General features: G+C 49.1%; 5 protein-coding genes and 1 long non-coding RNA gene across 12 annotated transcripts; 4 read left to right on the top strand and 2 right to left on the bottom strand.

The window, feature by feature from the left end:
- Positions 1–56,867: 56,867 nt before the first annotated feature.
- On the bottom strand, positions 56,868–197,342 carry LOC119240763 (uncharacterized). Of its 5 annotated transcripts, XR_008551050.1 has the most exons (5): positions 197,227–197,342; positions 131,699–131,772; positions 127,877–128,045; positions 62,011–62,064; positions 56,868–57,012 (listed from the first exon to the last, which is right to left on the bottom strand). It is a non-coding gene; the product is annotated as an uncharacterized LOC119240763 (long non-coding RNA). The 5 variants fall into 5 exon arrangements; XR_005124185.2 differs by lacking the exon at positions 131,699–131,772; XR_008551051.1 differs by lacking the exons at positions 131,699–131,772; positions 197,227–197,342 and adding an exon at positions 130,758–130,782.
- On the top strand, positions 176,510–182,321 carry THY1 (Thy-1 cell surface antigen). Its single transcript, XM_037505447.2, has 4 exons — positions 176,510–176,600; positions 179,210–179,270; positions 179,736–180,071; positions 180,597–182,321. The coding sequence occupies exons 2-4, from the start codon at positions 179,234–179,236 to the stop codon at positions 180,707–180,709; spliced, it is 486 nt and encodes a 161-aa protein (XP_037361344.1). The 5' UTR covers positions 176,510–176,600; positions 179,210–179,233; the 3' UTR covers positions 180,710–182,321.
- Positions 197,343–197,480: 138 nt separating the features above from the next.
- USP2 (ubiquitin specific peptidase 2) lies at positions 197,481–221,070 on the top strand. Of its 3 annotated transcripts, XM_037505444.2 has the most exons (14): positions 197,620–197,659; positions 205,190–206,007; positions 206,232–206,417; positions 217,979–218,029; positions 218,501–218,624; positions 218,819–218,930; positions 219,027–219,137; positions 219,312–219,376; positions 219,576–219,679; positions 219,768–219,848; positions 219,994–220,072; positions 220,296–220,403; positions 220,533–220,653; positions 220,920–221,070. In XM_037505444.2, the coding sequence occupies exons 2-14, from the start codon at positions 205,231–205,233 to the stop codon at positions 221,005–221,007; spliced, it is 2,007 nt and encodes a 668-aa protein (XP_037361341.1). In that variant the 5' UTR covers positions 197,620–197,659; positions 205,190–205,230; the 3' UTR covers positions 221,008–221,070. The 3 variants fall into 3 exon arrangements, with proteins under 3 accessions (XP_037361343.1, XP_037361341.1, XP_037361342.1); XM_037505445.2 differs by lacking the exon at positions 206,232–206,417; XM_037505446.2 differs by lacking the exons at positions 205,190–206,007; positions 206,232–206,417 and having other exon boundaries at positions 197,481–197,659.
- Positions 221,071–229,098: 8,028 nt separating this feature from the next.
- On the top strand, positions 229,099–233,868 carry MFRP (membrane frizzled-related protein). The gene is made up of 13 exons (XM_037505443.1): positions 229,099–229,294; positions 229,400–229,502; positions 229,599–229,712; positions 229,832–230,002; positions 230,127–230,340; positions 230,730–230,860; positions 230,985–231,110; positions 231,349–231,425; positions 231,755–231,903; positions 232,360–232,490; positions 232,655–232,786; positions 233,340–233,467; positions 233,554–233,868. The coding sequence occupies exons 1-13, from the start codon at positions 229,241–229,243 to the stop codon at positions 233,776–233,778; spliced, it is 1,755 nt and encodes a 584-aa protein (XP_037361340.1). The 5' UTR covers positions 229,099–229,240; the 3' UTR covers positions 233,779–233,868.
- Positions 233,869–234,534: 666 nt separating this feature from the next.
- C1QTNF5 (C1q and TNF related 5) lies at positions 234,535–237,329 on the top strand. The gene is made up of 3 exons (XM_037505442.2): positions 234,535–234,640; positions 234,922–235,178; positions 235,582–237,329. The coding sequence occupies exons 2-3, from the start codon at positions 234,965–234,967 to the stop codon at positions 236,097–236,099; spliced, it is 732 nt and encodes a 243-aa protein (XP_037361339.1). The 5' UTR covers positions 234,535–234,640; positions 234,922–234,964; the 3' UTR covers positions 236,100–237,329.
- Positions 235,251–241,222, bottom strand: RNF26 (ring finger protein 26). The gene has a single exon (XM_037505441.2). It carries the CDS (start codon positions 240,654–240,656, stop codon positions 239,358–239,360), a length of 1,299 nt encoding a protein of 432 aa, XP_037361338.1. The 5' UTR covers positions 240,657–241,222; the 3' UTR covers positions 235,251–239,357.
- Between the last annotated feature and the right edge of the window lie 4,670 nt (positions 241,223–245,892).

The raw sequence follows: 245,892 nt of genomic DNA, 5'->3' as shown, positions 1-245,892 counted from the left end.
AATCTGATGTCCATGTGGTGAGTGTTTTCCCGGTGTGATATCCCATTGTGTGACTATGCCACAATATATTCCCCTCTCTGTCATCAATGAATATGAGTTCTCAGAGGACTTGGGGCAGTCATGAATGAAGTTGCTACATACATCCTTGTAAGTCACTTTAGGGAACATGGCACTCGCTTGCTTATTATACATCCAAGAGTGGAATTAGAATTGAGGGCTCCCCCAAAGTAAAGCGTTCCTATTTGGTATGATTTGGTAACTTATTTTGGGGGCCTGGAAACACTGTTACTATTAATTCATATGGAATAATTTTTTAGTCTTTCCAGACCCCCAAAATAACCTACCAAATCATACCAAATTAGAATGCTCTATTTTCAGATAGCAGAGAAATCTATATATATACCATCAAACAGTTTTCCAAAGTGGTTGTGCCAACATATGTGCCCAGCAGGGGTGTACATGATTTGGATTGCTCCACTTCCTGCCCATGCTTGGTATCATCTGTCCTTTTAGCTTTAGCCATTCTGGCAAGGGCAGAGTGGTGTCTCCTTGGCATTTCCCTGGTGACGAAGGATGTCGAGCACATTTTCCTATCGCTATCAGAGATTTGGGCGTTTGAAAGGGCTCTGGACAAAACATGCTGTCAAGCATCCCCAGTGGGAGGGAACAGTGTCACCCACCATGCGGTGGTTCTTACAGGACAGGTCCCTGTTCTGAGGGCCTAGTAAGCATTCAGGACATGTAGAGCCAAAGGAGGAAGGGGGACTCTGTGTGTGCTCAGGGGGAGTCCCAGACTCACAGGAGGAGGGGCCAGCATTCAGAAAACAGGAATCTGACACCAAACACAGTCATATCCTGAGGCTACCGTAAGGTTCTGAGGTGTCCTATGGCCTCACTAGGTAGGGTTAGCTGGGAAAACTGCCCCTACTCGCCAAGAGTGAGGAGCATTGCATTGCATTCCTAAGCAAGGCAAATGCCCTGGGGGTTCACAAGGACAGGGGACAGTGCACCACACCTAGATGGGGTGTTCACTAGTGATTGTAATGGTTGGGAGGGGATGGGCAGGGGGTTAGGGCTGGAAGGCGGGTACGGGCAGGTAACATGTGGAAAGAGGCCTGGACAGGTATCTGGAGTCTGGGCTCTGCTTCTGCCCTGAGCAAAGCTCTTGGCTCTCATTCCATGAGTCTCTGCACATGGAACACAGAACCTGGGAGATGGAGCTGACAGCCTCTCCCAGGCTGTTCCTTGAGACCAAGCAGGACCAGGGGAGCAGATACCCCCAAGCCCTGTGCAGCCCTGACAGTAATGAGACCCAAACCCCATTCTATTACCTCTATCTTTGCAATTGATCCTGAGATGAAGTGCCCAGATCACTGTGACCAGGGGCAACTTCTAGAGGAGTCTGGCTTGCTGCAGTAGTGGAATTTGCGGGGGGGGGGGGGGGGGGGGGGGAAGGGGGGGAGGTGCAACTCACCCACCTCTCACTGATAGGAACACCCCCTGCTGCCCAGCCCTGTGGAGAAGTGAAAGATCTTCCCTTCACAAAACAAATATTCAAGAACTGGACAGAAGAGAGGGTCTCCACAGAGAAAAACCATGGCAGGGGCTCCACATGTCTCCCCTGAAAGCCTGCTAATGGAGTGGTATGCATGGGTGCCGTTCCTGCCATCTGTCTCCCGAGTTTCCACTGGAGAAGTTCACTCTAGAGAGAGTTGGGATTTTCCTCAATGAAAAGGATAACGTCAGTGAGAATGTCTCACATTGAGGAGAAACAGCAGGTCTTGGTGGGAGCTGGGCCCCTGCATCACTGATACTCTAAACACTGAATAAAGACAACAGGAAAGGTCTTCCTGATTAGGAAGGCTCACCCCCCAACATCTGCTTCGTGTCTTGGGTATTTTCTGCCACCACCTCCCAGCCATTAGCTGGGGATACTCCAGGGTCTGGGCCCTGGAGCAATCCATCCCAGGCCCTCCCTATTCTTTTCCTTACAATCCATCATCCATAGATCCCAAGCAAGACATTTATCTGTTTTAGAATCCAGACCATTAGAACTGAAGGAACCACCAAGATCATTTGCCACCAACCTTCAAATGGGGAAAATGAGTCCCAGAAGGCTAACTGCAATAAGAATTCCTTACATTTCTATAATGTTTGGAAATTACAGAGTGACTCAAGATCTCATAATAGCAGCTGACAATATCACTCACTAAGTGCTAGGTACTGTTCAAAGTGCTTTGGGATATTCAATTCTCATCTCACTCCTAGGAGGTAGAAATCACTTTTACTATCATCCCAAGATACAAGGAAATAAAGAGAGTTGCCCAAATTAGTTGGGGGAGAGCCGGGCAGTTTGGCTCAGCAGTTGTGCCTCTAACCACTCTGCTCCCCTGCCCTCTGCCTGCATTCACAAAGATCCTAAAGCACAGAGCTGGCGCCTGACCACAGAGGGGGAGGAGCCAGGAGGAGAGCAGCAGCTCCTGGGAGGATACTCTGCTGCTGCAAGCTTTAGTACACCCACAAAGCAGGACATGCCCCGGGCAGGCACAACTGAGCTTGTGGGAACCAGATTTGGTATCAGGTGGAGTGAATCAGACATAGGCAGTGCTCATGGGAAAAAACTTCCTGGAGAAGATGGTATCAGAGATGATTTTGTAAAGTGGAAGTGATCTAGAAAAGTTACAGAATATCCAGTACTAGGAAGGACCCTCCTATGGAAGTTTGTGGTATGAATTGACTATACTAGGCCAGGTTCCTAGGACCGCAGGAAGGGAGCCAGGGGCCCCAGGATCCTCACAGCCTTCTAGGACAGGAGGCAGGTGTTCGTGGCCCCAGTTAGCTGGTGATTAACCTGAAGCTCAGGGATGTCAAATGTCTGACCCAGAATCACACTGTTGGTGAGCAGTACACTGCTAACTTGGACCAGGGCTCCTGACACGTGGCCAAGGGCTCTGCGCTGTACGGATCCTCCCACTAAAAATAAACAAAATTCCACCAGGCCTCACAACTTACGAAACACAGTCAATATACTCAGGCCCATTTAAGGTAGTCTCCAGAATCTTGAAGCAGAGCCTGGATGCTCCCAAATATTGGTGCCTTGGTGGGTGGGCCCCATTTGAGATTGATTTGATTCTATTTACAGCCACCAAATCTGTCTCTTATTGATTGACTTGGGGTGATTTGGGATAAGGAGTGTAGAATGGAAACAATGTGGCCTCCTTCGAGGACTGCAGTGAGGAACACAGGCCTGTCTCCAACATCATCTCCACACAGGCCCCCATCCCAAAGCCCACCCTTTCATCCAAATCAGAGCTCTCCAGGTCTTCTCCCAAGAAAGACCCTGCATCCAGGTGTTCCCTTTTCTCTTCTTGAGATGGTTTTTGCTCCAACTTGGGAGAGGTAAAGAAACCAATCAAGTCTTCTCTCTGCCCAGGGTGCTGCTCACAGTACTCGTGAGAAACAAACCAATCTACTCCTCACCTCCCCAGGGTGTCCAGGTCCTGATGCCGTCCAATTTCTAGGGTCTTCCTGCCATCCACACCCCCAGGGTACTGGAGCTCCTACCCTTCCTCTACCCCAACACACCCCATCTTAGAATCAGAGTTCCACTTGAGAGAGGTGACTTGTGCCTTCCACCTTGGCCAGGCCCAGAGAAATGCCACTGAGTTTAATTGCATTTGAAAATAACCATTTCCATATCTAAATTCCCTCTCATTTTAATTACTCCAGATGAGGCTGAGGTTACTCTCAATATATCCATGATTTGGGGATTTTCCATAAGGAGAAGCCCTGCAGTGGGGTGGGGCCCTGGCATAACAGAGGGCCCGCAGCCCGGGATGGAAGACATGGCCAGACCATTAACACCCATCACTCCCAGGGAGACATGCCATCCTTCAACTTCTTGCTCTTTGCTTTAGGAATTCTAGCCTTTTCCACCCAGCGTCTCCTGGAAGTCTCGAGAGCCCAAGTCTGTCCTGCCAATATGTCCCTGTGTGAGGATTATGTTGCCACTCTCTGGGCTGAGGGCCCATTAACTCCAGGCCACTTCTGGCCACCTACTGAGTTCCCTGCAAACCTGGGCCAACCTGGAAGTCAAGTCTCTAGCCTGCACTGAGTGAGCAGAGCTCGGTGGGTGCCCTAAAGCCTGAACAGCTCTATTCCAGGGATCTCAGAAGAAACCCCAGCTGCTTTGGATCCACAGAATGCACATTGCTTGAGAAAAGCCACTTCTCTCTTGTGCCGCAGTTTCCTCATCTGTCAACAGTGACATAAATCCAAGTTGTGCCTATTTCCTAGGATTATACCAAAAAGTATGAGAATCCAAGAGAAAGCTTGTCATGCTAAGTTCAGTGCAGATGGAAAGCATCACCATGTGGTGATCTTTGAAGGTCATTCCCGCCGTCAGGACCCTGCTAGAGTACCTTCATGGACAGGACCTTTGCTTTCTCAGCACCAGCGTTCAGAGATTTCCATAAGTTGGTAGCTGAAGGGTAAATTACATTAGAAGAAACAGGGTCTCCGTAAACTTGGCCACGCCTGTGTTTTTGTGTTTCCTCTTCTTATTTTCCTAGTAATGTTGATTTTGAAAATGCTCATGTTGTCCCAGAAAAAACAAAGTGGATGCAGAACTTATCCCCATGGGCAGGGACTGCCATAGTAAGAAGTACAAGTTGGCAGGGGTAGGGGGTTTGAGGAGCCCCCCCCCCCCACAAAAGCCAGAACTTGTTGAGAGGGGGAATAGAAGGTGAAGAGCCTGAAAGAGTTGGAGGTGCAGGCCCTCCCTCTAACCACGCCATCCCTCTAACACACAGGGCAAGTCCTGGGGTTTGTGGGATAGGAGGGAATGATGGGCACCCAAAACAGAGAGCAGTGGGCTCAGAAGACAGGCTGTTTCTGAACCCAAGGCAATGTGTAGGTTGGGTTGGGCAGGACAGTCAATCTACTAGTCCCTCCTACCCATTACATGAACCCCAGAACCACCTTCAGACTATGATCCATGGGGTGAAGCTTGCTCTCAAATCCACCCCCAGAGGCCTAGGGATGGTTTCATCTGGCCTTGACCTACACTTTTCTGCTCCATGCATAATGCTGATACCTCCACACCACAGTGGGGCTGGGTCAGACCTGGTTGCTTTATTGCTGATGTCATTCATGCCTCTTATCCCCAGCCCCCACTGGCGTGAGAGCTCCTACCAGACTACTGACAGAATAAAGAAGAGGCTCCCTCAGGGCCAGCCCCACTGGAATTCCACCCACAGGGGACAATGGCTCCATCCATGTGGGGATCACTGCACATTGCCCAGTTGCTGAGAGTGGCCAGAGAGACCTGGCTGAGCCTCGGTGACAATGAGCTCCTCGCCAGATAGATCTGGTTGCTGTAGGAAGAGAGTCTGCCACCTCTTGCTCTGCCCAGCTCTCCTGCTGGGTGCTGAACAGTGGTTCCAGGAGGCAGCAGTGGGCGGTGAAGTGGAGAAGGGTGATGCAGCTGCTAGAAGAATCTCATAAACACGCAACCCCCTACTCCACCGTCCAGAGAGAATATCCCCTCCCCCACACATGATGCTTTCTAATGATACTGATGCAGGGCAATGCTGCTCCTGCTGTCCCCGCAGAGCACAGAGGCTGCTCCTCATGCGTTATCTCACTTATTTCTACTGCTTCTCCATTTTACAGAGGAGAAAACAGTCTCAGAATAGTTAATGTCACACTGCTAGAATGTGGAGAATCTAGGTCATTTTCCCACCCGTTGAGCACCTTCTCAGATTTGGTCCTTCTTCCCCCTACAAAGCAGCCCTTTGTAAAAGGAGATGGGGAAGGAAGAGTTTGGAGCTTGCAGGGTTAAGGAAGAGGATGCCCAGAAGGGGTGGGAGGGAGCTCAGGCCTGTTGCAGGGTTTGTGGCAGACAAACAGCTTCCCTGGTCCCTTCCTCTCCCCACCCCCTCCCTGCTGGGTGATACCCTCCCTCATCCCTCTCCCTCAGAGAAAGCTAGGGTCAGGTCCCCGCCTGGCAGGGTCCCCAACAGAGAGAGATAGTCCCTCTCCCCCCAGGAATGTGCATGAAATCCCATAACTCCCTCCAGATGGGCCGGACCTTAGAGGGGCTCAGGAACAAGCCCTGTGGCCAGGGGATGGCTTCTGGGAAAGTTAGCCTCACTCACGTTCCTCTTCCCTGCTAATGACAACTCAAGGTGTGAAGGGGAAGGGGTTGGGAGGCCTGGTGACATTGGGGAGAGCCTTCCAGATGGTGGGAACACTGTATGCAAAGTGGGAAGTGACTGTCCTCAGCCTTCCTCCAGGAGTCTCACACACACATACACACACACAGGCCCTGATCCCTTGTGCTGAGGACTGCACAAGACTAGACAAGCTGGGGTTTGTGAATCATGACTGACATGACTAGGGAAGCTGAGGCCAAGGGTGAGAGAGGTCAACAGGCAGGGCTAGAGCAGGGGTCCCAGCCGGCTGCCTAGGATTTGCCCAAGATCTTAGCAGACAAGGTCCTGCCCCACTAGAACCAGGGCTCTCTAAGCCTGAGGATGCTCAGGCACTGGGGGCACTAACACCATCACCTTATTATGCCTGACAACAGCCCTGTGGTTATTCCCAACTCACAGATGAGGATCTTGAGACACAGAGGATTTGAGTGACTTGCCCAAGATTATATAGCTAAGTAAGTGGCAAACTCAAGACTCAGCTAGCCTGTCCTCTTCTGCAGAGATGCTGGGAGGTGGAGGCAGCAGGAGGCATGAAAACAGACCCAGGCAGGGTCCTCATGGAGGCCACACAGCACCACCCCAGGACCAGGATGCCTGGGGGCCTGACTCACCTCCCCCATCAGTGAGCTGTGTGACCGTGAACATTTTACCAGACTTTTCTGAGCCTCCAGTTACACTCTATCAAAAGAGGCAAACGGGTGGAGGTGGTGAGTATCTAATTAGATAACTTAAGTAAAAGTACATGTAAGCTATAATTGGTATGATCATCTGGCCACAGGTGTAATTTGCCCCGGAATGCTAGCTTAGGTGATGAAGCCAGGCTTCCAGGGAGGGAAGGGGCACCAACATCTCCATCATCATCCTCATCTCCAGCATCCCATCTGCATCAATATCATCACCAACATCATCTTCATCATCATCATCATCACCAACATCAATTTGCATTTATTGAATAGCTAATAACAAAAATAGCAACCATTTATTACATATTGACTATGTGCTAGGGATTGTGCTAAGCCATTTCCATCATTTGTGTCTGCTCCAGACAAATGAAATAGAAGCCAGGGACAAGGGAGAAAAGATGGCAGGGCTGCAGAGCTGCGAGCACCCAGCCTCCACCTAGGAGGTCTGAGGAAGGTGATTGCAACCTGTGGACCCCCAGCTACCTGCAGTCAGACCAGAGCAAATTATGTAGCCAAAGAGCTTTTGTACTTATACTGCTACACCAGGGCAACTACTAATATACCTGGGCTGAAGAGCCCAGAGCTGGGCAGGCCCGCCCAGTGGGTCAGTGTGTGCTGTTGGCCAGAGTTGGGGGCTCTAGTCCACCTCTCCTCACCCCCACCTCCCAGTTGGAACCTGTTTGTGTATACCTCCTAACTGGGAATCTTACTTTCTCAACCTGAGGGATGAGAAAACCTGTCGCCAGGTGACAGCTGAGAGCACTGAGGCACAGGGGGTGTCACCAGTGTGACCCCAGAGTCAGACCAGAGGGAGCTGGTCAGAGCCATCCCTGGGGCCTGGGCCAGGACAGATGCAGGCTCTGCCTAGAGAAGGACCCCCCGTTGACACAGTAAGAAAAGGAGGGACTTCAGAAGTGGCCCTGGACCCCAGCTGCTTTCAGCTCCTGCTGAAAGGATGACTACGGGCAACTGACCTCACCTCTCTGCACCTTCTCAAGCAACACAAGCCACCCTCCAGGATTGTCACGAGGACTCAGCACCCAGCCTGGCTCACAGGAGTTGCTGTCTGATGGCCCCTGGCTGCCCCCCCTCACATCCTGGTTCCCAGTGCCCCAGCCCTGGTGAGGCCGGCTGCCTGCAGGTGACTGGGCCTGCCTGATGCCTGCAGAGCTGGGCTGGGGGAATGGATTCGTCCCGCTGTAACCAGAGAGTGTCTGGGGGCTCCATGCCAGGGCTCCAACTGGGGCCGGCACAGGGCCCCCTCCTCACAGCTGTTAAGGCTCAGAGACAAAGCAACCAGGGGTGGGAGGAGGGGTGGGGAGGGTGATGTTTAAGGGTGAGGGGGATGGTGGCGCTATGCCTGCCTTGTGAGGATCAGGACTACTGCGAAGACCCTGAAGCCTGTCACACAGATGCAGGTTCCAGTGCCCATTCTACCGCTGGCTAGCTGGATGACCTTGGGTAAATTACTTAACCTCTCTGAGCTTTATTTTTCTCATTATCTAATTTTGCAGGCTTGATGGGAAGATCAAATGAAGCCCCAACCAGCCAAGGAGCCTCCCGGGCACTTCAGGCTGATTTCTACTCCTCGGCTTCGTATTTCTCACCCCCAGGCCTCGTTTTCCCTCTTGGTATTTCTTTCACCAGGGTGGGACACTCAGAGTGAATCAAGCAGGGCCCAAGGGATTCCAAAGGAATTGAACTTATATTAATCAGTTATCTACTCTGGGCCTGGTTCCTTTGTGGCCTGCCCTCAGCAGGCCCTTGGTTTCCCTAATAACCACCCTGGTGTATTCACAAACTCATTTGTCATGTAACATTTCTGTATGATATAAGGACAGCTGCCCCCTTTTCTTACTAAAGTGACCCAGAGTCCTTGGAAACAGGGTCCAAGAGGGATTCACAGGCAGCCTTCCTACCCAGACCCCATGTGGGCTGGCCGCTGAGCTGAGCTGACTGGTAGAAGAGGAACCTGAAGCCCATAAGCCAGCCAGCTCTGAGCACCAGTGCTTCTTTGTCTATTATCTTTCTGCTCCCCAACCTAGCCCCTTGGAAACACCAGCCTGACCAAGAAACAGCACCTCCCAGGGTTCTGCTGGAAGGTGAGGCCAAAGGACAGTTGGGTCTCTACCAGAACTGCCCTGGGACATTCACTCAGTAAGACATTCACTGATTCATCAACACATATCGAGTGCTTCCTGCATACTAGGCGCTGTGCCAGGGGCTAAGAAAGAGCTGAACAAGTCAGGCAGGTATTCACTCATAAGCAGGCTAAAAGAAGACAGCCTTTCCAGCAGAGGAGGCAGGAAGTATGTCCAAACCTAGACCTGGAGGACAGTTGACCTGGCACAGAGGGTGTAAGAAAGACAGACCCTGGCAGAGGGAGCGGCTTCTGCTGAGACATGAGGATGGGAGAAAGTGGACTCGCTGTGGAAACTGCGAGTGGTCCAGTGGGCTGCACGTGGTTGGCCATGAAAACTCAGTTTCTTCCCCAGAATGAGCAGGACCAGGTCACACAGAACCTCAGAGCTTGGACACTATGCCGAGGGCCACCATATCTCATGAAGAGATGGGGCCTAATCAGATTTGTTTTTAGAAACATCACTTGGGCCCAGGTGGAGAAGGTGGTGGGAGGGACAAGACTGGGTATAGGGAGGCTAGCAAGGCTGGTGCAGTGCTCAGGTGATGCTGGGGGCTCGGACCAGGGTAGTGGCATTGGAGGGGAGTAGCAGCCACACCTGAGAGCTGTCCAGGAGGCAGAAGTGGGGTTAATAGAGACAGTGGAGTTCAGAAGCAGAGCATGCACCACTGCTGTTGCCCAGTGCCTGGGACACAGTAGGTGCTCAATATGTGTTCAATGATCCAAACAAGTAGAGCTGGAAGGTTCTGCAGGAGCAGAAGCAGGAAGCCTTGAGGCTAAAGAAGAGAGAAGGGGAAGAAGATTATGGCAGGTGCTAAGATATTGGGGGACTGTCTGATAGCAGTATCCCAGCCCAAGAGGCATTTAATAGAGGGGTGGAGGGTCAGGAGACTAAAGAGGAGTTTGAGGTCCAAGTCTCTATGGGACACCCACACAGCTCAGCAGGGAGCCTATGACTCTCACATAAGGTTGCCCCTCCCAGCAGACACTGCGCTCCCATGGGGGCACAGCCAGAGCCTTTGCAAAGGGCTTTCTCCCCCTTAATATCAGGAGCCAGGTGGACACAGGCTGTGGGCTCACCAGGAGCTACAGAGGTCTCTGCCAGACACCCCTCCTCCAGGGAATGGGGCTAGAACCAGGAGAGAGGCAGGTGCTTATCAATATTGCTTTAGGGAAATTGGCTCCATGATGTTTATTGCAAACTGCAATTTAGCATCTCTATTCAGGTGCTCTCCGAGTTTAATTATATATAACATGGCGATGGAGAGGCAGGAGGGAAAGGAGTGTATGATATTCTCCTGAGTCTCTTCCTCCCTGGGTGTTGTAAAGGTCAGAGGTGAGAAACAGCCAGAAGAGGGTGGAGAGGGACCTTGACCACTATCCATGGTCTCATCGCCAAGCTTGGACCAACAGGGCCAGAAAGTAGAGCTTGCCCCTGACCACAGACTCAGACCCCACAGCCATGGGGTGCTCTGTCCTGAGGGCCAGCCTCTCAGGCTACACTGAGAAATCTCCAACGTGCCCTCGCAAGCCCCCTGGAGAGAGACTGAGGTTAACTTGCCTCACTGATCACAAAGCAAGTTGAGAGGGCAGCCCAGGACCTCAGCCTCAGCCTTCCCGCCCACCCAGGGGCTCATGCTCCTAGAACAATGTCAGGGGAAGTCCCTTCACCTTACCCAGGCGAGTCCCTGGCTTCTGTAGCTTCTCAGTACTGGACAGACGTGGTTCCCCCAGGGTCCCCAGCCAATCTCAGTTCCCGCTTCCCTCTCTGAATCCTCACGCTCTTTCTGGAGCTGAGAGGGCAAAGCACCAATTAGTTCATTTGCTTGTTTAATTGGGTAGGGAGGGAAGGAAATTAAACTTCTCAACAGGAATCTTCCCTGTAGGGCCAGAGATGAAATGAGGGGGTGGGGCCCCCATCTCTGAGCACCCTTCTTCTGCCTTGCCTCGCCTTCCCTAACTCCCTCCACTGCCCCCCATGCCAAGATGAGAGCAGAGTCTGGGATTGCAGGACTCTGGGGAACTAGAGTAGGTCTGTCCCCCCATGACTGGGACAGCCCCTCCCAGAAGAAACTGGAACATGACAGGAGAAGGGAGCCAAGGGGCCCGGGAGGGAGATGAGGTCTGAGTCTCACTGTGGCCCACCTCTCTGATTCTCTCAGTGTTCTCCCTCTCTCCCGCTCTCCCTGTTTCTCTCATTCTCTGCCTTTGTCTCTTGGTTCCAGAAAAGCCCCATCCCCAGGGGAGCCCAGGAAGTGCAGCCAGTTTCCTGGGAGGCACAGCGGCCACTGCCCTCATCCTTACTGTGGCTCTTGCTGTCTTTTTTCCCTGTCGCAGACAGCAGAGGAGCTGGCTGCAGACGGACAGAGGAGGGTGAGTGTGGGCCAGCCCACCCACCTTCCCACCCTCTCTGCTCCCACAGCCCCCACTGAAACAGCCTCAGGCCTGCTCAAGGTCTCCTCCTGCCACCTGTGAGGAAGGAGGGGCACGAGCCCCTTTGCAGGAGTACTTGCTGCCTGCCAGGCACCTTGCCCCCCCCACCCCCACCTTGAGTGTTTACTCTGAGTCATAAAGATGCCTTCTGTCCTCTCAGCTACTCTGAGAAGTAGGAGCGCCATGACAACCCACAGTTCGGGATGAGGAAACCGAGGCACAGAGAGGTCAATGATTTTTCACCAGTTTGCCTTCTCCCAGCCGCTGAGAAGGGGTGAGGACATAGTGGGGACCAGGGAGAGATGAGCATGGTGCTCACCTCTGGCTCAAAGTCGGAAGGGGGGCCCCCAAACCTCGGTCATCATGATGAATAATATTTTAATGCAATAGTTTTTAAAAATCAAAGTTAATGCAAAAAATCCATGATGAACAAAAATATCAACGTTTTAAATAGACAAGATTAGCATTACTGATTTTCCCTTTTGCCTCAGGCGCCGCTGTGGCTCGGCTTTCATGGCCCTGTGACTGATCCTAGCCTGACTTAAAATGCTGATATTTTGTTCATGGATTTTTGCATTCATTTTCATTTTTCAAATATTGCATTAAAATGTTATTTATTGTGCTGCCTGGAGCTTTGGGTGCTCTCTTAAGCTTTGCCTGTCACCCTGGTCCTGCTCGGGGAGGCCTATGTGCATCCTCTGGATTTCCCTCTGTCCTTATATTAGGACACCTGAGACTCACATGGTTCCTATGCCCTGACAGGAGGGAGGGCCAGGGGGGGTGGGCAGGTGGCAGAGATACCAGGAAGATGGGAGGGGCAGTCGGCACCCCTCCGTGCTGAATGGAACCACAACCCAGCTCTGGCCACTCAGGAGGCCACCTGGGCCCAGAGCCCTGAGCCCTCATTGTGAATGGGGCTCAGGAGACTGCCACTATCAGGTGACCTTGTGAGACCTCCTTATGAGCCTCATTCTATTCCCCCAGGATTGCTCTGCCCCCCTCCCAGAAGCTGGAGCCTTCTCCCAACAGGCAAAGCCACCTGGAACCTGAGGATATTCAGGTGGGTTTGGATCCCCGGAGTGGGGCTAAGGAGAGAACCTGAATTGAGCCTTCCCACCTCCAAGGGCCCCTGAAGATCCCCCAGCACACCCTAGCCCTGCAAGTTCCCACAGGACCAGCCCAAAGCTAGAAGCTACTGTCCAGGCTTCCCCCCATATCCAGGAGAAATGACAAAATAGGACCCTCCTCTCCCCGGGCCTCTGGGGAGCCTCTTCCTCCACCTCTCAGTCTGTTCATTGACATATAAACACCGTTGAGCACCTAGCAAATGCCAGGCCCCATTCTGGTCACCAGCAGAACCAGCCAAGCTAAATACTTAGTTGTCCTTGTACCCACCACCTCGCCCGAGAGATGAATGCCAGGATGAGGGGTGCATGGGAACCAAAAGAGAAATACCAATCAAACTGGTGGTGGGGGCCAAGAGGGCCACCTGGAGCAGAGGCCATGTAAGCATTTATATAATCGCTCACCCCTTCTCTTCCAGATTCTCCACATGGAGCTAAGGACATAGCAGCTGCAGCAAAAAGAGGAAGAACTGAAGAAGCTGCCCCTGCAGAACCTCTACTGTGATCTGGGGACCTCCTCCTCCTACCACCCCTCAGTAAGGACCAATGAACCTCAAAGAGGCACCCCTTCCTCACCCAGCCTGGTCAAAGAAACAGCTGTCTTGGAAGGAGGACAGAGAAGGCTGAGAGACAGAGTAGGGAAGGGCACCCCAGAAGGGGAAGGGATGCCCCTCATAGCTGCGGGTACCCAGGCAAATGGGGTATTGGACAGTGATATACCAGGATAGGGTGTGGGTTTCCAGTGGCAGATCCCCCAATCTGATGCTCAGTTCTCCCACCTCCAAGCCCTAGCCCTATACCCTGCACCCCAGTTCCCATTCCTGCCAACAACCACCAGAAAGTCCACCACAGCCCCTCCTCCTGGCCCCGCTCACAGCTGCTTAGAGGGCCAGCGTCCACTTGAACGGCTGCCACCTCTGCCCACAACCCAAGCCTTTCAGCAGACCTGGGGGCTGGGGCAGTATCCAGACAGAGCCAACCCAGAGACCCAGGCCAGACGCCTGGGCCCAGAGATAACACACTCTCTCCTGGCACTGGTGAGAGAGCCGGGCCTTTGTCCCCACAGCACAGCCATCCTCCCTCTCGGCTGGAAGTGCCAACATGAGCCCATCTTGAGATGCCAAATCCTGCCCCCGGGGGGTAGCATTCCTATCCTAGGGTGCCAAGCTCAGGGGACCAACACAGCCCCCACCTTTCAATTCTAAGTAGGGGGTAGGAAGACCACCAGGCATTTGCTATTCCTTCTCCAACCTAGAGACTTGGAAGTGAGTTGGAATTCACTATAGACACGAAGTCCACAGACAACCCCTTCCCATCTGGGATACACGCCTCCCTCCCTCAGTTCCGGTTGCCCCACATGGCCCTGAAGTTTCCCCCAGGAGGGGGCACAGTAGTGGGGCTGAGCATTTGCTGTGCCTATATCTGCTGGGGCTTTCCAAACACCACCCTTGTAAACCCTCACATCTGTAGCAGTCCTGTTACTGCCCCCATTTTGTAGATGAGAAAACAGAGGCTCAGTGAAGAGCCTTCCCCACTACCCCCAGCCAGTAACTGGCTTACCAGTCCTCAAGTTCCTCGTCCTCGGGCCTCCAAGGCCAGGTCCTAACCACACAGCAGCCACTAGTACAGACCTCTGGGGAGTTCACCTGAAGACAAAGGAGCCTGGGGAGGCTTGAAGCACCCCAGGGTGAATGCAGAGCCCCCTGGGCCTCAGGCTCCCTGTGTCCCCCTGCCCAGTTGTGCTGCCTGACTGCCCTCAGCACCAGGGGCCAGAGGGCTGGTGGGTAGCATTCTGAGTGGGGGGAGGGGTGCCTCTGGGTCACGCAGCAAGCTCCAGGCAGTCTAGAATCTCCCACTCAGAGAGCCTCACCCCTGCCTTGGGATAGTGAGAAGGAACATTGTCCCTAGGCCTGAAAGTGGGCGAGGCAGGGAGGAGTGTGGAGACCACAGTGTTCCTAGAAAAGAGAAAGCCATGCCCATTCGAGTCTCCAAATCTCCATCTCTCTCAGCCCAGCGAGGCAAGAGTCAGTAACCCCGTCAGAGCTGGGGTGGCAGGAGAAGGGGGAGGAGAGGAAGATGGAGCAGGGATGTGGGGGGAGGAGGCCCGAGGACAGAGGGAGAGGCACAGTGTGGAAGTTAGCAATTTGGAAAGTCACGAAGACGCCAATGGGCTCCCCTGAAGAGTGGCCCAGGCTCGGCATAAAAATCGCTGTGATGTAACGGGACAGCTGCAGCTGGCCTAATCCCCACTAACGACTCCTCCATCCCGCTCTCTCACTGTGCCCCCTCAGCTGGGCGGGCGCAGCCCTCCCTGGGGGTGCAGGGGAGCCAGGCCAAGCCTGGCAGCTCCAACTCAAGGACAGCCCCCACCAGCCTCCCCATGCACACTCCCCCTCCTCTCACAGGAGCCCTCAGCACGTGGTCTGACCCTGTCCCCCACCCACCCTCAGCAGCCTACCCCCCAGGGCTCTGCTCTTGTTGGAGCAACAGAAACCCAGAACGTGCTTACGCAGTCCAGAGACACAACTAAGAGTGAACGAGCCAACTGCTGCCTACCAGCCATGGGCAGGAGGGGCTGGACAAGAGGGACCTTCCAGCTCCTGAACCCAGGGGCCATGTGATTAGGGTATCAGGGTGGTGGGGTGCTCACGAGAATGGCCTGTGGCGTGATGGTGTACTCGGGTCAACTCTTGCGTCTTGGGGAGGCACTGGATGTTGTCGCCAAGGGAAGTGTAATTCCTTTTGGCTTACAGAGCAATTACTGGGCCAGGAAAGGATTTATCCCCAGCACTCCGGCTTGTTGGCGGTGCAGCTTGTATACAAGTCACATTATTGATGTTGTCATCAATTCCTCCCAACAAGCAGTGAGAGGGAGCCAGGCAGAGAGCATGCACTGTTCACTGAGGCAGGGTTCCAGCGGGGAGCCAGAAGGCTGCAGTGGGGGACTGGGAGGAATAGAGCAGCAACTGGGGACTCGTCCAAGCCTGGGTGGCACCAGACCCCATGCCACACACATACCCAAGGGCACTAAGCAAGGCTGTGGCACTCCCCGCAATCTCCATGGAGGTTTGTGGGCTAGGAGTCCAGCAACCCAGGTGGCAGGTGCAAGAGAGCTCACAATCCAACCCAGGAGTGCTTGCCTGGTTTCTGCAGATACATACTAGCTAATTCCTGCCTCCTTGCTCCGTGGGTATGTGATCTCCCCGTCATCAGGTCCTGCTGTCCCCAGCTGGGTCATGCTGGACTTTGTCCCAAGGTATCAGCCTGGCAGCCAGGAATGGAGGTGGCTCAGCTTCAGAAGGACGAGGGTCTGTTGCAAGGGCAAGGCCCCGATGGTTCTTCCAGCACGGAAAGGGTTAGTGCTGGTGTCCTCTATGTCCTGTGAAGGACACATCCTCAGGCGCCTCTATTCATTTATCCTCAGCTCAGTTTCAGAGTTCTGGATTTTTCCAACCAGAACCCTTTCCTAAATGTAACAAACCTGAGTTGGCTGAGCATCTCTGGAGCCCTGTGATTCTTTCAAGTCCTGTGTCTGCCACTCTGCTGTGTCTACTCATCCTCCGCAGGAGATGGGCCTCACTATGAATCCCCTGAGAGGGTCTTTGGGGGACCTGAGCCTTTAATTGTTGGAGGCCCTCAGTTCTGCATTGCCCCGCTATAGATGCCAATATAACCCTGCTGCCAGCGCTGTTGTCTGCTCACCTCAAATGCCTGATTCACTGTCCCTGAAAGAGCCTTCTCCACCAGGATGTCCTCCCAAGCCACCTCTGACCAAAGCGCCACCCTTGGGTGGCCATTGTATTAGGAACTCTCTGCACACTACTTCCTGCTCCAAGTGGGACGGCTAATGTTATGACTTGTGTTAGTCTGAGGCCTCCCGGAAGAGACAAGACGGGATGCAGTGAGTGTCACTGGGAGAAAGGGCTGTGTCGGGGGTGGACAGAAGGCAAGGGTAGTCTTCAGGCTTCAACACAGGTCTGACCCTGAGGAAGGATGGATATGTTAAGAAGAATCTCAGCACAGCTCTGGAAAGCTCCAGTCTGTCAAAGGGAGGGATCCTGGGGCCTCCCTGGTGGCGTAGGGGTTAAAGTCTCGGGGCTATCAAGCTATCACCAGCCACAGCAGCATGAGTTGAATCCCTAGACAGGGGGATGACCCACATGGCGCAGCAGACCTCTCCTGTCTCGCCTGCTGCTCCCCTCAGCAGTGTATGTCAATAGATTTGCCTGTTCTGCTCCCCACTCTATTTCTAGTGAATCCTCTCACCCCCCGCACATTTGGCCTACACCCCAATTCTTGTATGCATAAATAAAAATAAATTGTTTTTTAAAAAGGGGGATCCTCAAGCCAGGGTGGCCCACTAGAGATGTCCTATCCCCTGGAGGGTCTCACACCCCCACACCCCCACACACTATGTTGCTCAGTCATGGCAGCCAGGGCAGTGTGGTCTCGCCATGCCGTGGCAGCCCAGCCAAGAGGCAGCGGGCTGTCTTCAACAATGCTCCCCAGGGCACCTGCGCAGCCCATCCACAGCTACTCCAGCGATAGACAGAACAGAAAGTCTGGGAACGCCAGGGCATGAATGACCTTAGGATGGACTTAAAGGTTGTGTTGGCTACAGGCCAGCTCAGGATGACACTTATATCGGTTCCCAGAACTGGGAGATGCGTGCCTTCTGGGAAGAGACAAGGCCAGAGCCGTGCATGCAGCCCAGCTGAAGGGAAGAGGGCACCATTCTAGTGTCCAGGGCCAGGGACGTGCTGGTCCCACCTTACCTCTCACCCCCACTCCAAGCAGTAGTCTCAGGTCACCGCTCACTTTCTGTCTTGCGACAGATTCTATTATCCAGGGCAGCCCCTCCCCAAGGTGCTCTCTAGAATGAATTGGAGAATGCCCCTCTACCCACCTGGGTGACATGGCCCCAAGCCACCTTTTGCCACACCCCCCAATCTCCCCTGGCACATTGCCCTCCCCCCCCCAGACCCAGAGAGTCATCTCTCCCTCAGACCTTGCCCTGTGGACCCCTCCAGCAATCTATCTAAACATGGGCATCGAGCTAGTAAGAGGAGCTCCCAGGAAAGCTGCAGAGATAAGGGCTGGAAGGGTCTTGGATGTCACACAGCCACCCTCTCATTTTGCTGAAGGGGAAACTGAGGCAACGCAAGGGAGAGGAGCTTGGCACAGCTGCAGGACTAGGTATTGGTGAGCTGCTGCCCATGGTGGACTCTCCAACTTCAAGGCAGCCCCTGCACTCCTAAAATTTTACTCTCTGATGTCCAAATCAACTTAGAAGTAACACAGCACCACAGAAGAGCTCGGGTGGAAGCTAGATCTCTGGGTTCTAACACTAATAGTCGAGGAGGCTGCAAGTTCAAAGCTAGGTCTTCCAAGTCCAAGTTCCAGTTTATGCCACCGCTGCCACAACTTCCCCTCTGGGGCTTCTGTCTCGTCCCTGTGCAAATGAGAGGGTTGGCCCCAAAAATCTCTTGGTGCCAAGACATAGAGACCAGGAACGGGACCCTCCCTGCCTCTGGTCACCAATGCCCAGGGTCACCCAGTGGTCTGAGGGGGCACAGCTTAGCAGAGCATGTCAGTACTTTGTGACCAGTTTTTTTACTCCTTTTCAAACCTTTCTCTCTGTTCCTGTTGATCGATTGCTTCTCTGCTTCTCTTTCTCCCCCTACCTCCACACTCCACCATCCTGCATGACTCCCCTTTCTCCTTCATGCACCCACCTCACTCCCCATCTCCTCCATGCCTGGCCCAGGGTGCTGGGCCCTGCCCTCACCCCCATACCCCTTCTGCTGTCTCTCCCTCCTGCCTCATTCCCAGGACTCTGGCCTGAAGGGCACTGCCACCCACTATGCGGATCTGGATCCCTCAGCCCTGGAACTCACACCAGGGGCGCGGGCCACCATGCCAGGGCCTAGAGAAGCAGTGGAGTATGCCACCATCCAGCTGAGCCCACCCTGGAGCACAGCCCCTGGCCACTTCTTCTGTCTCGGGGCCAAAGGTACACTCATCCTACCACCCTCCCCAGGGGTGTGAACTCCCCGCTGGAGGGTGGAGAGCTGCAGGGCCTCAGTCATGGAGAGGGTGGGCAGATGGGTGGGCACCAGATGGATGCAGGAATCTGAGCCAGGAGCCCAGAGTCGGGAAGGTACTCTCACTTCTACACAGTTTACTGTGTTACTGCGCTTTGCCTCAGTTTCCTCACCTGTGAAATAAAGGGGTTAGACGCAGAGATCCAGGACTGCTTCCTGCCCCATCACCCCTGGGTTGGCCTTCAATGGCCCCATGGGTACACACCCCTGCTAGGAGCTGCCTCACTCCTGCATCACAGCTGGCCCCTTCGCCCTCACCAGGTCTCTCTCAGATGAGGAGAGCTATGGTCCCTGCTTGAGGTGGTTTGAAGAGTGAGCAGGGTAGGACAGCACAGAGAAGTACAGTGCGGGGAAGGTGAAGACTGGCCCGGAGAGGCATGTGGCGGTACTAAGCATGAGGAACATCTCACAAAGCCTGTGAGCTGGCAGGCTGGAGAGCTGGGTGGGGGTGGGAAGTGGGGAAGCCGGGAGGCCCAGGAGGGACTTCACAGTGGCCCCTGATGCAGGTTTCCCAATGACCAGGAGCCGGTTTGGCCCCAGGACCCTTGAAGGACCAGAACTCTGCTCCCCCACACCTCACAGCTGTTCTCCACCCACACTGCCTCAACAACCTCCTGTGCTCCTGCAACATGTCACCCCCAACTGCCTCTCCAGACAGGATTCCTGAGACTCACCATGCCCCATCCCCCCAAACCCCCAGCCTCCCAGCCCACCCCCACTGAGCTTGGAGGTGTCAAGCCCCACCCAGATGCAGGGAGCCTCCCCAGGCCCCTCCACTAGTGTCCTTGGAGAACATGCCTGTGGAATCAGCCATCCTCCTACCACAGCTCGTCACCCGCCTGGCCAAGGGAGGCGTGCTTAGGGCATGAGGAAAGGGATGGGTGCCAGGCAGGGGAGTCCTGCCCCCCCCAGACCCCATGACCAAGGGAAGCACACTGGGCTACTGCAGTGCCTTCTTGTGAGGTCTGGGCCCCTGGGAGAGGCCCAACAAGAGGAGGGCGTGGGGTTGGCAGGGAGGGAGCTGGGGGGGTGGGGGGTGGCAAAAAAAACCATTAATCTCATAAATCCTAATTTGGAAGCCCTCCCGGTCTCTCTGAAGTACAGGGAGTTGGAGTGGGTGTAATCCTGGGTGCTCTTGGCAAAAACCCAGGAAAAGGAGGGGTTTTGCTGCCTCCCTCTTCACCTTTCACTTGGCACCCCCACCCTGCTCAAAGTTCCCACCATCAGCAGAGCTAAGGGGTGCCATTCTGGGGGCCAGGGAGGCCTTCTGGGTTCAGGGTCTGAAAGTGCTAGTCCCAGACCAGGAGAAGTTGCAAGGAACTGAGCTTCTGGGGGACCTGGCAGTGGAGTGCTTTGGGGTGGGGGCCACAGAGGTAGGCTCAGGGCCAGGTGGGGCCCTGAGTTGGTGTTTGGGGAGAGGAAGGAGGCTGCTGAGCTGGGAATTAGCAGACTTCCAGGCGGGCCCTTCCCCCACAAGCTCCCTCTCCCTGCTTGCAGCGGCTGAGGCTGAGGAGGAGCTTGATGTCAGACAGGAACAGGTGCAAGGCCACTGGAGTCCTTTACCCAACCCCTCTTCTCCCCCTCCCCCTTGACTGGGATGCAGGCCTGGGACATGGAGCCCAGGAAAAGTCCCAGATGTGAGCTCCTTACTCCCCCTCACCCCATCCCTTGGGTGGTTCCACACCTTCAGTGCGGCTTTGGCCAGAAACTTGTTCCAGAAAACCTCTCCAACCTTACCCGCACACCAACCACCATGGAGAAAAAGGTGTTTCCTGGGGGGGGTTGGGGGGGGGCTCCACTATGCAGGTTCACTCTAGAGCTGGGATTCCTGGGCAGAAGAGGCTGGAAGCTGGGGGCCTCACTGCCTCCCCTCCCTGACAGCCACTCTCTCCTGGGTGTCCCCCGGCCCCCGCCCACCAGGCACAGTCAGCCCTTCCCCTTTCTCTGCAGACCTGGCCATTCCCCCTATTGACCCAGTGATTCCTTTCCAACTAGCCTTCACTCTCCCTTCCCAGATGCCTGTTTTGGTTCTCATTCACACATCTGTTTCTCTCTCCAGCCTCCTATAGCCCCCTTGACACCCTCCCTTCTCTCTCCCAACCTGGCCCTCCTGCCCTTTCATCTCCCCCTTCTCCACACTATCCCCACTGAAGTTGCCAGTTCCAGAGGCCAGGGACTTCAAAAGGAGATCAAAGCTGGGCTCGCCCATCAAAGATCAGCCTCTGCCAGGACCTCTCCCCCCACTTAGACTGTAACTCTCCCTGACAGACAGAGTCCCCCAACCCAGCACCCCTGTAAACACACTCTGGGCCAATGCCCCCAAAGGCCAGATGCTAGAAAGGCTGCTGTTTCCATGGAAGGGGGAACCTATCAGAGCCAGCCCCTTGCTGGCTGTGTGACCATGAGTAGATCATTGAGCCTCTTAGCCCCACAGCCACAGTACATTTAGCTTGGACAATGGACTATTTTTTTTTTTTTAATAGAGGCATGTTTTATTTATTTATTTGTTTGTTTGTTTTGTTTTTTGTTGTTTATACATGCGCTGGGTACAGTCAGAAGCGCGGGAGGGTGAGAGAATTCACCAGAGCCAGAGCGGGGAGCAGAGCAGGTAGAAGGACCGAAGTACACTGCTGAGGGGAGCAGCGGGCGGCAGGAGAGGTCTGCGCGCCATGTGGGACCCTCCTCCAGTGGCCGGGGAGCAGCCGGGATCGAACCGGCTCCGCAGAGGCCGTGGGCAGCTTCGCAACCCAGCGCTCAACCGCTGCGCCACCGGGGAGGCCCGACAATGGACTATTGTCCATAGAATTGTTGCAGCAATTAATAAAGAGAATACAGGTACAATTAGTCGTAAGCCTGATTTCTAGTAGGTTTTTTTTAACATGGCGCTATTACAATATCACTGCCAAAGACACAAGAGTGTAGAGAGCCGAAGTGTCTAAGGAGTAAGGTCACTACTGCCCAGATATTTGGGCCCCAGTCCTGGGCCCCAAAGGACCCACTCCACCCAGAGGCTACCCAAACCTGGTTCTCAGGCTGGATGTTGTTCTTTCTCACCAGATGTAGTGGCCACTTGTATGTCCTCCTGTGGCCCTACCAGACACTGGGCTCTACCTCCAACCCGGCTCTCCTGCCCAGGCCTCTCTTAACTTCTGGCCCAAGTCCTCACCTCGGCCTCTGCCCAGCCCCATATCCCTTAGGGGTTGATGGCGTCTGGATGGGGTGGGAGGTGGAGCTCAGAGGCCAAGGCTGCATTTAGGAAACTTTTCTTGGCTCCCAACATCAGGGAACTTCAGGACAATGTGACTTGAGTAAGTCCCTAAACCTCACGAAGCTTGTTTTCTCATTTGTAAAATAAGGGGTTAGCTGCCTCAAATCCTCCTTGGCATCGGACTCCACACACATTATAATTTTAAAGAACCAACGAGGTAGAACTCAAGCCTCTCTGGGGCCCCTCAGGATGGGGAGACAGAAGCTGATCTTCAGTCTGAGCAGCTTCCCACAGCCGGGAGAGGGATTGTCTCCCTAAGCCTCTGCTGGTCCCATTTATAAGCAAGTGACTGAGGTTCCATCCAGGCAGTGAAGCGTCCCAAGCTCAGGTCACATGGCCAGCGAGGCAGCGCTAAAAAGCTAGCACAGGCTTCTCTCAGGCCCTCCCCACCCCACCAGATGGGAATTCTTCCCAGGTTTATAGGTGCACGTGGGCATGCAGAGCCAAGGTCCGCAGACAAGCTCAATGCTGCTGGCCTTCCCTGCAGCCTCGGTCTGCTGCCTCCCCACAGCCCAGTGTTGGCCCTGCCCTTGGACCTCTGCCCCCATTCCACAGAAGCACCTCCCTGGCTCCTTAGTCCCAGGGCTCCTGATGGCAGCACCCCATGCTCCAGGTCACCTGCCTTCCACACCCACTGAGAAAAACTGCCTACTCCTACACAGCTTCCTGGCTCAGTTAACCACACATATACATTCCAGGGATCCCCAGGTGTTGAGGGGCCTGACCAGAGCTGCCCAATAGGGCTGCCCGCGATGACGGAAATGTCCACACCTATGCTCTTGGCACAAAGCCTCAGACTATGACGTTGCTGTGATGCTACTTAATTTTCGTTTTAATAGAAACAGGCACATGTGGCCAGAGGCTGCCATACAGGATGGCATAGACAGAGGTGCTGCCAAAGTGTCACGTTCAGCCATGGATACTTTCAATGAGGGACTGTGGAATATTCTGGAGGGTGGGATGGGCAAGGAAAGTTCCTGCCCCCTGAGCTCCCTATGCCAGAGCAACCCCCTTGGTTCGAGCCTGAGTGTGGTCAAATGTGGCCAGGTTCACGGCAGGGGAGAAAGGTGAGAGGGAGTATGCTGCCTTGAGAAGCAATCACCCCACAAAGCCTGGATGGTGGTGTGCAGACAGGGAGCCCCTCAAGCCTGAGCTCCCCTCCCAGCCATTCTGATTAGTGTCTCCTTCCCCTCCTGAGTACAAGCTTTGCTCCCAGGATCCCACCCCACCCCACCCCCACCCATCACAGTTGTTCTTCCACCTCTCTAGACCTGGAGGGGAGTCGGCTCCCCCCTGGAGGGTGCTTGGGAGTCCAGTGGCCTGCGTGCAACCTCATGGGAGGCCCGGAGTCCAAAAGCCACACAGACCAGGCAGGCCAGAGCAGAGAAGGAGCCAGGAGTCAGCCAGGTTCCTCCAGTTCTGTCCCATTAGCCAGGAGCACTGGTCTGCCTGGCCAGACCCGGGAATGTGGGCTGGTAGGGCAGGGCTCCCCCTGCTGGCATCCCAGGAAATGTACCAATGTACCCAAGCTTCCTGGTTATCCACCTGGGAGTTCCTTCCCTCTCAGAGGTGAACTCACGTAGGGAAGCTGCGTAGAACTTCAGGTGGGGGTCTTACAGGGAAACAGTATGGAGAGACTGGGAAACCTGAAACATCCCAGTTGGGGCTCAAGGTCATGGGGAACCAAGGGAAGGTCACCTCATTGCCACTCACACTGCTCCCCAGAGAGATCCCCTTCTCATATCCCTCCCATTCCCTTCCTCAAGACCCTTCCTCTGCTGCAGGGCAGAGATCGGATCCTGCCCAGATCTGAGTTCAAATCCCACTCTGCCACCTACTGTGTGGACATCCCTGACTGTGCTGTACTGGAGAGGGGAGCAGCCACCCCCAGCATGGTGGAGAGGATGAGTGGGTAGGAGGGGGTGGACTGTGAGGTGCTAGGGCATGGTGGGTTCATTACCACCAGATCTCTTGCTCTGTATCTCCCTTTTCTCTCCTTTCTTTCCCCAGAACTCCAGAATGACACCTGACAGGCCCCTGAGCCTCCGGAGTTACCCTTACATCTGGGAAGACCATCGCCTAGAGCTACCTGCCCAGCTGTCACGCTGGGGCCACTTCCTCCAGCACCTTTCACTGGCTTCCCTGGGCACCGCACCTCCTAGGGCCATCCATGTAGTAGACACTGTCCCCAGCCCAGGAAAGAACCTTATCCTGCATCCCAGGGCCCTCCGCCCAGACCTACAGAGCTCTCAGACTCCACTTCCCTCCAGCCCCATACATGGTGGGGTGGAGGGGACTTATGAGTGAAGGACTGAGTGTGACCACCATGGCCATGCATGGAGTCAGGGTGAGAGTGTGAGGTTGTGCCTGAGTGTGTGGAGGTGTGCACCCCTCCCCACCACCACATACTCTATCCTCTCGGAAGCTTCTAGAATGAGCTCCAGCCCTGACTCCCCCTTGGTCTCCCAAGCTAAGCAACACCTCAGGCCACTACGCCTGAGACCACTACCCCTCCTCTCCTGCTGGGCAGCTAACCAATAGGATCTCAGGAAGAGGACAGTGACCCTATTAGGTCACCATTAGGTGGCTCCCCCAACTTTCCAACACTCCCAAATCACTTCCAAACTCACAACCAAGGTCTCGCTTGGTCTCTGGCATATGTAGGCAAATCCCCTACAAGGGTCAAGTAGCAAACCAGACTATAGTCTTTGCTGTCCACTCAGAGCCTGAGACACCTCTGTCTAGCCAGGTCCCTGTGCCAGTCATCATGGCCAAAGAGGTTCAGGAGGTCTGGGAGCTCCTTGATGATAAAATCCTCCTCCAGCCTGAGCTTTTAGGCCAGCCCTTTTCCAACCTGGTTCTCCTCTGACTGGAAACCCAGGAAGCCACCCAGAAAGGCTCCCACCTTCTAGCAATGCTGACACAGGCTGCGTCTCTAAAGCAAACTGATGTGCCATTGGTGGAGAGGCCCTGGGGACATCTGAAGAGGGCCCCGCAAGGCTGCCCTCTCTCCTCACATTTGGCCACAGTCAACTCTGGGAGAGCGGGAGGCAGGCAGGCTTCGCACTCACAGTCACAAGAGCACTGGGCCAGGAAGGCAGCCATCACAGTCAGTCTTCTCCTCTCCCCTGGGCCAAGGAGGACAAGGATACAGAAAGGAGACCAGACTAGCTTGAGTGGTGATGATGGGTGGGGAGCAGGAAGGGGCCACCATCAGGGCAGCCCAAGAAAACCCCCATCTCCTAAATAAGATACATCTCTCCCAGAATCCCAGGCTCATATAGGCCCCAGTGGGCTGGAGGCTTTAGGGGGCTACTGTCTTCCTCACCAATACTTCTCTTCACAAAAGCCCCCTCAAAAATATTTCAGGGATCAAAAGGAGATTGTGCCCTAGCCTGACAGATGTTAGGAAGCTCAGTGGAAGGCTAGGGCAGCAGAAGTGAGTATGGGGTGAGGAGAAGCTCATCTGATATGCTGACATGCCCTTCCTGGCCTTTGACAAGAAAAGGGACATAACTTGCCAACTCTATTTCCAGTCACCTTCCCAGACTCTAGCCCTGCCCTGTGCTGAGCAGACCTCAGTCCTCATCCCCAAACCAGGGTTGTGGACCCAGCTACAAGAGGTGTGGAGAAGGGCCACAAGCTAACCATACACACACACACACACACACACACACACACACACACACACACACTCTCACACACTTTTGCAGAGAAGGGCAAGTGGTTGGAAACACAACGATCCAGCATAGGTCTGCTAATTTTAGTTTCATCTTTTATAAGGCACGGAGGATCAGTAGATCATAGTCACTATATCCTGACTTCAGCAAGGCCTCTGTTCGAATGTGGGATAATCTGGGCTACACAGTACAGCCAGATGGGCTCAAAATGCCTATATACTAGTGCCCTGAGGTTTCTAGTATAGTTTTACAGAATTCTCTCTTTGGCCTAGTTTCAACTATCTTATTATTTCTCTGAGTGAAGAAATTGTGCTGGCTGAAACATTATGGATGAAAGAGAATTGAAAGGAATGAGAAATATTCTGTTGGGTTAAATTGGTAATCTAAAAGTTCTATAAAAGATGGAAGGCTAAATCAAAGTCCAAAAAAAAAGTAAGATTTAACAGAGATGAATGTAAAGTCCTTTATTTAGGTTCAAAACTCAGTCACATACAATCAGGATTAGAGACTCCTGCCTTAGATGCAGTTCATGAAACCTATTTCATTGACTGCATGGTTAATGAGTTAACAGCTTTTTGGATGTGCTTTAATTGATAGATACAGCCCCGTCACTGTTAACTTAGATGTTCAATAAATACATCAGTGCTTCTGGTTTATGTGTTTGTTTCTTTGCTTACTTGCTTGATTCCTTGCATGTATAGTTTTGTTTTTACATGTTTATCCTCTGTTAGTCTAAGTCTGTCCACCTTACATTTAGATTAGCTCCCCTCATGGTCACAAGATAGCTGCTGCAGTTCCAGATATCACATATAGGCTCAAGTTCCTAATAGAATAAGAAGGAAGCTTTTCTTGTGTCTTTTTTAAATGGAGGAAACATTTCTCAGAAGCAGATTTCTCCTCCATTTTATTAACTAGAATTGTGTCCTACCCTTGCTCTAAAGCATTCATTAGGAAGGGAAATGACCTTATCACAATTCCTTAGGCCAGTCATGACTCTCCTTTTGGCCCATCGGGGAGGGTATGTACTAGATTAAGATCAGATTCTGAGTTAAGAAGGAGAAAATGGGGTAACAGGCCAAAGAGATCTGATTAGGCCATCAGAACTGCTCTTATGGTAGTGAAATTTCCATCATTAAGAGACATTCAAGTAAAAAAAAAAAAGTTGAATAAAACCTGCCAGGGACAAAAGAAGAGAGTGTGGCAGTGGGTCAGAGCTGGATGTCATGACCTTGAGGTTCTTTGTAGTCTAAAAGATGTCACTCTTCTATAATTCAATAATTCCATGCGGCTCACAGGTATATGCTTTTCCTGAGCTAAGGCCATGTCTCTCTGTAGCTGAGATCTCATGAAGTAACCTTTGTGACTAATTAAACACAGTCTCCATGCCCCAGGGACATCCCTCAGTGTCACCCTTCTCTCTCAAAGACCCCTTCTTTGTCTCCTTTTCATTTCCACCTCTGGGCAGCTCAGATTATTTCAAGAGACTAGAGTGAAGACACAGCAAAGACAGAGCAGGGTCGACCCCAGACTCCTTCTGTCCAAGGAACCTGGCCAGGGATAGAATTAACACCACAGTAGGCAACAGACCTCTAGGGAGCCATTATTGTGTGTAAGACAAAAGGAGCCAAAGGAGAACAGTCCATTCGATTTCTGACTCCAAAAGCTTACAACATAATTGGAGGAGGGAGACAGAATACATGAGGGACCCAAAAAAAAGTCATTCAATTTCCATAAGCCACACATGAAAACCAGCCAGGTTTCTTACATCTACATAGAAAAATAATAATCTAAGATTGGTACTCAGCACAGAGGAGTAGAGACAGACAGTAAATGCTCCGGGAACATGGAGAAAGAACAGTGTTATTAAAAATAATAGTCACTTGGAACAACAACAAAAATGGAGATTCCCACGTATGGTAAGACTGCCCCTTGCTTGGAGAGTGTCACCAGCAGTCTATGCATCCCGGTGAGCAAGACTGGATGCCAAAGGGAGACACCAGCAGATGTGCTGCCCCTGCCCAGGAAGATGTGTGCCAGCCTCACTTCTGATGAGCTCTTTGTATTCACGCTATATAAAAAGTAAGACATTATCATGTGGTTGTTTTTGTTTTTTTTTTAATAGTCACTCCTGAATTCCAAAGAGTGTCCTATGTATTGGCCCTAGGGCCGGGAGGCTTAGATACATTATCTAATTTAATTCTCAATAATCCAGATGTATTCTTGAAGTCTTTTTACGGATTTTGGAGTCACCCTTACCTTTAATATTCAGATGAAAATGGTTCCACCCACAGGCTTGCCATGATTCCTGAGAATTGCTGAGATCTGACATTTTCATGATTCCCTCTCATTTTGATTTTATGTCCTCTTTCAACCTGTTCTGACTCTGTGCTGGATTTCATATCTTCTCTGTCTTGTTGTTGACCTGTGCAAAGGAGGATACCTGAACTACACTTGGGGTGGAGGCAGGGAGAGTCCAGGAAGCCTTCTGGGAAGAAATGACAGGTGACAGCCCCTCCTTTCCTTAATTTTCCCCTAAAACATAACTAAGGCAGTACTTGTAAGAGAATTTTACTGACAGTTGGGAGTAACTGGAGAAGAGATGGGACATTTCCAAGCCTAGCAAATAGTTCAAAATTTAAAAACCTAACCTCCTAGTCTAGCAAGTTCTTCTTCCACTACTCATATCTCCTGAGTTCTCTCTTCAATCTCTGCCCTCCAATTGAGGTGCTGGAGCCTCCCTCACCCCCACGCCACATTGGCCCTCCTTCCCACATATCACTTTGAAGGTGCAGACTGGCAGGAGAGCTTCATCTCTCACACTCAAAAGGCTCATTTCCCAAAACCAAGGTCTCTGTGTCCCTCCCTGCAACTGGCCACTTACCCTAGAATGCCAATGAGGCTAGAGACACACATTTGATTCTCGGCAATCTGTGATGCAGGCAGTGATTGCCATTACCTAGGGAGAAACTGAGGCTTAGAGCAGCTAAGAAATTTGCCCAAAGTCACAGAACTAGTGTATGAAGATAGCTGGAAGTGAAGCATACCGGCTGGCCCCTTTTTCCCATGACACTAATCTTCAAAGAGGTGAGGCCTGAGCAGACCTTGAAGGTCAGGGACACCCCACACAGAGGCAGAAACCAAGACCAGCTAGCTGACAGCAGGCAGAAGCAAGCAGAGCCAAGCCCGCAGGCAGGGAGCCGGGGAGGAGGCTGGAACAGAGGGTAGACTTCACTGGGTGGAGGCCACTGGTGGGGGGCCTGGAAAAGGAGATAATGGGGTGGATTGGAAAGCTAATTAGGAAGGAAAACCTAATGGACAATTGGGTCAGACCCAATGGATGGACTGAACTTGGAACATGACAGAGAGAAGAGCCAAGAATCACATCCGGATTTCTGATGAGAAACTAGGCAGATGTTTGCCAAGGTAGTGACCATGCAGGAAGGTGGGAGGGGGCATACACCCAGCTTCAAGTTTGCACATGTGAGCTGGAGGTATCTAGGAGGCACCCAAGCAGAGATGTTCATAAGCTGCGCAGTGTATGGCTTGCTGCTCCTGAGACAAGCCTGCACTGGAGAGGCAGGCGGTCATGGGCCCATAGACAGTAATTAAAGCCCCGGGAGGATGAGCTCACGCAGGGAGAACTTACAGAGGGAGAGGAGGCCCAGACATTGGACAAAACCCAAGGAGCACCCCCAGGACAGGGAGGGGCCCAGGGAGAGCAAGCTGCGGAGGAAAACACCTTGGCCAGCCAAGTCAAAGGAGAGGGCGGAACCCAATACAGGGGGCTTCCAGGCTGTCAAATGCTGTTCATCAGAAATAGCCTGAGAAGGTCCACTGGGTTTAGAAATTGGGGTGGGAGGGGAGGTATTGGTGAGTTCAGAGACCAGTGGCAATTCCACTCAGAGAAATAACATCTGGAAGCCAATTTATATTGGTTTGAAAAGTAAATGAGAAGTGAAAACACAAGACAGCAACATGTGGGAAGGAAAAAAGGGATGAGATACTGTCTAAACAGAGGTGTGGGCGAGGGGAAATTAAGGAAAGAACAGAGCCACCACATGTCATTTCTTCCAGGAAGCCTTCCTGGACTAACCCCCACCTACACACACACACACACACACACACACACAGCCCCAACTCTAGTTTAGGTATCCCCCACTTCTGTAAGTCACCAAGAAGACAGAGAAGTCATGAATCTTAGAACTAAGTCAGAACAGGATTGAGGAAGAAGAGGGGGGTTTGTTTGTTTTTACTTTAAGAAGGAAGAGAGTTGAGCAAGCATAAACAATGATGGGAAAGAGCCAAGCAGTAGGTAGAGGGGTTTACAGAAGGCAGAGTGGAGATTCAGATGGAGACAGACCAGAGACTTCTGTGGATCAGAGACACAGGACCCCACTAGCTTGTCCCAAAGACATGTTCTGACAAAAATATCTGAAGTCCATTAGGTAATCTCTGGTCCCAGGAGAATCACAGAAGGAACAGAGATGGCTTCCCAGAGATGGCTCCAGACTGGGAAGCATGGGGTGGCAGAGACAGTGCTCAGGAAATGCAGTGGTAGCCCAGGCCCTCCTGGGTCATCCCTGATCCCACCGCCAGCACAGGGGCCACAGCAAAGCTCTCTCCTCCTGGAGGCTTTGTGTATAGCCCTTGAAGCCGTCCCTGCCAGTCTGCATGGACTTGGGCTTCTGTCCAGGCATACAGTTGTATGCCTACAACTTCAGCTTGAGGAGCCCTTTATTCAGAGCAGAGGGCATCTCACAGCCCTGCTGCTCAAGGTACCCTACCCTGAGCTGTCCTACCCACAGCCACCTGGAAGGTATCTTCAGACCCAGTTCTCCAAGCCTTGTTTAGTTCCACCAGCAATCCCATGTCTACACCACCATTACCATGGCAGCCCCTGATGAGGCACATTCTGCTCAGTTATTCATTAATTTGAGCACCACTTACGGAGCTCCTTCACTATGCCTGGCACTTCACCGATTGCCAGATACTGATACCAGGGTGAACAAGACAAATCTGTCCCTGCCTGGTGCGGGTTGTGGCCTTCTACTCTGGGATGCGCCTGACACTGCTAATTTTATCCTATTTATTCTTACCACAACCCAATAGAAAAGGCATTACTATCTCCATTTTATAAAAGAAGAAACTGGGGCCCAAGATGGTCAAAAATCAGTTTATGGATCACAGAACCTTGGCCTACCATCCTTGCAAGCTGTCTCCACCCACAGCTGACCCCAAGCAGCTCTGAGTTCTCTTTTCCAGAGTGGATGGATCCCTCCTTCCATTTTCTGCCTCCTTCCTTCTGGCCCTCCTCTCACCCTTTTGAGGAAAAGGGTTGTTAGAGTCCAGAGACCCAGGTCCAGGCCTGGCTCCCCACTCACTCACTGGGTAAACTTGAGCGGGCAGTTTATTTCACTGCTTAGAGCTCAGGTCCCCTCCTGTGTACAGTGAGGATGATATCTGGCCTTGCCCTCTCCAGAAGGCACTGGGGAGGATTAAATGAGGTTGGCGATGTGAAAGTACTTTCTAAGGCACTCACAGGCAAGGGGTTATTCTCATCCAAACCTCTAAGCGGAAGCCCTGGCATCAGCAAATTACACATTAACGGCTGTTGCAGTGGTTGTGCTTCCTGTCCCAGGCTGTTTATGTTGCAAGCCTTTCCTAGCTGTGTAATGAAAGGGTTGCCTCTTCTAAAGGAATTCCAGGTGTGTCACCTCACAAGGAAAAAAGGATCCGGGCCTTCCCTGCATTTCTGGAAGCATGGCCAGGAAACGATGAGCAAGGTAACATTTATTGAGCATCTATTACCTCCAGGCACTGGGTTGAGCACGATGTGAGCACATCACCTCATTCATTCCTCACAACCCCTTCAAACTAAAATACTACTACTTTGGCTTGACAGATAACAACATTAATTTATCTGGGCTGTCCAGCTTTGAAGTGGTGGATTTAGGATTTCCACTTAGGCCTGCCGCTTTTCCCCTAAGAAAGCCCGACACTGTCTGAAATCCCTGCCCTCAAAACCACCTCCCCCACTGCAGCCTCAGCTTTGTCTCTCCATGATAATCACCGGTTTGCTTCCCTGCCTGCCTCTGCACTCCACAGCCAGCCCTTTGAGGCCAGGGATGGTGTTAAATTCATCTTTGTATTCCCACAGAGGAAGCATCAACAAACATTAGCTGGATGATTAAATGGTCAAAGAATAATTTTTGTCTTAAAGATAAAACCACTGACTCTCACATACAAATAGAAAAATCAACCTGTGGCAAAAATCTTATTTAATTTATTAATTAATGGGGGAACCAGTAAGATGTTATAATTAGTTCAAAGGAAAACTCAAATATAAATGCCTTAGTGTGGTCATGACAAAATACCATGGCTGGGGGCTTAAACAACAGAAATTTATTTCTTGCAGTTCTAGAAGCTGGAATTCCAAAATCAGGCTGCCAACCTGGTCAATTTCTGATGACAACTGCCTTCTCACTGTTTCTCCATGTGATCTTTCCTTTGTGTGTGCAGATTTGGGAAGCAGGGAGAGAGAACTCAAGCTCTGGTCTCTTCTTTTAAGCACCCTAATCCTATCGAACCAGGACCCCACCCTGACGACCTCATTTAACCTCAGTTAGTTGGTTCATGGCCCCATCTCCTACTATAACCAACCACACTGGGATTAGGGGTATGACATATTCAACTTATGGATGGGGGAAGGAACTTACATGAATTAAGTCTGCAACAACAGGCAAATAAAGAATACTGAAATTAATTTACAAATAGATTGAAAATGGGTCGATCCACAGGGCAATAATCAATTGCATTCCACTGAACACAATTAAGTTGCATTTTTAAAGACAACAAGTATTTGTAATATTACCAATTTTCTACAACTTCCAGAGCTATAAAATAACTGAAAGACAACGAAAGGCTGAAAGAATCACAAAAGAATGTGCTATTCCGGACACCCAATAATCTTTTTGGTCCATTTCAGTCTTTCACAATTTTTCCCTATTGACTGAATCAATGAAAGTCATTGTCTGGGCAGCCGCAGGAAGAGTCCACTCCCCCAATTATCCCCTAATTCATCTCTCTTGGGTTGCACTTTTGCACACTTTTTGCATCACCCTACTTCCCCTAGACAGGGGGTAGTCCCACAGCCTGGTCCCTAGGCCTTTTAACTGCCAGTCAACTCCCATCAACCGTGATATTAACATCCCAAGCTCATATTTACAGCTGCCTGTGGTATATCTCCTTGGTTGAGCTGGAGAAAGAAGTTTGCATTACAATATGCTAAAAGGAAGGACTCTCAAGCTAAACAGGTGGGCCGGGAGAGGAGGGCCCTGAGATGCTTGGACCCCCTAGCCATTGGCATTGGCCCATGGAAGGTCTCCTTAATCCAGGAAACAGGGTGTATTACACAGCCCCACAGGAGAAGGGCAGGCCTAGGCTGTTTAGACCTCAAAGGTCTTTTACCAACTGGGTGCAGTTGAAAGAGTCAGGTCTTGCCAGAAACTGCACCTGACATGGGGACTGAGAGTGTAAGAGGAAGACTAGGCTTGTATAGGAGGTTCCCAGGGGAAGAGCAATGAGAAAAACAAACCCTGGGATGGCTAAATGCCTAGTGGAGTCCAGCTGACTCTTTAGGAAATTCAGCCTTGACTGCAGATCCTCTGGAAACCCAAACTTTGCTCCTGGAAAACAATTTCTGATATCTTTCTCTGCCTTCCTTTGACACAGGTCAAGTTCTAGCTGCAAAATGGAGTTTGTGGTGCAGGTCCCTAGTGTTGACATCTAGAAGAACAGGCCATGCAAACTGACCCAGACCCACGGCAGCAGGTGACACATCTCGAGCCTGGACTATAGCCTGTACTGTGTGTTGGCATCTTAATTCATTAGGACACAACTTTATTGGAAATAGGGTCTTCACAGATGTCATTAGTTAAGATGAGGTCATACAGAAGTAGGATGGACCCTAAATCCAGTAAGACAGGTTTCCTTCTAAAAAGAGGGAAATTTGAAAATAGAGACACAAAGGAGAGAAGGTCATGTGAAGAGAGAGACAAATTGGGGTGATGTTCCTGCAAGCCAAGGAACACCAAGGATTGCTGGAAACCACTAGAAGCTAGAAGACAGGCATGGAACAGATACTTCTCCATAAATCTTAGAGAGAGTGTGACCCTGCTATCACCTTGATTGTGCTCTTCTCATCTGCAGAATTGTAAGAAAATAAATCTCTTTTGTTTTAAATACAAGAGTTGTGGTACTTTGTTACCACAGCCCTAGGAAATGAATAAACTTCTTATTCTAAAAAAAATAGCTCCGTGTTTGGCTCACCACTATGTGGTCGGTAAATGTGATAAATGAATGGATGATCTTCACTCCCAGATTTCAAGGAGTAAGCAAGGAAGGGAGGAGGCAAAGAGCTTGAATCCTTGCTCCACCCAGAGAGGCAGGCTTTGTCTATGCATATTTATCAGGTACCTACCATGGACAAAGGACTCTACTAGGTGCAGCAAATCAGACACAGCTCCCATGCTGCCAGGAATGACCTAGAACCATGGCTAATCCAGTGATCATCCATGGAATGGATTGGCCTCACAAGGATGTCTAGGTGAGGCTCCCATCAGCTAGAGCTGATGAAGTAGGAATGTTGAGCCGGCAGAAGAGAGGCTTTTTAGGGGGTAGCTTCTGAATATGAAACAGGCATTATGGATAAGACAGATGTATTCCTTGTGGCTCCAAGGCCAATGTTCAAAATTCACAGAGAAACAAATGTAGATTCAACCTAAGGAAGAATTTTCTACTAGGAGGAAATGGTAACTGACATTGTGGAGTGCCTGTCCTGTGCCAAAAAAAACATGCTGTGAGGTAGATTTTACTACCTAGACACCAATCTGCAGATTAAACAAACAAACAAATTAATGCTCACAGAAGTTAAGGAGACCTGCCCTGGATTCCTTGGCTAAGGGCAGAGCCAGCATTCCAGCCCAGGGCCATCTGCCTGCAGATAAACACACCGCTCCCTTTCTCCAAAGACAATGTGGCATGTCCCCAGTGCAGTGATTTTGCTGTCCTTGTGGTACCCAGGGACAGGACAGACTGGAGGAGGATGCTGCAGAAATGCTGCAACTGGGGGCAGGAAGTTGGGCTAAATGACCTTTAAAACTAGCAACAACAAATGTTGGCGAGGTTGTGGAGAAAAAGGAACTCTCCTGCACTGTTGGTGGGAGTGCAAACTGGTCCAACCACTATGGAGAGCTGTGTGGAGATTTCTGGACCTACTAAACATAGAGCTTCCATATGATCCAGCAATTCCACTCCTAGGTATTTACCCAAAGGACACAGAAACATCAATTCCAAAGAACACCTGCACCCCTATGTTTATAGCAGCACTGTTTACAATAGCTAAGCTTTGGAAACAGCCCAAATGCCCAAAAATAGATGACTAGATCAAGAAGATGTGGTACATATACACCATGGAATATTACTCAGCATTCAAAAAAGATAAACACATGCAATTTGCAGCAACATGGATGGCGCTGGAAGGGATCATGCTCAGTGAAATAAGCCAAAAAGAAAAAGAAAAATACCGAATGGTCTCACTCATAGCAGGAATCTAGAAAACTTAAATAAGGGACCAGGAAAATGAATAACTATAAGAAAGTGAAAATCAAAATCCACAAAAAACTATGAACCAGAGACACTTTTTGGGGGGTGGGGGCTGGGAGGGGAGGAATTGGGGTCAGAATGGGGCATTTGCAATTGTATGGGGAATATAAAAATAAAATTTATTATAAAAATAAATAAATAAATAAATAAAACCTCATCTAAGGGGTCTCCCTGGTGGCGCAAGGGGTTAAGACTCAGCACTATGAAGTTATCCGCAGGTAACCCACATGGTAAGGCAGAACTCGCCTGACTCGCCTGCTGCTTCCCTCAGCAGTGTATTTCAGTCAATCTGTCTGTTCTGTTCCCCACTCTGTCTCTGGTGAATCCTCTCACCCCTTCATCTAAACCAGAGGGAGTTGCTGCTCCTCTTGAATCACTGAAACAATGTTGCAGTCACTTTCTGCCACCTCCCTGTCAACATGAAAGGGCTAGAATCCAGGAATCCCTTCAGAGGCTGGACCTTAGACCGACTACCACTCAACCATAGAATCTGCCATAGTCACATCTTTGTGGCCTCCAGGGAGGAGGGACCATGAGTGAGGAATGAATGAAAAAAAGGGAATAGTGTTCCTGGCAGAGGGAACAGCATCTGCAAAAGGCCAGTTGTACAGGAGAACATATCTTTTTCTTTCTAGCACTTTTATGTTTTATTTATTTTTCCCACTATCATCCCTTATACCTCCCCATTTAACTATATCTATATATGTATATACATCTTATATACATATATATACATACATACATATAACAGCTCAGCAATAAAAATAACCCAATTTTAAAATGGGGCAAAGAATTTGAATGGACATATCTTCTTCCAAAAAGAAATGTAGATAGCCGATAAGCATATAAAAAGATGCTCAGCATCATTAGCCATCAGAGAAATGTAAATCAAAACGAAAATGGACACTACTATACACTCACCAGGATAGTAGATTCCCATATTACTCAGTAATTCCACTCCTATGTAGACATCAAAGAGAACTGAAAATACATGTCCAGATATAACTTTTACACTAAAACTCATAGCAGCATTATTTGTCATAGTCAAAAAGTGGTAACAACCCAAATACCTACCAACTGATGAATGGATAAACCACATTTGGTTTATACAAATGGAATATAATCAATGGAATATCCAATATACAATAGAATATTATTCTGCCATTAAAAAGAGTGAAGTGGGCCTCCCTGGTGTCGCAAGGGGTTGAGACGCAACCTATGAAACTATCCGCAGCCACTGCAGCATAAGTTCGATTCCCCGGACAGCCAGGGAGTTGACCCACATGGTGCAGCAGACCTCCTGGCTCGCCCGCTGCTCCCTGCAGCAGTGTGTTTCAGTTAGTCTGCCTGTTCTGCTCCCCACTCTGTCTCTGGTGAATCCTCTCACTCCCCGCATCTCTGGCCTATACCCCAGTTCTTGTATGCATAAATAAATATATCTTTAAAAAAAAAGAGTGAAGCACTGAAATATATAACAATATATTTCAAGGATGAACCATGAAAGCAACATACAAAGTGAAAGAAGCCACAATAAAGGCCACAAATTGTCAATTCCACGGAAATGAAATGTCCAGAATAAGCAAATCTACAGAGACAGAAAGTTGATGTGTCATATCCTTGGACTAGGGGTGCTGAGGGGATATAGGCAGTGATTGCCAATAGGTACTAGATTTCTCTCTGGGGTGATGAATATGTTCCAAAATTGATTGTGTGGCTGCAGAATTGGTAGTTTGCACAATCCTGTGAAAATACTAAAACCACTGAATTGTAAGCTTTAAAATAATTAATTTAACAGTATGTGAATGATATGCAATTAAAAAATGAATTCAGCCATTGTATGGTTTTAAGTTGGGAGTGAAATGGTTTGTCTGCATTTTATAAAGAATGTGGTCTGGAGGCAGAGAAATCCTGAGTTATGGGTCCGTTACAGGGGTCTCAGTGAGAGAGGACAGTGACCCCACAAAAGAAGTGGCCGTGGAAATGGAGAAGAAAGATGAGCTCCAACGAGCATTTAGGATAGATGTAGCGGGCTCAAACATATATAGTCAGAACTGATGTGTAAAAATAGCACTTTCTTTATCTCTCTATAATTGAACTTAACTTCATAGTTGTGGTGGTTTTTAAAAATGTCCTCATAATATTTTGACAATCCTTCCCTCAGAAGTGGAATTGAACGAGTTGAACTCCCCTCTCCTTGAACGTGGACCAAAATCAGTGACTCACTTCTAATTAATAGTACATGGCAGAAGTGATGCTAAGGAAGTAGCAAGGCTCAATTATAAAAAGACCTCTCTCTCCCTATCTATCTATCTATCTATCTATCTATCTATCTATCTATCTATCTATCTATCTATCTATCGTTGCTGTCCTGCAGCTGTGCCACGAGGACGCTCAGGTATCCCTATTCAGAGGAATGAGCCTCCGTCAAAGCCAGTACTGGCAGCCTTGTGAGCGCACAACCTCACACAACCTTCCATAATAAAACAGAGCCTCAGAGACTGTGATGCTCTCACCCTGTCCAGCTCCAAGTCTTTGGGTTTTCAGCCATGACCACAGGCATCATGGGAGTAGAGACAAGCTCTCCCTGTTGTGTCCTCACTGAATTCCTGACCCACAGAAGCCATGAGATATAATAAAGTTAACGCTGTTCAAAACCACTAAGTTTTCAGGTGAAATGTTACACAGCAAAAGATAACTAACATGGTTTCAAAGCCCGACTTCTACTGCTAGCAGAGAACATTTCATCTTGCCAAGTAAAGGGAATTGAGTCACTTCCCTTTTAAAACTTTACTTAGGGGTCAAGATTCAGATGATTCTAGATTCAAATTCAAAGTTCAAATGCTCTTTATCATTACATCACATCACAGCACCCAGTAAGGGGCTGCCTCGTCTGACACGGAGAGGTAATTGGTCCTCTGTCATTGGTTTCTGTCTTTGCAGCTTTGTGACTGGAATGACTGTGGATGGGGTGACCTGTGGTCTGAGGATGAGACCAGCCTGAGGTCGGCAAAGGGAGGTGGGTAAATGAGAACTGAGATCAAGTCTGCCCTCACCTTACACAATCACCAAGTCAATACCAACAGTAGTTTATCCTCCCAGAGCAGTTTATAGCTTTTCACAAGTGCCACAAAGTCACAGCTACAGACAGCAGCCTCTGCCATCCCCACCCTTCTGACACTGGACCCCTCCCAGGATGTGACAAGGATAAGGAGGCTGAGGCATGCACCACAGGAACTTAGTCAAGTCTGTGCCAAAAAGCTCAGCATTCAAGATACATATGATCTTAATGCAATATGTTTTTAAAGTCAAGATGAATGCCAAAAAAAATTGGAACAAAATATCAAAATTTGAATAGAAACAGGATTCAACCCAGCACTCGCACCACCCAGTCTCATCCTAATCTCAGCCCTGATTCCAATAAAACTTTATTTACAAAATCAGGCAACCAGGGCCTCCCCTGGTGGCGTAGCGGTTGAGCGCTGGGCTGCGAAGCTCTGCAGCGCAGGTTCGATCCCCAGCGAGGGTCCCACATGGTGCTCAGACCTCTCCTGCTGCCCGCTGCTCCCCTCAGCAGTGTATTTCATCTGCCTGTTCTGTTCCCCACTCTGGTGAATTCTCTCACCCTACCGCGCTTCTGACTGTACCCAGTGCTTATATAAATAAATAAATCTTTAAAAAAAAAAAAATCAGGCAACCAGTCCTTGAGTTGCTGCTTTGATTTTTTTTGTGTGTGTATTTTTTTTAATTATTGCATTAAAATAATATTGCTCTTGAGCACTGGTTGCTCCCTTCCTGCTAGCCCTAACTTGTTCTGCCAGGCCTCTTCTCCCACACTGGGGAGTACTCTGAATTTCTTTAAGACAAGTCACAGGCCAGGAAGGCAGTGGCAGCAGGAGGAAGTTGCTGCAAGGAGCAGTATCTCAGGCCCTCTCACAACGTTAAAAGACATGCTTCTGCTCTGTTTACCCCCTGCTGGTGCAGGGCATTCTGGGAGTTCTGTGGGGAGCAGGCAAAAGCTGCCTTGAGCTTAGTAAACCCACCTTCTGGGTCTCTATCATCCCTGGGGCTCTGATTCCTGAATGAAAGCTGGGGCTAGGGACACAGAGATAATTCCCTTCTACAGTCTGGCTCTCTTCCTCTTGTTTGGGCTCCCCAACTTTCCAGGAAGGAGTGCCTTCCTGTATGGTAGGATAGCTTCCCTCAAGTCCCTGCCCAGGTCTTTTCTTTCACACATTCATTCAGTCATTCATTTCACAATCAGTGACCTCTACTACGTGGCAAGCATTTGCTAGATTCTGGATGTACAGAGAAAACCCCACCATTTGTGGAGAGAACAGTAAGAGAGACCAACATGCACACAGAATTATAATAAAATCCTGGATATAAAGTGCAAAAACCAAAGCGTGCACAGGTAGTTGTAGCATGGAAGAGGGAGAGATTGCTCTCCCTGGAAGCCTCAGGACAAGGGAGGCTTGCTCTTTCCAAGCCAACGAAATGTCAATAGCTATTCCACAGACAGGAGAGTACACACAAGAAAAACAGGAGAGTATCAGCAAGAAAAACAGAAGTGACAGAGTGGATTTAAAATGAGAGCAGCATTGTTGTAGCTGCATTGTATTAAGAAATGACACGTGAGTTTGTCTGCAACTGGAGACAATCAAGATACCCCCTTATTAGGTTGTTGAGTGTATTAAATGAGATACATCAGACCCTTAGCACAGGCATGCCTAGCCCTTAGGAAGCTACACTGTAAATACAATATTAACTGCTCTTACTCATCTAACAGTAGAGCTGTGAAGAAAAGGTCAGTCATATCTTTGCACGTGCAGGAAGACTAATTCAATCAACACTTTAGCATCTGCTACATCCCTAGACACTCTATGGTTAAATGTAAAAAATTCAATGATCACCCCTGAGTTGAAACTAAACCTTTTTGGAATTCGAAGCCAGTTTCTTAGACTCTAGATTTTGCCAATCAAAATCTCTTTGCTCATAGACTATTGTATCTGCTTCTCCCTGGAGTTGAAAAATCTATTCAGCAACTCAATTGACTGCTTTGTTCCAGGCTGTGGCCGCCCTCCCCAGAGGCATGGAAGTCACTGACTCAGTGGGTGCAGGCTCCCCAGAAATAGAACACATCGGTTTAATATTTCAAAAACATTTTTGGCCTCTTAGGAAACTGGCAAGATTAAGGGATGAGGCTTAGGGGTTGGGGAATGAAGGGAGGCTTAGCCCAAGGGGCTTGTTTTATGAAAGGTTTGTCTTTAGGGGGACTTTTTTGTTCCTCCTGAGAGGAAATAAGACCCACTGCTAAAGGATGCCACCCGCGGAGAATAGGATGCTCATACTTGTGGAGCGCCTGAGGTCAGGTTCTATTTGAAGGGGTTCCCCCAATGACGGGGAGACCTCTGCTTCTGTGACTTTCACCTCGAGGCATCTTGTGGGGACAGGGCAGAACTGTCCCTGCTCATGGGAGGTTAGAGTGAGGTTCTTGTGTGATTTGGAATTTTAAAAAGTGGGCTCCTATAGTTACCGGGATTCCTAGCATTGCCCTTTGGGCAGTTAGCTTATTGGTATTTTCTATTCCTATTTTCTATCATTTAAAAACTACAGTTAAATAGGAAAATACTTACCTGTCTTTGAGCAGGTTAAAAGAATGAAAGAAATTATTTCCTCCCAGCCTGAACTGAAGTCAAAAGAAAGAAGGGTGTCCCCTCCCTCTGGGGGTGTGGGGAGGCTGATGGGCCCCCAGAGAGTCTTGGGGGAGGCTTCCAGAGATGGAGAGAGCTGGGGCATCAAAATCCCCCCAGCCCCCGAGTGGTTTGGCTGCTGTTTGCTCCCTGCCAGAGACCCATGCAGGACAGCCCCTCCTGGCCCTTCAACATCTGGTCACTTGCTAGTCTGAGAGTTTTGCTTTCTGTCACCATCCCCAACCAGAGGAACATCTTCTTCCAGAAGCACCATTCTAAGTAAGGATTCTCCTGGGCCGAGAGGGGAAAAAACAAGACACATCAGAACTCTCCATTTCTTCCTCACAGCAAGCCACTTGCTCCTTTGTTCATTCCACAAATATCTATTAAGCGCTTACTGTTTGCCAGTCTCTAGGGGTAAAAACAAATAAAGACATAATCCCCACCCCGGGGAGCTCCCTTCTAACAGGGAGACAGTTGGGTAGGTGGGCTGGGTAAGTATCACAGGGGATATCAGCAAGAACCCCACTTCTGGAATTTCCTCCTCCAAGTACCAGCTAGGCCCCGTTAAAATTAACTCCACCAATTAAAGGCATCGTTAGGAGACAATGCTGCCTGTCTTCCTCTTTATTTTTAATTACAGGGCCTGGCCTAAAGTTGTCAAACCATTTATAATTAGAGCTCTGAGCAGGAGGCCGGGCAAGAGAAGAGAAGGGGTGGAGGGGATGGGGGCTCCAAGCCCATTCCCACCCCCTCCTCTGAGACTGGCCCCGGACTCCTCTGCCCCCCTCACTGTGACAGGCGTCTGCCCGGCTAATGGACTGGATGGCAGGGGAGGCACTCTCCACTGGCTGTTCCCCCCCCTCGCCTTTCAGTGCACACCCTGATTATAGTCATTAGGGAGTCACCCTGAGCGACAGGAAGACAGGCGGGTGGCGCAGTGGTGGCCTGGGAGGCGGGAGGCGGCTGCACGGTGAGGCAGGACCAGCCCGGGATAGAGAGCAGAGCCTGGAGAAGGAGCAGGGAATGAGGCTGCTCTCCTGCCCTCTCTCTGCAGGGAGGCCTCCATCTCACCCAAAAGAAAAACAGCCCACAGTTGGCACAGTAAGAGCTGTGTGAAGACAGGATAAAGGCAGGGGGCCAGGATGTGGAACTGGAGACAAAGGCTGTGCCCCTCAATCTGCCCTCCTGGCCCCAGCAGGCCACTCACGAATTCTCCCTGTGGCCCGGCCAGAGAAAGGGCTTGGGAGGGTAAGACTCAAGGAAATTGGCTGCCCAGACCCAACAGACAAGAAACTTGCTTGGAGGGAGAGGCTCCTGGGCCACCACCTCCTCCCTGTACTCAGACCCAGGAGATAGGGCTCTGCCTCCCCTTGTTCAGGAATGCTCCATGTAGCAAACAGGGAGGGTGGTCCAGGAGGTGGCCCCAACCCCGAGTTCCCAGCCCACACTGTCTACTTGGGTCAAAGGTGGGGCAGGCAGGGTGGCCAAGCAGACTTGAAGCACCAGGACCAGGACCCCAAAGCACATCCCCAATCAACCAGCCCCTGCCCCGCCCCCTGGCCCGTATCTCTACCCCTTTCAAGGTGGGGACAAGGGCATTCAGGAACCAACCAATCTCCTCTCTCTGCCTCCCAGACTGCAGTGGTCAGTGACCATGTTATTCTTGACTTGAGTCCTATGTTCCTGGAAACAGCCATGGTTCAGAAATCCCCCACACTTTCACGTTCCAGAAAAAGGCTGTCTACAGAGAATCACCCTTCCGCTTTTGATGTAGATCAGACTACAATCACCCTTCCCCTTTTGACTTAGATCAGACACCCTCACCTTCCAGCCCCTTACCCCCACCCCCACCCCGTTCACCTCTGACGAGGGCAGTCACAGACCTGCAAGCCCCCTCTCTGTCTCAAAAGTGATCAACCCAACCATTTGTCCTGCTGGCCCATCTGGACAAAATGCCTGCTAACTTGACCAGCTTAAACTTCAGTCAGGCTTCTCGTCCCAAAACTTTGACCTGCCCACAGCCAGAGCCAGTGTGGAACTCAAAACAGCACCTCTTTAATGCTGGCTCCCAGGAACCTGCTGACTGCAGGGGAAGTATTCACTGGGGCCACCTGCTCATTCACCCCACACCTGGCTCCTTCTAGTCCTGTTTACTCTTCTCTTTAGGAAAAAAAGCCCTTTCCGTCTATAACGTCTAACCTTTCAGATGCTGGTGTCTCTATTGCAATAGTCTCTCCCCTGCTGAGCCTCAAGATGGGGAGAGGGGCGGTTTCTTCCGGACACCAGCCCAGAAACACCCTCCCCCTGTATTAGCTTAGGACATCCTTTTCCCCCTAACACCCCTTGAGGAGGCCCTCACAGGGCTGTCTACCCGCCAGAGACGCCCATGGCACTTAGGTGACGTTATCAACTTTGCAGGTAACCAGGTTAACAGCAGGTTAAATTGTAAACTGGGTGGAGACCCCCCCCCTCCTCCCAATGAGCTGCCTGGGACACTCCCCTGTCAAAGGCCTACCCCTTAGTAACTAAGCAAGCTTATCTTGGGCATTGATTCTGGGCCTGGAACTGTGCTCCACACTTCACGGGCCCTTTCTCAACGGGCCAGCTCTTGGGGAAGAGCTGGCACAATTTATCCCCAAGGCACAGATGTTCTCCTCAGTCACAAGATGGCAGGTTCGTGGGTATACCCCCCAGCCTTAGAATGCCTCAGAGATTCCTGCAGGAGTAAATTGCCTAATATACATGCAAGTGCTTAGAACAGCGTCTGGCACGTGGTAGGTGTCATTTGCACAGGAGCTCTCCTGATGACTGTCGCTACTGGGATGCTAATGGCAGGGCCACCGTGGCGACAAAGTTGGATGGTGCAGACTTGCCCAAAGTCATACAACTAAACTGAACGTACTTCTGACATGCCATATAGTGCCACTGCTTGCCTATTTTCGTTGCTTATTGGTTCCACGGCTAGACCTGTGAGCTACCCTAGGGAGGAGATCGCCATTCTGCTCACGGCTGTATGTTCACCTAATGCCAAGAACAGGTGCAGAACACAGCCGGCTGGATAAAGACCGTCCAACGAATGAATGAATGAACAAAAGAATTCCCAGGTTGGTGTGCTAACCCTTATGCTCTAAGGCAGCCTTCGGGTCCTAGATCTGCAGCATCTTTTTAAAGTCAGCCCAAACAACTCCTGATCGAGAAGGTTAAAAAAAAATTTTTTTTTAATTTAAAGCAGTTTCCCTAGCCCAATTAATAATCCCTTTACTTAGACATGGGAATTGTGGGTTTCCAGAAAACTTTAACATGCCTCAACCACTGTGGGTACTCCTGGGGTCCACTGGGGTCCAGTGTGGGACTCGGACCAGTGCGCCCCTCCTTCCCTAACCCCCTCTTCCCTTTAGCCCCTCCCCCCCTGCGCGCCCCCAGCCCCACCCTGCAGCAGGGCCAGCCCCGACACAGTTGCCGCCCCCACAAGGCGCAGTCCCCGCCCCCAGGAGCCGAGGAGCGACCCGCTTGCCTTTCTGCTTAGCTAATTATCCTTTTAACTTGCGCTGTCGTATTTTTGCCTTGCGATCTGCTGGTTTATTTTTATCCACCTCTCCATAATGGTATCGGGGACGTTACTTAGGGAAGCTCCCAGCTCAGAGCTGCTCCCCAATTTACAATTGCAATTATGATCTCCGACAGAAACACATGCAGCTGGCGTCAATTTTAAGCAATATTTTGATCATAATAATTAAAAAAGTAACTTATGGCGTGCACGCATTAGATAAATTAATGTTATTCCAAGGCTCTGCTAAAAGGCGTACAAGAGAGAAAGGAATGAGAAAGGAAAGGATGCTCTCATCGCTCGGGCCGGGAGTCTGTCTCCACCCAGCACAATCTCTGGGCTCACAAATTTCACATTGAGTTTAATATCTGGGTGTCCTTCAAGTTGAATGCTGCCTGTCCCCACCTTCCCCCCGACCTCCCCCAACGAGAAATTGATGGTTATTAAGGTATTTGGATATAAACAAGCACATTTTCTTGTCACTGCTACCTGGCCTGCAACAGACAGCTGAAAGGATGTTCCTTTCTTGATGTGCTGTTCCAGATGAGAGTAGGACCTGGGGGCTTGGGGGCTGGGAGGGAAGATAGCAAGGACTTCTAAGGTCCCTCCTTCCCAGCACACACGGAGCCCACGCTGGCACCTGCCCTGTGTATACACAGACCAGCACCCATGTGCTGATTTATACCCAGGTACCACTACACACACACTCCTACCTGCACACATACACCTGCTCACCAACATTCAGTTACAGGCTCCACAGACACAACCTTCTGCTCACAGACACAAGAGTCATAATCACAAACAGGGCCTGCCCACAGAGTCACACAATGAAACTCACACACACGCACACGCATGATACACACTTTCCCTCACACACATTCCCCTTTTGCTGCATAGGCTCTGAGGTGGCATCAGTAGTTTTTCCACTTTTGTGGGGTGTCCAAGGCAGATGATTGCTCCCCACAAATCTTGCAAACATTTACAATCAACCCAAGCAAGAATATTGTTTCGGAAACCCACCCAGGGCCCCCAGCTGTCCTAGGACCAGTCCTGGTGCAGAGTGTGAGCCCAGCACCTCCCATTTGCACTTGCTTTTGTTGCCAATATCATCTCAAAGCCAAGCTTCCTCGTTAAGTACCAACCACTTTCTTCCTTGCCTGGACCCCCCTTCTCTTCTCCTTCCTCTCCTGCCCCCTAGTGGGGGTGCTCCACCCCAGCCCCACTGCTGAGGTCCCTCTCCAAGCCTTTTTCAGAGACAGCATCCACTCCACTCACCTACATACCGGTGTGTTTGGGGAGAGCTATGGAATCTGTAGGCAAAGGATGACAGTTTTGATCATGTGTTCATGGGTTAAGGCATTTAACCTCTTGGGAGCTTCTGATAAAATGGGCATAGTGATGCCTTGGCTTCTCCATCTAGCCAGGCTGCATGAGGCTGGGTCTGAGAAAGTACTTGGAGGCTGCAAAGGCCAAAAAACACACCAGTTGGACACTGGACCTGGTCCCATCCTCTCAGAGCTCTCCTCTAGAACTCCTCTAGAACTCCTCTAGAACCTCGTCTCCCACGTGGTAAGCCCATTCTACCTGCACACCCCTACCCCCGCCACAGTCCACTTCTGGGATCCATCCTAGTACCCTCCACACTCCTCTCTCACAGCATCACCTTGGGCTCTCCCTCCATCTTTCCTCCAATCACCACCATGTTCCTTTCTTTCCATTTCCAAACCTTCTGCAATCCTTCCCCTCCTCTATCTCCACTGCCAGCACTCAAGGCCATCTTTGGTTTTCTGCAAAGTCACTGGCCAGTCCTCTGCCCCCAGCTCCTCTGGCCCCCATCCTGCTCATAGCCAGGACAGCCTCAGACACATGCAGTGACTCTAGTCCCCTAGGTAAAGGCCAGTTCCCTCTGCGTGGTTGTCAATCGTCCCCATAATTCCCCATTTTTCCACTTAGGAGTAAAGTACAGGTGGGCACATCATCCAGTCAGAGCAAAGACATACCAAGCACACCTACATCAGAACCCTGAGCCTTGGGTCTGGCCATCCCCTCCTCCCAAAAAGTCCTCTCATCCCTCTCCCCTGCCCATTTTATTCCTCTCTAGTCAGCGAAAGGAGGCTCCCTCCCAAAGCCTTCTCTGGCAACTCCAGCTGCAGAAATCCCTCTCCTCTGAAGTCATCAGGCCTGAAGTCATTTTTTCCTTGAAACATTTTTATTATGAAAGATCACAGACATCTGAAAACATATAATAATGGAACAAAAAGCATGAACCCAACTTTCTCCTTAGTATTACCTTTTCATTTTATCAATGTCATACATGCACATAGTCTCAAGTGTCATATAATTCTACCAGGTTTGAGATTTGAGAACAAAACATAACAACAACCACCTGCTTTTCACCCCCCACCCAGGTGGAGGCAACCACTTCCCAAAGGCAACAACTTCCAGTGTTTTTAGCTGATTCTTTTGCTATTTCCCCCCACTTCTCTTTAAAATGTGCTTATCTTGCTACTTCTTTGTTTTGCCATTTTTGGCATTATCTGTGGACTTTCACTGTGTAGAATGAGGGTTTTTTTCTCTCCCCTCCTATCATGTCCTACACACACGCTAACACACACACATCCCCCTCCTGAGGTATAGTATATTGTAATTGTTGTTAGATCCATGTGACATGGTTATGACTATAAAGATGCCATTCTGATGTAGGAGCCTTGGTAGGAAGCATGTAGAATCTTCTCTGTTTCTGGTGTCCTGAGATGGAGTTCTGATGCTGAGCCTCATGGTGCTATTTGTCCACTACTGGGCCCTTCCTTGGGGAGTCATTTTAGCGTGGAAATCTGTGTCCATCTGCAGGGTAAGTGAAAATTGCTCAGGTTTTTTCACGATTGGCCTTTGTGGCTTCTGCAGCCTTGAAAGCAGGAGGCGCTTGAGAGCATGGGCTTGGGGCATGCATGCCTGATGGTGGGTACCTGGAGTATGGTGTGGGCATGCGTAAGTGGGTACACTGAGCATAGAGACTGAGCATATAAGGGCGGCATCACAGAGGATGGCATGCTGCAGGGAGTGGCGGAGAATGGCTACAAGAGGGAGAGACCTTGTGAGAATGCCAGAGAGAGCCCAGAGAGAGTAAAGATTTGCCGGGGCTAGGAGACCTGCTCGCCCCCTGGCCCCCCGGCACCCTTGCCTGCCCTGCACCTGGTTGCCTCGCTACAAATGGTGTAGAAAGATCATTTAAAGTATGAAAAAGCCACTGAGAGCTTCAGGACTCACCTTTACCTGTCTGTCCAGATCCATTGAGAACCTGCCCTGTGCCTTGTTGACAAAGCACCATCTGTCCCAGAATTTCTCTTGAGCTAGTTAATGTGTTTCTCTTCTGGAAACCATGTGATTCACGTAGAGGACACCCCTGAACTCAGATTTTCTTATCTTTCCTATTTTCTATGTCTTTGTTCTACTTTTTGGGAGATTCCCTAAACTTTATCCTCACTGCTTCTCTTGAATGTTTCAATTCTGCTATCATATTCTTAATTTCCAAGAGCCCTTTTTGCTCTTTTTTATAGCAATTTCTTATTTCATGCAATTATCTTCACTTGTCTCTCTAAGGTTATTAATGAACACTTTTAAGAAGTTTTCTTCTGCCTATCTAAGGAGTTAGTACTGCCACATTGCCTTTTCTCTTTGTTTTGGTCCCCATCTTTCATGTTAGGGACTTACCTCATGTAAGAGCTGATCCTTGGTTGTCAGCACCAAGGTAAGCAGAGGGCATCCATATGGACGTGACTGTGACTATTGCAAGCTCTGAGTATACACGTATGGAGCTTGTTGACTAAGCTTTCTAGAGGGTGATTGGCTATTTAGCTGAGGAATAACAGACATCTGTATCTTGAGCTGGTTATATTTCCCCAAAGAAAAGCCTTCCAGTCTCTGCTAGAGAGTAAAGTCCTGACTACCAGCATCCTGGGGAGAGGATTGTGGAGGTCTCTGCTTCCTAAATGTGTAAGTTTATTTCATCGCCCCCTACTTTTTCAGCAGGGTATCTCCCTCCTCAACCTGGTACCACCACCCAGAGATCCTCAATTTTCCCACCTCCAAGAACAAAACCTCAGTATTCTGCTGGTGTAGGGAAGGCACAGCAACCCACCTGCACAGACATGGGGCAGGGACACAGGGATTGAACTTACTGATTTTTCAACCGAGACTCCTTATTAAGCTCCCTCTGTGATCCCACTTCCAACAACACCTACTGTTAACAGTGCCCGACCGACAAGACGCTAGAAGGATTTGGGGGTTAAAAGAGGATTTTCACTTTCCCTCTTTTGGTTTAGGCCTCACATTTCCCAGTCTAAGTGCACTCTTTCCTTCCAGATTCTGCTGCCCTTTTGTGGATTTTGGGCTTAAAAAAAAAAAATCCCCTCTACAGTCATTTCAGTAGGGTTTTCAGGAAGAGCAAAATTAATTGTGTGGGTTCAATTCATCATCTTTACCTAGAAGTTTCCATCTACATCTCACCTTTGAACTGATGGGCTTATGTCTTTTAATAAAATCCCTTTACTGTCATTTCCATGGGCTTTGGGGAGAGTTGAACTAATGGATTATTTCAACTTGCCATCTTTAACCAGAACTGGTTTCTTCTTTATTGAACTTCTTTCTAGGCATAAAGATTTATCTCCCCATGATCTGTGAAGAGATCTTAAGAGATCCCTTTTCTCTTTTTTTTTAACCTCAAAAAATAGCACAATGTTGGAATGGTAAGAGCATCTAAAGATTTATGACAGGACCTGAGCCTTCATGCTATTTAATCTAACTCTCTCACCTTGATAAAAGGCATTCAACAAATAACTATTTACCCTGTACCAGGCAATATCCAATCCCCAGATGCATAGCAGAGCTCAGACCTGACTGAGTCACTGTTGCTCACAGGGAGCTTGCACTCAGCCCTGGTAAAATATTTCCTGTGCCACCAGCTCACCAGCTCCCAAGGCAGCCAGTCCATGCCAGGAAGCTCTACTAAAATCTGGTTCCCTATTACTCCCACTCTGGGATCAAATTGTAACAGGGTGATAGTCCCCAGGGAAAGGGGAGGTTCCAGTTCCCCATCTCACCCAAGGGAGGGTAGAGCTGAGCAGGGAAGAAGAGAAGCTAGAGAGGTGACTAGAGAAGGAAGGAAGCAGGATGCAGAGCCAGAAGGAGACCTGGAGGGGGCACATGGAGCAGGGAGACATGTGAAGAAGCTATACTTGCTTCTTGATCTTGAACTGGTTGAAACAGATGTGGGTGAGAGACCCGTGGGGAGGTCAGACTTGACTGACACTTTCAGACTTGACTGACACTTTTCTCTGGGGCCCCACCAGGAGGTGCCTTAAATTTATGGCAGGCTTTCAGGCATTTACCCAAGAGGGGATGGGTAACTTTGGGTGCTTGATTTGGAAACTTTATTCTTTGTCTTTTCTTTGTTGCACACTAATTTATTAAAGTTCCTTTCCATTAAAGGTCTTATGCACTAGAGTATGTTTTGTCTTGATGTGGTGGATGGCAGAACCTATTTAGAATAGGCAGATTGGGGGGTTCTGAGGTGCCCCCGACCCTGCCCTGTAACAAAATTCCTCCTGGCAGAACCTCCGTCTTTTATAGGACAGACCTCCCTTTAAAGATTATCTGTGGTCCTGTCTGCTTCATACTTTTGTTCTTCAATGAGTTCATCCCTCAGTTCTTTCAGCAGCTCCTCCTGTGATGCAGTCACCCACACTCGCACCCTCCTGGATCTTCTCCCTTGCCTTCCCATCACAGCTGGGGTTGTCTGGACCCTCTCTGGGAGTAGGAAGTTGTGGTCAAATAAGAAATATATTTGGTCTTTTCCTAGGTTCCTGGCACAGAGCTTCCCAAACCCTTAGAATTGCCTGAATGACAGGGGTATCTTTTGTTATCCATCACATGGATCCTCCCTGCCTCTTCCAACCACACCAGAGTTTATGCCTCATCTGAGTCCCTAGTCAGTTTCAGAATGAGGGCTGGGCTAGTGATCAGAAAAACCAAACCACTCATTAGAGGGTTGGGACTTTCAGCTCCACCACCACCACTGACACCCCCCTCCTACCCCAACCCACCCAAGGGGAAGGAGATGTTAGGGGGAAAAGGATGTCCTAAAGCTAATTCCATACAGGCTTTGTGGACTCCACCCCCACCCCAGGCCAAAGCCAAAGACACTGGGAACTCCAAATCCCATCACCACCAAAGGGAAGGTAGCTGGGACCTGAGGGTGGGGATAAGCAGCCAGGTTGATATAAAAGGCAGACACGTGGGCTTTGGGGGATTCCCCCCCATTTTCGCTCTCCGCCAGCTCGCTGGGTCCGGCCAGCTCTGAGAGTGACTTTGGGTTTCCAGGTCGTCGGATCAGGTCGGGTAGGACGCATTAAAGACTTTATTTCCCTGCAGATCAAAACTACCATGAGATACCATCTTACACCAGTGAGAATGGCACATATTAAAAAAACTAGCAACAACAAATGCTGGCGAGGGTGTGGAGAAAAAGGAACTCTTCTGCACTGTTGGTGGGAGTGCAAACTGGTCCAACCACTGTGGAAAGCTGTGTGGAGATTTCTGGACCTACTAAACATAGAGCTTCCATATGATCCAGCAATTCCACTCCTAGGTATTTACCCAAAGGACACAGAAACATCAATTCCAAAGAACACCTGCACCCCTATGTTTATAGCAGCACTGTTTACAATAGCTAAGCTTTGGAAACAACCCAAATGCCCAAAAATAGATGACTGGATCAAGAAGATGTGGTACATATACACCATGGAATATTACTCAGCATTCAAAAAAGATAAACACATGCAATTTGCAGCAACATGGATGGCGCTGGAAGGGATCATGCTCAGCGAAATAAGCCAGAAAGAAAAAGAAAAATACCGGATGGTCTCACTCATAGCAGGAATCTAGAAAACTTAAATAAGGGACCAGGAAAATGAATAACTATAAGAAAGTGAAAATCAAAATCAACAAAAAACTATGAACCAGAGACACTTTTAGGGGGCAGGGGCGGGAGGGGAGGGATTGGGGTCAGAATGGGGGGGCTGCAATTGTATGGGGAATATAACAATAAAATTTATTATAAAAAAAAATTAAAAAAAATAAATAAAGACTTTATTTCCCTATTTTCTCCCTGAGTTGTACATTTTCCTTATTTCCTTTTCCCTTGTAAATAAACCTTTTATTAACCTTTTGTGTGTGCCTGTAGTGGAGTATTCATAAGTCCCTTTTAAGCGCGCGGGTGAGGACCCACAGCCAGGAACCCGTTCAATATCGGGGCTGCTCTATAACAGCTTGGCGCCCAACGTGCTTTCCAAGCTTCACCCGTGGTTGACCAGCCCAAAGTAATTTTTTCTTGTGTTGGTCACCATAAAGCGCATTAAGAGAGAGGGGCTGGAGGTTGAGTCCAATCAATTGATTAAATCAATTATTTAATCAATCACGTGTAATAAAAAATCTCCATAAAAACTGAACAATGAGAGCTTCCTGATTGGTGGGCATATCACAGATGCACCAAGAAGGTACACCCTGACCCCAGCAGGGCAGGAGCTCTTATCCCTGGACCTTTCTAGACCTGGCCTCGTATTTCTATTCATCTGGCTCCTTTATAATAAATGGTAAACATGAGTATAGCATTTTCTGTGAGTTCTGAAAGTCATTCTAGAGAATTGTAAAACCTGAAGTGGGGAAGGGGGAGGTGAAGGGTTGTGGGGACTCCTGAATTCATAGCTGGCAAGGGAGAAGTGCAGGGATACTCAGGATTTGCAGCTGGCATCTGACGTGAGAGCAGACTTGTAGGACCAAGCCCCTTAACCTGTGGGAGTGATATTAACTCTGGGTAGTCAGAATTGAACTGAATTGCAGGGCATCCACCAGATGTCAGAGAACTGGTGTTGGAAGGTAGAAGAGGAGTCTATCTTGAACCCCGGTTGCCCCCCTCCAGTCTCACGTGTGTTTCCTGCTCAACTAGTGTTAGGGGGAAAAGGCTGTCCCAAAGCTATTTCCATATAGGCTTTGTGAACTCCACCCCCACCCCAGGTAGGGGAAAAGGATGTCCCAAAGCTATTTCCATATAGGCTTTGTGGACTCTACCCCCACCCCAGGTCAAAGCCAAAGACAATGGGGTGGGGGTGGAGTCCACAAAGCCTATATGGAAATAGCTTTGGGACATCCTTTCCCCCCTAATGTAACAGGGTGGTCCCCAGGAAAGGGGGAGGTTCCCTGCCCCACCCAAGGGAGGGTGGAGCTGAGCTGGAAGAGGAGAAGCTGAAGAAGAGACTGAGGTAGGAAGCAGGATGGAGGCAGGATACCTGGAGGAGGCGCATGGAACCTAGAGACACGTGAAGAAACTGCGCTTGTCTTTTGGTTGTGGACTGGGTGACACAGATGTGGTGGACTGGGTGACACAGATGTGGGTGAGACCCGTGGGGAGGTGACAATGGCAGCTTTTATCTTGATGTTGATTTTGCTCTTTTCCTTCCCGGCTTGTCTGGTTGTTTGTGACCCTTTTCTGTGGGTTCCCACTGGAAGATGCTTTAGACTTGTGGCAGGCCTTGGGGCCTTCCTCTGGGCCAATCCCATTTGGATGGACTTTTACCCACGAGGGGAAGGGTAACTTTGGGTGCTTGATTTAGAAACTAGATTCTTTGCCTTACCTGTATTGTTTCCTAGTTTTATTAAAGATCCTTCCCATTAAAGTCTCATGTGTTTTGTGCTGATGTGGCGGATGGCAGAACCCATTTAGAATAGGCAGGTTTGCGGGGCTTGGGCTGCCCCTCTCCCTGTCCTATAACACTAACACTAGGCGGACTACATCTACCACTGCTCGCTGCTTGGGCATGGGAGCCAGCCGCTTCCTTCCTTCTACTCTTGAGCGTATGGCAGTCTAGCTTGCCTATCATTTCCCTCCTTGAGAGAGGTGGTCTCTGAAAGCCAGCCCTGGCCTGGCTCAGGGATGCCCACCCACAGCCCACGTCGTCAGCTCCAGATGGGAGCAGAGGGCTGCCACAGCCTGCGCCCCCCCACCCCAACCTCCCTTGGCTTCAGCTCCCAGGCCAGGTTGGAGCCCCTGCTGCTCCCTGGCAGCTATCTGCGGCTGCCAGACAAGGTGATTGCCATGTTTGCACTTCCTTTCCTTGTTTGGAAAGATCTGGAGGCAGGTGAAGCTGGAGAGAAAGCAGGATTGACAGGTTGTGATCAGATTCTGCTGCCGAGCAGTCTAGGGGTGATTGGTGGGCTGCTGGGGGCTGTGCTCCTCATCAGGGCCGCCACAGCCGCCAGACCCCCCACAAAAGCCTGGCCCTCCTTGGCCTCCGATAGCCTCCTAACAAACCTGGCCCCTGCTGGCGGCCCTCCCCCACAGGCAGTCCTGCCTGATGTCTGACTCAGATCTCTGGCTCCGGTACCCTGCCCCGCACTCGGAGGGGCCCGCCTAGACAGCAGTCACGATGGGATTTTTCTCTGCGCCTGAAAAGGCAATTTGTGAGGAGCGGGGCTTTCTCCGTGGCAGGATGCTAAGTGGAGCCAAACACGTGGGAGTGGGGGTGTTCTAAAGAGATACCCAAATTAAACATCCAATCTGCCATGTCCTGTGTCATTCAACGCGACTCATCTTCTGCTGGACTCCCCGCTGGGACGGCTCCCAGAAGCCGGGGGACTTGGAGCGGTGGTCGTTAACAGCGCTGTTTATCAGCCTCCTCCGCCTACGAGAACAAATGGACGCCCCGCGGGCCCCCAGCCCCATTGTCATTCAAAGAGCTTCCGCTCCTGCGCTTGCAGCCCGCAAAACTGCCTTCCAGTCTCCGGGCGGGAGACTGGCGGGAGACGGGCGGGAGACGATTGATTCTGTGGTGATTGTCTGCAGCGAGGGAGGAGACAATGGGCAGGAGGAGGAGTTTGGGGGTTTCTAGAGACCCCTGCGGTTCCAGTGGGGCTCAGGAAGACCCGCCCCTCCTTTCTCACCAACTCACTTTGTCTGCTTCAATGAATCAGCAGGGGGCTGAGGTGGGGTAACTAAGGGGTGGGCAGTGTCTGAGTTTGCACATTCCAGAACCTGGAAGGGGCTCTGACTGCTGTGCCTGCTAGGAGACTTGCCCCAAACCAGCCTGCTGACTGTGACCCAAAGCTGCCTGATTGCATTCAGGCCAAGGAACGGAAGCTCAAGGGTTCAGAGGCAGGCCAGGGCTTGGAAGCTCAGAGGCTGCTTCCTCAAACGTTTGGGAATGGCTTTCTGATGAACCACATTTTGAACCACGTTCTGAGGTCTTGGGGCTTACTTGGAGACTATCCCTATGAGACCAGGATAGCCCTCTGTCCAGGGTTAGGGGAGATGAAGACATTTCCTAGTGGAAAATCAGAGGTAACTGGCCTCAGAAGATCAGGAGAGGAAGAGGAAGCAACTCCAGGGGTCCTGGCTGCTAGTTCCCAAGAGCTCTTTGGAATGGGTTGATGGTGACCTCAACATAATCATCCCCAGCTCACCTCCCAGACCCCACCCAAGTCTAAGGACCAAGCTGCCCTGGCTTTTTACAGCTCATTCTATATATCCCAGCAACCCTCCCCTAGATAAGCCACCACCAACTGGAGCAAAGGAGAAAGGCTGGGGAAGCTCTAAGGGGCTGGGTTTGTTTGGAAGTTTTGTTTTGTGTCAAGGTTAAAAAAAAAAAAAAAGCATGAGTCACTAAGTAAGTTGCTCATGTTTTTTCCTTGACTTCCCACCATAGCAATGCAAAGATGTTGTTATTATTTTCATTTTGCAGAAGTCAAAATTGAGGCTCAGTAAGTTTAAGTGGTTTTTCCAAGCTGACAGAAAGGAAAAGGGGTGGTGAGATGGTCAGAGCCAGGTGGGTTTCCCTGCAGAGCCTGCACTGTGTCTCTCATACCACACGACTTTGTCCACCCAACTCCTAGCCAGAGAAGACAGATAATTAAATGCACACACAGTTCTACACACACACACACACACACACACACACACACAGTTGAAATACTATTTCACGCCATCAAAAAATAAATATACATTTTCAGTCACCTTCTCATAATTTACCACCCTAGAAACTCACCCCCCTTCCTTTGTCTAGCTGCTTCTCCACAATTTATTGTTCTTTGATAAAATGATATATAAGCCTCCGGATTTAACCACTTCTTTGAGTTTTCACTCTTTTCTGTGAGGCCCCACACACATAAAAATATTAACATCAATAAAATTCGTGTGCCTTTTCTTCTGTTAATCTGTCTTTTGTTAGTTTAATTCAGACTCCAGTTACAGAACATAAAAGGGTTGAGGAAAGTTTTTTCTTTCCCACAATGAAATTTAGGCTGTTTTCAGTTTTGACTATTAGCTACATAGAACATTCTCATGTGTGTCCTTTGGTGGATATACGCCAAAGGCACTCCTCTTTTGTAGGGTGCATACCAGGAGCAGAATGCTGGGGTCATCTGTCTCTCCCATTCCAGCACTGGCTGCTCCCCATCTCCTGCCTCTGAGTGCCTCAGAGTTTACAGAACCCCCCTGTCTGCCTAGTGCTCGCCAGCCCAAAGGCGAGTGTGGAATAAGATCCTCTAAGCTCAGCATTTCCCAGAAGGATTCAGCCAGAGGTCTCTGGCCTTGGCTCCTGCCAGCACCACTGTTTGCTCATGAAAACGTTTCATGTGATTAGCCAAGTAATGACATCTTAAAACTGTAGAGCTAATATATTACGTTATAAAACACAAGAGCAAATCTCTTTGACACATACTGGTGATTTACTCTGCCAGCCATAAAGATAATTACATTTCAGGTTGATATATAAAAGGCGGCAGGCAGAGCTTATGAAGAATTAGCATAGCTTTGTGTCGGACCTCTCCATCCACGTGAACCTGTTCATCATTTCTCTCTTTACCCGCCAGCAAACATTGACTCAGCTGGACCTGCCCAGGGACTGGTCATCGCTGCCACTGGAAGGACCTGTAGGCTCTGAAAGTAGTGGAATCACTCAGGTTTGGGGTGCAAGGCATTCAAGAATCCCAGGGCTGATTTTCATGGAACCAATTTCCATGGCCAGGAGGATAGGCTATTCTGAACTGGGGAGTGGGATAGAGCATCGGCACAGCTGAGTAGCTCGAACTACAAGTAAGGGAGGGGTACTCCCCAAAATCAGAATGCTGCAGCCTTGGATGCCAAGCAGGCACTAGCACAGATAGTCCACTACATACCATGGAGACGCTGGGTGCCAGTTCCTAGCCCAGGGCCCGGGGCAGTGCAGGGTTCAGGAGATGCTTATTGAATGACAGGAATGATGCAAGAAAGAACATGTTAGGCACCAAGTAAGTTGTTCGTGTTTTTATTGAGAAAGAGGTGTTTCTTTTTTATGGAGGATGATCAGCTGGTCAAATGGAACCCTGGAGCTGCTAAGGGATGGATGCCTGTGCCACCTCATTGACAGAGAGTGCCTAAGAGTAAAAAGAACACAGCTGACAGCTGAGAAGGAAAGATTCCTAATAGCCTCATTTAAGTACCCACAGCCAGTCACACCAGAACTGAGTTAGGTTTCTGACACTTGCAAATGAAATAATCCTGATGAGTATAATGTTCTAAAAATGACTAACATTTAAGCATGGTGCCATGTGACTTACAAGCACCATATTATTTAATCCTTATGATAATGTTACGAGGTAGGTGCAGTGGGCTGAATAAGTGTTCTCCCAAAATGTTATGTCAACCCGGAACCTCACAATGTGACTTTATTTGGAAATAAGTTTTTGCAGATGTAATTAGTTAAGGTGAGGTCATGTTATAACAGGGTGGTCCCCAGGAAAGGGGGAGGTTCCAGATTTCCTGCCACACCCTAGAGAGGGTGGAGCTGAGCAGGGAGAGAAGAAGCTGCAGAGGAGACCGAAGAAGGAAGGAAACAGGATGGAGAGCCAGAAGGAGGCCTGGAGGAGGCACATGAAATGGAGAGACATGTGAAGAAACTGCACTTGCCTTTTGGTCGTGGACTGGGTGACACAGATGTGGGTGAGACCCGTGGAGAGGTGACCATGGCGGTTTTTGTCTTGATTTTGATTTTGCTATTTTCCTTCCTTCAAGGAAGGGTTTGTCTGGTTGTTTCTGATCTTTTTCTGTGGATCCCCACTGGAAGGTGCTTTAGACTTGCGGCAGGCTTTGGGGCCTTGCTCTGGGCCAATCCCATTTGGATGGAGTTTTACCCACGAGGGGACAGGTAACATTGGGTGCTTGATTTAGAAACTATATTCTTTGCCTTTCCTGCATTGTTTCCTAATTGTATTAAAGTTCCTTCCCATTAAAGTCTCCTATGTTTTGTGTTGATGCAGTGGATGGCAGAACCCATTTAGAGCAGGCAGGTTTTGTGGGGTCTGGGCTGCCCCTCTCCCTGCCCTGTAACAATACTGGATTGGGGTGAGCCTTAAATCCAATGATGATATCTTTATATAACGAGAGAGAGGTAAAGGCAGATGCATCGTTGGAATGATGAGCTACAAGCCAAGGAAACCCAAGGATTGCTGGGAGACACCAGAACTAGGAAGAGGTGAGGAAAAGCCTGTTCCCTAGAGCCTTCAAGGAGTGTATGGTCTTACCATCACCTTGATTTGGGATTCTCTGAACTTGTGAGAGAATACACGTCTATTGTCTTCAGTCACCCATTGTACGGAAATTGTTACAACAACCCAAAAAAGCTAATGTAGTAGCTAATGACTATAATTATTATTGAAGATGAAAAAATTCAGACTAAAGATGAGGTCCCATAGTTAATTTACCAAAGGCGAGATTCAACCCCAAGCAGACTCAGAGCTATTGCTCTTAATCATTAGATGATACAGAGCAGGCACATCTAAGTGCTAGTATCTTTCCTTCTGGGACCATACATATTTTATAACTCTTTACATCCTCCGTGCCTAGCTGGGTGCCTGCCATTTAATAGGTGTTTTGTAGCCATTCACAAGTTAAAATCATTGAGTCCTACTGAGTAGGGCACTGAGAGGACAGCAAGGGATAAGACACAGACCTTGACCTCCAAAAGTTAGGATCTAAAAATAAGCCCCAAAGGAGCACTAATGAGGGAGAGCACTAAGGACTGAGCCCACTGGAGGCTTCACAAAAGAGACTGACCTTGGTTGGGCCCTGAAGAACTTAGGCAAGAAGTGGTGAATGATTGCCAATAAACAAGGATGACAGCATGAGCAGGGGCTTGGAGGATACATTGCATGATACATTGGAGTAGAGAGCTGTACCGGGGAGAGGAAGTGTCAGTGGGGTCAAACCATAGGAGTTGCTGAGGGTCAGGCGTGAACTTGGACATGAACAGGTAGCAGGTTCTTCTAGGCTCAGGTAGAAGCAGTTACCACATGTTATTGCTAGAAACTGACTCACTGCAGATATGTGCTCCCTGCATTTCCCAGCCTCCCTGCTGTCAGGCTGAGCCCTGTGCCTTGGTCTAGCCAACAGACTACAGGTCTGTGCACTTGCTGGCTATAAGCAGTGTAAGTCCCCCAATCTCACTTCACTCTTTGAGCTGCCTGCATTACTGGGAACTACTGGAAATAGCTATACCAGAGAGTCATGCAGATTTTGTATAATTAAGAAACAAATGTGTGTATATAAGGCCATGTAGATGAGAGCTCTTTTGTTACCAAGACATAAGTGTACCCTTTCCTGACTAATACAAGGTACTGAGATGACATTGGTCAGGGAGAGGGTGGGGCACATGGGGTGGAGGGGAAGAGGAAGAAAGGTCAGGGAGGGAGATAAGTATAGAGAGTGAAGGAGGTGGGGTGAAGTAAATGGAGGTATTTAAGGAGCTGAAGGATTCAGTGATGGACCATTGTCTGAAACAGGCCAGACCTGGACTGGAATCAGGGAGGGAAGTTGGGGAGGTGCTGGATCTGATAGCAAATGAGTGACTGGTTCTGTGGAGCAGGTGAAAAATCCCTAAGGAGGGTCAGAGAGTCAGAGAGGTGGTGGGCAGCACAGCCTTCGCCTCCCAGGCTTTCCCTGATGGCATCGGCCCCTTGCTCCATGGCCACTAGTGGCTGCAGGAACATACATTCAGTCTTCTCTTTTTGTCCCCAAATCAATAGCTGCAACCTCAAATGTCTTCTCTTATCACAACAATCCTACCCACATTTACAGAGAGGGAAACCGGCTTGGTGAACTTGAGGTCACAGTCCAGCAGTGCTGGCTGGGGCTGAATGAGCGGTAGACTCCCCAGACCAGCATCCCTGACTCTCAGAGCAGAGACCAGGCTGCCCCCTCAGGGGTCCTCTCCCACCCAGAGGTGCGACCACATCTGGGAAACCCCCAAAAGCCAAGAAATGGCACAGAAATGATAAGGGAATGGCAGAGTGGCAGTCCCTTCTGTTGGGATTCACCTCCACAGGACCTTGTTTTAAGGAGCAGGGCCCACCCCCAGAGCCCTGAGGTTGTCAGAGAACTGCTCCATCCAGCTCTTTAACATCAACCACTTCAACGCTCCAGACCACCCAAAAAATAAAACACTACATTTCTAACCTCTTTGAATTAAGCCAAAGTAACTTGATTCAAGTCACTTGAATGACTTGATAAGTTCTGGACAATTAGGGGTACACAGAAGTTTTTGGGTGAGACTCTCAAGAAAATTCCTTGAGGGGTCTCCCTGTGGTGCAGCAGGTTGAGTGCCGTGCTGTGAAGCTGTCCGCAGGCTCGGCAGTGCTGGTTCGATCCCAGCCGGCGGGTGAGAATCCCACATAGTGCCTCAGACATTTCCTGTCACACCCACTGCTCTTCTCAGCAGTGTGTTTCTGTCGTCTGCCTGTTCTGCTCTCTGCTCTGTCTCTAGTGAATCCTCTCACCCTCCCGCACCTCTGGCCTATACCCCAGCTCTTGTATAAAAATAAATAATAAAATCTTTAATAAAAAAAAATTCCTTGAAAGGGAAATGAACAAATGAGTACAGGTCCTTGAACACTTTGGACCACGAAGTCTAAGAAAGTCCCATGTTAAGGAGGGTAAAGCAGAAGTACATAAGAAGCCTCTCTCATGCCTTTGGCACTGAACTTGCAGTTCTGAAACACCTAATTCTGGGCTGTCATGTGAGAAAAAAAGCACCTAATTGGAATATTTGCACTCAAGTCTCTTCAGAGCAGTGAAACATAATCTGCTATTGGTTATGGTGGCCCCTGATCAGACTCCACTTCTTTAACTATGGAACGACTGAGGAATTGCACCAAGCAGCATGTCAAAGAAAAAGAGAAATAATGCATTTTCAACAAACTAGGGAGAATTTTTTAAATAATAATCCAGAAGTGGGGGAGATCTGATACAAAACCAAAAGTCATGAACTATGAATCAATCATCTCAACCTCATCAACATTTTTTAAAATTCTCTTTGTGGCAAAAATCACCTATGTCTGTCCAGGTAGCCTAGTTATGCTACAAGAAAATTCAAAGTCTTAGTGGCATAAAATAACAAAGGAATATTTCCTGCCCACATGACCTGTTCTCTTGCAGAGTAGTTAGGAAGAGTCTCTCCTCCCATGTTGTCACTATTGTCACTTCCACTTTGGGACTCCTCAACAGAAGGCACAGCCCTCAACTGCTGATGCCAGTTGCACGGTAGAGGGAAAGAGGATGTGCTGACAATCTGAGCTTCAACCCAGAAGTAACACACATGCTTCTGCTTGCATTTTTTTTTTTTTAAAGTTTGCTATTGGGCATAATACAGTCTTTTTTTTTTAATTTTTTTTTTTATAGAGGCATGTTTTGTTTATTTATTTATTTGTTTGTTTATTTGTTTGCTTGTTTATACATGCACTGGGTACAGTCAGAAGCGCGGGAGGGTGAGAGAATTCACCAGAGCCAGAGCGAGGAGCAGAGCAGGCAGAAGCGAAGTACACTGCTGAGGGGAGCAGCGGGCGGCAGGAGAGGTCTGCGCCATGTGGGACCCTCCTCTGGTGGCTGGGGAGCAGCCGGGGATTGAACTGGCGCTGCAGAGGCTGCGGGCAGCTTCGCAACCCAGCGCTCAACCGCTGCGCCACCGGGGAGGCCCCTTCTGCTTGCATTTAATTGACCAAAGCAAGTCGCACAACTACCCCTGGCCAACAGGTAGGAGATATAAGATCTTCTCAGGGAGAGAAACTGAATATAATGACAAATACAACCGGCGTAGCCCACCAGCATTCATATTACAGACAAAGGGCTAAATTCTCTGACAAATAAAAAGAATCCAGAAATCATCAAGAAAACGCCCATGTCCAGTCAAAAAACAGACAAAAGATACATTTTTATAGAAAAGGGAATCACAGGTGCTTTCATTCACTCATTAAAAAAATGCAAATTAAAATGACATTAAGATACACTTTTCTACCCATCAAATAGGCCAATGGGCAGTAAATTGGCATAACCTCAAGGAGAGGCAGTTTGGCATTACATGTCAAGATTTGAAGTTCACATACCTTTTGAGAAGATTCTTCTAGTTTTGGAAATGTATCCTATGGATGAGCTTGCACCTGAGGGAAAAGGTATTTGTTAAAGGTTTTTTATTGCATTTTATTTGTCATAACAAAAGGTTAAGGGGAAAGTTAGTGTCTTTTAATAGGGAACTGATTAAATGAATTATTTAAATTAAATCAATTATTTCCTTCCATCCAAGGGAGTACTACTCATATATAAAAAGAATGAAAAGTTCCCTTGGTAATGACATGGAGCAGTATCTATGATTTAATATTAATGAGTTAGGAAAGTCATTGAGTAGTTTATATTGTATGTCACTATGTGAAAGAAAAGGAATAACAAATTCACGCTGTTTACTTATTCTAGAAATATCCCTAGAGTACATTTAAAGTGGGGGATATTGGTTACTTCTGAGAACAGGAATTCTCCTCCAGTACCTTTAAAATGGGGGGGTGTATTGGCTAATCTAACAAAATTAAAAGAAGAGAGAGTTGACCCAAGAATGCCAGTCCCTAGTATATACCCCCCAATAATAACACATAAACACATAAAAACTTGAACACAAATATTCATAGCATTATTATTTATCTTAGCCTAAAGGCAGAAGCAATCCAAATGTCCATTAACAAATATATGCATAAATAAAATGTGGCATAGCCATACAATGGAGTATTACTTGGCCATAAAAGTAATGAAGTACTGGGCCTTCCCTGGTGGTGCAGCAGTTGAGCGCTGGACTGCGAAGCTGCCTGCAGCCTCTGCAGTGCCGCTTCGATCTCTGGCCACCAGCGAGGGTCCCACATGACATGACAGACCTCTCCTGCTGCTCCCACTGATGAGGCTCAGCAGTGTACTTCGTCAATCTGCCTGTTCTGTTCCCCACTCTGGTTCTGGTGAATCCTCTCACCCTCCCGCGCTTCTGACTATACTCAGTGCTTGTATAAATAAATAAATAAATCTTTAAAAAAAAAAGGTAATAAAATACTGACACAGGCTACACCTATACGAACCTTAAAATCATGATGCAAGTGAAAGAAACCAGACACAGAAAGCTACATATTTTGATCCCATTTAAATGAAATATCTAAAATAGACAAATTTACAGAGATAGAAAGTAGATTAGTGGTTGCCAGGATAGTGGGAGGTATTGAGGGAGAAATGGGCAGTGATTGCTTATGGATACCAGGTTTCTTTTCAGCATGCTGAAAATATTCTAAAATTGGTTGTGGAGGTTACCCCACCCTGTGACAATGTTAAAAACCACTTAAGTATACACTTTATTTTTTTAAATTTTTTTTAATAAAGGCATGTTTTATTTATTTATTTGTTTGTTTGTTTTGTTTATACATGCACTGGGTACAGTCAGAAGCGCGGGAGGGTGAGAGAATTCACCAGAGCCAGAACGGGGAGCAGAGCAGGCAGAAGGACCGAAGTACACTGCTGAGGGGAGCAGCGGGCGGCAGGAGAGGTCTGCGCGCCATGTGGGACCCTCCTCCGGTGGCCGGGGAGCAGCCGGGGATCGAACCGGTGCTGCAGAGGCTGCGGGCAGCTTCGCAACCCAGCGCTCAACCGCTGCGCCACCGGGGAGGCCCAAGTATACACTTTAAATGAATGAGTTGTATGTTGTGTGAGTTATATCTCAATAAAGTTGTTTAAAAAAGAAGGGAGAAAGAAAGATATGGCCCCAGAGACACCTCTTACTAGACCCTCATGATGCACTGTCAGGCTCTGTTGAAATTGCTCACTCATAAGCCTCACAAGAAGTCCAGTAGGGCGTCGTCTTATCTTGGGTCCCGCAAACACAGAGACTTTTATGCAAGTAGGTGCTTGGGGAAGAGATCCCTGGGAAAAGCAGCGATGGGGAAGGGGACTGGGGAGAGTAAAACAAGGAAAGAGAAAGACCAACCCAAGACCTCTTAATTGAACTGGTTACCACTGGAGGCAACCACAGCTCAGGCCTGCTGGGGACCTCCTGAGGAAACCTGAAAGAGGATGAGGAAGGGGTAGGGGCTCTGACCTATTTGAGAAACCGTGAACAGAGCGCAGTAGCTGCTGGTGCTTCCTGGCCACAAGGGCTATGGCCCCCACAGGTGCAACAGAAGCAGAGCAGCAGGCTGGGAGGTGAGGCTGAGAGTGGGCAGTCTGCCAGCCCCATGCGAGCTCCCTTAGTTTCACTTTGAAGAAAGCTCCTCTGCTACGTGACTCTCCAGCCTCTATGCAACAGCACCTCACCATCATTTCCCAAAACCATCCTCAAATAACAAATAACCTACTACCTCTGTGGAGTCTCCCAGGCATGAGCTAGAGGCTGTTGAATGTACCAGACATATTATTTTTAATTGGAGGGAATCTGAACCAAGTCTGGCACTCGGGAGCCATCAGGCTGAGGGACACTGTTTAGGTCAACGATGCAGAGTGAATGTAAAACAAGGCACTGGTGGATGTCAGCTGATTCTGATGGCTGTTCCCTGAGGGAGTTGAGACACCCAGAGGGCCTCCCTGGTGGCACAAGGAGTTAAGTCTCAGCACTATGAAGCTATGGGCAACCACTGCAGCCTGAGTTCGCTCCCCGGCCAGGGAGGTGACGCACATGGCACAGCAGACCTCTCTGGTCTCACCCGCTGCTCCCCTCAGCAGTATATTTTAGTATATCCACCTGTTCTCCTCTCCACTCTGCCTCTGGTGAACTCTCACCCCCTGCACCTCTGGCCTAAACCCCAGCCTTATATGCATAAATAAATAAATCTTAAAAAAGAGAGAGAGAGACCCAGAGTTAGTAGGTGTCGCTGGAATAAGTGTGTTGCCTCAGAAGTGGGGATTTCCCAGAGAACCACAATTTGTGGTAGAGGATGAGAATGCAGGTGCAGTGGCCCCTGCCCAGTGTGAACGGAACATCAAGTGCCTGAGTCTGTCCTCAGGGAGAAAATACTCAAGGCTGTCCCAGTCAGCCAGGGTATGCAGAGCTCACTGGGGTTTTCTAGTGTCTTGAAGGAAACCTGGAGGCCAACTCCTTCCCTCTCACTGAGATGAATGAGAGACCAGTGCTAGAGCCCGTGTGCCTTGCAGCAGATGACGTTGGGGTGCTTGTTCCCACGAATGCCACACTTGTGGAAGGAAAGAGCACCTGAGGAACAAGATCCTCATGAACCATGCTGCCCCTGAGCTCAGCTCAAAGTCCCAAGACAGAGGGCAATGGCCTAGGCCCTGGTTGGCGCCACCATCTTGGTGGTGGGGGGAAGAATAGCTCTTCAGAATGATGCTTCCACCAGCAATGCTCTGTGTCCCCACTAGGCCTGAGTCCAAGGAACTGATGCTGCCATCACCAGCTCACTGAGTCCACCTCCTAGCCACCTTCTGGAACAAGTCAGCCCCATGAGGGCAAGGTCCCCCTTATCTCCTAAACCTAGGACCACCTTCTTCCTGGCTATCTAATGTTCAATCACTCCAAGGGATGGGGACTGCTTTTCTCTAAGCCAGCAAAAACAAAGCATTTCTCGGCTCCTCTTCCAGACAAATGGAGAAGGCCTCTTGAAGACAGATGTAGAGACTGGAGTGACACTGCTGCCAAGTCAGGAGCTGGAGAACACAAGGAGGAGCCCACCCCAGAGCCTTCAGAGGGAGCATGGCCCTGCCAACACCTTGACTACTAGAGACCTCAGTTCCTTTGGAACTGAGAGAATTTGTTTCTATTGTGTTTCTATTGTGTTTCTAAGCCATCCAGTGTGTAGGGATTTATTACAGCAGCCCTAGGAAACAATTACAGCCCCTAAATAAAGATGCCCCCAAATTAAAGTGTGGGAGCTTGGCAAGATGGTGAGAGCTAGCAGATGGTTCAAAGTCTTGCTTCTCAAACTAGGGTTCACGAATCCCTCAGACTTCTGATGAGCAACAGACCAAACACAGCTCAGCTTCCCAGAATGTGAATTCACTGAGATTCCAAGGAGAAAGTTAAGTAATGTGCCTGGTAAGTAATTTAAAATAGAGGCATGTAGTGTGGAGTAGAATGCCAAAGTGCCTGAGTTTTTTTCAGATAAGAAAGGAGCCTCAAGGAAAAGCTGTGGTTGTTTAAGGGTTTGTCCTCAAACTCCCCCGTGACCGCTTCTACCCTGGGACCACGGAGGTGGATGTGGAAAATCCAAAGTGATGGGAGATTCCTTCCTCAGACATCTCTTGAGAAGGCTCAGCTAGAGTTGCTGGGCTCCCAGAAGCTACTCCTCAGTCTCGAATATTCTGGCCATGGAGGGGGCAGAAGAGCACCTTTGACTTCCCGCCCTCCCCTGAGCTCAGCAGACTGCTTAACCTGCAAGAGTCCAGTCGCCTCATCTGTGTGAAAATGGCCTCAGCCCCCAGCCCTGGTTAGCCTAAGGATGCCCCAGGAGCCAGCAAGCATCAGCCTTCTCCAGAAGACTTCTCTCCAGTTAAGGGGTGGAGGAGATGGGCTAGAAAGCAAACTGTCCTTTTCCAAGAGTCACAAAAGAGAAAAGTTCCTCCAAATGAGGAAAAGCAATAGCAGTCTTCCTAACATGGGTGTCCCCAAATGTCCGTTTAGGGGATATCCCTGTGACTTTGCTGGCTCTGAATCCCCACTCCCAGTACTCACCCCTGGGACTAAGGGCAGACCAAGGACAGGAGGCAGTGACCGCCACAGAGTCCGTCTCTGGCTCCTATCACCAGGTCTGTGCAGAGGGGGGCTGCGTGAAAGTTGGAGCCGGGCTCCGGAGTTAATAAATGTTGACATTTGGAGAGTGGGAGCCTTCGGGGTGTTTTATTAGTCTTAATGTGATGTGGGCAGGATTAGCAACACCCCAAATGGTTCTCCGAATAGAGCAAGTGAAGACAGAATGAGTGTCCTCTCTCCCTCCTGCCACTCAACTTAGGATTTGATTAAAAGCGCCTTCCCAGTAATGAAGACAGAATTGAATTAGTAGCCTGATGTCCCTATGCCTGGCATGGGGGGAGGAGAGAGTGAAAGGAGGAGGTGCTGGGCCTCTCTGCCTGCTTCCTTGCCTTCCTTCTGGGAACTAAGGGTGCTCCAGCACCCCAAACTTCTCTCTGCACACCTGCCCCATTCCCCCAGTCCCAAGATCCAGAAGCTTCCTCTCCTGGTGCCTTCCACATGGCTCTCAGATAAAATTTCAGGATGGAAAGGAAAGTTCTTAGAGGCCAGCGGCATGCATTTCTCTGGCCCCAACACAGAGAACCAGATGCCAAGTGGAGAAAGGTGGAGCCAGGGGCACCAAACGGCCTGTGAGGTTGTCCAGACCTTGGCGACTCAAGGTCAGCAACTCCAGGATGATAAACAGGTAATGGGAAAACACAACTGCTTTCATGCTGCCTGTAGGTTTTGCTTTCTTTGGTTCTCCCTGACATTTAAAGACTTTCCAGCCAGTATCCTCCTGCCCTCCTGCAGTGTCCTCAGGCCTCAGCTGTCCCTCCTCATTTACCAATGGAACCATTTTCATTTCCATTTGTGTCCTCCCACTTAGGCCCACTGAGTTCCAGTCTCCTCTGAGCATCACCCCCCTTCACCTCCACTCTGGTCCTCTGGGGAGGGCTATCCCCAGTCTTTCCTGGCCAAACTCTAGGCCTGCTCAACTGGGCCATGAGGAGGCCCAGTGAAGGGGTGCATGTGTGTGCATGTGTGCCAGGCAGAGCTTGTGCACATGTGTGATGGCGCATGTACTTCAAAACATGTATTTGGAACAGCTTTCTAGATACTAGACGCTGACCCCGAAGGGAAGGCTCCAGAATCCAATCATACTGTGCCTCAGCCCAGCCTACCCCATGTCTCCAATAGCTACCCGAATTGAACAGTAAGCCTTGCCTGGCACTGACCTTGAGGCTTCACACCACTATTTTATGTGATATTGTGACCACCCATTGGGAAAGGTACTAGCTCTAGTCCCATTTTACAGAGAAGAAACAATGTCAACTCAAGGTGGCATCTGGCCAACTTGGGAATGGCCCCAGGTCTGTCTGAGCCTAATTCATGGTCAACCTCTGTGTGGGGGCAGGCTGGCCCATGGCACAAAGTGAACAGCATCCACAGATGCTTCCAGCAACTCTTTCTCCCCCATCCCACAAGTCTCCCGACATGCATCTCACAGGCACACTCTCTCCACCTGCTGGGGAGGGCCTCCAGGTACTGCACATGGTGGGCACCACATGCCACACCACAGAAACCATCGACCTTTAAATAAACTTTTTTCTATTTTCTGTTATGCAAAATTTTAGAAACTGCTAGAAAGAACCCTTTTGTACCATCACCAATTTCAAAACTTATCAACATCTTGCCAATCTTGTTACATCTATTCTCCCCAATGCATTTTTTTTTCCTGGAATATTTTAGAAACAAATCTCAGACATCATTTCATTTCACCTGTGAATATTTCACCATGACTCTCGAACAGATAAGGACTTCTTTTGCTTTAACCTAATTACAATACCATTAACACACCTAACAAAATTAGCAATGTTTCCTTAATATTATCTAATACTCAGTCTACATTCAGATTTCCCCCAATTGCCTCAAAATTGACTTTTTGTGGTTGGTTTGTTCAAATCAGGATGCAAGCAAGACCTCTCCATGCATTTGGCTGATGTCGCCTTGGTCTCATTGGTAAGTAACGGGCCCCACCACCTTCTTCAGGCAGGTCATCTGTCTCTGGAATGTCCCACATTCTATCTGCCATTCCAACCTCATTCTGCATTTACTCTCCGGACCAGCAGCTCCAAAGGATAAAGTAGTTCACATGGCTCCCCTACTTAAACCCCTACAAGAGTAGCACAAAAAGAAAACCCACACCCCCATTCTTGATACTCAAGGACCTGTCCCATGTGATTTGCTCCCCCAAACCCCCGCAAACTTCCCTTCCCTCTTCTTCATCCTCTCTCTCTCCTCTTCCTTCTGCTTCCCTCTAGTGAGGACCTTTCCTTACTTTGAAACCTCAGGAGCCACAACAAATGTGGCTCCTTCTCCCTGGAACATTCCTCAGCTCCACCTCCAGAGAGAGGCCCGCTCTGACCACCTTCCTGAAGTAGATCCCACCCCTTGGTCCTTTATTTGTGACCATTGCACTTCACAGATAAATCTGTATTTATTTTTGCTTATTTGTTTGTTTCCTGGGTATTTAGCAGCCTCCTCACCACCTCCCCACCCAGAATGCAGGCTTTGTGAAGGTGGGACGGAGTGGAACACAACAGATGCCCAAGCATCTGTTGATAGAATAATGGAAGGGAGAGAGGGAGAAAGAGAGGTATATCTTTTAAAGAGCTCACAATCTGGTTGGCGAGGCAAGAAAACAAAGAGAATACAAGACCTTTCCAACCAATCAGTTTATTTCTAGTAAGTACCTACTAAGAACCCACACTTTTCCAAGCAGGCAACATTAGGTGTTCACATGATCACTGACCCGTCCAGCCAGAGTATTTTCTGAGTCTGAGGAAAAGTACTCAGAAGTCTTCCTAGGGGAGTGAGTCCTGAGTTGAGCCTGCATGTACAAATATCCCTCATCTCTCCTTAATACCTTGGGGTTCCAAAGGATATATAGGAGGCCGGCAGGGGCTGTCCTAATTTTCCCCTTTTGAAAGATAGGTACTCACAACTCAACTATTTTCTCAGGACCCACAGTTATTAGGGGACAGAACTGGGACTGGGGTCCATGGTTGTGGCTCCTCCCTTCATAGCCAAGGCTGGCAGCACTGTGAGAGGGGAGGAGGGGACAGAGGAAGGGACTCCCCTACAGAGGGATGGTGGGAGGAATAAGAAGAGGCCAGGGAGAGGGCCTATAAGGACAGAAGTGTGCTCCCAGCCCAGAACCAAGAGGGACCCTCAGTTCTGCTCCACCATGTGGGGCATCGGGCAGCTGGCCTAGAGTACAGGGTGCAGAGCCTATGAGAAAGGGCAGGCAGTTCCCTGTCCCTGTCTGGGTGTATAAACATTGAAACTCAGGCTCCCTGCTTTATGGTTTAGTCATTTTAATTTAGACAAAAGACCTCACTTGGCCTTTTATGGTCTCATCCAGTTGAGCTTTTTGCCTTTTATTGGAGCTGTCTGCTTCTCCTGTTTTGATCTCTATTATTTTATTAAATAATCCTTTAAATTTTTCCCCTCCCTAGTCTTATATATTTTACTCTTTTCCCTTCTCTCTTTTGCTTTTAAATGCAAACCAAAAGGCAGCAGTACCACCAAAGCAAGGCGAAGAGGGAGGATAGTGAGACCTGAGGCTCCTGAGCATGGGCTGTGTCCTCAAATGTGGTCCCCCAGGAAAGACCGAGGCTCCTGTTTTAAAATGACCCATTTCTGCTGCACAGGGCAAATGACTCTCAAAGGAAAAGATAAGATTAGCCCTCCACAGCCCAGAGGACTTACTGGAACAGGGCCTTTTAACTCATTTCTGGAAGGGTAAGTGACATCTTGATGAACCTGTTTTGACATGAAGACACTTGACGTGGTCTCTAAAGCAGCCATTAAACCTTAGCTTGCTCTTATTGCCAAGCTATATGTAGCAAAGCAGGCAGCTCACCCTGTCCCCAAGCCCCCTAACCCCAACAGTCTTTACAGCACACATTTCTAGGTCATAAGTCACACACCTACTACATTTTGGTGTAGCTGTATCCAAGTGTCTCCCATGTCAACACAGGGAGTTCAGATATCCTTCTATGCTAACATTCGGGATTTTGTTTATTTAGACATAAGGGTACCCTTAAACATAATGTGTTTTCTGGTGTCAGCAATGATTTCATGCTATCAATTCCATCCTATCTTTCACATCTCTTCTCTCCGGGTGGCTGGAGAGAAACCCAAGTTGAAGGTAGAGGCAGTTCATTATTTTGACTGCCAAGTGCTCTTCTGTCATAAACAAAGGCCATGATTTATTCACCCAGATCGTAAAGAACATCAGGGGACTTGATCTTGATGGACTTGACCTACAGGAGACTCTGAAGATGTACCCCAAGGGATGAAGTTACACATACCTTCCTACCTCTTCCCACTGGAGAGAAGAGATGTAAAAGATAGGATGGAATTGATAGCATGAAATCATTGCTGACACCAGAAAACACATTATGTTTAAGGGTGCCCTTATGGCTAAATAAACAAAATCCCGAATGTTAGCATAGAAGGATATTTGAACTCCCTGGGTTGACACGGGAGACACTTGGATACAGCTTCACCAAAATGTAGTAGGTGTGTGACTTATGCCCTAGGGTTGGCCCCTTTCTCTGGGCCAGTTTCTCTTCCCACCAACAGGGCCTGAGACTTCCTCTCCCCTCCCCAACCCACCCCCCACCCTAGAGCTCATTATGCGCCTAATGTTCTCATTGCTGCCACTCCAAAGGGGTAATATGGCACCTTTTTATTTTAATGTGTGTTAGAGATGAAGCCACTCTTCTGATAGTTATTAATGCTTCAAATGGCCACGTCTGTGAATGGCCTGTTTGGAGTCATGTCCCTTTCTTCTATTAGATCCTTGTTTTTCTTATGGATTTGCAGCGCTTTGTATATGCTGGATATGAAATCTTTGTCGTTTTAGACTTCTAAAAAATATCTACCCCAGTCTGTTATCCCCCTGTTAACTTTGTTTATACTGTTTTTTTAAGAACGGAAACCTCTGATGCTGATGGGATCAAGTCCATTTATTTTGTGCCTTATGGTTTGCCTATGTTTTTTAATCTTTTCAAAGAAACGATCACTTTGAAGTCCATGGTTATTTTTAATACTTTTCCTTCTGTTTGTGTTTATCATTGTACTTTTCACATTTAAGTCCTTCTCCATTAGGAATTTTTTTTTATTTTGTATTAAATAGAAATTCAACATATTTCCAAAACAATGAACCACTCCCCCGCCCCATATCGTTACTAAATAATTTTTCATTCTCTCACTGATTTGTGATGCTTCCTCTGTCCTATGCTAAACTCTCCTGTAGTTTTGTTTATTTAGATATGCTTTTGTTTATCTAATTTATTTAAATATGTCTAGGTCTGTTCCTGGTCTCCTACTCTGTTCCTTAGGCCTATTCACTGCTATATCAATACAACTCTGCTTTTATTATTATGCTTTTATTGCAATCAATTTGGCTATCAGCAAACGTCGCCTCTTTGTTCTATTTTAATTGGATTAGTTTTTGTGGATCTGAATTCTTCTAGAGAAATTTGATAATCATTTGTTTAATTCCTCAAAATTCCTGAACTTTAATGGAATATAAAAATTAATTTGGGGCTAATAGACATCTTTCTAAGATTATGTCATTCCAAACACGGCTATCATATTTCTTTTCATTTAGGGCCTTCACTTTATGTGTTAGTAAAGTTTTTTGCCCTTGTGGTCTTAGGCCTTTGTTGTTAATCCCTAGGCTTCGAGGCTATTCATTACTATTATCAGAGACAAGTCTACAGTCCTCTCCAGGACCCTGGGAGGGGCCTAGAAATGTGTCCATGTTATTGCAAAATTGTAAAAGTAGGGTTTTCTAACCACAGTTGGTAAAGACTGCTGTCTCTTTCCATCCCAACTTCCCCTTTGTCTCCCCTGCTATTGAGCACTGTTGGAGAGGTCACAGGTATTTTGGGGTCAAGCTAAGGGGAATTTAAGCCGAGGGTATATCTAACTTGGGGTTAATTTGCACATATTTACATGCACACAATCATTTCCACGTATAGTTAAGTCATTGCTAGGCATATCCTGGTGTCAGAATAGCATCTGGGAATTCATGGAATTCTTTCCACCCACCAGCCTGACTCACCAGACATCTGGACATAAAGATGCAGAGCTAGTGGTAAGTCAGGCACTTACATAATACTAAAAAAAATGTTGCTTTTCTATTTATGACGTTTATTGTGCTATTTAATTTTTTAAGTTGTATTTAGTTATATTTCTTATCCCAAATAAACATTGCTTATTATACCTAATTTTGAATTTGCAGTTTTAGTTCCTTTTTCTTAAAGAGGGTTCCCCTAATTGCATAAGTTTCTGTCCCTCAAAACCTGTATTTATCCCCTAGATGTTATCAAGGGCAATAATGTTTTCTATAGTCAAAGGTACCTGGTGACTTCTTTGAGTTTTCTCATCCAATTATCACATCATCTGTAAATAGTGACTACTTTATCTCTTTCTTCCCAAGTCTTATTATTTTGCTACCTTATTGCACTGGTCAGGACTTTCAGTATTCTGCTGAGTAGTGTGGCAGAGCTAGTGAACATCAATAAGAACACAGCAACTGTTTCTTCCTTGAGTATGAAGTCTGCCAAAGGATTTAGTTGCCAGTCTTTATCAAATTACAAATGTTCCTATTTTTGTAAGTTTTTTAAAAGTCATGTATTGATTTGAACTTTATCAGATGGTTTTTACATCCATTTAAGTGACTTTCATTTTTCTCCTGTATTCGTTCAAATCAGGGGTCAGCAAAATACAGACTGTAGACCAAATTGGGTTTTTGCCTGTCTTTTACAAATACAGTTTAATTGAAACAGAGCCAAGTCCATTCATTTTCATCCTGTCTGTGGCGGCTTTCACATGACGATGACAGGTGAGTAATTGGGACAGATGCTCTCCAGCCCATTATGCCTAAAATATATTTTTACAAGAAAAAGTTTGCCAATGTCTGCTTTAAGAGTTGAGTTATATTGATAGACTTTCTAACAGTAAACAATTTTCACATTACTGGGATAAATTCTTCCCATCCAGACTACTTTTGTTCATTTAATATAAGCTACATTCAGTAAAGTACAATCATCTTAGAAATACAGCTTGATGAACATTTATATATATATATATACACACTCATTTAAATATGACTAAGACCAAGATAATGAATATTTCCAACAGTGGGAATATTCCAGAAGGCTCTTTCATTCCCCCAACCTGTCTATGTTGCCAGCCTTCCACCCCAAGGTAATAACTCTTCTAAAATCTCATTACAGATTCCTCTGGAAATTAATAGAAATGGAATCATATAGGATGTAGTCTTATGTCTTTGACTCTTCATGCAGCAATGTGGACTACTGTGTATAGCTGGAGTTAGATGTGCAATGTAAACTGTATATAGCTGGAGTTAGCTGCTGTCAGATTACTTAGTATTCCATTTTTTGCATACATATACATTTTTAATACAGTATTAGATATGGTTGGTACTTTCTTAAAGTGTTTTATATTCTTAAAGAAAAGTGAAGCAAAATTTCCTTTTCTTATAGTTTTTTCTTTTTTGGTAGCAAATTCATACAAAGCTATATAAACTTTATGAAATGATCTGGACAGCGTTCCCTCTTCTCTATTTTTGGAATAATTTATGTGAGATACCAATTAGTTATTCCTTGAAAATTCTGGTAGAGTTTTCCTATAAATACTTACAAAATAGCTGGAACTTTTAGGGTGGCAAGGAGATTCATATAATTACTATTTTAATTTGCTTGTTCTTTTGCTATTAGTTTGGTCAAGCCCTCTAATTATCTTGTGCCAATTTCATCATTGTATAGTTTCCAGAAATGTGTGCATTTCATTTAGGTTTCCAAATGTATATAGTTGTGCATGTATATATACTGTTCTGGAATTACTTTTTTTTTAATTTTTTAAAATTTACTTATTTATATATACAAGAACTGGGGTACAGGCCAGAGCTGTGGGGGGGGGGGTGTGTGAGAGGACTCACCTGAGACAGAGTGAGGAACAGAACAGGCAGATGCACTGAAATACACAGCTGAGGGGAGCAGCAGGCGAGACAGGAGAGGTCTGCTATGCCATGTGGGTAGCTCCCTGGCCAGGGATTGAACTTGTGTTGCAGTGGCTGCAGCAAGCTTCATAGGTTGCATCTTCATCCCTTGCACCACCAGGGAGGCCCTAGAATTACTTTTATATTTTAACACTTTAATTCTACCTTAATTTTGCAGTTTGTCTTAAAAATGTCTCATTTTCTCAATGTTTGTTTCATTAATCTCTTGAAAGATGTATATTTTATGAGTCTTTTCAAAGAATTTTTGTTTTTATTAGTCATTTCTCTAGATTTTGATGCTTTGGGTATTAGTCTATTTCATTGATTTCTGCTTTAATTTTTATTATTTCTTCCTGGTGTATTTGGTTTTTCTCTACCTTTTTTTTAATCCTCTTATATTTGAATATATAGCTCATTTGTTTTCAGACTTGCTTGTTTTCTGACAGATGTGTTTGAAGATATAAATTTTCCTCTTGGTACCGCTTTAACTGCAGTACATAAATTTTGACATGCAGAGCTTTCCTTGACATTCAATTGAAAGTAATTCATAATTTCCCTCAAGATTTTCTCTATAATCCAAGAGCTATTTGGTACTATGTTTTTACTTTTTAGACATGTGTTATTTGGGCTATTCTCTTGGTCTCTCCCTACCTCTTGCTTCTGCTGACTGCTGTCGTGTTACTTTTATTTATGCTTAAAAGTTTCAGATTCTGATCTATATTCATAGTTAATTCAAGCAAGTATAGAATTTAGTAAATTATTCTCAATCCTGTTTTACCTTACCTTATAGCTGCCTGTTGGGTTCGCTGCCCTTTTTTTTTTTTTTTTTTTTTTTTTTTGTATTTATTTGTACAAGCACTGGGTAAAGTCAGAAGCGCGGGAGGGTGAGAGAATTCACCGGAGCCAGAGCAGGGAACAGAACAGGCAGACTGACGAAGTACACTGCTGAGGGGAGCAGCGGGTACAGCAGGAGAGGTCTGTCGCACCATGTGGGACCCTCACCGGCAGCTGGGGAACCAACCGGCACTGAACCGGTGCTGCAGAGGCTGCGGGCAGCTTCGCAGCCCAGTGCTCAACTGCTGCGCCACCAGAGGAAGACCTTTGGTTTTTGGGTTTTTTTTTTCGGTTATTGCTGGAATACATTCTGCGTGCATCTTTGTGCCTGAGGATAACTTTGTCTTGCCCTCACACTTAAACAAATTTCAGCTGTATATTAAATTCTAGGTTCAAAGTTCTTTCCCAACAGTTTCTGTATATTACTTGAAGGCTGTTCCACTGGGCCTCCATTCTCCTTATTTGTAGGAGACCTGCTTTTTCTCTGTGGGAGCATTCTCTCTGCTGGTGATGCTCTTATATGTCACCCTAATGTGTCCATGAGTGATTTCTTCCCTCTCTATCTTGTTCAGCATTCTCTTAAGCTTTTCTGCCATAAGAATATTTCTATTTTTTCATTAATTTCTCCCTTTTATTTATTACATGCTGCAGCAGTGATTCATGATTGATAATTCTGAGTGTTTGCATTCCTGTCCTCCAAATCTCTGAATCTTCTTGTAGTCTTTCTCCCTAACTGAATCAGAATGCCTCAGTTTCTCACAGGTGTCTCCCCTTTACTCTCACACCACTCCCCTCTCGGAACTTCCAACACCAACAGAACGGGTTTCCCATGCCACTCCTTGGCAGCATTGCTAATTGGCTGCCACAGTTGCACTCAATTCTGAGACTATCTACTTGGAGATAGTGTCAGATCCCACATGTCAAGGGTTTAGATCCACTAGCCTGCCCCCATTTCAGATGTCAATCAAAAGTAGTTAGAACCTGGGTTACCCACAATTTGTCTGACGTCATCCAAATCGGAAGTTCCCACACCCCCCCTACCTGGGTTCAATTACCCGCCACAGTGACTCACAGAAGTCAGGAAACACTTGCATTTACCAGTTTATGAGAGGATATGAGGGATGGAGAGGATGCAGATGAAGGACCAGAGGAAGAGATACATAGGAGGAGGTCTAGGAGGGTCCCAAGAGCAGCAGCTTCTGTTCCATGGTTGGGGTGCAGCCATCCTCCCAGTCCATGGGCACTCACCACAACTGGGTACTCCCCACACCTTATACACTGGCATTTTCATAGTGACTTCTTCATGTATGCATGATCAATTAAGTCCAATTTCAGTCCCTCTCCCCTCTTTTTAGGGTGCTGGACTGAAAATAACAAGCTTGTCTTTCTGGTGGCCCATCCAGGAGCCACCCAGACACCTCCTAGAGTCACCTCATTAAAACAAAAACAGTCCTTTCGTCCAAGAAATTCCAACATATTTAGGGGCCCTGGTCAAGAATCAGAGTAAAAGACCAAATGTTAGAACACAAGATGTTCCTAGAGCTCTTATCACTGAGGAAATTACAAGGGTTTGATTGCTCTGTGCCAGGAACCCAGCAGAGACCAATGTATTTATTTCCTATTATTTCACACTCTCCCTTAGAAGAGATCTTTGCTCCTTACTTATCCTCTCGTGCTTCCCAGAGTTGGAATGAGTTGAAATGAATGTTCCACAGAGCCAGTCTCCACCCCAGCTAGTATCTGCTGGTACAGCTAAGGAAGTCAAAAGGTCACTCCCAAGCTCTCAGGGCCATTCTTCATTCACTCAGCTCATTCACTCTGGAGAACAACCATTCCTTTCCTACGCTGTGCCTGGCCCTGTGCTGGGTCCTGGAGGCACGTGGTCCCTGGTTATGCCTCCAAAACTCTCATCACTATCCTCCCTTAGGCTCCAGGTTTTCTCATCACCTTGAGGATCTGAGCGTGTTCCCCGCATAGGGCCCTTCCACTTGCTGTTCTGTGTACCTCCTCCTCCACCTTCACAGTCGCCGCCACCTGCATTGCTGAATCTCTCGAATCTCTTATCATTCAAATCCCAGTTCCAAAGTTACCTTCTCAAAGAGACCACCCCCCACTGCTCTATTCAAAGTATCCAGTCCTCTGTTCACTGTTTTATTCTGTTTAATTTCTTGCCTTTGCCACTATTGGAAATTAGTCAGGACAGACCAGGCTAATCTGCAATAACAAATAGGGGGCGGTGGGGGGGGGGGAGAATGTGGGTAATGGGGAGCCACAGTCAAGCTTTATCATGTGCAGGACACTTGGCTAAGCAGCCCACACGTCTTGTCTCATTGAATTTACACAACAAACACATAGTGTAGGTATTATTGCTCGCCTCATTTTACAGGTAAGGAAGCAGAGAGTTGGAGTGCTTATGTGACCTAGCAAAATGTAGTGGAGTCAAGATTTGACTCCAGAGCCCCTGTATTAGCAACAGAGATGAAATGGGAAGTAGTGCTCATCCTTCCCTTCACCTCTCCTTCTTGCTAAAGCTCAGCTTTCTCAGAGCATCTGGACACTGGCCCAGCAGGACAAAAGCATCTAGATCTGGGAAGGGGACATGGTCTCCCTCCAAGTGCCAGTGAACCCCAGACGCTTGAAAGGACATCTCTATGGGGTTTCCTTCTGTCTTTCCCCATTTCTTTCCCTCTGACAGCACAGGATAATTGAAGGGTCTCCAAAGGCCTCCTCCTTCCATTGGGAATCTAGAGAAAATTCCCAAGCTCATCATTGTCCTCAGGCTCCTCTTGGCCATGATCTTGTGCAGGGTGACTCGGACCCCCCTCTCCCCAGCTCCATTAGCTCAATATGCACAAAGGCAAACCAAATTCCCTTCCCCAATCTGAACCACCAGTCACCCTCTAGTCCCACATCTAGAGAGGACCTGGTCCTGGACAAGGCCAAGGTGAGAGGTAATAATCAGAGTTTAACCCAACTCTCCCAGCTTGTTCCTACGGCTCCTTGTGGATGGGGAGCTTCTGAGCGCTCAGGTGTTTTCCTGTTATTGTCCCCACATTCCTTCAGGGAGAGACCAATACTCTACCTATGGGACAGCACTTAGCTGCTCAGGTTAAGGAGTGCCCAGCTGGAAGGAAGCAGAGATATGACCCCAGAGTTCCTTCCTACAGATGTCAATGCTGACAAAAGTGAGGGCAAAAAAGAGCAAAGCCCCATTTCCATGCTTCATCCCCCCGCAGGGCACTCTCCTCCTTGGTCAGGAGAGGTTGGGTAGACAACCCCATGACTCACCAGGCTTCACAGCCGGAGCAGATTTTATAGTCTTCCCAGGGCTGTCCCTCTCTTCTGTCTCATTTCCATGACAGCTCTTTGAAGTGAGCAGGGGAGGGATTTTTCATTCCAGTTGTGTAGATAGGAAAACTGAGGCTTAGCGAGGTAAAGTCCTATCCCAAAGGCTACACTGTAGTCAAATTGGTGGGTCAGCCAGGACCATCCTCTGCTACCTGACATGCGTTTACATGGTATGCAGGCACAGATGTGTGTCCACACCTAGACCCACATTAAGTGCTTATGTGTGCACTGTGCAAGCTTCCTGGAGCTGTCTCCTTCCGTGAGTTTTCTCCTTAGACTGCACCCCATGCTCCGGACTCTGTCTTCCCTGTCATCTGCCGTCCCTGTCTCTGCCCACTACTCTTCTCTTTCTTCTTTCCCTCAATGCATATAGGGAGAAGTTCACCTTGGATCTGGCCTGCACCTCTGCTAAGGAAATGACTCGTCTTCTCCATGTAATGTAACTGGAGGCCTCTCCCCAGGACTCTCACTTCTACCAGCCCAAGCAGCCTTTTTCTCCTAGGGAAGAACCAGGATCCTTCCCCTGCAGCTCTCAGTTGTGTCCTGGGGGAAGCCTCACTTGCTCTCACCTCCGCCTATTTTAATAGAGCCATAAGCCATAATCTCCCCCAGTCTTACTCCCACCCCCCCCCACCCCTCCATTGCTGTCAGTTTTCCAGCAGGGCTTATCTGCCTTCATATGGTGTTCTCTTGTCAGAAGAGGCAGGGGCTGTGTGTGTGACAACCAGTTTAAATAAATGCCGGCTCCTTCCTGTCCCCCCCAATTCCCAATCCTGTTGCTGAGGACAGTCAGCCAGTGTCTGTCTCCCTGGCTTCCACAGAAGATGCTGGTATATTGTCATCTGTCCTTATTTGATTAGTCTCTTATTCAAAATGCCCAGGGTCATTGAGAAAGAGACAGAGAGAGGAGACAAGTCTCCCCTGTCTGCTTTTCTGCCTGAGCCACCAGCTGGGGGGGTGCGGGGTGCAGCAGGAGGTAGGACTGTAGGAAGCAGGGTGGGGAGATTGGGCAGTGGGAGATCAGGGAGGCATAGAAAGAAATAGAAAGGACTTGGGGTACTGCGAGCCTAGGCCAGAAGCTCCCAAAACGCTGATTTACATATCTTCCTCCGATGTTTGTGTCTCTCCTCCATTTACCACCATGACTCCCAGGGGCCTCTCCAGCTCCTAGGTAGGAGCTGATGACAGGCACCCCAATGGTGAGCTCTTGGTGCCACCGAACCTGAGGTCCTGGTTCCTAGTCCTCCAGGATCCCATGTGGCCCCCATGACTACAAATGGAACACATCAGACCAAAGGATGGCTTGGTGCTCAGGGCTCTAGAAGGGAGTGTGACTGTCCCGATGAGCCCTTCTCGAGGGCTGGAAGAACAGCCCAGAGTTTACTTCTCACATGGGGTCATTGCACCATCCTAGCATCTTATTCCACTTTCTCAGCAGCCCTGTGAGATCGTTGGGATTGTTTTCATTATCCAGATAAGGAAGCTGAGGCTCAGGAGGCCTGATGGCTTCCTCAAGGTGACACACTCAGTGAGTGTCATTGCCAAGACTCACAACTGGGCCTTCTGTCCAGGCTGCCACTACTCCCTTCATGTCTCAGTACCTACAATGGCCACAGGGGCCGCCAGGGTGAGGTGACCAGGCACGCCAACAAAACAATCAGAAGCGAGGAGATACGGAGGAGGTACGGTCTCCCTCGCAAACAGGTGTTCTCTGGCGCGTTTGTTTTTGTTTGCAGGTAGTCATGAACTGAGCCGCTAATGTCAACAGGTCCCCATGGAACAATGGCCGAGACATGAATCTTCTCACGTACGCTCACAATAGGCTGATACACGCACCCATGTGCGCCAGCATGCAGGCATTATCCTCCTCAGCCCCGCCTGCGTCCTCTGGGACTCCATTCACATCTACTCAGCAGAGCAGGGAGAAGAGGATAAACCTACCCAGCACTGTACTTCTCTCCGTCTCACTCCTTGTGAAAACAAAAAAGCCTCATCCAATATTCACTAGAAATCATTCTGACATGATCCCAGGAAAATAAGTCCTTTTCAAACCCATGGTTCCAGCGTATCCCCTCCCTCAACTGCGGGGCAGGCATAGCCGGCTGCGTGCGGGGCTTGGGGGCTGGCAGAGGCGCTCGTGGTGAGGCTTAATTATGATTCATGGAGCTGCATTGTGGAGATGGTTTAAAGCCACTTAATTAGTGTAGGAATATACTGCCGTAATTATCCTGAAATATGGCCTAATTAACCTATGGAAAAGCCAGGCTCACTGCTCGGGAATGCTGGAGACATTAATAGTCTATTAATATACCCCATCCTTTCTTCGGCATAGATTTGGGGGTACACAGGGCTGGGGGATGCAGACAGAGGAGACCAGTGTTTTCTCTGGAGGGTGATGACATTTAAAAGGTGTGAAGTGGGAAGGAGCAGGGAGATAATATTTACTGAGCACCTGTTATAAGCCAAGAAGTATTGTAATCTATTTCTTATTAAATTCTCAAAACAACCCTTTAAGAGAAATATTTAAGTTCAGAGAGAGTCGTTGACTAACCCAACATCACACAGCCAGGAAATACACAAACCAGAATTCTTTCTCCAGACAGGTTGCTCCAAAGGCCACGCTCTTCCTGTTCTTCTCCCTCCCTTTGGTAGGCACAAAAGATTTAAGGAAATGAACTAAATTTAAAGAGGCTTTCACCTCTCAAGAGGCACCTCTTTCTCTGACATTTTAGAAAAGTAGAGTGGTTCCAGCTTCCTGGAGGCAGGCTCAAGCCACCAAGTACATTATGCAAGTCGGGTGCTACACACCTCCAGGAATCCCCATCCATGTGGGACTCTGTCATCCAGAGAGTACAGCAGTCCTGGGTGACAACTCAAGTGACTCTTTAATTTCCCTTCCCACCCAAGTCACCAGTCCCAAGCCTCGCTTTGAGCCTGGGTATTTCCCAAAGCCAGAGGAGCCACATCTGGAGTACCCTTAGTGACGAAGGGTTTGGAGGCAAGCTTCCGCTGGGGAGACTCCATCGCCCTGGGACGCTCAAATGCCAAGACAGAAGCTCAGAGGCCTCCAGGGGGAGCCCAAGAGTCAGAAGTCCTCCTCTGAGCCTGTCTGGCCAGCAGGTCGAGGAATATTCCAACAACGTCCTCATTCTTCCCTGATCAAAGGAGCTGGGATTGAACCTGCTGTAATCATCCGTCGGGGAGTTTGCTTAAAATTCCCCTAATTACGGGAGAGCAGAAAATTGCTACGCCTCAGACTGAATAGAGAAATCGAAGGCGCCCTGCTCCCAGCTGCCTGGGGGAGACAAGCCTGGATGGGAACAGAAAGGCTGGGAGAGGGGGGTGGGGCGACCATGGAGGCAGCGATGGGAGGGAGAACGTTGCTTCTGGTCTGTGCCAGGGAGTGGGAGAGGAAGGGAAGGAGCCAGCTGCAAGGGGGGAGTGGCTGGCTCAGGTGGGGGATGCTCCCTCCCCTGCAGAGAGAAGGACACAGGGGTGAAGAGGGTGGGCATATGGGGAAGAAATAGAAATGTACTCTCCCCTGGCAGGAGCTGGCTTTCTGGAGAGGAAGGGGGAACCCATAACTGTGGCTTAGAAATGAAGTAAGCTCTGCTACTTCCTCGATAGGTCGATTGGGGAGCAAACTGGCAGGGCAGGCCATCTCCAAGCACCCTCTCTGGGTTCTGCCCTGCTCTAGATGGGTCTACAGGGAAGGGGAGGGACAAGAAAAGGGTCAGGATCCCTGTCCTTGGGGATCTCAGTCTGATGAGGGAATCTGAGTGAGCGTCCCAACAGAAAGTAAGATACAAAGATGCCATACAGCCAGCGCAGGTAGCATGATAGTCCTGAATATAGGAAGAGGGAGGGTCAGAAAGTGCTGAACTAAGTGGCCTCAGAGGGGAAAGCCTTGCAAGGAGGTGCTTGCTGAGCAGAAGCGAGTGGAGGAGAAAGGAATGGGGAAAGTTTGAGGAACACTGAAATGCACAGATGTCTTATGGTTACCATTTTTTGGTGTGGGGAAGCAAGACCCAGGAGGTGAAGTCACCCATCTGAGGGTTCAGTTTCCTAATTCACATATTACAGTCCTGGAGGCAGGGAGGAGGGGTGGAAAGGGAGGATTAGGGAGGAGATAGAATGGTACAAGGAAAATGGTGATCCATTTACTGACCAGTCATGGTGCTTATATGGGGCAAGCAATATTCTACAGGGTCTCCCATTGCTGGTCCTGCCCTATACATGTGCTCCCAGGCTCCCCAACCCCAGGTAGCCCTCACCTCGCTCACTCTTGACCAAGGGACTTCGTTTCTCACAGGAACACTGGTGTGGACTCAGCTTTGGTTCTCTGCAGACCCTGCTACATTGGTATGTCTGTTCCAATTATAGGGTGAGGATATCTATTGAGATTCAGGGTTATAGAAACCCACAAAATTTGCATTTAAATAAAAGGGGACATTTACTAAAAGGACATAAGAGAGCCATTCTTGCCAAGGGCATGAATGCAGTCAGGCCTCATTCTGGAATGGTGTCTAGAGAAGCAAGAAGTGCTGGCTCCTGTGCCCTCTTGCCTCCTGCTTCTCCTCGCATAGCTGGGCAGATCTCAGAAATCAAGATGGCCACCCACTGCACCCAAGCCCACTTTTGATAATCAAAGGACAGCAGGAAGAGACTATTCCTAGGCCCTATTTCCAAAAGTACAGTGATAGAATTCTGATTGACCCTGTGTGACTCAGGGACCTGTTCTAGTTCAATCTACCTCAGTCGGGGGGTTCGGCCACATCAAACAAATGACCGCCTGTGTCCACCACTGTATGTTAGCAGGATAGCACAGGGGCCGTATGGAGTCACTCTAGCACCTGTCTGCACAGCAGTGAAATGGGTGTGCAGTGAACAGCCTGGGGTAGGGAAGTAGAGATGGGGGCTCCCTTGTCTCAGCAGGTGCTCTGAGGTAGTCCAGGCCTGAAGTCAAGTGGTAGGATTTCAGCATGGCAGACACTACAGTTCAGGTGACCAGCTATAGCTGAGGCAAATCCTCAAATGGGAAACTACAGCTGATGCGCATGGGGAATGGGTGTGGCCCCAGCCCCCCAGGAGCCAAGATGTATGGTGCAGGCCAGTCCTCCAAGGCTGAAGCCCTGGCACAGGGCCTGCTGGGGAGGCAGGCCAGCCTCTTGGGCTCCAGGGTGGTTATCCAAGCCTGGGAAACCTGTACTTTAGAAACTTGACTATTTTCATGCTGTTTGTATTTTCTGTAATTACTTCCCTTTTGTTCTCCCTTATTATTTATGGAAGTCCTTTGTGAAAATGCCAGCAGATCCCAGCAATGCTGAGAGGAACCAGCAAGGGGTTTGTGTCTCTTCCTGGGCTCAAGGTAAAAGAGACACATGCCTGGAGCCTGGGAGTGGTGGTGGAGGAATCTGGTGAGGAGGGCCAGGGGGAGGAAGACAGATTGGGGGGCAAGGATCATAGCTGCGAGGGCTCCTCCTCCCCCAGAGAGCCTCTTTCTGAGCTCTTCTCAAACATGCAAGGCTCTGGGCTCCCTTTAAACAAAAGTTATTGTCCTGACTCCACTGGGCAAGCTGGCATTGTTACCTGCTTACCATAAGCCCATACTGGGGAATATCCAAAGCCACCCTCAGGCCAGGCTTGGACAGAACTCCTGAGGAAGCTGTTCCCTGTGCCCCTGAAAGCTCTTTAGGGGCTGGGGATGAGCCTCCCCAAGAAGAGGGGCCACCGTGGATGCAAGCTCAGGGGAGAAGTGTCCCGCCCTGGGACCCGGGAATGGGCATGGAGAATGGGCGTGGCCCCAGCCCCCCAGGAACCCCCCAGGACTGGTGCAGGCCAGTCCGCCAAGGCTGAAGCCCTGGCACAGGGCCTGCTGAGGAGGCAGGCCAGCCTCTTGGGCTCCAGAGTGGTTATCCAAGCCTGGGAAACCTCTACTCAGGCACCTGGAGAAACCCCACTGATTCCATCCCCAAGTCTTCCTTCTCCCAAGCTCACTCCCCCAGTCCTGACTTTTTATTGGATCCCACCTTAAAAACTCCACAAGAGCATCAGAGCCAAGTTGGGGGGTAGAGTGGGGTGGGGTAGGAAAAGAAGTGGGAGGGGCCTCAGTTTCTCCATGGGTTCAGGGGTCTGATTTGTGAGCTCAGAGGTACCTCTGGTTTCCAGGAGGTAGAGATGAGGATCCCAAGTGGAAGAAAGAACCAGCAACAGTCAGAGGAGCCTCTGTCCTATAATACTAAGTTATTTGTAAGCAAACTGTCATTAATGCATTGCTGGAAGGTCCTGTTCCTGTCTCCCTACCCCTCACCATGGCCGCTCCCGACCAGATGGAGTTGCCCCGGGTGGCTGAGCAGCCCCCAGGAGCGAGGTGTCCACAGGCAGAGAAACAGCAATGACATGGGACATTAGGTGCTGATGACTATGCCGAGCAAGAGAATTGCAATTAAGGACATGAAGAGTCCCTCTAGGGGCTGTCAGACAAGGATCCAGAACAAGGGTCAAGAAGCTGGGGCATAGTAAAAGCAGCTGGTGTGGAGAGGAAGGCAGAGGGGGGCCGGGACAGGACTGTGGGGGTGAGGACACTATCCTCTCAGCAAGTCTGTCAATAGCAACAACAATATAACAATAATAATAATAATAATATCTGCCACTTACTCAGCGCCTAACATGCCCCTGCTTGAAGGCAGGGAGTGCAATTATCTCCGTTTGACAAATAAGATAAGGAAAGTGAGGACTAAAGGTTAAGTAACTCGCTGGGAGCACATAGATAGTGGAGATGAAATTCACATTCTGCTCCATCTGGCACCTAAGTCAGGACTTGGGGCCACCCCATTATGGCACCTCCTAAGAGTTCCCCAGATTGGGCTTATAGGCAGTACTGACTCTAAAGCAGGGCTTGAGGTTTCCCAGAAGGGGTTCCACCTGCCCTGGGGGATCAAGAGCTATGAGGACACTACCGCTCCACCCTGGTGAGAGGGAGGAGGAAGAACATCTGGCCTGGGTGACAGGCAGAGGCCATGCCAGCAGAGGTGGCCAGCTCAGGAAGGTAGGAGATAAGGGGAGACACGTGTCACTGCAGAGCTGTGTCTGGGCTTCCCACCCACCTCGCTCATGCTCCCACCTTGGGGATCCTCCCTCTTGATCCACCTGCCTCGGGTTTTGTGATGTGGTTTCCACTAACAAGCTCATCCTTATCTACACCACACAAGTCTGAAGGCGGTGCACCTGCACCACCTCCCAGCTCTAGCATTTGCACATGCCCACCTTGCCCCAGGTGACTCTGAAGGTCAGATGCAACGTGGGAAGCGGCCCAGGGAAAGGGTCTGCCCCTTTTTAGGAGCTGATCAGATTATACCTCAAAGAGGGGATGAGGAGAGAGTGGGGGTAAGAAAAGGCAAAAAGAGATGAGAAATGAGCTGCTCAGATGCTCCCAAACCATGGGGTGCTGGCAGGGGGTGGATGTGCTATATGGCAGGGATGCCAGACAGCTAAAAGGAGGCGCAGGCTAGACAGGCTGTGTTGTCCAGTCTCAGCTCAAACCTGCTCCCCAGGCTGAGCTTTGGTCCAGTCCTGGTAACATGCTTACCAAAAGCTGCCCATTTAGGGCCCCTAGAGAGTTCAGGAAGGCGTCCCTGAGAAGGCAAACTGAGCAAAGTTCTGAAGGAAGGGAAGGAGGAAGCCAAGACTTTGGAGCAGGCCTGGCAGGCTCAGGGAATAACAGGAGGAGCAGTGTAGTTGTCTGGTGCAAAAAAGAGACACACGCAGGGAGACAAGGGGAGGGGCCAGTCCATGAAGAGTCTCATGGGCCACAGGAGAGCAGTTTCTGTAAAAATTGAGACAAGAGAAGATGTGAGCTTGGACCTGGGGGGTGGCCACAGAGGCAGTGAGCAGCGAATTCCCAAGATTCTGGATATTATGTTGAGGACTGAAAGTGAGCAGAGTGAAGGATGACAGCAGTGGAGTCGCCACTGATGGACGTAAGGAAGGTTGCAGGCCAAATAGATCTGTGGGGTGGGTGGCGGTCAGCTTGATTGTGGGCATTTGAGGTCCAGACATCGCGTGGAGACATCCAGGGGGCAATGGCACATGCGACTGAGGAACTGAGTGGAAAGACTCAAGGCAGTGTGGAGGGAATGAAGCTGGGAAGGGACCCACAGTGAGGGTCTGACCTAGTGACGCCCAAAGGGCACCAGAGAGTACCTGGACCTTTCTGCGTCACAGACCAAAGTCTGCCTCCACAGAAGGGGGCAGGAGCTTGGGGGTGGGAAATCAGGCTCATCCCTCGTCTTCCAAGAAATCTGACCCAAAGCACAAAGGCTGTCACCTCTCATCACTGCCCAGGAGCCACACTCTGGGACCCCATGAAGAAGTTGCACCCCGGACTCTGTCCCCAAGGGTCTGTCATGTGCAACTTCACAGGCTCCCTGGTTTGCATTCTTGACTCTGGACAACGATATCAGCAACACTTGGCTCTAGGAACAGCTCACCTTGACACCTACATGTGACAGAGTCTCCTCGAACTCTGGCTTGCCCCTCCGGCTAGACCATTAGTTGGCTGTGCTTCCCAAGTGATCCCTGGTGCAGGACTGATGTCAGGTTCTCTTCACTGAGCCTCACAGCTGGTGTGGCTGGCGGGGGAAGGGAGCATTTCTCTCACCTCCCATAGAGAGAGGAACCCTGGGACCTAAAAGTCCTTCCAAAGATCTTACCTCCATCCTCATTGCTTTGAGCCTATGCCTTTTTATTCCAGGCCCCGCCTGAAACAAATGAGGCCCAATCACCCTTTCATTTTCTTCTCTCTGCCCTGGTATCTTCTTCCTCACAGGTTCTCCTCCGTGACCTTCCTGCCTTCCCCTCCCCCACCTCCACCCTCACCTCTGTACACACACACACACACACACACACACACACACCGGTCTCTCACCTCACTCAATCATTTGTCTTGGACAGTTAGTTTCGGGGAGTGTAGATGAAACTCTTGCTGACTCTGGTGAAGGTCCTTTTCTCTTTCCCCCCTGGGGAGGCCAGAAATTAACTCCATGTCCCCAGAGTCCTCTCCATTCCCTCTTTTTCAGACACCTCGGGGCCCTCCCTTCTGCTGTCCTCACACCATCCTGACTTGTCCTCACACTGATCTGACCTGGCTAAAGAGACCTATCCCCCAGCAGAGAAATACCTCCACCTCCACAGGGCTCAGCCCCACTGCTCCCCCGCCCCTCAAGTGAACATGCGCATGTGCACACAGCCCATACACGTGCACGCGCACACACATCAGGCTGCTCCTTAAGTGATGGTGAGGGCAGTGGCCAAGTGATCCATAGCTCCTTTTTCTTCTGCTGCTGCGGTAAAATATGGACAGCGGGAACCACGGGAGAAATGAGGCATGAAAATTAATCTGCTTTACAATCCTCATGAATATTTAAAAGCTGATGAATATGTAACTACATTTCTTTTCCCCTCCATTAGTGTCTGCTTTTGAGTTACTCTATAGCTCCCTTTGGTTCCTTTGGGGGCTGGTTGGCTAGACTGATTTTTAAATTGGTTTTACAGGTGCCTATAGCTCGTGGGTTCCCCCCACCCCCAATCCAGAGAAGAGGAGTTGTCCCTTTAAAATTCCCCAGGAAGACCTGCCAGAGAGGGAGACAGAGGAGGAAACTCCTCCTACCCGTCCACCACTGGGTCCCAGAGAGAGCTGATTGAGAGAAGACACTCTGCAGCGAGACACACATGGTACTTTCACGTACCATGCTTTCAAAGATAAGCCAACTCCTACTTCCCTGGGCCTCAGTTTCCCCTTGAAGACTAGAGCAGGCCCTGGTTCCCTAGTCATGATGGGTCCAGGGTGGCCTTGAGAAATCAAGAAATTATGCGGTAAAGTGTTGCTTCATTCCTATTCAGAAGAACACAGTACAAAGCTAACTGCAATCCTCTCCTGGCCCCTGGGACCAGTCACTCTGTCTAGAACCACCTTTGGAGCATCAGGGCCATCTCCCCAGCCTACATGCTGCCACTCCTCTTTGGCTACTCCAGGATTCTGCTGCCCACCACTCCAACCATCTGAACCAGACTGGGGGAGGGCAGGCTGCTCCCCGCCTCTCCACAGTCATCCATCACCCCAGAGTAGAGCAGAAGGAGCAGCGGGGCATCTTCCCAGAGCAGCAAGATTTCTCTGGGAGCCTGAGGCAGAATCCAGCACTAAACTGGCATCCTGTAGAGGGAAGGCCTGGTCCCAGTTGGGGGGAGAAAGCACCATGGGGTGGGGCAATGGGCTGTGGGAGTCCCATCCTGCCAAGTTCACCACACCAGCCCAACCTGCTGCTGGGCCAAGGTCAGAATGTGCTCAAAGGTCCTAAAGCCCCATGACCGTCCAGAGACTTCTAGGTTCCATACCACTATCTGGACTTCCAAGTCATTGTGGAACATGGTTAGGTCCAGTGTTCAACCCCACACCCATCCTCAGTTTCTTCATTTAGCCCCATGTACACAAAGCCTTACAAATCATTCCAGACTCTGCTTTGATTCTAGCTTCTCAAATTCACATCTGACCTTCCATCTCAACTATCAGCTCTGCCAGTCCCCTCGCCCACTCTAAGTGTAGCCACATCTAGGCCATTCAAGCTAACCTGCTCACCATTCCAAGCCTTTCATCCTTTCACCCTAGCACCTCCATTTCCTTCTGATGATGGCTGTCCTTTACTTCCCTCCAGACTCTGCTCAGAACCGCCTCCATCAGGAAGCCTTCCTGGATTTACTAGGCTCCTATAGACTGATCCTGTCATCTTCTCCAAGCTCTCAGTTTTCCAGGGCAGAAATCTCCGCAGAATCTGCAGAGAGTTCATTGGCACCATCTTCACGTGTGCACCACGTGGAAAGGGCTGCTTGTCATGCAGTCTTTAAAACCAGACCCACGCACGCAGATGGCAATCAATGTCGCCGCCTCCTCTCAGAACAGCACAGTAGTGGCGTCGTGTCTGTGTGGAAACTTGGCCTATCTCACGCATGCCCCTGCCTTGCAATCAGCCTCACCCGACCTCTGGTGAGGGGCCTGTCCTGATGCAGGAGGAGCATCCAAATGCGGACCCCTCCCCTCAACCCCACCTGGGACCTCACGCACAGAATTCTGGGTGCCACAGGGCTAGGGACTCCCCTGTAACAGAAGGACTGCCCAACTTGGAGATTGGGAGCCTGAACAAGTCGAGAAACCAGGCTGTGCATCCTGTTCTGTTCTGTGATCTTGACTGAGCCCCTTCATTTCTGGTCTCACTTTCTCATCATTCAAATGGAAATAAAGCTGTGTCCCTACATCAAAGGTTTATGGTGAGAATGAAATGTGAAAATGCTTTGAAAAACACAGCACTGTAAATATTAGGTATCTCTGGTATATAAAAATACAGAGATTATTAACTTATTATAAGAGCTGTTATCATAAGTGTGTGATATCTCCAGCTCCCATTTTGAGGGGTTCCCTGGCCCAGCCCCTTGTTTTCCTTCCCCTGGCCAGGGACGGGGTGCCCAAGTAGATATGTCCCTTGAGATCAGCAGCTCATTATCCATGATGTGTTCCCCAAGCAGCAACATCACCTTCAGCCCCTGGCCTCTCTGCTCAGTTCCCCACTTGCCTCAGCAGCAGGAACAAGCCTGTGCCTTGTCAGACAAGCCCTGCATCTCCATAGAACACGCTCAAAGCATAATTACCCATCGGAGAAGTGCATAGGCCCCACCCTTATCATAGTGCTGCTGCCACCCTAGGCTGTCACTGCTACAGCAGCTGAAAACTGAGTTGCCCTGGACCAAGGAATCAGGGCCAGTTCTCTGGCTAAGCTAGGTGGGCAGCCAGGTCTTGGTGGGGAGCCCCCAGTCCCTGGCTGGGGGGAGCAGGGAGGCCTCCAGCAGCCTAAGCCAAGTCTGAGTCCAGCTTCCCTCCTCTTCACTGTCCTCCAAAGAAGTCCCCAACTGCCCATCTTGAGTCCCCCTCTGTATAGTGGAGGCACCTACCCCTGCCCCTGACCCGTGGCTTCTTTGCCCTGTACGTGGGTTGGCCCCTTATTCACCTGGCCACTCTCCTCAGCCCGCTGTCCCCAGGAACTGGGGTGTCACCTATGTCTCAGGTATGGTGCCAGCAGCAAGTTAGGCACAGGCAGTTAGTAATTGGGGTAGGTCACCCTCCCCAGAGCCAGGTGCAGGGGAGGGCAAAGGAGCTGCCACTTGTTGCCTCCTTCCCCTCCACCCACATGGGAAGCCACTCCTGAATAACCCTTTGGGGAGACATGTTTTCCTGCCCTCCTCCCACATCTCCCCAAGCTGTTACATCATGATTAACATTGCAGGGTTCTCCCACTTCCTGGATATTCCATTCACCAGGGGAAAGACCTAAGCCCTTGGACCGGTAGTGGTCTGGTCCTCCACCTAGAAGACTTTGGGGGTCTTTGGACTACAGTTCTCCCAGCTGGGCTGTCAAAAGCAGCAAGGACTTCTGAGGTGTCTGCTGTTTGTTCTTTTAAAAGTTTCACAGGGTGGGAGCAGAGGAGCTAAAGGAGGCTAATACTTTCCCTCTTTCTGTGTGGAGTAACCTTCAGGGAAAGACCCAGTCAGCCCCTTCCTTCTACATGCATCTCCCTAAGTTGGGTCTGCCAGGCAGGGTCTGCATTCAGCCAGGTGAGAGCCTGCAGGGATCACATTCCTCTCCTGAGTCAGGTGTGGATTCCTCCAACCAGCCACAAGCCTGTTCTGGAACCCCCGATCTGGGCCCCCAGTGTTACCCTGCCTGGTGCAATTTCAGAACTCTTGGGGATAATGCCCAAAATCTAACCCCAGGTGAGATCCAAATCAGATCCTTCTGTTCAATATTAAAGGACATTACATCAAATGCTGGGACCCTCCTTCTGAACCCTGACCCCTGTGTCATACCCCAGTCCTTCCCCACTAGGGCTCAGCTTTAGGAGGAGTGACAGCTCTTTGGATAGGATGTATTGAGACAAACAGGGCTGTGATTAGCCAGGCATCAATTTCTCTTAAAGGCCCATTCTCTCAAAAGCTGGCAGGTTCCACCCGCTCCCTGGCCCTTCCAGAGCCAAGCTGAGATCCCCAGGGCAGCTCTAGCCTCCCTCTTTCTCTCTCCTTCCCTCCCTGCTCCAGCCATATTAGCCAGATGGATTATGTCTTATTTCTCTTGGATTTGGCTGCAGGAACCAAACAGCATTTAAGGCCATTGATTGTTCAAAAGGCCAAGTGTATAATGTACCAGAAAATTAGTTTGGAGTGCCCAGCAGGCGAGCAGCTCAGCTCTGGCCTCAGATTTACTCTGCTCTGGTGGGCCAGGAGAGGGATGGGGTGGGGGCCAGTGTACCTTTCAGTCTCTCCAGGAAGTTCTGAGGGGCCATCCTCTCCTCATGGCCATGCTGTGGCCTTCTTACCAGCTAATTTACCCAGGGTGAGCTGTATTACAGCAACACCCCTTAGCCATGTACATGCTCATGAGGCAGCCCTATGCTCACCAACAGGGCATGTCACACACACTCTCACCCATATACACATGCAACTGTCTGCAAGTCGAGATAAAAGGCTTTCCTTTTACCTGAACAATCCAGTGCTTTAAAGAGTGCCTGACACAAAATTGGTAATCACTGACATTTTTGTTCGGTCAAAATGGCTTCTTGACTTCTTGTCAGCACCATGGACAGCTCCCACATTTTCCCATCCCCTTTCCCCCATTCCGCTGTCATTAGTTCACAAGACCAAAAGCGGTTCCACATCACAGCCAGCTGGCGTCACTGATATGTTGGGAATCATAATCATGACTTCCATTTTTGAGCACTAGTTATGCACCAGTCATGAGCCAAGTTCTTTGTGTGACTCATCTCATTTGCTCTCCACAATCAGGATGTAGCTCTTCTTCACGCTCTACATAGGACAAAACCATAGCTCACAGAGATGGAGTAACTTTCCAAAGTTTTCATTGAGCTTGTCTAAAATACCAAAGGCATCTAACTCCAAGGGCCCCTTTTATATTACATGTACTCCCTATGATCATCACCTCACCAGAGGGTTTCCCTCTGAAAGCTGAGGAGGAGAGACTGACAGGGGTCAGCTCACAGCGGCAATCCCACAACATCAGCCCATCACATATCTCTTCTTCAGCCTGATGGACTGTGTGCGGCATTGGTTCCTCAAAAAGTGAGTGAATATTCCTGACCTGAATATCAAGGCAAAGAGCCAAGATCATGGAAATCTTACAAAGGGGACACTGGGTGTGGAAGTGAGACCATGTCAAAGGCAATGGGATGAGACAGACACTCTTCAAGTTGAAAGCAAAGAGGATAACCAAGATATTTCCAGAAGCAACTGTCCAGTCCCCTCCCCAAACACCACCACCTCTTCAGGGGCCAAGGAAAATGTGGAAAAGATAAGATTCATTCCTTGAAAGAGATGATTAACAGTGAGAATGATGGTTAAAGATTTTTGGCTAGGGCAAAGAAAGAGACTCCCATAAGAAAATAAGAATTTGGGGTCTCCCCTGGTGGCGCAGCGGTTGAGCGCTGGGCTGCAAAGCTGCCCGCAGCCTCTGCAGCGCCGATCCCCGGCTGCCGGCAAGGGTCCCACATGGCGCGGAGATTTCTTCTGCCGCCCGCTGCTCCCCTCAGCAGTGGATTTCATCAGCCTGCCTGCTCTGTTCCCCGCTCTGGCTCTGGTGAATTCTCTCACCCTCCCATGCTTCTGACTGTACCCAGTGCTTGTTTAAATAAATAAATAAATCTTTAAAAAAAATAAGAATTTGTTTTATAAAAGGTCAGACCACACTCCTGTGATGAACAGAGGAGAGAGCATTTCTGTATATTGTGTCTTCCAGATATAGTCAGACTGCGCAACACCATCTGCAGGAAAATTGTCATTGATGAATCATGATACCCCCAACTCACCTGCAAACAGGGGCCCAATGTATCTACCAGAGGAACTCCAAGTCTCCAGTCTGAAAATGTGGCTCCAAAAGATGAAGAGAGACTAGGTGTCATTTGGTTTTGAACATCAGTGCCCACCTCTCTGTGCCATCAAAGAGTCAATCAAGCTTTGTTTCTCATGTCAAGATATTGAAACATTTGAGAAATCTCTCAAAAGCAGGGACCTGTGGAACAGTGAGGGTCTACACAGTACTTCACTGAGAAATGCTTTAGAAGATTTTTGACCCAAAGCAGAATTACCTATTTCGGTGCCTATCATTATTCTCCAGATTTGAATCTAAATGACATTGGGGTATTCCCAAAGATACAGTTCACCCTAAAAAAGATAATATTCACCAGTATTCAAACCATCTGTCACAGATTTCCAAAGTGCTTTGGCAAAGAGATACAATCAGAATACACATCAAACTTCCCAAGTGGATTACAGTGAAGGGAACACACACTTCAATATAAAAGCTCTGACCTGTGTGGGGGAGAAAATATCCAGTTTTTTTCTTGTCTCATCAGCAAATAGCCACTAACAGCTGATCTCAGATTCTTTCTTAGGTTAGTTGGTCATTACCTTTGATCCTGAAGGGGTAAGAAGGATTGGCAAAGAGGGCAGTGCCTTCTCCTTGGATTCAAGAGACCTGGGTTGAATGATGCACTTGCCTTTGACTATTTGTGAGACCAAGGACTTGGAGCCTTTTGATGCACAGTTGTTTTAGTTCATTTACAAAATGGCACCAGTAATGCCATCTGTTGAGAATGTGATTCTGGCTAAATGAGAAAAGGACCTAACACAACACTTGGGACACTCACTTTATGTCAGTTGATTCTTTGGTGGGGGGAGAGGGAGTGACAGGGAGGGTCAGGCAAGGGTCCTGGATAAAAGCCTGGGAGGTGTCCGGGGGCTTGGAGAAAATAAGGGCAAAGACAAGGGTTGGAGATTTAGAAAAGAAGGGCTGAACCTGAGAGATAGCACCCTACATGGTAAGTACAAAGTATTTACCCAACACAAGTTCTTTGTCCAGGGATTGGTCTTACTGTGGGATATAGAAAAGAGGCAGGATTTCACACTTATTAAAATTAGCCTGGGGCCTAAACTCAGCAGGAGAAAGCTAAGTGTTTTTAGAAAGATATTCTCCATAATCCTAGTGAAGGGTGCAAATCGGCTTAGGTTGTAGCCTAAGAAGGCAGTTAGACAAGAGGAAGAACTTCCACTTTGATCTACTAAATCCTTAAACAGACTCCGGGAGTCTCACAAGCAAATGTCTATAGACAGGGGAGTAGTTGTGATGCACTAGTGAGGGAGTAGTTCTTCCATGTCTGAACTCGGCAAGTCTGTCTAGCTGAAGAGCGGCTCTCCAGCATTGGGAGGGGGCACTGTGCAGCCCCAGGAACACACCAGCGTGGCAATTTAGTGATGAGTAGCAACACTAATGAGTGCCAAGAATAACAGTGGCTTCTTAATGGGGCCCTTAATGAAGACTCATTTTGGGTTTTATTAACGTAGAGAAAAAAGCACATACTCATTCCCCAGCTCTGAGAGAATAGACAGAATAAAGAGCAGCCCCCAACATGGGGCTGATCCCACGTCCTGAATCCAGCTTAGGATACCATAGTTGGCTCTGGAAGTGGGGTAGGAAGGCAAGCCCAGAGCCCTGAACCTCCTTTGTCCTTTGGACAATCCATTTGGATCCCTAGATCCCTCCTGGTCTTAGGTGGAGATTTCCAGCTGGGCTCACTCCTGCAATCTACAGAAAAGCTGCAAATAAAAACACAAAGAAGACCCATCCCCAAGGTAGTAGCAGTGATTCTAACAGGCAGACTCATTCCATTAAATATTTAATTAGAATGCAATCCCACCAAAGCTCTCTCATCATAAGAGACTGAAAAACGCAGTCCCCCAGGACTTAACCAATGTTGCTCACTTATTACCAAGTATATCGTCTCTGTTGGCTTCCAATGCAGCAAGACGGATTCAGGTTAGATCTAGAAATTCAGAACTTTAAATTGTTTACATGATCTTGGAGGTCATCTCATTAAATCTCATTTTTAAGGAACCTGAGCCTCAGAAAATTAAAAACTCATTCAAAAATCCAACAGCCAGTTGTGTCTGAGCCATCACCCAGGACATTCATGGTAGTGGCCCCCTGTGACACCAGCCTTTGCACCTTGCTAGCTCCTCTACGTAACCTGGCTAACTGGCCATACTTGGGGCTGGGTTGGCATAAAACCCCAGATATGATATCTGGAGAGCATATCTGGGCAGACATCTTGGAAGTCTCTCTAATACCCATGTAACAGCCCAGGATGCAGTTCAGGATCGCTTTGCACATCGTAGATGCTCAAAAGCTGATTAAATAAAGGATATGCGATATTGGGATCCTTATACTGTACATCATGGACACCCTAAACTCAAATGGAGAACCTCAACAGAGGGGTGGAAACCACTCCCAAATTGCTCTACTCTTAGCCCATCCACACCTGCAACACTTTTGTCATTAGTGAAAGCATAATTTCCAAGTCCTTGAGAGAAATGGCCTAAGAGCCTAGGAAGTGGAGGGTGGAGGACTTTTCCCCATTAGCCTGGCCCTTCCAGCATGAGGGCTATCTCTGCTTGGGGCTCCAGCAGACCCAGGAGAGTATGAAAGCAACCCCTGCCTCAGAGGACCAACCTGATAGGGAGCAGCCCCCACCAACACACTCACATGCACACGAGAGAGCACACACACAAGAAGTAGCAATGTGGTGCTGGGTGACTGCTCTGTGCCACACCCCACTAGGTGCTTAACCCAGGTTGTCTCTCATTTAATTCTCACAATATCATTATAAGGCAGGTATTACTTTACCTCTTTTAGCAAAAGATGAGAATGAAAAACAAATGGAGTGAGACAGAAATGACTTAGGTCTGTTACCTAAGGTCATACAAGAGGGGATGAAGCCTGCCCCTACCTCCAGTCACGCGCAGGCGCCTACAAACTGAACACTCACTGCCCAGAGGACACCGAGCATCGAGACAGTCGTTACGAGGAACAGGTTGTGGAAGGCCTTCCAGGCAACATTCCCTGGAACTTTCAAGAAAAGAGAGGCATAGCTGGGAGAACCTCATCAACAGGTAGCAGTCCTAACCTCCAAAAGAAAAGCAATTGACATTTATTGAGCAACTGCTGTGTACGCAGCTCTACACTTCATGGTTCACTACACAATCTTAACTAATTCTCACAACCTTCTAAGATCAGCAATAGGACCCTAAAGAGACTCAGGTTCAGAGGACAAATGACTTTCCCAAGGTCACAGGGCTAGCAAAGGACCTGAATCTGCAGGGACTGCGGGGGAGAGGGCTTAGAAATTGCTCAGAGGCCACAGCTGGAGAAAGCTCACTCACGGAATAGAGGAGATTATTTTAACAGCCTTGGTTCTGATAAGGCAGGATCAGGGGACCAGGTGTGCCTTGACCTGCTGGCACTTTTCTCTAATGAATCTGCCCCTCCTCCCCCAGAGGGCTTGTGAAGATGGCAAAGGAACACATCCATAAGCATCCATTAGCATGCAAAGGGACTGCACAGATTTCAAGCGCCACCACAGCCACTTTAATCTGTTTTCCCAGAGAGGTTTATGCCCCATCTGCTCACACAGACCCCCATGTAGTGCTGCTGTCACTGTCCTCAGGAGCTGCACAGCTTGGCCTGCGAGAAGCAAGGCAGGCTTTCTGAAGTTCAAATCCTGGTGGCCCCAGCTTGGGCCCTGTTTTCTCATCTCCTAAGCAGAGGCCCTTAGGCCTGCACTGCAGGGTTGTCACAACATTAAAGAGCTTGTCACCAGCCTCCCTCCAAGGCCAAACTTCATGTCGCCAAGCCAAATCACCCCCGCTCCACAAGGTTCACCAGCCATTTCACCTTCAATCAGGGAGGTCAGTGAGGCATTTGGGGCTCTACTCTGCACCCAGAGCCGCTACTCCCTGGTCAAGAGAGATGCTAGGGTGAGGAGGGCACCATCTCTGGGAAGTATCAGAGGGAGGTGTGGACGGGCGTGGGGAGGAGGCAGGATGTAGCCCAGATCCTACAGGCAGAAGGACCCAAGAGCCTTAAAGACCAAGTAGGCCAGTGCCAGGAACCAGATCTCTGCATCAGGAAGCCTGAGAAGTGACTAGCTCCACTGGGCCCTTGGTAGGGAAATGAGGCACTCGGGCACTAGTGATGGGGGGCAAGGGCGGAAGGGAAGGGCACTATACCTAGTACAGGAACCTGCACACATACACACTATGTGACTAATAATCTGTTTTCTTTAAACAAAAACTCTCTCTCTAAACTGAGATTCCTGCACCAAAGATGCCAAAATGAGTGCCAGACATTGATGCCATCAGAAATTAACCAGGATCAGCAGTCCGGGAAGCACGAAGGTCAAAATAAACGGGAGGCTGATAATAAGTTCTGGGGACTGAAAGTGATGAATACCAGGAACATCAGCTGTGACGGGCTGTTCTGATGGGCTCCTTGTTCACGACGCTCTTTGCCTAACCTATTATAAAAAAGGCCAGCCAGAGGTGAGAGGGCAAAATGGTCCCTTCGGGATGTTATACCCACCGTTCTCTCAGATCACTGGTCAGTGAGCTGAAAAATAAAAATGCTTACAGATTCAATTCCTGGCTCTGCTTATTGGCTCTTGGTAGTGACAGAGAGCAGCAAGAACCAGGCCCATCGGGCTAACACTAGGAGGGCTCCTCTTCTTCAGGAGCCTACAAGAAGTCAGTGACAGGGTGGAAATGCCCAGGTTCCATCCACGCAATGTCTCAGAGTGCTGTGGCGATGCCAGCAAGCCCAGGCAGCAGCCCCAAGGGGATGAAGCTCTGCCCATCACACCCCATCGCCCTCCCCTGAAGTCACCCTAGTCTCCTGGGGGCCCAGACCCTGAGCCTTCTCACTTTTGAGACTTTCCTCACATCAGATGCTTCTCAGCCCCAACCTAATCTACCCGTCCATTTAGGGTCCTCTCAAAAGCCACCCCCTGTGAAGAGTGACCAGTGGGGCAGCTCCCCTCCTTTCCCCCATCTCCTTGGGGCTGTCTCTCCCCTTCCCCCACAGCCCAGGTGTGAAAGTTGTTCTCCCCCATTCCAGAGCCCTGAGGGCTGGGTAAGGGCTGGTTCACCAGGAGTCCCCAGCACACAGCACGGAGCCCAGCAAACCGCAGGTGCTTGGGGAAACCCTTAACTAACTAATCTCCAGAAAGCTCTATGCTTTCTTCCTCTTCTTCCCTCTGTGCCAGGGACTGAGTCTGCAGAAGCTGCAAACATCAGACACGGGGTGCTGACCCAGCTGAAACTTTGGGTGGTGTCCTTGACTGGAGGCAGGGGGGTGGTCCCACTGACTTCTCTCCTGAGAGAAGAGAGATTTTTTTTTGGCCCTCTAGCTCTCAGCTGTAAAGCTGTTAAAGGGACCTCACCTTCTTTATTAGCTGTCTCCCTCTTCCTGCCAATTCTAAAACCAGCATCTGCCTCCTGGCACATTGCCCTCCTCTGGGCACACGCCCCTCCCCAACTCCCCCTCCCCTCACACCCCAGCCTTGTAGCAGGGAATGTAATTAGGCCTTTCCCCAGGACAGCACCCCCTCTGCACAGTTGGACTGCCCGTCCAACAGGGGATAATTTATGGAAATGGGTAAAGGTGTTTTAAATTATTCAATTTAAATGTAAATAGGGGAGATGGTTTCTCAGAATAAATTGTCTTATTTATGTTCCACCCAACTCCCCTCTCAGGGAAATATGGAGCCCTTTGGAGTCCTCTAGAGCTCAGGGCACTCTACTTCTCTTTAATGTGGGACTGGCCCATGCCCCTGGGGGTGGTTATTTGGAGACAACTGCCCCACCAGCTGCTGTCCCAGCCTGTGATGGGCCCACTCTGCCTGAGAGAACCTGAAGGAAAAGCCATGGATACGGCCATGGATACAGACAGGAAGCCACTCCTCCATCTTTGTTTGCTGGGGAGGCACAATGAGGCAGGAGGCCTCTCCCCCTCTGCCCAAGGTCTCTTTCCAACTGAGTCCCAAGTGGAGTGGGGTTTCAAACCTCCCCTGATAAAGCCTTTCAGCTCTGAAATGCTAAGTGATCTCTGGGCATTTTTCTTAGAGTATTTTTGTCTTACACAGGGTCCCCTAGGCACAGTCCTGCCTTGAAAGGAGAGCCCTTCTTTGCCACATCCCAGGTGCCTCATGTATGTCAATGGGACAGCTCTTAAGGGTGAGGAGAGGGACTGTTTTTTTTAGCCCCCCAGTACTACCCAGATGCCAGTCTGCCCATGTCCTGCTATTGGGCCACTACTTCACACCAGCAACCAGAATGGGTGCTGCTCTTAGGGGATTTTCAGGAGCAAAGGAGAGAACAGCCAGTAGCTCCAAGTGGTTCAGATCACACAGAAATTTACTAGGTCTGGAAATGTGAAAGCAGGACAGAATTTGGGTGTAGATCAGTGTAATGTGAGAGCCTAGGCCATTACCTGGGATTCTTTTCTGTGTATTCATGGTGCCCCCTTTCCAGTTTTTCTATTCTTATCCTCCATCATTCATCATCCTTGGACTAAACCATGAGGCAACTGGGACAGTTGAGTCTTAGATGCACCCATGACAACATTCAGAGGGAACCTTGCTCAGAGACTCCCATCCCACAGGAAAACTCTCATTACATCTCATTGGCCCAGACTGCCCAGTTACTGGCAAGAAGGGGATTATCTCAGACCAGTCATGTCATCTAGGAGCTAGGGGTGGGGCCAGCTTCTCCCTGAGGCACACAAAAAATAGGGTTTGGTGAGAGCTGAAGAAGTAGAGGCTAGGCACTGGGTAGACAACATCCACTGGAGTAACACTTGAGGAAGTGTGTAGAGCTTGTGGAAATCAATAAGTTTTCATCGTTAACCATGTTTGTTTCAACTCTCCCTGCTTGAACTAGGTCAATTCCTTTCTGTCTAATTCTAAGAACCAGACCACTGCCATCCCCTAAAGAGGAGATAATCAGGCCAAAGACCCAGATTGCAGACTCTGGCAAGAGTAGGCCACTTAGGCACAAAGAGCTGTCCAGATGCCTTATCTCTTGTCTGTGATAGCCATGAATGTCAGGACAGCTTGGCCAAGGCCCACCCTCAGCCTCATCCCTTTGCTGCCATGCATTCATTCACCCGACTGTACGTACTGACTATTTATTTTGTGCCAGGCACAGGCCAGGTGCAGAGGGTTCACTGCAAAGAAAAACATACATTTCCTGTTCTTGTGGACGTAGCATCCTCGCAGTAGACTTTACCATGTCTGTGGATGCTTGGTTTTGTTGCCCAGAAACATCCTTGCCATCTTGGGGAGTTTCCAGGTCCTTCCCACCCCCAGAGTCATCCCTTTCCGAGGCAGAAACCAGAAACTTGGTTACCCAGCTTCCTTTGTAGCTAGGGCACAGACATGTGACTCAGGGTCCACCATCACATTCACTCATAGGAGACTTGCCTTTAGAAGGGAGATATTTGAATATGGAGACAATGCCCAGAATCTACTGTGCTGGTGAGGATGGAAGTAGAGGAGCCCAACTATGGGGTAAAGTGACCACAGGATTAAGTTGCCAAGTGGGACGTGACTCAATAGGAAGTGGCAGCAGAGGTTCCTGGTGCCTGTGGGAGGGCAGCAAAGACTGCAGTTTCCCCAGCAGTCAGGAGAATCATGCCTGGAAGCTCAACCTCAATTCTGGTTCTCCAGCCCTCACTCTGATTAGATGAGACACCTAGTTTTCCTCCAGAATGGCTTCTATTGCTTCCTGTTGCCCTGATTGATGTAGAAGAGTACCCTTGGCAAGGTTATCTGTTCTGAAGACCCAGCCCAGGTAGCCCCTTCCCTGAGCACCCCCAAACCCAGGTGCTTTGCTCAAGCCTCTTATAGCAGTCAACAGAAGTGTGAGTCTTCACTACCCCTCCCCCCTCACAACCCCCCCCCCCAACCAGGAGAGATCCTTGAGACTTGGAAATACACCTTTTTCATCTTTATAACCTCAGATCTAGCTTAGAACCCGGATCAGAATCGGCGCTCACTTAAGCAATCACTGTCACTCCTCCCTTTTGACATCAAAAAACCCACCGTGCCTGAGCCTGGACTGAGCAGTACCCAGTGATAATGACCTATACTATGTCCAGAATTAGCCAGCAGGTTTACATCATAGGCTCCAAGCACTACAGTCCTCACCAGAGTGCCCCCTAAAATATCATAGGGCTGCCTGATGCCTGCCCAGTTCCCTAATCACCTCCGAAAGTCTTCCATTTACTCCTTCCAACTAACTACTGGTCCCACGTCAGCCTTGCCCTGCAGCCCCCACTGCCCAGGGAAGAGTTAGGGAGATCTCCAACCTCGGACATGAGATGGCATTGTAAGGCTCCTGGAGAGATGCACCCTATAGGTTGTGTCGCCAACCCAAGCGTGTTCCTGGTCTTGGTCAGACCTGCACATACTCACTCTACCCTCTCTGCAGGAAGAGCCAGAAGAAATAGACAAGCTTTCTGGAATCAATTTCACACCCTTGGGCATGATAAACAATGAAGCAGAGAGCAGCATCCATTGAGAGAGCTAATGGCCTTGGGTATGAGTGATACATCACTCCCTAAAAGAGAAAGCCTGGCTACAGACGCTCTCTCCACACCCACCTTTCACCTGCTCTCCCGGCTTTACTCCCCTGGAGCAGACTTCGCAGCCCCAGCTGCACCTGCTTAGGCAAGAAAGTAGGGGAGAGGGGTAGAAGGGAGGGAGAGTGGACCCAAGGAAGCCCAAGGCTAAAAGTACCCAGTCCTTTTCCTTAGCTAGGAGTGTTCTACTGCAGACCGAGCTAGGACATCTGGATGCAAACCCCCCACTTCTCACTTTCTGTGTGACCTCAGACAAGTCACCTAAAGAGTAGCAGCCTCACAAGCTTCTGATTAAATACACTACTTGCACATAGTAAACCCTCAAGAATCCTAGCGATAGTTATGATGGTGAAGACCACGACCATGACGACTCCCCATAGTCAGGAAGCTCTTGTTTCATCTAACCTAAATCCTACCCCCTGCCTTATGAGGTAGGATATAGAACTCAATACCCAGTAGGTAATTCCCAGTAGGTATAGAACTCAACGGCCCCCAGCACAAGGCAACTGGAAAAGTAAGGGTGGAAAAGTACAGGTGGTGGTGCTAGAGCAGACCCCACCTCAAATCTGTTGGACATGATTCTCTTTCTAGCCAGTCGACATAAGACAGATTCCAAATACGTGACTACTAACCGTGTGGATGACATTCTGCTTCTCTGAACCATAGCTGCAGCCTCCTGGTTTGTAAGTAGGAAAAGAATACCATTCCGGGCCTCCCTGGTGGCGCAAGGGGTTAAGCATCCCACTACAAAGCAATCCACAGTCTCTGCAGCATGGGTTCGATCCCTGGCCGGCCAGGGAGCAACCCACATGGCAAGACCAACCTCTCCTGTCTCACCCACTGCTCCCCTCAGCAGTGTATTTCAGTCAGTCTTCCTGTTCTGTTCCCCATTCTGCCTCTGGTGAGTCTTCTCACCCCCTGCATCTCTGGCCGGTACCCCAGCTCTTGTATGCATAAATAAATAAATCTTGGGGAAAAAAAAAAGAAAGAAAAGAATACCATTCCCACAAAATTATAACAAGGATGAAATCAAATGCAGTAACATCTAAGGGCACGCCTGGCACACAAGTGATCAGGGACCTAGTGAGATCTGGATCTGCTCACACATTGAGAGAGACCGACTTAGGTCCTTGAGCCTCTTCCACCTGAGGACAAATAATATGCCCCATTCTAGAATTTTCCCTGCTTCATGCCTAACTCAGAAAATCCTGCCATGTTTCTTCCACCTGAGAGACACTTATTTAATGGACAGAAACCAACCTCAGATTTTATCAGAACTGAGTAAAATCTACACATTTCACAGCAGAGCCAAACTCCGGAAGGGGGTCCGTGACCCCCACTATGGACTTGTGCACCACACGTCATCTGCATGTTAACAAACATCTTCTTATTCAGTATCTTTTTTTTTTTTAAAGATTTATTTATTTATTTATACAAGCACTGGGTACAGTCAGAGGCGCGGGAGGGTGAGAGAATTCACCAGAGCCAGAGCGGAGAGCAGAACGGGCAGACTGACGAAGTACACTGCTGAGGGGAGCAGCGGGCGGCAGGAGAGGTCTGCGCGCCATGTGGGACCCTCGCCCCACAGCCGGGGATCGAACTGGTGTTGCAGAGGCTGCGGGCAGCTTCGTGACCCAGCGCTCAACCACTGCGCCACAGGGGAGGTGCAGTATCTTATTCAGTATCTTACCAAATACTTTGACATCCCAGTTTCACCAAAGGGGTAACATAGTCTGTTGGGGAAATGACTTCCCCAAGGTGGCAGAGAAGGATGTGAGTTCCTTGTAACCAGTCGCTTTCCACTCTGTCAGGCATCCTGCCCCTCTTTCCTCCACCAGACCTCCTCCCACACCAGCCTGGCAGACCCCAACAAATCTTAGTAATCTGTGCATAATGTCTGGCACACAGTAGGCTCCCAATAATTAATCATATAATCTAATCATCAAATTTAATCCAACTACTTCATTTCACCAATGAGGACACTGAGGCAGAAGAAAAAGAAACGAGTAGACCAAAGACACACACTCAGACTTTGGAGAAGGGGAGACTAGAGGCTTAGTAAATTGTATAGTAAATTGATAGCAAAATGTCCCAAATTCTCCCCCACCTCTATATCTTTCGCAGCTTCTCCCAAAAAGAAATAGTCTATACCCACTCACCCCACCCCCCACTGAATCTGGGCTGCCCTGTGACTCACTTTGACCAACATTATTCAACAGAGGTGATAGCATGCTGTTTCCAAGGCTAGACCACAAAGGCTATACCTCATGACCTTCCCTGCTCTCTTAGATCTCTGCCAACACATGTGAACAAGCCTGGGTGGCCTGCTGGAAGAAGGAAGTTGTCCCATCTGAAGCCTACTAAACCTGCCTATGGCCCAAGCCTCCTCAACCCACAGCTGACCACAGGTGCATGAGAGATTTCATCCAAGAGCAGAACCTCCCAGATAACCACAGACTTGCATGAAATTGCAAATCTAATTGTTTTTAGTCACTGACCTTTGGGGTAGTTCATTATAAAGCACTAGCTAACAAATACATTGGTGCTTAAGAAAAGGTCCCACATCCTAGTCACAGAGCCGTGGCATCTGCATGACCATCCTGTGGCAGTGTCCAGGAGAGGTAAGGGCCCAGGAGGGCTACAATGAGAAGGGAGGCTGTCCACAGCCCAGAAGAACTCACCTGGGAGGCAAAGCCCCGGGTGGGATCTTCATGGTGGAGAAACATCCAGGGCCAGCTTCCCCCCACCCACCCAGGGGGAGCAATCAGCCCCGGAGGAGCAGAGCACGGCAGCTTGACATTTGATGGGAGTCATTATCAGATACTTATTCCCAATCAGGCCTCAAGTGTCTCTGAGGGCCCCTCTACTGCCTTCTCATTCCAGGCAGTATCAATGGGAGGAGGGGCAATGCTAAACCCAGAAGGTCTGAGCAAATGCCTTTATGACCCACCCCTCCAGCTACAGTCTACCCTGTGCCCCCTGAGGCCCCAGGGGCAGAGCTACTACAAGCCAGAGTGGGGGGAATGGGAACCCCAGAGCGCAACCGCTGGGTCCTCCAAGAGACTGGGGCACAGGGAGTCTCAAATAGATGGGTGAGGGGAATCTGGGTCAGATCTCAATCCCTGCTGGACCCAAAAGAGGTTATGTCTCCAAGGCTCATGGTTCCAGGGGTCCTGAGTCTCATCTCTGGCCAGCCACCTCCTCTTCAGATGTTGATCCAGGACCAAAACCAGGGTTCTCCCTTGGCACACAGACCAGAACTCCCTTTTGCAGCCAGACACCCCACTGCTATCTTGGAGGGAGTCATGACTTAAGATACTTGAAGGTCTGGTATCTCCACACCGCACAGAGGGAGCTTGGACAGGCCCTCCCCTCTGTTGCACTGGGAAGAGGGCAGTGATCCCTACCTAACTCTCTCTGCAAGAGGCTATTGAGAGAATCCTTCTCTTAACAGTAGGGAAAGCACTTGATAAACTGTAAAATAAGGGTTGGGTACAATTGTCCCCAACTGGATCATCATCACAATAGAGGCAAGCTCAGATGAGCCAGGTGCAGGTGTGGTGGTAGTGTGTGTGTGTGTGTGTGTGTGGTTTGCACACAGGTGTCTTATTGTGTATATTTCATGGTGGGGTATTATCTGTAGATTCCACTATCTCTGTCTATACAGGCAGTGAATCAACTGTATTAATGTGCTATTGGCTAAATGCAAAGGCAGATTTTTGAGGTTACAAAAGAAAAGAAGTAAAAATACTACAGTGAGTCTTGAAACACTAGAAAAGCTGTGAGTGCACATTCATGTGCACACTCACACACCTGTGTTCTAAAGAAAATGAGGACTCGATTAAGCAAAAGCAACGAATAAAAAAAAAGGGTCATAAAATAATGGACCCCAAGGTCCACTGTCATAAAATAATGGGTTCCAAGAGAGGTCAATCCAGCCGACTTCCTGGAAGAGGAAGTAAAGTCTGAGCCGGATTTTGTAGGAAGACTGAGCATATAGACAGGTGGAAAATGACTTTAGGGAGAGAGTGCAGAAATAGATCTGTTTTAAGTAATCTGTTATCAGATAATGGTAATTATATTTCATATCTGTAGAGCAAATGGGGACTTACAAAGCTTTCCTATATGCATTTTTTTAATTTGAGTCTCATTTTTGCCTCCCGAACTAGATAAGTCAGTTTTAATTATCCCCATCTTACAGATGAGGAAACTGAGGGTCAGAGAAGATAATGCAATTTCCTAGTATCTTCAGACTCAGAGCATAAAGCCAGTAGAAGATGCCAGGTTCCCGACTTCTGCCTGGCTCCACGTCCTTCCCAGGAGTCTCTCTAAAACCCCAGCTCCTGACCATGCAGGGTAAGGTCAAATCCCAGCTCCTCCATTTACTTTGACTTTGGCTCATCAGTGCCCCTCTGAGCCTCAGTTTCCCCAATGTGCAGAATGATGAGGATTAGAACATCTTTGAAGCGCTGTGCCTGGCATACAGTATCTGCTCCGTGAATGCAAGTTCCTGTCATTAACCACTAGGCTATTAGTTGGTTATTGCTAATCAAGAAGATGTCCTTGATGGCCATTTTTCACCAGTTTCTCCCTTCTAGGATAAATGAATCATTCATTTGAAAAAAAGAGAGGGGGTGAAATTTTGCCATTTGTGACAACATGGACAGACCTTGAGGGGATTATGCTATGTGAAATAAGTCAGAAGGAGAAAGGCATACACCAGATGATTTCACTCATTTGTGGAATATAAAGGGGCAAAAAGCAATGAACAAGCAAACCCCTAGGTTCTGACCCCAGAATGGTGGTTACCAGAGGGGCAGGAGGGAGGGAATGGGTGAAATTTGCTGATTGGTTGGTGGGTGGTGACTGAGCACTTGGTGGAGGGTGTGGGGGTGATAAACAAAGTTTCTGAGGTGAGAAACTATACCCTGAAGCCTCTTACCGTATTGTAAACCTCAGTGTCACCTCAATCAAAAGAAAATGAAAAATTAATAAACGGGTCATTCAACAGCTACACTGACTTTTCACTGCCTTCATGAGAGACAGCGCCCAGCGAGCACAAGCAACACCTTTCTCCCTCCATCCATCTGGACTCAGGCACCCAGACCCCATACCCTAGAGGGACCTCAGAAACTCTCCTGTGCCAACTGGTGCCAGGACTGACCCTTCAGCCACCTGTTGAAATCCATTTCAGTCACCAGAGCTCTCATTTCTATTAAAACTCCATTTGCCAAGAAAGCGGAAAGGTAATTATGAATCCTAGTCTTAAATCACTCTGCCGCTGAATTATTAAAGGGAAGAATTAAAAATAATCAGGCTTTTTCATTACACTTCATAGCAGGGAAATTAAAGGTGTAAGAATGTATTTTTCCCTCAAATTTAAGTATTCATTTTGGAGATTTATAGGGGAGTTGAAATGATTCCCTGCATGCCCAGCTCTCCCTTTTATGAAAGGGGGAGAGAGAGAAAACCTTGTAAAATTAAAAAGGAGATAGAGCGAAGAAGGGATTTAACATAAAGAAGTACAACTGAGTGTTTTGCATTTTAATACTTTTTTTTTCTGCACAATTACACCATTGAGTGATATGGCAGAGAGAGATTAGGCTGCTGCTAATTTCAGATACTGGGTAGAGAAGTGGCAAGGGGTCTCACCTGCTGACAGGTCAGGAAAAGAACTCTGGGGCGTCCAGACTGGCTGCTCAGCTCTCCAGGCACCATGAGGCAAGGACTGTTTCAACCCTCAAGCTCCCCGTGCCCACTTTCCTTCAGGAGAGAACAGGATGAGGGATTGGTTCAATTCACAGAGCAGAAAATCCAAGGCACCAAGAGAAGAAAAAGCAGCAACCCAGCACCTGGAACTCACAGGGCAGGGGCAAGGGAGGCACAGAGAAGAACTTCCCAGCTTTCTTCAGGACACACACACACACACACACACACACACACAAGACTGAGCATGAGAACAGAACTGTCTAGAGTTAGGAGACACAGGAGGATTCTGGAAGGCCTGGGTCATCAGAACTGAATCCAGAGAGTCTCTAATGGATGAGACCAAAATTGTTTAGTCTCTGTATCCCCCAGTCCTAGCTAGTCTGGGGGTACAGATCAGATTCTCTGAGTCAGGTAAGAAGCAGGTGAAAATCCCTCAGCACCTTAGTACCCGCTGCAGAGGTGAGAGGAAATGACAGGAGAGCAGACCTGAGGGGATTCATCCAGGGAGGCTTCCTGGAAGAGAGGGGAGGGGAGGGAGGATAAGGTTTGTGGGCAGAAAGAAGCAGCAGAGCACCTGCCTGGCAGCAGCTGGGGTGCTCCTTCTGGGGGCAGTGCCAGGACAGAACAAAATCGGGACGCTGCCAACACAAAAACATCATTGGCAGCAGCTGGGTAGTCCCAAATCAGGCCCAGGGGAGGGTGCCAAGAGCAGGCCAGTCCCACCCAGATGTGCTGCAGCAGCTGGTCTGCCTCTCTGCAGGGACAACAAGCTAAAACACCTCTGTCCTGCATTTCCACCACCCAGACAGGCAATGGCTGGACCAGGGAGGGGGTGGGGCTCCCCTGATGGAGCTGGGCCTAAGAGCTGCTCAGCTGCCTGCCCTCCTCCCCCGAGGTGGTAATGAATTGCAGGGAAACGCTGCTGAGAGGTGTCAGAACAATTTCTATTAAACATAATTTCCTAATGAAAAGGTTACGAGGGAGCCCGGTGGAGCTAATCAGGATTGAATGCTCACTCCAACAGGCTCTGAGGGAGGGGGCTTAAGGCAAACCATGGCTCCACCTGGTCTGGGTGGAGGCAAGAACCCTGCGGCATGTGAGGCACTGACCATTTTCTTTGGGGTACCCCTTTCAGGGTGCTGAACATACCCCTCGCTGGAGCTTGCAGGGGACCAGACCCTGCGCTATTTTCCATGTGTCATCACCTCACAGCCTCTTTGCATGTAACTATAGTCCCATTTCTAAGATGAGCAAATTGAGACTGAGAGGTCATGTGACTTGCCCAAGGTCACATCTCCAGAAATCAGGAAGCAAAGGCAGGAGTTGGTGAGCCTAGGTCAGTGTGATTGAAAGCGCCCTGCTGCATCGCCATCACCACTTCCCACCTCCCCAGGACTGTTCTATTCCATAGCCAAAAAGTTCTTTGGAAGGACAAATGGAGCCCTAGAAGTAGGGCAGGGTGGGGACAGATCAGAAATTCAGCAGAGGCTCTGTGACTCCACTTCATCCTCCTCCCTGTCTCTGACAATTGGCGCATCTGTAAGAAAGCTGCCATCACCCATTCAAAATAGATCTGTGACTCCTCAGAGGCTGATGTGGTGTCCATGCTGCCAACTCAGGAGTGCTGAGGGTGCTTTGAGTCTACATCCTGAGAATAGGAGGCACTGACCCCATGTTAACCTCCCATGCCCCAGTCCAAGAAATTGTCCCCAAGCCAAGGTCCTAATGAACCCTGTGTCCTTTACTCTCCCATCTCCCTGGCCCTCAGATGCTAAATTCTTACATCAAGGCTGCGCTGAGGATGGGCCAAGGTGGCCAAGACTAAGAGAAAAAGGAGAACCATTTTAGAAGGTTCAGAGAGTCCTCCTAAGTCCTCAATTATAAGCTCATTAGACATGGCCTTGATCTCTGCTGCTGGGAGGTTGAGATGGGAGCTGGAGCAGGAAGGGCTGAGCAGGATGTGAATCTGAGACCAAACAGTTAGGAGCCCCATTCTGTTGCAATTCAAAAGTTTCTGATATTGTCAACTCAAGTTGAAGACAGTTTCAGGAAAACTGGGGCTTGACTCTGTCAGAAACTTCTGCAGTTATTGAGACACCTTTTTGGATGGAGAGGAATTTTCCAGACGTACCCTGGGAGTCAGCAGTAGATCCCATGGGGTACAGCTGAAAATCATCTGGGAATTTTACCATCCCTATATCCTGGAGGAGAAAGTGCATGAGCTACAGGGCCCACATCACACATTCCCCTCCCTTTCCCCTACACCTCCTCACCTAGTGCCTCTCCTGCCTTCCCTGCTCCAAGTCCCTCCAACCCAGCAATGAGCCCCAGGTTCTGCATTGGCCCCGCAGGGTGCATCTCCCCATCCCTCATTACAATGAAGCTGTCAAGCACTGCCACCAGCCTGCCTTCCCAGGACCTTCAAAGCCTGGAACAGCATGAAATATGCAACCACTTCTCTGTCTCCCTCTCCCCCCTTGGCTCCCTCCCACTAATTGCTCCACAGCAGATTAAACTTGGATGTGGCAGCTCCAGCTGAGGACATCCAACACTTACAGTCTCCAAAAACAGAGGAGGCTGCTTCTGCCTCCAGGCAAAAGGAGCTCTCTTCCTAGACGTCTGCAGTACTGCCCCTCCACCCCAGCTATACTCCAAGGAAACCATCTCCCCTCAGCCAGTCCCCTCACCACCCCACCTCCTCAAACACTATACCCCCCCCCACTGAAGGTTCCTCGAAAGAACAGGCAAGTCTTTTGCTGAGAACAACAGTGGTTCTCAAAGTGTGGCCCCTGGACCAACTTCATCAGCATCACCTAGAAATGTGTTAGAAATACTAATTTTCAGGCCCTAGTCCAGGTTTATTGAAATAAAAACTGCGGGTGGAGCCCAGCAATTTGGGATTGAGCAAGCCCAACTAGTTCACTAATTCACGGTTAAGTTTCAGAACCACTGAACTAAAGACAGATTGACCCCACGGTCAGTCAACAGTGCTCCCCAGGGTGCCCACGGCTGTGTAAAGGCTGGTGGGGAAGAAAGGCACTGCCTCTCCTGTGGGTGCTGGCAGTCTGTGTCTGATATGAGGGGCAATCAAGTGCCTGCAGCAAGACCAGTCAGAGGATCTTGGAAGGTGCAGAGCAGGATAACCTGATGGGGAGGGGGAATGAAGGCTCCATGGAGGAGGGGGATTAAGCTTAATTGGGGCTAAATAAATTGGAACCAAATGCAAATCAAAACCACATGAGATAGCACCTCACACCTATTAGGATGGCTACTATTAAAAAAAAAAAAAAACAGAAATCAACAAGTGTTGGATGTGGAGAAATTGGAACCCTTGTCCACTGCCATTAGGGATGTGAATGGCACAAACACTGTAGGAAACAGTGTGGTGCTTCTTCTAAAAATTAAAAATAGAATTATCATCTGATCTCACATTTCCATCTGGATATAGATCTAGAACAGAAAGCAGGGTCTCAAGGAGATATTTGCACACCCACGTTCACAGCAGCATTATTCATGATAGCCAAAAAGCATAAACAACCAAGTGTCCGTTGAATGGAATATTGTTCAACTTTGAAAAGGAAAGAAATTCTAACACATGCTACAACAGGGATGGACCTTAAGGACGTTATACTAAGTGAAATAAGTTACAAAAAGACAAAAACTCTTAGGATTCCTTATATACACCATCCCTAAAGTAGTGAAATTCATAGAAACAAAAAGTAGCATGGTGGTTGCGAGGGGCTGGGGGGAGTATAAAATGGAAAGGGATGAGGGATAATGGGTATAGAATTTCAGGCTGAGGAGATGTAAGCATTCTTGAGATCTGCTGCACAATCATGTCTTTATAATTAACACTGCAGAACATAAAAATAATTGAGAAGGCCATTTTATGTTATGTGGATTTTACAATTAAAAAATTTTTAATCATTGGAGCAAAAATTTGGGCAGAAAAGGGGACAGTAACTGCAATGTGCCTCATTGTCCATGCAGCCATTTGCCAAGCACTGTCACCTCCTCCATCTCCTTGGGACGAGCAGAGCAGGAGTGAAGACCCACTTTGCGAGGAGATGGGCTAGAGAGGAGCAGTGCCCTGCCAAGGTCTCCACACCCTGAGTGGATAGCTGGTGTGGGGCTCAGCTCCCTGCTCCTATGCCGGGCACTTACCTCTCATGGTGGGGAGCCCTCCAGGCCCAGGAATCTGCAGGAGAGTCTGAGCCATCTACTTAGGTGGGACCTCAAGAAAGTGGGGTCTCAAGGGTGGTGTGGAGGGGAGCCCTGGGGTCTGACTGGAGGGGTGGGGCCACAGTGTGCATTCAGTACACTCCAGCTGCCTTTTGCACAATCACTAACAGAACTTCCTTTAGTTTCAGCAATACCCCAGTTTGGAAGACAGATTCCATATTCACCCCAATTCTAAGTGCCAGTAAGCCAAGGAGTAAAGTTGGATGGAAAGAGGAAGAAACCCAGCTTTTTGTAGAGGAAAGTCCTTACAAGGAGTTCAGAAAGATCCCTCTGGCTATGGGCCAAAGAACCAAAGGATGGAGGAGGGAAGAGATGGAGGTTGCAGGCAGCAGCCAGCTGTGACTGGCACCAGGCAGTCTGGCTGTGAGGAAAGAAGAGAGGATTGGAGGGTCAGAAGACAGACACATGGGCCTTACTGTGGATCCCCAGGAATGCCACATGCCTCCCCCTGGGTACCATTCCTCCTCATCCCGATCTCCACCTCACCCTCTGGTCTCTCCAAGTGGAGCACAAGAGCAGGCTCCTTGGGAGGAATTAGCCATGGGGTTCTCTTCTCCCTTTCAGCTTTCCCCAGTGCCCATGGCGGACCAAGACAAAGTACAGACGAGCCTACCAGGACCATTCCATCCCATCCTTCCATCTCAGCCTTAGCCAAGTTCTCTTCTTGAACTCACAGATGCTCAGCCATGTTTATCAAGAGGAAAAGGGAAGTCAGCCTTTACCCAAATCTTTAAGGTTCAGATTCAGTCTGAGAGTGGGTGAAAGGTAAAGGGCAGACCAATAATAGAGTTGAGTTAGAAATAAGGGTAGTGTTTAAGAATCATGTTAAGGAGGAGATGAATGTCAGGACTGAGCTTCAGATTTGTTTGGTGTACAAATTTGGGTTCTGGTTCTGAATTCTGGTTAAGATGAGTTCTAGGATATAGGCTGTGAGTAGGGAGTAGGTTACCATTAGCACTAAGGCTTTAGCTAAAAATGCATCTTAGAGTTATATCTGAAAGCTCTGGGACTTATGGGAAGGGTCAGCACTATGGGTGTGTTTGGGCTTTGTAGGTGACAGGCTAGAAGATAACCAACTGGAGGGGTGGGGGTGCTCGTGGGGCCAGTCAGGCAGTGGCATAGACAACCTGAGGCCAGCACAATGGACAGCTCCTAGGAAAGTGACTTGGTAAACAAAAAATGCCTCTGAGAAGTTCCTAGCTGCTTTTTTCACCTAGCTCCACAAAATCAGTCTCTGAGCTGTTTACCAGAGACTAACCCCTGAGGAGACCAAGAGAGCACCCTATCCTCTAGGGAATAGGGTCTCTCCTCTTAGGCCTTTGCCTTTCCTACAAAATCATTCTCATGTTAGAGCCCACATTTCCTGACCCTAGAATCAAGATTCTGAGAAACAAACCTCTGGGTTGGGCTTTCACAGGATGATTATTTTTCTAAACTTTGATTTTTCTAAAATCAAAGTTTTTCTGATTCTGCTCTTGACTGTCAGATTTACACTACTTTGCATGACAGAACTCTTATTCCTCTGATTCCCTTTCCCACAGGATACCAGGGGATCCCCGAGTCTGTGCCGTTCATCGTCCCCAACTTCTGAGATATAAGAGGTAGGATGGGACACAGATGAGGACATTCACACAAGCAGTGCTCATTATTTCACCCCTCCCCTCCCTGACCAGATCACCCGGCCCCCTGCATGTGCCCAGCTACTCCAGTACCAGAGTAGCTACGGAGCAAGGACCTGCTGAGGATGCCAGATGCTGCAAACACACAGCCCCAGGCCCCAGGAGGTCAGAGGCAAGGCCTTCAAAATCTTCAGCCTCAGATTGCCAATCCTACCTCAAAGAGTAGGGGAGGTCACCAACACGCATCAAGCACCTACTACATGCCAGACTTTAACTACATTATCTCACTGAGTCATCAAACCAACCCAGTGTGGTTAGTAGGTGTGGTCATCCCCTTCTTTACAGATGCAGAGACTGAGGCTTAGCAGCAAATAGCAGATGTGTTATTTGCACACAGCTCTGAATCACCCTGAGTTTAATGGGCCAAAGACCATACTTTTCTACTACACCATGAAGTCTGGTTGTTAAAATGGCCTTAAAAAATCAACTTGGCAAGAACTCTCTGTTAAAATGGCCTTAAAAAATCAACTTGGCAGACCTGACGGCATCACCAGGTTACTAACTCTGGCCTGGATGGCCACAGGCATATCATGGTCCTAGGTGTCCCTAAGGCTAGGATGAGAGGCCTTATCCTCTACCTGTGGTGACTAGGGTCAGGGAGCTTGTGTGAGCCTCCTTGCAGACATGGGATTCCTGCAAATGACCAAGCAGATAAGAGCTGTGACTTCCAATCCCTTCTCCCCGCCACCCTCTCAGGTTATGTCCAGGGGACAAATCTTTACGTGCTGTGGGTGCAGCCTGAAATTATCCCTTAAGGAAGGGTGGAGACATCCTTGAGGCCCTGAATCTAGCCCTGGGAAGCTATCCTACCCACACATCAGAGGTCACCAAGGCTGGGGGCAAGATGAGCCTTGAGAACAGGAAGACACCAGTCTGGGGAGGCTCTCCGGGAGTGGTGAGTGGAGCTTGGCTCTCCTCCTGTCCCTCTGTAGTAATTAACAGGCCTTTGTTCCTGTCCCTGATCTCGTCTGGCAGAGCCTTAATCATCCTCTTCCCTGCAATGAGCAGCCTTCTCATTAGGGCCTAAGAACCTCTATTATAAACATGTAAATGGAACTCAACGAGGAGGGAAATATTTGACTGCTCCAATTTCCTTTGTGCCGCTGCCAGCTTTGGGCTGCGCACGCCCGTGATTTCATTGCTCAGCAGCCCGGCGCCAGCACGCTGCCCCCTCCGCCCCGTCACAGGGCTCCATCTTCTCCTATCGGAATTTAATTACCTTCGCTGGTGAATGTTGGGAGAACCTCTCTCCCTCAATTGATTCTGAAGTCCGATTTTTATTCCAAGACATTTAATGGCACTTGGGCTGATAGGAGCCTGAGGAGCACAGGGGACCCTTTGCCCACACAGTTAGGAAGGGTCATGGTGGATATTCCCCTGCCTCTGAGCCGGTCAGTACTTCAGCCAGCCCAGACGGACAGCAGTCTCTTCTTTCAGGACTACAGAGAATCAGACTCCTGAGGCTCCCCCTGGTCTGGACTGGAAGTTCTTCCTGATGTCTGCCTGAGGTAGGGTGCTCCTTTTTATCCCAGTTTATCTCTTGATGGAAAAGGAAAGAGCCCCCTTCCATAAAAAGTCTGCCCATCACTTAAAAAGGAAGTCAGTGACATGATTAGTATCTCCTCCCAGCGTAATGATGGTTCTCCCCATCAACAGGCAGAGATGGAGACTCACCCCTCGGCCAGTGCAACCTGGTATGAAGGGCGCCCCCACCACTCTGAGTCCTTTCACGCTGAAGTCTCCATGTCCCTGAATCTGCCTCGATGCCAGAGATTGTCTCCACTTGCCTTGTTCCATTCCGCTCATTCTCCAAAACTTCCCCCACTCCAAAGCTGACCTGAACCATCAGGCCGCGGGGATCACTCCCACAACTTCAGAGCATGACTCTGCCCACTGTTTGTCCATTAAAGGGCTGTCACCCACGTGACAGGTGCCTGGAGACCCTTAGCTGGTCATATGCCCGAGTTGCATATGTCTTTCCAATCTGGATAAATTGCTCTAAAAGGTCTTTGACTGCTCCACAGTGGAGTGTGTGTCTTCACAGCCCTGGGCACAGTGCCTAGGGCAGGCTGGCACCAAGAAAACTAGGTAGTTGGGTTGACTGGTAGGTGGGTGGATGGACTGGTATATCTGTTGGAGGGTTGCTGGGTTGGTGGGGTAGAGGGAGAATGGGTGCCAGTTTTGAACCTCCTGTCTCTCTGCTTCAGATCTTCATGGCCTGGACTGTGATCATGACTGGACTCTAAATGTTTCTCCCTTACCAGCTAACTCTCTGTTAAGCTTTGTTGGGAAAGGGGTTTGAAACCCCACTAGAGGACAGAGCCTCCCTTCTAGGCTTCAGCAGTTAGGCACCCCATGGCATACAGCTTCCCAGAGAGTTCCACCAGTGTGGCACCCTGGCAAATACTTCTGCCATCCATTGGTCCCACTGCACCTTCCCTAAACAAGGTGGTAATGTCAGCCCCTGGGGGTTCTGGGGGCAAGGCACTTTGGTATTTTTTCCTTCCTCTGATGCTCCAGAGATCATGGATCGACCATTTCTGTGTTTCTTTAAAGTAAGCATACAATCTCCAGTTACAGTAAGTAGACATCTTAGTAAATCATCTCCTGTTAGAGTTAAAATTCTTTATATTAAACCTTTCCTGTTAATAGCACTGGGTGGTTTCTATCTCCAGATTGGACAATGGGATAATGAGTTGCTGGTGACTTGGTTGATAGGCTAGTTAGAGGGCTGGTGAGATGGTAAAACAGGTTGCTTGGTGAACTGGTTGGCTGGCAGACTGACTGGCTGACAGGTTGTCTTGTTGGTGGATTGGTTAGTAGGGGTGATGGTTTGACTGCAAGCTCGTGGACTGGGTTGGTTGATGGATTCATTAATAGGTTGGTGCTTTAGGACATGGGCTGAGCATCAGGTTAGAGGGAAAGGATAAGCCCCAGGAGTTTCCTACAGTGCCAGTCTCAGTTTCCTTTTCTGCCCTAGCCAAAGCCTGCCCACCAAGCTGGACGCCTCAGAGCTATGCCAGGCTGCATCACTGCAAACAGAAGCAGCAGGCTAAGTCTTCTGGGGAAGGTGGAGAATAGTCCTAGCAAACAACAAGTATAGGAACCCTGAGGTTTAGGCTGGCCCCTGTCCCTTTTTCCAGCCCATAGGAGTCCCCAGGTATTCTTGCAAATTCTGACAAAGCCTCCAAATTACCAGCTGATTACCCAGGACCCAGAGGGCCTTCCAGAAAAGGCATTAGAATCTGTTGTCCTTCAAATTGGATTTGGACCTAGCCAGTATATCTCCTCAGATGCTGACTCCAAAGCATGGACCTCCCTTAGGTGCTGGGCCACCTCCAACCTCCAGTACATTCCATCCATCAGACCCTCTTCCTCTCTCTGGTCAATCCCTGCCACCCCTGATCTTCAGCTCTCCCTGTTACACCATCCCCCTTACCACATACCGCTGGCCTGTCCTGAGGCCTAGGTGGAACCCCAGCTAGGCTTTGGTGCTCTTGCCCACTGTTCCCCAAATTTCTCCCAACCCCCACCCTAGTGTCTTGAAGGTGGGCTGGCCTATACCCCAGTCAGAGCCACCAAGACATTTCTAAATTGCATCTTTTAAGAATCAGAAAGAAATTTCAGAAGGAAATTGCTTTTTCCCCTGTTCAGTCCAGATGGGCTATTTTTTACTTGTCTTTCTCCCCCTTCACAATCTCAGTAAAATATGAGATCATGTCTAAAGCTGTTCCTGGGTTGGGTCCAGTTTCTCTCCTTCCTGAGGCCTGGAGGCATCAGAGAGGGCCACACCCCAGGGGATAGGGGGCAGGCACCCCACTTTCAGTCCTGCAGACAGCTTTATTCCAGGGCTCTCCAAGCCCAGAGGCCAGGCCCTAGGAGCTTCAGGTGGGGGTTGGGGCCCTCACAATTTCAGAGAACAGGGCTGGGCTGGGGCAAAGCTGAGAAGAAGGAACTTCATTCTATCTCCTGGTCCCCCCCCCACCTCCCACCCCCATCTCACACACATACACACACACACACACACACACACACACTCTCACAGCTGCTACCACCCCTCTGGGCTTCTTTTACTCCCTATGGCACATCCCTCCAGCTTCAGGTCAAGAGCAAAGCACCTAATTACCCCTTCACACCACCTGTATCAGGCCTCCCTGGAGAGCACCAGCCTGAGCCAAGAGGACTGAGATCCAGTCCAACTGGGAATGTCACTTCATTCTCAGTCTCTTCACCTGCAAAGGGCCAACTGCCTCCTCAGACCTGAGACCAGAATAGGATGTGATGATGCATGCAGGTGCCTTATAAAACCACAGGCTCATATTTCTTGACCTCTCACCCCATGCCAAGTGTCCAGAATACTTGATCTCATTTTGTCTTTACGAGAAACTTACAGGTGCATCTGTTGTTATCTAAAGAGAAAGAATCAAAGCCCAGCAAGGCTATGGAACTGCCCAAGGTCACACAGCAAACAAAGCCTGGAGCCAAGCCCCATGTCCCTGTTCATAGGCCTCATGCTGTGTTGTCAGGTGTTATTCTGTGTTTTGGGTTTGGTTTGTTTTTAAACATTGGAAGAACTACCATCCAAAGGAATAAGTGGAGGGGGAATTTCAGGCTACGCATGTATGGGGAAGATAGAGGAGTGGTAAGAACCTTCTAGAACTCCTCAAATGATAATAGCAGTTAACACTTGTTTGATGACTATGATGAATTCTTTATTGGATTAACTCATTTAATCCTTCCAATAACCCTATGAGACAGGTACTGTTATTATCTCCATTGGGCAGAAGGGAAAACTTAGACATAGAGAAGTTACTTAACTAGTTCAAAGTCTGGTAACCCATCAGGCGGCCATACCTTGCAGCTTTAGCAGCCACACCAAGGAAGCTGTTTCCCCATTGTAGGCTCCTCTTCCTAAACCAGGGGGTATGTTGAGGGTAGGGGACAGGACAGGGAATAAAGGGGGTGTGGGCGAGCATGAGGGCACCTCTGCCTCTGACCTTCAGGTCAAAGTCCCCTCCCTTCTTGGTCATACGGTCAGGGGAAAGGATGTCCTAAGCTAATTCCATGCAGGCTTTGTGGACTCCATCCCCACTCCAGACCAAAGCCATCAGGACATTAGGAAAGACAAATCCGATCACCACCAAAGGGAAGGTGGCTGGAACCTGAGGGTGGAGTTAAGCAGCCAGGTTTGGTATAAAACCAGACATGTGGGCCTTGGGGGGTGCCTTTTTGCCTCTCTGCCAGCTTGCGGCTCTTGGCCAGCTCTCAGAGTGCCATTGGGTTTCCAGGTCGGCAGATTGGATAGGATGCATTTAAGACTTTATTTCCCTATTTTCTCCCTGAGTTGTACATTTCCTCATTTCCCCTTCCCTTGTAAATAAACCTTTTATTAACCTTTTGTGTGTGTCTGTAGTGGAGTATTCTTAAGTCCCTTTTAAGCGCGCGGGTGGGGACCCCCAGCTAAGCAACACGTTTTATATCGGGGCTACCCTGTAACAATACCCCTCATCCCACCCCTAATAGTCTACACAGGGTTGCTCAGGCTGATACAGGGAGAAGGAGTTCAAGGTAGAGAGCCGAGGGCAGGCCTGTAACTCCCCCAGTGTTTAGCCAACACCTCTGCCTGGTTCCTCCTACCCACCCCATCCCAATATCCTGATCTCCCCTTGAGTGGCTCTGCCTCTGACCAATCGCTCCTGCTCCCTCCCCCAGATGTCACATTCCTGTCCCTGGCACCAAATTTCAGACTCAGCAATCACTCCAGCCACAGTGAGACTCACAGAAGGTCCAGGACAAAAGGGTCAAAGACATCACTTGGGAATAAGCTGTGATGCCCCAGACTGGTTAGGCTGGGCCCTGAGAGGGGCCCTTGTCAGGAGATGGCAGGCTGGTGATGAAGGTACCTCTGGCCCAGCAACTGCTAGGCTGTGGCTGAGTAAATTGCACTGACTCTTCAAGAGGGGCTTGTCATAAGGAGTGGCAGCAGGGGACTGTCCTCCATTTAAGAGGCCTATCTCCAGGGGACCTTCCAACTCCACTTGGTCCCTCTGGTCAGAGCCACACACACGCATGCACACACGCATGCATACACACATGCACACATGCATGCACACAAGCACACACATGCACCCATATATGAGCAGTAATTTATGGACATCTTGCTGCCGAAAAATTTTGAAATCATTTTCAAGACTGCATATAATAGTCTAACATTAAACATACAAGTGGGTTATTTCATGAAAGCAAAAGTGGTGGGGCTCAGGCCTCCCCGGTGGCGCAGCAGTTGAGTGCTGGGTTGCGAAGCTGCCCGCAGCCTCTGCAGTGCCAGTTTGATCCCCGGCTGCCAGGCGAGGGTCCCACATGGCGCGCAGACCTCTCCTGCTGCCCGCTGCTCCCCTCAGCAGTGTACTTCGGTCCTTCTGCCTGCTCTGCTCCCCGCTCTGGCTCTGGTGAATTCTCTCACCCTCCCGCGCTTCTGACTGTACCCAGTGCTTATATAAATAAATAAATAAATCTTTAAAAAAAAAAAAAAAGAAAGAAAAAGTGGTGGAGTTCATCTCCAGCCTTGTGAGTGAGAAGTAGCCCCCACCCCGCTGCCAGCAGCAGTAAAAGAAGGGAGGAGGTGGCAGACACTGGAAAGGGAGGTGAGGCACCTGAGACAGCCAGTGGGAAGGAGACTGCAGTCACCAAGAGAAGACCTGGGTCGGCAGTGCCCAGAGTCCCGGGGTGGCCACCAGACACTCCACATCCTTGTAATGAGTTTCCCTTTTCTGTTAGAAGCAATCAAGACACAAGGAGAGGAAGAGCAGAATAACAAGGAGAGACGGGAGGGGAAGTACTAGTGCTCAGAAAAACACAAAATTAGCTCTGGGCGCAGGGGGTTGGGGAGTGGGGTTTGGAAGCAGGCAGAGCAGAAAGGGAAACAGCAGCGCATCTGTAAGGAGACCCTCAGGACCACAAGATGAACACTCAGCACTGGGAACCAGGCTCCCTGTTTTGTTCACGAGTCTCAACTGCCCCTGGCACGCTGCCTGGCACACAGTAGGTGCTTACTAAGTATAGCGACTAAAAGAATGAAAGAATTTCAGTTTTTCAACATGACCTAAAGATTTGGGAGCATTTAGAGCTGAGGAAAAATATCACCCATGACTCCTACACAACCTCTGAGTAATGTGGTGGGGAGTTCATTCATTTGTTCATGGATCCATTTATTCATTTATTTACAGTATTAAATGATGACTCCATGAAGCACAGGGTTGAGGAGTTAGGGTGGTGACATTTCAGCAGAGGCTTGAGGGGGAGAGCAATGAGCCAGGAGTGCCCTGACCCCTCCCCTGATGTGAACACCCCTGTGTGGGGTTAGAGCAGCTGGGACCAGGTGGGGTTCATGGGGCCAAGGCTGCTGAACTGAGTACAGGCTTTGGGGGACACAGGAGGGAGCCAGAGGCCAGGAAGAGGCCGCAGAGGGGTCACAGACCAGGAGGTGGCAAATGCCAGTAGTGATGGGAGTCTGGATGTGTTTGGGGGTTTAGCAGCAAGATGTCCTGCAGGTCAGGAAAGGAGTGGCGGGAGGTGCCTCACAGGGCCCAGCCTGTGGCCACCATGCATGCGGGGCATTTGGCACAAGTCCAGAACAGAGCAAGCTCCCTGGCTCAGGTACCAGACCAGCAAGTGCCCAGGACCATAGGCCCGCACAGAGAAAAAGGGCGACTGCCCACCTGAACAAGGATCATGGCCTATTCCAAGGCCACTGGAGTGGCTTAACTCCCACCCCAGCCACAGTCAGCCAGTGGGACCAGAGTCCTCCAGGGCAGGAGAGAAACATACTCTTGTCTCCCGAGCATCCACCCAATGCTGCCACACAGAAACACACAGTCATACATGCACACACACAGTCACATACACATTGCATCTGTGCACCATCAACGCACATATTCCCACACTCACACCTTAGAAATGGCTCCTTGGTCAAATAACCTCAGAGTCAAGTCTCTTCCTTCCACATTAAAAAGAGATTTGACCTGTCTAGAACGTAACAGTTTATAACATTTTGCAGATCATAGATCCCACTGAGAATCAGATGAAAGCTCGACAATCCCCCCAAATACATATGTACATGCATGCACATGTGCGCATGTGGCGCGCGCGCGCACACACACACACACACACACACTGCATCACCCTTGACTTTGTGTATTGAGGGTTCATTGCAGGAGACCCTGCACAGACCCTGGTGTCAGAGCCATGGCCGGGATCCCTGTTTGAGCCCTTCCAGACCTGAAGATCAGCCCGGGGCCTCAGGCACAGGTGAGGAAGTCCAGAGAACCTGGACCTGAGGTGAGAAGGAGGAGGGATGCTGGGTGGAAAGTGCACCTGTGCCCCTAAATGACAATATCACTTTCTTCCTTCAACCAGCCACTCATTCAACAGCTGAAACACTGGGAATGGAAAAAATGAATAAGACACACAGGTCTAAAGGGGGGGAGAGGGGGGATGAGCACTTTCTATGTGCCCAGACCTGTATCAGGCACTGCATAGCCTTCCTCTCCCTCCTGACAACAGCCTAGCAAGTGCAGGGACAGGACTGGCTGTGCAGGCTACAGTACCCCTACTGCCCCCACCACCCCCTACAACCCCCCTTTTCCCACCTCCTCCATCTTCCAATTCTACCTCCCTTAACTTCTTCTACCCCTGGGAATCCTGAGCCCTGATGCTCCCTCCAGGCTTGGTGCTCTGCTTCTGCAGCCTCTCTAGCCCACTCACTCAGAAAAGCTTCTGGTGGGGTCCCTGGCTCATCTAAACAAGGCACTGGCAGGGTGGGCAGGCCTGGCTAGTCCAGCATACTTGGCCTCTGGGTCCTAGAGCCAGTGGTACACAGGAGGGAGGGAGCAGAGAGCTGGCAGGCGAAGCAAGGATGAAATATTGATGCCCCCATCCTAGTAAAGCAGAGAACGTGGCTTGTCCATGAATAAAAGATGGGTTGGAGGAGCAGACTGGGCAGCAGATTAATTAATCTAAGTGACGCTCTACTTCATGCCATGGGGGTTGGGGAGCAATGGAGTAAACAGACTCACCTCCCAGCCACTGCCCCAGCCAAAGGAGGGTCCCATCAGACAAAGGTCCTCATGCCAGGTGGCAGCTGGGCAAAGCGAGCACATGAGCAGGGAGAGGGACATCTGGACTGTCTAAGACCAACCAGAGCCTGTGCCCCCCACCTCCAGGGCCACTCAAGATGGCAGCTTCCCTGGTGCATAGAAGCACAGGGAATGAACTGTGCCAGGCAGAGGAGCACCAAGGTCAGAGAGGGGAGCATCTGGGGTTCCCAGGAGCTTTCCTGCTGCCTCAGTTTCTCCCTGGGGAAGGCAAGAACTGATAAGGGAGGGGGGAAAGGAAGGAGGAAGGTCAGCAGGTGGAAATTTGGCATAGAAAGTGGGATGCAGGCTGGGCATCTCTCCACAGGAGGTGGGCAGGGATGGAGAACCACAAGTTCTAAAGCAGAGGGGCGGGATGGATGGTGCTATAGGGTTTCTCCCCTCAGGACCACCAGCCCCAGGTCCCTACTGCCATAGGCATAACATGGGAGATTTCATCAAAGGGGAGAGGCCCCCAGGCATGCTGGAGGAGGTAGAGGAGGCCTCCCCAGGAGGGCATCTCTGCTCCATTCCTCTTGCACTGCAAGTAGCTTTCTTCATAGATGTAGTCTCCTATAGGAATTCCTGGGAAGAGTAACAATGTCCCTCATGATGTCCCCCCCTTCCCCCTAGGTCCTATAGGAGCTGCAGCCTCTGAAGAGTTGTAAAGGACAACCCCCAGGGAGGAACACCCCATCCGGATGGGATCTGGTGCCCCTTGCTCAGGGCACTGACCTGGCAGGCTCTGTCCACGACAGCAGTACAGTGCCATCCTTATAATCATTGGCAAGAGATGTCCCATTCAAGGGGCCTCAGCTGGGCGGCCACTAGGCAGGCAGCAGAAAACACTGCAAACCACACGCCCCCCCTTACCCCCCCCCACTGTCCTTTCGCAGCCTGACCCATCATCAGGGGCAGCTTCTAGAAAAAGGCCCCATACCCAGCCATAGCCTCTACTATGGCCTTCCTGGAACACACAGCCCAGCGCTCCTCTGTGCCAGACTTGCCGTGTTTCCTGTCTGTCCCACTAGCTGGGTAATTCATCATGTGCAGCCTGCTGACATCTCTTGTACTCCTGCTCATATTTGTTATTTAACTTTTCTTCATGTAGGCTTTGTCCTGTCTCTTCCATTAATTCTTAGCTCCTTGAACATCGGAGAAAAGTCTTTGGGTCCCTGTCATGTTCCAAAGCCCTCCACAGCCCCCAGAAAGTGAGAGAATATGCAGCCACCTGCCTTTCTCCTGGCCTGACTGCAGTGTCCAGCAAATGCTCACCCTACCTGCCTTCAAGAAAACTTACAGAGGACACCAGTCTGAACTCTCCCCCAGAACAGATAGCTATTCTGCAATCATCTAACCACACTCACAACCCTAAATCTCCCCCATTGAACAGATGAAGAAACTGAGCATCAGTACTTGGCCAACATCATCCAGCTGGCAGGTGGCAGAGCCAGGAACAGAACCCCAGTGTGAGCCAGGGCCTTGCTCATACCTCCAGTTCTAACTTGAGAAGCAGCAGGAACGTAGGGTCCAGGGGTCTTAGCTTTCCTCACCTCCTGAGGAGAAGGGCTTTCCATGATGCTGCTAAACTGTCAGAGCTGGACACAGGGGCTCAAGGTTGTCCTGGCACTAAGGGACAGGTTGCATGGCTGAGAAAAGAAAGGAGGCCAGTGGGGAAGCCCCACCCCTCTCCCAGAGCGCCTTGAGAGATTCCCCAGGGTCCAACCAAATCCACTCAGGTGGAGCTAGGACTGGATCAGAGGCTTGCTCCCTGATTCCAGATACCTCATCACCTGGGCCTGGAGTAGGCCTGGGAGGCAGGGTTGTTAACCATCATGAGTCCCTCAAATATTCATGGGTTCTCAGGAATACTGCTAGACAAGAAACCAACAGTAGACTGACCTGGGAGTCACAAACATTATCACACACACATTATTTTCTCTGAAGCAGTAGCGTCTATGGGGGTGGAGTTCTACGAGAATTAAAAAAAAAAAAAAAAAAAACACTGGAGGCCGGGAGCCTGCCATTTCTGTGGTCACAGTGCCATCTGCTGGCTATGTGTATATATGTGTGTGTGTATATATATATATATATATATATATATACACACACACACACATACATATATATATATGGCATAGCAGTTGGGGGGTACAGAGCGGCAAGAACTTAAGACTAACATCCATCCATTCATTCAACATTTACTCAGCACCTACTGTATGACAGGCATTTTTGGGGGACTAAATATATGCTAGTGAACAAAACAGACTAAATGTTCTCCCCTTAAGTGCTTACCTTCTACTGGGGGAACAAATAATGAACCAGACCAACAGGAAAAATAGGTGCTATGCTAGAGGTAACGCCTAAGAGAAAAATTAATCAGGAAGCAGGCAGAATGCCGGGAGGCTGTGGGTTCAGACAGCACATTCAGACATGGCCTCACTGAGGTGGCAACATTTGGGTAGTCAGAAAGGAGATGAGGAAAGAGTCCTGTGCATTTCTGAGCAAGGACATTCCAGACAGGAACAGCAGGTACACAGGTTGAGCCATGCCTGCTGTGTCTGAGGAACAGAAAAGGGCCAGTGAGGGCTAAGTGGAGGGAAACAAGAGTGATGGGTGGTGGCCCCCAGCCTGCAGGTCCTCAGAGGCCATTGCAAGGGTTTTGACTTCATAAAATGGGGTTTTATTGTGAGGTTCTGAGCTAAAGAAAGACATAACCCAGCTTATGTTATAAAGGGGTCTCCTTGGCACTGTGTTAGAACAGACAGGGCATGATGGTAAGGACAGGGATATTGGATAGGCGGCCCCTGCAACCTCCTAGCAGGAGAATGGTCCCTTGGCCCTGGTCTGGCTGCAGAGGCAGGTTGGGAGGCGTGGCAGATTTTGCTGGGGTGTGAGGGAAAGAGGATGCATCCTTGACCCCAGGGTTTTGGCCCAAGCTACATAAAGAATGGCTTTGCCCTTGCAGAGAAGTATTGGCAGGATTCATGGGAAGAACAAGAGCTCCATTTGGGACTTGTCGGGTCAAAGTTGCCTATTAAGAGGCAATTAGTACAGGAGCCTGGCACTCAGGGGACAGGGTCTGCCTAGAGCTACAACCTGGGGGTTGGCAGTGCTTGGGTCGTGTTTAGTTGTGAGACTTGATGAGGTCCAAAAGGGTGGGAAGAAAAATGAAGGGAACCAGGAGCCCTAGACTTACTTTGGTCAGAAAGATGCTGAGGAAAAGCAGAGTGAGGAGCGGGGAGAAGAGGTGGTGGTAGCGGTGGAAGAGGGAACCAGACTGGTGTTCTGGAACCCAAGTCGAGAAAGAGGCAGATGATCAGCCATGTCAAAGGCTGCTGAGCTTCGTCAGGGCTGAGAAAGTTTAATTGGATAGGGCAATGCCAAGGTCACCAGTGACCTGGAGAAGAGCAGGTATGGAGACTGGGTGGGGGAGCTTGATAGGAACAAGTGTAAGCAAGAATGAACAGAGAAATTGGACAAGTTGAGACAATTCTCTTTTTTTGATGCTAAAAAAAACAGTTTCACTTTTTATTTTCCCTAAACACTAAAAGAGCGAGCGGCACGGTAATTTAATGCACAATAGAAACTGATATTTGCAATCAATAAATCCCGAGAGATGATTCTTTTGCAGAGTTTAGCTATAAAGGGAGGAGCAAGATAGGAAGGTACCTGGAGGAAAAGAGTAGAGGGAAGTTTAGCTTTTTGTTTTGTTTTGTTTTGTTTTTTAAAGAAGCTTATATGCTGATGTGGGGCAGTTGGGTACCGAGGGGAAGTCTGTTTAAGAAGAAATAGGGGAATTATGACAGTGCTGTCCAAGAGCAGCTGGGAAGGGATGAGGTCTGTGGTTTGTTTGGGTGAGATACCACTTAACACCCATCAGGATGGCTAGGATCAAAAAGACAGTAACAAGTATTCAGGATAGAGAGAAACTGAAACTCTTATACAGTACTGTTGGGAATGTAAAATGATGCAGTGACTTTAGAAAATAATTTGGAAATTCCTCAAGAACTATAACATGGAGTTACCAGCTAGCCAACAATTCCAATCCTAAGTGTATCCAAGAGAAATAAAGACACAGGGCCATACAAAATTGTGTACATGGAGGCTCATGGCAACATTGTGCATAATAGCCAGAGAGTGGAAACCCAAAGCCAAAAAGTGGGTAAATGAAAAGTGGTATATCCATATAAGGAATATTACTTGGCCATGAAAAAGGAATGAAGTGCTCATCCATACTATGACATGGATGAACTTTGACAGATCTCAAAGGCCTTATATTGTATGATTCCAGTTACACAAAATGTCCAGAATAGGTAGATTTTTAGAGACTAGATTTCTCCATAGAGAGAGCAGATTAGTGGCTGCCAGGGTGAGGCAAGGTGGGTAGGGAGAATGAGGAGTGATTGCTAATGACTGTGGGAATTCATTGGGGAGTGATGAAGATGTTCTGGAATTAGGATGTTCTGAGAATAGGGATCAGCCACACAGGAGGACTTGCTGCATAGTGATTGTTTCACAGTGGAGGAAGATGCTACAAATCATAGAATTGTATAATTTAAACAGGTGAGTTCGATGCTGTGTAATTATATCTCAATAATTATTTCTTAAAAATAAGGTTGCAAAGAAGTTAGAAGAGTTACCTCGGCCTCAGGACAGATGCAGGAGATTCAGGTCCTGATGTAGGCAGGTGGACAGGTGAGTAGCTAAGGACATTCTCTCCTGGTGGCTTCTATTTTCTCAGAGTGACAAGAAGTGAGGTCACCAGCTGGGAGCACAAAGGGACCTTCCAGGATGAGCGAAGGCACCACACTGTTGACCAGGAGAGAGAGAGGAAATGAATGGACCAGGGACATGGAGTAGGACTGTGGATGCTGAGGGCCAGGTGAGGAGGGCAGAGAAGCAACAGTGTGCTAGGGGCCCCACCCCAGGCAGCCCTAGCAACCTTGAGAGTTGGGGACCTGGGTCATGGGCCCTTGCTCTCACACTCCCCTCCACCAGCTCTCCTGTCCCTGAACACACAGGTACACATACTCATCAGCAACCCCTGAAGACCCATCCACACTTCCCCTCATACCCCTTTGGGGAAATTTAGCCTCAGAAGCTTGCAGGAGGACACAGGCTGCACCCGCAAGGGTGCTGGCACCATTGTTGTTGATTGCAAATCACTGGAAACCCCACCCCCACCAATGCCCAGACTGGGGAGACGGTGGAATAAATCGCAGCATGGATAAATCACAGTGTGGAGTGCTGGCAGCAGAGGGGAGGAGGGGGAAGCCCACTTCCCCACCAAGTGGGAAGTCAGGTTGCTGAACAAGGTATAATATTGCCATTTCCTTATTATTTTTAAAACAGAAGTGGTATTTGTGTGTGTGCTTGTTATTTTTTTTAAAGATTTATTTATTTATTTATACAAGAACCGGGGTACAGGCCAGATGCGTGGGAGGGTAAAAGGATTCAGCAGAGACAGAGTGGGGAGCAGAACAGTCAGACTGACAAAATACACTGCTGAGGGGAGAGTGGGCGTGACAGGAGAAGTCTGCTGCACCATGTGGAACCCTCGCCAGCCGGCCAGCCGGCGGGGATTGAACCGGCACTGCAGAGGCTGCGGACAGCTTCAGGACAGCTTCACAGCACTGCGTACAACCACCTGCGCCACCAGGGGAGGCCCTTTGCTTGTTATTAAAATATGTAGAGACCCAGAAAGGATGCAAGTTAGACTGCTAACAGTGTTTAATCTTGAAGAGCAGGCTTTAGAAAAGGAGTTGAGAGGGTCCAAGGTGTGGAAGGGTTTTTAGAAGGGACTTTTGTTGCTGAGATTATATGCCTCTGTGCTTTCCAAACTTGGAACAAGGAGCATAGAGGATTCTGTCATTTAAAAAGGAAAGAACTGTTGTTTCTCCAGGCCCCCATTGCCCCAGTGCCCACCCTCCCACCCGACCCTGCAGAGCCAGGGCCCCTCCCCCAATCCAGGCAACTCTGTGTCCCACCAATGGCCCTCTGGAGGCAACGACCAGGCCAGAGTTGGGCCCCACCTTCAGGCAGAGGAGAGTAGAGAGGAGAATAGGGATCAGCCACACAGGAGGAGTTGCTGCGTCCCAGCACTATTCTCAATACCTCTCATGTATGATCTCACCCCCCACCAGTGGGTTCCTCCACACTGTTACCATCTTCACTTCATGGCTTTAGCAACACAAACAAACAATAAGAAGGCACAAAAGGCTAAGTCCCCTCCCCAGGTGCTGAAGCCCCCAGGTACAGGTCTGTGGACTGGGAACCACAGAGCCCTAGTCCAGGCTCCCTCCTCCTACCTCTCCCTGCTCCTTGCTGAGGCTCTGGGTCCTCTGACCTGATAGGGTCCTGTGCCCTCCAGGACCATGCACCCCCACACATCTGCACACACCTGCACACACACCTGGGCACAAGGAGATCAGCACCAGCCTGGGGACTTCTTTGCTCCCCTGTCCCCAACTTCCCAGCATCCCCTTGGGCCACCTTGCCCTCCATTTAAGTTTCCTCTTCTCTAAAATGAGGGGTGCACTGAATGGTGCCACACTCATTTCAGGACCACATGGTGGTGCTGCTAAGAGAAGCCAACACACTCCAGCAGAGCAGCTCACAGTGGACCTGAGGATCAGGGCAGCTCACTGATGCCACCTCCTCTCCTGGGCATTGTGACCCGATGGGAGTTCAGGTTTGCCACCCCCACATGCAGACTTCACCGGAGTTCTCCAACCAGGCAGGCCCACAGCTCCTCCACAGGAGTTTCCTCACATGGACCCACACTCTCAAGTGACCCCTACCGAGCCAGGAGCCAGGAGACCCAAGATGCTGCTCCTGTCCCCCAGGTCCAGAGTCTTGGGTGCCACAGGTCAAGCAGAGTCACATGGGAGTCATGTGGGCAGAACATGGAAGCTCAGGCCAGGTGAGCCTGTTTGTGACTCATAGACATGTGGCAGGGGAGGGGAGGGCAGGCCCCAAGCAAGGGTCTCCCACGCCAGAGGGGCATGGCCCACAGTCTTCACTTACTCAGCCTGGAAAGTGGCAGAGTGATCTGGGGACAAAGAGCCAGTGGCAGCAGGAAAGAGGAAACCAAAGGCGGGGCCCGAGGAGGGGAGCTAACTCTTTAGAGCCCTGTGCCAGTTCACAGCTGGCATAAGGCACTAGGGTTCCCATTCTTCACAGATGAGGATACTTGGGCCCATAATGACAAGGCCAAAGCCCCAGCTGGGACCTGAACTGGCCTCCCCAAGTCCAAAGCCCAGACCTTCACCCTATCCCACCCTGACTTGGAGAGCCAGGGATCCTCAGCTGGGTCCCCCGGCCCTTGCCTAATCCCTGGGCTTCCAGCCTCAGCTCCAGAGAACCATCAGTTTGAAGCAGTGGCCTCAGGTCTCAGATCCATTATCCAAGCGGTCCTGGGCTAGATGCCGCCAGCAAGTTCACTGTCAGCTCCTGAGCATTATCACAGCGTTCTCTCTTGCCCCCAGGCAGTCCCTCATCATTTAGAACTTATCCACTCACTCTCAACAGAGCTCCCCTCGAGGGGAGAGACCAGTCCCATCACTCAGGGTCACACAGCCCCACTACTATGACCCACACACCAGAGGTTACCCAAGTATTTCCTTTTCCCTCCCTTTATTAGAGGCGGGACCACTTACACTCAGTCCCAGACTAGCTCCCGGGAATGAGCAGTGACGGTGAAGGTATATAACAAGGAAGGCAGGGGAACTTAAAAAAAAAAAAAAAAGAAAGAGGAAGAGCTCTTGCTTCTCTGACTTTGGACTTGCACCAGGGACCTGGGGAACTTGGAAAGAGACCCGTGAAGGAGAAACATGCAGAGATGCTTAGAAGAGAAGCGCGGGGAAGCTGACAATGGCAGCCTTTATCTTGATTTGTATTTTTGCCACTCTCCTTTTGTCCTAGACTTCCCGGCCCTTTCGCCACCCCTCCACAGTTAATTCACTGCCAGTCACCTTTGGTGCCTTCAGTTTATAGCACCGTTTGATGCTCTTCCCAAAACACAAGGTCCCCATTCTGGCCCTTTAGTCCATCACCTCAGTGGTAGAACCCCCAAGTCCCAGCAGTCCCAAGTCCCCTGATGGCCACCCACACGGTCAAGTTTCCAAACGGAGGGTCATCAAAGGAAAGGCTCCATATTTGCCTGCAGAAGCTAGAGGGAACAAATCCCCACAGACCTGTGAGAGTTCTCCTGGCCTGCGCAGTGAGAGCTGTGCCACCTTCCCTGGTCCCCCAGGACTCCATGGAGCAAGCCATCGTCCATCCATGCCTCCCTCCATCATTCCCTCCATGCCTCCATCCACCCATTCCTCCTGCATCCATCCATCCACCCTGCATCCATTCCTCCCTCCATTCCTCCATTCACCCCTCCCTCTCTCTCTTCCTCCATCCCTCCCTCCATTCCATCATCCATCCATCCTCCTGTATCCCTCCATAAACCTCACCTGACTTGCCAGGCCCCAGGGATCCTGAGAGGACCTGTCATGGTCCCATCGTCCCTCTGAAGGTGTGAAAGAATCTGAGGAAAAAGTAATTTCCAATGACCTTTCTAGACATTGCTGACCAAAATAATTTTGTCACGATGCTCTTTTCTATCTGTGATATTCAATATGTCCCATATGGTCATTTGCCACAAGCCACATAACTCTCAGCATTTGAAATGTGACCAGTGTGACTGAGCAAATGAATTTTTAATTTTACTTCATATGAAGGTGACTAGTCACATGTGACTAGCAGTTAAGATACTGGACAGCATGCTGCTCAGGGGGTGGCACAGAGAGGAAAGGGAAAACTTCGAGGAGAAGGACGCTTGGTAGGGCCAAGTGGGACTCCAGAATGTTCTTTCAAAGTATTTAGTGAGAGCCAGAAAGGGTCAGACACTAATGATACAGCAATCGACACACAAGTCAGGAAGGTAGAACTAATGACATTAACAGAGTAGCAGGTATTCCTTGGCTCAGTGGAAAGCCCAATCTCAGACACTATAAATCAGGGAAGACTTCCTGGAGGAAGTGGTTTTCAAAGTGCAGCCTCAGGGGGAAGACTAGACCAAGAAGGAAAAAACAGTTTGTGCAAAGACCCTGCAGCAACAGAAAGTCTGCAAATAGGCAGCAGCCAGAACAGCACCAGAGCACAGTTTCACACTAGCAACCAATGAACTGGGTTCCTAGACAGGCCCTGGAATGTGGCTAGGCCCAGCTGGCCCCAGCTAGTCCCATGAGCATATTTTGGAAAAATCTCTCAATACAATCCCAGGCCTGCCCGAAGCTCCTATAACCTCTGGTATCCTCTGAGGTCACTACTGGGTGGGTCTTGAGCCCTCATCCCTCCAGGAGTTCCTGACTCATCCTGGAAAAAGTTGAAAAGCCCATTCTTTCTCAGGAATTAGTCCAACATTGCAGGGAGAGCAGCCATGACCCTAGCTCCAGGACAGTGGAGGGCGGCCGGGAGTGAGTCAGAGACAGAATGACACCAGGTAGAGACTGTTGGAAAAACAAGATAGGAAGTGCTGATCTCAGAGAGATATCCCAAGCCAGCAGGACAGACAGAGACACAAGGCAGTGAGGGTTAGCACATAAGGGATGCTCTCTGGATAGCACACAACTGGTGATATACTACAAGCTGCCAAAAACAAGTGAGCACCCAAGGACTAGAAAAAGCTGATGAGAAAGAGGTGGGCGGGTGCCCAGGGCAGCTCTAAACTCTGGGCACATCCACTGGCTGCACTTGCAGAACAGACCACGAGGGGGAGGTGCTGCTCCAGCCACCGCCCACCAGCAGGCGCGAAGGTTCCCCAAGTTGGTCAATGTCAGGCTGTCTTCCTTAGAGGCAGCAGATGTAGCCCCAGGCTCACTGGAAGCTGTAGGAGGCTTGAGTGGGGGCACCCAGAGAAGCCATACTCGAGCTTGGAGACTTTTTTCTCTCTCCACCCCATGTCTATATCTCAAACCTGTCCCTTCCTTCCACATTCCCACTCCCAGCCTCAGTCCCCTTCCCGGTCATTTGCCCTAAAAAGCCCAGAGCACTGAAGGGTGGAGCCTGGAGATGCCACCAACTTCCCTGCCTTTGCATAAACGGGCATAACTAAATCCCTGTCCCAGGATTGCCCTTGCTTCTACCTCAGAGCCTGGTCCCCTCCCTAACATCTTACAGGCCTTCATACATGCTGTTCCCTCACCAGGCATACCCTTCCCCTCCCCACGCCCATTTTACCTGCTTAACTCCCCTCTTCCAGGTGTAGCAGTGAATTAAGAGATTACTCCCTCTAGCAAGACTTCCTTGAACCCCAGGATTAGGAGTTCTCCTCTCTGTACCCCAATCCAAATTCTAAAGTGTGGAACTGTCAGTGGCTGAGATGTGGCCTCCAAGTGAGAGTCCGGAGGTGACCCTCACTGACTGACAGGCAAGTAGGAATCCAATCAGGTCAAGCAGTCTGGCTGGTGGAGAAGAGGATAACGGCAGAGAGCAGCAGAGGTGGCATGAAGGCCACTGCTGGAGTTGCCTTCGTGCCACCAGGTACCCCGCAAAACTCCAATCTCCGAGCACACAAGCAACAAGCACCCTTTGCCACCCTGAGGTCAGACAAAGCCGTAACTGAAGCTGTATCCAGGGTTATCCTGAAATGATAACCCTGCCCTCACTGAGCACCATCCCAGTGGTCCTGGGCACCTACAGATGTCCCAGCAGTGGCCAACAAAGAACAGGTGGATGGACAGGTGGGCGAGCACCATAGTCAGGGCTGGGGACAGGTGCCATGGAAGGCACCACCCAGTGAGGAACCAATAAGAATACAGGGCTAGGTCTAGGTTAAGAACACAGTTCAGAGCCTGGAGTGGACACTCTGAGGGGCCTTGGGTGAGTCACCTAACCTGTGTCTCAATCTTCCCCAGTAAGTAGGGGTAGTAATAGAATCTACTTGGGGTGGAGGCGGGAGAGGGAGGTTGGAATGCTGCGGATGGGTCAAAGGCAGGAGCACAAAGGGGCCTGGAAATAGACAAGAACAATGCAGTTGGTCCCTGGAGGAGAAGCGGCCAGAGGCAGATACTGGGTTTCATGAGAGGGGACTGGAGCGGGGCTGGACCCCTCCAGCCGCCCCAGCCTGGCAGCCACCACCTGTCAGTCCCACCTTGAGCTAGTGCTCATCCTTCAGGCTCTTGCTAAACCATCAGGGACTCAGAGAGACTTCTCTAGTCATCTCTTCACCCAGGACCCCTGGTTTTCTGTCTCAGACTCTAGCAGCATTTATAATAAAGTGAATTACAGAAAGCCCTGCAATAACACTGGCTCTGTTTCCAGAGAACAGGGGTTTCCTCCTGTACTCCAGCCTCCCGCCTCTGCTGTTCCTGAATGAGGGAAAGCTCAAATTCACGCTTTGGAGGGCAGGCACGAGATGTCTAGGAAGTGACAGCCTTGTGACCACTCTGAACTCTCTAATTTTAGCATAGTAGAGCTGCACTCTTTATTTACTTTTTGAGACCGAAAAAATAATTTCTTCTATAACTTAGTGTTTTTTCTTATTTTGACTTGGAAAATAAAAGTCTCCAAATTAAAATATATGACTTCACAGTATTCTAACTGTATGCAATTTTATGACCATTTACTTTTAAAATAATTCGAGTTTTAGAATTACCCCACATAAGAAATCTGTTATTAAAGTTCTGGACTACCCAGAGCTTAGCTGAAAGCAATGCCTGATCTCAGGATTTTCATAGGCAGAGCAAAGCTACTTAATGTGTTTTTCAAATTATTTTATTCAGAAATGCTTTTAGGGAAGTGGCCATGGCTAGGTAATCCCTCCTTTTCCTGCTGATGCTAAGAAACCATGTTCCCAGACCAGATTTTCTTTTAGAGAGACTGACATTTTAGAACAGCCCTAGATTCATACCAATATTGAATAGCAGGTGCCTCAATTTCCCGTATCTGCCCTGCTCCCATCTTCCTAGCCTCCCCCATTATCAACGCCCCCCCCCCACAGATAACTCACTTCTCATTACCCTCAGGAGAATGTGATCTCTCATTCTGTAATGGATTATTTGGAACCCACTTAGCACAAGATGATGGGGATTGAATCTTAATGCACTGGCTCTTACTGTTGGATTGTTTGCCTCCTCCAGTGGGACAGAAGTGCCACAAGGGAACCTGGGCAGCTCAGGGCTGAGGCCCAATAGGCCTCCCAGGGTACAGGAGCTCAACTGAAAGAAATAACTAAGACCCTCACAAAAACAGGACCAAGCCAAGAAATGGGCGAGGAGAACATAGGTAGCCAGCTAGCACTGCCACATCACCTGCTCCCAGCGTCAGGGAGACCCAGAGGCCAGACCCAATCACCCACTGGGCCCTCAGCAGCGCCACCCCAACAATCCCCAGTGATAACGGGCTTCCAAAAATCCCAAAGGAAGCAGCCACACCCTTGTTCTAGAATACCCATCTCTCAGTCCTCCATTAGCTGGTTCAGACTCCACTGCAGGGACTGGGCCTCTCCCCTTCCCAGCAGCGCAGGGTGTGGGCTTGAGTTCCATGGCTCATCTCCTTACCATGATTTTCAGAGCAGGCAACCCCCAAGCAGGAAGCACAATCAAGGACTTGCCCGGAAATTTTGCTTTAAAACTTGTCATTAAAAACAGCAATACTTTAATGGATTCAGCTCCATTTGGATGGCTTGGGTTGTTTTTCTGTCACATCTGTATCTTGAGTCTCTGGTGTAACGGCTAGCAAATAGATGTCTCTGCCGGGGTCCCTGATTAATAACTATGGTTTCTGAACAATTTGAAAAATAAAGCACAAAAAGAAAAAAGCACCCACCAAGATATTGGTGGGGACCTTGTCCTAGTGGAGGGCCTAATGCTGCTGTCCAAAAAAACACCCCAATCCAGAAAAACAGCAGAAGGAGGGCCAGGAATCAATCTTCCTGCTACTGCATGTGTTCCTCACTTCTGTGGGCTTCCTCAATTCTACCTAAGGAAATTGTCCTTTGGAGGCCCCAAGACTAAGCTATGTCCCAGGACCAAAAGAGGAGGAGAAAAGTGATCCCTGTCACTAGTGGAAGCCAGGACCCAGGGACAGAGCCTGAGAGGTGGGGGAGACCCTCCCGATGAAGAAGCTGTCTTTGTACCTGGCACGTGGGTTGTACCTGGACTGCGGGTTGGTTTCATGTTACTCTCTGTGTTTATTTCCCATTTGTCATTCCTGAACCTTGAGCAATTATTTGTTGAATACCCCAGTCTTGACTCAGCTGTGGTTAGGGAAATCAAAGCGATGATCCCACTTCCAGCTTAGTGGAGAGTGGCCACAGAGCCAGGAGGAGTGGATTCCCAGGGGACAATGGAGACCTCAGAATCCAATCTTGGTTCTTAAGTGGGAGTTTCCTTCCACACTGCTAAGCCTGGAGAATTGGGATTTTATTTGATCCCAGCTTAGTCAGTCCCTATATAGACAATCTCTCTGGCTTTCCCATCACCAGGCCTCCCAAAGGTCACTCCTTCAGGGCCTGCTTTCATCCCAGGCCCCCAGAGGGGAAGGCAGCAGCCCTGCCCTGCCAGGCTCCCTGTTGTTGGGTAAATTCTCCCATTTCTCTGCCGTGCCCAATTTGCACTGCCCAAAGAGCAAGGCTGCAGTCCTCCCAAGCTGATCACAAATGAACATGTTCTCCTCCTGCAGCTCCCTCTGCAGCACCAGTATATACCAGGTCTACATGGAATGTGAGCTGGTTTTCCCACTGATTCCTCTAGGGAAGCAGATATGTGTTTCTCTGCAAGAAAAGAGGGCAGAGCAACAGGGCCCTGGAGTGGGAAAAAAAGAAAAGAGGCTACAGGGAGACCTCATTACCCAGGGAGGATGTGGTTTTAATTCTATCTTTCCTCCAAGCTTCTGCCCCCTCCTCCATCATGTTATGAAGGGCTCCAAAATTCAGATGAGTCATGGGTGTGACTGCAACATGGACACCCTGGCTTAATATCCAGAGGATGGGGCAGGGGGAGGGTGGGTTATAGCTACACCTCAGTGAAGGGGTGGCACTCCTTTCCTTGCCCCCCACTCACATGTAGCCACCTTGGACTATAACTCCCAGTATGCCATGAGTGAGGGAGCTACTGGGAACTGAGCTACTGGCTACTGAGAGGCCAGATGGACCTAGATAACAAGCAAGACAGGTGGGTCCACCTCTCTCGTTGCTCCTGCTTCAACTTTCACCCTGGTACTGCTGAGACAGGGCCTTGGAGACATATGGAAGGAGACACGTGGAGGAGAAACATATAGACACACCTGGAAGAGACACCTGAGAGGTGAGAGACACATGGTCAGGCTATACCTGGTCCTTGGCAAAGACAATGGCAGCCATTTTCTTGACCTCATTGCAAATTCTGTGTTATATTTTGAATTTTGACTCTCTCCTTCTTTCCCAACTCTCTGGGATCTGCCCTTTCTTGTAGTTCCTTGCCAGAGGTGACTTAGACTTGTGACAAGATTTTAGGCCTCAGCAGCCTGCTTTGGACCAAGCCTCTTCAGGCATTTGCCTACAAGGGGACATGTAATTTTATTGGGAAACTATTATTTGAAAATAATTGAGATTCCAGGTTCCCTGCCCCACCCTAAGGAAGGGTGGAGCTGAGCAGCAAGGAGAAATGAGAGGAGATCAAGACGACCTAGGGGAGGCACATGGAGCAGAAAAACATGTGAAGAAGATGCACTTGCTTCTTGGTCTTAGACTTGGACGAGGGACTTGGGGGACATGGAAAGAGACACTTGAAACAGACATGGTGAGAGACCCGTGGGAAGGTTGACAATGGCAGCCTTTATCTTGATCTGCAGACTTGCCTGGCCCCTTCTGCCCCTTTTCTATGGGTCCCCACCAGAATGTGGCTTAGTTTGTGGCAAGCTTATGTGCCTTATCAGTCCTGCTTTGGGCTAACCCTGTTTGACTGGCATTTACCCACGAGGGAATGGGTAACTTTGGGTGCTTGATTTGGAACTACTCTTTCCCTTCTCTTCTCTTTACTGCACACTAATGATATTAAAGTTCCTTTCCATTGAAGGTCTTATGCACTGGAGTATGTTATGTCTTGACAGGGCAGATGGCAGAACCTATAACAGGGTGGTCCCCAGGAAAAGGGGAAGTTCCAGGTTCCCTGCCCCACCCAAAGGAGGGTGGATCTAAAGAGAAGAGAAGCAGCTGCAGAGGAGACTGAGGAAGGAAGGAAGCAGGATGGAGAGCCAGAAGGAGACCTGGAGGAGACACATGGAGCAGAGAGACATGTGAAGAAATTATGCTTGCTTTTTGATTGTGGACTGGTTAACACAGATGTGGGTGAGAGACCCGTGGGGAGGTGACAACGGCAGCTTTTATCTTGATTTTGATTTTGCTCTTTTCCTTCTGGGCTTGTCTTGTTGTTGCTGATCCTTTTCTGTGGGTCCCCACCAGAAGGTGCTTTAGACCTTCTGTGGCAGGCTTTGGGGCCTTGGTCTGGGCCAGTCCCATTTGGGTGGACTTTTATCCATGAGGGGACGGGTAACTTTGGGTGTTTGATTTAGAAACTAGATTCTTTGTTTTTTCTGTACTGTTCCTTAATTGTATTAAATTTCCTTCCCATTAAAGGTCATATGTTTTGTGTTGACGCAGCGGATGGCAGAACCCATTTAGAGCAGGAAGGTTGGGGGTTCTGAGGCACCCCTCACCCTGCCCTGTAACACTACCAATAACACCACCTGAGCTGAGACACCAGGGTGCAAGATGAAAGCCAGAAAAGAAAAAGCCTGCATCCACATTATTTCAATTATATAACAAGCACGGCCACTTAACTCCACCCCTAGTTCCCAGCAGACCCCCTATTCAGAAAATCACATTGGTGGCAGGCTGGGATTAAGAGTCCCAGGCACCTGAGATCTCTTCATCGAGGAGAGGAGGTGGAATCCACAAAAATGCCAGGGAGTGGAGTTCACTCAGGATGGCACTCTTGGGCTCAGAGTTTGTTCCTTATTGTTCCTCCAACAAGTGTCCATTTGAGCAATACAGTGCCCTCCCTGACCACCACCCCCCCCCCCCCCCGACCTCCACCCCCCCCCACCCCGAGTCTGCACGGCAGGGCCTCCTCACCAGCTCCCATGGCAGCAACACCCCCGACCTCCAGCTCAGAGAGACCGAGGCTACACCTCAAGCCCTTCAGGGACAAGGCCCCTCAGGGGCAGCCGGATTTGGTCATCCCCTGCTCACCCTCATCACTCAAAGGCAGGCATTTCCTGCTGTCAGGCCCTTTCTCTGCAACTCAGCCACTCCCTGTTCCTCCCTTCTATCCGAAAGTTTCCTCCTGACACCAACACTCCTGCCTTCCTCCCCCAACCCCCACATCCCTCCCACTCTCCCCTCCTACTCTAATGCAGAATCCCACATTGGCTTGGTTCCTTCCCCTCCTCCAAGGTTCAGCACAAGCCTCTGGTTCTTCAAAACCTGTCAGGACTCTTCAGCCGGCCCCCACATAGACGCCCCTCCTGGAGCAAGGCTCCTTTACTGCGCAGAACCTGACATGGCTCCATTCAAGAGCGCCCTCGCTAGGACTCCGATCCTTCTCAACTCTGCGTGGACTCCTCAGCTTACTCAAGCCCCTGCTGACCCTCCTGCTCTCCTGGAGAGAGCTGTGACCTTCCCGTTCCAAAGGCCTGCACCCTGTGTGTGCAGCAGCGCCTGCCATTGCCATACCCTCCATCACTTTCATGGAGCTTCTTCTAGGTTTCCTCCTGCTTCTCCAACAGCCCTTTTTGACTTTTTGGATTCCTCTGCTTGGCCAACCCCCGAAATATCTTGCCTTCCAGAATTTTATCTAGACTATTCTCTTCTCACGCCACCCCTCACCCAGAATAACCTTGAATCTACCCTCTCCCCGTCGCTCCTGCTCCCTCCATCCCTCCATGCCGAGGATGCCTGACCTCCATTTATTGCCTGATGCACCAGATCTTCTCCCCACAACAGCCCCTGTCCTCCATCCACCTCCCACACCTTTTTTCAGACCTGATAAGGCAGCCTCCCACCTGGTCCTCCACCATCTGATGCCACAATCACATCGCTGGGAATGGAAGGGAATTTTTTTTTTTTTTTTTTTTTTGAGATCTTAGGTGCCAGGCACTATGTCAGGCAGTTTCTCCTATCCCAGCCCATGTACTCTTCCACTGACTCTCTATATTATTGCTATGCTCGTTTTCCCTGTGTGGAAAAGAGGCTCAGAGAAGGTGAGCAACCAAGTCTTAAAGCCACCCTGAATAGAGCTGCATTCAGAGTCTGGGGGGCCTGCTTCAGCCCCATGCATTTCCCACAGCTCCCTCAAGTGAAAGCTGAGCATACCAGTCCATTATTTCCTCCTTGCACTCCCAGCAAAATCCAAACTCCTCACCATAGCATCCAAGGTCTGCCTCAGCTGTCCCAGCCCACTTTCTACCTTAGCAGGGTGCTGGACTTGGGTGTTGGCACTCACCACACTGCCTTGTTGTAATCACCGTGTAATCTTTCAAATGTCACTTTTAATATGGCAGCCCCAGAGCCCAATATAGGTCCTGGGTATATAAAAAAATGGCCTCGGCAACAGCAGAAAGAACAATAGAACAAGCACCTAAGTTGGATCTGCCCAAATTGGGGTCTCCCAGTCAGCAGTGGCAGAAAAGAGTTTCACCCCAGTTCTTAGAATCAGACTTCCTGGATTGAAACTGGGGCTCTGCATTTTAAAGAAGCTCCACTCCCCTCATCGAGATTCACAGAGTGAAACCTAAGCATCTCTGATCTAACCCAGTGCCTGGCCCTGATCCTTACCAGGCCAGCCTCCTGGAATCAGATACTCAGCTACTGTCTCTTTACGTACAACCAGGACATGTATAGAAAATAACATTTTGGGGTGCTCTGGGGTAGAGACAAATCTGCTCAGTAATAGAGGTGAGAAGCCTGGGAACTGAGCTACTCTGGGCTCCACTGGGCTTCACCCAGACCTCAGAACACCTGGAACCCACTCAACACCCATCTTGGGAAGCTCTGATCACAAAGGGCTACCAGTAGGCCCAGTTACCTGGCATTCACATGGACACTGGTGTAAGGAGCTTTGATGAAGCCCTGGGCAAGCAATGACCTCATAGTCACGGCTGAGACAACAGCTTGGACCTCTGTAGCTTAGGCCCATCCCCACTGCAGGAAAGTAACAGGAGCTTCTGCATGTGGAGGAAAGAAAAGGTGACATCCCTGAGCCTTCCCCTGCTGGGCTCAAGATTGTAGCATCCAAGGCAAGCCCCCACCCCACTCCAAGGTCCACCTCTCCAACCCCAGCCCGCCCTCCCTTCCCTGAAGAGAGACAGGCAGCCAGAGGAACTCTGGGAGCAGAGATGCTGAGCTTTCCCCTGCCAGGAGAAGGCTGCTGCAGCAATTTGATGCATTTCCAGAACCTCCTTATTCATTTAATTGCTTAATGGAATAAATGGAAGGAGGAGTTGGCAAATCAACAAGGGACTTGCAACTGCTGTGAACTCAAAGCTCATCTTTCAAAAACCCTATTTGCTGGTCGAGTCTATCTCTATGGGCCCCACCCCCATCTTCTGACCTTTCTGGCAGGGAGTGAGGGGGTGTCTAAGAGTACAGAAAAATTGCCTTTGCAATATATTAAGGAGGAATTGCAAGCTGGAAGGGCCCTTAAATCAGTGACTTTTAGATAAGGTGCTGGTGCTCCTGTGAGCATTTAGCTCCTGACTGAGAGACATCCAGGGCATTAACAAAAGAGCTCTGATGCTGTATCATTGAGCAGATTCCTCTTCTCCCCAGGATTTAACCAGTTGTATTCCGGCAGTTTGGAGGCTCTGAGTAAAGGATCCCTGGTCCCCAGGACAGCGTAAAACATAAATTGACATTCAACAATTTGTAAACTAGTGGCTGTGCCAATAGACACACCATTCAAAGTCAACGAGACAGGGGCACACCGTCACGTGGTCCTCGAGGAAAGAGTCCCTGGAAGCTGCTGACCGCCATTTGGGATCATGATAGAAGGCTTATCTGAGAATGGAGCTGATGCTGAAGAAGGGGTGCTGAGTGAGGGGAAGAGAACCTGAGTCCCTAGTAAGTCATTCGAGCCCTGAGTCTAGCCTCATCTGAAGTTGACATCATCCTTGGGTTATTAAGTGATGTGGTTTGACAAATTGTCTTTGTAGCTGATGCTAAGTTCAGACAGTTAAGTTTTTCTGTCATTTGCAATACAAAGAAACCCCCTCTACACTGGGGCACTTCCCTCAAACAGTGTCCCCTAAGGAACAGAGTGCAGACGACCTGCCTGAACTCTCTGGGTTGCAAGCGATGTGTGCAAGTGCAAGTCACCAAGCACCTTCTCAGCAAACGTGCACGAGCCTCTGCTCTGCACAGGTACTGAGGGTGAAAAGATGACCAAGACAGACTGACAGCAGTCAGGCCCAGTGAGTGGCACAGACAGGTCTCCTGGAAAAATGGTTACAAACTGCAGGAAAAGGCATTTAAAGGAGTTCAGACTAGTTGAGGGGTACTAGTGTAGAATTTCCAATATAAAGGCACTCATTTGTTTAAAATTAAAAAACATTGAAAAGTATAAATATTTTAAATCGTGGATAGGCCCAAATTAGAGTAATCATTGTTAGCACTTTCTATGTTTCCTTTCAGTCTTTTATTTTTTTTGCATAATTTTTAAATTTGTGTTTTATTCTGGTAAGAATGTGCAACAGGAGATCTACCCTCTTACATTTGCTTAAGGATAGAAAATAGTATTGTTGGTTATGTGATTTTGTACAGCACTTTCTAGAATGTATTCATTGTGATAACTAAAACTATACAGCTTGATTAGCAGCTCCCTCTCGCCACCATTGGCTCCTGCCTGTCTCTGGCATCCGTCGATCCAATTTAGCTTTCATCACAGAATCTAATACTGGGGGTTAGAGGCAGGGAACTGGAAATCCAATTTTCCTAGCACAGTCCCAGTTTACTCTCCAAAGGACAGTAAGTTGTAGGGTACTTGTGCAGATTAAGAAATGATGCGTTTACCTTCTCAGTGGCTACTGTCACCTCTAGTGGTAGAGGAGAAAAGTGAGTGACCCGATGTGGGTCCCCAGACCCCTTCCAGAAGGTACAAGTCTCATGGTTTATCAATCGCTGGTTTTCCCAAGGTCACTGTAACCATGGAAGGAAGGAAGCAGAAGGCCAGTCTCAGAGAAGCCTCAGCTCCACTAAGCACCCCCAATTCCCAGCTGGCACCCACACCATCCCAGGCCACCAGAACCCTCTCACTTTTCATCAAGTCCTGAACCTCTCACCTCCACCTGCACTTCCGGACCTGTTCCCCTGGGCAGACACTTGGGTTAGTCCGACCTTTGGGCTGTTGTGGAAAAATGGTGCAGTGGACATGGATGGACTGCCTTATCTTTGATGAAGAGTCTATTTTTTTTTTAATGAGGGTTAGTAAGGTATAATTTACATTCACCCTTTTTGGATATAATATTCTATAAATTCTGAAGAGACACATGCCGCGAAGACAGTCTCCTTCCCTGGGAAACCCAGGCAATAGGTATCTGTTCTGTCTCTAGTGCTGCCACTTGCAAAATGTCATATAAACGAAATCATAGCTATACCAGGACAGTGTCTCTTGTTTGGAACTCCCATCCTGAGCCTGACCCCCAAGAGGCCTGGGAACAGAGGGAGGAGGGAGAAGCCATGAGTGCCTCCGGGGCCTCCGCTCCCCTCAAGCTGCACTGTCTTGGGTGGTGAGCTCAGAGAGGACAAAGACACACTTCCCGCCACCCCAGCAGGAGTGGGGCTTGGAGTCTAAATTAAGCTGTCTTAGAGGAATTTTTAAAGTCATTATTTCTTGTACATCTGTATAATGCTGGGGTGCCTGAGAGGCCCTGATGCATGACAGTGTGGAGGAAAGGCATGGGGGACAAAAGGAGCAGCGCTGGGAAATGCGGGTGCCAGCACCTCCTCCATCTTGAGCCCCTCAGGATGTGCCCTTCTCTCTTCCCTCCCAGCGCCCAGCTGGCTCCTCTCCCGCCACACATACATGCTCTTGCCTACATGCCCCAGGGCAGAATGAACAAACAGTAGTGAAAACCACGTCTATTCACCCCTCTATTCTGCACCCCACTGCACCTCAGGAAGGGACCCAACTGGTATTATTTTTCAAGTGGGTGAATTAGTTGGGCATTGGCTCAAGACACACAAGCAAGAAGAAACACGGAGTTGTCAGAGCGGGGGCAGGTGGGAACACCTGGGAAGGAGGGGCTGGCCCAAGGGGAGGAGCACAGTGGGGCATAGAGCCAGCAGTCGTGAGCAAGCAGAGCAGCGTAGGCAGAGAGGGCCCACAGGAGCAGCAGGGCCACCCCCGCCCTCTTGGGAGCTGGCTCCAGGCCTTCATCGCAGTGCCATCCTCTTCCTGGTCATGATTTATTCAACTGCAGCTGTGTCTGAAAATATCCCCGGCAGGTGGTTTATATCCCCACGCTGAGCACCCAGCATGGCAGAGGACTGGAGGGTGGCTCCAGATCAGACCCAGCTCCGCAGCATGCTAACATCAAGGCCCGTGGCCAGACATCAGCCCATTTCACAGAGTGTGACAGGAGGCCAGAGAGAGGAGCTTGCCCAGGTCACAAGGCCCAGGTTTGCTGGAGGAGAAAAGAGGACAACAGAGAGCGCTGGAGGAAACGGGGCATTTGTTCTCTGGTCCCAGGAAGACATACAAGTTGCAGTGGCGTAAACCCCAGGAGTCCTCCCACCTCTGCCCCGACCCAACTTCTTGAGAGCATGCCAGGTGCTGGGGAAGGAAGCTACTAGATTAAATAGAGGAAAATCCTGCAGGAGCCACAGCTCTGGGGTTTTCCTGACCTCTGGCATGCTCCAGGGGCAGGAGGCAAACCAAGACTGCCCAGGCCTCTGTCTCTTAAAGCAGGGCAATAGCTCAGTGGTGTTTCTGCATCTTGCTGTATCCTCATGTGGAAAGAGTCTGAGTCAGCCCCTAGTCTCCCATTAGAAGGGCACTAAGAGGGCTCCACCTGAGACAACCTCACTAGAAGAAATCGAGAGCCAGTAGGATGAGCTGCACCCCAAGTCCTGTTTGAACAGGTGGACTGAATCATGGACTGAAGAGCTCGTTCCAAACAACTGGGCCACCACACCAGCCATGAGGCACCACGTGAGACAAAAAGCCTTAGATCCTGACTAGTGATTATCTCACAGTTTCCTGGAGGGAGAAGGCCGAGAGCCCCCTGTGCAGTGGGAAGGTAACTCATCTGCACATGCCCCGGAGCCGCCCCACCCAGAACAAGCTATGATGCTGCCTTTAAATACCTCCTGCTAACTCCCTTCAAGGAGGCAGGCTAAATTCTCCTTTCTGGCGCTGGTTCACTCATGCATGAGTCTCTAATAAAGCCTTGCCCGGTTTCAACAACACCTTGTCCTCTCTGGTGAGTTCTTTCCCTAGAGAGCAAAGGACTCACTCTTTTGGGTCTGGGCCTATAACACATCTTCATGACTTAATCACACACACACACACACCCAAGACCCCACACCTCCTAATAACATCAGAGGGCGGAATTAGATTTCAACATATGAATTTGGAGGGACACATGATTATTCTGCCACTGGCCCTCCCAAATTCATGTCCTCCCATCCCATGCAAAATGCACTCATTCCAACCCCACAGCGCTCCCCTCCACAAAGTCTTAACTCATTCCAGTATCAACTTGAAAGTCCAGAGTCTCACCTAAATCTCATCTAAGTCAGATGTGGATGAAACTCGAGGTCTACTCATGCTGAGACAAGGTGCTCTCCAGCTGTGGCCCTGAGAACCCAGCAGATGATGTACTTCCTAAATACGTTGGTGGACAGACACTCCCATTCCAACAGGGAATGGGAAAGAAGGGGTGACAGCTTCTCAAGACAGTCCAAACCCAGCAGGGCAAATTTCCTGAGATCTTATGGCTTGAGAACAATCCTCCCTGGCTGGATACTCTGTCTTCCACAGCCATTGGGGCGGCAACATCACCCTCACAGCTTAGTGGGATGCTGCCTAGGCTGAGGTCCTGTTGTACCCCCAGTGCTTCCACCCTGTTGAAACCTAGGCAGTGGCCCTAGTGAGTTCTGAATCACCTCCAGGTCCTTCTTCCCTTTTCTTGAAGGAGAGCACACGTTCCTTCACCCCTTTCTATTGATAGTTTCTGTCTGCTGTTCCTTTTTCCAAGCTGACAGTGTTTCTGCTGCTGTAATCTTATCTCTATTCCTGGCTTCTTTTTAGATGGCTGATTAAGTCCATGGTTCCCACCCACATTGATCTCCTTATCAGAAGTCTAGCACACCCTTAGTGTCTTCTTCCCTACATACTTTTTTTTTCTTTCTTTCTTTCTTCTCTCTCTCTCTCTCTCTCTCTCTCTCTCTCTCTCTCTCTCTCTCTCTCTCTCCAATACAGACAGGCTGAGAACTCTCCAAATCTTTTAAGTTTTGGTTCTTTTTTATTTAGCAATTTCATCTGCAATTCATTTCTCTCATCTTGCCTTTCACTACAAGCAGTCAGGAGGAAACAAACCATTCCTTTAACACTCGGCTTAGACACCGTCTCTGCTAACTATCCAATCTCATTGTTCACAAGTTCTACCTTCCACAAGATGCTAGAACACAAACATAATTCAGCCAAATTCTTTGCCACTTTATAGCAAGGATTGCCTTTTCTCCAGTAACTTGTTCTTCATTCCTGACTGAGATTTCCTCAGCATGCCCTTTACCGTCCATATTTCCATCAACATTATTTTTTAATGATTATTTAAGTATTATCTAAGAAGACAGAAGCCTTCTCTCTAGCTCTCTTTTCTTTCTGAATCCTCACCAGAAAAGTTGCTCCACAAAAATATAGGAATTTATCTAGCATGCACTAAATTTAAAGTGTTCTAGCCTGGACCCATTATCCCATTCCCAAGTCACTTGTACATTTTAAAGTATTTATTACAACAGCATCAACTTCTGGTACCAATTTCTGTCTTAGTCAGGGTTCTCCAGAGAAACATAACAAATAGGAGAGATGATAGATAGATAGATAGATAGATAGATAGATAGATAGATAGATAGATAGATAGATTATTATAATGTATTGACTCATGTCATTGTGGAAACTGAGAAGTCCCAACACCTGCTTACTGTAAGCTGGAGACCAGGTAAGCTGATGGTGTTGAAGGCCAGAGAGCCAAAGGTATAAATGCCAGTTCAGATCTGAAGGTCTGAGAACTGAGCAAGGGCAAGAAAAGATCCATGTCCAGCTCAATAGTCAAGCACAGAGAGAATTCAATTTTCACCCTTTTGTTCTGTTTACACCAGCTGGATGATGTCTACCCACTTTTCGGAGGGCCATTTTGCTTTACTCCACCTATCCCGATTCCCTTCCAGACACACCCTCACAGACACCCAGAAATCATGTTCAGCTATCTGGCCATCCTGTGGTCCAGTCAAACAGTCAAATTGAAACATAACATTAACCATCACACCCGCCACCATTCCAGATCTTTAAATAAAAGAACATCCTTTAAATAAAAGAACAGTCAAGCTGAGGAGAAAGAAGCATAAGTCAAAGAAAGAAGCATAAGTCAAAGTCTACTTTAGTCAAAGTAGATCCCGAAGCACAGCTGTACCTGCCATGAATGCTGCTCTAAGTGCAGGAGATGAAAGCATCATGACCACACAAGATGCGCCCAGCAAGGCTTCACAGCAACAGGACATTTATGCTGAGCCTGAAGAATGGCCTGTGTAGAATTTCACAGGCAGAGGAGAAGGAGAAAGACAAGCTGTGTTGCCTTTTAGCTTGGCTTCTTTCACGTAGTAATAAGCATGTAATCTCCTCCACGACTCCTCATGACTTGAGAGCACATTTCTTTTTATCACTGAATAGCATTCCATCGTCCCTTTATAATGTCAAAATATTCTGAGTATTCCCTAGTGTAACTATCACATTTTTGTGATATAATGACCTCTACATAAATTACTCACATCCCATGTTTTTCATGCTAAATAAAAGCCAAAATGACAGTGTTTGAGGCACATGAATTTGCAAGCCCCAGGAGTTGCTGCTATAAAGTTGGGAGTGCTTAAGCTTTGGGCAGCTGTCTAAGGATCTTTGGTAGGGCATAGGACTAGTGAGATTTGCATTTTTAAAAGATCACTCTAGTTAGCTGCAGTCCAGGATGGTTGCCAGGGCTCTCTTCCAACATGCCCTGGGGATGCCTCTCTAAACAGGACTGGAGCTACACAAGGTAGACATAGCCACACCAAATTCAGAGGAATCATTGAAAATTCCCATCCACACATTCAGCCAAAACCTTACCAGATTATGCTTCCAAATAAAAAACACTATAGAAAGCAACACTGAAGAACCTAAAATCCAAGGCTGATTTCAGAATGGAAGAACTAGACATCCACTCCAGAGACCAGAACGGAGAAGAGAAGGCCAGTGGAGTCCTGAGAATCAAGCCAAGGCCATGGACAAGATCACTCTGAAGAGCAAATTCAAGGCAAAGAAGCAAGCTGGTATCATACTACTCAAGAAATAATTTCAAATAGCATCTGCTACTCTCTCAGGGAAGGGGAACAGGGGGAGGAGGCCATGATGTACACAAAGAGCTGTTTATGCCTAAAATTTCTCTCCATAAACGCTCAAGAAACTGGCAACATCATTTATCTCTGAGGAAGCGAGGTAGAGAATTAAACTGTGAGAGTGCTGCTTTTTATTTGAATGTTCTCATTCTTTCGGACCTTTAAAATCATTTACATGCCATTTAAAGTTTCTTTGTTAACTTAAGAAAAGTGACACAAAAATAATATTAAGCAGAAGAAAACAGACACAAAAGAATACATATTATGATTCCATTTACAGCAATTGCTTAGTTTTACATTAAACTCAGCAAAAATAATCCATGGTCATAAAAGTCAACCTAGGAGAGTAATATTTCTCAATTTCAAGACTTATGCAAAGCTACAATAATCAAAACAGTGTGGTGCTGGCATAAGGACAAACATAGACAACAGAATACAAACAAGAGTCCAAAAATAAACCAATACATCTACATCCCACTGATTTCCAACAAGGATGTCAAGACTATTCAATGGGGAATAATTATTCTCATCAACACGTGGTTCTGGGAGAGCTAGATATCCACATGCAAACGAATAAAGTTGGACTCCTATGTCATATCATATTAAAAATTAATTCAATATAGGGCCTCCCCAGTGGTGCAATGGTTGAGCGCTGGGCTGCGAAGCTGCCCGCAGCCTCTTCAGCGCAGGTTCGATCCCCGGCCGCTAGCGAGGGTCCCACATGACGCGCAGACCTCTCCTGCCGCCCGCTGCTCCCCTCAGCAGTGTACTTCGTCACTCTGCCTGTTCTGTTCCCTGCTCTGACTCTGGCGAATTCTCTCACCCTCCCGCGCTTCTGACTGTAACTAGTGCTTGTATAAATAAATAAATAAATATTTTTTAAAAAAAATTAATTCACTGCAGTTTGACAACCTAAATATAATGGCTTAAACTATAAAACTTTTAGAAGAAAATTAATGCGCCCTGGACTTGGCAATAGATTATTAGCTATGATACCAAAAGTACATGCAACCAGAGAAAAAAAACAGATAAATATGAATTCATCTAAATTTAAAACTCTATGCATTAAATGGCATTATCAAGAAGGTGAAAAGATAACCTATGAAACAGGAGAAAATAATTACAAGTCATATTTCTTAAAAATATCTAGCATTAATTTGCAGCAACATGGATGGTGCTGGAAGGGATCATGCTCAGCGAGATAAGCCAAAAAGAAAAAGAAAAATACCGGATGGTCTCACTCATAGCAGGAATCTAGAAAACTTAAATAAGGGACCAGGAAAATGAATAACTATAAGAAAGTGAAAATCAGAATCAACAAAAAACTATGAAACAGAGACACTTTTGGGGGGGGCGGGAGGGGAGGGATTGGGATCAGAAAGGGGGGGTTACAACTGTATGGGGAATATAAAAATAAAATTTATTATTAAAAAAAAATATCTAGCGGGCCTCCCCGGTGGCGCAGCGGTTGAGCGCTGGGTTGCGAAGCTGCCGCAGCTGGTTCGATCCCCTGCTGCTCCCCGGCCACTGGAGGAGGGTCCCACAAGGCGCGCAGACCTCTCCTGCCGCCCGCTGCTCCCCTCAGCAGTGTACTTCGCTCCTTCTGCCTGTTCTGCTCCCTGCTCTGGCTCTGGTGAATTCTCTCACCCTCCCGCGCTTCTGACTGTACCCAGTGCTTGTGTAAATAAATAAATAAATAAATAAATAAATAAATAAATAAATAAATAAAATAAAGGCCAAGAGTTCCTTTTTAAAAAAAAAAAAAAAATATCTAGCATCCAGAATATATAAAGAACTTTTATAATTCCACAACAAAAAGACAAACAACCCAATTTTAAAATGAGCAAAGAACTTAGACACTTCTCCAACAAAGATGTACAAAGGGCCAATAAACACATTTTTTAAAAGATGCTCAGTGTCACTAGTGATATTTAATTTTCATTAGTGAAATGCAAATTAAAACCAGAATAAAATATAGCTTGATCCCCACTAGGATGCATGGCTATACTTAAAAACAAAAACAAAAATGGAAAATAAGTGTCAGTGAGGATGGGGAGAAACTAGAACCCTTGAACACTGTGGATAGATATGTAAAAGGATGGGCCTCCTCTGGTGGCGCAGCGGTTGAGCGCTGGGTTGCGAGGCTGCCCACAGCCTCTGCAGCACCAGTTCAATCCCTGGCCACCGGCGAGGGTCCCACAAAAAAAAAGAAAGAAAAAAAAAAAAAAGAAATGTAAAAGGGTGCAGTCTCTGTGAAAAAGTTTAACAGTTCCAAAAAGTTAAACATAAAATTATCATATGGCCCAGCAATTCTATTCCTATGTACATACCCCAAAAAATTCAATACAAGTATTCAAACAAATACTTATAAATTAATGCTCATAACACTATTTATAAATAATAGCTAAAAGATAGAAACAACTCAAATTTCTATCAGTGGATAAATGAAATGTGGTATATAATCATGCATCATTTAAAAACCAATAGGTCAGTCATATCACATCCATTACAGTCATCCCAACAGGCTGCATCACACAGCCTGGTGTGTAGTAGGCGATACCTTCTAGGTTTGTATAATTACATGCTATGGTGGTCACACAATGACTAAATCACCTAATGACACATTTCTCAGAATGTATCCCCATATACATGTATATGATGGGATATTATTCACGCATAAAAAAGGAATGAAGTGTTGATACAAGCTGCAACATAGATAAACCTTGAAAAGATTATAAGTGAAAGAAGTCAGAAACAAAAGATCATATATTACATGCGTCCATTTATATGAAATATCCAGAATAGGTAGTTTTAAAGCTAGAAACCAAACTGATAGTTGCCAGGGGCTGGGGACAGGGAATAGGAAAGACTGCTTAATGGGGACAAAGTTCCCTTGGGGGAGATGAAAACATTTTGGGATTTAATAGAGGTGGTAGCTGCACAGCATTGTGGGTATATGAAACATACTGAACTGTACACTTAAATGGTTAATTTCCTATAGTGTGAATTTTACCTCAGTGTTTTTTAAAACAGAAGGAATCAGGCTAGGTATGAGTCTCACCTTGAAGTGCTGATAGTGCCTGCAAGGGGACAACTGGTCAACTTGGTTTCTTGGCCTAGCCTTTGGTTGCCCTTGTGTGTGAATTTGTGACAATTCAGCAAACTATATACCAGTGATGTGTGTCTTGTCCTCTGTGTATTTTATTCTCCAATTAAAGCAAGTTTCATTTTATACTTTTTTAAAAAGGAAATTATTCCTGCTGGGATACAAAATCAACATGCAAAAGTCAGTAGCCTTCCTATACACAAACAATAAATCTGAAGAAGAAATGAAAAAAAACATCCCCTTTATTATCAAAACAAAAAAAATCAAATACTTGGGAATAAATCTAACAAAAGAGGTAAAGGACCTTTTCAAAGAAAACTATAAAACACTGTTAAAAGAAATAGAAGAAGATACAAAGAAATGGAAAGACATCCCCTGCTCATGGATTGGAAGAATAAACATTATTAAAATGGCCATCCTACCAAAAGTAATATACCGATTCAATGCTATTCCAATAAAAATTTCAATATTATTCTTCAAAGAAATAGAACAAATATTGATGAAATTCATATGGAATCACCAAAAACCCCGAATAGCCAAAGCTCTCCTGAAAAAAAAAAGAAGGGAATGGAGTTCATCACACTCCCAGATTTCAAACTATACTACAAAGCCATAATCATCAAAACTGCATGGTATTGGAACAAGAACAGACACGCAGACCAATGGAATTGAATAGAAAATCCAGAAATAAACCCACAGATTTATGGTCAGCTAATATTTGATAAAGGAGCAAAGAATATGCATTGGAGCAAAGAAAGTTTGTTCAATAAATGGTGCTGGGAAAACTGGGTCACTACATGCAAAAGAATGAAGCTTGACTACTACCTCACACCATACACAAAAACCAACTCAAAATAGATTAAAGAACTAGACATAAGACCTGAAACTATAAAATACATAGAAGGAAATATAGGCGAAACACTACGGGATATGCACATCAAAGCCATCTTTACAGACACATCACCCAAAGCAGTGATAGTGAAGGCAAAGATCAACAGCTGGGACTACATCAAATTAAAGAGCTTCTGCACAGCAAAAGAGACAATAACAAAAACTAAGAGAAACCCCACCAACTGGGAGAACATTTTTGCACACAACACTAATGATAAAGGACTGATCACAAAAATCTGCAAAGAGCTGATGAGACTCAACAACAACAAAGAAAATAATCCAGTCAAAAAATGGGCAGAAGAGCTAAAAAGAAACTTCTCTGAAGAGGAAATGCAAATGGCCAACAGGCATATGAAAAAATGTTCAACATCACTTGCAATCAGGGAAATGCAAATCAAAACTACCATGAGATACCATCTCACACCAGTGAGAATGGCACATATTAAAAAAACTAGCAACAACAAATGTTGGCGAGGTTGTGGAGAAAAAGGAACTCTCCTGCACTGTTGGTGGGAGTGCAAACTGGTCCAACCACTATGGAGAGCTGTGTGGAGATTTCTGGACCTACTAAACATAGAGCTTCCATATGATCCAGCAATTCCACTCCTAGGTATTTACCCAAAGGACACAGAAACATCAATTCCAAAGAGCACCTGCACCCCTATGTTTATAGCAGCACTGTTTACAATAGCTAAGCTTTGGAATCAACCCAAATGCCCAAAAATAGATGACTGGATCAAGAAGATGTGGTACATATACACCATGGAATGTTACTCAGCATTCAAAAAAGATAAACACATGCCATTTGCAGCAACATGGATGGCGCTGGAAGGGATCATGCTCAGTGAAATAAGCCAGAAAGAAAAAGAAAAATATCGGATGGTCTCACTCATAGCAGGAATCTAGAAAACTTAAATAAGGGACCAGGAAAATGAATATCTATAAGAAAGTTAAAATCATAATCAACAAACAACTATGAACAAGAGACACTTTACGAGGGGTGGGGGGCAGGGGGGAGGGATTGGGGTCAAAATAAAGGGGTTGCAATTGTTCGGGGAATATAAAAATAAAATTAAAAAAAAAGAGAAAAAAAAAGAAATTATTCCTGCTGCATTGAAGATGGTGATGACAGCTTTTATCCGGTGTGAGGACCAAGATGAAAGTGATACAAGGGAGACAAATCATACAAGAGTAGGGTTAGAGCCTGTCTTCATTTCAAATATTGATATTTTGTTCATGGGATTTTGGTATTCATTTTTGCTTTTTAATATTGCCATTGAAATATTATTTAATGCTGGGGCCTCCCTGGTGGCGCAAGGGGTTAAGACAACCTATGAAGCTATCTGCAGTTACTGCAGCACATGAGTTTGATTTCCAGCCAGAGAGCAACCCACATGGCACAGCAGACCTCTCCTGACTTGCCTGCTGCTCCCTTCAGCAGTGTATTTTAGTCAGTCTGCCTGCCTGTTCTGTTCCCCACTCTGTCTCTGGTGAATCCTCTCACCCTCCACACCTCTGGCCTGTATCCCAGCTCTTGTATGCATCAAATCAATAAACAAATCTTTTTAAAAATAAATATTATTTAATGTCATTAAATAAGGTTTAATTATTGGTTACTGGTTTTTTGGGCATCCTCTTAAATGCTGTAGCCCAGACAAGTGCTTCAGTCACTTCACCCTATTCCTGCCCTTAAATTTCAACGTGGCACATTAAGAAACAACCAAAAATGCAGTCAGAAGAGTCATTGAGGGGCAGCCTGCCCTCATCTTCCTCTCACTGGCTCCCAACACCAGAAACACAAAAATGTAAGGGGCTTTTTGAAATACTTTAGCCTCCAGTGGCACAAACAAAACCCAGCCCCTCTCCCTGGTAGCCCACCAAAGCTTCTGAAGTTTGCAGCATCCTCATCCCTAATGAGGCCAAGCTACTCAGTAGGCAGGGGCCTATCTGCCACCTGCTAAGGAGCCAGTTTATGATGGGGAAATCTCAGGAATGTCCTAATAAATGGGCAAGCCCCACTCCCATAATGATTAGCAACCTTCACTTCTGGAAGTGTCACTTTCACCTTGTTTTCTGAGTAGACATACTTAAGTGCAGGTGGCTTGGGTGTGCATTTAAGGAAGTAAGATGGTGTGTTCTTACTTCTCCAGAACTCTCCCTCTTGCACTCCTGTGGAATTAGTTTATGAAATCAGATTCCCCATCATGAAAAATTGTGAATCTGTGTTGCTTTTCCTGGGGGAAATAGAAACTTTTTATATAAACTGGTTTTTAGGGAAGCAATGGTTTTTAAAATGTAGCGAGGTGAGATTTCTCCAAAGGTAGTAACTTTAACCATTTAATAATTTAATACAACCTATAAAATTAAATTACATTCTATAAAAAGAATTAATTCTTAAAAATCCAGAAAACCTGTACAATCTATATCTATATGAACATGGGCATAATATGTATACTTTATTTTACATGGGACCAAATTCTAGAAAGCAGTCCAATAGAAATTTCTGCAATGATGGAAATGTTCTATATCGTCAATGCCCAGCATGGTAGCCATTGGCCACAACTGGCTACTGAGCACTTGAAATGTATGGGGACTGAGGAATGTATGTGACTGAGGAACTGAATTTGTAATTGCACGTAATTTTAACTAGCTTAAACTTAAATATATTTGAATAGCCACATGTGGTTAGTGACAATTATGTTATACAGCACAGATCTAGATAACATTTCACAAACATTTAATTCCCTCAACATTGATTGGCAAGGTCTTTCCAATTCAAAAAAGGTGTTTCTCAAACACTACTACCTATTTAAAATGTTAAGCACCAATAGGTTAGCAAGTGTAACGTAAAACTAGATCCCAATCACAGTAGCCCCAAACATATATGTTTTAGGATGAATTTTTAAAGACAATTTATTAGAATGAATTTTAAAGACACAAGATGCAAATAAGGAAACCCAGAAAAAGAAGAAAATAAAGCAAAAATGCTAGTAATTAGGAAAATGGTGACAACAGCTTGGATGGGGCTTAAGGTTAACTCTCAAGAAAGACAAGGTTAACTCTCAAGAAACCTGTCTGGGAAGGCAATATTTCAGTCATCACCTGTAGCAGGAAAACTAGTGCATTATGTGAAGCTATAGAGGTTTATTAAGGTTAGACCAGGGTTTATTAAGTGTTGACATTTTGGGACAAATAATTCTTTGCTGTGGGGATTATCCTGTGCATTGTAGGACATTTAGCAGCATTCCTGGCCTCTGCCCACTAGATGCCAGTAGCCCCTATTGCTGCCCTAGTTGTAACAACCCCAGATGTCTCCCAACATGGCCAAATGTCCCTGGGAAGTGGACAAATGGAGGAAGAACAATCCCAGTGGAGAGCCACTTCTCTAGACAAGCAAAGAATAAATTCAAGGTGGGAAAGGCTGAAATATCCCAGAATCGAGAAAGAGATACCAAGTGTAACAGTGGTGCAGAAGATGGCGCAAGGTGAAGTGGAGGGTGAAAAGAGATGCAACAGGGTCCGATCTCGAGTTCTCCTCGAGTGTTGGGAAATACAACATAGACAAGCAGCCGCAGCCCACATTACGGAGGAGCTTGACAAGAAGCACAGTCCCACCTGGCACTGCATGGTCGTTAAGTGCCAGTGAAACCAAGCACTTCAGCTACTTGCTCCTGGGCCAGTGGTCATTCTTCTGTTCAAACCTGATTAAAAGCCTGGACTGTGCCCACAGCAATGAGCCATCAAAAAACAAAGACTGCAGCCTAAATTCCCAATTCCAGAGGCTGAACTCTATAGCCCCACCTAAGGGACCACCTCAATCTTTCAACCTTTATTGTGTTGTTTCATGGGCGGCATTGTTTGTACTACTTTACAAGGTTATAAAATAATGAACAGCTTACAGATGTATTTTGTATTCCAGATCTCTCTGCCCTGTGCTTTTCCTCCTCAAACCCCCCCTTTTAAAAAATATAATAAATCTGTGGGGAAATGTGTGTTAGTTTTAGTTCGTTCAAATCTAGGGTTGAAGATGGACTATCACTTGATCTTGACTAGGTTAGTGGAGTGAGTCAAAGTAGACCTCGAGGGGTTGTAATGGACTAGGCTATTTAGTACTCTTTTTTTTTTTTTTAAAGATTTATTTATTTATTTATACAAGCACTGGGTACAGTCAGAAGCACAGGAGGGTGAGAGAATTCACCAGAGCCAGAGCAGGGAGCAGAGCAGGCAGAAGGACCGAAGTACACTGCTGAGGGGAACAGCGGGCGGCAGGAGAGGTCTGCACGCCATGTGGGCCTCCTCCGGTGGCCGGGGAGCTGCAGAGGCTGTGGGCAGCTTCACAACCCAGCGCTCAACCACTGAGCCTCCGGGGAGGCCCTATTTAGTACTCTTGAGTCTTTAATTCTCAACTATCCTGCAACTGTTGTGCATGAACAATACTCAGAACACATTTGCATGGTCCAGAAATGCATGACAGAAAAACTTTTGGATGAAGCCTTATACTGAATCTGATAATACAAACTATAAATACTAATTTTGTTAAATATGTTGCTATAGAAGGTTCTAAGCCCTAGACATCAGGTGGTATTGATGAATGGGTACTCATACTCTTTAATCTAAACTTTGTATGACTGTGAAAGTGAAATAAATTGGAATTTGAGCCAATGAGAAATGCTTTGCTGAATTCTAGGCTATCCCCAATCCCTGACCCTGCTTTAAAAGAACACTCTAAAAGATTAAAGGTGGAAAGGGGGAAATAAATGTTTTTGAGCAGGAGCCCTCCATGTGGTTCTCCTAAAGTCTTTGGTGGAATTTAAACTTTTAAGCCTGCTGTGCTGTGCTTTAACTGGCTGTAGTCCGAAATCCAATTAACAAATGTGCATTAAAGTTTTCATTAACAGACCCAATTAAAGCTATAGATTAATAACCTTCATTAACCGTCATTAAAGATTTCCTGCTATTAATTTAAAAAAATAACTGGGACTACCTCGAATTAAAAAGCAGTGAAAGAAAATATTACCACATTAAAAAGACATCCTACTGAGTGAGAGAAGATATTCACATATCATACAACCAACAAGGGGTTAATAGCCACAGTATATAAAGAACTCACCCAGTAAAATCAAAATTGCCACCTAATTTAATAAATGAGCAGCAAATCTAAACAGACAATTTTCCAAAGAAGATATGTAGGCCAACAGATACGTGAAAAAATTTTCATCATGACTTCCAATAAGGGAAATGCAAATCAAAATCACAATGAAATATCTCACAACTATAAGAATGGCATATATCAAAAAGACTTCTCACAAGTGTTGGAGAGGATGCACAGAGTACAATTCTGAGGTTAACACAATGTTGGTGGGAACATAAATTGGCACAGTCATATTGGAAAGCACTCTGGACTTACCTTTAAAAAACTACAGATGGAAATGCCATATGATCAAGCAATTCCACTTTTGTATATCTATCCAAAGAACACAAAATCAACTCAGAAAAATGATATGGTCTACAATGTTTATCATGGCATTATTTACAATAGCCAAGGTATAGAAGCAACCTAAGTGCCCGGTGGTAGAGGCCTGGATAAAGAAGATGTATAAACACACATGAATACTCTTCAGCTAGGAGGAAAGATGAAATGCTGCCATTTACAGCAAAGTGGAGAGAACCCAAGGGGATTATCTAAGCTCAAATATGCCAGAAAGATAAATATTGGACCAGTTCATAAAGAGGATAAATACGAGGAAATAAAGCGTTGAGCAGCTAGAACGAAATAATTATAAGCGAGCAGACATTGACTTCTGACCCAACTGAGGTATTTGAGGTTAGGAGGAAGAGGGGAAAGAGAAGGATCAAAAGGGTAAAAGAGATGGTGGGGGGAGGGAAGTACCTAGTACTTATTTGACAGCAATAAGGAGACGCTGGGTAAAAAAGAATATGGCCAATTTTATCAATTCTGAGGTCCTGAGTTAAAGTTTTCCTCAGTGGTATTTCACAGAATGGAAGATTACTCATTACTACCCTTACTGTGTGTCAGACACTATTCTTGTGCTTTGAAAATATTAATATAATTCTTACAATCCTGTATCATAGATACTAGCATCCCCATTTTACAGATGAGGAAAATGAAGTGTAAATTATTTGCCCAAGTCATATTGCCAGGAAAAGAGAGCCAGAGTTTGGACACAGACACTCTCCAAATCACATGTCCTTTCCCTGAACACTATAGTTCCTGACGATATAGGAAGCAGGATGAGAAGAATCATTACTTCCACATCACATCGAGAGAGAGAGAGAGAGAGAGAGAACAGACAGACAAGACAGACACTAACTCCCTGGATTTTAGCTGAGAAAGATTTGTGCTCAGAGTCACTTCCTCCAGGTCTGCGCGTTCCTCCAACAGCTCCTGGAAAGTTACAGAGATATGCCTGAGGTTTGGGGGTGTACCCCTGTGGGTGTTCTCTCTCTCATACACACACACACACATACACACATACACACAAGGATGCCTGAACCTCGCCCTGTGCTCTTAGAGAAAATGAAACACAGGCTTTCCCACACAACGCAGTTTGGAAAAAGAAGGGCCGTCAACATTCTACCCCTTTCCTCTCTGCCAATGAGCAGCAGAAATGGTTCCAATATAAAGAAAGTATTTCCGATTTTTTCCTCTCCCCCATCTGAGTTGAATTTCCCCTCACTTCGGAGCTGCCTGACCCCAGTAGCTGCAGGATGCTGCATTTGCAAGCTGCAGTTCTATTGGCTGAAGCCAGCTGGCAGGGATGTTGGGGCGTTGTCAGCCTCTTCAGAAGGAGTTGGGGTGTGAATCAGGAGGCAGCAGCTTGCTGACCTAGCAGCTTTGCCCAAGGTGGGTCCTGACTGGAAAGTGGAGGTAGAGGTGGCCTGTACTTTTACTCCAAAAGGACAATCTTAAAAAATGCTAACTCTGCTTGCATTCCACAAGGATGAGTCTTGTTTATTCCAAGGCACAGCTGTAACTGCCAAAAGACTAATTCATTTTCCGGAGAGACTGAACCAGGACTCAAGGGGGCCATATTCTCACCCCTCAGACAGCCCTTTCTGGCCCTCCCTTGTGCAGACTGAGAGGAGCTGAGCTCAGCCAAGCCAAAACCCTGAGGCTGAGACTGAAAACCCAAGCAGCCGACAGTCCAGGCCTCTGAACATCTCTGCCAGGGGCTGCTGCCAAGAGGACAGGCGTGAGCATGATCTTACCAGCAGGTAGGTCCTGGCCTTAACAGGACGACTAGCCCTCTCCCAACTACCCTGTGCTTTAGAAGCAAGCAACCCACCTCCCCACCTCCTAGCACCCATAGGAAGTTGCCACGAGCAGCCCCTCACAAGGTTCCTTGGTTTCAAATCTTCAATCTTCTCTTTCCTCTTGTCATATTCCTCCCCAACCCACGACTATATTGACCAGGTCTTTCACTTTCTGTATTGTGATGCTTTGATAGCTGGGGTGACTGCCCCTCCCAAGTTAACCAATTCCTAGCAATAGAAAACAGCTCACCCCCAAGGGCACCTTTCAAATGGCAGCCAACCAACCCACTTTAATGAACCAACCTGATCTGAGAGTTCGCTTACCCTACCGGTCTCCTCTCTGGCTCTCACACTGCAGGCCACTAGCCCCCTGCCCTAGTGCTCCCAGAGCCAGAGAGCAGCCAACTGGAGGCAACCCCTATGCCCACAGCCCTCTGAAATGATTCAAACTAGCCAATCCTGAACCTGCTTGTCTTGCATGAAGGTGCTTGCCCTCAATCTCCCCTCTTCCTCCTCACCCACCACAGTGCTTCCCAATGTGTCCCCCCCACACACACCCACGGGTAGTATGCCCCCTCCTTCCGGGATCTGTGAATATAACAAACTACCTTTTGCCTCCTGATCTGTCCATTGTCACACCAAAATGCTAAGAATACCTGGACTTTTAAACAATGAGCTCAGGCCTCATCTCCCACCAACCTCACCAGTTGACTCCCTCATTGCCAAATCTAATGGATACATGTTAGTCCTTACTTGACTCCACTGACCACTTCCACCCTCAAGGTGCCCACTTCTGTGGCGTGGCCCTCTCGTGGTACTCCTGTCCCTTCAGTGCCCCTGCTCACTCTCTGTGCTGCCGCTTCTCTCCTAAATATCGGTGCTCCCTGTTGTCCTGTCCTGGGCTCTGCTTTCTCCCCGGGTGCTCGTCACCACCTACTCGCCAAAACCTACCGGGTATCTTCCCTTTGCCCAGACTTCACTCCCAGACTCCAGCCTGGACCCCTGTACATGCATGTCCCCCAGGAAACTCAAGCTCAACCTGGCCAACACTGAACTCATGGTCTTTTGCCCCAAAGCTGCCTCCTCTCTTCTCATCCCTCAGAGCAGCCACACCAGAAATGGGGGAATTCTTACAACACCTCACCAAACACATCTAGCCCATGTGCTGTGAATTCTGTGCCCTGGGTCTCTCTCCTTGTCCCAACACTTCTATTGCCCTCCGCTGCTGTGCCCTTTCAGGGGCTCATCCCCTCAGCTGAACTGCTGTGCTCCCGGGTGTTCTGTGTCCAATTGCACACCACTGCCCCAGCTCCACTCCTTTCTCCAAATTGCAAGTTTCATCACACTTCTCTTCTGCATAGAGCTTTCCACAGCTCCCCATTGCCTTCTGGGTAAAGTTTAAACTCATTGGCCTGTAAGTCCAGTCTTTTGTGATCTGGTTCCTTCTCTCTCTTGGCCATGTCACAGGCACCACCCCTCCTCCCTCTCCTTGCAGAAACCACATGGAAACTGAAGATGTGAGTTCTCCAGACACACTTCCTGCCTCCATGCCTTTGCTTGGGAAATGCCCACTAGTGGGAATCCCCTTCTTCATCCAGAAAACAACCACTGCTTTTCCCAAAACCCTCCTTTAAATTCCCTGTTTTTTGCCTCCTAGGCAGCACCTACAATGCCTGATTTTTATTTCTTTTTACTGAGAATTGACTTTGTGTCAGGATCTGCAGGTGCTGGAGTCAGAGAATTAAAGAAGCCAGACCTGGACCCTGACCTTGAGGAAGTGTCTATCACCCCACCCTGTCCCCCAGAAGCTGCCTTTGCCACCTCACCTCCACTTGAACATACTATAAGGATAGGGAACCACCAGGCAGGAAAGGGTCCACGTGACCCTCTGTTCATTCCCACACTGCCCCCAGAGTGGTCTTTCTAAAGAATAGATCTATCTCACCATTAGGCCCTTTCTGTAGACATTGGATGATTCCCATAATCCTATCCAAACAGACAGGAATTCCCCCACTGGTTCTTCCCCATTTCTTCTACCCCCTCTGAAGACTCCCTGCCTTCAATAAGCCCAAGCTAGATGTGGATTTTTCCCACGTCCACTTGCCTTAATTTGTGTTTTTCCTCATGCCATTTGTTATCTATTGCTGTGTAATAAAACAGCCCAAGTAGTAATTAAAGGCAACAATTCCATGAGTCAGCAGTGTGGTCAGGGATCAGCTGGGACAGCTCATCCGTGCTCCATATGGAGGTGACTGGGCTCATTCATGCCCATGACAGATGGGCTGGGGACTGGGTGATCTTAAAGGACTCACTCAGTGTCTGGCAATTGGGCGGGGCTGACATCTGGGACATTTCAGTTCAGGTCTCTCCACATGGCCAGCTCAGGCTTCCTCACAGGGTCAGATTCCAAAAAGCAAACCCCAGTGGGTAAGCATTTATGACTCTGCTTGCATCTCATTTGCTGAAGCCCCATCGGCAAAAGAATCAATGTGGAAGAGGCATAACTTGGGGGGATGGGGCTATTAATAGAGTGACAACCACAGTCTGCCCTCTCTCCCTAATGACATACAGCCTTCCCAAAACACCTAATGCAGAATCCAATCCTGACTCCAGGCTCAACGTCCATGAATTCATCATAATGCTGGCCTGGGATATTTGAGTCTCATTGGGTACAATTCCTCAGATGTGACTCCTCTCAAGCCAGCAACCTGTGAACTAAAAAAAAAAAAAACGTTTCTGCCCTCCAGATGCCTAGCATACAATGGAGAAGCAGAACAGAATAAGCTCAATAAATGCTCCAATTAGAAGGAAGAGAAATAGGCATGTAGCATTCACTGATTCAAAGCAATTCTGAAATCCAGCCAAGCATTGTTTGCAGGTCCCCACTCTGGAGGCAGGGAACTTTATCTGTGTAGAGACCAGTTCTCCTTGACTTCTGGTTACACCCTCCAGGCTCTTGGTTCTCCCCTCTCAGAGGTCTTTTTTCCCATAGGAAAAGGCCCCTGTGAGTGTAGAACAACTTGCTGCCTGTAAAAAGTTGTGGTTCTGGAGGTCTGTTTTCATTCTAAACTGTTTCAGTCACTTTTTTTATATTCTGTCAATGTAATACTACATAAACTCGTATGGGTTTTCTATGATTATTATTAGGTTCACTTCATGCACCAAACACTACATGCATAATGAATTTCAAGAAGACTAACTCAACTATCGGACAACATTGGTAATATTCTTAGAAACGCTTTTAACTCAGAAGCTCGACTAGGCACTACCTTAAGTCATCCTAGGTCTTAACAAAGTTCCATAGACATACCCTTGATTTAATCTTTACTTTAGACTGGTTCTTAATTTTAGAGTCTGTTGCCTGCTGGAGAGACTGGAATCAGAATTATTTTCTTTTCTAATCTAGACAGACCCTTATTTAGGCCAACTCTCCTAATACCTTATCCTGTCAGCTAAAAGCACCCATATAAACGTGCAACATTTTATCTCTAGATCTCCTTAGCCAAAACCACAAATTCTCTAGACTCATAATCTATCTTTTGAGTTACCACAAGCAACATTATAGCTAATTGTTTCTTCTCTGTTTAACAGAGGTACAGCCTCCAGGCAGTCACATCACTACTCTTCCAGCCGTCCCTAACAATTCCTTCATAGTTCCTCCAGCCTACACAACAGACTCCCTGCTGCTTCCAAAACTTTCACCCACCACCCAGCCCAAAGTCAATGTATCAAGCATCTGTTGTTACAAAGCAGATGTCAAAAACAACCACCATTTTATTAAGCTCATGGATGAATTCCGGGAACTGGGAGTCAGACTTGTCTCTGTCCCACAATTTCTCTGGCCCATTCAGATAACCAAAATATATTTCTCATATATATTTGGTCATCATCCATATTTCAACATCTCACACAGATAGGGGAACAACTCTAGCACCTTGCTGTTGGGACTCTGGAAGCTTCCTTTAGTAAATAAGGAATATGAAATGTCTGGAGCCTAGCTAAGATAACTGAAGGTTAAGTTCACCTGGGACTGCCTACCAAAGTGCTACAGAATGTCTTTCCATGTTAGCAGCTTCCTTATGGTAGCCTTACTGCAGTCAGAATCTGCAATGACAGCTCTAAGAGTGAGTGTTCCACTCAAAGCGTAGTAAAAGCTACAGAGCCTTTAAGACCTATATTCAAACTGTTACATATGCATCTCCATGAAAGGGGAAGAACATCACAGTGAATGGACACCCTTTTCCCTGCCCCCACTTACACCCAAGTACCTTAGTGCACAAGTACCAGCAGACCATGAACCTGACTTCCTTCCTGGGAAGAAGCAAGGTGTGGATATATGGGATGGAGGAGGAAGAGGAAACACATGGAGGGAAGAGATGTGGAAGAGACACACAAGAAGCTGCTCCTGGGACTTTCACACTTTTGGCAGAGACAGTGGCAGCCCTTATCTTGCCATCATGGTGGATTATGTGGTACATTTTGAATTTCAGGTATCTTCTTTTGTCTCAGCAATCTGGGACCTGCCCAATCCCTTTCTTGTGGTTCCCCACCAGAAGGTATCTTAGATTTGTGGCAAACTCTGGCTCCATCTGCCCCACTTCAGGTTGAGCCTGTTTGGGCATTTGCCCATGAGGGGATAGGTTATTTTTGGGATTTTATTGGGAATCTATTATTTGAACTCTCTCTCCCTCTCTACACTAATTCTATTAAATATTTTTCACACCAAGTGTCTGATTTCTGATTTCTTTGCTTTTGTGTATGTGGATGATCAGACCCTCTTTTAGCATATTCACTCCTTAACAGTTTGGGGTCTCTGGGTGCCCTGAAGTCAAATGCTTATAAAAGATCTTTTCTGCCATAAGCTGTTGTTTGCTGCAGTTACAGAGCCACTGAAGCTTAAAAGGGCTAGACTTCACTTCATGATAAAGGTATAGCAAAGCATTTGTATCCAGGCAATAGAATCACAATAGTAGGCTTGTCTGGAATAATCCATTCCATTCTATGTGGTGTCACTTAGAATTATACATGTTCTGGTGATCACAAGGCCAGCTGGGAGGTGACTGATCCCAAATGGTGGTTGATGTAACTGGGACACTTCAGTTCTCCACATGGGTAGCTCAAACCTCCTCACTTGGTGACAATATTCCAAAAAGGCAAGACCCAACACACAAACATCATCAAGCTTCTGTTTGTATCACATTTGCTGATGGCAAGCTGGCTAAAGCAAGCCATGGGGCCAAGTCCAGCATCAGTGTGGAAGAGAATCATACCAGGGCATGAATAATAAGCTGTATAACTCAGTGAAGGCCACTAATGTAATATAAATGCAATTTATTATAATATTAATATAGTCTACCATACTTGGGCAACTCCCATTCTTTAAAGGCTGGATTCATGCTTAACCTCCTCCAAGAAGTTCTCTGACAGACGAGATCATTATTTGCTCCCCCTTTGGACTCCACAATACTCTCTATACATGTCTAACTATGTACTTATCCTACAGCTTTCTAATTATATGTCATTTGCTCCCCTGTTAGACCAGCCTTTAAAGGCAAAGACTGTGTTCTATTGATCTTTGTACTCTCAGTCTCTGCTCTTGTGCCTATGACAATAATGTCTTTTATTTGATTAAACATCCATGAATAAAGTTTTAAAAATAAATGTTGAAACTATATCTCTGAAAGCACCACTGGTGCTTTCTCCTCTTGCTCTCTGCCCCCATTCTGAGGTAAGTTTTATATTTTGTCATGCTCTCCAAACAAACATGCAGTTTTTTAGGGAGTGACCTCACTCTCAGAGCTCACCTCAATTAGAAAACAGGAGAAGCAGCAGAGTATAGAACAGTGATACCAAGAGTTTTGAATTTCTTAGATTAGTCACATTTCCAAAGAAGTTTAAGGACAGATGAAAGGTTACCAATTTTGTTTGCCAAGTAAGGACATTAAAAACTCACAGACCATCTACCACCACAATGTCACAAAGGCAGAAAGGTATAGCCTTAGACCGAAAGCATAGACCTTCCCAAGTAAGGGCAGGTAGATACATGGCATAAGGTCTCAATAAGCCCAAAATGAGAGCCAATAGTGTGTGAAGTTTTGGTAGCTGATAAAATTGGGAGGGGCGCTTATTAAAATAAAAAACAAAGTTTAATTGAGTAAATTTTAAAGATTTTATTGGTTTTACTCAATGATTCATGCATTGGGTATCCTCCAACCTAGCAGATAGGACAATTCTATAGAGCTGAACAAAATGAAAGATGTTTAAAAACAGCAAGAATGTTATACTAGCATGTGGTGAAGTTGTTGTAGCAAGCCCACTTTCCTTTAGAGGATGATAGAGGCCTATCAGGCAGACGATCTCCCCAGTGCTCACAGGTGGCTGCTGATTGGCCTAAAATTCCATTGCGGGGGAGGCCAAACATGTAATTAAGTCTTGCTTAGGGACATAGGACTTAGTCTAAGTGACCCCATTTTGGAGTCTGTTGTCTTGTTTTTAATAGTAACAACTTTATTTTCCCACATATCAGCTTCTGTTGATAATTTCAACTAGCCAACCAACTGTCCTTATAATGGTACATTATTGTGATTCCTCATGTATATTTCGTCATCATCCACAGATCTGTTTCACAGGTCCCCAAATCCTTGGAATTTCTTAAGTGTTGAGAGAGATAAAGGCGGCTTTTGTTCCATGAATGAAGTGACTTTGGAAGTACCTAAGGATGTGGGCTGGGTGTCAGGGAAACCAGCCATGTGATTAGAGGGTTACACCTTCCAGTCCTACCCCCTGACCTCCAGGGGAGGGAAAGAGGCTGGAGATTGATTTCTATTGCCCATGATCTAATCAATCATGCCTAAGTAATGACATCTCCATAAAAATCAGGAGCACAGCATCCAGGTTGGTGAACACATGGCGATTTGAGGAGACTGATACACCTGGAGAGTAAAGGAAGCTCCTGCCCTTTCTCCATACCTTGCCCCACGCAATTCTTCCAAGTGAAGAGGTGGTCAGAGCAGGGTAGCCATCTGACAGCTATGTTCAGAATCTCCCATGTGGTCCTTGTCTTATTTCCCCATGGATTGGCGCAGACTGCCTTGAAGTAATCTGAAGATCCACTCTGGGGGCAGTGGAGAGCACTACACATGGAGACAGATCTGGGATGCAGCCAGTCCTTTGACAACTCATTACCCTCCTTAGGCCTCAGTTTCCAGCTCTAAAATGATGGCTAGCTTCTGCCACCTCTGTGGTTCTCTTAAAACCACAAGGTGAAATGAGTGATTCTGAAGCATGACCAGCTTGTTGTCCCATAGGAATATGCATTTAGAGTTTCTTTCGAGCAAGTGGAGATGATAGGAGGAGAAAGATCCAAGGCACCAACAGGGCAGCCAATCTGTCAAGAAATCTTGCTTACGTGGATTCCTCGAAACCCTTCCTGCTGTCAGCACTCTGATTGGTCCCATCAGTAAATGGGAATTTTTAAATCTCCCCCTAGTCACCCCATGTTCCAGCTCAGGCCCCACATCGGCTCATTTGAGCCACTACCTCCATCCAGCCAGAGACCTTGTTTTAACAGACACTCCAGTGCCGCACGCTCCAGAGTCCACACGTCCCTCCCTTCCTGAGGTAAGGTGCTTGGGGACCCAGAAAGTAGGCCAGGTCCTTTTAACCTTATAAAATAGCACAGTGATGCTTTCCATGCAGCTGCACACAGAGACTGAGGGGGAAGCAAAGGCTCTAGGATCTCTCCCAGAGTTCAGGTATCCTCTGTTCTTAACTAAGAACCCTCTGGAAACCCCATGGACTGCAAAAAAAAAAAAAGAAGAATCATCTCCATCCCTTTCTGTGTGCCTAAGTATGTGACAGAAAGAAGAGAGAGTGAAGGAGAAGAAGGGTTAGGACTGAAGACAAGCAAATGTTCTGAAAGGAAAGATCCCTGAGCTGAGAATCAGAAGCCATTTGGCAGGAAGGAGCACACTGCATGGAGAGACTAGGAGGAGCCAGCATGGCTGAAACGCAGCAGGAGATAAATGGGAACAATGAAGAGATGGCAGAAGTCAGCAGCCAGGACATCAGAGCCTTAAAAATTACCCTATGGACATTGAGAAGCCAGGTTACCTGGTGTATGAAAAGGGATGGTCTGACCAAACAGTCCCAGGCCCTGGGGAGGGGAAGCGGGGAGGGCACTGTGAAAAGTGCTGACTCAGGCAGCTCAACTGCTAGAGCAGGGAGATCCCAGGTGGACAGCAGCAGCTACATTTTTCCTAAGTGCTCAGAAGCTTCTGTTGTTTACCAGAATGAATGGTCCTGGACTCGACCACTCTTGGGTCTCGGTCCACTTAGAAAGTTCCTCACTTCGGGCCTCCCCGGTGGCGCAGCGGGTGAGCGCTGGGTTGCGAAGCTGCCCGCAGCCTCTGCAGCACCGGTTCTATCCCCGGCTGCTCCCCGGCCACCAGAGGAGGGTCCCACATGGAGCGCAGACCTCTCCTGCCGCCCGCTGCTCCCCTCAGCAGTGTACTTCGGTCCTTCTGCCTGCTCTGCTCCCCGCTCTGGCTCTGGTGAATTCTCTCACCCTCCCGCGCTTCTGACTGTATCCAGTGCTTGTATAAATAAATAAAAATAAAATCTTTAAAAAAAAAAAGAAAGTTCCTCACTTCAGTGTAGGGAGGCCACCTAATCTCCAAGGCAGAGAGAGGAGGGTGAATCTTCCACTTGCCAGCCCAGGGGTGGCTTCCAACAGTGACAAGACAGTAATGGAAACTGCAGAAAAGGTGCCAGGGCTGACTTCGATGAAGAAATAGGAGAATGGGCAGGCAGATGACAGCAGGGAGGCCAGCCCACAGGAAGTCCCAGCCAGAATTCACAAAGAGGCCACAAGAATGCAGATCAATCAAGCAAACCTTTGTTCAAAACATTCACCTCATGAGCGGGGGAAGTTCGCCCACGCCAGACCCCCTCTGGCCTGCAGTCCAAGCCCAGAGGGGGAGCAGGAACCCACCGCCGAGGCAGACCAGGCGCACAGGGGAGTGTGTCCCCACATCAGCATTTTAGAACAGGGACCTTTCTCCAGTAAAATCTGCTTGAAACTGACAGATGACTCCTGGAGGAACCAGAGGGGAGCAGAGAAGCTCACCCAAGATGCCGGCCAGTCCCAACTACACAGTGTCCCAACGCATACGGCAAATTAGAAAACAGACAGTAGGGAGGAGAAGAACCACACGCAACCTAGCTACTCCCCAGGGAAAAAGCACACCACAAAAAGAAAACCAGGCCCCAGATTGCAACGACAGTAACTTGGAAGAACATCTGAGCCTTCCAGAAAGAGAATTTAAAATTGCCGTGATTAAAAAACTGACAGAAGTCATAAAGGAAAACAATGATAAGGGAAAAATAATCAACGATCAGAAGAATGAAATTGAGTCCCTAAAGAGGGAAGTAAAAGAAATGCAGGAGATCAAAGAATTAATGGAAGAACTAAAGAATTCTGGGAAAAGCAATGAAAGCAGAATAGATGAAATGGAAGAACGAATAAGTTCTCTTGAAGACACAGAAATAAAAAGAACCAAAACAGAAAAGGAAAGAGAAGTACGAAGGAAAAAGAACGAAGAAAGACTACGGGAACTATCTGACTCCATGAGGAAAGGAAATATAAGAGTTATAGGAATACCAGAAGGAGAGGAGAGAGAAGTAGGAACAGAGAAAATTTTCAAAGAGATAATTGAAGAGAACTTCCCAAATGTGAAGAAGGAGCTGAAAATTGATATACAAGAAGCAAGAAGAACACCAAACTTCCACGACGAAAGGAAAAATACAGCAAGACACATAATAGTAAAGCTCCCAAGAATCCAGGACAAGGAAAAAATAATGAAGCTGGCAAGAGGGAAGAAACAGATAACATTCAAAGGAAAGCCAATCAGGCTGACATCAGACTTCTCCGAAGAAACACTACGGGCAAGGAGAGAGTGGAGAGACACAGTCAACAGACTCCAAGAAAACAGATGCCAACCAAGAATACTCTATCCCGCAAAGCTCTCCTTCCTCTTTGAAGAAAGAATATGGACCTTCTCAGACAAACAGAAACTCCGGAATTTCATTACAACTAAACCCCACTCCAAAAAATACTACAAGGAGTCCTAAAGCCAGAACCTCAGAGGGATGAATAACAATGAAAGAAGGCCAAAAAAAAAAAAAGGTTATTAAAAGAATAAATAAATAAAATCAAAGGAAAGACAAACACAATGGCAAATACAGATGTTAACATATCAATATTAACTCTAAATGTAAATGGACTAAACTCTTCAATAAAAAGACACAGAGTTGCAGCCTGGATTAAGAAACAAAATCCAACCTTTTGCTGTCTCCAGGAAACACATTTAGCTACAAAAGATAAAAATAGGCTCAAAGTTAAAGGATGGAAAACAATCCTACAAGCAAATGGACCAAAAAAGAAAGCAGGAACAGCTATACTTATATCAGATAAAACAGATTTCAAACTCAAAAAGATAAAAAGAGACCCCAATGGTCACTACATTATGATCAAGGGGACAATACTTCAAGAAGAAATAACACTCATTAACATATACTCACCAAACGAAGGAGCACCAAAATATATCAGACAACTGTTGTCCTCTCTGAAAACAGACATCAGAGAAAACACATATGTAGTGGGAGACTTCAACACACCACTATCAACAATGGATAGATCAACAAGACAAAAATAAGTAAAGAAACCAAGCTCTAAATAAGGACCTAGAGCAATTGGGCTTAACAGACATCTATAGAACACTAAACCCCAAAAAAACGGAGTACACATTTTTCTCAAGCGCACACGGATCATTCTCCAGGATCGATCACATACTGGGGCACAAGACAAACATCAACAGATACACCAAGATTGAAATCATATCAACCATCTTTTCTGACCATGAAGGCATCAAACTAGAAATAAACCATAAAAAGAAGGCAAGGAACTTTCCTACCTCATGGAGATTAAAAACCACACTACTGGAAGACCACTGGACTAATGAGGAGATCAAAGAAGAAATTAAAAAATTTTTTGAATTGAACAAGGAGGACACCAATATCCTAAATGTATGGGATGCAGCAAAAGCAGTAATAAGAGGAAAATATATAGCAATAGAAGCTCACATCAAGAAACAAGAAAGAACTCAAAGAAACAACCTAATCTCGAAGCTCAAAGATCTAGAAAAAGAACAACAAAAAAAACCCAAAACCAGTAGAAGAAAAGAAATAATAAAACCAAAGCAGAAATAAATGAAATTGAAACTAAAAAAACAATCCAAAAGATCAATGAACCAAGAGCTGGTTCTTTGAAAAACAATAAAATAGACAAACCCCTAGCCAGGCTCACAAAGGAAAAAAGGGAGAAAGCACAAATAAACAGGATCATCAATGAAAGAGGAGAAATCACAACGGACACAGCAGAAATCAAAAGAATAATCAGTAACTACTATGAACAGTTATATGGAAACAAGTTTAACAATCTAGAGGAGATGGACAAATTCCTACAACTCTACAATCACCCAAAGCTAGATAAAGAAGAAATAGAACACCTAAACAGACCAATTACAAGCAGCAAAATTGAAATGGTAATCAAAAACCTCCCCAAAAACAAAAGCCCAGGACCTGATGGATTTACAAATGAATTCTACCAAACATTCAGAGACGAATTAGTGCCTATCCTTCACAAACTCTTCCAAAAAATTGAGAAGGAAGGGACAATACCAAACACGTTCTATGAAGCCAACATTACACTAATACCAAAACCGAACAAGGACAACACAAAAAAGGAAAACTACAGGCCAATCTCCCTAATGAACACTGATGCAAAAATCCTCAATAAAATTTTAGCTATCAGAATCCAACAATGTATCCATAAGATAATTCACCACGACCAAGTAGGATTCATTCCAGGGACACAAGGATGGTTTAACATCCGAAAATCAATCAACGTTATCCAACACATCAACAAAGAAATATAAAAACCATATGATAATATCAATAGATGCTGAGAAAGCTTTCGACAAAGTGCAACACCCATTCATGATAAAAGCCCTTGAAATTCTTGCGATACAAGGAACATACCTCAACATCATAAAGGCCATCTATGACAAGCCAACAGCCAGTATAATTCTCAATGGTGAAAAGCTGAAAGCAATTCCATTAAGATCTGGAACAAGACAAGGATGCCCACTCTCACCACTGCTTTTCAATATAATACTGGAAGTCCTAGCCAGAGCAATAAGACAAGAGAAAGACATGCAAGGAATCCAAATAGGAAAAGAAGAAGTCAAACTATCACTATTTGCAGATGATATGATAATATACATAGAGAACCCCAAAAACTCCACAGAAATAATTCAACTCATCAGTCAGTTCAGTAAAGTGGCAGGATACAAAATCAACACGCAAAAGTCAGTAGCCTTCCTATACACAAACAATAAATCTGAAGAAGAAGAAATCAAAAAAACCATCCCTTTTGTTATTGAAACAAAAAAAATCAAATATTTGGGAATAAATCTAACAAAAGAGGTAAAGGACCTATACAAAGAAAACTATAAAACACTGTTAAAAGAAATAGAAGAAGACACAAAGAAATGGAAAGACATCCCTGCTCATGGATTAGAAGAATAAACATTATTAAAATGGCCATCCTTCCAAAAGCAATATACAGATTCAATGCTATTCCAATCAAAATTTCAATGTCATTATTCAAAGAAATAGAACAATTATTGATGAAATTCATATGGAATCACAAAAACCCCGAATAGCCAAAGCTCTCCTGAAAAAAAAAGAAGGGAATGGAGGCATCACACTCCCAGACTTCAAACTATACTACAAAGCCATAATCATCAAAACTGCATGGTATTGGAACAAGAACAGACACGCAGACCAATGGAATTGAATAGAAAATCCAGAAATAAACCCACAGATTTATGGTCAGCTAATATTTGACAAAGGAGCAAAGAATATGCAATGGAGCAAAGAAAGTTTGTTCAATAAATGGTGCTGGGAAAACTGGGTCACTACATGCAAAAGAATGAAGCTTGACTACTACCTCACACCATACACAAAAACCAACTCAAAATAGATTAAAGAACTAGACATAAGACCTGAAACTATAAAATACATAGAAGGAAATATAGGCGAAACACTACGGGATATGCACATCAAAGACATCTTTACAGACACATCACCCAAAGCAGTGATAGTGAAGGCAAAGATGAACAGCTGGGACTACATCAAATTAAAGAGCTTCTGCACAGCAAAAGAGACAATAACAAAAACAAAGAGAAATCCCACCAACTGGGAGAACATTTTTGCATCCAACACTAATGATAAAGGACTGATCACAAAAATCTGCAAAGAGCTGAGGAGACTCAACAACAACAAAGAAAATAATCCAGTCAAAAAATGGGCAGAAGAGCTAAAAAGAAACTTCTCTGAAGAGGAAATGCAAATGGCCAACAGGCATATGAAAAAATGTTCAACATCACTTGTCATCAGGGAAATGCAAATCAAAACTACCATGAGATACCATCTTACACCAGTGAGAATGGCACATATTAAAAAAACTAGCAACAACAAATGTTGGCGAGGGTGTGGAGAAAAAGGAACTCTTCTGCACTGTTGGTGGGAGTGCAAACTGGTCCAACCACTATGGAAAGCTGTGTGGAGATTTCTGGACCTACTAAACATAGAACTTCCATATGATCCAGCAATTCCACTCCCCTAGGTATTTACCCAAAAGACACAGAAACATCAATTCCAAAGAGCACCTGCACCCCTATGTTTACAGCAGCACTGTTTACAATAGCTAAGCTTTGGAAACAACCCAAATGCCCAAAAATAGATGACTGGATCAAGAAGATGTGGTACATATATACCATGGAATATTACTCAGCATTCAAAAAAGATAAACACATGCAATTTGCAGCAACATGGATGGCGCTGGAAGGGATCATGCTCAGCGAAATAAGCCAAAAAGAAAAAGAAAAATACCGGATGGTCTCACTCATAGCAGGAATCTAGAAAACTTAAATAAGGGACCAGGAAAATGAATAACTTTAAGAAAATGAAAATCAAAATCAACAAAAAACTATGAACCAGAGACACTTTTAGGGGGGCGGGGGCGGGAGGGGAGGGATTGGGGTCAGAATGGGGGGGCTGCAATTGTATGGGGAATATAACAATAAAATTTATTATTTAAAAAAAAAAAAAAAAACAAAACATTCACCTCACCTGTGGGTAGAAGAGACACGTCCTCAGCACTGACTTTAAAAGACCATGGGGTTCTCCCACTGACTGGGAGAACATTTTTGCACACAACTCTAATGATAAAGGACTGATCACAAAAATCTGCAAAGAGCTGATGAGACTCAACAAAAACAAAGAAAATAACCCAGTCAAAAAATGGGCAGAAGAGCTAAAAAGAAACTTCTCTGAAGAAGAAATGCAAATGGCCAACAGGCATATGAAAAAATGTTCAACATCACTTGTAATCAGGGAAATGCAAATCAAAACTACCATGAGATACCATCTCACACCAGTGAGAATGGCACATATTAAAAAAACTAGCAACAACAAATGTTGGCGAGGTTGTGGAGAAAAAGGAACTCTCCTGCACTGCTGGTGGGAGTGCAAACTGGTCCAACCACTATGGAGAGCTGTGTGGAGATTTCTTGACCTACTAAACATAGAGCTTCCATATGATCCAGCAATTCCACTCCTAGGTATTTACCCAAAGGACACAGAAACAGTAATTCCAAAGGGCACCTGCATCCTTATGTTTATAGCAGCACTGTTTACAATAGCTAAGCTTTGGAAACAACCCAAATGCGCAAAACTAGATGACTGGATCAAGACAACATGGTACATATATACAATGGAATATTACTCAGCAATCAAAAAAGATAAATACATGCAGTTTGCAGCAACATGGATGGAGCTAGAAGGGATCATGCTCAGCGAAATAAGTCAGAAAGAAAAAGAAAAATACCAGATGGTCTCACTCATAGCAGGAATTTAGAAAACCTAAATAAGAGACCAGGAAAAAGACTAATCAATACAAAGTAAAAATCAAAATCAACAAGCAACTATAAACCAGAGACACACTACAAGGGGGTGGGGGGGCAGGGGGGGGACACTGGGAAAGGAAGGACTAGAGTCAAAATAAGGAAGGAGGTGCAATTATATGGGGGGAATATAACCAAAATGAAAATGCATACTTTGTGCAAAGATGAAAAAAGATGTAAGAATTATATAAAATAAAATATTTATTTTTAAATTAAAAAAAGAATGTCTTCTAATAAAGAGATCAACTGAATGTTGTCAACTCAAAAAAAAAAAAAAAAAAAAAAAAGACCATGGGGTTCTGATGACATCAAATTGATGGGGCCAGGACAGGTACCCAGGGGACTAAATGCTTAGTCTCTGCTATTCCCTTCTAGTTATTCCCATCTCCTCCCCAATCCCATGGTTCCAAAATTTTCCCTCCCACTGGGCTGGGACAGAGCACTGGAGTGGCTAAGCACTGAGGACTTGGGGTTCCACCCCCAGGCCAACTGGGCAGCTCCTGAATGGGATGGGGTGTGGGATGGCCAAGCCCAGCAGACATGGTACTATGCCCAGCACAGTGCTTGGTAGAGGGCAGCACTCCTTTCCCTGGCCTGAAGATCAGGGGACCAGACAGTACTGAGGGACTGGGGTGGGGGGGGTGAGCAGAAAGGGTACATGAAATAGAACCCTCCAGTAGTCTGCCCTGCAGAGGTGTGCCAGCCCAGGAGCTGAGGGCCCCAAAGCAGAAACTCCTGAAGGTCTGGGTGTTCTATGGTAGACAAAGAGGCGCGCCCAGCTGCTTCGCGGTTGAAGGACAACTCCAACAAGGAAAAACACCCCACCACCTTCCTTTGGAGAAAGCCTGGAATACGCCAACTCCAAACCCTCTCACTGAAGGCTCCGGGGGAGCTGGGCTCCAGCTGAAGAGGAAGCAAGGAAGCCTGGATACTCCAAGGGGGCAGTGGCTGCCTCTGTCCTCTACTCCTTGGTCTCCCCACTGACTTCAGATGACTAGGTCAAAAGAAAGGGTTAAAGTCTTAAACCCAAGCAATCACAGCTGGGCTCAGGGAGGAGGTTAGTGTTCCCTGAGCTGCCCCACCCTCATCCCAGGGGTCTGAACTCTCAGTCCCAGGCCTCACGTGCCAGCTACTGGGTGAGGTTCCCCTTGGGGGGGCAGCGGGCCACTCTCCCAAACCAATACCAACCGCCGCCTGCTCCCTCTGCGCTCCTTGCCGAGCTCCCCCCTGAGCCTCTGATTGGCTGAGCCCCTGGGCCCCTCCCCACTCTTCTTCCCCCCGCCCCCCCCAACCCCTGGTGAAAACTGCGGGCACCAGGCTGGATGCAGCATCTGGAGGCGGCAGTCATCCGAAGGAAGCTGCAACCAGAGAGGACCGGAGTCCAGGTGGGTGCTGGGTGCTGGAGTCGGGGTGAGACTCGGGCGCAGGGACAGCCCTCGGGTGAGACTCGGGCGCAGGGACAGCCCTCGGCGCCCTTGCAAGCCCTCCCATCCCAAGGGCAATGGTGGGGGCGTCCTGGGAAAGATCCGGACTGGGCCGCGCAGTGGGGAGGGGTCTGCTTCCCAGGCAAGGGCGGGAGTCAGATGCAAGTGCTGCAAGCCAAGGGCAACGCTGATCCTAGCTTTTTGGGTGAGGCGCTCCCCCACTTTCGCCCGCTGGAGGACCGTTGTCTGGGCCGGAGTGCTGGTGGGGAACCAGGGGGAAGGGCACCAAGGACAGCCATGGGTTATGTTCTCTGCCTACAGCCACCCCCAAACCCAGCTAGCAAAAGCGGAGCGGTGAAATGGTGGGGGGTGGCGGGGACCCGAGAGAAGGGAGGGCAGCAGGCTGCAGGAATCACTCTGGCCTGCGACCTCGCGCGGCTGGCAGCCGTGCGCCCTCGGAGAGGGAAACCGCAGTGCCGCGGGCGGGGACTGGGAACTAGGCGGGCAGACGGGGGAGGGGAGAACTGGAAAAGGATGGGAGAGGGGGAAGGGGACCTCAACGGGGCAGGACTAAGATTGAAATATGGAAATTGAATAAGGGTGGGGCTCGCTAACGGCTGCAGGAAAGGGAGGAAGGGCAAAGCTTCTCTGGGTTCTGGGCGCAGGAAGGAGACCCAAGGTAGTGGAAACCCAGACAGACTCGCCTGCCCAGCTGCTTTCCCGCCCCCTCCCCTGGCCTCTACCTCCCTCTCTAGCCTCAGCCCCATTTCTTCCCTTTGGAGCTACAGCTGCCGTTTCCACAACCTGGCACCCTCCTCCATAACTCAGCATCTGTCTGGGAATCAAAGCCACATGACACCACTTCTTCCCCCAACAGCACCTCCCAGTACCTCTCAGCTAGGGACAGAGGAGATGTGACTGTAGCCTCAGGCTCCCAAGGGCTCCAGTCTCACCCTGCCGCAGTGCTAAGTGCTGGGGATCCTGGACACACTTGGGTACACACCCCTCCAGCGGCCTCTCCCTGGCAAGCAACACTGGCCAGGACAGGCTAGGGGACCTGCTCCATGTTGCCTCGCCATCATGTTGGACCAGCAGAGGCTAAAAAAAACCACCACCAAAAAAGGCAAAATACATTGCCTAGATAGGAGACTACTGATGCTGGGCCGGAAAACTCCAAGTCCCGGAACAGAGGAAGCATCCTTGGTTCCTGTGCAAACAGAGCATATGAAATTGGAGATCACTATCACTTCCTATCACAAACATCCAGGAACACCCTTAGCTGTGTGCCAACTAAATCCCTCAGTCACACGCATACTAGACATCACCCCCCACCACACACAGAGTCACCTAAGAAGAGGGAGTAACCACAGTATCAGGTGGCTTTTTCCTTAATCCCCACTGCAACCTTATGGGTATTTAGAGCTCAGAGACTCATTCATTCCCTCAATATCTTGGGGGTCTCTGTGATATGCCAAGAATTGTTTGGGGCAAGTTTTCTTCTGAACAACAACAAAAAAACAAAAACAGGAAGTCTCTGAATAGGGAGTTTTAGTTCCCAGTTTTAGTTCTCAGGACAGAATTTTAGTTCTATAAGAAAAAGAGAGTGCTGGCGATGGTTTGCACAAGGTAACTATGCTTTACACTGCAGAACTGTACACTTAAAAATGGTTGATTGTAAATCTTGTGTTATGTTTAGTTTACCACAATTAGAAAAACAGAATTCCCTCCCTTCCTGAAGGGAAGAGGAAAGGGTAAAGAAAAAATCACTGATTCAAAGTCACAAGACTAGAAAGTGTTCAGTCGCCAAGCACAGATACATGCCATAAAGTGTGTTCTCCCTTCCTCTTGCTTTCCCTAAGGGGGTAAGAACCAAGTGGTGGTGTCATATTCACTGAGAAGTAGGGACTGTTTGCAATAGCAAGACATGGAAACAACCTAAATGTCCATCGATGGCTAAATGAGTGAAGTAGATTTGAGGTGTGTGTATGTGTGTGATACACCCCAGTGATGTTCCTTAACAGCAATGAAACATTCAAAACCATTAGATGGTTTTGACATGTATGAACATCAGAGAGCGTACTTACATAAACCTAGATGGCACAGCCTACCACCCACATTGGCCATATGGTATAGACTATTGGGACCAACATTTTAGTCCCCTGCCAAAAAGTCATCAAGTAACATGTGACTGTATTTGTAGTGGAATATTATTCAGCAATAAAAAAGGAAATCCTGCCATTTGCAACAATGTGGCTAAAATTTGAGAGCATTATGTTAAGTGAAATAATTCAGAGAAAGAAAATACTATATAATCTCACTTATGTGTGGCATCTAGAAAACAAACTGAACTCATAGAGAACAGATTAGTGGTTGCCAGAGGTGGAGGATGGGCAAATTGGATAAAGGTGGTCAAAAAGTAAGGGGGAAAAAAGGGATGAAGGGTAAAGACAGGGGCTTGGATCCCCACCATGCCATTATGGCATTTCCACCAGGGGCCCTAGCTCTGGCAATAAGTGTGGGCACATGTGGCCCATCTCTTGGCTGATTTGTAAACCCTGTTCCTACCCTAGATCCTGGACTGAGCACTGGACACCATGAACCCCACCATTGGCATCGTTCTTCTGCTCACAGGTACTGGGCAAGGGGCAGGGCTGGGATTCCAGACACCCTGGCTAGCTTCTCCCTTACAACTTCAGAGGGTGGAGACAGTGGAGGCACAGGATCCTCCCTCATCCCTAAATCAGCTAATCCATGTGGTGGGTCTTCTGCCTGCCTGAGGTGGGTTTTAGGAACATTTCACTAAGCCTGCCCCATACAACTGAATTGGAATCTTCAATAGAATCCAGAACCTGCATCAACTCCCGAGGATCCCCTGCCCTGGAACACTTGGTGGGACCCAGGATGAGAGCAGACGGGGAGGGAGGTTGGGGCCTGCTGAAGTTGAACTGACTCTTGGGGAACTCTGGGGTGGGGAGAGGAGCTCAGAGGGCCGGCCCTGGTGCTCTCCCTGGCCAGGCCCTTTTCTAGTGGTAATGTCGGTGGGAATTCCCCTTTCCTGCAAGACCCCCAACTTGGAGGGGGCATGGCTGGTGCCAGTTTTGCAGGTGGCCTGTGGGCAGAAGGTGACCAGCCTGACGGCCTGCCTGGTGAACCAAAGCCTTCGTCTGGACTGCCGCCATGAAAATGCAACCACCTTGCCCATCCTATACGAGTTCAGCATGACCCGGGAGACAAAGAAGCACGTGCTCTTTGGCACAATTGGGGTGCCCGAGCATGCATACCGCTCCCGAACTAACTTCACCAGCCAGCACAACATCAAGGTCCTCTACTTGAATGGCTTCACCAACAAGGATGAGGGGGTCTACACATGCGAACTCCACCTCCCTGGCCAGCCTCTCAGCATCTCCAACAGGAGTGTCTCAGTGTACAGAGGTAAGGCCAGCCCCCAACAAGGCCCCGTGGGCTGGGAGAGGCAGGCTGGGGAGGAACAAGCTAAACAGAGCATCAGGCAGACCCTTGGACTGGGCCCCTCACACCATACTCCCTCTCCCCTTCCCCCGGCTGTAGCTGGGTGCCCTGGGAACCACTGCCTCTTCTCAGGGAAGAGCTAAGGGGACAACTGATGGGCAGAGAGGTAGAGCATGATGCACCATGAGGGTGGGCAAAGCACTTGGTGTCCCCAACTCTCCTCACCGCCCCCACCCCAGAAGACAAGCATGGCACTAGCTGCCTCGCCCAGTTTTCTCATGCTGATGCTTAGTAAAGATGTCATAGGTGTTTGTTCAAGGGCTCAGCCACCTGTAAATGAGGGTGATGGTTGGTTTTATTGGATCAGGTTCCAGCTAAGACATCATGGCACCAGACTCCCCAGGGGAAATGCCCCCTTGCTCTGGGCCTATGCCTGCCTGAGTCCTGGTCCCTCTTCATTCTTACTCTACCTCCGTTCTCTCTCCTCAGACAAACTGGTCAAGTGTAAGGGCGTAAGCCTGCTGGCCCAGAACACCTCGTGGCTGCTGCTGCTCCTGCTCTCCTTGCCCCTTCTGCATGCCATGGATTTCATCTCCCTGTGACGGGCTGGGCCCATGGAGGACACAGGAAGCCACACGGCTCAGTCCAGAGATCCTACTTCTCTGAGTCAGTTGATCCCCTCCTTCAATCCTTCACACCCCTGGGAGACATGGGGGCCCTGCATTGCATGCCATTATCCACCACTCCCCCACAGCCAACCCACCGCCACCTCACACCTTCTCCGCACGCCACTGGCTGTCTTTTTGTACTCTGTTCCAGAGCTGCTTCTATGTGGTTTATTTAAGGGTTATCCTTCCTTTCTTTGGGAGTTTGTGAAAACTCCAGGGTCAGGGACCTGATGGAGAGTGAGGGCATGGGAGGGATAGTACAGTGAAGGGGTACCAGTCCTGGGGGTCATCCTTGCCCACTCGGGCCAGATAAAGGAGAGACCTAGATGAAGAGAGGGGTGGAGGTGTTTGGGCACAGCACATCCCTCAGCAGGCGGGATGGTGCTGAAGACCCAGATGTAAGGGTCCCATGAAGCATTTGTGGCCACCGTGTGAGGAGGGAACTAAGCGTCTCTGGATCATTCTCAGCCCCAGCCAAAAGCTGTCTGTCCCCTTACCACTGCAGGAGTCCCCTGGGGGCCTTGGGCCAGGGGCCCAGTCCAGTGAAAACACAGAGTCTAGTGCTAATGGAAGACTGGAGAGGGGCTAGAAGTGGGGGTCAGCACCCCTCCCTATCAGAGGAAGCTGAACACGGGAGCCTACTGTGCAGCACTAGCTCAACCAGCAGTTGAGAAGAGGGCAGAGGAAGACAAGCTCCCACCCCACCCAGGCTGTCCAGAGCTTCTAAGAGCCTTGGGAACTCACTGGAGGCAGTAAGTCAGGCTGGGTGGAGCCCCAGAGTCTCAGAGTTTGGCCAAAGTGTTTTGAGGAGAGACCCTTCCCTGCCAGCCCCAAACAGCTGGTGCCTGAGCCCTCAGAGGGTAGAGGTCCTCTACCCCACAGACCTGCCTTCTCAAGGACCTGGGGGTCCGGGGGCAGGCCACAGAGTAAGACATGTTGTGGGGCCTGCCTCGGGAGATGGCTTTTCCCAATACCCAGCTCCCCACCCAGCGGCTCTGCCCCATCCCGTGACCGCGTGTAGTGCCACACAGCTTATGGCATCTCATCAAGGAAAAAGAAAACTGCACAATAAAATCAGCCTCTGGTATCTGTCTTTCTGTATGTCTCTGCTTTGCTCCTCCGTCTCTGTCCCCAGGCCTGTCTCCCTCCCTTAGCAGGGAATCCAGGAGGTCCGACCTGCCACATCTCCCTCTCCCCCACCTCCCTCAGCCCTGTCTGCCCCCTAGGGTGTGCCACTGCATGCTGGGCTCAGAATGACTCTGACACAGACATGTTTGCCCAAATAAATGAGTGGTCCATCTCTGCTGACTCACCTCCATCGTATGGGGAGAGCCACAGGCCCTTGCTCCTGAATATGCTAATAAGCCCTGAGGTATAGGAATCTGCTTTTTCTTAGATCTGGCTGTTCTCAGAAATACCCCCTCAGCTTGCACCTGCTATAGAGGGGTGGGGGGCCTCTGAACTCCCTCCAGTTCAAAATAAAAATGTCAGACAGCACGGAGAGAACCCAGGAGCCAGAGTGCAAGCATTTCTTCTCAAATCCAGTGACTATATAAAGGACTGGACGTAAAGGACTGGAAGGTAGGGTGAGGTCCCTGATGCCCATCCCCTAAAAATCAGTGAGTACAACGTGGACAAGCTTGGCATTGGGGCCTAGAACAGGATCCCAGAGTGGTTCTGGGCTTCCATTGCTGGCAGAGTGAAGTAGCCCCAAGCCAGCCTTCCCTGCTTTGCCAGGGAATTTGGGGGAGGAGGCTGACTCATTTGGTATTTATTGCTGGCTGGGGTGATTATTTCTGAGCATTTGCTTAAAGGCCCGGGATTTAAATTCACGCCACTTGTTCCCAATCTTCCGGATACCTTCCTTGAGGCCTGTGGTGGCCCCTATAGAGACTATGCCCAAAGAGGGAAGGAGAAGCCCAAAGGGACGGGGTAGCTACTTGTGTCACCATCCATGTGGCCTGCCCATCCCATGTGGATTAGTCTGGGCTCTCCAGAAGTAGGGACCTAGAGACATAGGCCCTCTTGTTCTGCCTGGCTCAGTGCCGTGCCATGAAAATGGCAAGAGCCTTTATTGGGGAAGGCAGCTCAAATGCCACCCTCAGGGCAGAAAGAGTTAAAGCCTGAAGGTCTTTCTGGAAGGAATTGGGAAGCCAAATGTGAAGATTTAACTGCAGGAACAGCATAAGACAGGCACACAAGTGCTGCCTCCTAGGAAGCCTTTGTCATACCCTGATTTCATTCCTTGAAGACTTTAGTAGCTACACTCTCCAAGGATCCTGGGGAGGTGGTGGTGTCCACTTCTGTAACCACGCTTGGGGAGGAGCACCTGAAGCCCAGAGTGGCATTAGCTTAGGAAGTCAGAGGCTGGGAGAGGACCAGGGACAACAGAAAGGCAGGAAAGGAGAACGGACTAGAAATACCCATATGACTTAAATTCAGGACTATCAGGCCAGCCCAGAAAGACTATGCTGTGGGCTGGAGCTGTAGGCTTCCACAGCAGGCAATGACAGCACCTGTCCCTCTCTGACCTGGTGGGAGGGTCTTATGGAGGCTGCAGTACATCATAGTGGCCTGGCTAGGTCACTAGGGCAAGGGCCTGCACCGCCCACATGCCTCACACCCCAACCCATCAGCTCCTCCGTGCTCCAGACCTCTTTTCATGTTCAGCTCAACCATCTTACTCCCTACCTTAGGATGTAGAATTCTTGCTCAGTAGCAACCCCCTTCCCATACCCCTGTTTCTGAATAGGTCATCCACAGAATCAGAGGACTATATGCACAAGGTACAGTGTGTCTCCCAAAATCTAGGGAATGGCAAGGGGGTCAGCACGAGAACACCAATAAATCTCCACAGCATCCAAGAACCTGTGGAAAGCAACCTCCAGCCTCCGCAGCCTGGCGCCACACCCTGTGCATGCAGCTTTTGTGTTGTGGAGGGCACATTTGTCTTCACTTGTAAAAGAAGCAAATCCCAGGTCAAGAGTGAACTATTCCTCACAGGCCACTGAGGAAATGCTGGGGCTGGAGAAGAGTCCTGGCAAAGTGCAGGGGTCATCAACTTTCTCCTGCTCAACCCATGAACACTCAGGACAAAGGAGGGAATGTTGGCCTCAGGAGACCCAGACTCCAATTGTCCCCCAACACCTCAGAGAGGATGGTGTCCTGAGAAGACTCTGGGGAGGCATCACTGCCTGACAAAAGGAAGATGTGGGGGCAGGGAAGGTACAGACGTGGGACGTAATGTAGAGGGCAAGTTCCATGGAGGCCAAGTTTGGCTCCATGACCAGAGGTATCATTAATGGCTGGAGCTACCCAGCAGCAGAGGTGGGGGGGGGTGTCTGGCAGCAGGTGTGGTCAGTGGAGGCTCCCTTCCCCGCCCCCAACCCAGACTGCAGTAAAGCAGGTTCCTGAATAAGGTGAGAGTCTCAACTAGAGGACAGTAGTCACTCTGCCCTTCAGTGCTTCACTTGTATAATTTTTAAAATAAGATGGCTTGGCTGGAATCATTATTTTTACCCACTCTGTGCTAAAAGGTGAAAGACACAGCCCCTGGATGAAGGGTCCACAGTCCAGTAAGAAGCAAGGAATTTCAGTGCACTGATCAATGCTATGAGGCAGGGAAGCTGTGGCAGACACTGCTGGGAGTTCCCAGCAATATGATCCACAAATTAGAATGGGGACATGTAGTCCAGAACAAAGAATGAATTTGCCAGCTCCTTTGCAGCAAGATTCATTTATGTGGCTAAGTTCTGTCCAATGAAACAAAAGCACAAAATAATATATGTACTTTCTATGACGTGTTCTTAAAGGGAACATGTCTTTCTCCCCCTTTTGCCTTCATGCTGGTTGGAAGATGGCATTGATGGCTGGAACTGGTGCAGCCATTCTGGGCTATGAGATGGAAGATGTGTGTTACAACTGACAAAGCATAAATAACAGCCTGGATTCCCAGTGATGGTAGAGTCGTCACAGCAGCCGTGGACTAACCTTACTTGAGCTACTGTTACTTGGAATGTCTGCATTTATAGCTAAACCTCAGCATACCTTAAGAAGTCATTATTTAACACAACTAAATTGTACATTTAAAAATGGTTAAGATGGTATATTTTATAATGTGTTTCTTACCACAATTAAAAAAAAAAAAGAAGCCAAAAGTCAGATTTGTAGAGACAGCATGCAGAATGGTGGTGGACAAGGGATGGAGGAGGGAAGGGGAAGAGTTATAGCTGAGTGTGTACAGAGCCTCAGTTTTGCAAGAGTCCTGTGACTGGACAGTGGTGATGGTAGCACAACCGTGAATGTACTTCATGCCACTGAACTGCACACTTAAAGATTGTTGAGATGGTGAATTTTATGCTAGAAGCATTTTACCATAACTTTGTTTTTTTAAGCAGCCAAAGCACAAGGGAACTGTTTGGAGTGTTTACATGAGGGCACACATTTGTCAAAATCATCAAACTGTACACTTAAGATGGGTGAATTTCATCCAAAGTAAATTATATCCCAATAAGGTACCATGGAAACAGATGTATGTAGGCCCCTCTGCCAGCCTAAAGGACTTCCCAAAGGAGGAGTTACGCATAGGCATTAGCACAGAAAATAGGCTCTACTATCCTGTAAGCTGATTACAAGGGAAGAAATTGTATTTTATTTCTTCAATAGCCTAAAAAATGTGGGAGGAGGAAGTGGAAGCCACTGTGGGCTCAGTCTGAGGACAGCTGCCTCTTCTGGGTGCCTCCCAGCTGCTGATAGATACAAGAGCTCTCAGCACACAGGTCACCATCAGGGCCCCTAAAGAAGGGTGCCAGTCAATATTCGCTCAGATGTCCACTCAGATGTGCACATTCCATGCAGGTGTGGTCACCTGCGTGGAGTAATGAGAACAGAGAAGTTCCTACCCCATAAAACTTGCATGTAGAAGATGGACATTAAGCAAGTAAACCAGTAAATATATTGGATCATTACAGATTGGGGTCATTTGTATGTAGGAGGTGATAAGAGAAAATGACAGAACTTTAGATGGGATGATCAGGGAGAGTCTGGGGTGCTGGGGCTTTTGAGCTGAGACAAAATGAGCAAAAGTCAGGCACTTAAAGAGCCACAAGAAGTACCACAGTACTTCTTGGGAAGTACCACTTGGGAAGTACCCTTCTTGGGAAGGGCACAGTCAGGGTGCACAAGCAGGCAGGGGCACAAGATGTCACTGAAGAGTAGGTGTGAGCAGGCCCCCCATGGCTTTGGAGGTCATGGGGAAGAGTTCAAAGATTTTATCTAATAATGTTTTCAGAAGATCCCTCTTGCGGCTCTATAGGAAATAAATTGGAGAAGAGTTAAGAGTAGAAGCAAGAAAGCAGGAGGCTATCATAGCAGTCCTAAGAGATAATGCAGCTTGGACAAATATAGTGGCAAAAACAGAGAGAAGTGGTGACTTTGAAATATATTGAGAGTGAAAGCCGAGTGCACAGATGAAATCTGAGTTAGGTTTGGGGGTTTTATCGATACCTATAGCTGAGTGTAGGTATTAAGATATTTTACCACTAAGGGAAACTGGGTAAAAGGAAAACAGGAGCTCTTTATACCGTCTTTGAAACGTTTTATAAATCTATAGTTATATTTTTTAAGTTTTTATTTTTCATTCACAACAACCAAGTATAACTCCAGAGGGAGGAAAATGAGAATTTTAATCATAGCACCTTACATAGTTTAGTTGTGAATAATATTTATAGGGCCTTACTAATATGAACACTATATAATAATTTTAAGTAAAAGGTGTGAAAAGCTCTACTGGAAGGTGGGAGAAGGACAAATGTATGAGTTGGGTGGGAAGGCAATGGGCATATAAGAGAGCATTTTGCATAGTTGAAAGTCAACAGAGAAAACTTAAAAATTAAAAATCAAGAAATAGATATATGAGAATTTTTAAAATATATAAGTAAAGAGCAGAAAAACTAGCTAAAAGAGTTGAGAGTGGTTGCTTTGGGCAATGAGGATTTAGGATGGGTAACAGATTGCTTTTACATTATAAACTTAGTAACACTTCTTATCTCTATAAAGTGTCTCCCAAACAACAAAAATATATTTAAAGAAACACACTGATATCCACCCATCCCCCCAAAAAGGCACAAAGGACTTTCTCTTTGGCTCAGAAAGAGGGAATTGGTGTGGAAAGGAAGGGAGAAGGAATCCTGGATGACCCTTGGGTTTCAGAACACTGAATGGGCGATGAGATAGAAAGGGCTGGGGGAGTAATGGGGTGAGGGGTGCATATCTTATACATTCGATATCTGTTAGACATCCAAATGGAAGTATCAGGAGGATAGCTGGATATCCTGAGCAGAGGTGAGAGGTCAGGGTTAGAGAAAAAATCTGGTAGATATCAACATTTGGACTGTAGATACAGACCATGAGATAAATAATACCATACAGGAAGACACTATAAAGAAATCATTGAGCACCTCTTCTGTCTTGCCTGATGCTTCTCTTAGCACACAGTGTATTTCAATAAATCTGCTTTTCTGTCCTCAAAAAAAAAAGAAAAAGAAAAAGAAATCACTGAGCCCAGGCCTAGATTCTGAGGTAGTCTAATATTTCAAGGTGCTTTTTTTCTGTTTTGTTTTGGTTTTTTTTTTTAAAGATTTATTTTTTATTTATACAAGCACTGGGTACTGTCAGAAGCGCAGGAGGGTGAGAGAATTCACCAGAGCCAGAGCGGGGAGCAGAGCAGGCAGAAGGATCGAAGTACACTGCTGAGGGGAGCAGCGGGAGGCAGGAGAGGTCTGCGTGCCATGTGGGACCCTCCTCTGGTGGCCGGGGAGCAGCCGGGGATCGAACTGGCGCTGCAGAGGCCACAGGCAGCTTCGCAACCCAGCGCTCAACTGCTGCGCACTGGGGAGACCCAAGGTGCTTTTTTTTTTTTTTTTTTTTTTAGGAGGAGGCAAAGGAGATTAAAGAGCAGTCAGTGAGGACAGAGGAAATCCAGGGGCCTGTGGAGTCCGAGCAGGAAAAGTTTTGAAAAAAAGTGATCAACTAGATCAACAGATGTTAAGAAGTCAGGTAAGATGAGGACCAAGTGGTGGGTGACTATAGTAGCTGGTCTCCAAAGATGGTTCCCTAACTCAATTATGCCCCTGTGTAGTCCCTTCCCCTCGAACCTGCTATGGCCATGAATCTTGCTAATGAGTAATAGTTTATGATAGAAGCCAAGTGCATGACTTCCAAGGCGAGGCCAAAGGAAGCCTTGACGTTTCTCCCAGAATGCTCGTTCCTGGGACACTCCCTCCTGGAGCCAGCTGACATTCCAAGAAGCCAAGTCACTCAAGTGGCCACCTGTAGGCACCCCAGTCACCAGTCCCAGCTAAACTCCTACCCAACAGGCACCATCAACCACCAGCCATGTTAGTGCCCCATCTTGGCCCTTCAGCTCAGCTGAGCCTTCAGATGACTCCAGGCCCAGATGCTATGGACAGTAACCGCTTAAGAAACAAACCACAAGTGAGAATTTCCAGCTAATCTGTCAACCACACACGCATGAGACACATTAATTAACTGGGTAAAGCTACTAAATTTTGGAATAGTTTGGTAGGCAGCAAAGGATAACCAGAATAGTGACTTTAACAAAAGCAGCTCAATGGAGTAGTAGCAACAGAAGCCAGATCACAGTGGGTGGATGAGAGCGTATGGGAAAGTGTAGACTCTTTTTTCAGGAAGGCTGGCTGTGATGAGTGTGGGAGGTGGAGCCACGGAGAGTTGTTTATTTTTAAGAGGGGAGATACTAGAGCTTGGTTGTATGTTGACTGAGAATATTCTTGGAGACAAGATTGATGAAGAAGAGGGAGGAGAAAGAAAAGAAGCAGAGTCTTTGGAAAGGTAAGGAAGGAAAGGGTCTAGACTGGGGATAAAGGCAAAGACGATGGATGAGGAAGTGGGTGGTTTGTGAACCATAAGGCACGAAGTACAGGGGTTTCTGCACAAGCAGCAAGGTCATCAGCTGAAAGAGAAGGTGAGAACTAGAAAGGAAGTGGGGGGAGGTTAGAAAAAAATCTACTTGAGGGGCCTCCCTGGTGGCACAAGGGGTTAAGTCTCAGCACTATCAAGCTATCGCCAGCCAGAGCAGCACAAGTTCGATCCATAGCCAGGGAGCTACCCAGATGGCGCAGCAGACCTCTCCTGTCTCTCCTGCTGTTCCCCTCAGCAGTGTATTTTAGTCAGTCTGCCTGTTATGTTCCCCACTCTGTCTCTGGTGAATCCTCTTACCACCCCCCATACCTCTGGCCTATACCCCAGATCTTGTATGCTTAAATAAAATAAATCTTAAAAAGAAAGAAAGAAAAAGAAAAAAAATTTACTTGAAAAAAGTAGATGCAAACAAAATCATCATATCAGAAAGTGGAAATAGTAGCAGAATTCAAAAGTAGCCACCCAAAATTCTATACCCCTAATCCCTGGAATATGTGAATGAGATGAGCTATCACCTCCTGATTGGGATATGTTACATGGCACAGTGGGTCTTAAAAACAATGATTCCCCAGAAAGACCTTAAATTTGGAAGACCTAATCTGGTCACGTAAGCCCTTAGAAGCAGAGCACTTTCTCTGGCTATCAGCAGAAGAGAAACCAGAGAGGATGCCTGAGAGATTTGAAGCAGGAGGGGTCTGGTCTCGGAGCAGAGAGCAGGCTCCACATAGTGAGAAAGAAGAGGTGAAGACATTCAAAAGCTGATAGGCCAGAGGGCTGGGAGTGATCATCCACATGGCTGTTGGAATCATCAAGAATAATGAAGGAGAAGGGGTGTGAAGGAAGACAATGAGCCAGTTGTTGTAAGGGGAAAGAGGAAGTGAGTTGAACCAGCAGAACACAGCACCAAGGAAAGGTGGCAGGAGGGATGCTAGAAGGATGGAGAAAGAAAGGGCATTTATCCCACCCATTGTGGATTGAATTATAGCCCCAAAAAGATAGGCCCAGAAAGACAAGTTCAAGTCCTAACCCCTGCTAGCTGTGAATGTGACTTTATTTGGAAATAGGTCTTTGTAGGTGAATCAAGTTAAGATGAAGTCATTATTAGGGTGAGGCCCTAATCCAAAGACTGGTGTCGTCATAAGACCAGGAAAATTTGGACACAGAAACAGGAGACACAGAAGGAAAATAAAGACTGAAACGAGGTGATGCAGCCACAAGCCAAGGAACATCAGGGGCTACCAAAAGCTGGCAGAGCCTTGAAGAATCTTCCCCTCAAGGCTTCTGAGGGAGCATGGCCCTGACGATTTTTACCTTGATTTTTAATTTCTGTCCTCCAGAAGTGTGGGAAAACAAATTTGCTTTTCAAGCTAGTTGTGGCAATTTGTTCTGGCATCCCCAGGAAAACAGAATCCCGCCTCTTGACCCTGATATGTGTGGGGGGAGGAGTAAAAGCAAGCTCCATTTAAGGGGCTTCAGGGGTCAGCAAGTTTCATTTAAGACAGGAAATCGAGAGAAACTTGGTAGGAGAGGTTGAGGACTAGGCAGAGCCCCATCTTAGAGCAGTGTCCAGCATATGGGGGTCTGAAGGGTGGGGAGTACCTGGCTCAGGTGAGGAGATGCAACAGGAGAGACATGTCTCTCCTGCTAACAGATTATCTGTTAACAGAATCAGATAATCTGATAACAGACTACCTGGACTCTGGATTTCTGGGGACTGAGATAGACAGGGAGCATGGACGTGATACAGTCACTGAGGGACAGTGGGTTTACATTTTGGGGCTGTTGCTGGGTACCACTGCCTGTGCTCCCAGTGTGGGCAGCTGTGGGATGACAGCTGAGTCCTGACACAGGGAAGCCACTGTGCCCTCCTGCTGTGGGGCCTTCTGGGGCAACTCCACCCCTCACCTGGGGTAACTCAGCCTCTTGGCATCTGCGTCCTCTGATGACGACAGCCATCAGCACAGCTCTAGGCTCAGGCTTTGGGACTTTCCAGCTTTACAGTTTCCTGCCATCCAGACCTGACTTGTCCAATATGGTAACCAGTGGCCAAGGGTGGATATTTAGATTTAAATTTACATCAATTACATTTAAATAAGTTAAATTTTCTGTTCTGTTCAGTTACACCAGTGTAGGGTAAGGTAAAAAAGTATCAGGCTTTTCTGCCCTCCCGCCATTAGGATAGATAAGGGAACCCCGTGGTCCTGAATGCATGCCTGATGGCAGGCACCTGAAGTGGGTACACCTGGGGTGAGAGACAGTTTATAAGGGCGGCGTCATGGGGACACCAGTAGAAGCCAAGAACGAACGGAAGCCAAGAGAATGCCTGAGAGCCCAGATAGAATGAGGATTTGCTGGGGGCTGGGAGGACTGCCAGCCTCCCGGTTCCCCAGCACCCCTGCCTGCCATATGCCTGAAAAATCTAAATGAAAGACCTGCAAAAGCCACTGAGGACTCTGACTCCTCCTTCACCCGGTCTGCTGATCATAGAAAACCTGCACTGTGGCCTTCCGGCCCCTACAATCAGCCACATAGAACTTTCCGTGAGAATGGAAGTGAAAAGTTTTAGGTTTAAACAGAGCTGGGTGAGACCATGGACAGGAACCACTGCCCTCATAAAACAGAGTTTTCAGCAGAGGCTAACACGCGCAAAGGAGGCAAAACAAGGGGCCCTTAATAGGAACAGCTCTCAGCCCTGCTTGAGGTGAGAAGCAGCTGCCCTTCAGCGGCCAGGAAGGTGCTAAATAAAGCAACACTTCACAGCCCAGAAGAGAGTGTCATGAGGTCCACAGATAGGAAAGTTCCTCCTCACCCCTAATCTAAGTCGCCCATCTCCCACATTCTTCATGCCCTGTCTCAGCACAACTGACAATAAAAATCCACTTCCCTCTGAGGAGCATAGACATGCCATCATCCACAAGCCACTCACATGTCCCTAACACAGGCCAACTCAGAAATGCCTGTGTCAGCCAGTCCTGGGGTGACGATCAGCCTGCAGACATCCATAGCCCACCGAGGCCTCTTACCTCCCTCCCTCTGATGAGGCCAAGTTCCCACCCTTGTCCTCCCCGGGCCACTCTGCCCCACTGCTCAGCTCCTGTAAGCACCCGCTGGGCCAAGAACCAAGAACAGGGTTCACAGCACACCCAAAATTTGGAGCAAACAAATGCCTTTCTCCCCACTGCCCTCTAACAAGCAATTAGGTGAGAAGACAATTCCCATTCCACCAGACTTAACATTGCTCTCAGGTCAACAGTGGATCCTTGCTCAACATCAGGGAAGTAAGTCTTTTTAGTGATTTTCTCAAAGCAAGAATCAGTCGACTCCCAAGGTGAATTGAAGTCTCACCCCTTGGGGGACTGAAAACTGCTTGCAACTTGTAAATGATGGCCTTTCCTTTCCTATTTCTCTTTATAAAGTATGACAAATCACAGGCTCCAACCTGAGGTAGTCCCCTTTTATAAAAGGCTCCCCAAAAGCTGGTCTGAAGATTATGATGGGGGGAATGGGAGACCATGGAGGGGGAATGCAAAGCCACTTGTGGCTTCTGAATTTCAATTGCCGAGGCCCTTACAAAGCAGAAAGGGCGCCCAACCTGGAGTAAAGCTCTTGGGTCAAGCCAGCCTCCAGTTGATCTTACCAGCAGCACCGCCCGCAGACAAGAGCTAGAAGGAAAGCATGTTATGGAGAGGTGGGACTCAACACCTCTGAGGCAAGTACAGTGCTGTAATGCAGTGTGACCTCGAAAAAAGAAACCAAAGTAGAGCCAGATATTCCTTCCTCTGTGCTTTCCATAATATGATGTGGCTCTCCGACTAGGATAGGATCTGAATCTGTAATTCCATAACTTTATTTTTGAGGAATAAAAATGAAGTGCCATTTGCTAACTTTTGAATTTTATAAGTAATCTCATAAAATGTCTTCAGGCACATTATTTAATAGGTTTTTAAAATAATTGACCCACAAGGAAAATATATCTGGGTGAAATAGACATAAAGAAGATGATTTGTTCACTTCTTTGTCCACATGTATATGTGGGATTTATATTTTGTAGTTCACTCTGTTGCCTAGATGTCATTTGAACACTATTACTATTGTTATGACTCACAAGTGCATATTGTTGATTTTGAGCTTACCCTTAAGTATTAAATCTTCCCTTTCCCCGTTTAAAAAAAAAAAAACACAGATATTGGTGGGTTCTGTTCTCAGGGACCTGAGCATGGAGAGACATCAAAACCTGAGCATGGAGAGACATTAAAAAAAAAAACACAGATATTGGTGGGTTCTGTTCTCAGGGACCTGAGCATGGAGAGACATCAAAATGAAAGTCTTAAAGATGCAGGACTTCTAACCTGTGACCGTGACTGTGAACATGAAGAGATCTGATAGCAGTGGGGACACACCCCTTCCTCCTGGTTAGAGTTTCAGGAAAGAGACAAGGCCCAAGAAAAGAGGAAATGACAGCTGAGTGTAACCCACCCGCAGTAGCTGGAACCTTGGACAGCACCACACAGGTCTAGCTACTCACGGTTGGAAGCTGCAGAGTGACCACAACCTGTCCAGGAGTGACCTAAAGGTGGCAGGGAAACACCAGGCCTAAAGAGGCCAAGCAAGTAGGAAGCAGTCAGGACACTTTTCAAGGGGCACTTGGGTGGCCACTGAAAAACGAGGGCCGCTTCCTCCAGTGCTTTGGTGAATATACCAATAGATGAGATGCTCCCCTAGGAGGTAGGAGTCCCTGGAGAAGGGAGGGGCTAGCCATCAGCTGACTGAAACTACATTTCTGCCACACCAGCAGAATGGGGACTGGCTCCAAACAGAAACACAGTTATGCTACAGAAAAGGCCTGCCACATTTCCCACATATCTGAATTTGTAGACTAAACTACAGTGTAGTAAACATAATTGTAAAAAATAATGGAGGCAAAGCTAGAAACTAGCAAATTTCTGGCTAGGCAACTGAAGAGATGATGGTGCTATTCATAAATGTAAGGGATAGAGGAGGGGGGAATTCAGCGGAACACGATGAGTCTGGACATGCTGAGGTTGAAAGGCTGATGGGATTCCACGGAGGCACCTGGGTATCTATAGTGTGCTCAGGCATGAGGTCTGCCTGAAATACAGATCGGGGCATCATCAGGCAAACAAGGTGTAGCTAAGGGATGAGGAACAGAGCAGAGTGAGCTTAGGGATTCACTACAAGCCAGCACCACCAGAAGCTTTTCATGCATATTAGTCTATTAAATCCCATTTCTGTAATATATGAAGAAATAGTGTTTCAGACTTCACAGAAGAATCCTAAGTTATCTCTGGAAATCTACAATCTGCACATATAACAACAGCCTGCTATAAACCACAGGACCAGGAGGAGCTGCAGGAAGAAAACCAAAATAGCCTTGTGTCACAAAATCTAGGAGGAGAGGATTTCAGGACAGAAACCGCTGGTACTAGATGTGCAGGGGGCTGAGTAACTGAATATAAGTGAAAAGGCCCCTGGAAGTTAGAGAGGAGATCCGTAAGGACAGGTGAGGGAGGGTTCCTGACATCGGAGAAGTAGAGGACCTGCTGGTGCTGCGTAGAGGAGGAGATGGGGAAATGCGAGATACTAAATGCAGGAAACCTGGGAAGAGGAGACAGCCGGAACCTAAATTAAAGATTTTCATGTTTTCAAGTGGACAGATTTGTAGAGTAATACATGTCAAAGGAAAAGTCAGCAGAAAATGAAAGTCTTAAAGATGCAGGACTTCTAACCTGTCAGTGACTGTGAACATGATGAGAAAGAACACTAATGGAGATGTTTCCATGATTCCTAACTTCAAATGGAGCCTTGATCAATCCAGAATCCAGTCACCCTCCCTCTCTCTGGCACAGTGGTTTTCAAGAGACTGTCCCCAGACCAGCAGCTGCAGCACCAACAAGAAACTTGTTAGAAATACAAATTCTCAGGCCTCTCTGGTGGCAAAGGGAGCTACCTATGAAGCTATCTGCAGCCACTGCAGCATGAGTTCGATCCCTGGCCAGGGAGCTACCCACATGGCGCAGTAGACCTCTCCTGACTCGCCCACTGCTCCCCTCAGCAGTGTATTTCAGTACATCTGCCTGTTCTGTTCCCACTCTGTTTCTGGTGAATCCTCTCACCCCCCACACCTCTGGCCTGTACCCCAGTTCTTGTAAGCATAAATAAATAAATCTAAAAAAAATACAAATTCTCAAGCCCACCCCATACCTGCTGGATCCAAAACTCTGGGTAGGGTTTTAAGACTCTCCAGATGATTCCAATAGATCACTAGCTTCTAACTCCTCCTCTAAATTTCCAACCCTTCTTCCTTCATCCTCACCCTCAGCTGACCTTGCTTCCTTACTCACTAGCTTCCCCCACAACCATCCACCTGCCAGAATCTGCCTCCTCTCAACTTTGAATGAACCCTCTGTGCCCCTAACCAAAGTCAGGCCCTCACTTCTGTACTAAATACCATTTCACATCACCAAGGTCACAGCTCCAGCTAATCTCTCCACTCTCACCACCATTATCATCAATTTTCATTCTCCCCTGGCTCTTTCTCATCAGCATACCAACATATTTTAACCACTTAAAAAAAATTTACTTCATTTCTCCTGTTTCCTCCCCCACAATCTCTCTTCTTCATATATCAAAGAATTTTCCATCCTCCCCTCCCATTCTTTCTTGAACCCATCCACATCTGACTTGCAATCCTACACTGCACCAAAACCATTCTTGTCAAGGTCACCAACAAGCTTCTAAATACTTCTCACATTTATCTTCACCTATAGGCAGCATTTGACACAATATGATCTTTCCTCATTGAACAGGTTTCCTTCTCTTGGCTGCCAGTACACCATCTCCCAGGTTTTTGATTCTCTACTTCACTGCTCATTCCTCAGCTTCTTTGATGGTTCCTACTCTAAAGTCACTTAATGTTAGAGAGCTCCAGTATTCAACCCTGGCACATCTTTGTTATCCCTACCTGCTCCCCTGGTAAGCTCTTCTAATCACATAGCTTTAAATAACACCCATATGCTGGAGACTCTCAGTTTTCTATCTCCAGCCCAGACCTTGCCAAACTTGTACATCCAACTGCTTTCTTGGCATCTGGACATGCCTAATAGGCATCTCAAACTTGATACATGTTACACTGAGCTCCTGATCTTCCTACTTCCGCGGGGCCTCCACACACACAAAAACTCTGCTCCCTCCACCAATACACCTTCTCAGTTCAGGTAAAAAATCCCTCCCTTTTTCTCATAATACTTAACCCACTGGAAAAGCCCATTGGCTCACATTCAAAATACACCTAGAACGCAACCACTTCTGTCACCTCTCCTGCTGCCACATGAATGGATCCACTGACATCTCTTATGAAATGATTGCACTGATCTCTTGCTCTGGCTCCCCCCAGCTCACAGGGAAAACCAAAGTCAGCAAAATGGCTTTAAGGTCCTACAAGGTATGATCCATCCCTTAATTATTTGACCTCATCTCACTCCACCCACACTGACCTTCTTACTCTTCAAAAACAGCAAGTATGCTCCCACCTCAGGGGCATATACATTTACTGTTTACATTTACTATTTACTGTTCCCTCTGCCTAGAACATTCTTTCCCCGATATCCGATGGCTCATTACCTTGCTTCCTCCAGGTCACTCAGATGATACCTTCTCATTGAGGCATCTCTGGTGACACATACACCATATCTCCTCCCTCCTTTACTTGCCTCCAGGGCTCTTACTGCATCTAACATATTATCTACTTTACTTATTTGCTAGTGTCCTGTTTCAACTAGAATGTAGGGCCAGGATTTTGCCTGTTTTGTTCACTGCTGTATCTCCAGCGCGTGGCTTATTCAATAAGCATGTATAATATGTGGTGGAATCAAGGCCCAAAGGGCACATAAAGATTTGCAATTCCAGAAGGGGTTGGTTGTGTACAAGAAGAGGGCCACCTCTTTCACTGCTCAGAGAGCAGAGGTACGAATGGATACAGTTATGTTTTGTAGGCAGAAACTTAAATAACCCCCTTGTGTTTCTCTGGGAAATGAAAGTCAAGGAGGAACTTGAATGTGATGGGCAGAAGCAGCAGCTGTGAAGGATGGGAAAAAGCACCAAGGGCACTAGGAAACATTGATGGGCCAAGTGAAACCGAAAACCTGAATTTGCCTTGGCACCAATCTCCTTAGCTGGGTAGGAAACGATTACACACAGAATGGGAAGAGGCAAAACTTCGAGTTTTTGTTAAGCTTTTTTCTTGAAAGAAAACGGAATTCCTTCCACTGACTCAGTGCCGCTTATCCCACTCAAGAAATGAACACCAATCACCGCCCTCACGGGAGTAAAAGAGTAGAGTGTCTTCTAGAGAAGAGATGCCGGGTGGGAAGGACTCGGTGCACTAGCCTTCTCTGAAAACTGAACGTTGACATATATGCCTCGGGGCTCGAATTCTAGACCCTCTCCCGATGGCCCCTCCTCTTTCCCAATACCTTCCAGCTGCCCTGTCGGGTCCCAGGCCGATCTACTTCTTTTCCTGCTCCGCCCCCTAAAACTCGCGTGCTTTTCCTCCACGTGGTTCTCTGTGTACATCCGTCGCCTGGGAGACCCTCGCCGGGCGGGCCTCTAATGACGCCACAATAAGAACAAGCCAATGACCATGACGCGTCTCAGTGACGCGAGACGCGGGGTGTGGCCTCGCAGGCCCGGGCGCAATGAGGCGGCTGCCCGCTGGGTGGCGCCGATTTCCCGGGGAGGTCCTTTCTGGGCCCCCGGCGGAGGTGGGGGAGAGGCGGGCAGGAGCCGAGGCCAGAGAGCCCTCTGCGTCAGCTGCTGCTCGCTGCGCCGCGCCAGTACCAGCCCGGACTCACCCGCAGCTCCATGCTCGTGCCCGGCTCCACTCGTCCATCCTCGGAGAAGAGGCAGGTACGTGCCACCTGTCGGAGACAGGAGCGGGGGATACGGAGGTCAGTGTGGTTTGAGGATCAGAAAGTGAGGTGTCAACGTCAGCCTGGGCAGAATGGACACTGGAAATATAGGACGAGGGCCAGCTGCGCCGAGGAGCGCCAGCTGTGGATGCCAGTTGTGTGAGGGGGCCTGCCAGCTGACAGCCCAGGGTGCCAGGAGGAGCCATCTGTGCGCTGATCAGTGTGTTCTAAGGAAATGCTGCTTCGGCAGGTCCGGGGTCGCTGTGCCTTGTGTTGCATTGGACCTGAGAGTGACGCCTGGACACTGACAACCCCCTGCCCATGTGTGCGTGCACCTCACTGATTCCCTCCTCTGAAAGTAGTGGGGGGGGAGGGGGCGGGAGGGAGGTTGTCTTTGGTCAGTTTGCCAAATGAGATGGAGGGCGGGGGAGGGCAGCAGTTAAGTGGAAAAGATTTTCCCACCAATCCCAAACCCGGAAAGAGGCATCTTTGAAATTCTCACCAATCCCAAAACCAGCAGTAGGAATGGGTGCTCAGAAGCAAAGTAACTTGGACCTAACAGCCCAGGGAAGCCCTCCCAACCCGTTCTAGCCGTCCTCTGAGAGTGAACTGACCTGGCTGCTCTTAGAGTGGGACTAGTTGGAGATTGTGGTGATGCTCATCTCCCCAGTCAATAAAAGAGAGAGAACGGGGATACAAGCCCAGGTCTAGACGTCCATTATAAGAGTTTGGACTGAAAACCTGAAAGTTGGTCCCATCTGCCTCCTCCTCTCTGTGTGCCCTTGAGCAAGCTGCCTTTCACCTCCAGGTCTATCCCAAAACTAAAGAAGTTGGACTAGCACCGAGGCTTCCCTCCAAGTCAGACCCCCAAAAGTGGAGGAAAGAAGAGTTGGTTGGGCTGGGGGTGGGGCATCCCCCACTCTTTTGATGCTGTAGATGCATGCCAAAGTAGAGTCGGAATGAGGACTGGAATGAAGGCCGGGGACAAGGGCGTCCTCTGAAGTGCATCACAGGACCCGCGCTGAGTCAGTAGCCTGAGACAGGGTGGAGGCCCTGCCATGGGTCCTCCCAGTCCTCTGGGAGAGCCATCAAGACACAGGAGAGACAGACGGGAAGCAGAAGAGAGCACCAAGGCCCAAGAGGTTAAGAATCCTGTGCCCCTGCCCAGCCCTGCTCTGCAGCCTGGCAATCCTGAGCATTCCTACAGGTAGAGTGGAACCAGCCCAGAGGGGCTGGACTTTTTCCTAGTAGCCTGGGGGAAGCTGCACTTGCTATATTTTTAGGTGAAGGGGAGCACAGATGGGCCTAGCCCTTCTCTGCTGGGTGGGCTGGTCACCGGGAATATGGCCAAACTCATTTGCCCTTGTTGGTGATGGGACATGGACCAGCTCAGAAAACCATGGGCTGTTTACTCTGGCATGAGCACTCTGGAGGGGTAGCCTAGAGGCCCTTTCTTTCCTTGGAAGGTTGACCTGGGAGGTGCTACTGTAAATACCACCTTTAATTATAATAAGTGGAAGTATTCAATAAGATAATAGTTATCATTTATTGAACATTTACTATGTGCCAGGAAATTTACAAGTATCATTTCTTCATTTAATCCTCATAACCATAAGATATGGTATTATTTTATAATTTACTCCTGTTATACAGGTTAAATAAGGGTCAGGCAGTGAATCTTGTCCAGTGTCTGTGAGCCAATAAATAGAAAGAACTGGAATACAAGCTCGGGTCTAGAAGTCCATTATAAGAGTTTGGATTGAAAACCTGAGAGCTGGGACTATCTGCCTCCCACTCTGTGTGCCCTTGAGCAAGCTGCCTTTCACCTCTAGGTCCATTCCAAAAGTAAAGGAGTTGGACTAGCACTGAGGCTTCTTCTGGGGTTCTCACCTCCTTCTCCAGACTTTTCCCTCGGTTCCACCCCCTCCCTTAACCCTCTTTCATATTGTTTCCCCTTGAATGCCCCTTCTGTTCCACTCCAAAATACCCCCTTCAAAGTGTTCTCATGGGATCTCCTTGCCTGGCACTGGCCCATCGGGACAGGCCCCGGAGGGAGGGCTTGCCACTGCCCCTTTAAATCTCCCCGGGTTTGGAATGCAAGTGAGTTGAGCTAGCCATCTCCGTGAGGTCAGATAAGATACTATATATATCAGAGCGTAACCTGAGCTCCGGATTACCGGGCCCCAAGTCAGACTCCAGCCTCTGGGCTCTCTACTGTGCGCCCTGCCCTGCTGGGGAAGAAGCCCCCAAATCCCATCCAGTGCCCCGGACACAGGTCAGTAGCTGCCCCTTTACTATCTGAGCTTCACGAGGCCACTGCCCAGAGAGCCTGGGACTGTCTGTCTGGGGGAGCATGTGAGGGGCTGACCACAGGGCCTGGTGGGTATTATGGGCAAAACCAAAGGCTTGGAGACCCAGGACAGAGAGAAAATGGAGCCCTAGAGGAGAATGGGGGGAAACTGGGACAGGCCCTGGGGAAGAGAAACCAGGAGAGTGTGGTTCAAAAAGCATTTTTAAGTATACCAGTATTGCCTAGGGGTCTATTGCTTTGCCTTTTCTTGGAAATATAGAGACGCCCACCCTCTCCCAACCATCCCAAAGCACCCTATAAGGACACTGCCCTGGGCCCACCGACCAGTAAGGATTCTCATCTCCAATCTCTATTTTACCTCTCTGTCCCTCTCTCCCAGTATTTGGGCAACTTCTGGGAGCAAGAGAGATAGCGATGAGCCCAAATTCCCTTTGCTGACCCCTTGCCAAGGCATGCAAGCCCACAGGCACTAAAAATCATTAGGCACGATTGGGTGGGTTGCTGGCTGCCAGCCTCTGAGAGATAGAGTTGCTAATGATAGACTGGCAGACAGCGGGTAGGCTGAGAGTCCCAGGGTCAGAGAGGTGATCCTGGACCATACAAGCACACACATCCCCTTCCCCAGTCTTCACTCTACCTGCATCCCCACACCTGCCAGCATATCCCTTGTCCCAGGAGTTGACACTTGCACACAGCAGTAAAGAGGGAGGGTGAGAGATGGTTGCGGAAAGGAGACAAGGTGCTCTCAGCCCACTGTACCCTCCAAGGTCAGCATGTCGGCGGTGCCTCATTCCAATGTTGTTAGCCAGTGGCTTTGGGAAGCTCTGAGATCACCACTGTGGATGTTCCCAAGCACCTGGCGGGACTAGCTGGGACTCCCCACTCAACTGTGCTGGACACCTGGGCTGTAGGGAGGAACTGAACTCTGTTGAGGTATGCCTCTGAACCCCAGTGAGGGGCTTTCTATCCAGGCAGTGGCCAGGCCACAGAAGCTGGCTGCCTTCACTCCAGAAAGCAGAGCAGATCTAGGCAGAGAGGGGCCACTCATATTGTGAGATGTGGGGCATTACCCATCCCCTACCCTGGGGGCCAGGAGTGCCTAGGATTCCTGGGGAGCAAGTTGCTTCCCTGGCCGGGCAGGTTAGGGAGCCCTCACGTGAGCAACAGGAAATGACACTGACTGACGCAAGGGGGTTGTCTGCCCCAGAGGGACTGGGTTCATTTTAACCCCTTACTCATGGGAGCTGGGTACCCTGGGGAGTGGGCTGAGCTGTGGCCAGGGAAGGAAGCTGGGGGCATATCCAGACCAGGCCTTGAGCCAAGGACTCTGGTGGAGCTAGATGTTGGTGCCTGGGGACATGAAGAAGCTTGGCACTGTGGGTGAAATGGAGGCCTCCTGGACCATCTACCGACCCATCAGTATAGTACTAGGGGCTCAGGTTGCGCCTGGCTTCACTTTCATTCTCCCGCTTGCAGTGGAAACTTGCCATGTTGTTGCCTGGATGGCACCTGGTTCCCCTAACCCCGCACCACAGGTTCCCACACTGCACCAGCTCAAGGAAGGGCCAGGCAAGTGTAAAGTGGGGGTCTGGGCTTCAGGGTGACTGTCAGTGGACAGAGCCCAGGTCCCTGTCAAGCTCTGCCACTGCTTCCAGCATGATGTTGGGAAATCCCCATCACTGCTGCTAGCCCTGGTGTCCTCATCCGCAAATGGTCATAACAATAGCACCTGCTGCTTGGGGCCATTGTGTGGATTAAGTGAGTTAATATACCATGTCCCAGAAGTCTCAGTACAATGCGAAGCTTTAATAACTTCAGAAATATGAATGCTAAACATTTCATTGGAATGTTTCATTATTTATGCTTCTTGTCTGCTTATTCTGTTACATTTGAATAAACTTATTTTAATGCCTATTTAATATAAACATGAAAAACTTTCAAATGATGTCAGTAATTCTTCCAAAATAATTAAAGCTTCAGACTGCACTGGCTTTTGGGAACCCTCCACATGAAAACATGCTGGAGCACTGGGCACCTGGAAGAGGCAGCTGAGTGTTGGAGTTAAGGATGCTGAGAAGATGATGGCCCCAGTGCTCGAATGTCCTGTCAGGAAGCTGAGTGGCCAGGTGCAGAGGAACATAGCTGCATCTCCCCAGACTGGGGCGTGAGCTAAGCCCTGGGGAACTCTGTGTGACAGGGGAGAATCAGGCACTCCGTGAAGATGGCAAGGAGGAGGAGCTGGGCAGGTGAACTGCCCCTGTGTCTAAGGTAGAAAGGTGGCAGACACCTGGGGAGGCTCCGCCCGGAGCCACATGCCTGTACTTGCCAGTTCACGGTAAACAGCAAAGACAGCCCAGGCAGCAGGGGCCCCAGACTGGACAGGGAGAGGGCGGGGAACACAGCCAATGGGCTTGCCTCCTACTGCCCCATGAAAGGGCCATTCAGTTCCAACGGTTCCTGTGGCAACAGGGAGACTCGCAGCCATGTGAGTGCCCGTCCTGTCCCTGTCTTACGCAGCAAGGCCACGGTCAGGGCCCCAGCCGCGCTCCTGCCTGTGGTGCATTCTGTAGTCTCTAGGAACAGCCTGGTCAGGTAATACCAAGGGGCGCCAACCCAAGCTGTCCGCTCACCTGGAAGGTGCTGGGACTTTTCAAAAGAGTGAAAAGAAGGATGGGGGAGGGGAGAGGCATGCTCAAAGCCTCAGCCCAGTAGGGCCTCTCCCCAGACATAGGAACTGTTAAGTCAGCTGTCAGCGCTAAGAGGCAGCTTCCAGGGGGTTGTTAGTGATGGCATGACAACCCAGGGCTGCTGCAGGGAGGGGAGGTCTGCCAGATTGGAAGGGGGAATTTAGGAACCTTCCTGAGATTCTGTGAGCCAGAAGGTGTGGCTCCACCTCTAGCCCCCAGCCTCCCTCCCCACCCACCCCAGGCTCCTTGTGGTCAGTCCCAGAGGCTGTCTGTCCCTGTCCTGTCTGCTGTACCTTGTTTGGCCCCAGCACTTCTGCGTCATCAGCAGGGCTAGGAGAGGTCACGAGCTTGGGGCACTGCCTGCAGAATACCAATTCCCTGGGAGCTTCAGTGTGGGAAAAGGGGGAGGGAGAGGCCTGGGGAGGAGGCATGTGCTCATGCCCTAGGAGGGGGGTGCATGTATCTGATTGGCTGCCCTGTGTCCCAGAGCCCAGCTCCTGAGACCTGTAGTCTCTTTGACTTTGAATTATTGATGGAGCTCTCCAAAGTGAAATAGAGCAGGACTTGTCCCATGCCCCCATCCCCCACCCTGTGCCTCGGTCTGGCCATCCCCCTGGCCTCCCTCAGCTTTTCTTCTCTTCCTTCTCTGCACCCCAGAAAATGGAGCAAATAGGAGGAAAGCTTGTAGTTTCCTTCTCACCTACTTGAGGCCTTCCTCCAGTTACCTTTTCCTAAAAAGGGGTGAAAGTTGTGCTGGAGGTGGGAGCACAGCTGCCAAAAGAAAATACATGAAGGGTGTAGGGTCCCAGGCCAGGGCTCCTGGGTGAGGGGAGGTGGCGGGGGTAGGGGGAGATAAACAGTAAATTTGAACCAGTCCTTTTGCTTTCCAAACTGAAACTGCTGGAGATGACTGGCAGGGTCAAAGAGTCCTATTCCGGGGTGTATCCAGAAGTTGCCACCTGCTCTCATCCCTGCTCCTATCCCAAGCCTTGCCTGCACTGACTTTCCCTGCCATGCCCTTAGAATTTGGGGTTTGGCACCAGCTCTTCTCTGCCCAAATGGGGTGGACTACTGGCCGAGGGCAGGCTGTGGGCTAGATTGTGCCCACTACCCGCTCATCTGCTCATCTCACTGGCGGCTGTGGAGGGAAGACAGGCGCCTGGGGCTGAGGTCAGAGGCTGGCCAGGCCAGGAGACAGCCAGTCCTGACATTATTATAGGCCTACAAAGGGAGGAGCCAGGCTGCCTGGCAGGGGCTGGGACAGAGATAATAACAACTGTCATTGTTGAGGCTTTCACATGTTATTATCTCATTTATTCCTCGCAACAAGCCTGTGAGGTAGGGACCATGATGATAATGATTATACTCCTTTTACAGGGAGAGAAGTTGGGGCTTGGAGACTAGTGCCAAATCACCCAGCTAGTCAGTCACAGAGAGAGTCAAAACCAGCCCCTGCAAACACTACTGAGAGTCCTGGTTGGTTCTTCCCCACACACATGCACACAACCCCAGGGACACCCCACCCCCACCCCCTCATGGTCCTCAAAGAAAAGGGCTGGATTCCAGTCTAGTCTGTGAGCCATCCCACTAGTGTATGGTCTTAGGCAAACCAGCATTACTTTTCTTCTCTGTACAGTAGAGACAGTCTAATGAATGACCCTGTAGTCCCCCAAAAAACTCCTCAATTCAGAGATTCTGTGCCACCCTCATAAGATGCACCCCAGCTCTAAGGAGTAGGGGTGCCCAGGGGGAGATTCCTGCAGTGCAAGATTTTGGCCTCAAGGGGGCCCCCTTTGCACAAGTCAGCACTCTGAGCTGTTTGGAAATGGATGGTGGTAGGGCCACCTGGCCCTGATTCCACTTAGAACAAAAGGCTATCTATGACGAATTTCCAGGGAAGAACTCTGGGATGGGGTCTGGAGACAAGTCAAGTCCACTGCTGACATGCTCACTCACACTGACCTTCCCTATGAGGCTCTTTTTCCTCACCAGGGAGCTGACCAAATGGACCTTGAGTCATTTCGGGTCAGACAGTATGTAATTCTAAAAAGACTCCTGGTTGGCCCATAAGTCAGATTTGCTGACTTATCGGCTAAGAGGTCTTAGCTCTTGAAATGTCCAGCATTTTCAGTTCATAGGGTAAGGGCCATGGTGTCTCCCCAACTCAGGAGTTTCTGCAGAGGCTGAGAGGTAGTAGAGAGGATTTGGGTTGGAATATAATGACACGTGGCTTGGGGGCTGCAGAGATGAAACTGATTGCCTTGATGCTTTATAAAGGCCAGGCCATCTCTCGTGCTCTCGTGAGGTGTCACTGGGCCGGTATGTGCCAGCCTGGTACAGATGCACATGTACATGTCTGGATATACAGGCAGAGGTGTTTTTCTCAACAATGGGCCAGCCTCTGGCTGGAAATGGATCCTGTGATCCCTGACTGCAATCTCAGGTTTGGCCAGCTGGGTATAGAGAGCAGGTACAGTGGGAGCCTGGCGCCTGGCAAGGCCCTTTGACAACTGCTTTCCTTGTCTTTCAGCCCATGAGGCTCCCAGTCCCCACTGAGTGCTGCCCTGAAGGATGTCCCAGCTCTCCTCCACCCTGAAGCGCTACACAGAATCGGCCCGCTACACAGATGCCCCTTACGCCAAATCAGGCTATGGCACCTACACTCCCTCTTCCTACGGGGCCAACCTGGCTGCCTCCTTCCTGGAGAAGGAGAAGCTTGGTTTCAAGCCAGGCCCCCCGACCAGCTTCCTCACCCGTCCCCGTACCTATGGCCCTTCCTCAATCCTGGACTATGACAGGGGCCGCCCCCTGCTGAGACCTGACATCAACGGGGGTGGTAGGCGGGCAGAGAGCCAGACTCGGGGCACTGAGCGGCCTTCAGGGAATGGACTCAGCGGGGGCAGTGGATTCCCTTATGGAGTGACCAGCAACTCCCCCAGCTACCTGCCCATGAGTGCCCGCGACCAGGTGGTAACCCTGACCCAGAAGAAGTCGAACAGTCAATCAGACCTAGCCCGGGATTTCTCCAGCCTCCGGACCTCAGATAGCTACCGGATAGACCCGGGGAACCTGGGCCGCATCCCCATGCTGGCCCGCACTCGCAAGGAGCTGTGTGCCCTGCAAGGGCTCTACCAGGCAGCCAGCCGCTCCGAGTACCTGGCCGACTACCTGGAGAACTATGGTCGCAAAGGCAGCGCACCTCAGGTGCCCACCCAAGCCCCTCCCTCACGAGTCCCTGAAATCCTCAGTCCCACCTATCGACCCAGTGGCCGTTACACTCTGTGGGAGAAGGGCAAGGGCCAGGCCCCTGGGCCCAGCCGCTCCAGCTCCCCAGGGCGAGACACCATGGTGAGTTTGCCCCCTGGGGACTGGGTGATGGGCTGGGGAGGCAGCCCCTGATATAGAAGAGCCAGATTGAGGTGATCAGAGGCAGAAGTTTACTTCCCAAGCCTCCACGGCAGCTGCTCTTGCAGCCCTAGTGGAGACAAGGGACATCATCTCGGCAGGCCTGGTGGCCTTGTGGCTTGGCATGTGGTTTGGTACATGGCTAAGGGCTCTCCCGCTCTCCCTAGGAAAACCACTTCAGGACCTGTACCCTCAACGATGGTCCAGCAGTGCTCCCGGAAATGCTCAACTACCCTCTCATACACTGCAACTCTTACCCTGTCCTTTTCCACCCAACACACCAGTGTCCCCTGCAGGCCCTACCCCATCCTGGACTGGCTGCTGAGGCCCCCAGACCACCAGTGTTCCCTGTGGTAAGAGAGGCCTCTAATGTGGCTTCATCCCTCCTTCTGTTCAGGCTTTTGCTCCTAGTTCAGAGACCCAGCTTAATACCTGGGCCTAAGATATCAGGGGAAGAGGACATCAGTGTCTCCTCTGATTGGCTCTAATTGGCTGAGGACCAGGGTGTCTGGAGGGCAGTAATTGTCTGTGTCTTTGGAGAAAATGGTAGAGAAATTTTAGGCTGGGGCTTTGAACTCAATATCTTCATATTTAAGCTCTGCCTGGGCTGGAATGAGGGAAGAGGCTTTGTTGGAGACTGAGCAAGGGCTGTTTTGAATCCGTGAACACACCTCTCTGGGGACATGGCTACATTTCAGTAGTTATTAGTGTACGCACTAGGTGTCAAGTGCTCAGGTGATGGGGACAAAATCATACATAGACCCTTCACCTTGTGTCTAAGACAGCACAGAGCTCAGCAGACCTGCTGATTAAATGGCTGGCTGGCTGGCTGGCTGGCTGGCTGGCTGGCTGGCTGGCTGGCTGGCTGGCTGGCTGGCTGGATGGATGGATGGATGGATGCATAGATGGATGGATGGATGGATGGATGGATGGATGGATGGATGGATGGATGGATGGATGGATGGTTGGATGGATGGATATGACATTCTGATGGGTGGGTGGGTGGATGGCTGGTTTGGTGGGTGGATGAGTGGGTAGATGGGTAAAATAATGATAGATTAATGGATGGATGGACACAGAGACAGATGGACAGGCAAGCGTATGTTCTAGAGTTGGGTGTTATGTCTCCTTTATTACCTTATATAATCTTCCTTACTCATAGATCATGTGCCTTTTGGAAACAATGGCTCTGCCACAGCAAGAAGTGCTGCTTAGGGGGCTTGTCCAGACAAATAGAGCAAGGATGCAGGATATGGGTGGGGTTCTGGTTTATAGAAGCTTATCTAACTGAAGGTCTTGCGAGGACAACTTTGATAACATTACTTAGAGTGTCTCGGTCTTTCTGGGCTATCTGTGAAATGCTATGGAAGATACAAAAGTTGGTGCCTCCCAGAACATTCAGATCCTGACAAGGCAGCATTGGCTACATAAGAGGTCTAGTATCAAAGAGGAGTGGGAGATGACAGAGCTGGCCTGGGAGAGAATATGTGCTCTTGCAGGGACATGTACTTGGATTGGAGAGTCATTGACTTGGACATGTCAGGTGTTTTTCATCTTGGGGGCTATTAGAGAGCAGCTTTCAGTGGCAGGGCTTGGAGCCTAGAGGTCTCCTAGGACTCCCCACTCTGCTGAGAAGATTCATTATGATATGCAGTGTTCCTCAAAGTGGGGTCATGGGCTGCTATCATCAGAATCACTTGCAGAACTCAACAATTCAGGGACCAAGGCTCTACCCAGATCCACTGAATCAGACTTTCTAAGCATAGTGCCTGGGAATCTACCATTTTCACAAGCTCTTCAGGTTATCTTTAAGCACACTTAGATTTGAAAAACCTCCTCTCTACAGACTAAATTGCAGATTGTCCCCCCCCCCCCGCCAGCTCCAATCAGGAGAGAGCAGAGTCTCCTCCTTTACTGGGACTCAGTCTCCTTCCCACACAGGCATATCCCAAACCTCCCTGGAGTCAGCTGCCCTCTACCCCCACCCAAGGGTCAGTGAGAGGGGAGTTTTAAGAGAGGACATCAGAGGGTGGCAGTTTGCCCTGGAGTAAATTCAGCAGCCCTAACATCCCTCCTTCCCATTCAGAAACAATCCCCAACACTCTTAAGTTGTTCAGTTACCCCTACGATCAAGCTTGTGCTCAGGAAGATCCTGCCAACCAGGGAAGGCCTCTACTGGGTCAGTCTCATCACCCTTAATCTCCTCACCTCTCTCACCCTCACCTCCTGGAGCTGACACTACCTTGTTGAGATGGGAGCAACCCTGCTCATGGGGCCAGGACCACTTCTTTCTAAAACCAGCTCCAGGTTCCCTTCAGATCTCTCTTTGGGAACTGGGGGATCTTACCTTCCCATGCATTCACTTAAGGCATTTGGCTTACTTAGCAGCATGCCCTCAAAGGTGTTCCTTAACTTCTGAACCTGTGTCCTCTGTAAAATTAGAGTGATCATGGGTTATCATGAGGAATAAGAGGCTGTGTGTAAAAGTGCCTGGCACACAGTAGGTGTTCAATAAATGTTAGTCCTCCACACACTCTTCCAGTACCCTATCAGTACTTTGGGAAGCAAGACATGTGTGAACCATGGTCCCTGCATGCATGATTAACTTGGGAAAATAAGTTCTTAAGTCACGGCAATAGAAGGCAGCCCTGGGTGTGTCTAAGTGTGCTAGGTGGTGGGAAAGGGAAAGGTCATCCAGGACTGAGATGGGCTGCCTCTTAACCTTGAACACCTCACAGCTGTATCCTCATCTGTAAAAAGGGATGGCCATGCCTGCCCTGCCCGTTTCATAGGGGCATCATAAGGCTCAAAGCAAATAACGGATGTGGAGGAATCTGACAGCAGTAAAATGCTATGGAAGACCTGGCTTAAACTGTAGAGGGGAAAGGAGAGGATAGAAAAGGAGTATCTGGTAGCTAAAGAAGCAGGGAGGGTACCACCTTTGGGAGGAACAAAGATGAGAAAGTACATCCTGTGGCTGTGTCCAGGGTAATCTGAAGCTTCTGGGTCCCCTTGGGGCAGCCCTGGCCCTGGGGGCTCTCAGGGTAGCTGACTTAAACAACAGCTGGCATTCATAAAGGGAGGTCAAAAACAGGGAGTAGAATAATTCTAACCAGAATCATTCCCCTCCTTATCAGTAACAGCAAACATGAACTTGGAATATCGTAGATCAGCTGAGCTTGAGTAAAGAACTGGTGCATGTGAGGTACTTTGAATACCCCCTTCCATGAGTGCAAAAGCACCAACAAAATGCCAGTTCATGCAGGTGCAGCTCAAATGAGGGCAGACCAAGGCTCCACCTTCTGTTTAAAATAGAGACAGATTGGAGATGAGGGACACGATGGTTCCGAACTGATTTTAAAATAAAAATAAAGCTTTCACTACCTCCAGTGGGGATGCCAAGCCAACCCAGGTGGGTTGGCCCTGCAGAGAGCCAGGAGCCCAAATACCCAACCCAGTCATGTCCCCCCTCCGCCCCGCCTCTCCTATTCCCTGGGTCTATGGGAGGACAAGCTGTTCCCACTGAGCCCTGCCAGGGCTGCGCTTTAACCCTACAATCCATCCTAATCCTCCTCCACTCCACCCCCTCCAGCTGCTCCCTCCCCAGCCTGGCATTCTGCCCACCAGTTTCAGCCCTGCCCTCAGCCTGCCCTGCCCTGCCCTGCCCAGGCCACCCTCTCCTGTCCCCAAGAAGAGCTGGGTTGGCCCAGGGCCTTGCAGAATGCAGTCACCAGGCTGGGCACCTGCTACTCACATGCGGAGCGAGGGACTGAGGCTCAGAGCCAATCCTCCCCACATACGACTCTTCCACACCCTTGCCCTCGTCTCTGGGACCTGTTTCTAGAAGCAGAAGATCTGGGAACCTAGAGTACCTGAGTCCTATTTGCCATTGGGGCTGCTGACTCATCTCCCCAAGCCCTGGGTTCCAGCTGTTTAGTGACAGGGAGATTATATAAGCCAAGGTCATGTGATTTTCCTCTTGGGTGGGACTTTGGACTGGACTGTTGCCCTACAGTGAGCTGAGGGAGGGGACGAAGGGGTGGGAGGAGGGGTTTACTTCAAAGAAAAAAAGTTGAGGATGGCAAGAGCTGCCCTAGAACTCCTGAGTGAGTGGTGTGACCTTCTTCTCTGGTCCCTTGCCTGCTGTTTACTCAGTCTCGCTGAACTGCATCCCTGCTGTCTTGTTTGTCCAGCTTGGCAGCCTGAGACCCTGAGGCCTACCTGCACCCACTCAGTTACTCTCAGCAGGTTGGGCTTCCTGAGGGTTTGAGTCTGTGTTGACAGCATGGGATGGTCAACTCAGAGACCTCCAGCCAGAGGGGCCCAGGGCCAGCACCAGTACTAGCTTCAGAGAAGAAAGTACTGTTGGTTTGTGGTTTGCGGTTAGAGTCAGCAAGACATGGATGTGTCCATCCCCTGAAGACCAGCTGTGGGCTGAGACCTACCTGGCAGGTGGCTTTGGTGCTGCCCTCACTCATGCTTAGTTTCTCAATCAGTGCCCAGTCCCATTCTCCCTGCCTCCTCCGCCACCCCCACTCCAGGATGTCTTAATGAGTTAATGTGGTGCTGGGGTGGGGCTCAGTAATGCAGAAGTTAATCCAAGCCTGGCAAAATGTTCCCTGCCTGTGGGGGAGCCGCTTCACTGACCATCGGCTGCAGAAATGAACATCATGTTCAGGGCCCAGCATGGCACACATGGCCCCCTGCACCCTCTCACCTCAATGCATACATAAAACTGGTGCCCTGGACAAGAATAAGCAAGAGAGGGAAGTGTGTGGGCCTCTGGAATCCAGCTGATTCAGGTCAGACTGCCCTCGGGCTCAAAGGAGGCCTTAGCTTCTGGCCTGTTGGGGTCCCAGTGAGCTTCCTACACTAGGATGCACTGACCTGCCCTCCCCAAGAGCATTTGTGAGCCCAAAGCCCTAATGCTGACAAGGACTCTGAAGCTCTGCCCTTCTATCGCAGACTCCTGCCATCCGCAAGTCAGGCCACCAGTGTGTCTGTTCATGAAGGTAACAACCAAGCAACTAGCCTTGAGGCACTCGCCTGGGCTTGGGCCTGGGCCTGGGCTGTTTCCAAACCCTGTACCCTGCTTCCCCTTAACGCCAAGGAAGCAGGAGACTCAGTCCCTGCTCTTGCAGAGTTAATCCTGACTTTAATTTATTTATACTCCATCCATACCAGGAAGGATTTGAAGTGAAGAAAATTACGTATCCTACAGGGGAGTGCAGGCTCTGAGGAATGGCAGGCGCAGGCCACAGGAATGGGCCTGCTCAGGTTAGCTGTGTGCCTCAGGTAGGGTCACAGAGCCACAGCCAGATTCAGATCCTAGATGACAACCTCCTTGACCCATCCCACTTAAGAAATGGCACTGAGGAGAAAGGGTCTCACAAGGGCTTGGCTGGTTGAGAAATGAGCCACAGTTCTCTCTGCCAGTTGTGTCTTGCAGCTGTCTGACCTGCTGGACAAGATGTCACCCCTGCGTGAATTCCATCCCCTTACCCCAGACTTCTCAAAGAGCACCCATACAGGAGCTTTCCTATCTGGGCCTCCCTACTGCTAGCGGTGGCCCTGACCGGCATCCCAGGAAAAAGGGAGAGCGCGGGCTGGCAGAACACCATGCTGTCCTGGGTTGGGAAGCCCATGTGGCTGGCCCAAGTCTTGGGGAGACAGGCCGCATACTGTAGTAGCAAGTGAGCACCCACTGGACCTCTACTCCAAAACACATTGATTCCATATGCAAAACCAGACTCGCTCCACCTTCTGGGGCTCAGTGCAGAGTCTGGTTTGGCCCCCAATGGAGATGAGCTCACCGCTTACTAAGCACCCACTAAGAGAACTCACAACCCTTCCCTGAAGGTTTCAGTGTGACGGTCCAATCAACACATACCACACACCACCTAAGAATCCTTCCAGACAATTATAAAACAAAGATAAATATATTAAGATAAATTAATACAGTGTAAACTGGGGGCTGAGAGTAAGCAGTAATGGGGTGTTTGGAGCTGGGTGGACTTAATTAGCGAAGGCTTTGTGGAAAATGCAAGTTTTGAGCACAGTTGATAGCAGGTAATTGGTAGAGCGTGGGAACGGCATTCCAGAATTTCCTAGTACTTGTTAAAGGCCTGGGTTTTGCTGCAAGGCCGTTCTGGGTTCACGTCCCCACGCCGTCCTAGCACTCTCAGCGGGACACATGTGACTTGCTTTGTGGTCCCAACAAGTTATCTGACCTCTCAGGGCGTAAGGCCTTCAGGGCTTAAGGTCCTTTCCCTATAAAACAGAGGTAAGAGTTACTACATCATTGTGCCATTATGGGAGTTAAGTGGGATAATATATGTGTATGCAGCACTTAGCCAGTGCCTGGCACTTAATAAGTACTTAACCATTGGCAGTTTTGTTTAAGTGGAAGAAGGCAAGTGCTGAAGCAGAGAAATATGAGTAGGCTGGCTGGCACGGGTTTCAGAGAAGGTGGGTGATGACAATGGAAGGAACCTATGGTCAGAGAGCCTCAGGGGTCCCTGCCCCTGAGGGGTCCCTGCTTCCTGATTGGATGCAAGATTCAGGTGTTCTCAGTGTTTCAGGGCAGAGGAGTGATGAGATCCAATACAGGTGCAGCTTCCGGACAGGAAGGACCTATTGGAAAGGGTGTGACGAGAAAGAAGGAAGTGTGGGAAAAGGGGGTGGTTGTAGTTTGTCCAGGTTACATCACTGGGGGAAGACAGTGACTGTGGAGATACCCCTCCCAACCAGGACGCCCTCGCTTGTCACCAAGCAGGAGGCGCTGCCTCTCCCCGCCCCAGTCACCCAGCAGCACTGGCGGAACGCACCGGGGCAAGATCTGGGCTCCCCTCTCAATAGCACAAAATTGCTGTTTGTGGGTGGCCGAGGGTACAGCCGTGCATGTGTCCCCGACGCATCCCCAAGTGGCTGTGGTCGTGTGTGCAGTGCGCGTGTACATGTGGGGATGAGCACGCCAAGAAGAACAGAAGGAGGCCACAGATGAGTAACAGCACACGCTGCTGCCTCTGAGTATTTTTAAAAGCTAAAAATACTGGCTAAAAATAGCCTGCAGGCTCCAAGCAAGACACTTTCTCTAGGCAGATTCTGTGTGGGTCCCGGATAGGTGAGGGGGGGGTGGAGCATCCGAAATAAAAGGCAAAGACCTCAGAGCTGCAAGCACTGCTGGCAGCAGGGTCAGGGGAGCACAAGCCCCCCCCAACCAGCTGAGCCCCCATTTCTCCAACCCTGGCGTTATTTCCTCCTCACCTCCCCGAAACAAATCAAAATGTAAGAGTCTGTGAGAGATGGAGTTGGGTAGAAGAGGTCAGAAAAGGTTCCTCCTTGTGGTCAAAACAGGACGGGGACCTATTGTACCTCATCAAACAGAAGCGCGGCCGCTCCTGACCAGGCGCCCAGCGCGAGCGGCGGGCGGCGGGGGCGCGTCCGGGGCGGCGGGTTCTCTCCTCAGCCTCGCGGGCTGCGTGGACTTTGGGCCCCCAGAGGGCCGGCGCGCGCCCTGCGGGCCGCACTTAGAATGTGTTCGTGCGAAGGTGCATTTTTCCCTGAGGAGAGCAGGAAAGGGAACTTTCACCGGGTCCCCGAAATGCTCTTCGGGCCCCGAGTGAGGAACTGCGTCCCGCGGGGAGGCGCCCGGGCCCCCGCTGACGAGGACGTGTCCTCTGCGGGCCTCGCGGACAATTTCTGAGTCCGCACCCCGAGGTCGGGCCGGGGTTCCGCGTTCCGCCCCGCCCTCCGCGGGGACGGCAGGGCCGCGCCGCCCGCGGGCCCGGCGTGGGGCGCGGGCTGTGGGCGGGGGCGGGGGCTCGCTCGGGTCCGCGTGCCGGCGCCGGGGGCGGGGCGGGGCGGGGCGGGGGCGGGGCCTGTGCGGAGGCCCCGCCCCGTCGCTGACGTCGCGGGCCCGAGGCCCGCGCGCGGCTGCCAGTCGGCGGGAGCGCCGGAGCCGGGCGCCGGGCGGTTGGCGGCGTGCGCCGGGGAGGTTGAGGCGGAGGCTCGCGCGGCCGGCCCTCCGAATCGGTTACCGCCGGGCGCCGCGGACGCTGTCCCCTGGCGGCCTCGCCGGCCTGGGCGTCCGGGGAGTGGGCCCTCGCGGTGCTCCCCCGCGCCCGCTTGCCGACGTTGGGCTTGGGGCCGAGCCCGCGCGCCCCCCCAGCATGCGCACCTCCTACACCGTGACCCTGCCCGAGGAGCCCCCCGCCGCCCCCTTTCCCGCCCTCGCCAAGGAGCTGCGGCCGCGCTCCCTCTCTCCCCTTCCCTGCTGCTCTCCACCTTCGTGGGGCTCCTGCTCAACAAAGCCAAGGTACGCGGGGCCCTGTTCCGGGACCCCCCACACCGAGGGCCTGGGGTTCCGCCTCCTCCCCGGGACGCCCGCTGCCACCCACCCCGGCCGCGCGCCGTCGCCAGGGCCGGGGATGGGGGCCGGATTCTGCCCAGCCCCCCCCTCCTCCCTGCCCAGGGTCTCCCGGCAAGGAATGCCCCCTCCCCAGGTGACCTCACGCTTACGCGCGGCCCCTCCCTGGTTGAGGTCCCAGTCCCCGAGTCCCCCAGATCTTCTCCGCCCTCCCTCCCTGTGACCCCGGCACCAGGTGGCTCTTAATTCCTGGCACCTATCAGGACAGGTGCGGGAAAGCGTAACCTTGACTAGTTCTCGCGCTAGGGCACGGCAGCACGCCGGACTCTGCGGCTGTGACTCCTCCAAGGCCAAAACCGAGCAAGAAAGGCTGGTCCGAAAGGGGCTGCCTCCCCCTCGCTGAGCCCAAAGGGTGCTCTTCCAAAGGGGTGGTAATAGGGGCTCTTCGTCCCTGTGAAGGGCAGAGGAGTTGCAGAAGGGTGATAAAGGTCAACTTCCCTTTTCTCTCCAGCCCTCCCCAGTTCTAAGTGGGCGCTGGGCCCCTCAAATGAAGTATCCACCCCAGAGAAATTTTGCTGGCGATAAAGCTTGGGCACTGCCCCCTTGGGGAAGGGAGAAGGGGCCGGAGCTTGACGGCTCTTATGTAACAGCACCAGCTCCCATGTTGGCAGTGCGTGCACTGCCCCGTGCCAGGGCCACACCAGGCTGCTTGGCTGCAGCCACCACTCATGGCTGACCCTCATGGCACAGGTGAAGTAAGCAGGAAAGCCCTTTACTGGGATCTTCAGTGTGAAGACACAGACCCCAATCAGCCTTTCTGATCAGGTCCATGGACCCTGATGTGCCCTCATTAACCCAGAGCAAGCTCTTCCTGAGGCCCTGCTCCTTCCCTGGAAGGTGAATGTTGTCTGTGGTGGTGGCAGTCTACTTTGCAGAACAATTGCTTGCTACTTAGTCAAAAATTAGATTTGCTAATGGCTAATTTTAAGGAAGTTCTTGATCTAAATTCTGAACTCTTTGCACCTGAGTTCCAGCATACACACTAGAGTCATTTCCTTCTCTGCTGGTGAGAGGCTGGCTGTGCAGGGTCTCTCCCAACTTCAGTTCAAATTGCTCCCTGTCTGCCCTGAGGTAGGATTGTTTTGCCTGTAAGAAAGGTCACTCCTGGGACGTTTTGTTCCTCTCTGGAATGGAAAGTGCTGACTTTCCCTGGAGCTCCTGATTTCCTATTCATGGCAGAAGAATATCTGGCTGGGCAGAGAACAGTTCTGCTCTCCCCTCCACTACCACCCCTGACTCGTTATCCAACCACCTCCGCAAAGTGCTTAGAAATTGGCAAGTGGTTTTGAACTCAAGAAATCTTAGACAAAGGCATCAGGCCCCCCCTTAAAAAAAAAAAATCACCTAACAGAGGGGTCTTAGCAGTGCCTTAAAGGAACCTCTCCCATCTCCCCACTTCCCAGGCCAGTAGATGGGTTAGCCCTGGATGAGCACATGTTTTTGACCCTCTCTGGGTCAACACCACAGGAGTGCCTTAGTAGAGAGATGCCTCCAGTTTTTTCATTTTCCCACCCCCGCTTGTGCTGAGTGACTGCTTTCTCAGCTGAGGCCCACTTTGGTGCCTTGACACGGTCACTAATGATAGAATTCTTTGCTTCTCTAGCCTGTTTAGACAGATGTTTGAGGCACAGGGGGTAAGAACTAATAAAGCACTGCCAAAAATAGGTGTGAGAGCGGGTATTGGGGGGAGCGGGTTTTCTGTTGTGGGCAGGCTGTAACGTTTAGTTCAGAATGGGCAACATGGAAACTTCCACAGTGATTTTGTTGGACCCCCCAAGTGTATCCTTCTCCAGGGCTACCTGAAAATGCTCATAGGGTCTTTGTCCAGGGAATTACCTCTGTTCCTCACTTACTGGAATGCCAAGGTTAGACTGTCAAAAAGGTGAGGTTTGAATGTGTCTTTGGAGCCACCTACAGCCAGTCCAGGCAGAGTTCTTCAAGGATGCTTATACCCTATCTGCTACCAATAGGGTTTTCTCTCTAGCTGCACGTTGAAACCTGGTCCCTCTTCTGGATGTATATTCCTTCCCCTCCAGTTAGTGTCAGACCTGATAGCTGGCAAGAAGAGATCCTCTTACCTGTGAGATTGGCAAGGCAATTCCTGAGAAAAGCCCTTCTTCAGCCTGCCTCTACCCACCCCACCCCCTTAAGCTGACAACCTCTTGGGCTTTGAGCTGCTGACAGCCTGGGAGGCTGTCAGCACACGGCATGAGTAATTTTAGCTGAGTTATTTCAGGCTCCTGTTCTGATCAGGGTTGAGCTGGCCCCACGCATGCCCCAGCCAGTGTTGCTCCAGAGTTGCCTGCTCCAGGCTCCCTCCCTGAGAGGGGGGTGGTGGCAGGCTTATCTGCACACTATCTCTTTAACCCTTTGAGCCCGAAGGTTTCCAGAATCCTTGGAGGCAGGGCTGGGATTAGCCAACAGACATGGACAAAGCACTGAATCCTCACCCGAGCACCTGTTCTCTCCAACCCCCTCACCAACCTCCACAATATAGACAAGAGCAAGAGTGGCACCCTCAGCCAGGTGCTTACCTCTCCTTGGCTGTAATCTGCCATCACAAGGATTCCCAGCCAGTGGCCAGTCAGGATGTTGAAACCTGAGCCAGGCAGGGAGGATTCTCCCAGGCTTTAATCAGTCCTCAGGAGCTGAGCTCAGCAGGAAGGAATTCCACCTGTCTCCGGCAATTCAGAATGGCAGGCTTTTTCCCAGGAGCAGATATCGGTTAACTTTTTGATGAACCTTTCAAGACCTCCTTGAAGTGCCTATTATGGCAGCTGCTTCATATATTAGGCATCTGGGGGCACCAATATATAGGTCATTTGAGATAGTTCCTGGATTGCGAGCTGAAAATTCCTATAACAGAGGTCAAATAAGTTTCCACATATTTCCAAGGAATTCCAAGTGAATTCCTAGTCTCTAATTCTTTTTTAAAAAAAAAAAAAAAGATTTATTTATTTATGCATACAAGAGCTGGGGTACAGGCCAGAGATGCAGGGGGTGAGGGGATCCACCAGAGACAGAGTGGCAGATTGACTGAAATACATTGCCGAGGGGAGCAGCGGGTGAGACAGGAGAGGTCTGCTGCGCCATGTGGGGGATCGAACTCATGCTGCAGAGGCTGCGGATTGCCTCATAGTGCTGCGCTTAACCCCTTACGCCACCAGGGAGGCCCCCTAGTCTCTAATTTTAATCTCTAATTCCAGTCTCAAGTATAGTAGAGAATGAAGAGTAATGTAAAGGTAGGAGGAAAATCCATAATCAATAAAAGAAAGCAAAGCCCTGAAGAATGTTTTTGTTATATTGAGAATAACAGGCATTCCTCAGTCCTCTCTCCTACAATGTACATAGACTAAAGCTGAAGAGAGAATAAAGAGTCTGTGTGACCTGATGCTTATGGCTCCAACTGGCAGAAAGTTGTGGAGAGCCTGGCACAGACCCAGCCTCCTGCGTGAGCCTTTGATCCCACATGTTCTTTGCTTACAGAATTCTAAGAGCGCCCAGGGTCTGGCCGGTCTTCGAAACCTTGGGAACACGGTGAGTTCTTCCCAGCCCATTTCTTTCCTGGGGCCAATCCCTACTATCCTGACTGGGCTAATGTAACCAGAGCCCCTCCAGGCTCCAGCTGACTCCTACCCTGTAGGCCAGTTGGTACCTGCCTTTCCTGGCTGGTATTTTACAGAATTGCTGGGCTATACCTCACCCCTGCCCCAAGCAGGGGAGTTGCCCTTTTAACTGTCAGCCTAGCTACTTTCCTGGATCCTTCTCCTCAAAGACATCCATCCCTTCCCACCCACTCTGTCCACCTCTATAATAAATAACCAGTTACGTCACTTGTACCAGCAGTGGGAATTTGCCTGACTTCATCCTTTCACTTAAAAAGAGGAACTTGAGGCTATAGGAAGATTCATTTCTGTGGTAGATAAACTAGAGGGCCTTTGGTACTAAGCAGAGATGCCAGACAGACGTCTCTCTTCCCTGCCTGATTGTCTGGGTTGTCTTTTGCAGTGCTTCATGAACTCTATTCTGCAGTGCCTGAGCAACACCCGGGAATTGAGAGATTATTGCCTTCAAAGGCTCTATATACGGGATCTCAGCCACAGTAGCAATGCACACACGGCCCTTATGGAAGGTGAGGAACTCCTGCTTGGACTTGGTCCTGCCTTCCCTCTGGACCATTTTCCACGCCCTGTTGCTGGAATGTACTAATTGTGTTTTACATGTTTGTTTCTCGGCTCTTTTCTGTTGGGATTGTAGTTTCAGTTTCTTAAAAAAAAGTGTCTCATCTGTCCTCCACACCCCCTCCCTACACCTTCCTTGCAATAGAGTTTGCAAAACTAATCCAGACCATATGGACTTCGTCCCCCAATGATGTGGTGAGCCCATCTGAGTTCAAGACCCAGATCCAGAGATATGCACCGCGTTTCGTCGGCTATAAGTAAGGGCTTTGCAGACAGGTCCTCACCAGGTGGGTGGCAGCAAGAGCAGGTTCTTGGGACAGACTTAGTGTTCACTGTCTCCTCTTTGGACCCAGTCAGCAGGATGCTCAGGAATTTCTTCGCTTTCTTCTGGATGGACTCCACAACGAAGTCAACCGGGTCACAGTGAGGCCTAAGCCCAATCCTGAGAATCTCGATCACCTTCCGTAAGTAAGAGGAGACTGCTGTGGGAAAGCAAAACGTTGTGAACTTGAGTTTTTACCTGCTACTTTGGGGGTCATGGTTTGGAGAGAATTTTGAATATAAAGAATTTAGATTGATAGACCCTTAAATTATGGTTTAGGCTCTGACCCATTTGCCTTCTTTTCTCTGGATCTCAGTGATGATGAGAAAGGGCGACAGATGTGGAGAAAATACCTAGAACGGGAAGACAGTAGGATCGGAGGTAAGAGGATGAATGGCGGGAAGGCCTGCTTTCTCAGGTAATAGTTTTTGCCTGAGAACATATGAAAAACCAGAAGAATTAGTCTCCGAGGGATCCTTCTTTCAGCCCAAAGTCCTACAAATTGAGGCAGGAGCAGTGAGAAGGGAGACCATGTGCTCACTTCCTGTGCTTGAGTGTCACATGGCCATCCTTTTCCCAGATCTCTTCGTTGGGCAGTTAAAGAGCTCCCTGACATGTACTGATTGTGGTTACTGCTCTACAGTCTTTGATCCCTTCTGGGACCTCTCACTGCCCATTGCGAAGGTATGCACCCCTGTTGCCCCACTTTTGAAATGTCCACACTTATTCTTTGGTGTCAGTCACCTCTCACCTTTACCTTTTTTTCTCCCAGCGAGGTTATCCTGAGGTGACTTTAATGGACTGCATGAGGCTTTTCACCAAAGAGGATGTGCTTGATGGCGATGAGAAGCCAGTAAGTCTCCACTTCCATACAGGAGCACATGCCCAGGACCTCCCTGGAACGCCGCCGTCTCCAGTGATGCCACCTACTACTTACTGATTCAGCCCGTTGACTTCTCCCCCGAGTCCTTTCTAGTTCTGTTTGTCCTGTCTTTCAGACGTGCTGTCGCTGCAGAGCCAGAAAACGATGTATAAAGAAGTTCTCCATCCAGAGGTTCCCAAAGATCTTGGTGCTCCGTATCCTTCAGATCATCAGGGCAGGGACTTGCCTTTAGAAAGTGATTGATGACAAGGGGCCAAAAAGGGGGGTGGGGGGGCGCAGAGTAGGAAAAAGAAAACCGCAAAGCCATTATTCCTTTGCTTTTCTGCTTTCTGAGAAGTACAGGGGCCTTTTAGGCTCGGTCTCCTTTATTTTGACACTCTTGCTGCCCTGTCTGCCCTTGACTCACATTACTACCAGATCTGAAACGGTTCTCAGAATCCAGGATACGAACCAGCAAGCTCACAACATTTGTGAATTTCCCACTAAGAGACCTGGACTTAAGAGAATTTGCCTCAGAAAACACCAGTGAGTATTTTTCAGCAAGAAGGGAAGAAACACAGCACAAGTGTCTAAGCTACAGATGGGAGGCAAAGAGGTGGAGGAAACGTGGGGGCAAGAAAGGCCTTGGGGGCTTAACCTTTGTATCCTCCTCAGACCATGCTGTTTACAACCTGTATGCTGTGTCCAATCACTCCGGAACCACCATGGGCGGCCATTATACAGCCTACTGCCGAAGCCCAGTGACAGGCGAATGGCACACTTTCAATGACTCCAGGTGAGACGGGTCTCAGGGCTGTCTCCTATTCTCGCCCATCTGTCTGGCTTCTACCATGGCTGGACAGAAAAGGTCAGAACCAAAAGCCATGTAACACATATAAGTCTGCTGCCCATTTGAAGAATCTTTAGAAGACTACAGAAGAGATTGGCCTTGGGTGTCCAGTAGAGAGGTAGAGACAGGCCATCACACTCCCTCAGCTACTTTGCTGTGTCCGATGGCCTCCCCATGACCAGGGCTCTGACTTTTCCCTGCTCTCTCCACAGCGTCACACCCATGTCCTCCAGCCAAGTGCGCACCAGCGACGCCTATTTGCTCTTCTATGAATTGGCCAGTCCACCTTCCCGCATGTAGCAGCGAGGAGCTACATCCCTTTCTTCTCCCTACCCTGTGGTGGCCTCACACCCTAAGTTTTTTTAAAAAGACAAAAAAAAAAAAAAAACCCAAAAACAAACACCTGACAAATAAGAGAAAAATAAAATAAACTAACGCTGCTGAGCCGAAGTTGCTGCAGCCTGGTCGGGGCCAGAGTGGGGAGCCAGGTGCTCCTGAGCCACGCCTGGCAAGGAAGATCGACAGGACACGGAGATGGAGACCGGAGCCAGCCCAGAGCCCCTCAGCGTCTCTTGTTTGCATTTAAGCTTGTGGTTTCTTCCTGTGTGTAATAAACAACCCCGGTCTGTGGGGAGAAGATCCTCATCCACTTGCTGCGGGCTCCAGCCCCCTGCTCCTCCTGAGAAGACAGCGCCCTCTGTAGCCTGCTGGGAGGATCGCTGCCTGAAAGCACTGGTGCCTGCGCCAGGCACCCCATCTTCACCTGGACCCTGCTCACTGGTCCAGAAGCAAGAAAACACCCATGAGCCAAGAGCCCTCTTAACGCTGCTAACTCCAGGGGGACAAATGAGGGGACATCTTTGAAAAAAGCTGTTTTTGGTTTTCAAAAGCCCAACTTTTTTTTTAATTACCATTAACTTAAGTTTTCAGACTGGAGATGCTCTCCTTCACACTTCTTCACAGCTGGGACATTGTGCTGGTCTTTTCCTTCCTTTTTTTTTTTTTCTTTCAATTCTTCAAAGACAACTTTTCCAATGCTAGCCCCCAGTGGTGCTAGGTGGGTGTTGGCCAGGCCCCAAGCACAGCCACAGTAGACCCGGGATATAACAAGTTTTTTTGTTTTTGGTTTTTTTTAGTGTGTTGGATGGAATCTAGTTGCCTCCAAGAATTGTGCCTTATAGCATTTGGGGACCATGGGGTAACTGCCCCTCCCTGAAATGTCCCTCAGCCTCTTCCCTTTTCCCCAGTGTCATGTTCAAACCGGCTGGGGAAGAGAGGGTCATGCCCTGAGCCTCTGGCTTGTTTGCATTGCAGTGAGGTGAAGAGGAGAGTAGGTCAAAGGAGATTTCTTATGATAGTGTATCGAGTTCTTCTGCCCACTTCCTCTACCCACCCCAGTCTACTCCCCAGCTGTTTGAAGGATAGCACAAGCCCCTCACCCCTAGAGCTTCTCACCTTTAATTTATTTCCCCTTAACAAGCTTGTTCTCCCTGCCTGGCCCCATACCCCCTTCTCAGAGCCTCCTAGACATGTAGGCCCTTTGGACCGAGTTTCTCAGGGATGCCCATGCCGCCCCTCGGCTCCTCTGGGCATTGGTCTTCAGTGCTGCCTGGGAGCAGAAGCCTGGGTGTTTGAGGACATTTTGCCTCAGTTGTATGATTCTTTCCCAGGAGCTTGACATTGTCCTAAGGGGTCAGACAAATCTCTGCTGTCCCAGAGAGTAAAGCTGTTCAACATGAGGCATGGAACTCTTCAGCACCCACAAAGCTGGCCTGGCTGTGCCCCTCGAGCCTGGAGCTTTCCAAGTGCTCCCAGGAAGAGGCATCAGAGAAAGACACCCAAGTCTAACTGGCCTGAAACCCTTCTCCAGGGGAGACCTGTGAACCTGAGCCAAAGGGCCGGTGTACACTTGTTTACTGTGTAAGCAAGAGCAGAAGAATGGCTAATGTACAGCAGAACCTTGTACAGAATAAATAATAGCTTTGAGAAATAAGTGATGGAATCTTGATTTGGGAGGGATTTGAACCCAGAAAGAGCTCCTGACATACATTAATCATAATATATTAATCACATATTTGCTTCAACCAGACTCTCAATTCCAAGTTCAGAGAGAAGTTACACAATTTTGAGTTAAAATCTTTCTGTAAAACAAATGGTACACATTTTGAACATTTTTCATCTGCATTCACCGATTATTAGTATTTTGCCACACATTTATATGCACCTGATTTGGGGGTTGAAGCACTGAGGGATGAGGTGTCATATCACCATTTGTAAATATCTCAGCATCCATGTCCTGAGGAAAATGGTTCTAGAACCACACCTCTGACTTGACACCTAAGGTCAGCTTATCTAATAGACCTTTAAAAGGACTGTCTGTTTTTGTTTTTTTTTTAAGATTTAGTTTTTATTTATTCATATAAGCACTGGGTACAGTCAGAAGCGCTGGAGGGTGAGAGAATTCATCAGAGCCAGAGCGGGGAGCAGAGCAGGCAGAAGGACTGAAGTACACTGCTGAGGGGAGCAGCGGGCGGCAGGAGAGGTCTGCGCGCCATGTGGGACCCTCCTCTGGTGGCCGGGGAGCAGCCGGGGATCGAACCAGCGCTGCAGAGGCTGCGGGCAGCTTCGCAACCCAGCGCTCAACTGCTGCGCCACCAGGGAGGCCCTAGACTGTCTGCTTTTTAATTGCTGACCTAGGAGCTGTGGTTCTCTGCTGACACCTGGGCCTATACAGACCTATGACAAGCTGGCACAGGCCCCCAGTGGAGGCTGGAGGTAGCGGTTTGCTCTTCGAGCAGCGTGAGCCTGGGTGTGAGGGATCCAGGTGTGGTCCTTGAAATGAAATCTCACCTGGTCCCTAGAATTGGCCTTTACATTAAAGGCTTTGTTGTCTGAAGTGCTTTTTTTCAAGACTTCAACAGATCTAACCCTTTAAAGAATGTCCCTTTAATTTTATGTTTGTATTTTTAGTATTGTACAGATTTTCCATTATTTGCTGTTGATCTTAGAACTTGGGAAGGCAAAGTGTGTACCAGCTGAGCTTAGAGTATTTTATTGGGATTTTTCCCACCTGCCATCCCTGCCCCAGGCTCTAAAAGGCCAAGGCCTGTGTATCCCATCCCTTCCCTGACATCAGTGCCTGCAGTCAGATTTGCCTCATGGGGTGAGGCAGTTGTGGGGGCATTTTTTTCCTGCCCATTTCCCAAGAGTGGGAAAGGGTGAGGACCCCAGATTTCTCACTGACCTGTCCTAGAAGTGGCCTGACCCGGGATAAGATCTTAATGCTAGATTTTCTCTAAATTACTGGTGAACAAGATTGCCTTCAAAATGGGAACACAGGGCCTCCCTGGTGGAGCAAGGGGTTAAGTGTCAGCACTATGAAGCTGTCCGCAGCCACTGCAGCACAAGTTTGATTCCTGGCCAGCTAGGGAGCTATCCACATGGCACAGCAGACCTCTCCTATCTCGCCCGCTGCTCCCCTCAGCAGTGTATTTCAGTGAGTCTGCCTGTTCTGTTCCCCACTCTGTCTCTGGTGACTCATCTCACCCCCCCCACACACACACACCTCTGGCCTGTACCCCAGTTCTTGTATGCATAATCTTTTTTTTTTAAAAAAAAAAAAAAAAAAAGGGAACACTAGGCTTATGTCAAAGTGGATGGGGGAGCCCCAAATAAATGAGTTGCTATTACTCACATTTGGGGGACTATACTTCTCCTTGACTAGTTTTTCACTAGAGGTACAAGTCACCCTGTGCATTCTCCTCCCCGCTGGGGAGGAGATGTGCTACAGTAACATCGAGGCAGGGCTCAGCCCACTCCACCAGGCCCTGAGTTCTCCCCACAGTACTTAACCTGTGGTGCTTTCCTATCCCCATGACAACAGGTCATGGTGCTACACAGATCCCAAACACAATCTGTCCCCATGTTTCTTTATCCCTCAGCTTTGCCTCCTAGCAACTGGGATTGCTTCCCGCATTCTTCACTTACATTCCAGCAGGCCTCTCCTTGGGGGAGGTGCTCCCACTGCAACTGTTCTCCTGTGACCTTGAACAAGAACCTCCCTTTTTCTGGACCTTAGGGCCTCATCTGCGATTTGGAGGTTGGACTAGAGGGTCTTGAAGGCCTCAGCTCAGGTGTTCTCATTCTAAGTCACTTTTTCTCTAAATACCTAATACCAAGGGAACTTACATATGTCTGGTCTCCAGTTTATATATAAATTTACATATATTTTTATGTATACTGATACAAATATATGCAGCAAATTATAATTTCATGTAATTTTTAAGTGACCAGTGCTCAGAAAATGCATATTCTGTCCATGAAGCTTTAGAGTTAGAAGCATAGAGGTCCCCTTACCCACATTCTCATTTTGCCAGTGAGGAAACGAGTACTCGAGAAGGCTTGCTCAAGTCTACCATTTTGTCAGTGGCAGAGGCAGGATGGAACCCAGGTTTCCTGACTCCCCATCCTGATCTCTCTCCATCTGAGTACTGCACCTTTTGGTTGAAGAACATGCAACATTTTGCAGGGCTTGCTGCAGCAAATTTTCCAATCCTGAACAAGAGGTCTCCCTGACTGTCTACATGCACACACCCCCAAGAGCAAACCCAGCATGACCTAGCTCCTACCTGGGTCCTGGCAGGTCTGGGCTGGGGACTTCTCAGGGTCCCCATCCTTCAGTGTTGGGCAGGAGGCAGAAGGTGACGGAGACTAGCATTTATAGTCCAAGCAAATCTGAGCCTCAGTTCCCACCTCTGTCATCTAAGCATAGCAATACCTACTCAGAGCTGTGTCTTCTGTGCAGCAGGTAGTAAACAAGCCAATTCCCCCCACCTCATCCTATTCCCTTAGGATTCTCTTAGAGGGTGATAACCACAGGTATTCAGTTCCCCAGCCTCTCAGGATGCTTCTGCCATTTTCCCCAAACAACATAAAGGCTTAGGAATGCAAAGCATGGATAGCATTGCCCAAAACAAGCACAACTAGTGAGGCTGAGTCACTGGACATCCCAAATCCAAGGAGTTGCTTTTCTGATTCCTGACATGTGGCAGGACCTGTCTCGTGGAGACAGCAGGAGGGCACCCATTCTTCAGTGCTCTCCAGGTCAATACAGGCACCTAAGATTACCCTGTAGTTCTTCAGGCTCCTAGAGGCTAGGGAAGACCCAGGAACCTGGGGGTGAGGGTCAATGCTAGGAGTTGCGGTGAACAAAGAGAGGAGGAAGTAGTACACTTGACAGATCAGGGAGAAAATTAAAGAGTCTAGGCCCTGGGGGACAGGCAAAGGAGACGTTCCAGATAAGAGAGCAAGTCTGGACCACAGAGGTGGGGTGGCCACAGCATGTCTCAGGCACAATGAAGAGCTGGTCCAGCTAGGGAACCGGCAGGAAGAAAGGGTGAGGCTGTAGCCAACCTCATACTGGCTTTTCCTTCCTTGCACAGAAGTCCAGGAAAGGGGTCAGCATGGGGATAGTCCCAGGGATGTGTGCTTTCAGGAATAAAAGCACAAGTCCAGTGAAGCTTCCAGGCGGCTAGAGACCACCAGCATAAGATCAGCGGTCATATGGTGACTTGTCGGTTTGATCCATAGTAATGGCAGGAAAGGCCAAGTAAACAGCACTGCAGTAGCAAGAGAAGGGGGAAGTGTAAGGGGTTGGGAGAGATCATGTTCACTACAGGCAGAGGGAGTGGGGAGACCCTTGTGTGAAGGAGAGGCAAGAAGGCCAAAGCCCTGGGGCCTGTGGAAAGGGAAAAAAAGCAAGTCCAAGAAGCAGTGGAGACAAACACAAGCAGCCTAGGGCTCCCTCAGGCCTGAAACTCCCCGAGGCTTCAGCAGCCAGGCCCCTTCCTCTCCACATCTGGACTCCAGCAAAGGCCCCATCTGGTGTCTTGGCTCTCAAACCCTCTACCCGCCTTTTTATTCTAAGGTTTATAGAAAGAACTTGGAAAATGTAAAAGAAAGGAAGGGAAAAAGGACAAAAGTTGAAAACCAGAAATCCATCAGCCCCAGCTCTGAAAGGCAGCCCTGCTCCTTGCCACCTGTTTAAATGGCAGCCACACTCACATCTGGAGAATGGGAACAAAAATTCCCGCCTGACCTTGCCTCCCAGGTCTGTGATAGTGAGTTAAGGGGTCTACACTCTCTTTCATTCTTGCTGTCATCTCACTCACTCCTCTCCCTCCAGCCCGGCCACTCCAAGAGGGCCTTCCCTCCTTTCCTGGGGAAAATGTTCATGAAGCTTCCAGGGCACAGTCAAGAGAGGCCAACAGCAACACAAGTCAGAGAGAAGCTTCCTGTTCTCCCAGCCTCCCCTGCCTCCTCTGCAGTCTTCCCACAAATAGGGATTGTCCTTAAACCCAGCTCTGACTAAGGCAGTCCCTGTTCTAGTGGGTTACAGCCCCAGTTCCCTGGGCTTACAGTGCTAAGCCTTCCCCTCCTTTCTAGAATTCCCTACCCAACCCCCAAGTTCTACCTATTAAAATTTTTTTCATCTCTCAAACTTTAGATAAAAGCTACCTCTTCTAAGTCTCCCCATGTAACCCCCATCAGAGGCAATCACTGCAACTTCTGCTTACCCAGCATTTGATCTCTGGCCTCATAACCCAGTGACTTGTCTTCATGTCTGTCCCCTACACCAGCAGTTTTCAAAGGATCCCTTATTACTGAGAAACCCCAAGGAACTTTTGTTTATATGGGCTATATCTATCAATATTTACCATGTTAAAATTAGAACTGCAAGGAATTTAAATATTTTCCTATTAAATTTTAAATAGTAAATGTTCAAATAATAATAAACCTTTACATGAAAACAAAAATAACTTTTTAAACTATACTTTCAAAAAAAATTACTGAAAAAGGAAGCATTATTTTGCACATTTGTAAATCTTATCAGCACCTAACTTAATAGAAGACAGCTGGATTCTCATCACCTGCATTTGATCTATTAATATATGAGAAGACATCACACAGCCTCTGGAAAACTGCCCTGTGCACTCACAAAGGAAGGGGAAAGACAAGTACATCTCAGTGTTATTATGAAGTACTTTCGATCCCTGTAAAAGCTGTTCACATTTGAGGATCCTAGAAAAGACTTGCTCCCAGCAAAATCATCCCAGGGCCCCCAAGGGTGAGAATGGGGAAGCATCTGTGGATGGGGATCTCCCAAGTGCCAGGAAAGCTGCCTTAGCATCACAGAATGTGTCTGTTTCCTCTGGCTTCCTCACTTTGTCCCCCTGTCTGCCTCAACCCAGTGTAGAATGAAAGAGATGTGTCATACAAAATACACCTTCTGAATTTACCCTGTGCTGGGTTCAACTCCTGTCTGTGTATCTGACCAGCTATGTGACCTTGAGGAAGCAGCTTAACCTCTCTGAGCCTTAGTGCTATTATTTGTAAAATGTGTATGCTACCTCATCGAGTAATTAAAAGGACAGAGACTGCATGTAAGACCTCTCGCCCAGGGCCTAATACACAGCAGACGCGCTATAAATGCTGGCCAGAGAGATTATGCTACCTCCCCACCACCCGCCCTGAGAATGGCTAACACAAAACAGATTAACTATCCCTTTTCTTTCTCCTTGAGGACAACTGGGCCAGGCTGGGATTTTCCACATTCACTAGTGGAGCAAGAGGCACGAAGTGATCTAGTTTGCAGAGTGAAGGTTTCCTATGAGGCAAAAGCAGATGGTACCACCGGCCGAATCCACAGGGCCGGCCCTCACCCAGCCTGTCCAAGGCCAAGGTCACCTCTCCTTCTCCTCCATCCTTTCTCCTATGGGCTGAGGGTTCCCAGGAATAGGCAGCCCACCCCTCAAGCTCCCCCACTCACATCAGCACAGCATAAGCAACCCATATACACAATGCTTTTCCTACACTCACTTATAAGAAGTATCCTGGTCACCCAGGGGCCTTAAAAGGGAAGTCCCAAAGTCCCAGGCTTGGGCTAGTGCCCCCATCACCCAGATGGGCACCAGCAGGGGCCAGTTAGTTCAGGGACCTTAGGACTCCTAGGCCTGGAAGCCGCTGAAACTTATACCAGCTTCTAAAGCATGCTCACATCAGCAAAGCAGCCCCTTTGATCTCCCCTCCCTCCTTCCAGCACCCTTCAGGAGCTCACTCAGTGGCTGGATAAGGTAAGGAAAGGGGGTGACCAACTCCCCTGGCAAACCTCTCCCAACCCTCACATACACAGCACCTAAATTTCTCCTAGGGAGGTTTTCAACCACTTCCTGTGCCTTTAAGGATTGCTGCCCTGTGCCAGGGGCTGGACCTCAGCATCCTCAGCTGAGTTAGATTAAGTGACCATTTCATGCCTTTTCGAATTCCTTCTGGCCATCCCTTCCCCCACCCAGAGGCGGAGCAGTAGCTTAACCAGTCCTCAAAGGAGCAGCCCCAGAGCTAGTCTAATCTGGCAGCTGTCTTTCTAGGGGAACAGAGGCTGCCCCTTGAATAGAGAGTTTGGGATCAGAGAGTGGGCTCCTGGGGGTCTTGGGCTGTGGCAGCAAAGCCCGAAAGCCATGCGGAGCCTTAAGCCATGAAGGATCACTCAAATAGCATCCTCTGTGTGGAGGCAGCAGAGCTGAGCAAGGTAAGGGCCCCAGGGGACCCCTCTCAGACACCCAGCTGCCTGCCTGGGACTGGCGGTGCCCAGTGGACACCCTGCCAGTCCATGCCCTCAGGTCTCTCCCTTCAGACCGAGTTCTGCAATCCCGCCTTTGAGCCTGAATCAGGGCTACATTGTCCCCCGTCAACCTTCCAGGAGGAGGACAGCTGTGGATCCAGAGCTCCCTGGCATGGTAACAATCTTAGGGAACTTTTGGGGGTAGAACAAAGAGCTGAAGGCTGGGGTTGCAGGGAAGGGGCTCTCAAAATCCCACCAGGTCTGCCTGCAGGCCAGCATCCCCGAAGACTGCGGACAGACTGCCGCTTCTCCTGGCTATGTGTTCTGCTGCTGGCTGCCCTGCTGCTCCTGCTGCTTGGGCTGTTGGTCGTCATCATCCTGGCCCGTAAGTCCCAGCCCTGCTGGGGAGAAGTCTTTATAATGAGACCCTATGAGCCCTTTGTCCCTCCACCCCCCAGGGATCTAGCTCCTCTAAAGTCCACACCCCCATCTTCCTGCCTCCAGAATTGCAGGCTACACCTTCATCTGGGGCCTCCTCTCATCTACTGCCCAGCCAAACCCTCACCACCACTGGCACCATGCCCACCCCTGACACCACAACCACCACCACCTCTCAGGCAACTGGGATTCCTAAAGGGCAGCAGGAGGCAGGCATGAGCCCCACACCCCAGCCCAGTGAGTACTGGGGTAGACCTTCCTGGGGAAGGTCAGGGGTGTCAGGGGTGGCCCACAAAGACACACCTTGGGAAATAAAAGGTGTCTCTCCTTTTGACCTCTCAACTAACCTCCTTCTCTGCAGCCTGTGGGGGCCTCCTTCCTGGTCCCGGGGGCTTCTTCAGCAGCCCCAACTACCCAGACCCTTATCCACCCAACGCCCATTGCATTTGGCATATTGAGGTGGCCACAGACCAAGCCATTCAGCTCAAAATTGACGCTCTCAACATAGAGAGTGTCGCCTCCTGTCTTTTCGATCGCTTGGAAATCTCCCCCGAGCCTGAAGGCCCCCTCCTCAGGTGGGTGCCTCTGACCCCTGTCCTGAACCCCTGTCTGGAGGGCAGAACCAGGGAGCTGTAGTGGGAAAGGCTTGATTAGGAGGAAAGGAATCTTGGCCTCTGGGCCCAGCTTTGCCACCACCTTGCTATGTGACCTTGAGAAGGTCATTTCCCTCTCACCTTGGTTTCCAAATCCATTAAATGGACCGCCTACCTATCTTTCTCATGAGTAAATACTACAAAGATGGACGTGCAGATGCTAGGATGGTCAGAGCTCCCTGGGAAACAGAAGGAACTTTTTTGACCACATGGTTACCAGATCAGGGCTTGAAGACTACAGGTTCAGGCAGCTTGGCTCTGGCTGACCTCAACCTCTGAGCCTCCATCACCCCCAATTCGGCTTCTTACAGAGTATGTGGGAGGGTGCCTCCCCCCACACTCAACACCAATGCCAGCCACCTCCGGGTGGCCTTCGTCTCTGACAGCAGTGTGGAGGGATTTGGTTTTCATGCCTGGTACCAGGCTGTGGCTCCTGGACATGGTGAGTGTTTTCCTACCGCTTCCCCAGCAACATATCAACATCCATTTCCCTCCCCTCCGGCCACTCCCAGCACCAGCAGTAAGCGTGGAGACTAGGGGTTTCTGAACACAGATGCCACCCCCAGGGAGCTGTGCCCACGATGAGTTTCCCTGTGACCAGCTCGTGTGTCTGTTACCTGAATCAGTGTGTGATGGTTTTGCCAACTGTGCTGATGGCAGTGACGAGACCAACTGCAGCGCCAAGATCTCGGGTACGGGCTCCTCGGGCACAGGAAGGGAGGGAACTGTCTTCAGGCATCTTGTCCAGGTTCCGGCTGGACTCCCCAGCTCTGTATCAGCTCCAAAGCTGCCCGGACATTCTTCTGGCTGATAATCAATCTACTCAGGGGAAACAGCCAGAACTCTTCTCTGCAGTCACTGCCGGCCTTGCCGGTGAAGGCACAAATCCTGACAAACTCATGAGCCATCATCCTGGTCCTCCCTCTACAGGTTGTGGGGGGAATCTGACTGGGCTCCAAGGCACTTTCTCTGCCCCCAGATACCTGCAGCAGTACCCTCACCAACAGGTAAGAGAGCGCTCCATGAGAGGAGCACCTGAGCCCCAGGGTCTGTGTGATCGCAAACAGCCTGGTAAACGTTGCCTCCAGGTGGGGAAGTCAGAGGTGGAGCTGGTAGGCAGGTGACATTATCAAGCACCCAGCTGTTTCCTTACTGGGTGAAGTTATCTATTCAATCTGACAAGTTAAAGCCTTTCCTATCTCAAGAACCAAGGCTGATGGGAGCCAGCTGGGCCTCCCCTCCCTGCCTAGCAGGGGGCTCAGCCTGGATGCCCAGGTTGGGAGAGGAGAAGGAAGCCATGAACTACTCCATCTGTCACGCCCCCTGCCCTCACCAGCTGTGCACCTGGCATATCTCAGTGCCTGATGGATACGGCCTGGAACTGCAGTTCCACAACTTCAGCCTGGAAGCCCAGGATGAGTGCAAGTTTGACTATGTGGAGGTGTACGAGACCAGCAGCTCCGGGGCCCTGATCCTCCTGGGCAGGTACGGCAGAGCCAGGACAGGGGTGCCGGGTGAAGTCCCTCCTCCACAGCCTGGCCAAAGCTTCCTCTACATTAGCCCAACTCAGTCCCTCGCTTTGTTTTCTCCTGCTCTTCCAAATCAAGGTTTTTTCCCTGTCCTGAAAAAGACTGTCCTTCCCACCCCAGAGCCTCTGTTCCTTATGCAACCCTCCTCTGGGAGTAAGGGGACCCTTTCTTACCTCTCCCACCCCAGTGCTTCCCACCCTGCAGACTGTATTTCCCTTGCCCCACCAACCCTCCCTGACTTTTCCCATCTCGAGTGGCTCGAGTTCAGTTTGTGTAATATTTTGCAGAAGACGTGTCCTCCTCACCAGACCATAAGTTCCATGAATCAGTGACTAGGCCGCCCATCCCCTTGGCATCACCCAGATCACCCAGCTAAGAGTGAGGTTTGAGGACTACTCTCTGCTTCAAACAGGTTCTGTGGAGCACAGCCGCCCCACCGCCTCATCTCCTGGAGACCCCACCTGGCTGTGCTCTTTAGGACCAATCATGGCATCAGCAGCGGGGGCTTCTCAGCCACCTATCGGGCCCTCAATGCCACAGAGAGTAGGTTCCCCCGGGCGAGCGGGTGTGGGCCATAGAGGTGCCTCCAGGAAATTCAAGCGGGACTCTGGACCCTGGTCAGCAATGTGAAGGCAATGGGGGGTCCAAGTGTGTCCAAGGGCACTGCCACTGCCATGCCCACCCCACCCCCCACTCCATGCCTATAGACCCCTGTGGGCCCGGAGTGTTCTCCTGCCAGGACAGTGGGTGTCAGAGTCTGCAGTGGATGTGTGACACATGGAGAGATTGTGCAAGTAGCAGTGATGACAACTGCAGCAGCCCCTTGTTCCTACCCCCAGGTGAGAAGACTGCCCCAGGTCACCCAGCAGGGCCTGGCTGGCTGAGCAGTCTGCATGCCCATTCATTGCAACCCTTCTGGCACACTTCATTAGGACCCCCATCCCTGTCCTCCCTGAGGGGAGTCCTGGAGGGACTCATACCTGGAAATGGCGGTGGTACTCAGTGTCACCCCCAAGGGAAATGGATATCTGGGATCATGGGTGGGGCTTCAAGAGCCAGTCCAGCTTTGCTGACATAGAGAGCCCCTCGCCACACCCACCTCCAAGATGGAGGTGACCGCAGGGGAGTTTCCTCCAGATGGCCCAGAGTCACTGCCAATGCTGGAGTCCATGCTCCCTGAGATGATCAAAGAGGTGCCACATGATGCCCAGGACTAGCCAATGAGGCCAGGAGCGGGTCCTGGAGGATGACATGTGGGAAGCATTACTCCATGTTATTCCCACTCACCCCCCAGCAACCCCCCACCCACATAGAGCCGTAAGGTGACTTGCCCCAGGTCACACAGTCCGGGAGTACTGGAAAGTGACCTGACCCTCTCCCTGTTCCCCGCAGAGCTGGCCTGCGAGCCCATCCAGGTGGAGATGTGCATCGGCCTGAGCTACAACACCACAGCCTTCCCTAACATCTGGGTGGGCATAGCCAGCCAGGAGGAAGTGGTGGAGGTCCTCAGAGGTTACAAGGTGCTCTGTGGAGAGAAAAGGAGGGGCCCCCAAAAAGGAGTGGGATCAGGAGGGGTGCCTGAAGGGCTGATCTCCTCCTTCCACAGAGTCTGACAAGTCTGCCCTGCTACCAGAATTTCCGGAGGCTCCTTTGTGGGCTGCTGATGCCCCAATGCACCCCGATCGGCAGTGTTCTCCCCCCTTGTCGCTCAGTCTGCCAGGAGGCAGAGCAGCATTGCCAGTCTGACCTGGCCCTACTGGGCACCCCCTGGCTTTTCAACTGCAACAGGCTGCCTGAGGCGGCTGGTCTGGAGGCTTGCACCCAACCCTGACCCTGAAGTCACCTCTGCCCTTTGTCTCCCATCCTCCTTGGCCTGTCAGGGTGGGCAGGAAGGGGAACAGAGGAGGGGGCAGCACCCAGCTGTGCCCACCCTCTCTGGGCCTCCTAGAGAAGTCCTCAAGCACTAATGGAACTCTCCCACCCCACCCACCACCCCACGCAGCTCCTTCCCTGCTCCTCTGCTCTCAGCTGCCACAGGGCTGGTCAGGCTCCACTGTGCCATTGGCAGTCTACAGACTTCCCACCCAAGTCTGACCCGGATTTCCTATTTTCTGCCTTCTGCCTCTTGATCTTCTTCAGGTCTCTTCCATCCCCAACCCTTTCTGATTTCATTTATTCCACAAAAATCTATTAAGTGCCTGATATTGTGCAGGCCCTGTCTAAACCTTGGGGATCCAGCTGTCTCTCTGCCACTAGAACTTTTCACCCTCTCTTCTGGGCTCCTTTCCCCTGCATGAGTCTCGTCCTGGGTGCCTCCCAGCGGCAGCTCTCCCAGGAGCAGCAGTGCGCCGAGCCTCAGCTCCCAGTCCTGCCTCTCCAGGCCGGCTCCCAGCTCAAGTCTCTCTCCCCCTCCTTGCCCTCCCCAGACTTTGGCCAGCCGCCGGCCGACACCACGAGTTATTTCCCTGCTATTTCCCGGCCCCGAGCTCTTGGCCCCCGAACAACTGGTTTCCTTTTGGGAGGCTGGGAGGAGCAGAGCGGAGCCGGCAGAGAGCGAGGCTGGACCAGGGGAGGGGCGAGGGCAGGGGGCGCGGAGCTGAGGAGCAGCGCAGTGGCAGTGGCAGCAGCAGCCAACCGGAGGGTCCAGAGCAGCCGGCACTCGGCAGAAGGGAGCAGAGGAATCCAGAAGGGTGGTGAGTCTAAGGGAGCGAGCCAGCCGGAGGCGACTGCGGGAAATATTGGGCACCACCAGCGGCGGGGGGAGGGGAGGGACCCGCCTCTCCCTTCCTGCCGTGCTGTGCTGTCCGGGTCCTGGGGTCTGGGAGCCCCACCTTCCTCGACACCCCACGGCTGAGCAGCCTGGAGCATGGCAGGGGGCATGGCAGGGGGGTGGAGACCAACGTGGCTGCCCTGGGTGGGGAACAGGCAAGGAACAGGATTCCGGGTTCCGACTCCTCTCCTGCCCGGCCCGCAGGCTGACAGAGAAGCCCGTCGCCCACGCTGCGGGTGCCAGCGCTATGAGGCCGCTCCTCACCCTGCTGCTCCTGGGCCTGGCAGCCGGCTCACCCCCGCTGGATGACAACAAGATCCCCAGCCTGTGTCCCGGGCACCCCGGCCTTCCGGGCACTCCGGGCCACCACGGCAGCCAGGGCCTGCCTGGCCGCGACGGCCGCGATGGCCGCGACGGCGCACCCGGGTCTCCGGGCGAGAAAGGCGAGGGCGGGAGGCCGGGTAAGAAGGCACCTTGACGGCCATCGCAGGGACGTCGGAGCGAGCACCGCCCCTGCACTGGCTCTGCAGTGCCCTTGCGCCCGCGGGCTCCGGGTGCTCACCAGGGGGCGCCACTCCCTCCCCTCCGGTTCCGCTGGGCTCTGGAAACTGGGGAGAGAAGACAGTCTCGGGAGGCAGAACAGCTGGAACCCTCTTTGACCGCCCAGGCAGATGTGCGGGACCCGAAGGGGTGACGAAGGGGTGACGCTGGTGCAGAGGAAGGCACCAACCAAGGCAGTGGCGGCTGGGCGCGTCAGAGAGGCTGGGGGAGGGTCCTTGCCCTCGCCACCCTCCCACTCTGCTGCAGGAGGACCCGGGACCTGCCATTACATTCACCCTAACTGCTCTCCTTGCCCCCCTGCAGGACTCCCAGGCCCCCGTGGGGAACCCGGGCCACGCGGAGAGGCGGGACCAGTGGGGGCAATTGGGCCTGCTGGAGAATGCTCGGTACCCCCACGCTCTGCCTTCAGTGCCAAGCGCTCCGAGAGCCGGGTGCCTCCGCAGTCGGATGCGCCCCTGCCCTTCGACCGCGTGCTGGTGAATGAGCAGGGACATTATGATGCCGCCACCGGCAAGTTCACATGCCAAGTGCCCGGGGTCTACTACTTCGCGGTCCATGCCACAGTATACCGGGCCAGCCTGCAGTTTGATCTGGTCAAGAATGGCCAGTCCATTGCCTCTTTCTTTCAGTTTTTTGGGGGGTGGCCCAAGCCAACCTCGCTCTCTGGGGGTGCCATGGTGAGGTTGGAGCCAGAGGACCAGGTGTGGGTACAGGTCGGCGTGGGTGATTACATTGGCATTTATGCTAGCATCAAGACAGATAGCACATTCTCTGGATTTCTGGTATATTCTGATTGGCATAACTCCCCTGTCTTTGCTTGACACACACTGTAAAGTGAGCTCTACTCTCACCCGTAGGGGAGAAGGGCATGATATTGACAGTAACATTATCTGGGAGGGCTGGCTCCCCTGGAATGTTGTGAATCACTACAGGGTAGGGTGGGGCCTCTCCATCCTGCTGTTCCAGGGAACAGGACAGAGGCTGAGAATGGGGTTGGCAGCGGGGCAGGAGCTGGATTTCTGCCCAGGACCAAAGGAGCGCACTGTGCTGGCAGCTGTGGGAATCCCAGTTACCCCAGTCCAGGATCCCAAAGCAGGGTGCTTTTTTCCTGTCTTCTTCTCTGGGTCCCCCTTTGTCCCTTCTGTTCCTAGGTCCTTTCTCAGAGATCATTCAATAAATCTAAAAACCCTGCTACTGGATTCAGCCTTTCTTCTAATGATGGGGATAATACCTTGAGAGTTAGGGAGAGGGGATAAGGATGGGGGAAGAGGCAGAGAGGATCTTGGGCTGGTTGGAGCTAAGGAGTAGACCAAGGTGAATGACAGTGCTCCACAGAGCTGCCACCTAAGTTACGTAGGTTGTGAACAGCAACACCTGGCTGAAAAGGGTGCCCTTCTGGCCTAAGGCTCCGGCTACCCAGAGGAAGGAATATCTTTTTCTAACTCATAGATGTCATATGAACTGGATGGCAGGTACCTTCACCACACAAACCTCTGACCTTATCCACAAAAGGGAGTCCAGGATTCTCATTCATGACTGTCCTGGCTGCTTGCCTGGTTCCCTGGATGACCACAAAGCTGTTTCTGTTCCCCATGCCAGAGGAGTGGAGTGTCTTGGGCGTCTAAAGAAGTCGGTTCTTAGATGACCACCAGGGGGCGCACCAGCTCCGGAATGCTGCAATGACCGCCTAGCTAGGGCACCTGACTATTGGGGTATAGAAGGGGAGGAATGGGGGGCCTTCCTGGTGACGCAAGGGGTTAAGCACCGCATTATGAAGCAATCCGCAGCCTTTGCAGCATGAGTTCAATCCCCAGCCGGGAACCCGCATGCAGGCCGGGAACACGCATGCAGGCAGGCCGGGAACTCACATGCAAGCCAGGAACTCACATGCAACCCACATGGCACAGCAGACCTCTCCTGGCTCTCCCAGCTGCTCCTCTCAGCAGTGTATTTCTGTCAGTCTGCCTGTTCTGTTCCCCACTTTGTCTCTGGTGAATCCTCTCACCCCCCACACCTCTGGCCTGTACCCCAGCTCTTGTATGCATAAATAAATAAAATCTTTTTAAAAAAATAACAAAAGAAGGGGAGGAATGGTATTGAGGTTTGCCAGTGGAATTCAGATGGGGGTGGAGAAAAAGCGGTCCTTTGCTCCAGCTCAGGAAGTTTATTTTCACTCATAAAGATGTTTATCCTCACATTAAATAGACTGGAAGGAGACAAGCCTCCCCTTGCTCAGCTCCCTCTCCAGGGTTGGGGGAAGGGAAGAAACGTTCCCTTTTGGCCTCCCCACTCCTACTTGCATGTGAGGGAACTCCTCCCCCACTATGCTGGGCATAGAACGGGTGGGCCGAGCCACCAAGTCTGAGGCTAGCCACAAAGTCCCTTCAAGGCTCCCCTCCTCTGATTACTCCCACCCCAGTGACTAATAAACCAGAGCCCGCCAATCCCATAATCAGCTCAGCCTCCCAAGACAAAGTGCAGGAATCTCTCTCCAATTTCTTCCAGACTTACCCCTTTTCCCTCTTATTCCCGCAGCCTCCCACCCCCAGGCAATACCAGGCATTTGGCTTCTAGATTTAACATACAATTATGGGGGAGTGTCCCCATCTATATGACCAATGGGGCCAGGTAATGAGCTAGAGACAGGCCTGAGGTATCCTGGGCTTCAGTATTTGGCTCTTCACCGGGAGGATCTGCAGCCACATTCCAGCCCATCACAGCACTATTCTACACCAAGAAACAGACAAGCGCCACTCCTCCAGGGATCAGAGGATTAGACTGGACCCCAGGCAGCAGGAACCCCAAGTTCCCTCCTGGGAAGAGTGACACCAAAGGAAAAGCTGGGAAGGCTGACTCAGAGGTAAGAAAGTTCACAGTCTTCTCTACACTAGGGCTTAATTATGGCAAAAACTGAAAAAACAGGGAGGGCTTTCCAAAAGCCATGTAAGAGGTTACAAATAGGTGGGGGTGAAAGGTAATCCTGCCACACCTGGCGTGGCTCTCCCCCAGGCACAGGACTCCCACCCTATCTTCCTCTACCCCCACTATGACCCCGGCAGGACTAAGAACCCTGCCGCAGCATCAGTTCCCTAACCAACTGCTCCCCTTTGCCAGGATGCACACAGAGGCTGTCAAAGCTGTGAAGGGAACTTTATTCACTGGAAACTGGGCCAGACTGACCCCTTAGGGAGCTGCTTGCCCCCAGGTCCTGGTCCCTTCTGTGTTTGGACCCTAGTGAAATGTGCACAGTCTGCCCTCCCCAATGCTGGAGGGACAAACAGAAGGGGAATGCTATTTTTTTTTCTGTGATGTGGGGGATAAAAGGGGTATGAGTAAAAATCTGGTTATCCCTCCTGAGGTTCCCAGTGAAACTGGAGAGCCAGAGGGTACATGGTCCCAAAGTCGAGCGTGCGCACGCGCACACACACACACACATCCCCCAACGCCCACACCCCAAGGGGTAAACTCTTGATCCCAACTCTTGGATCAGGTTGGGAGAGAGGCTCATCAGATCAAGCAGAGTGGTAGCTCTAAGGGCACCTGAGAGATACTACCCCCCCAAGTCTACCAGGGCACAGGGGCTCCCCTAAAAACAAAGATTCAAGATCATCCTAAGGCCCTTGAGTTGCCAAAACACCCAAATGACACTGATGTGTGGTGGCTGCAAAAGCTGGGGAGGAAGTGAGAAGGGATCAGGCAGAGGACCTGAAAATACCAAAAAAAAAAAACCTAGAAGCAGAGAGGGGGTGCCCCAGAGGCTGGCATCTGGGTGGGCCCTGGCAGGTTGGAGAAGAGTCCACAGTGAACAGTCTCAGGGCCTTGCATAGTGACACACTCACCACCCTCGACATCACAGGGCTCCAGTGGGTAAGGAGAAGCTGCTTCCTTGCCCCCACTCAGGTCAATATTCTTCCCGAGTATCCCATCTCAATGTCCTGGATGTATGGCTTGGAGGCTTGGCCTGACAGTCATGGGGCAGGAAGAGATTCAGTCCAGGACTTGCAGATCAGGTGTTAATGCTGTCCTAGCACAGGCAGATGTGGGGAGCATGGAGGGCTGGGCAAGCAGGAAGGGACTCTTCAGAGGTAGACATTGAGCGTCTGCAGGATGCCCCGGCGGCAGAGTGGGCAGTTGCGGTGGTAGATGGGGTGGCGCATCAGGATTTCAGTGCAGGCCTGGCACAGGCATAGGTGCCTACAGGGCAAAAGCAGCACCGTCTTGCTCTGGTCCTGGCAGATGACGCACTTTTTCCGCTCCTCTTGCTCCTTCAGCAACTTCCATGGGTCTTGTCCAGGGGTAGGCTCCTCCTCATTTAAACTCTCCCGACCCCGGGAAGATGTTGCTCTAGCCATCCTGATCTCCTCCCCTGTCTCCAGTCCTGGCACCGCCTCTGGAGGAGTGTCCTGTCGCCAGGTCCTGGCAGAAGGCATCCTCCTAGGAACACCCTGGGGAGCCCCAGGTGGCCCTCCCCAGTTCTGCCAGCTTGCCAGCTGCAGGCTGCGGCTCCAGACTCTCCGCCAGGCCTCCAAGTCCAGTGCTAGACGAGAAAGTCGCACAACATCCTCTCGGAGCCGATGGTAGGATGGCCCAGCATAAAGCTGACCAAGTGCCCGGGTGCCCAGCCTCAGGGTGAGATCCGGGTGTAACACAGACACTATCACTACCAGCACACAAGCCAGCAGCACCAGGCCAGTAAGATTGACAAGCACAAAGCTGGCTAGAAGGCGGGCAGCTGAGGCCAGGAGCTCCAGTGCCAGTTGGCAGGGGGTCCACAGGAGGATGGCCATGGCTACAGCACTGCTGGAAATGTGGGCTACAAAGGCAGCCACCACATCCGTCATTCTCCACAGTGGCCCCATCACTGCATCCCACAGGGCCAGCACCAGGGAGAAGAGGTTCTGAGTGCCAATGAGAAAGATGTTGACCAGGCTGTTGACCACATAGGCCACCAGACTCATGGCAATGGCACAAATGTCACAAGCCTGGCGCAGCAAAGCATGGCCACTGGAGACCACATTGAAGACTCCCCGGTGCAGTATCTCCCGGCTCCGCAGAGCCCCATGAGAGGCCAAGTGTCCCAGGAGCTTTAGGCTCTCCAGGCCAGAGCAGCAGCTGTATAGCAGGGTACACAAGGCTTGCAATCCCCCAAAGGTGAACCGGACCAAGGCTTCGATCAAGGCCAACAGTGAAAGCAGGACTCCACGGCCCAAGTGCAGAAGACTAGTCAGTACCGTGTGTGGCAGGTTGTAGATGAAGGCCAAGAGCCAGGCCACAGAAGCCAGCAGAGAGGACACCAGCAGGAAGTTGAGATCCAACACCACCGTCAGCACGTCCAGCACCAGGCCGACCCCATTCACTACCAGATATACAGCCTCCATGGCAGCACTAAGGAGGCTAGTCCAAAAGAAGTCTAGCTCTGGGTTAACAGGTGTGTCAAGGTTGTCAATATCTTGGGAGGTCGGGGATTAATCTGGAATGGACGTGAACAGTCTCTGACCCTGGGAGAATCAAGAATCTGAGGAAGAAGAGCGTTAGAAGGAATTACAGTCTCAGTGGAGATAAAGCGGGCCAGGTACCCGTCCAAGAGTCCCGGTTTTCAAGGCGAGCTGTTTAGGAGGAAGGTCAAACATCTCTGAAGTGGAGGTGAGCGCGGGATGGAGAGACCTCAGCTTTGGCGACCAGGTGGCAGCGCACCACAGCCAGGCAGTGGGGCAGACCCAGAGCAGACCCGGAACGGATGGGTTCGGGCCGGGCCGGGCCGGGTGGGGGCAGCGCAGGCTGGGCGCGGGCTCGCGGTCCAGCTTTGCAGATGCCCCTGTCCCCGCCCGGCCCCCGTCCTCCGGGCTCGAGGGGCTTTGCGCCCAAAGGGGCAGTCGGAAAGATAGTCAGCCGCAGCAAACGGCAGGCGCGGCCTCCACTCCGCTGGGCGCCGCCATCTTGTGCGCGAAGGGGTAGGGCAAAAAGCGTAACAGGGTGGGAGGGACGATGAATTCCGACCAATCGCTGAAGCCCAACCTCAGGGAACGTCTAGCAGTCATTGGTCTGTTCGAACGGCGCCCAACATTTACCTCCCAAGGGGAGGGGCCGAGACGAGGGGAAAGCCCGGCCCCTTTGCGGCGGCGATTGGTCAGTTGATGGACAGGGGCGGGCTACACCTTCCTAGCCCCGCCCCCTAAGGGAGGAGGCCTTTTGAACTGCCCTAAGTAAGGGCCCAGTGTTTGGTACCTGAGTGTGAGCCTTTTAGGTACTGGTTGGGAGTCCTTGCATCTGAGCTGGGCTCTGGGATTGTGCCGCCTCCGCAGCTTCCTAAGACTCGCTGCTTGGTCTTCCACCAAAAATGTTTAAGAAGGTGGGCCTCCCTGGTGGTGCAAGGGGTTAAGAACCACACTATGAAGCTAGCCTCAGCCTCTGCAGCGCTGGTTCGATCCCAGCCAACCGGCTGGGGGCCCACAATGCGCGGCAGACCTCGCCTGTCTCGCCCGCTGCTCCCCTCAGCAGTGTATTTCGTCAGTCTGCCTGTTCTGTTCTCCGCTTTGTCTCTGGTGAATCCTCTCACCCTCCCGCAAATCTGGCCTGTACCCCAGTTCGTGTATAAATAAATAAATAAATCTTTTAAAAAAAAGTGTTTAAGAAGATGCCAGTTCTTAAGCAGTTCACAAGGGAAAACAGATTGTTACAGGGAATTTCCAAACTGCTATTCCAAACTGTTTCCTCAAACTCTATCAGATTTTCTGAGCATCCTCAGGAGATTACTTCATTGTCATTGGGGAAAAAAAAGGACAGAGACCGGAAACAGCTCCCTCCCCTATGCCAGCCCCTGTTAATTTGTTTACTTGAACACTAGTTAAATGTCTAAGCCTGGGCAGCTCCATGTTCCTTGAGAAGTTAGACTTTTCGTTAATATTCAAATATTTAAGATATATTTGAGACCTCATCCCAAATTGGAAAGCCTAAGATGCTTGGACGGCATGTCTTTCCCCTTGTCACCATTGCTTTAATTTCATGCTTAGAGTGAAATCTTAATCTCCACTCTGGCCTGGAGTCTTGAAAATCTCTGTCCCCTTTCACTGCACCCTGAACACTGTCTGAATTCTTCACTCCCCAAAGCACCACTGACACAAAGCTCAAGTATGTAGCACACTTTCATTGCGATATTAGGGTCCCTGGAGGGGTTACACTATAGCACAGAGCAAGTATTGCAGTTTCTAAAATTCCTCTGGTTTTCCCCCAGCCTCCCTCCCACACCTGTCAGGCCCCAACTTAATATTGTCTATATCTTTTTTTTTCTTTTAATTTATGCATTCAAGAACTGGGATGTAGGCCAGAGGTATAGAGAGTGAGAGCATTCACCAGAGACAGGGTGGAGAGCAGAGCAGGCAGAGCCACTGAAATACACTGCAGATGGGTGCAGCGGGCTAGATAGGGGAGGTCTGTTGCACCATGTGGGTTAGTTCCCTGGCTGAGGATGGAACTCTTCCACAGTGGCTGGCAATACCTTGATAGCGCTGAGACATTAACCCCTGAACCACCAGGGAGGCCCAATAGCTCGTTTTCTTAATGCCTGAATAAATATTCCGTTGTGGCTGTGCCTATCAGTTTATTTCTCTATTCACCTATTGAAGGGCATCATGGATGCTTCCAGATTTGAGCAATTATGAATAAAGCTGCTGTAAACTTCCATGTGCAGGTTTTGGTGAGAATATATGTTTTCGGCTCATCTGGGTAAATATCAAGGAGAACTACTGCTTGATCATAGGGTAACATTGTGTTTGGTTTTATAAGAAACAGTCAAACAATCTTCCAAAGTGACTGTACTATTTTGTACTCCCACCACCATTGAATGAAAATTCTTGCTGCTCCAAATGCTCACCAGCATTTGGTGTTTTCAGTGTTTTGGATTTTATCCATTTTAATAGGTATGTAGTAGTATTTCATTGTTGTTTTAATTGGCAATTCCCCAGTGACAAATCAGGTTAACACTTTTTTTTTTAGATTTATTTATTTATGCATATAAGAACTAGGGTGTAGGCCAGAGGTGTGAGGGGGGGTGAGATGATTCACCAGAGATAAAGTGGGGAGCAGAACAGGCAGATCTACTGAAATACACTGCTGAGGGGAGCAGTGGGGAGAGACAGGAGAAGTCTGCTGCGTCATGTGATTTGCTTGCTGGCCTGCCCATGTCTAACTCTTGCTACAGTGGCTGGCATAGCTTGAGAGTGCTGTGTCTTTAACTATTGCGCTACCAGAGAGGCCCTGTTTTCTTTTTGAGTATTAAGAGTTCTTCATTTTGGATACAAGTTCTTAATCAGATATTTATTTTGCAAATATTTTCTTTCATTTTATGTCTTGTCTTTTCAGTCCCTTAACAGTGTCTTTCACAAAACCTAAGTTTTTATCTTTAAGGAAGTTCAGTTTATCAACTTTTTCACTCATGGATTATGCCAGAAAGTCATTGCCAAATGCAAGATCAGTTGGATTTTCTCCTATGTTATCTAGACATTTTATAGTTTTGCATTCAACACTTAGGTCTACAACATTGCATTAACTTTTGTGAAACATGTAAGGTCCATGTCTGATCCTTTAGTACACAAATACCCAGTAGTTGTTTTACTTTTTAGAGGATTAATTTCCTTAATTTTTAAAGTTTTTAAGATTTATATATTTATGCATATAAGAACTGGGGTACAGGCCAGAGGTGTGGGGCTGAAAAGATTCACCAGAGACAGAGAGGGGAGCAGAACAGCCAGATCTACTGAAATACACTGCTGAGGGGAACAGGTGAGGCAGGAGAGGTCTGCTGTGCCTGTGCATAGCTCCCTGGCCGGCAGGGGATAGAACTCATGTTGCAGTGGCTGCAGCTGCGACTTAAACCCTTGTGCCACCAGGGAGGCCCCATTTGTGTGTAATTTTGACTTTTGGAAGGATACTAAGGCATTACACATTTTTAAAATTCAGTTAAATAAACAAAATGAGAAAAAAAAATAACGAAAACTGAATGAAAATAGAAATAAATGAAACCAACTGTATTTTATGCAATAATATAATGACACCAAAAGGAGGGAAGTAAAAACAAACAATATTCCCTTAGCCCTGGGGGAGGGAAAAACCTCTGGAATTGTTTTTATTAGTTTTGCTTTTCATAGTAGTAGGGGTGTAGCCACTCTGAAATACTGCTGGGAGTCAGTGTTCTTTCTTGGAAGAAGGGAGACATAAATATGGAATGTAGGAAGGTAAGGTAGAACCCCAGAGTTGGGTCATAATTGGAAGCTACCAGTATGAACTCTTTCTAATATACATAGAGATGTTAGATACATTAAATATGTAAATATATAATATATCTATATATTACTGTATAGAAACATGTGTGAAAATATATATAAACATAAATGATATATACACTTTTTCCAGAACTCTGTCCACTGAAAGGACCGAGGAATAATGTACCCCAGTTGTTGTGAGCATACCTAGTGCCAGATCTTAGTTTCTTTTCTTTCTTTTTTTAAAGATTTTCTTTATATTTATGCATAGAAGAACTAGAGTATAGGCCAGAGGTTTGGAGGTGGTGAGAGGATTCACCAGAGACAGAGTGGGGAGCAGAACAGGCAGATCTACTGAAATACACTGCTGAGGGGAGCAGCGGGTGAGAGAGGAGAGGTCTGCTGCGCCATGTGGGCCAGCTCCCTGGCCGGGGATTGAACTCAGGCCAAGCGCTGATAGTGCTGAGACTTAACCCCTAGGCCACCAGGGAGACCCCCCAGATCTTAGTTTCTAACTTCCATTGCCCACTAGAAGGTGCCAGAATTCCTTGGGAAAATGGTTGACTTCACAGCAAGGTCACAGAAGACCTGACGTTGGTGATTGGGAATAGCTTGTTGTGCACGAACACTCATCCTTTCTTACACAGAGGTGCCTTCTGTGTGTAGCATTGTCTGCCTAGTTTTTAAATTTGAAAGTATAATCTGGCCATCACTCTATCAGCACACAGATATACGATCCTTATTCTCTTAACCACCGTGTAGTGCTCCACTGCGGAGCGTTGATTCAAGGATTATTTAGGGCACTCAATTAAGTGTGTTTCCCACCTGAATTTGGATTTGGAAGGAGCGAAGGATGCCTGGAGGGTGTCCTCAGGGTGACAGGTGGGTGACCAAGGTCCCCTCACATTCATCTCTCATGCTACTGTGAGGGGCCTGGGATTGGAGGCACCGGCTCATTGAAAGTAAGAGTAAGGGTACATCGTGTGTAGGGCAGCCTCCCCAGGAGGGACTGGATGTTTCCAACCTCAGACACCCTAGGGAGAACACAAACTTTGACATGGGAAACAGGACCTTAGAAAGTGGGACCTTTGGTTCTGTCTCTCTGGAGTCGCAGCGATAGTGGTTCCAAACTGGTTTGCAGGGGCTCCTCTGCTTAAACCCAGTCACACACGCCTAGACCCGTTACCATGATTTACAAGTTCTCTGCAATCTAGTTTCTCCCTCACTAACACCATTTCTCCCTTGCAGGACACTAACCAACTGTGCCAGCACAGAGCATGCTAGTTCACACCGAAACAGCACATGCCAACCCCACTCACCTGGTTATCTACCATTGTTCCTTGAAATGAAGTAAGGT

The sequence above is a fragment of the Talpa occidentalis genome, unplaced genomic scaffold, assembly GCF_014898055.3.
Source record: "Talpa occidentalis isolate TD23 unplaced genomic scaffold, MPIMG_talOcc4v2.1 talOcc4.12, whole genome shotgun sequence".
In the NCBI taxonomy this organism is placed as follows: domain Eukaryota; kingdom Metazoa; phylum Chordata; class Mammalia; order Eulipotyphla; family Talpidae; genus Talpa; species Talpa occidentalis.
This window is presented reverse-complemented; position numbering and strand designations above follow the sequence as displayed.

Excerpts from the sequence above, each read along its gene's own strand:
- USP2 (XM_037505444.2), top strand. The coding sequence starts at position 205,231 with ATGTCCCAGCTCTCCTCCACCCTGAAGCGCTACACAGAATCGGCCCGC. Across the intron at positions 220,073-220,295 it reads CCCAAAGATCTTGGTGCTCC|ATCTGAAACGGTTCTCAGAA; the intron begins GTATCCTTCAGA and ends CATTACTACCAG. Across the intron at positions 220,654-220,919 it reads CACACTTTCAATGACTCCAG|CGTCACACCCATGTCCTCCA; the intron begins GTGAGACGGGTC and ends CTCTCTCCACAG.
- THY1 (XM_037505447.2), top strand. The coding sequence starts at position 179,234 with ATGAACCCCACCATTGGCATCGTTCTTCTGCTCACAG. Across the intron at positions 179,271-179,735 it reads CATCGTTCTTCTGCTCACAG|TTTTGCAGGTGGCCTGTGGG; the intron begins GTACTGGGCAAG and ends GGCTGGTGCCAG. Across the intron at positions 180,072-180,596 it reads GAGTGTCTCAGTGTACAGAG|ACAAACTGGTCAAGTGTAAG; the intron begins GTAAGGCCAGCC and ends CTCTCTCCTCAG.
- MFRP (XM_037505443.1), top strand. The coding sequence starts at position 229,241 with ATGAAGGATCACTCAAATAGCATCCTCTGTGTGGAGGCAGCAGAGCTG. Across the intron at positions 229,713-229,831 it reads GGTCGTCATCATCCTGGCCC|AATTGCAGGCTACACCTTCA; the intron begins GTAAGTCCCAGC and ends TCCTGCCTCCAG. Across the intron at positions 230,861-230,984 it reads GGCTGTGGCTCCTGGACATG|GGAGCTGTGCCCACGATGAG; the intron begins GTGAGTGTTTTC and ends TGCCACCCCCAG.
- C1QTNF5 (XM_037505442.2), top strand. The coding sequence starts at position 234,965 with ATGAGGCCGCTCCTCACCCTGCTGCTCCTGGGCCTGGCAGCCGGCTCA. Across the intron at positions 235,179-235,581 it reads AGGCGAGGGCGGGAGGCCGG|GACTCCCAGGCCCCCGTGGG; the intron begins GTAAGAAGGCAC and ends GCCCCCCTGCAG.
- RNF26 (XM_037505441.2), bottom strand. The coding sequence starts at position 240,656 with ATGGAGGCTGTATATCTGGTAGTGAATGGGGTCGGCCTGGTGCTGGAC.